This window comes from Phacochoerus africanus, chromosome 15, assembly GCF_016906955.1.
Source record: "Phacochoerus africanus isolate WHEZ1 chromosome 15, ROS_Pafr_v1, whole genome shotgun sequence".
Classification (NCBI taxonomy): domain Eukaryota; kingdom Metazoa; phylum Chordata; class Mammalia; order Artiodactyla; family Suidae; genus Phacochoerus; species Phacochoerus africanus.
In genome coordinates this window covers 127,820,623-128,108,980 of record NC_062558.1, presented here as the reverse complement: position 1 = coordinate 128,108,980, position 288,358 = coordinate 127,820,623, and the positions used below count along the sequence as shown (strand labels likewise).

The window sequence follows — 288,358 nt, the reverse complement described above, 5'->3', positions numbered from 1 at the left end:
AAATAGGTCCCAGGGTAGGACTTGAACACCTTCTTTGGAGAGGGCACACAAGTCTACCTACTGTAGGAGTCAAGGTCACCTTTGTCAGGTGGCCCCCCACAGGTAGGACACATGGTCCTATCGGTGGAGCCTCAATGGCTTCTGAGTCTGTGAGCTGCGGTCCTGCCCATGGGCCTGCACAGGAGCGGGGCTTATTCCTGCACAGGATGGGAGAAGCCCATGGGGCAGCCTGTCTCCAGGCTTCCCTGACTCACCCCAGAAGGTGTGGGGCTCTCACGGGGAACAAAGGAAGATGGAGGCTTTCCCCTTTATCAGTCACCCCACAAATCAAAGTTTATCTCCTCTGGAGGCCCCCCCCAGATTTTTCCACCTGCTATAGACTGAATGCGCCCCCCTCCAAAAAAATTCGTATGTTGAAACCTAATCCCTAATGTAATGGTATTTGAGGGATGGGGCTTTGGGGAGGTGATTAGGTCATAGGGCGGGATCAGTGCCTTTGCAAGGGACCCTGGAGAGCTCTCTTGTCCCCTCAGCCATGTGAGGACACAGGGAGAACAGAGCCATCTGTGAATCAGGAAGCAACTTCTCCCCAGACCCTGAATCTGCTAGCACCTTGATTTTGGACTCCCCAGCCTCCAGAACGCCGTGAGATAAATTGTGCCAAAGCAGCCTCAGACAACACGTAAAGGAATGGCCATGGCTGTGTGCCAATAAAGCTTTATTTATAAAAACTGATGGAGCACTGGATTGGCCCAAGGGCTAGAGTTGGCTGACCTGGGCTAAATTATCAGTTATTGAACCAGTTCCTCTTATTGTTAGAGCTTAGGCTGGTACCCGATGTCGAGCTATTATAAATAAGTCTGCAGAGATCTTGGCGCTGACAACCTCGATTCCCTTTCTGATTATTTCCATGGGACAGTTCCTCAGAACAATGACAATTTTCAGCCTCTTGAATCATAGTGACAGATTCTGTAGGCATTCAATTTTTTCTGAGCCAGCCCTTGCACGTTGACCTTTGCTCACCCCACCCCTGTTTTCCATGTGTCTCAGGAGGGAAAATTCTGTCCCTCCTATCAGACTTCCGGTTCTTCAAGTGTAAAGATGCAGCATTTTATTCTACTTCCGGGTGCCTTGCCCTCAGCTTTGCCTTCTCCCTCCCCTCCCCCCGCATTACACCTGCACACATGCACAGGCACATGCACACACTCGTGCAGTCTCTGTTGTGACCGCACACACAAGATGTACAAGGGAAGTTGGGTAATCACTGAGCAAATGAACCCCACATGTCTGAAACCTCAAGGAGGCACACGCCCCGTACATACGGCCAGTCACTGAGACTTGAATGCAGGGGATCTTCATAAACTAGATGATACATAAACTTCGCCCTTTCCCAGACCACCCACAGATGATGGCGATTTGTCCCAGAGTCCTGCCTCCCGCTGCACCTGCCCAGAGCTTGGGGCCACCCCTGCCCCACCCCCTCGGGGCCACCCCCGCCCCACCCCTCCTTCCAAGTGAGGCCCTTGGAAGGACATCCGTGGTACCCCCTGGGCTCCCCACACCTCCTCTCATTTTCCACCAATCTCCACCTCTTCTCTGGTCCCACACCCCGGGGGGACCCTCTCGCCACCAAGTGAGACTCAAGAGACCTACCACCTCTGCCAAAATCCGGTTCGTAAAAAATTAAACATGTTCTGCCACATTTCTTTTCCCCTTGAATTTTTCGTGAAACCAAATGGCAGTTTCCAAAGGTGAAAAACTGTTATTTTCCCAGACAAATTCCTGTGAAGTGAAAATTGCTAGTTTCACGCAGCTTCACCACTGATGACTGTGATTACTGTGGGTGCTAGATGAGCACACTTTCATCGGGGCACAAATAAAACCTGAGTTAGAGTCCCAGCAGGCCTTAAGAGTTCTTGTGGCCAGATTTTCATGGACTAAGAGCCAGCAGGAGGGCTTCCCAAGGCTCTGGTCACCGTGCCCACCATCACCACCCCTGTGGATGCCTGCTGAGCCCCACCTCCCGCCAGACACCGTCAAACTGGAGAACATGCCTCTTACCCTCTTACCAAGACAGAGATGTGGGCTGCAAAGAGCGAGAGCACAGACCCTCTGAGAGGAGTGGTAGGTGCAGTGTGTCTTGGTTGTTTTAGAATTTGATGGACAGAATGCCTTAAAACGGTGACCTATAGAGGAAAATGTCTCTCCATGTATTAGTCCACAAGGCTGCTGTGACAAAGTACCACAGACTGGGTGGCATAAACAACAGAAATGTATATTCTCACAGTCAAGCCCAAGATCAAGGTGTTGGCAAGGTTGGTGTCTTCCCAGGCTCTCTCCTTGGCTTCCAAGGGCCATCTCCTTCCTGTGTCTTCACAGGGTCTTTCCTCTGTGTGCATCTGTGTCCTGATCTCCTCTTCTTATAATAACACCTGTCCTATTGGAATAAGGTCCCCCCCCCACGAGGGACCTCATTTTAACTCTGTTATCTCTTTAAGACCCCATCTCCAAACACAGTCCACTTCCAAGGTGGGGACTTCAACCTAGAAATTTGGAAGGGACGCAGTTCAGCCCCTCACACCCCACATCCCCAACCCAGCCCTCCAACCATCGCTTTGCAGACCCTCAATGGTAAGAGGGCTCTAGGGGCTTAGCTAATGCAGTGGTTTTCAAACCGTGTTCCCTGGAGGCCTTGGGGTTCCTGAAGCGACCTTAGGAAGGGGGCACAGCAAATGGAAATCTGGGATTTCAACTCTGCCTCAACCAAATCAGCACGTATTTTTTTAATCCATCCTATACTGAAGCTCCGTTTAAGATTGTTTGACCACTTTGCTGTACAGCGGAAATTGACAGAATATTGTAAATTAACTCTAATAGAAAAAAATTAAAATCTTAAAAAAAGAGATAAGTTTAGGAGTTCCCGTCGTGGCGCAGTGGTTAACGAATCCGACTAGGAACCATGAGGTTGCGGGTTCGGTCCCTGCCCTTGCTCAGTGGGTTAACGATCCGGCGTTGCCATGAGCTGTGGTGTAGGTTGCAGATGCGGCTCGGATCCCGCGTTGCTGTGGCTCTGGCGTAGGCTGGCAGCTACAGCTCCGATTCGACCCCTAGCCTGAGAACCTCCATATGCCGCGGGAGCGGCCCAAGAAGTAGCAACAACAACAACAACAAAATTAAAAAAAAAGAGAGATAAGTTTAAAGGACAAAAAATTCTGTTTGACCAAAGAGTTCTTTGTTTTCCAAAATGTTTGAAAATTGCTATTTTCCAAATGACCGCACTGCAGTAGGGGAAGGTGAGGCCACTCCCTGGGATGGTACTGCTCTTGCTGGCACACCTGGTGTCTTGCCAAGTACCCACATTCTGGTGTACAGTTCCCCATGACACTGAGGGGACCCTTAAGAAAGACCTTCGGGACCCTCGGGCCATGGAAGAGTCTGGGTGCTCCCCAAAGGTGAGCCCCCTGCTGAAGTCAGAAGCAGAACTAAACTCACGTATCATGTAGCATTGACCTTGAGGGTTGGACATGTGGATCCAGGCTTAAATGTCAGAAAATCTGAGTCATTGCTAGCGTGACGTCAGAGATTGCTTGGAAATTTTCACTTCAAACAAGAAGGGAAAAACCGCCCCCTTCAGGTGCCTTTGGGTGTCTCACTTCAGGGCCGGGCACAGCACTGAGAAGTGATAAATATCTTTGGCGACAAGCCGTGGATAACCATGTTTGCACGCTTTCCTGGGTGTCTGGCTGTCAACCGCAAAGATGGAGATGAGGGAAAAGCATCAGCCTCCACTTAAAAAAATAATAATAATCTTCAAAAGCCCAACAGACTGAGCTCACAGCAGAACGAGTTTTGTCACACGTATGTTCTGAAGAAATGTCCTTACTCAGAGTATCCCAAGAAGTTCTTGGCTTTTAAAAGCCAAGCAACCGTCTCACCTAGAAAGAGTTAGTACGGTAGCAGCATCTGGGGTGAGAGAATAGGGCATGTCCCCAGGCTGTTCAGCTGGGCTCTTCCCTGCACTGTCTCCCTGCCAGTCAACCTTGGAAGCCCCAAGCTAGAGATGGGAGTTTGGGCTTTGGGGTAAGTTGGGTGAGACAATTGGGAGTCTCACCCCAAACCTGACCAACAATAGGAAGCTGCTACCCCAGGCTTTCTTTGGAATGTTCTGGTAGGGACTACACCAGGCAATTGAGGCCCCTCAATTCTGATCACCTTCTGATAACACCTGGAGCAACTCTTTATAGTCATTGAAAAAACTCCTGGCAGAACAGCTGGTCCTCCACGATGGAAAGGGCATACTGTCCTTAGGCTACTCCTTTGCAAGGCCTGTCTCTCTCCTCCCTGGCCTGACTAGCTCAGGGCTCCCTCCAGCCCTCATCCTGGGCCTCTCCCTTTTTTAAAGCATTTCCCATCCACAACCTAGGACCAGCAGTATCAGCCTCACCTGCGAGGTGGTTAGAAATGCAGAATCTCTGTGTGGTATGTACACATATGCAGTGGAATACTACTCAGCCATAAAAAAGAACAGAATTTTGCCATTTGTAGCAACATGGATGGACTTGGAGGGCATTATGCTAAATTAAATAAGACAGAGAAAGACAAATACTGTATGATAGTATTTATATGTGGAATCTAAAAAAGTACAACAAACCATTGCATATAACAAGAAGCAGACTCAGATATAGAGAATAAATCGGTGAATATCAGAGGGGAGAAGAGGGGGATGGGGCAAAATAGGGGGAGGGGAGTAAGACATACAAACCATTAAGTATAAAATAAGCTACAAGGATGTGATGTGCCACACAGGGAATATAGCCAATATTTTGTAATAACTGTAAATGGAGCATAACCTTAGTGTGAATCACTATCATGTACCTTATATGTACCTATATCTATAACTTATATTGTACAGCAACTATACTTCAACTAAAAAAAAAAAAAAATTAAGGGCGTTCCCATTGTGGCTCAGCAGAAATGAATCTAATATTCATTTAGATCGATCCATGGCCTTGCTCAGTGGGTTAAAGATCTGGCATTGCTATGGCTGTGGTGTAGGCTGGCAGCTACAGCTCCGATTCTACCCCTAGCCTGGGAACCTCCATATGCTGCATGTGCAGCCCTAAAAAGACAAAAAAATGTTATAAAGGAATGCACAATCTCTGAACTGCCCCAGACCTACTGAAGCAAGATCTGCATTTTTGCCAGACCCTCATTACAATTTGGTCTACAGGAAGTGAACTTAAGGGTTGATCTAACTGAGACATCATGAGAGAGAGCCCCGTGCTGTGCGGACAGAGAAAGCAAACAGTGGTTTTGAAGCCCTAACATGAGAGCCACAAGGCAGATGCCAGATAAGTGTTCAGGGCGAGTAGCAGCAGAGGGTACTGCAGAAGATGGAGAAGGGAGCTGCCTGCTCATAGATCCTGTGTCCTGAACCTCTCCCCTGTGCCAGCACTGTGCCAGCTAACATAAGGGTTTTGTGGGCTTTGCATGCATTTAATTCTCGCATCAGCCCCATGAGGTTGACATCCCTACTAAAAAGGAAGAAATGGAAGTTTTTGGTACAAGACTCTGGAAAATCACTTGGTGCTATCCCATAAAGCTGAATGTCCCTACTCCCTAAGACCCAGCAATTCCACTTCTGCATGTATGTCCTATGGAAACTCATCCACATGTATAGTAGAAGGCACATACTGAAATGCACATAGAAGCCCTTTTATAATTACTAAAAAATAAGACTGGATACAACCCAAATGGCCATCAAAAGGAGAATATTGAAACACATTTTAGGAGTTCCATGGTGGCCTAGTGGTTTGGGGATCCAGTGTTATCACTGCTATAGCATGGGTTCAATCCCTAGCCCAGGAACTTCTGCATGCCGTAGGTATAAACCAAAAAAAAAAAAATACATTTTGGTGTATTCCTGCAACACGATATTGTCCGGCAGAAAAATATGGTTGAAACACAGCCTTGCATGACAACATGATGAATATAATTCTCAGAAATGTAATTTTAAGTGGGAAAAATAGTGAGTCACCTAAGACCTCGATAGAGTATAATGCAACATTTTTAAAGCTCCAAAAAAAAGACAAGCAAAAATAAGCAATACATTATTTAGAGGTGCCAATATAAACAGTAAAAATAAGGTTTTGCTATTTTGTGTTGAAGGGTAGGAACCATAGAAACATTTCAGGATCCCAGTTACTTCTCTGGTGGAGGCTGGGGATTGAGGGTAAGGAGCCCACTGATGATGCATCGATATTGGGAAAAGTCAGCTTCTTAGGTTGGCAAGTGAGTTCATAGGGATTCATCACTTACTTGCATGTTGCATGTCTTCTTTTACAGTGTATTAAGTTATAATTTCTAAAAATAATAAAATGCTGAAAGCTAACACTCAGAGGGACTGAGGAGCTTGGCTAGGTTTCCACAGCTAGTAATTGGTCATGCTGGGGTTTGAAGCCAGGCAATGGGCTGCATAACCCACATAACCCCGAGCTATGCTGCCTGTGGTGTGCTTGGCTGGCCTCAAGACTATCCACGTGGATATGACTTTGGGGCCAGGGTGGGTTAATAAGCCCCATCCCACTGGTCCAGGGCATGGGTGCGGATAACCCATCAGACACCCCTTTGGAGTGAGGACTGCACTGAGCGGGTTTCTTCTCCAAGCTGGTTCTGAGGGACCCCAGTCTGTCTCTGAATCTCCCACCTGCCTCACTCCCCTGGATGCATGGTGACCCAGGCTTGCAAAGCACTCTCAGAAATCTGCCTGCATATGCTCCAAATTCCAGCTCTGTGCAGTTATCATAACTTTGTAACATGAGAAAGAGAAACAGAGCAGAAGAGAAAAGTAGGTAAATCCAGTTAGATTTCTGCTCATCATTCCAGCTTCTAAATCTTCCCAACAAGGAGTTTCTAAGGGCTTTGCTTTTGGAAAAGACATCACAATTATTGAACGGACTTTCTCTCAGCTGTCTAGCCTTCAATTTTGTGCACGGAACTACCTCCCCATGTACAGATAAGGAGACTGGCACCAGAGAGTGTACCCGAATCGCCCAAAGGCAAGGCTGTGTGAGATCAGGCAGTCACTTTCCCTCTCTGTGCTTTGATCGCCTCAACTGTAAAACATAAGTGTTGACCCCAGGAACTCGAAACTGACAAGCTGCAGTTCTCAAGGGGCAAGAGCAGGAAAAAAAAATCCCCAAGTATTGGTTTTTCAGTCCTTCACCTCTAGGAAGACACCATGGGTCTAAACTAACCAAAAAGGGAAAGAAACAAGAACATATCAGGAGAAGACAAAGAAACAAACAACTCCTGCTGCTCTATTTATCACTTGGGCTCAGTGCTGGAGAGCCGAAGAGGAGAACTTGGATTTCCCATTCATTGCATGGCTTTCATAGCAAACTGCCCATCACCCAGCGAACACAAAGGAGGAACAAAATGGAATCATGCCGCCGGCTGCGTGGCCAGCAGCGTGCAAAGACAATGGGCACTGGTTTAATTCCCCCACCGCCTCCCAAACTGCACTCGAAGCAAAGTCAGATGTCTCCTTCCCAGAAAGTGGAAGAGGAAAATATCAATCTGTTTCGGGGAAAGTTACGAATTGCGTGTGCCTGGAATACTTGATATATGACTGTAGCCTGGTGAGCAACAAGTGATTCTGGCTGTTGCATTTGATCTCGGGATGGTAATGTGCTCTCCTGACATCATCCAAATGGGGAATGACTGAGGATGTTTTATATAAGATGGTTGCAAACTTCAAAGGCTACTCTTAACCCCGAACCACCCCCTCCCCTCCCTTTCTTCCTCCTCTCCCTCCAGGCCCGTCTCTCCCTTCACCCAGCAAATTGTTTCGGGGCCGAAAGTGATTGTAGGACGATCAGGAATCAAGGAACTGGTGGCAGGTGGTACCACCTGTGTCTGGGCAGGAGTCTCGCGGGCCGCATCTGCTCTGCAGTTGTGGAGGGTGGGAGGGGGCCGAGCCTGAGACAGATTCCCAGCCGGCAAGCCGGCAGCTCGCTGCTGTGGAGGGGAACCGGTGGGGGCACTGAGCCCCTCTGCCCTCCGGCTCTGAGACAGGGAGAAGGACTCCTTGGGGACCCAAGTGTCTGTGGGAAGCCTCCGCCTCCACATTTATCACAGATCAGTAAATAGGTCCAAAGAGGTGAACTGAGTCACCCCTCTTTGGGGTGGGGGCAGAAGCAGACCCCAGGTCCCCACCTTCAGCCCCGAATTCTTCCCCTGCGACCGCCCTGCACCCGTGCTTGGTTGGATGGAGAAAGTCATTCCATCCATCATCTCCCTCTTTTGGATTTGTGGGAACTAACATTAGTCCAGGACTCACTCTGAGCCAGGCTCCGTCCTAAGCACTTTATGTGAATTACTCATTTGTCATCGCATTAATCCAGGAGCCTTCAATTTGGGTGACTTTGCCCCCACCACCACCAGCAGCGGTATTTGTGTTGTCATGATTGTGTTGAGGGGGTGCTACTGGCATCTCGTGGGTCGAGGGCAGCGATGCTGCTAACCATCCAGCAAGAGACAGGACAGCCCCAAACAACAAAGAATCATCCAGCATAGAATGTCAACAGTGCTATGCCTGGGACACTGCCCTAACTCCATGTGATAGTTTATTTTTATTACTATCATTACTATACTATTATTATTGTAGAAGTTGTGATGGTGGTGGTGCTTGTGGTTATTTTCATATCAAAGATGTGGAACTGAAGGTCGGTGACTTGCCTGGGGTCACATAGCTCCTAAGTGGCAGAGCCAGGATGTAAACCTGGGCTGTCAGACTTCTAGCCAGGACACAAGATTCCTCTTCTCAGGAAGCCAAGTTCATCTAAAAAAATCCCAAGAATACAGATCAAGCCCAAGAACCCCAGGCCCTCACCCAGATTCATTCCCCTGCCTAGAGACATGCAGCTGGTGCGTGTTTTTTGGCCTTTCTCTCTCTCCATGTGCGTGAATGCATAGAGCTCTGGTCCCGTGGTTAGCACTTAAAGGAAACTCTTCTGTGCTGATCTTCTGCAACTTTCTCTTTCTTGCTTAGTCATTGTCTTCGAAGTCATTCCACATCCGAACAGGCAGGCAGACATCCTTTTAAAGCGATGGCTTAATATCGGTAGTTTGCATATCATCACTTCCCTGTTGATGAACATTTGTGTTCTTTCCAGTTTGGGACACTTTGATACCATGATTAGAAGCACAGGCTTTGGAATCACACAAACCTGGATTTGAGTTTTGGACTAGCTATGTGACCTTGGAGGAGTTCCTCAGCCTCTCTGAACCTTGGTGTCTTTGTCTGTCAAATGAGAAGCTCATAGGATTAGAATTTAAGTTTCCAGTGATATTGGGTGGAAGGGGTGAATGAAGTGTTTGGCATATAGGAAGTGTGCAAATGTGGCAGAATCTGGTATTATTTGTTACCACACATCTAGTAGTAGCAGTAGGAGGAGGAGTAATAGTAGTAGTACTAGTTGCATTATTTTTATTAAGCCAGTAAGTCAGGAGTCTGCGGAAGTCAATTCACCCAGAAATTCCATCAAAATCCTATAGGGAAAGTGGGTCAAATGACAGAATTTCCCATGTCCAACATCTTGAAACACTTGCCCAGCATGAACTGAATCAACTAGAGGATCCTGGGGGCTAGAGAGGTTCATGCTGCTAAGGTGGATTCCATGTGGACCACCTACAACCTTAACCAACCCTGAAATGCCAGCATCCATGGGAGACTCAGGCAATGAGTGCTTGGAAGAATCCAAAGAAAGGAAGACAGGGACGTTTTATGCCCAGCTGACCCCTGAACCCAGCAGGATGAAGGCTTGATCCTTGACAAGTCCAGCTCATGACTCAGTGGGCCGTGGTCACCAGGGGTCCTCAGGGGCAAAAAAACCAAATCACACCTGCGATTCAGCGAGAGCACATATGGGAATGAGATGATTCAGAAGCGGAGGTTGGTCTTAGGGTTGAATTTTGTAAACAGGGTTCTGTTTAGCTCCCTCTTGGATGTTCCCCAAGAACATTCTTCTAGACCCCTTGGGGCTGGAGAGATGGAGCGATGCCTCTTTCAGGGGCCTAAAGCAGGAGTTCTAGGGCAGGAGTTCTAGGGCAGAAGCTTGCCAAAGAGATTAGGAATTGAGAAGAGAGTCCCAACCTCTACTGTTGTTATTGGCCAGATCCTGGGTGGGAGGGCAGGGGAGAGAGCAGAGGACAACAGTAACCAACATCTGGTTTCCTTCCCCCTGGTCCTCCTTCAGGGTCTCGATGAGGAAGGATGCTGCCACCCTGGCCAAGAAGTGGGGTCAAACCCGGGGTGGACCAATCCCAATGGAACCTTCCTAGAAACAGTGACTGCTCTTGAGGATGGCACCTGACTCAAAATGAGCCAATCACAGGTCTTCTTTGTTTTTCCCAGCCTGGCAAGAGCAGGGTAATAGCGCTCTTCCTAAGGTAACGAATCCTGTGGATGTGTCCCTAGAGCTGCTGGCAGCCACAGAGACATCCAAGCACACAAGACCAATGCAGAAACCCCCACGGAGAGGCAGAGGGAATCTGGCAGCTAGCCACATGCCTGGAAGCGCCCCTCCTCATCCTCCCAGCTACCTGAGCCCCTTGATTTATTTTTTGATGAAGCCTATTTGAGTTGGGTTTCTGTCATTTGCAAATAAAGGCGTTTTGAGTAATACATCAGCTGAGTCCGATTCGGCTGGCCATGACTTAAAGTGCCATGAGCTATGTCTCAGGACACCTGAGGCTTAGAGACCAAGAGTTCCAGAAGAGTCCTCCGCGGCCCGGTAAGATCAAGTTCCTCAACAACCATCACCCTTTTTCAGAGAGGGAAGGCTTGTTCGACCCAAAGCAAGAAGCAGACCCATCAAGCCCCAGGCCACCCTAATGCTCAGAGCTGGGCTGAGGACAGGCATAAAACCCAAAGGGGAGCCGAATGCTGGGGAGGGAAACAGATTCCAGCCAGAAAGAGACAGGAAAGAAACACGCTCCCCAAAGAACAAGATAGATGGAAAAGAAGCATCACTCAGGACTCCAGGAAGACAAGCCAGTAAGAGGAAGCCCAGAGGCAACGGAGCCTGAGTGGCATTTGTTTGGGAAACCCGAGGCCTTGCAGGTCAGACTTTAGGTACCCTGCCCTACACACCTGCCACTCTCTCCAGGATGGCAGTGGTGCCAGGTCACCTGCCCAGCTCAGCCCCCACCCAACTGTGTGCCTGGATGAAGGACACATGTATACACACCTGTGTGTGCGTGCCTGTGCATGTGCAAATGTGAGTGCATCCGAGGACCTGAGAGGAGACACCTGAGATTTGTCCCTGGGTGACCTGCTGTCACGTGTGTGTCTGTGTGAGGTAGGTGTTGGGGAGGGGGGTGCATGACGTTTGTACACGTGGTGACTGCATGGGTGTGGATGCTTTGGATGGGACAGAAGAGGCACCATGAGTGACATGTACTTGCAAAGGGGGTCAAAGGTGATGAGAAGATGTGTGAACACTGTGTGTGTGTGTGTGTGTGTGTGTGTGTGAGCGCGCACACACGAATGCACACAGTCCCTAAAAACGAAGAGTGTGACTTGACTGGGGGGAGTGAGGTGGGCAGGTGTATCTGCTGAGTGTATATGGCGGGGCAGGAGAACGTGTGAGTGAGGGGCTGCTGGGGGTGAGCAGACCCCTGGAGGGGCTGTCTCCTTGAGCAGTTGCCTGCCAGCCCTTCCAGGGGAGGTAGGAGGCAGCCCCACACATCTGGCCCAGGTGACTAGGAAGGCTGGGAGCAGACTGGCACTGCACCCAGGGCCCTCCCCAACCCGGCAGGCTGCCTCAGGGAGAAATCCTGCCCCAAGAACACCTCACATCTGGCCTGGGGGTTGGGGAAATGAACTTGTTTGGGGAGACACTCCAATTTGCTTTTCCCGTCCTAAGGCACCTTCTGGATACACTGGAGGGAGGGAGGGGTGAGCAAACCTGAGGTGGCAGCAATCCAGCTGCAGGGGGTCTCTCTCCGTAAGCTCCCCCCAGGGACTTCCCAGGGGGCAGGCGAACCCACAGTCTTTAGGAACGAAGCGTTCTGGACCGCAGCAGAGTCCCAGCTCTGCAAGGAGAGTGTGGGCACTCGGGATCTGGGAGCCCATCTCAAGGGTCTGGAACCACCAGAAAATCCAGGTCACTCGTTTCTGGGCTGAAGAGCTGGGTCCCCAGACATCTTGCTGGTACACGAGTTGGATCAGGCCTGGCCTTAGCCACATCTCAACTTCTAATTCTGGTCCAGGTCCAGTTCCCACATGCCAAGGGGCTGAAATTTTTGGTCCTTTCTGGTTGTTCGTCTTCTCCCCTGATATTCCCCCAACCAAGACGTTTTCCACCCGAATCACGGGATCCTCATTTTCCCGGGGCTCCTGCTGGCCCTGGAATTGACAGGGTCAGTGGCCAGCGGGAGGTGGGCTGAACCCTGCTGTCACAGGAAGGCTCCTGGGGGAGGCCCTCACGTCTCTCTGAGCTCTGTGCGTGACCCACGCCCCAATTCCTTCCTCCCTCCCGGACGATGAAATCATAGCCTCGATCTGGACCTGTTCGTGCCACAAGACAAATTGTCAAAATGTTTTGATCTAATTGGGTCTTTTTCAAGTCAGCTGAAAACCATCAGGCGGGAAACCAGATGGAGCTGGTGATTAATGAGGGACATTTGGTGGCTTCTCCACATCCATCATGGAGCCCCATTTGGGTGGGAGCATTCTAATCATCCACCAGGAATGGGTATGACAGGGGGATAACCGAGGCCCCATGTCCACCCAGAGGAGGCCTCTGCTTGTCTTCGTGGCCCTTTCCCCAGGAGGCTCCAGAAACTGGGGTCCAGGAGAGGCTGTCCCTACACAGGCAGGCCCCAGACTCTGAAATAGCATCTTGTCCCCCGGGAGCACCAGCCCTGTTAGGGACCACGTGATGCTGCCATGCTCCAGCAAAGGTCAGGGGACAGAAGAGAAGAGAGACAGAAGCATTTCTGTGAGCCCCAGAGAAGCACCAACTACCGTGGGATCCAGAATCTGAGTGTATGAGCATTGCCGCTCAGCCTATGTGGCCACTTGCCCTCTGTCGGAAAGGTACCCGCTCTGAGGAGTTCCCGGTGTGGCTCAGTGGGTTATGAGCCTGACTAGATCCATGAGGATGAAAGTTTGATCCCTGGCCTCACTCAGTGTGTCAGGGATCTGGCATTGCTGTAAGCTGTGGTGTAGGCCACAGAGGCAACTTGGATCTGGCGTTGCTGGGGCTATGGCTAGGCTGGCAGCTATAACTCCAATTCGACCCCTAGACTGGGAACTTCCATATGCCTCAGAAGTGGCCCTTGGAAAAAAAAAGAAAAGAAAAGAAAAATGAAAGTCACCTGCTCTGTTGTGGAAGGGCTGAGCGGGTTTCAAGACAAGCTTCCTTCCCAAGGAAATAGCCTCACCAGCAGTGTGGAAAGGCCTGGTGGTTGGTCCAAGCTGGGCCTTCCACTTGCTGTGTGACTTTTGATGAGAGCTGGCCCTCTCTGAGCTTCCAGTGCCTCATGGGTAAAATGCAGGTGGGGCCCAACCCTTCTGTTCCCCAGCTATAGCTCGAGCTGAGTCCTCCAGCAGGGCTGCACGTTGAAATCAGCTGGGATCCTTTTGCAATATGATTCTGGAGGCTGCCCCCAGCAACTGGATCAGAAACTCAGGAGGGTGCCCTGGGCATCGGCAGTGCTCAGAGGTCCTCGGATGATCCCAGGGCACAGCCCCAGCCCAGAAACCATGGACTAGAGGGAAGTCACGTCTGCAGCCCAGCTGCCCAGTGGAGCCTGGCGTGTCATGCCTTGATTTCCTCATCTGAAGATTGGGCGCTAGTCGAGTCAGCCCCGCAGGACTGTTTAGGGGAGGTGAAGGCAGGAAGAATCTGAGACTTTGTTAAATGCTTCCTCGGTGAGATGGAGGATGAGTAATCTCAGACCTCGTCACGGCGACATCACCACCTGACCCTTGTCCATTCATCCAGCAAGTATTTCCTGTGTACCTACTGTATGTCAGGCCTCCCTGGGGATGCAACACAGAGATGGTTCCCACACCTGGAGAACCTTGCGGATAAGCAGAAGCGGTTAATATTAATCAGTGGTCACACATGCCTGTGATTACAAATCTGTGACATGCGCCATGAAGTCCAGGAGAGGGCAGGGGTGGGGGCGGGGCTTGGAAGTTGTCCTTACAGAGAGGCCTTCAGAGCTGAACTAAAGAACAGATAAGCAGGCCAGAGGGTGGGGAGAGGAACCCAGGCTCGGAGAAGAGCCTCTACTCATGTTTTCATTCCTTGATAAACGTGCATGCCTTTTACTACACACAAGAGACTTCAGAGCAAGAAAACACCCAGGTCGGAGTTCCCACTGTGGCTCAGCAGGTTCAGAACCCAACAGAGTGTTCATGAGGATGTGGGTTCGATCCCTGGCCTCACTCAGTGGGTTAAGGATCCGGTGTTGCTGGAAGCTGTGGTGTGGGTCACAGATGTGGCTCAGATCCTGTGTGGCTGTGGTTGTGGTGTAGGTTGGCAGCTGCAGCTCTGATTCGACCCCTAGCCGGGGAACTTCCATATGCCGCATATGGGGCTGTGAAAAGAAAAGAAAAAAAAAAATTAGGTAGATGATGGTGCCACGTCTCTAGGTGTGGTGATCAGCCTTAGGTCTCTCTCCCTGGTTGCACTGGAGACCTGCCTGTCTGCACACCCCGGGCCTGGTGTGGTGCCTGGAACACAGTAGGAAGGCAACTTATATATCCTGGCTGTTGGCACCAGCCAGGTGTCCAGGGAAAATTATAAGAACCTTCAGCTCACAGGGAAGCCATCCCACCCACCCCACCCAATGGTTCCCGGTTCTGTGTTCTGAGAACCCTAAGGAAGGGATTTGAATGAAGAGATTCTAAGAGGAGGATAAATTATCCCAATGGACAATCTCCTAGCCATCCTTTAAATGCTAGCTCGGATGTCCCTTCCTTCAAGAAGCCTTCCCTGATGCCCTGGCTGCCAATACATCCACCTTCTGTGATGCCATTATTTCATGTATCACATTTGGACCTAATGTTTCAGGTACGTGTCCACCCTACCTCCCACACCTCAAACAATAAAGTGCCTGAGGTTGGGGGCTTGTGTGGCTTGCTCATCATTGTATCTCCAGCACATCATAAGGGTTCATTAAGTGATCAATCAATTAACAGCAATCATGAAGCCTGGACACACATTATGATTCCATTCAAGGAGACGTGGCCTGCACAGGAAAGCATGTGGCAAGCACGAGGGTGAAGGAGAGGAGTGGGCGACGAAGGACAGACCCTTTGCTCCAGCAGAAGACCTGAGAGACAGGGATGCGGTGAACCTTCTCCCCAGCCTGGGCCTTCTTGGCCTGGTAGCCTCGATGCCAGGAGCTGAGAGGGAGCAGCTCAAGGTCCAATTTCCTTCTGGAAAGTTCTGCTGGGAAGCCAACTACACACCACCCTGCATGTGACAGCAGAAAGCAAGAAGTCTGTTTACTCCTTGAAGAGAAACTCAATACTGTCTCTTTATTCTGAGCAGATGCTGTGTCTCCCCAGAGTCCACGGAGCCGCGAGCTGGTATCAGCAGCACGCAAACAGCCTTCATGTGCTGCTGCAAACCTCCCCAGACGAACGCTTTTGGTTAAAATTTCACACTCACCCTGAAGTGGTTCCCAAGACCCAGGATTTGTTTTTCCCGATGATCCTCTTCTTTGATCAGCAAGACTCAGCCAAGCGGAATTTACTGCAGGATTTATTTTAGGTAGCTAGGAAGTCGTCTCCCTTCCAAACACTCACAGGTCCCTCCTCCCCACACTCTGGGGGCTCTGTCGCTTTCAGGGCATGGCCCCAGTACAGGGAGAAGCCAGTGTGAGAATGGAAAGGGCAGTCAGAAGATGTGGCCTTGAGCCCTGCCGCTGCCCGCTTCCTGCCTGTGTGGCCTGAAACCCGTTGTACGTACTCCCAGGTGCTCTATTTCCATGTCTGTAAAACAGGATAATGACACCTGCTTGCTCAGGGTTATTGTGAGGCTTAAGTAACATAATGCTTGTGTATCATCGGTTTAGATTCCACGTATAAGTGATCTCATATGATATCTGTCTTTCTCTGTCTGACTTCACTTAATATAATATCTAGGTCCATCCATATGGCTCCAAATGACATATTGAAAACAAACTTAGGGTTACCAATGGCGAAGTGGGGGAGGGATAAACTGGAAATTGGGCATTAACAGATACACACTACTACATATAAATTAGATAAACAGCAAGGACCTACGAGATAGTAAAGGGAATTAGATTCAGTATCTTATAATAATCTATAATGGAAAAGAATCTGAAAAAGAATAGATATATGTGTAACAGAATCACTTGGCTGTACACCTGAAACATTGTAAATCAACTATACTTCAATTTTAAATAAACAAACAAAAAAAATGAAGCAATGCTTGTGAAAGACCTTTGCCTTGTGAAATAGATTTCCTGGTGTGAACTGCTGTTCTTATTCTGTGGCCTCATCCAGGGCAAGTACAATGGTCACCTTGGCCCTCCAAATTGATTTCCTTTCTGATCTCTGAAATTCCTCTAGTACAGAGTTTCTCAGCTTTGGCACTACTGATGTTTGGCACAGGATAAGCTCTCGTTGGAGGTGCTGTCCTGAGCACTGTAGAATGATTAGCAGTATCTCCTCTTTACCCTCTAAACACCAGTAGTGGTTGTTCCCACTGTGGCTCAGTGGGTTGAGAACCCAACATAGTCTCCGTGGGGACACAGGTTCAGTCCCTGGCCTCAGTGGGTTATGGATCCAGTGTTGCTGCAAGCTACGGCATAGGTTGCAGATGCAGCTCGGATCTGGTGCTGCTGTGCCTGTGGTATAGACCGAGCAGCTGCAGCTCCAATTGGAATCCTTCTGTATGCCACAGGTGTGATTCTTAAAAAAAAAAAAAAGTAAAAATGAATAAATAAATGCCCACACCCCTACCCCCACCAGACTTACAACCACCAAAAGTATTCCAGACGTTGCTCACGATTCCCCTGGGGGGCGCAGGGGGGGGAGCAGATAGCACCCATGGTCAGGAACCACAGATTTAGTAGACCCCATGGGGTCTCTGCCCTCAGACACAAAGGGTTACCTGGAAAGAAGGGACACAGTGCCTCCAATTGACACTGAGAGTCCAGTGGTTTAGCTTCCATTGAGCTGTGTGAACTTAGCCAAGTCCCTAACCTCTCTGGGCCTCAGCTTCTCATTTGTAAAACAAGGGACCTGGGAATAAGCTGCACTGTGAGGTGTGTTCACCTGGTGCTGAGTCCTTTCCCAAGAAGCAGTTTTGTCAGGGCGGGGAGGGCGTGGAGACCTGGTGGGCAGGAGGCGTGTGATGAACAGATGGGAGACAAGAGCTTCCAGACCATGAAGCCACCATCTCCCCAGAGGCTGGCCCCATAGAGGACCCATCTATGGACTGAAATTCTTGCTTCTTGAAGTTCCTTCAGAAGAGAGCATGGCATCTGTAACCCAACACTAATATTAATGGTACTAACGGCCAACAGTCATTGAGGCCTGATCATGAGGCACTGCGCCATGTTTTTTTACATGGCTTATTTCATTCAGTCTTCACAGCAGCCCAAACAACCCTCTGATGAAGTATAATGATTGCCCATTTCACAGACGAAAAGACTGAGGCTATGAGAGGCGACATATATAACCTGCCCTAGCAGGTCGGTAAAGTCTGGATTCACACTCATCTCTCAACCACTTCAAGGCACCTCCCAACACAGGCCCTGGGCTCTCTTATTGTCTAAAAGAGTGACAAGAGAAGCACTGAAAATCTTTCCTAATGAGACTACTAGCCTGGGCAGTGAACTGAGACAGGGGAAGAGTATCAGTCTAGGGGGAGTGGAGACACGCAGCCTGATTGCTGTGGGATCCTAAGCAAGTCACTTCTCCCCTCTGAGCTCATTTCCTCACCAGCAACGTTCTTTCAGGCATCATGCCAAGGGCTGAGTATAAGACAGTGAGCCAAACAGCATGGTCTCTTTGCTCGTGGAACTTACAGTCCCATGTGAGAGAAAGATGGTAGACAAATGAATAAACAAAGGGAAGAACCAACAGGATAACATGACAGCGTAATGGAGGGACTTGCTTTATGAAATGGTTGGGAGATCTGGTTGTGGAAGGTGACATTTTAAGGGGATATGAGGAAGAGGAAGGGCTAGTATCATGAATTGTGGGGGCTGGGAGGGGGAATGGGGTGACTTCCAAAAAAAGGAAATGTATCCGTCAGGATTGGCCAAGTTAAGATGTCATAACAAACAATCCCCGATTCATAATGATGTGAAAAAAAATCAAAGCTTATTTGTTGCTCATCCCACAAGCCCAGGGTGGGCCAAAGGGGAAGGAGGATGGCTCTGTCACATTAAGGAAAGTTCTGTAATCATGCTTCATACTTTATGAGGCCACCATCTGAATATGATGCCTGGGCGGGGGGTGAGGTGGGGCTGTTGCTGCAACAGGGAAAGAACAGAGCAGGTCTCATGCTGACCATTAAAAGCTTCAGCTGGGCAGACACAAAAGCATCACTTCCATCTGCAATCCACTGGCTACAACAATTAATGTAGCCCAATAGCAGAGGCCCGGAAAGGTAACCCTCTCCCATGCTGAGCGGAGAAGAACCATATAGAGGAGAACATCAGAGTCTCTTCCTACATCCTGACACAGGAAAGGCTTGCAGTCCCTCCCTCAGCGTAGGTCACACTTACAAGTCCTGCTGGGGCACCTCTGTGTTTTGAGCCCTCCTAGGTCAGCCTGCCGGGTCTTGGGCACCCACTTCATTCAAGAGTTCACCCCCATGGCCACCAGCCCTTCTCATGAGCCAGCCTCCACCCCAGAATGCAGAGCTCCCGCACCCCATTCATCACCGCACCTGCCTCAGCCATAGCAGCTCCTGGGAGCCCCACCCCTGGGCCTTTCCTTGAATTTGTATAACTCCGCCCCTTTGTTTTCAGGAAAAGGAAGCAACTAGGAAGTATCTACTCTGTGTCTGAATTGCACCCTTTTTTCCTTGGGAGGATTCAGGGAGGAAAATATAGAGGAGAGCCTGTGAAAACCTCTTGCCAGACATAAAGAAAGCCCCCAATAAACCTGGCTAAAGCGAAAGGGGAATTAGAGCTATGAATGGTGATGACACTGATGGCACCGTGTCAAAGTATTTCATTTCATTGTTGCAAGAATCTTATACGGTAGGTTTTATTATCCTCTTTTTCAGACTTCTATCATGTTCCAGTAGAATCCAGGGCAGTTCTGTTGGGTCTTTTAGCAAGAAACTTCTGGGGAGGATATTTTAAACCTCTTCCTCATGTGTCAGTAAAATGCCAGACACATGATAGGTGCCTGGGTGAGCAGGCTACTCGGGGAGCTTGCGACATCTTACAGATCCACCCCGAAGCTTCTGGCATCCCTTCCTGTTCTTGAAGAAAGGGTAGGACGAGCAGACTGAAGGGAAAAGCAATAGCATCAGTTCCCTGGAATCTCGAATCAGAAAGTCCCAGATTCATATTCCAGCTTATTGTGTGACTTCAGTTCTCTTGAGAGAAGTTTTCTCCATCTCAATTTTTTCATCTATGAAATGGGAACAACACCTCCCTCAAAGGTTACTGGAAGAATTAAAGTGGGTAAGTGAACAAAATGTCCATGTAGTTAAAGCAAGCAAAGAGTGAGCCCAGGGGAAAACAAAAGAGTTGCCCCAAAGCAGAGCCCTGCACCACTTTGATTGAGCTCCTGTTCCAACTGGAGAAAGATTCTCTCTTGGCTTATGTGTCCGATAATAAAAGAGGTGCCAATTACATGACTTTCACGACCATTGATGAGTTCCACGCTGCTGGAAACAAGGTATCTTGAAAAGACGAACCAATACCATGTAATTTCCACGTGGCTTCGGCCCAGCCGATTTGATTCTCCTTGCTGCTCTCTCAAGAAACCCAAAATCTACACAACCCCTCTGGCAATTTCCATCCTTGCGCCAGCACAGAGGCAGGAGGCTACCAACCCCATATTTCAAACTCTTCCCGTGTGCCGAGCCATAATAATTTTGTCTGTGGCTTAGCCTCCTTTCCTTCCACAAATGTACTTGGGGCTCTTTTGGAAAGATTTTGCCATGACAGCCTCTGAGTGCTGATGAGAGTGACTCCAGAAGAGAATTTTCCATTGGTAGGTAAAAATAAAAGAGACAACCTCGAAATCTAATAAGCAATATTGGGCTCTTTTTTTTTTTCAGGGTTTTCCAGAGAAACAGATGCTATACGAGATATAGAAACTATAGGAGATAGATATAGACAGAGATAGAGATAGGGGTGTGTGTGTGTGTGTGTGTGTGCGTGTGTGTGTGTGTGTGTGTGTGTGTACACATAAAGACGTGCATTATAGGAATTGGCTCCCATGATTACAGATGCCGAGAAGTTTCATGATCTCCCCTGGGCAGGCTGGAGGTAAGATCCGAAGGACCGAGAATCAGGGGAGTCAATGGTATAAGATCAATTTGAGTCCAAAGACCCAAGAATTAAGAGAGTCAATGTCCAAGGTCAAGAGAAGATGGATGCCCCAGCTCAAGCAAGGAGGCGAATTCATCCTTCCTCCACGTTTTTGTTCTGCTTAGACCGTCAAGGGATTAGATGACGCTGCCCACACTGGTGAGGGGACCTTCTTTACTCAGCCTACTAACTCAAATACTAGTCTCTTCTCAAAACACCCTCACAGATACGTCCAGGAATGATGCTTTGCCAGCTATCTGGACATCCCTTAGCCCAATCAAGTTGACCCACACAAAATCAACCATCACTGTCCCTTATCTCCTGATAATGTCCTATGTGCTAAATTCTAGCCAATGCTCAAGTTCAAGACTAAAGCTGCTTTGTGAGTATATGCTTCATTCAACAAATATGTCTTGAGCACCTGCTATACGCCAGGCAATGGGCTGGGTGATGCCGAGAGCACAGGAGTGAAAGGACATGGTCCCTGCTCTCCTGGGGCTTATAATCTCAGAGCAGAGCACACATAATAAAATATGCCCAAAGAAGAGACATGCAGATCCATGGGAAGACTTCCTAGGAGGAAAGAGGCAACTAGGATGGGCCTTGAAGGATGATAATAGATGGTACCCCCTCCCACCTGACTTCAAATCTCCTCTCTGCCATTCACCAGCTGTGTGACCCCAGCAAGTTACTTAACTTCTCTGTGCCTCCCTTTCCTCATTTGGAAAGTGAGCCAAAATACAGCACCAATGCCACTGGGTTTTGTGATGAGTCATTGAGTTAATACTTGTATAGTCCAGGTCCTGACACATAGTAAGTGCTCAATAAAAGTTAGCTATTAAATTATTGCCATCCCTTCAATGGGGGTAATAAAAGTCTTATTTTGCTACAGGATAAAGAGGAGGATATTCAAGTAAAGCACTTAGGACAAGGCCTAGCCCATGGTAAGCACCAGATAATATTGCCATTCTTATGCTTGTTGTCCCATTGGCAGCAGGGGTGGGGAGGGGGATAGCGAGCCAGCAGGGCAGAGCATTAATTAGCTCCCCCTCCTCTCTTTCCGGGTCCCAGGCCCTCTGTTTAGCCCCCTTGGCCCTCGGCTGCCAAGTGTCCTCTCTCGGGCTCCCCAGCCCTGAATCCCCCCGGAAGCTGGAGCAGAGTAAAGGCTGGTTTCTGCTGCTCTCCTCTGTTCTCCATCAAATGTGCCGCTTTTCTGCCTGGCTTCACACATTGTAAAGAGCAGCCTGCGCCGATTGCTCAGTGTCCACACGTCGGGTGCCTCCTGACCCGCTGTTCGCCCACTGATGGCTCCAGAGCCCATTATTGTAATGGATTTGCTGTTGGGAAGAAGCTGGGGTCATCAGCTTAACAAATCCTTGCCCCAGCGAATCACGTCCACCAGCCCATCTCCCATAGTGGGTTTCACTCTAACAGATTTTGTTTAGTGATTTCTGAAAGACAGATAAGCTCTAACAATAGCCCTGAGATTCAGGCAGGACACCGCTGACATGGAACAAGAAACACAAAAATTTCTGCAGTTCCAAAAAATCAGTTGGAGTTCTTTCTTTCTTTTTTTTTTCTTTCTTTCTTTTTTTGGTCCACCTTCTGAAAACGTAATACTGCCTTGCTGGTAGGTTTAAAAAAAAAGTGCTGCTAATGAAATGCATAGAAAAGTAAAAACATGTCATGCAAATTAGACACCTTTGGGGATTTTGAAAAACTTGTTTGAAGGGCTAATTAAGAAGCTATTAAAAATAATTAATAATAATCTGCTTTTCCCAAATTCTTTTCAGTTCAGAAGTGTAAGTGACGCCATAACTGCTTCGCTTTTTAAAAACACCTAAGCTTAGGTTAGCAGGTCCTTCGTTTACTGGGACGTCCTTTCTAAACTTCTAATGATTCAGAGGAAGATAGCCTCATCCGTGTCCTCCCTTCCCTGGGTGTTCTGGTTCTGTGTGAGCTGCTTCATGCAGCAGAGACCGTTCAGCAAATGCAGTCAACGCACCATCGCAGGAGCGATTCTAAAGTCTCACTGGGAGAAAATTGTTGGGAGTTACAGGAAATTAAAAAATTCCTGCAATACCAACCCACTTCTCAAAGTCAATCTGTGGTATCCCAGCATCCATTCGACTCTGAAGTCAGGCCAGAATGATTTTTGAAGAGTAATTTCCAGCCTTATAAAGGGTCACATCGTGTATTGAAGCCACATTTGCTTCTGTGTTTTGTAGATTTCGAACTCATTACTAAAACCTTTGTCTCTTAGACCCCCGCGTCTGCCTCTCACCTCGCCCTCATCAATCTGAGCCTTAAAAATCTAATGAAAAATGCCGAGACACCTCTTGCATGTGGAAATGTGATAAAACACAAATTGTTACGAACTTGAGGAGGAACTGGTTCCCAGGATGGGCAGGAGAGGCATGCCTCTGCTTTTCAGAGCCAGCTCTGAAAGACCCCAGGAATACGGAGAAACAAACAGGATTTTCCCACTCTGAGCCTCCTGGTTCCCATCTTTGAGATAAAGCCACAGGCAGTATCTCCTCCACAGGATTCCAAATTGTTCTCGCCCTAAGCGCCAGACTGGAAGTCCAGCAGCGGGCCATCTTCCTTCGAGAAGACACGTATCACGAGGTCTCCACGCCGCCACGCAATGCCATTGGCCTCTGTCTGTGTTCCGCTAACACAAGAGCTCAGTGAAGCTTCAGACACCTTGAGAATGTCACACAGTAGCTCACAATGGCCAGAGAAACCCCACCATTGGGCTCTGTGACTTAGGGGACATTAAGAAGTTGATGAAAGCTGTGTAAGTGCCTCCTAAACACTCACACACACATATACATACACAGAGTCCCCCCCACACACACACACAGACACACAAGCACACACACACACACTCACTTACTCTCTCTTGTATTTCATTTTCAAAAGCCCGCGCTAAGATCTTTTGATGCATGTATATCACACCTGAGCTCCCTTCGCCTGGGTAGGTGGGAGTCAGCTTGGTTAAATGAGAGCAAAGACTGGAGACAGGCTGACTTAGGTTTGCAACCCCACTCTGCCGTGTCCTAGCTGTGTGGTGTTTACTGAGTCACTTAACCTCTCTGGGCCTTGGTTTCCTCTAATGTAAAATGGAGATAACAATACCTACTGAGAATGGATGAAGGCACGGGCACAGGGCCTGATCCTAAACCTGACACACAGTGGAGCTCTCTCAATGGAGGCTGTTTTGGTTTTGGTTTTGGTTTTGTCTTTTTAAGGCTGCACCTGTGGAATTTGGAGGTTCCCAGGCTAGGGGTCAAATGGGAGCTGCAGCTGCCAGCCTACACCACAGCTACAGTAACGCCAGATCCAAGTCACGTCTGTGACCTATAGCACAGCTCACAGCCACACCAGATCCTTAAACCACTGAGAGAGGTCAGGGATCGAACCCCAGTCCTCATGGATACTAGTTGGATTCATTACTGCTGAGCCCTCATGACAGGAACTCCCAGTGGAGACTGTATTTTGGCTCAGATGGTTCTGGGCTCTGATTTGGGAAGGGGAGGTAGGTCCACTGAGCTGCTGGCAAGGGAATTATTGCTGAGGGCTGCCCTGAAAACTCTAGATTCAGGGGTGGAACAGCGCTGTTCTTTAACACCCAGCCTGACACCTCCTAATGAAATGTAAATGAGGGATTTAACAAGCCTGGCATTTGCTTTGGGAAAAGGTGCGAGCAGATAGTCACAGACAGGGCAGCCCTTCTGAGCGAGCCATCCCAGTGTCTGCATAGATCCCACCGGCTGCTGCTCCAGGGCTCCGCTGAGGGTGGGCTCTGCTGAGGGTGGCCCCCGGCTGGGGAGTTTCATGAAACTCCCCATCTCCATGGAGAGGAGTTCAGGCCTCTTTTGATCCCGCCCTTCCTGTGACCTGACAGGAGGTGAACACGGCTCCACTCTGGGGGTCAGGCTGGCCCTCCTGCTCCTGCCTCCCTTGGGCAAGTGGGAGAGGAGGGGGCTGCTTGGGCAGAGCCCGTGCCCATGACCATCATGAGACCTGAGCGCATCCAACCTGCAGAGACAGTCTCCTCAAGGCCAGAAGCCAGGAGTCCAAGGCCTACATGGGACCCCATCAAACAGAATTCTCCCAGGGCACCGGTCTGGCCAGGGCTCCCCTCACATGTGAAATCCTCCTGGTCCAGGAAGGGATGTGGCCTTTGAGAAAAAAAAACTACACGAGGGCTGGCACATGTGCTCGGGCCCTAGGGGCAGACATGCACCAGAAAACTAGGCCAATCCTTCAGAGGGAACCAAACATCCGGGGCTTTTACAGTATCTGGTTGGAACTGTTAGCAAGCAGTCCTGGAAGCTCACGTATATTCATTTTTCCACCTGACCTATGGCTGGAGTGTGAGAAGGACAACTTTACAGGTGATGCCCCCAGCCCACCACACACCCACATCTCAGCTCAGCCACGGTTCTGGACTCCCAGGCATGTCCCCACACTGGAGATTCCGGGGTTCCTGTGGTACATGGAAGGAAACCCAGAGGAGAATTAGAGAGATGCACAACTGAAAATGCATTTAGATTCATACTTATAGACTCACTAAGGATCAGGGGGGCCTAGTGAACTTGACTGCATTTTAAAAGGGATATTGACTGCTAAGGGGGTGGAGTTCTTGAATCTGGAGATGACCAAAAATTGCCTCACACAAAGGAATGCTCTCACTGGCTCATTATTTTGTACTTAAATCTGACTCAATCTTCTCTCAAGGGCAGGAATTGAAACTTATTTGGCTGTTTCCTTATGTGTAGCATGAAATAGATTGTCTAATAATTTTTTAAATCAATGAATAAAAGAATCAATCACCCACCCACCCCAAAAAAAAAAAAAAACCTTACCCAGCATCCAGGCTTGTATCAGGCAGGAGCTAAAGCCCTTGGCCGTGATGTCTCCCAGAATACTGTGGACTCCAGGCACGGGGACGGTCCAGCTACTTCCCAAGCAGGGTGGACTCTGGGTAGGGAAGGTCATTTGTGCCCCCTCCGCAGCTTGTTTCTGGGTCCCCAGTGTGCTTTCTCTGGCTGCCACAGCCCAACAGGTTCCCTCTTCTCCAGGAAGAGAACCACAGCCTGACACGCAGGGAGCCAGGACCTGGGCCAGAAGAAGGCTCCCCGGCGGCTGCATCCAGGTATCACTCGACCCAGGAGTGTGGACACTTGGCCGATAGGTTACTGACAGCTGCTCAGGTTCTACTCCTCACCCGCCTTATACAAACCTCACTCTGGCTGGGCTCACCCCTCTCCTCACTCAGACCTCAAATGTCACCTCCTTCCCCGCACCCCAGCGGAGACGGCCCACATCCAACAAGCCTTCAGCACGTGATCCACAAACGTGCTCATTTTGATCTCCCCACCACCTCCGAACTGCTGCAGAGGAGATGATGGGAGCCAAGTCCCTGGGGAGCCGTTGGGGCCTAATGCATCACATGTGCTGAGAGAGGCCAGGCAGGGCCGGACATTTGCAGCTCAGCTCCCGGCCCTCCTGGGGCCCCAGCTCCTTGCACTTGGGCTGAGCCAGGGAACCAGCAGCGGGAGGCTGAGCCGGGAGGACTCACTCCCAGCCAAGGCCACCAGAACACCCAGGCCCATCCCCTCTGGGCTGCTCTGAGGCAGGACATTTTCTGGCAAGTTCCTAGTAGATTCAAATCTGTACACAGAATAGCCCTTCTTCCCCACTTTTAAGCCCAGGGGAGGGAGGCATTGAAGGGGTCCAGCCCCATTGACTCAACCTTTGGGGGGGTCCAGATATAAAATAACACGCATCATAATCCACAGGCTCTAGTTCCTCCCACTAAAGCCAGGCACCTGGCAAAACTGTTAAAGCGCCAGTTTGCAGCCACTATTGGAAGCATAACCATACACAGGAAACAGGAAGGGCAGCACTGGGTGTACCAGCCAGCAGCTACTCCACGTCAGGCCCTGGAAGTCATGCGAGGCTGATCTGGAGATTCGCCGTTGAAGGAAGCATCAGAAGAAGTGGGAAAACTAGAACAGTGAAGTGAGGAAAGAACAAGCTTTCAAATCAGACAGGCCACCTTCTGCTGCTAATTTGCTGTGTGACTTTAGGCCTGTTGCTTAACCTCTCTGAGTCTCTGTTTCCTCGTCTATGAAAGAGTCAAAGGAGCAGCTACGTTACAGCAAATGAGACGGGTAGGTAAACACAGAGCACATAGAAGGTGGGAGTGATAAGTGGCTGCTCTCTCCCCACCCCTTCAGCTCTGACTGTCCTCAGCCACCAGTCACACTCTCGGATGGTCCCAGACGCATTTGGAGCCTATTAACGGAGCAGTGGAGGACTTGGTTTCAGAAAAGTCCACGGTTCCTTGAGTCTTCAAGATCCAACCATGTAAAAACAATGCTCAGAGCCCGATGAGCCAGAAGATTCAGAAGATTCACATTCCCAGGCCCCAGGGACACTCTCCCCTCGCATTCTGGCCCTGGCCCCCATCTGAGCTCACGTGAGCTCCACACCCGCCTTCTCTCTCTCCCTGTGAAAGGGCACTCCCAGCCCATCAGCTGGAAGAGGCCCTTCCAGGGCTGCAGAATGGCCTTCCTTTCTGCTATGACCAGAGCTGGGGCTAAGAGGAGGGCAGGGGCTGCCCTCAGGGCCCCGTGAAAGTCTGAGATGTCCCTGTCCAGCCCTGAGAGCAAGCCAGGGAGGGGGTGGTCCTCCTCATTGTCCTGGCAACAGGGAGGCTGGCCCAGGCCTCTTTGCAGAGGTCAGCAGGCTGCAGGAAGCCAGTACCCAGAAAATCAGGGTGTGGAGCATCTGTGAGCCCTGGGCCAGGCACGCTGGGGCAGCAGGAAGACCAGACTGGACTTCTGCTCTTTCACATTCTAACAGAAAGGTCTGGTGTGCTTGCCTTACCTCCTTGGTGGCACAGCTAAGCACGTTATCCCCAAGGAGGCCCCACAAGCCCCTCACAAATGACATACGCAGTCTGGGTCCTTTCACTGCTCCCCTGCACCGGGGCCAAGGCCCCTCCTTGGTCTTCCAGCCCCCAGGTCAGCATCCACAGAGCTGCATGGCAACACATCCAAGATCCGTCAAATGATGATGATTCTCGAATGATGATGATAACAGTAGCTAATGCTTTTCAGTGCTGACTTTGGCCTAGCCCTCTCCCAAGTCCTTTGCCCAAATTAACTCATTTAGGCCTCCCAGCTCTTCTGTCCTGGAAGCCCTCTCTCTATTCCTATTTTCCAGATGAGAAAACCGAGGCCCACAGTGGTTAAGCCACATGCTGAGATCACACAGGAGTGAGCAGCGGGGCTGAGGTATGAACCCAGGTGTCTGACCCCAGCCTTCCCTACTTAACAGCCTCAGTGGTTTTCTTCATAACTCTTTATTCTTCACCACAGGATAAACTTGGCATCAGAACACAGCCCTGGAGTTCCTGTTGTGGCTTAGTGGGTTAAGAACCTGATGTTGTCTCTGTGAGGATTCAGGTTTGATCCCTGACCTCACTCCATGGGTGAAGCATCCGGCTTTGCCACAAACTGCAGTGTAGGTCTCAGATGTGGCTCAGATGGGTCCCACATTGTTGTGGCTGCAGTATAGGCCAGTAGCTGCAGCTCTGATTCAACCCCTAGCCCGGGAACTTCCATGTGCTGCAGGTGTGGCTGTAAAAAAAATCTTAAAAGAAAAAAAAAAAAGAATACAGCCCTTCATGACCTGATGTACCTAAATCAACCCTCCAAGAATGCCCCCATCACTCTTTCTACACCCAGGGTTCCATCCAGGCCAAATGGCATAAAGACCACAGCTGAACACAGCAGATGCTTTTATGCCTCTGAGTCTCTGTGCTTGCTTTTCCCTCTGCCTCAAGCACCTTGCCAAATGCCACCTTTCACCTTCAAGACTTAGCTCTGGGAAGCCTCCCTTGACCTCCTATCCTCACTCCATCCTGACCTTCGGCATAGAATTTACTGCACTGCATTGCAGTAGCCTCTTCGTATCTCTCTCCTCCATTAACCAATAAGCTCTCAAGAGCACTCTTAGACCTTTTTACCTCCGTATTGCCCGCATCTTGCACAGGGTGTGATGGACAATCAGGAGACTTAATTTATTTCCAAATGTAATAGAAGAGTTTTGAATTGAAGTGATAATAAAATAGAGGCTTCTAATCCAGCTACTCTGGGGATTAGTATCTCAACTCCACCACTTAGTTGCTGTGTGACATTGGGCAAATTACTTCATCTCTCTGAGGCTCAGTTTCTTCATCTATAAAATATAGGGGAGGGCATAACTCCTTCAAAGGGGTTCCCTGAATACACAATGTAATAAATTTAATGACCTATCCAGCTTACGGTCCTTGACATTAAGTAGAAGCTATTATGATAATGGTTAAGCTCACTATGTGATTATTGGGCTATCACACGTATGCTATTCACATCTGCATGTGTAAGCACTACCTTGCGATGCCTAGGGCTCTGCTAAACCCATCTTCCCCAACAGCCCTGAGAACCCCTAGGCAGGAATCTCTGAGCAGACACTCTCCTTTCTGCTCCTCAAGCCCTTTCCCACCACAGGACCTTTGCACGTGCTCTTCCTCTGTGTGGGGACATTCCTCCCTCTGCTGTTCTCACGGTTGGCTCCTTTGAATCTTTTAGGCTTGGGCACAGATGTCACTTTCTTGGAGGGCCTTCTCAACCATGCTATCTGGACAAACGTCCCTGTACTCTCTACTGCCCCACTGTCCAATTCAACGCTTGTTGATTTCTTCCACAGCACTTTGGAAATATATACATAGTTGTGCCTGTGATCATCCATGTCATGTCAGCCCCAAGATGGTCTGTCATCATCATCATCTTTACTGCTTTGCCTTGGTGCCTGACATGCTCGCTGGCACTAGTGAGGAGTTTAAAAAATAAATGTTAAGTGAATGTTGAATAAATAACATCGTTGGGCACCATTCGGCAAGAGCAGAGGAGAGGTGTGGGAGTTTGCTGCTAAAGCCCCATCCCTGGCAGATGAAAGAGAGACCCCTCCCTTTCCCCAAAGCCTCAGCAAGGCCACACCTGGCTGCCTGAAGCCAGCAGAGCTCAGAATCCAGCTCACCAGAGACAAATTGGAGGGAGTTCAGAGGAGCGGGCCAGGCAGGATTAAGTGGAAGGAGAGGGTGATTTATAAAGAAAGATAAAAGGCCCCAGCTTCATAAGGCTGGGCTACAGCATTATTTTGATAACAGCCTCCAAATGTTGGCAAGGCGTGTGTGCCAGGGAGTGGAGATCACTCCCCGACGAGGGTGGAGAGGTGGTCACCTGGAGAGACACGAGAAAATCTCAGCTAACTCCAGGGTCCGGAGCTAGAGCCAGAAACAAGGGCCAAAACAAAGGAGCCTTCCAGCATCAAGGGAGACCCTGACCTCCTCACTTGGCCAGTCAGCAACTCACCTCTGAGCACCTGGAGGAATTTATACAGCAGAAAGCAGAAGGGTCTTCTGAAAAACCAGAGAAAACCCATCCCCTCAGTAAGACGACTTTGTCAAGCATCTGAGAAAGAAGACGCATTGGCCATCTTGTAGACCAAGGGTCAGCAAACTATAGCCTGAGGACTAAACCCAGCTCACTTCCTGTTTTTATAAATAAAGTTTTATTGGAAGAGAACCATGCTCATTTGTTTATGGATTATGTATATGGCTCTTTATGCACTACAACTTCAGAGCTGAGAAACTGCAACAGAGACAATAGCACTCACAAATTCTAAATATTTACTCTGTGGCCCCTCTGCTAAATCATTGATTCTTGGGTAAAGTGCATATCACTTTGTAATGGGGGGAAGAAAAGATCCACAGGGCCCCAACTTTGACTTTATTTTTATTATAGTATTATTAAATATACATACACACAGATATATAGCCAGGTGTAAATGTGTTAGGCTTTTAGCTCTTACACCGCTAGAAAACCAAAAAGCATTCTTGGGTTAAATGCCAACAAAATGACAAAAACATTAACATTAAAATGGATAGCATTGAAATAATGCAGCCAATGATGTTTTTGTTGACGAGGCATTGCAGCTCACAGCATGGATGGGCTGCTAGGGTACAGATTTCTTTGCAAGACTAATATTAAAAGAGTGTTATGTGATGACTCAATTCTCCCACTCAGTTCTTCTCTTTTAGCTATTGCAAAAACCTTCACTGACACAGAAAGCCACGACATCATGGACTTTTGGTGTATACAAATACGCATTTGCATCTGCTCTTTCTCTCATTAGGCCATGAGAATTAAGGTACGTAATTCTGATTGACCCAATGTCCTCTTGAACACAATTAAAAGTTAGGCACTAATATTTTATGGCCATACCAGCTATAAGGTGACCAGCCAGATCAGCCGGAAAATAGTCACATCCTTTTTTTTTTTTTTTTTGGTATTATCGCTAAAATAAAAATAGAATATTTTTTAAAATCTCCTGGAAGCTTTGACCACCGGTTTGGGGATCCCAGCCTGAAAACCAGAGATATAGCCCAACCTTTGCCTTTTCCAAATGGGGAAACTGAGTCCCCTAGGAGGACTGTAATTTGCCAAGACCATGGTGGGAGTTGGAACTGGAGTCAGATTTGGATGAGGCGCTGACCCTTGGTTCAAGTGCACTCCTTCTCAGGCCAAGGGTGGGCCCACAGGAGCCCCTGCAAACAAGTGACTAAAACAGAATTTTGCCCAATGGAACTCAGAGGGATGGCCATCAGCTAGAGCCACCGACTGTGATGCAAATGCCTTCCTCTGGACTTAAGAAGGGATCTGTGCCTTCAGACACTGTGAATAACAGCTGAGCCAGCATCTGGGAGGCACACACACAGGGGCCCATGGGCTGGACTGCCGGCAGGAATGGCTTCCAAGAGCCCCTCCCAGAGCTTTAGAAGTGGAAGCAACAGCAGTGGGGCCCCTGCAAGAACAGAGCTCTCTTACTTAGCCCAAAGAATGTCAGCGCAACCCACCTGGGCTCAGAGAAGACTGGACCATCTGAATTCAAAAGTTAAAACCAGTCTTCACTGCCCTGGAGAATTGCTCAGCAAAGGGATCATATGGCTGCCACCCGGGCTGCTGGAGGCCAGCAGATCCCCAAACGTGGATGTGGCAGCAGTTCAGTCACTCGAGGAATCCAACTCTAGGGAGGCCAGGCCTGGAGAGAGATGCATGATCAGCTCGGCCGGGCCACAGTCTTTGCATGAGTGCAGCCCCTGTTCTCCAGGCTGGTCGAACCCCAGGCTGCCTTTCCCTGCCTGGGGAGTAGCACTCTAGGTGAGGAGAAGCAGCAAGCAAGCCCACGTCTCCAGCCTGTTCAGAGCCTCAAAAAGCAGCAAGCTAATACAGCTCCTATATGCTTATTTAAAGACTGTGGCTGGTTGGTTGGGACTAAATGAGAACACACGAGATATTTCAGAACAGGGCTTGGCAGATAGTAAATATTTTAGATTTTGTAAGACACATGCAGCCTCTGTTGCATATTCTTTTTTTTTTTTTAACAACCTTTTAAAAATGTAGAAACCATTCTCAGCTCACACACTGTACAAATACAGGACACAGGCGGAATGTGGCCCTCGGGCAGCAGTTTGTCGACCTCTCTTCTAGAATATCACTAACTCAAGACATTCCCTACAAGATCAACTTAGCCTTCATGGGACTATAAACACCCGAGAAGCAGATGTGTTTCATTCTCAGACTCACACACAGACGGACACACATATTTACACCCGTGGACACACACATGCTCGATGTTTTGTCCATTAGACAAAAACACATTCTTAGAGAATAATTTCCAAATTGGCAAAGTAAACACATGCCCCAGAGTTAATTCAGGGGCAATCTGTAATGTGCAAAGCCACCATGTCCAGGGCTGGGGAGTTAGGGATTATTGCCATGGGCATATAATACAAGAGGAGATCGGAGCAGGGAAGGTAGCCCTTGACTATGGTCTAGTGTGAAGGTTTCCAAACTGTCTTTCAGCATCATGTGACCTTTAAGGAGGGGCCTCTGGAGTTCTCTGCTTCGGGCTGCCACATTCCAATCAATTAAGCCATCTCACCTTTATACTTGTACGTGCTGGATTTCCGTCTAAGAGCTCATCTGAAGGTAGGATTTCATGACAAAATGTAGTGGTATGTGTTCAAAACCAGTGCCTGGCCCATTGCCTTATGTCTGGTCCTTCTACAAGTTCTGGCAAGACTAGACCACATGCTTGCCTATCACAGCCATCATTATAGACAGGACAGGTGCTCTATGGTTTGCTGCAGTCCCCACCATTCCCTATTGCCTCACACCATCCTGTTTCACTAATTAATAGGATCTGCCTGGCCCCAGAGGAGTTTGTGACTCCTATCAAGGCTGTCTCAGCTGCCATAACATGAAACTGCTTCCTGAAGAGCAACACTGCTTCCTTTAGAAAACTCACCACTAGATCCAAATCCCTGAAGTAGCAACAGCTGCCAGACCCTGCAGGTCCTAGGCAACCCTTGACTGATCCTGATGTTTTCTTAATCTTTTGGGTTTATTTAAATCCCATTCCATTCCAAAAGGCATTTGAAACAGCTCGTAAATAAATATATAACACAATAAAATTTAAAGATAGACGAAATCTGAAGGAAGGAGAATCAGCCTAGAATAGTAAGATGAGGTCGGTGGAAAAGTTAGAATACTAAAGCACAAGTTGAAAAGGTCTGCATGATTTTTTTTCCCCCCAGCCACACCCACGGCACATGGAAGTCTCTGGGCCAGGGACTGAATCAGAGCCACAGCTTCAACCTACGCTGCAGTTACAGCAACACCAGATCCTTTAACCCACTGCACCAGGCCAGAGATCACACCCACAGTGATCCCAGCCACTGCAGTTGGATTCTTAACCCACTGCACCACAGCAGGAACTCCAGGTCTGCACAATTGTTAATGGTGAGCAGAGATTTTTGAGTTTGGATGGCTCATAGAGGCATATGGAATCATCCTCGCTTAATAGCTGAAGAAATCGATTTTGCAAAAGAAAGAAACAGTGGTCAAGGAAAGAGGCTCGGCCCAAAGCCTTAAACTTCGAAAGTGTCAGCCAAGGAAAGGGACAAAAATTTATGGAGCAAAGCAAAACAATTCAGAGCAGTAAGGTGTCCAAAAGCCACGCTTCACCTCCCCCCAAAAAATCCTTTGGGGATGTGAATATTAATTTCCTGTGCCACCTTGACTGGATCCTACCATGTCCAGCTATCCAGTTAAATATTACATCTGGGTGTGTCTGTGAGGGTGTTTCTGGAAGAGGTTAGCAATTGAATCACAGGCTGAAAAAGTGCATCGCCCTCTCCAATATTGGTGGACATCACCCCAACCACTGAAGGCTCGCACACAACAAAGCGGGGAGGAAGTTTGGATTCATGCCCCCCATGCTGGTTCTTCTCCTGCGCTCAGCCCTCCTGGTGCTCAGGCTTCCAGTCCTAAGCGAGTGTCTTCAGTATCAGCTGTTCAGCTCTCAGAACTTCCTGGGTCTCAGCTTAGAGACAGCAGGTCATGGGACAGTGCAGCCTCTGTCGTCACATGGGTCAATAGCTTATAGTAAACATAGATATAGACATTGATGTCTCCTATTGGGTCTCTCTCTCTCTGGAGAACCTGACTAATACAGGAGACACAAAATCCCAGCGGCACCCCTCCAGTACTGGCAGATCTGAGTGAAGTCAGGCAAAGAGAGATTTGAATGTGGAGTAGAGAGTGGAAAATGCTACTGGGAGGGGAAAAAAAAAAAAGAAACAGGAAAAATGAGGATAGGATCAGGGCGCTGATGGGGAAAGAATTCAAAGCCAAGAATGGGAATGCTGTAGCGAGCCCAAGAAAAGGTATTCAGCAAATTTTCAGAAGCGAGGGTCTAACTCAGACATCACTTTACTGGAGCTAAAAGGGACAAAATTGTGTGACTACAGCATGAAATGCTATTCTTCAACCTGTAGTAAAGGATATGAACACCTCCTGGAAAAAAATTGAGATTTGTAGATTTTATTTATAATCACCCAGAATTGGAAATAACTCATATATTCATTAACTGGTGAATGGATAAACAAGGGGTGGTGCATCCATGTAGTGGAATAATGCTCAAAAAATTAAGTAATAAATTCATAAATAATAATAATAAAGCAGGTGAACATAAAATCTGTTGATTTGGGCAAGAAACATGGACGAATCGCAAAAGCATTAGACTAAGTGGAAGAGGCCATAGGCAAAATGTTACTTATGTAAGATTCCACTGACACAATATTCTAGGAAAATTACAAGGATAGGAAACACACCATTGGTCACCAGGGGTTGGGGTTGGGGCTGGGGCACGGGAAGGGGGCCGGTGAGGGGGGGCGAAGAAGACTGACTGCAAAGGGGAAAGAGGGAAGCTGGTGAGGTAATGGAAACAGCACCTATTTTTGTTGTGGCAGCAGTTACACAACTGTATATATTTACCAAAATTCACAGAATGTGTGCCTGGAAAAGGATGAATTTTATTGGATGTATATCATACTTCAATAAACCTGACTTAAAAAAATAATGTAATCTTGCCGGGGGGGGGAATTAAACCATCCTCAAGTACAATGGAAAGGAAGTCAAGAAGCCAACCACACCCCCTGAGATCAAAACAAAAGTCTAAAGAGAACTAGTCTCATGAGCCAAACAAAAAGATATGGTGGAGTTCCCATCGTGGCGCAGTGGAAACAAATCCGACTAGGAACCATGAGGTTGAGGGTTCAATCCCTGGCCTCACTCAATGGGTTAAGGATCCGGTGTTGCCGTGAGCTGTGGTGTAGGTCACAGATGCAGCTTGGATCCAGTATTGCTGTGGCTGTGATGTAGGGCTGGCAGCTGTAGCTCTGATTCAACCCCTAGCCTGGGAACTTCCATATGCTGCAGGCGTGGCTTGAAAAAGCAAAAAAAAAAAGAGAGAGAAAAATGGTATAGCAGCTAGGCAACAAGGAATGTCCAATTTATGGCCATTCTTCCTGAAGAGGAAAAGAAACACAGCAATTAAAAGACAGACATAAATATACCATGAAAGAAACATTAATAAAATAAGAAATCCTTTACAAATACATTAGCAGGAGAAGAAAAAGATAACAAGAACATGAATTTTATTTTTTAAAGGAACCCAAAATAATCACTACACCCCAACCAGAAGGGCAAAATTAAAAAGACCAACAACATCAAATGCTGCCAAGGATATGGAGCACTTGGAACCTTCAAACATTGCTGGTGATGGTGAAGGATAATATAACACTTTGAGGAAGGTTCTGGCAGTATCTTATAAAACTAAATGTACTCCTCCCCTAGGACTCAACCACTCCAATCCTAAATATTTATCCAAAAGAAATGAAAGCATGTGCTTACAAAAAGCCTAGCAGCTCTATTTATAATAGCCAAAACCCGGAAACATGTCAGGTGTCCATCAACAAGCGAATGGATGAAAAAACAGGTCCTTTATACAGTGGAAAACTACTAAGCAATAAAAAAGAACAAGCAACATTAAAGATGAATCTCAAGATGGTAAAATAAGCCTTACACAAAAGAGTACATACTATGTGATTCCATTCATATGAAGTCCTAGAGCAAGCAAAACGAACCTATGGTAGAAAAAAAAAATACAACAGTGCCTACCTACCTCAGTGTAGGAGTGGAGACTGGCTGAGAAGGGGCATGAGGAGCTTTCTGAGGTGATATTCTATTTCTTGATATTGGTTTGGGGTACACGGTGAATGTATTTGCTACAATTCATCAAATGCACAGTTAAAATGTGTGCATTTCATTGTACATACAATTTACCTCAAAAGAAAGTATGTCAGAGTTCCCATCATGGCTCAGTGGTTAATGAATCCGACTAGGAACCATGAGGTTGCGGGTTCGATCCCTGGTCTTGCTCAGTGGGTTAGGGATCTCGCATTGCTGTGAGCTGTGGTGTAGGTTGCAGATGTGGCTCAGATCCCACGTTGCTGTGGCTGTGGTGTATACCGGTGGCTATGGCTCCGATTCGACCCCTAGCCTGGGAACCTCCATCTGCTGTGGGAGCGGCCCTAGAAAAGGCAAAAAGACAAAAAAAAAAAAGAAAGAAAAAGAAAGTATGTCTATGTATATAATAAAACACGTAATTAAATGTCAGTGGAAGAATCTAGGTAATGCAAATGTAATTGTCTATTGTAAACGTTTTTCAACTTTGCTATGTGTTTGGAAATTTTTGCAATAAATTTTTGGGAAATACTCATCAAATGGTACACGGTATGCTTAAGATTTATGTGCTTCACTGTATGCAAATTTTACTTCAAAGGAAAAAAATAAATAACTATAAATGAATATTAAACTCTACTTAATGACATTCATGTTGAAGTGTTTAGGGTGACATACCAATGTCAACACTTGCTTTTGAAACATAGCAAAAAATATGATAGATTGGTGGATTAAGGGATGAACTGATTAACAGATACATGATGAGAAAGCAGAGTAAGATTTTAATTATAGAATCTGGGTAGTGGGTCTATGGGTGTCCACTCTAATTCTGTCAACTCATCAGTATCTTTGAAACTTGCACCATAAAATGATGAAGGAAATGATAAAATGACAGAATGAGAGGAAAATGGACATTGAAAACCAAAGGAAATCCATTGTGGACCAAACAATGATATTTAAAAATAAATAACAATGGAAATCAGCAAAAGTAGCACAGATATGAAAAATCAAATTATTATTGGCAAAGAGGAAAAGCCCGGATAATTACAAAGAGCGCAGATGAACAAGACATGGAAATCAGAGCAAAGAGAATCCAACACGATGGTAATTAGTGTCCCTGATGGAGAAAAATCAAAAGATGGAATGTAAAAGTTTTTCAATGAAAAAAGCAGCGAAAGTCATAATACGGCACTGTCTGAAATGCAGGAAGGACTGAATCCACGATACGTTATGTCCCAGTAAAAAAAGAAAAAAATTTAATTGAGAATATTCAACACCATGCTATGTCCTAAGTAATTTAAATTCAATAAGGAATTAAAAATTCCTCAAGAATCCAGGCATAAAGAGCAAATGGCCATCAAGCTGGGAGAGGGCCAGGCTGCTCTCAGACCTCCAAGGCAACATTCAAGTTCACAAGTGTCCTGAGCAAAGACACCCAGTTGGAAAAAGGAAAGGAAGGGAGACAAAGGGCACTCCCGGGCCAAGGTGCCGGTCACGTACAAGGGGAAAAAAAATACCTTCTCAGATATTAAAAAGATGAAGAGATACGCAGCCAATCAAGAGACATTAAAAAGATGAAAAGATACACAGCCAATCAAGAGAGAAATTAAAATTGAGAATTGAGGAGTTCCTGTCGTGGCGCAGTGGTTAACCAAACTGACTAGGAACCCCATGAGGTTGTGGGTTCGAGCCCTGGCCTTGCTCAGTGGGTTAAGGATCCAGCATTGCCATGAGCTGTGGTGTAGGTCTCAGACGCAGCTCGGATCCCGCGTTGCTGTGGCTGTGGTGTAGGCCGGTGGCTACAGCTCTGATTCGACCCCTAGCCTGGGAACCTCCATATGCCACTGGAGTGGCCCCAAAAACGTCAAAAAGACAAGAAAAAAAAAATGAGACTTGAGCAACGGAGCACACGTGGTAAAACAGCCCATGGTAACAAAAGCATCTATTGAGATGTAAAATTAATACTAACCATTGTGGGAGCTGCAAACATGTCCTCGAAGAGTAATGATGACAGACTGTAACAAAAAGCAAGTGCTGAGGGGAACGAAGGAAGTAGGAGGAGTATGAACCGATGTCCTTGTTGAGGTTAGAAAAACGTAATTACTCCAACTTCAGCGTTTTTTTCAGTTTCTTTTCTTAACCTAAGAGAGATCGTTTAGAAAAGAATACCCCTGGTTTCAAGTTGAACTTTTACTTCAAATTCAACAATGTCTTCCACTTACATTTAGCTTCTTATTCTTCTTTTAATTTCAAGTAAAATCAACTTTAAGACTTGATATTAAAAATCCATATGATCTTTTCCTCTTAAATGGACTTTTGTCCATGTATGTAGATAGGAAAGTAAATAAACAGATGTATGGAAGTCTATTCATGGATACTGATATATAGAAATATAGATAAGTATACACACACAAACATAGAGTAATATTTGGAATATTTTTTACCTAGGGATCTTTAAAATTTATTTTTCATACATGGCTATAGTACTGAAATTTTAAAATTATTATTATGTTTGTATTTATAAAAATCAACAAAGAGGTTTTTACGTCTTAAAGTATGTTAGGAAAACTGTCATCCTGAGCTTCCTAGCAGCCAAAGGAAAAAGGGACCTACAATCAGTTATAGTCTAACCATGCACAGTATCCACCAGATTAAAACAAACCAAACCAGCAAAAGCACAGCTGTTTCTCAGAGGAAGTACAACTTTTCTGACTACTCAGATTTGATAGAGGAGAGGCTGACTAGTGTGGAGGTGGTATCCTCACAACATGCCTTCAATAATCCAGCCAAGGGCCTTTAGGCTTTTTACAAGCCTTAGAGAACATGTGCTCAGCTGCCTTGCTGGAGGAAAGAACAGTGGCCATTAACTTTGGACTCTGACTAGCAAGATGGACACTTCCTCAAGACTTACTCCCACTGACTAGTAACTTTTCCTTCAAGATAAATTCAGATCATGGACCCAGTTGAGGGAAAGATCCATCTTTCCCCTTCCTCCTGCTCCCACTACACAAATATACCCTACCCTCCCATGTACCCACGCATTTACCCATGTCATAAAAACTCACATGCAGTTCTCATGTTGGTCACCACAGTTTTCTCTTGCCTAGAAAATGCCTCGCGGTGTTGCCAAAGCCTTTCACTGGGTTGACCATACTCATCCTTCAGGAGTCAGCTTACATGTCACCTGCTCCTGATCCCCCTGAGCAGATGGAATCAGGATCTGGGGTGTAGGACTAACCCTATAGGAGAAGGAGATGGAGGACAAGAGAATGACATGAGGGTGACACTCAGGTACACCCAGATATGCCAAGACTGGGGTTGGGGCGAGAGAGGTAAGGGCTCATACTTTGTGCCTAGATCCTCTCAGTAAGAAAAGGCAGGACCCTCTGCCCAGAGTGGCAGCATCTCAACAATGAGGATGGAGAGGCCATAGAGCCATAAGGGCTGAATGTGTGGTTCTCCAAGTTCTGCAAAGATGCAAGAATAGATACGAGAGGAGAGGAAATTGACACAGCCATTAACACCTATGGAGCCCTATGAGATTTCCTGGAGGGTGCTGAGAATCTATCTGAGCCTCAGTTTTCCAATCTATAAAATGGGGCAAATAGCACATGCCTGACTACTCCCTGGTGCTATGAGAGTCAATGGGGCTTGAAATCCCAAAAGATCAGGAGTCACGTAAACCGTATAAGGGTCCTGAAGATATGAAGGGTGAAATATTGCTGCTCCTTGGGGCTATGCAAGAATTAATAGGGTAGATCCACAGATCGTTCACATTTCTTTTTGACAACATTTTGGAAGATCGAAGAAATGTTTTCATTATGAATTAGGAGACTAGAAATGGCTTTTTAAAATTGTTCTTATATGTTCACCTAAGATTATACTCCAGGAGGAAAATAATATGCAAAAAAATACTATCTCCCAGTATCAAGATGAAATTAAAGACTGGACTTTAAAAGGCCATTCCATGCCTTAATTTACAAAGACTGCATGTCCATATTGTTATATATCGTTGTTGGTTTTTGTTTGTTTGTTTGTTTGTTTGTTGTCTTTTTGCCTTTTCTAGGGCCGCTCCTGCAACATATGGAGGTTCCCAGGCTAGGGGTCTAATTGGAGCTGTACCACCGGCCTACACCAGAGCCACAGCAATGTGGGATCCGAGCCGCGTCTGTGACCTACACCACAGCTCACGGCAACGCTGGATCCTTAACCCACTGAGCGAGGCCAGGAATCGAACCCGCAACCTCATGGTTCCTCGTCAGATTCGTTAACCACTGAGCCACGACGGAAACTCCCATATTGTTATATGTTATTAAAGTCTCACTAGAAGTGAGATTTTAAAAAATGGCCTGTAAGGGGTCCTGTCATTCGAAAATGGAAATTACCATGTGTGGCCCATGGCAAAGTGGCCGCAAACTATTCTCTTTTCACCCTCTTTGATCTGGGCTTGGTCTTGTGGCGTGCTTTGACCAGTGCAAGCAATCATGACACAAGCAGAGTCTTTAAAAATGATTGCACCCTAGGGACATCTCCCTGGCTGCTCCTGTAACCTCACAATTGCCATATGGAGAGAAGCCTCCCTCACCCCAGCCATCCCAGATGAGGCTCTCATAAACCAGCCAGCCCCAGCCAATGTACAAACTAACTGCAGACACCTGAGTGAATCTGGCCAATGTCAGCCATGTTCAGCATAGACCAGAAGAACCACCCAGCCAAGCCAAGCCCAGGCTAAATTGCAGACCTGCAGCATCACAGGTGGTCCTTGTTTTAAGCCACTAAGTTTGGCATGGTTTGATATGCAGCAAAAGTTAACTATTCATTGTGGTTAGACCCCACCTCTAACTCACTGTGCAACTTTTGGCAGGTCACTGAACCTTTCTGGCACACCTAGCTTCCTGCACTATCAACTGAGGACAGGCCATTAAATTATCAAATTTAATGAGCCTTTAATCCCCCTTCTAGTTCTGCTGCATTCTGTGATTCTAAATCTTAAGAACAAATACTCATGAGGGCAGTTAAAATTCTACGAACCAAGCTGAGGCATAGCTGAGCCTCTGGAGTTCTCTTGCCTCAAGGCAAGAGATTCTGAGATTTGGTTACCCGATGTATGAGCATAAACATAAAATGCTTCTTCAGCATTTTATGATCTAGTTGGATTCTGGGCTGAAATATGAAATTGAAAAAGATGACCAGAAAGAAATTATTACTGATCCTGGCATGCAAAGAAAGGAAATTACTATCAATATCTAAATCCAGGAAGAGCTTTCCGCTGGGAGGTGAGGTTTTCAGAAAATGCAGAAGTAGAGCTGGGACTCTGTCTTCTGGAGGAGAAAGCCCTGATTGCGGTAGGAAGAAAAATCTTCATGAGTCTTAAGAATTTGTTGAACCCTCAGTTTCATATTTTTACTATCTAGAAACTGACCCAATGATTGTCTTTTCAAAAGTTACCCAGAAAAAAAAAATGGAAATGGGAGCAATATATACAGGTTTTCTTTGTTTTCCTAAGTGATTGAACTAGATGATAATGATTCTCTAAATACTCTCTGAACAGAACTGATATTTCATGAAGTTGTGTTCTTGGAACAAGGACTGGAAGTGATAAAAAGCATATATTAGCCAAGAGTGATTTTATTTTTCTAGTTCAGAATCAGTGCTCAGAAGGACCCAGAGAGCGAGGTTGCTGGTGCATCTGGGAATATGTTTGCAGGAGGGGAGTGGGGAGAAATGGATATTTTTCCAGAAAAGAGTCATTAACAAATTGGACTATAGGAACTCTTAGGGTTACTGCCTGAGTGTACACAAGCCCACAGACTCCACTTGCTGAATCTTCACAGGAACGTAATTTTTATTTGAAGTGTGGTGTTTTTTTTTGGGGGGGGGATGTTTAAGTTTTATGTTTGTTTGTTTTGGAGGTTGGGGTTAGTGGAGGATATTATTTTTGTACAAAACTACACTTGGGTACATCTTCAAGTCAAATGCAACATTTACATTAATTTTGCAATAAAAATATCAAAAATTGTCCTTCTTCCAACGTGTCTTCAGGGGTACCCTCCTCTTCCATCAGGGATACTGATGAGGCTAAGGGTGAAACTCCAGTAGTAGGCAATCTCCATGGGCTTTTAGCCCAAAGTAAGGAACTTGCAAGTGACATTTTCCTGATTAAAAAAAATTATCAAGGGAGCTCCCACTGTGGCACAGTGGGTTAAGGATCTGACTGCAAGAGTTCTCGTTGTGGCTCAGCAGGTTAAAGACCAGACATTGCCTCTGTGAGACTGCAGGCTCCATTCCTGGCTTCACTCAGTAGGTTAAGGATCCAGTGTTGCCACAAGCTGTGGCATAGTTTGCAGACAAGGCTCAGATCTGGTGTTGCTATGGCCTCAGCTGCAGCAGCTCTGATTCTGCCCTTAGCCCAGGAACTTTCATATGCTGCAGGGGCAGCCCTTAAAAAAAAAAAAAAAAGGATCTGACTGCAGCAGCTTGGGTTGCTATGGAAACGTAAGTTCAATCCCCAGCCTGGCACAATGGGTTAAGGATCCAGCATCGCTGCAGCTCTGACATAGGTCACAGCTGTGGCTGGATTCAATCCCTGGCCCAGAAACTTCCATATGGTGTGAGAGCAGAAGAAAAAATTACCAAAAGCACTGCATTTCCTCTGAGACATAGTCTAGAGCTAAAATGTTGGTTCCTTACTACACTTTCCTGGGCCTAAGAAGTGATTCTAAAGATAAGTCTGAATCTCCTAAAACCATGCAAGGAACTTGTTACTCTCCCCCACCCCACCCCCCCATCTCACACACACACACACACACACACACACACACACACACACACACACTCACGCTCCCAGGATGGAACAGAGCAGAACTCTAGAAGCAGACCTCCCAGTAGAGGCCAAGGTAGCAGCACTTCCTTGGTTCAGGGCAGCTGCTTCTGAGTCCCCAGCACAAATCAGCCCCTCCTCTCACACACATACTGCATCCAGCGTCAGGTCCTTCTCTCCAGCACTCCCGCTCTCAGAGGAATAAGCACCTGCCCTGCAGAAGAGTAACCTGGGTCAGGCCCTCATCTTAGGAGACGCAGCTTAAGAAGAAGGAAAGAATTTCAACAAATCCACACCATGGTTTCCAGCAAAGTGTAGGTTTCTGATCTTCAGGAGCTCATATCACTGTCAGCAGAATGATTTGATGAGCTGAGACCACTCTGTCAAGGCAGCTCCCCTCTAGGCTCTTCTTTAGTTTGTCTGTTTTTTTTTCAGCAAACATTTTATCGAGCCCTGACTCCGGGCCAGGACTGTTTCTGGCCACCTGCAGTTCAGGGATCCCTCTCTGGTGGGAGCTGATGTCCACCTGGGGAGACCTTATAGAGTAAGTACCTACGAACTTTTGTACAAGGACCTCATACTCTCGAGTACATGTTAAGCCAAGTGTCCCGTTCATGAGGTTTCATAGGGAAACAAAAATTATCACAACGCTTTTTTAAAAGACTGCAGGAGTGAACCAACCACTTACAAGTTCAGTTTCCATTCAAACTATGTAATATCAGCATCTATCGCAGCCCAAAGAGTTGTCATCACTGTTGATCCATCTCCTTTCATTCTGGGTTATCTGACAGTACAATGCAATTACAATGCAAACAAATTGCAGAGAGAAACTAAAGACTCTACCAAAGCTGTAGGATTTTATGAGGTCGATGAGAGAACTACTTTAGCGCCACGCCAAGCCAATGACAGATGGGGCTCTGACAGTTCGATCAGGTAACAACAGAAAGGTGGGGCGGGGGGGGGGACTTGGCAGAGGTGATGAACTGATGGTCAAAACAGAATGGCTGGACCATCAAATGGTTTAGGAAAGGCTTTGGGAAAATTCATGAAGCCCTTGACTCTTTTTGCAATAAGCAGCTTTTTTTAATGTTTGTGTTGCAAAGATATAAGAAACACCAAATTAGGGAAGCCATATCGTGCTACCATCCAATTTTGTCATAAAAATTGCATTCCTCAAAATTATTATCACATGGTGCATTCTTTGACTGCAGTGTGTGGTTGCAATTAGACTCTAAAGTTGGAAAGAATAAGATTAAAATAAATTTATTTTTATAGTCTATAGCTTCAGTTTGCAAGATTAAGTCCTAAAACTGTTTGTTTGTTTTTTTTAATTCCCTCTATTGCCCATGAACTACTGGCTCCTTTATTAAGTGGATTTGATCTCAGGTGGTCCTTCCAGGTATGATTACCCATGGATAACGAGGCCTCCTGTCATCACCTTGGTGTAAGCGCCATAAAGGAGAGTGCAGAGGGCTGAGACCCCCAAAGGGTCTTAGCTAGTCCAGGGAAGCGAATCACAGCTGAGACTTGAGAGATGAACAAAGACTAAAGGTGAGAGCATGCCTGGGAGTGGGTCCTGAGGCAGGCTGGCAAGTCCAGGAACTGAAAGAAAGCCAGCATGGCCAGAGGCAGGACTAAGAGGTGGCAGGGACAAGAGATGAGTCTTCAGCTAGAGGCAATGACCAGGATGCTTCTTTCCACCAGAGGAGCTATGGGCAGTCATGGCAGTGTTTTGAGCAGGAATGTAACAGGTTTGTAATTTAAAGAAGCTTTTGTGGGTACTACTTGGCCAGTATGATCTTACCTCCTTTTTTTCTCTCTCTTTTTCAGGCTGCACCTGCAGCATATGGAAGTTCCCAGGCTAGGGGATGAATCAGAGCTACAACTGCAACCTACGTCACAGCCACAGCAACACAGGATCCAAGCCACATCTGCAACCTACACCAAAGCTTGTGGCAATGCCAGATCCTTTACTTAGCGAGCGAGGACAGGGATCAAACCCACAACCTCAAGGATACTAACTGGGTTCATAACCCACTGAACCACAACGGGAACTCCATGATCTTAGCTCTTTCCACAGGAAAATCCTCCAGGACAGCTTATTTCTTCCTAGATCCAAAACCCTGTACAAAATTCCCAGACCTGGGGAGTTCCCATCATGGCTCTGTGGTTTACAAATCCGACTAGGAACCAAGAGGTTGCGGGTTTAATCCCTGGCCTTGCTCAGTAGGTTAAGGCATTGCCGTGAGCTGTGGTGCAGACGCGGCTCGGATCCCGAGTTGCTGTGGCTCTGGTGTAGGCCAGCAGCTACAGCTCCGATTAGACCCCCAGCCTGGGAATATCCATATGCTGCAGGAGCGGCCCTAGAAAAGGCAAAAAGACAAAAAAAAAAAAAAGAATAAATCTCCACACATTGTTCTAATCTCACCCCAAGACTCCTAGGCACGCTTCTCAACACAGGTTGATGGTTCTGTTACATCCTTTAGACTAAAAGTGAAATTCATTTCAGTTATTCAGTGATTTGAAACAAAAATCTTCCTTGAGGGACATGAGTCTGAGCAAAGGCCAATGAAAAATCAATCTAGGAGTTCCTCCTGTAATACAGTGGGTTAAGAATCCAACTGCAGCAGTTTGAGTCACTGCAGAGGCACAAGTTCGATCCCTGGCCCGGTGCAGTGGGTTAATGGGTCTGGAGCTGCTGCAGTTGTGGCATAGGTAGCAGCTGCAGCTTGGATTCAGTCCCGGGCCCAGGAACTTCCATATGCCACAGGTGTGGCCATTAAAAAAAGAAAAGAAAGGAAAAAAAGAAAATCAATCTATTCAGCAGCCCTTTCAAAATATTATACAATCAAGTGCATTATCAGGTATTAAATCAGCATTAATTTTTATTAGAAAGATAGCACATTCTGGTTAAGCCACAACACTTATTCAACCCCCTACTTCGCTATCTGTTATCTATTCTGCCATCCATATCTGCTGTTTAAATCATGAGGAAAAATTAAGTTATTTGAAAGGCAAGCACTCTATGCTAACTGAAGAATATTCTCCCTTGAAACGATTATATTATTGCTGAGATGTGTTAGCATGTAAATTCTCTTCTAAAGTCAAGTGTAAGAACACAACACTGGGAGCCAGCAATTTAAAAAATGGAAAAATCTCATTACATATTCAAAATGCCTAGTCGTGGGAATAACCTTTCCCATAACAGGAACACGGCTAATTTTTAACATCATCTGACTGCAAAGTGAGAATCCAAATCCTCAGCCTTGACTTTACCTGGTGACTTTATTCCCCCTATTTTCTTTATTTGATATTTTTACTACAAAGTAATGCATGCTTGCTATAAGAAGTCAATCCATCATACGGAAGAAAAATTAATAATCCTCCAACCACACCGACAGTAACAGCCAGGAGGACGTCTTCCACTTTGTACAAGTGCAAGTTAGACCACAGATACACAGAGGGCCTTGGCTTAGTTTGTTTGTTTACTAAAATAGGCTCATACTACAAATACTACTCCAGAGTATACTATTTATTTATTTATTTTTGTCTTTTGTTTTTTTAGGGCCACACCCTCAGCATATGGAGTTTCCCAGGCTAGGAGTCGAAGGAGCTACAGCTGCTGGCCTACACCACAGCCACAGCAACGCCAGATCCGAGCCGCGTCTGTGACCTACACCACAGCTCACAGCAACGCCAGATCCTTAACCCACTGAGCAAGGCCAGGGGTCGAACCCACAACCTCATGGTTCCTCGTCAGATTCATTTCCACTGCACCACAATGGGAACTCCACACTCTGGAGTATACTTTAAACACTGACTGTATCATAGAGCACGCCACATCAACACTGTATTTGTTCATTCAATTACAATGGACTTCTTTTGGATTGTTTTCTGGTGTTTTGTTTTGTTTTGTTTCTTTCTTTTTTTGCCATGACAAATAATGCTAGAGAAAAACATCCTTATTTGTCTGCCCCAGAAGTAGAAAACCCAGAGGTCGAACTGTCTGCAGATGAGATTTCCTCAAGGCATATTGCAGGGTCAGGTGAACATGCATATTTATTCTTAATAGCCACTGTCAGGTTATTTTCTTCAAAAAGAGAAATAAAGTTTGCAAAAATACAACATGTATCAAAAATGAATTACAATGCCTGGATCCTTTCAACCTGTCTTCTGAAAATCTGAGAGAGTTACTTAGCTTCTCAGAGCCCCCAAAATGGTAATAATATATACACGTGAGTGGCCCAAGGGCACTCGATACACGGTAATTGTGTTAAGGGTATTATTATGTTATTTTTAGCATTATCATAGTTAATCTACAATCTTTGGAGATTAGTCAAATGAGGATTTTAAATTACAGGCAATGTCATGTAGAGATAAAACAAAATGCACTGATTTGGGGTGTCCAGAAAAAAACAGAACTGCCTGTTAAATGGTCTTTCTAGTGTTACAGAAAATAGTATTGCTTTATATTAGAACAGTTCTGTCTTGAGTCGTTTCTATTCTTGGGCTACTGTTCCACATCTTAACTCCTTTTAGTTGTTTTTTTTTTGTTGTTTTTGTTTTTTCCAATTGCCCTTTAAAAAAGTGCCTTGAAAAAGTTTCTTCGGGAAATCAATTGTGGTTAAGATGATTGCACAGAGACATTCATGGCCACTTAAACTGACGAGGGCCATGAGGTGGCGTGTTTTCTGGCTATTCATGCTGCTGAAGGCTCAAGACCCTGAGGAAACCATCCAAGCCAAGGAGGTGGGTGTTGAAGCAGAGTGATAATAGATCCTGGCAGCCACAAGGTCAGAGCGTGACCTCAGGAAATGATTTCACTTTGCAGAGCCTCAGTTTCCTTATCTGCAAGCCGGACATCATATTGTCTTCCCCAGCACTGTGGCTGTGGATGTTTCAACAGAACGCCTCCTAAGGCAACCATCTACAGGCGAGGCCAATGTGAGCAATGGTCAAGCTTTAGGAACGCAAAGGTGATGCGTGATCAGAAGCCCAGGTTCAGTGGGTAAGAGCCAGGGCTGTCCGCACCCTCACAAGGATGCTCCTGGGAAGAACTTCAGTCAAGATGGTCCATGGCCTCCCCTTCAGCATCTCCAGTGTTGTTTCCTGGCCTTCTATATTCCCAAATACAAGGGGTGGGGGATACAGGGAGCAAAACCGTGAGACCAGATATGCATTGTCAGCCTCCTGTTAATCTGGTTGGTTTGCAGCCATATCTGCCTATTAGAGCTCAACCCCAGAGGCCAAGAAACTTGGCTGGAGCCTCTGATTCCTGGCATGGTCCTCCCGCAACTCCCTCCTTCCTGGGGACCCCAGGCTGTGACCAGTTTCTAGGAACAGGCTTTTCTTCAAGGTTAGCTTCCCTGTCTCTCCTGCTTCCCAGCAGGTGATCTGGAAGCATGGTCCCAAGCTGTAAAACCCGATGTCCCAAAAGGAACCTTGGCACGTCATCTAATAGCATCCTCTCCTGTTCCCTGCCCCACACTGCCCTCACCCCCCCGCCACACACACACACCCAACACCAGCAGGCCCTCAAGCCAAGAGCCATCACTTTGCTTGTGTCCCTGTTGTAGTTTCCAAGAAAACAGGAAACCTGCCTTCTGGTTACTACACAATAGCCTTAGCCATTTTCTGATGTTTTCATGGTGCCTGGAACCGCTGTCGTCCAGAGTGGAAGGGGTCACTGGGGGAGGAAGGATAATCTTCTCTCTCTCCCTCCCTCCCTCTTCTCTCTGTCTCTCTCTCCCTCTCTCCCCCCCTTCTCTCTCTCTCCCCTCCCTCCCTCTTCTCTCTCTGTCTCTCTCTCCCTCTCCCTCTTCTCTCCGTCTCTCTCAGTCTTTCTCTCTCTCTCCCTCTCCTCTCTCTCTCTCTCCCTCTTCTTCCCTTCTCTCTCTATCTCTCTCTCTCCCCGCCCCCTCTCTGTCTCTCTCTCTCTATCTCTCCCCACCTCCCCCCTCCTCCCAAGAGGCCAGTCCCCTGTCTCACCTGAAGCGCAGACATTCCAAAGCTGGGGGTACATTCTCTAAGAAGGCCTGAAAATCTAAAAATCTGTTTGTTTTAGCCCAAGAGCCATCTCTCTCCGTCCACAGGCCAGGCAGGATTCTGCCATTAGCTAATAATAGCATTACCAATCCTGAAGCAAAAAGAAAAAAAAAAAAGACTCTAATACTGCATCTTAGCAGCTGATAATGCAAAACAGGGTGGCATTTGGAGGCCTAGGACGATGCCAGTCTCCAGGGAGAGAAAGGTGTTAACTTCTAATAGCTTTTCAGTAATAGCCAAGCATCTGCAGAACCCTATAAAAAAGGGGGGTTTTTAAAAATTAATCGAGCTGAATGTGCTTCACACTGAGGAGAATGCCAGATTAATAAGTGCATTAAGGGCCGCTTTGGATTGGAAATAATTATGGATGATGACAAGGAGCAGAGGGGGCACGGGTGCGCTCACAGGAATGCATTTTAAAAAGCAGTTTAAAGAGCCTTCAGATGTTGGTATTATCCTGCGTGACCAAATTAAGAGCAAATGAGAAAAGTTTATCTGGCATTTTGGAGTATTGAAAGGGCTTAGTGTTATAAATTATACAGTATGAGGATAGGAAATGGTGAGTAAATTCATGTTAAATATTATTGGCAGTTTAAATAGCAACTGCTTTATAAAGCATTAAATATTTTAATTTGGAATTAAAAGTCCAAACCACAACATCCCCCACTACCAAAAATATTAAAAGATTGTTTCAGTTATTTATTCACCAGCAGAGTAATTAAAAGTTGCCTTGATCAGAAATTAATCTTCACCATGTCCAATTTGAGCTATCAGTGTTGCCTGACTGTGGTTGGTCTGTGCCTTGGAATTGGTTTAGAACTCCTAAGACAGGAAATGTCAAATGTTCTTCCAATATCTTAATCAGCCATTGGAAGAGCATGTTGTAGTCACAGCCTAAGCTGAGGTTTATCAATATTTAATCTAGCCCCACTTTGGGCTTTCTTTTCTGCCAGTGCTTCATGCAGTGAGAGCTGGCCAGAGATGGAAACTAGGAAATCCTATATCAGAATTAGGCGTGTCCAAGCAAATGACATGGCTCTGGTGAAAGTAACTCATGTCATAGAGGCAGGTTCCCTGGGGTTCCAAAAGTGTATCTTCGCTGATGGATGGGTGCCTCTACTGAAAGGCAATTTGGCAATTTGGCAACATTTAATAAAATCCTTCCAAAGAAACCTTCCTAACAATCTAGTGTCTAGTAGTTTATCCTACTCAGATAAGAACACAAAGATGTATGTCCAAATGTATTTATCGCCTCATTACTAACAATAACAAAGGCAAATATTTTAATCTAAATGCCAAATAATAGAGAGTAATTTTAACAAGGCACAGCACATTCATAAAATAAAATAGATTGTGATTATTTTAAAGTTATGTTGTAGATTCCTGCTTTCCTTTTAGAGATGGAAAGAACTGGAAAGTTCCACTCTTATAAGAAGAAAAAAATCCAGAAAAGCTGCAAGATGACTGCATTTCTTGTGCCCATCAGAAAGCTGAGGTCATAGGAGAGCCAACTAAAAGAAAATCAGGAGGGAGACAAGTGCTTATAGGGAAAGCTAAAGCAAAAGCACTTGCTTAACTGGGGCAGACCAGCCAGACACCCAAGAAGAGAAAAAGAAGGAGGCAGAAGAAATATATATGACAAGAAGTAAAGGCTAAGAATGCTCCAAAATTAATGACAGACACCAAACCACAGATCCAAGTAAGATACATATGAAACGAAATGAAAAAACAGACTACCTAAGTACCTGAGAGGGAGGATGAAGGTCAAAGAAAAAATTCTGAAGACAGAGAAAAAGAGTTCTCCATCATAGAGAAAAAAGGTAATAATTACAGCAGACTTCTCATCAGAAACCATGTAAGCAGAAGATAATTAAGTGATATTTTAAAGTCCTGAAAGAAAAAGAAAAAAAAACATACAAACCCAGAATTCTATACCCAACAGAAGTATTTTTTAAAATGAGAGAGAAATAGAGACATTGTCAGGGAAACAGAAACTGAGAGGATTCATTGCCAAGACTCTTATACTAGAAGAAATGTTAAACTTTTTCAGGCAGAAGGACTCTGATATCAGATAGAATCTTGTATCTAAACAAAGAAATGAAGAGCACTGGAAACAGAAAACAGAAAGTAAAATAAAATTCATCTTTCTTTTTATTTTTTTATTTATTTATGCTTTTTAGGGCTGCACCTGCAGCATATGGTGGTTCCCAGGCTAGGGGTCAAATCGGAGCTATAGCTGCTGGCCTACACCATAGCCACATCAATGCAGGATCTGAGCCACATCTGCAACCTACACCACAGCTCACAGCAATGCCAGATCCTTAACCCACTGAGCAAGGCCAGGGATTGAACCTGCGTCCTCATGGATTCTGTTCAGATTCATTAACTGCTGAGCCATGACAGGAACTCCATCTTTCTTCATTTTAATTGTTCTAAAAGATAAGTGACTCTCTGAAGCAAAAATTGCAGCAATGTGTTATGTGTTTATAACCTGTTTAAAAGTAAAATGTATGACTAATGTAGAACACACCAAGAAAAAATTGGTGGGAGGAACGCTATACCAAAAGGATAAGCAGACTCTTTTTAGTTTAAAATACATATTTTAGGAGGTCCTGTCATGACGCAGTGGTTAACGAATCTGACTAGGAACCATGAGGTTGTGGGTTTGATCCCTGGCCTCGCTCAGTAGGTTAGGGATCTGGCATTGCCATGAGCTGTGGTGCAGATCACAGATGTGGCTTGAATCACATGTTGCTGTGGCTCTGGCATAGGCTGGCGGCTACAGCTCCAATTAGACCCCTAGCCTGGGAACCTACATATGCCACGGGTGCGGCCCTAGCAAAGAGAAAAAAAATACATATTTTAAACCCTAGTGTAGCTCCTAAAACAATCTTAAAGAGATATAAACTGTAAACCAATAGGAAATAAAAATGAAATTATTTTAAAATGCTCAACTCATGTACAAGAAAACAGTAAAAGTAGAAAAAGGACAAAGAACAAATGGAACAAAAGGAAATGGCTATCACGATGGTAGATTTTGGAGTTCCTGTCATGGCTCAGTGGTTAACAAATCCGGCTAGGAACCATGAGATTGTGAGTTCGATACCTGGCCTTGCTCAGTGGGTTAAGGATCCGGCATTGCTGTGAGCTGTGGTGTAGGTTGCAGATGCAGCTCTGATCCTGCATTGCTGTGGCTCCGGCATAGGCTGGCAACTACCACTCCAATTAGACCCCTAGCCCTAGAAAAGGCAAAAAGGCAAAAAAAAAAATGGTAGATTTTTAACCCCAGCATATCAATAATTACACGAAGTATGGATGGTCCAAATACACAAATTAAAAGACAGAGATTGTCAGATTAAAAAACTTTTAAAGCAAGACTCAAGAAACTCATTTTAAATACAGGACACAGGGAGTTCCTGTCATGGCTCAGTGGTTAACGAATCCGACTAGGAACCATGAGGTTGCGGGTTCGATCCCTGGCCTTGCTCAGTGGGTTAAGGATCCGGCGTTGCCATGAGCTGTGGTGTAGGTCGTAGACGCGGCTTGGATCCTGCGTTGCTGTGGCTGTGGTGTAGGCCGGTGGCTACAGCTCCGATTCAACCCCTAGCCTGGGAACCTCCATATGCCACAGACACTGCCCAAGAAATGGCAAAAAGACAAAATAAATAAATAAATAAATAAATAAATAAATAAATAAATAAATAAATAAATAAAATACAGGACACAAATAGGTTAAAAAATCAAAGGCAGAAAAGATGACTCATGCAAACACTAACCAAAATAAGCCAGAGTCCCTAGATTAACATCATACAAAGTAGACTTCGGCTCGGATCTGATCCTTGGCCTGGGAACTCCTACCTTGGGGTGACCAAAAAAATAAAAGAAAAACAAACAAAGTAGACTTCGCTATAAGGGATATTATCAGAGGTTAACAAAAATGAATATTGTATCATGATGAAGAAGTCAATTCTCCAAGAAGATATAATAATCCTAAACATGTATGCACCTGCAGATCTTAAAAATGCATGTGAAGTCCTACTATAAAGCACTATATCCAGCCTTTTGGGGTAGACTATGATGGAAGATGATATCAAAAAGGGAATGTATATATATGTATGACTGCGTCACTTTACTATACAGTAGAAGTTGGCACAGCACTGTAAGTCAACCAAACTTTAATCAAAAATTTTAAAAAATACATGAAGCAAAAATCTACAAAATGAAGAGATATAGATAATCCACAATTTTACTTGGAGATATTAATACTCCTCTCTCAGTAATTAATAGAAAAGGAAACAAAAAATTAGTATTTATAAAGCCCAAACAATACTATCACTCAAATTGACATAAGTGACAATTATGGAACACTCCAGCCCAAAACATCAGAATACAGCTCCAAGGGATATGGTCATGAGGATTCCTTGGCCATGAGGATTCTGCGGTCACTGTCTTCTTTTGAATCCAGGCTCTATTGTTTCACTCCAGAGCATCTGCACAGGTGATATTAGACCTCTCTCCCCTTCTTTGATTTCCATCACCTATTGAGTATCCAAGCTCTACGGAAGAGACTTCTGGGATGTTCCATTCACCCCAAATACTCCATCTACCAACCTTCTAAGATCCCCAAGTCCTCAAGTTAGCCCAAAGCTCAAATGTCCCCAAGGCACATAGGAAAGTGAAGGGAGATGTTTGCTAAGGACTCAGCCTCCCCAAGGCAGAGAGAAACAGTGCAAGGATTGGGTCCAGGCATTCCCTTTATGAGAGAAAAGAAGTGATGAAATATAGATGTGACGTATATGTTCAGACCCAAAAAGAAAATTGAATCCTTCATTCAAAACTTTCCATGATCCAGGTCCTCCTCTCCAAGAAATATCGGATTTTACCAAAGATCAACAGTCCTTTATTGTAATCACTCTCTTTGGAAAATGATTCTCCCTGCTCGTTTACAATAAATTTAATTTTAGGCCCAATATTCTAAGATTTCACAAGAGAAAGCAGATGGCAGAGGCTAAGGCGGGCTTCCCTAGGAGAGGAGGAGAGGCAAAAAGGGGCCAGATGCCACAATTAGAGCCATTGTCATTACATGGCTCCTGACACGGTGGACACGGGCGCTGGCCCCTCGGAATTTCAAATCCAACTTCTCAGAGATTTATTTTTCTTTTGAAACAATTTCTGGCAGCTTTTGATCTTCTAAACTGAAAAAAAATCAAAGAAATCTGTTTCTCTAGAGTATTAATAGCAAAGGAATTTCTGGATGCTGCAAAGTAGCAAAGGAACATAATAGCATCTCAGTTTTATTCATCTTCAAAGTAAGCTAAATATAGTTTAAAAAATAGAAGCAGGATACCCTACAGATTTTTGAAGGGATGGAATAAACCTCTTTGCACAAGAAAAGATGACATGAAATTTATCTTGAAGGACATTCACTGGGCTCTTGTCCGATTAAGACCTACAAGTGGGCTGTTAGAAGGGATCTGTACTTTACATCAGAAGGGAAAATATCCAGTCATTTGGAGAACTTGCAGGCTCCATTATTTTCATCAATATTGGGCATTGCCTCCCTTATCCTGCTGGGATGTCACTACCATCTGTCTCCCAAAGCACAATACAGGTTTCAGACTTTTCTGATGAGCAGATGTCCTGCCAATGTACATGAAAACCTGAGACGCATCTTTCTCCATAACTCAAACTCAGTCTTTACTGCCCTATCTAGCAGCAAGTCTGGGAGTGGTCATAGAAGGCATGTTTATATTTAGCTGGGTGTGGATGGCAAGGCACATGTGCGTGCATAAAATAGTTCCAAAAGTGCATATATGAGCCAGATAATTCTCTGAGTACTGGCGATATTGAAATGCCTGCAAATAAACACAGAAGCTGATTTCCGATAGTGTCGTGCGCTGTGAAAGAAATCAATGAGAACATATGATGGAGAGTACTGGAGGTGGGGTGCTAATTTAGAGAGGAGCTGTCAGAAGAAGTGACTATAGCTTAAGAGTTGAAGACAAGGTTGCCCTAATCAGGGAACAGTAAGTGCAAAGGCCCTGAGGGCTCATAGCAGCCCCTCGCGTATTCCACATCGGCACCCACCTTTCCAGCACATATCTACAGCACCCTACTGTAAGTCCCCAGGAATCTCTGCTTGAGGGCTCTCTGCTTTGAAAAGACCAAGAAGTGCCAGGAAGTTACTGCTTCTAGAAGCAGTCCTCAGCCAATGTCCAGTAGAAGTTGGCAGGTGAAGGCCCAGTGTTCTCACCCCAAAGGGACATATGTTTCACACCATCTCCTGGAGTTCTCCATCAGGACTGAGAGCCAGCTGCCCTCTGCAGTAACCTGCTGTGATGAGACACACTTGGTTTGCTTTCCTTTCCTTTCCTGCCTTATGCCCCAGTCCACCACTGGTGCTTTCTAGGATCACATCCCAAGTCGACAGCTTGCACTCAAATTACTGCTTCTGGGGGATCCAGACAAAGACATCTTGGAAAGGACTCAGCTGGTGAGTTGAAGGAAGGCTGGATTACAGTGATGCCAAAGAGGACAAGAGGGGCCAAGTTATGTAGGCCCTTGATGTCCTTAGAGGCAATTGGTGTCTCTGACTGTTTTATAGCCGGCAGCCTGTCTTCCATTCCTCGTGATCAACTGCTCTTGGACAAGCACCGGCCTCGAACTCTCTATCCCCACAAAATGCCTCCTCTTCCTCTTCCTGGCTCCACCCCCCCCACAGCATCATTGAGCTCAGAGGATTCAGAAACCATCTAGTTCAGAGTCAAGTCCATGGGGTCAGGAACTTTGTTTTGCTCGTGGCTGAATCCTTGGGATCTACAACACTGTCTGGCATCCAGCATGTAGGATGGGTCCAGTAAATATTTGTTGGATGAATGAATCCTACATATAAGGGAACCAGGAGCCAGAGAAGGTAAATGGCTTACATCAGGTCATACTCAAGGTTGAGTGGAGTACTGGGTTTAGAAGGGAGTCTCCCATTTCCAAGAGGTTTTTACAACCCTCCATGGTCTCCCAACCCAGGGTCATTCTGGTCTGAGCCACTATCTTTCACGGTGGGCTGATGGACACCCTCCACCAAAGGACTCTACAAAACCTTGTCACCGGCTGAAACAGTTATAAGACAAGGTAGGAGTTCAATGAAAGCTTGGGAGCCAGGTTTGCTGGGTTTGGGTCCTGATTCTGACTTTAGCGTAAGTTCGGTGACCTTCGCTGGCCAGAGACCTAAGCTCTCTTAGTTGCTGAGATAGAGACCAGCTCTTGTTCAGAGTGGAGAAAGCGACTGTAGGGTCCGAGAAGGGACAATCTGACTTCTGAATTTTCACCTGGTTCCTCTTTGTCCATAAAAGAAGTCTAGTATATCCAACAGGAGTTTCCTCACAATTTTCGCATAAATAATCTGAAAAATAAATACAGATCAACTTTTAATCAATTGCTGCAGTGAAAGTAGCCTACACCAAATATAAATGATAATAGTTCAAATTGAACATGTTGAAAATTATCAAAATTAGAAATTATCAAAAGATCGAAATCATCCTAACATTTTTAACACAAGATTTAGGGGGAAGAAATTCCCTTGCAGCCCAGCGGATTAAGGATCTGGCATTGCCACAGCTGTGGCAGGGGTTCGATCCCTGGCCAGGGAATTTCACATGCTGTGGATGTGGTCAAAAAAAAAAGAGCTAGCTGGGGGGAGGAAGGGATGAATAGGCAAAGCACAGAGGATTTTTTAGGACAATGAAACAATTCCATATGATATTATCATGGGGGATACATGTCATTGTGCATTAGTCCAAACCCATAGAAGATACATCCACTACTCAGAGTGGTCCCTGGTGTAAACTCTGCACTTTGGTTAATGATATGTCAATGTAGGTTCATCATCTGTAACATGTAGCACTATGGTGCAGGAAGTCCAAAGCAGGGAACGGGGGTCCTTAACTTCATATTTTCCGTTCAATTTTTCTATGAACCTAACAGGGCTCTAAAAAATAAAAGCTAATTAAGTTTTTTAAATTTACCAGAAAGTTTGTTCCAGAAAGCCTGGATTGGGTACAAAGAACACCCACAAAAGAAAATTCCAACAACAACTGTTCTAATTTGTAAAACTTCATAAGGGCCAAAAGTTTGGTCAATGAAGCAAATATTAACTGTCAAATCTATCTAGAAAGGACCTGATGCTGATGAAAACAGACAAACAACAGGACCTGTTTAACCATGTTTTATAGAAAAGTTATCATTCCATTAAACTGACTGGATGGAGTGTGCCTAATCTCTCAGTTGTAAATAAATACATCTGTTTTTGCATAATTCTGATTTTTTTAAAAGTTTGTGTTCATAACTCTTTTTTAAAGTTTGTGGTCAGTCAAAGAATTTTACTGGTCAACATGGCAGGATCTTCATATTCCCAAGGTCAAAATGGCTAGGTCCAAGCTCCCCGTACTTGGTACCAAGCCCTATTTGTAGAGGAAACTCATTTGTTCATTCAACAAACATTTGCTGAGCTCACATTTGCTAGAAACACCGAATGTCTGTGATTGGGGTGAATTTTAAATCTCGACCCTGAGAAGCTGGAAATCGAGCAGAGAACCCAGACCTGGGAGCGGCAATGTGACAGATCTTAGCAGCAGCCCCAGAGGCAGAGAAGTGATGCTTCAGCTGGGGCAGGTGCTTGCAGGAGGCCCCACCGAGGACTTGACATTTGAGTCTTGCAGGATGACTCCAGTGGTTCCAAGATGACAAGGGGTAGAAAGACCTTTCCAGGCAGAGGGAAAGGTGTATCCCAGATATATAAGAGAACGCAGAGTGTTCTGAAACCGGGGAACAGCCCCTTGGGTCAGAGCTAGAGTATAGGACAGGACCAAAGGGCTTGGGATGCCTGTCCCCCTGGGCTTTCTCATACCAGCAGTGAACACAATGCTCAAGCTCAGGGCATGAGGCTAAGGGCAGGGAGGCCAGTGAGGAGGCGAGGCAACTGTGCAGGGCAGGAAGGTGGCAGGGACTAAAAGGAGAACTGCAGAAGCAGGATGTGTAGAATGCAGCCAAGGGGAGGAGGCGGGGGTAGGATCCAGGGATGTCTCCCAAGAAGCTGGTTAATGTCAGTGTGGGGTGGGGAAGAACGTGGCTAAGAACGGGAAGCCAGGAGAGTGAAGCATGCAAGATCACTTTAGTTTAGAAAAAATGTTGGCTTCAGAATCCTTTCGACCAAGACTTAAGAAATTAAAAAGGAAAAGAAAAGAGAAAACAAAACTGCTTCACTGACTGGGGTACCTGGAAAGGTGCAGAGGGAGGCTGGCCTCCCCAGGACTGCAGGTAGAAGGCTGCCCTCTGGGTCTGAGCGCCTCTTTTTAGCTGCGGCTCAGAAGTGGGATGTTCCCTGGCCCAGGTCACACAGTCGGGAAGGATCCAGAACCCAGCTCAGGACTCCTGGGGCCCTGTTCCTCCTTCCAGAGGCTGAGCAGTAATGAGAACTTAGAGTTCTTGGCCCCCACCCCTGCCCAGCTGTCCTTTTGGCTGAGGACATCTCGAGTCACGTCAAAGCCTTGCCCCTAGCAGTCAAACTCCCATGGATCTGTCTGTCCCAGCCCCCGGATTGGGTCCTGCTCTGGATGGACAAGGGCCCCGTGACTGCCAGTCCTTTGTTTTTTCAGAGGGCGCTTCCCTCCTCGGTCTGCTCCTCCCAGAGACATCCATTGTTCACACCCCCAGGCGCATCTAACCCAGGCGGTGAACAGAAAAGTCTGAGTCAGCTGTGTGACATTTGGAAAATCACTTGGCCTCTCTGAACTACAGATTCCTCCTCCCCAAATCAGGGGTCATAATGCTGACTCCAGCTCCATCAAAATGCTGCAAGGATGGAGGGAGGCAATTAGCAAATCTATGTTGTATCCTGAAAAATCTCTATGGGAAGGCAAGGGATCCAGAATACGTTTCTTTTGTCACTTTATCTGCCATAAAAAGAGATAATTTCCGTCACCATCACCAGCGGCCACCCTGTAAGTAGCCCTAGATGTTTAAAGCAGGATAGATCTAAAAGGAGGTGGATGGACAGGACCTACAAGAAATCTTGTCTCCTGTTTGTCCAATCGGACCCTCATTTAGAGCCTATTTACTCTTAAATTAGGTACAACATGAACAAACTTATTTATCTGTTTTCCAGCTCATTGGTACTTGAGAAATAGCAAATTAAAAAGGAGGGAGAGACTAAAAGGAAAATTTACTGCAAAGGATGAGATGAAAACCCAATGAAAAATAGATGCAAAAGCTCCACCCTCAGGAGTTCCCACTGTAGCACAGTGGGTTAAGAATCCAACTGCAGCGACCCTGGTCACCGCAGAGGTGCCAGTTTGATCCCTGGCCCAGCATAATAGGTTAAAGAATACGGCATTGTCACAGCTGCATCGTAGGTGACAGCTGCTAATTGGATTCAGTCCTTGGCCTGGGAAGTTCCATATGCCACAAGTGTGGCCATTAAAAAAAAAAAAGCTCCGCCATCATAACCAGGAGACATACCAAAAAAGTGCAGGAAGACTGAGACCATTAGTTGAAGGTCCTGATATGACCCTGAGTCACCAAAAAAATAAAAAAGAGGAACAAAATATTAAATTAGGAATATTTTCCTAATTTATATTAAAATTAAAATATAAAATTAGAAGAGTTCTCATCATGGCTCAGTAGTTAATGAACCCGGCTAGCATCCATAAGGACATGGGTTCAATCCCTGGCCTCACTCAGTGGGTTAAGGATCCGGCATTGCCCTGAGCTGTGGTGTAGGTCACAGACGTGGCTTGGATCTGGCGTTGCTGTGGCTGTGGCGTAGGCTGGTAGCTACAGCTCTGATTTGCCCCCTGGCCTGGGAACCCCCATGTGCCACAGATGCAGCCCAAAAAAGACAAAAGATAAAAATATAAAATTAGGAATATTTTATATTCCAAAATATTAAATTAGGAATAATTTCCCAGTTAGGGAACTGTGGCTTTAAGATATTCATAGCCTTTGAAATCAGCAGTTCTACTTCTAAAGAATACATCCTAACAAAATAACCAGATAGGGTACAGAAGTGTGTACCCTAAGAAGTGGATGTGGGTGTGTGTGTACACATATGATTATTCATTACAGTATTGTTTTTAGTAGTGAAAAAATTTAAAACACCCTAAGCGCCCTTCAGAAGAGGGTGAGCTAAAGCAGCTTCTTCCATTCTCAAATCACTTTTGGGAAGGGTTGTTGTATTTGCAGGTCATCTGTTTCACGGCTTTTCTTTAAACTGATCCATTCACTTTATTCAAATAAATATATTTTTTTTAAAAAATCTATACTACCCCAAACAGAATATTAATGTTGGCTACCATCTCTAGAAGTAACCGCAATGCCAAGAAAATCATGTCGTTAAAATCTAGCTGATGAGGTTCCCTGTTTAAGACTGCTCGCTTTGAAAGTCCGAAAGGAAGGAAAGGAGGATGCAGGGAGGGAGGTTGGGAAAGAAAATCATGAAGAGAGCAGGCTAGATAGTAGAAGTGTTCCGAGAGGTGCTGAAAATATCATCCCAACAAGCTGAGACGGTTCCCTGGATGTAAACAGGAGGACTGGCATATAACTGAAATCACCATCTCACTATGTGAGTTCATATTATTGAGAATTGCTCCAGAAAACAAACTTAAGAAGCCCAACAACCACACGAAAAGTATTCTCCCTATTTACTTCCTGATTCAAACAAAACTCTCGTTAAAAAAAAAAATGTATTTTTAAAAAAAAGATAGTGTGGGAGTTCCTGTTGTGGCTCAGCAGGTTAAGCACCTGACTAGCATCCATACGATGTGTGTTCGATCCCTGGTCCCGCTCAGTGGGTTAGGGATCCGGTGTTGCCACAAGCTGCAGTGTAGTTTACAGATCTGGCATTGCTATGGCTGTGGTCTAGACCAGCAGCTGCAGCTCTGACTGGACCCCTGGTCTGGGAACTTTCACATGCCACAGGTGCGGCCCTAAAAGGATGAAAGACAAAAAACATAAAATAAAATAATTTTTTAAAAATTAAAAAAAACACACACACAGTTTGGGAGTTCCCGATGTGGTACAATAGGATCTATGGCAATTCTGCAGCCTGGGACGTGGGTTCAGTCACTGGACTGGCACAGTGGGTTAACAGATCCCCAGCTAGAAGTTCCCATTGCGGCTCAGGGGAAACGAACTTCACTGGTATCCATAAGGATGCAGGTTTGATCCCTGGCCTCCCTCAGTAGGTTAAAGATCCGATGTTGTTGTGAGCTGTGGTGTAGGTCGAAGATGTGGCTCAGATCCCACATCGCTGTGGTTGTGGCATAGGCCAGCAGCTGTAGCTCCAATTCAACCCCTAGCCTGGAAAGTTTCATATGTTGCAGATGCAGCCCTAAAAAAGAAAAAGGAAAAAAAAATTAAAATAACCCAAGTTGCCAGATCTGAGGCGTAGGTCAACAACTGCAGCTGGGATATGATCCCTGGCCTGGGAACTTGATATGCCATGGGGCAGCCAAAAAAGGCAGTTTGGGAGACTCTCGGGAAATCTGGTGATAGACCAGCTGACCCTAGGGAATCAAGGTCCATTTTGTTAGGCGTAGTACTGCCATTGAGGCTTTATATGAAAATATCTTTTTTTTTCAGTGATGTATACTAAAGGATGCAGGGACAAAACAACGAAATAACTGGATTTGCTTTAAAATATCTCAGCAAAAAATAAAATCAAATAAATAAAGGACTGACAAAGCAAATGTGGCAAAACCTCGAAAATTATCGAACGCAGGTGATGGGTATTGGAAGGTTCTTTGTACTAGTCTCTCTACTTTCAAGTAGTTCAAAATCTGCATAATAAAAAATAAACATAGCAAAATATAAACAGGGTGATCTCTTGTTCATAAGCCACCAGGGCTGATCAGACTCTTGTCACTTTGAGAAGAGTCAAACCTCAATGTCTGTGCATCTGAATGGACATTTTATACACAGGCAATTTGACCCTTTTGAATTAATGTAAGTCAGACTCTATAAAAATAAATTAAAATAATGGTGGAAATCCATACATAATGACAGGGTAAGTTGTCCAAGAGGGATTGCCATTGGGGGGGGGGGGGGGAACATGCATTAGAAGAGTATGTCTGGCTCCAGCCATGTACGTGAAACTGTAAAGCAAACTCCCCCATGAGTCTGTGGGTCCAGAGAGCATCTGGAAGCCAGGATGCTACGCAGTTATCTTGGGATGGGGAGGTTCTATTTCTTGCCTTTGTATCTTCATGCCTGTCTGCATTGCATAAAATCTTACCTTTGACAATTGAAGAGATATCATTCTCATCATCAGGCAAAAGGCTATTACCATTTTTAGGAAAAAAGAAGAAATCAGGAAGACATATCTGTGTAATGCAATGATTTAAATATATACAAGGCCACCTAACAGAAAAGTTAACTTCCATTCGTATCCCCGTTGCCTGTGACTCGGCACATTCCCGGCTGGTGTCTGGCAAAGGTGCTAGGACAGGCCCCCTGTAAGCTGATCTCCTCATGGGAGACTGAGAACGTGAGGGAGGGGGGTCAGGTTTCCCTCACCCACCCCTTTGCTCACACCTTGGCCCCTGCCTGGTGTGTGTTCTCCCCACTTTGAGGCTCAGCTCCAGGAAAGCTGCTCTGAAGCCCCAGCAGGCATTACCTGGGCTTCTCCTTTGGCAAAAGTCAAGCTCCAGCCCATCTGCAGGCACCAATCTCCAGTCCAGAGCATTGGAGAGCGGAGTGTCCTGCTGGGAGCAGGGAGCCCAGCAGAGGGGAGGGCAGTCCAGACCTCCTTCCCATCACGGCCCTTCTCAGGTGCATGACCTGGGGGAGTCATTTCACCTTGTAAGGCCTCAGTCTTCACAGCTGTAAAATGGGAGTAAATGAACCAAACCGACCCACACCTCTCGGAAAATGTAATGGGATGACATATGGGGAGAATTGGTAATATATAAGGCATTCAATTAAAAAATAGATTTCAATTAAAAAATAACTGTTAATGGTATTCATACTAAAGAAATGCTTATGGATAATGAGAATAGTACCAAAGATTTTATTATCTTACCAAAATCACTGGGACAAAGTCATCCTGATAGTTTCAGAGATTTCCCAAGGGACTAATCAGAAACATGTTCAAAAATGCCTGAATAAGGATGGTCACAATAGCAAACATGGGAATCTATCTCCTGTGGTTTGTCTTGCAGCTCTCAAAGATGATGAAATATGTGGCGGGATAAAGGAAATGCTTGTGATAGATTGTAGAATTTGAAAATCCAGCTCCGGAAGAGTACAATCTATTTTTATAAAAAGGTATATGTGTATATACGTATACATATGATACACATGTGTGTAAACTTGCACATTTCATACATACAGAGGTAGAAAGATCTACAAAGAGAGAAGAACAAAGAACCCCAAAACACTTCCAAAGAAAATCACCCCCAAGTTTTTAGTAGTGGTTATCAGCGGATTAAGTGATTACAGGTGACTTTTTTGGTTTCCTTTTCTGCGTATCTCTGAATTTTCTAAATGTATCTAAAAATAGCATATCTTCCTTGTGTGACATTTCTAAGTTATCTTTTAACCGTTCCTCTCCCCCCACGACTACCACCACCCATGTCCCTGTCCAGGGGTTAGTGATGAAAAGACTGTTCCCAGGCCTCGGACTGTGAGGGCCTCCAAGGTCACGAGACACCCCCATGGACCTCTGGTGTCTACACGGAAGAGACTGGTGTGCTTTCCACCAGTGAGCAGGCACGGTGGGTGAACAATTAGCCAGCTCTGGTCAGAGAAACTGCCCCCCAGGAGGCTCACACAGGAACCAAGGCCTTGGGAACAAACCGGAGCCTCTCACACAAATTCCCAGAAGGCGGGTCCATTAGAAAACTTAGCACCTAGGCATCCCCACCCCCTCCAGCGTGTAACCTGATAGGCCGTCTGAGGGTCCAGGAAGGGAATGAGCAGATGGGAAGGGACATGTTGGAGGGCTGGAACATTCCCTTCTCTGCCTCCCCCAACCCCCAGCCTCCCTACCCCCTTACTCCCATCCGGCTCTCACGGCTCTGTCTGGGCTCCCTTCCCCCACCTGTGCCTCCACCCTGGTCTCCTTTGTACAATTGTCCTCTCTTCCAAAACTTCGCAGTCTCTCTAGGACTCTTCCAGAGAGATGAACTGTCAGAGCTGGAAATATCATTTTACTCTCTTGCTTTCCGGTTGGGGAAACTGGCTCAAAGAGATGAATCAACATGTTCACAATCTCCCCTCGGGTAGATGCAGAAGCAAGCGAAAAGCTCAGAAGCGTTTCTTCCTAGCCAGGGTGGCTTTGTCCTCTACCCTTTCCCTTCCAGCCATTGGCTGAAAGAAAGCCTAGTGCTGTACTTGATCACATGGACGCCAAGGCTGAGTCCCTGGGTTCGAATTCCAGCCCTGGCATGTACCACCCATGTGGTCTTGGTGCCCCAGGTTCCTCATCAGGAAAGTGGAGATAATAGTAATTTCATCATGGGTTTGGGTAAAGATTGAATGAGTTCAAGCATATTTAGAACAGAGCCTGGCACATGGTAAGTGTTATGTAAACCTTTGCGATCTTGATAACTTGGTCAGCCAATTAATTGTGTCTATGGGAAGAAGTCAGAAAAGGACAGAGATAAACCAAGTGATTCAGCACAGGAGCCATAGGATCTCCTCAAAAAGCAAGAGCTCAGAACCTCCACCTTCTTCAGGAGGAGGTGAGGCCCAGGGCATTCATCATTCATCCCTGGAGTATTCCTGAGCCAGCAGAACAGAGTTGAGAAACAGAGGCTCACGTATGTGGCTACCCAGTGCACCATGAGGGTACAGCTGCAGTGCACGGATGAAAGACCATCCGTCCATGGTGCAGGGTCAAAGTGGGTGGATGTCTGGGTGGAAAAGGAACCCCACACCATACATAAAAATCCATCCCAGATGGGACTATAAGCCTAAATCGTGAAAGGTAAACAATGAATCTTCTAGAAAATAACATAAGAGAATATTCTCATAGCCTAACAAATAAACAAGATTTTAACAGGATACTTAAAAAGCAAAAATCATAAAGGAAAAGATCGATTTTTTTTAAGATCCATACATTGTACTTCATTAAAATTAAGAATATGGGGATCCTTGCTGTGGCACAATGGATCAGCAGTGTCTCTGGAGAGCTGGGATGCAGGTTCAATCCCCAGCCCAGCACAGGAGGTTAAGGAATATGTTGGAGCAGCAGCTCAGATCTGATCCATGACCCAGGAACTCCATATGCTGCAGGGCAGCCAAAAAGAAAAAAATTAAGAATATCCTTACAATTAAAAATTTAAAATTAAAAACCAATGTAGGAAATGATATTCCAAAGAAAATAATTCCTGTAATGATTCAGTCTTTTATTATCACTAGTATCTATTATATTAACTTACTCAAAAAATTTGAAAATTTTGTTCAACAACAAAAAAGCTGTTCTATTCATTCCTGTTTCATGAAGAAAGTGAAAAGGCAAGCTTAAGAGACTCAGATCCAGAATACATAAAGAACTCCTGAAATCAATAAGAAAAAAATATCAGCAACTTGATAGAAAAGGGCAAAAGACTTAAATAGGAAAAAAAAATAAGAAAAAGTGTTCAACATAAATAACTATCAAGGAAATGCATATTAAAGTCATAATTATATACCACTACATTCCCAACAGAATAGTTTCAAAAAAAAATGAGATAATATCAAGTCTTGGCAAGTTTGTCGAGCGACTGATGGAATTCTCTCTCCTACATTGCTGATGGGAATATAAATTGGTACACAAGTACAATGGGGAAAAAGTTGGCAGGGCTGCCTAGAGTTGAACATACACAAAGCTCATAACCAAACAATTCTATTTTTTAGGTATATACTCAACAAGGATGAGTACATAGGTGCTCCAAAATATAAGCCTGCTCACTGTAGCATTATTCCATGTAGCCCCCAACTGGAAACAAGCTAAATATACAGCATCAGTAAAATGGATACATACATTGAGTGGTAGTCAAACAGAAGTAATGAGGTCCTACCATACAGCACAGGGAACTATATCCAATCTCTTGAGACAGAACGTGATGGAAAATAGTATGAGAAATAGAATGTGTATACGTGTATGACTGGGAAACTTTGCTGCCCAGCAGAAATTGACACAACACTGTAAATCAACTGTACTCTAATAAAAATAAAATAAAACAAAAAACAATGCAATATAGATAGTAATGAGGATGAATGACAGAAAATGACACACTACAACATGGATGTATTCGCAGACATAAGACTGAATGAGAAGCTCCATACTATGTGATTCCATTCAAAGGCAGCTCAAAAACAGGCAAAACCAATCCATAAGGTTGGAAGTCCAGAGAGAGCCACTGGTAATATGGGGGGTAAAGACTGCCAGGGGCCAGGAGGGAGGCCTATGGCAGGTGTCGGGTATGTTCTACAGCTCAATCCATTTGAACTCAATATGTTCAACTGAAAAAATTCATTTATCTGTACACTTGTGATTCACATACATCTCTCTCTGTTATACTTCAACTTTAAAACATTTGCTTAGGAGTCCCTATCATGGCTCAGTGGAAACGAATCTGACCAGTATCCATGAGGATGCAGGTTCGATCCCTGGCTTTGCTCACTGGGTTAAGGACCCAGTGTTGCCAGGGGCTGTGGTGTAGGTCACAGACGCGGCTCGGATCTGGTGTTGCTGTGACTGTGGTGTAGGCTGGCAGCTGTAGCTCCAATTCGACCCCTAGCCTGGGAACCTCCATATGCCATGGGTGTGGCCCTAAAAAATTAAAAAAAATAAAAAAATTAGCAATTGGCTTAAAAATCCTTTGTTGGTCAACTGTATGTGTCACTTGTATGTAGTGTATACAGTGGTGATAACGTAAAGGTGGCTCTGCTCCCAAGCAATTGTAGCCCAGATGTTTTCAAAACAGCCCAAACTAATGTTATGGAAAACCATAAGCATAACCCATTTTTGTTTTAAGAACATTTTTCCCATTCCTGGTTTCCTGTGACCTTCAAAACCATATTGTCTTTAAAATATCAGCTCTGATGGAATCCTTATAGAGTGTGACCCTCTCAGAATTTCACAGCAACAACAACAAAAGAACAGAGGGTCTAAGAAAAAGGACTTGGCCAAGATCATCCAGAACGTCGGTGTCAATGTCAAGGATCACCTGTGCTGTGGAAACCAAGCAGCCCCCCTCCAGCAGGGAGGAGGCAGAGGGCAGGGCAGAGACACAGGGCCGGGGCCCAGCTCTGCCTCCTCCTAGCCTATGACTCCTCTCAGGTGCCTCACTTCTAGGTTTTCTATTAGAATAAGAATATCTACAAAAACTCAGAGTTGGCACTTTCATCCTGCTACTTGAGAGTCGCTCGGCTATTATGACAGTAAATAAGGGAAAGTTTTCATGATCATAAAAGGTACAATTTTTTTCAAGTTTTATTGAAGTAGAGTTGATTTACAAAGAAAGTCGTGGTCATTTCTGCTGTGCCACAAAGTGATTCAGTTACACACATACACACCTCCATTCTCTTTGAGATTCTTTTCGCATATAGATGATCACAGAATATGGAGCAGAGTTCTCTGTGCTACACAGCGGGTCCCCGTTGGCCAATCCTTCCATATACCTCAGTGTGCATATGCCAACCCCACACCCCCAGGCCCTCTCTCCCCCACCCGCACCTGTACCATTTAGGAAGCAGAGGTTGGAGGTCCTTAAGACCCTGACCACATTCCCGCCAAGTGCCAGCCACAGGGACAGTGGGGATGCCTCCAAGGTACCTGGGCAGCAGGCCTCCCTGCTTGTTTGATGGGAATGATCCGCACATCAGTCTCACAAGGTACTTCCCACACCCACCCTGGCAGACCCCATGGCCCTCACATGACAGGGGACAACCCACAAAACAGAGACTTGGAGGCTTCCACCAGCTACGTGGTATCCACTCTAAGGTGAGAGGTTTTGAAACGGGAAACATTGCCAGCAGGGCCGTGACCCGGAAGGAGAAGTGTGGCCTGGCCGTAGTTCTCTGGCTGCACATCTGACCCACCTGGGCGGAGAGAGCTGTAGCTAAGCTCAGGTAGAGTGCAGGCATGGGACACTCTGAAAGCAGCCCTGGTACCTTGAACATGTGTGCCAGGGCTGAGGACCAATGGCCTTGCCCCACCCCCATGTGCCCATTTCCTGGGGACAGACCACGCCTGTGACCTCAGGAAGCATTGCAGAAAGTGCAGTGTAGATGGTCTTTTCTTAAGGAGGAACATTGCTGCGGGTGACCCTGCCCCTGTGCTCCAGAGCAGCTGCCAACAAGGTCCATCTCATTAACATCCCGGGGGTAATTAGGTACAAGGAAGTGGAGGTGCCCAAAAGCATCAGGCCTGAGTGGGTCTGCCCACCTTCCCTGGTGCCTTTAGGATGATGTGACATACTGACCCATGATGAGAGGGATGAGGGTGGGCACTGATGCCACTCACCAGGCGAGGAATGTCTGGCAAACGGTACTCAAGTTCTCCAAGCTTCCATTTCCTCGTGTGTGAATCAGGGAAGAACACCTCCCTCCCTGGACCCCCGCCCCACCCCACCCCCGCTGCCTCCCTCACCTGGAGCAGTAGTGCTGAGTAAATGGAATGATGTCAGCTAATACAATCTAGTGGTTCTAGAACCCACTTCTTCTATAAATGAGTTTCGGTCATGTGATCATTGCATACAATGTGCTCATCTTGTGACCTCAGCGACATCCACAGCTCTGCAGTCTCATACAGGTAGACCTTGTAGAGCTAGACGCAGGATTTGAACTTGGGCATCAAGCTCCAAAGTGCAGGCTCAGAGCCTCTGCTCTGTATGGTCTCCTTTGAAAGGTGGATGCTGTTATCTCATGGTCAATCACGTTTTCATTTTCATCAACTTGAATAATTATTGACCTCTGTGGTTTGGGCACAGGTTGGGAGCCTGAGAGGAAGACCAGCTCTCTGGACTCCAACAGAGGGATGAACTCAAGCCTGTGGTCTTTCCTTAGCAGGCAGAGACCCAGCCATGAAGTCCTTCACTCCAGAGAAACCTTCTCCCACCCTGTCCTGGATTAACCCTCTCTCCGCCCTTGCAGATCTATCTTCCTCCTCCCCCAATGACAGATTGCCAACTTCCTGAGCTTAAGCATCCCAGCAAGACCCTCAGCCCCAGGTTAGAAACTCGTGTGTCCTGTTGGATATAGACTCTCATTTCTAACTCCTCCGGAGGCATTAATAAAGTCTCATAATTGTTATATTTTAATCTCTCTTTAAAAACCCAATACACACGTGCATGCACTCACATATGGATGGCGAGATACTTAACCCTGGCTGTTGCCAAGATTTAGATTTTTGCTTTAGTCATCTCCCAGCTGAACTGCTGTAATTTGCTCTTGGCTGGTCCTCTCTCATCTGTCATATCATTTGTCCTCTTCAAATGTTGGCCTCACATTTTGGTTGACTCTTCCCGGGCCTCTCAGTTACCACAGTCTTGCTAATTAGCCCACTTCCCACTCACCTGTTGAGGTTAGAGGCCCCCACTTGCTCTCCCGTCTCAGTCCCGTAGAGATAAGGCTCCACCAGCCTGCTGCAATATTCTCCCCATACCCCGATGTCACTCAATTACTGCCGATGTCACCCAGTCAAGTCTTCACACCACTTACCTCCCCCTCTCCCTACAGAAACATCAGCCACACTCCCTCGTCTGTCACCTGAGATATTGTATGTTCGAATTCCCTTGGCCTGCCTGTTATTTTGGCAATAGTTTGAGCTTGGAAGCAAGATCCATGGCTGCAAATATTGCTCCACAAAGCAATAAATCATATCATCTTTACATCTTTCCTCCGACTCCACACCTCATGTTGTAGGACTTCTCTGCAGACTCCCAGCTCCTACTTCTAAGGCAGGCTCCCGGGAAAGAACAAAGGACTTTTTGCCTTTTGTTTGGCTTCACCAAAGAGATGTAATGTCTCCCTTTGCAGAGCCAACACTTCCTTGTGTGCGTTCAGTACTAGCTCCTGCCTGCCTTTATTTCCGGTGACCACATGTCAACCGCTCACCAGAAGGACCCCAGGATGTGTTAGTTTGCTAAGACTGCCCTAACCTGTTGCCCAGTCTCAGTGGCTTAAAACAAAAGCAATTGATTCTTGCAGAGTTCTGGAAGCCAAAAGTCCACCATCCAGGTGTCAGCAGGCTCACGCTCCCTCCAAGGCTCCCAGGAGGACTCTTCCTGCCACTCCCAGCTTCTGATGGTCCCCAGCGTTCTCTGGCTCCAGTTTCTGCCTTCTTCCCGCTGCGCCTGTGCCCTCTCCTCTTCCTGCAAGGACACCAGTCATTGGATTAGGGCTCATTCTAAAGCCAGCATTGGTTCCGTCTCAGGTCCTTCACTAATTATATCTTCAAAGACTCTATTTCCAAACAAGACCATATTCTGACATCTGGGTAGAAACTTTTTTTTTGGGGGGGGGAGTGTCAAGGAGATACTATTAGACCCACTAGACAGGGTGCAGAAGGATCTAGTGTTTTCCTTGCAAGATTCCAGTTGGAATGCCCTGCTCTCCACCTGCCTGCCCCACCCTTCTCTGCAGACAGCTGAGTGGGTTTTCTTTGGTTGGTTGTAACATATTTTTGAAGCCAGTGGGAGTGTTAACAGTGAAGTTTCAATCAGTGCGAAAGGAGCTGCTGCTCATCAGCCTCCCAATCCATGCAGTGGGACCAGTAATGCCTGTCTTGCGGTTGTTGTGATGTGTAACAGAGCAAATCAACACCAGCCTGAGGACAGCGGTTGCTCAGCCTCAAGTCCTCAGGGCCAGCATGCCTGACAAATTGAACTCACTTCTGAACAGAAGGGAGATTCAGGGATGAAAACTGGGCAGGGGGGGGGGGGTCACACTTTACCAGCCAGGTAGCCAGGTGAAGAAGAAGCAGGAAGCAATAGCCGAGGGGCCATCAGGGTCTCTTTCACTTTGGCAGCTACCCCGAGCCCCACCGTGGGTACTTCTCCAACCTCTCCCATCCTCCCCTTGTTCTATCAGGTGGTGAAGATATTGCATCCATTCTGCAGATGAAAACACTGAGGCAGGGGAATTTAGACACAAGTGGCTTGGCCAACATGTAGGTTAGACTCTTGAGGGTCTAGTCTTAAGCCAAGGGCCATGGTGGGAGGTTTCCAGCAGATCGGAGGTCTGGGCTGGGCTGTCAGGGATGCTCTAAGAGGGAAGAAACACAAAATAATCAAGAGGTGTCAGAGGCCCATCCTCTCTACCGAGTTTGGTTTGCAAAGACCAGACAGGCTCTGAGTCTTGGGCTGCATCTGATAACGTCCAAAGGGCCAAGCAAATGTGGAAAATGAAATCAAACCAGTTACTTGTTCTCATGCAGACTGAAGGAAAAAAAAAAAAAAGATGTGAATTCAACCTAGTATTTCTTCTTTAATTTAGTCCCATCTATTTATACATAGAGACACATGGAATTACAAGTCGAAGGCTGGTGCCCAAGCCTTAAAAATAGCATCCCACCCAGAAGAGAAATGTGATCTCCGAGGTCCCTGAGTCCAGAAAAACCCTAGACCCACCTCTGACTCTTGAGAGATGGAAAGTAACTGGTTTGGAGATTTTTATTTTAGTCATTTTTTAAGTCAAGGAGCTTTTCCAGGGAAGGCGGAATCCCTTTCTTAGCATCTCCACCTCGACCGGTTTCCACCGCATCCACGGTGTCATTCTCAGAAACAAGATTCCAGGAACTCAGAAAACCACACTGAGGGGGTGGGGGTAGGGGTCAAAGTTCAATCTACCAGAACTTTGTTTTCCATCCAGAACTCGATTAGGCCAACCAGCTCTCGAAGAAGCAATCAACTCGGCCCGTTTTGCATTTGTTTTCCTGTCAGTATCGTGGCTGTTCATTATGTGTGAGAAGAAATGAGGGCTTGTGTATAAACACCACGGTTGCACAGGGAGCATATTTCTTCCCCGTCTCTAAATCTGGACCCTTCCCCTTCTCGCCAGTGCTACAATTTCCTCTGGCACTTGAGACAGACATATGTTATTTTCAGTTCCACAACTTTCTCATTCTCTGTATCACCGCACACATGGCCCCAGCATTCATTGCAAATATAAATACATGTGGGCGTCTGCATTTCAACCACTGGACTCTCGCCACTTTTTTTTTTAATGCAGTGTAACTCAAGTGGATTTTGTCATCACAGCCAAGCGCATGACAAAGTCTCCAACAAAATCAATGTTTCCCAAGCGCGGAGCACAATCCCACCCCAAACTCTTGCCGTTTGCCCTCCACCCCCCCATCCCCCACCCATCAGCAAATGCGCAAACTGGGCTCAGTGGGCAGAATCCTGTAATAACCCTCTTATTACTCTTACCTGATGATAAAGATCCTAATAAATAAATACACTAATTGGGCTTTGCAAAGATAGACCTTCCCCAACAGTACTTATGGCTGCATAATTAAAACCCATGACATGCATCAGCTCTGTGGGTACTCTGAGGGTAAATAAGGGATTATTTGCAAACTCGAACGTGCAGAACAGGTTGGCGCTCTTTCAGGTAGCAGTGGGTTTAGGCCAGATGCCAAATGGTGGGAAAGGGAGACCTTACAGCACTCGCTCCCTTCAAGGCACCCCCAGCTGGCTGGCGTTGGTACCAGGATATGGTGGCAGGGTGGTGGTACATGGCTATACAGACAGATGTTGGATTTTTCTCCCGGATCCTGAAGACTCTGCAAATGGCCCCGCACATAGGAGATGATGGAGGGTAATGCCGATGAAAATAAAAGCAGCCACTTGCATTTAATATGTGCTTCCTACAAACCCTGAGCCTTATCTCATTTTAGTTGCATAAATAATTATCCCCACTTAAGAGATAGGGAAACTGAGACTCAGTCCAATGAGGGCTTTTTCTAGTGTTTTGTCTCTATAAGCCCAAGACCGGGTACCCACGGCTGCTTCCAATGTATTTGGACTTAGCAGTTGTGTGCATTTCATACTAGTTGTTTAATCTAATCTCAGGAAATCCTATAAGATAGACATTATCAACATTTTATGGATGGGAAGCTAAAGCTCAGAGAAGTTAAGTAACTTGCCCAGAGTCATTCAGATAATAAATGATCAGAGATTTGAACCACCGTGGCCTAACGCCAAAGCCCATGCCCTAAAACTTGGACCACGTAGTAAATATCTCAGGCTTTCAATTCATCCATTCGCTGCCTTGTAGTTTGAAAGCCGCCATAGACAAGATGTAAATGAGTGGGTGCAGCTTTGTTCCCATCGGTCTTTATTTACAAAAACAGGCAGCTGGATGGATTTGACCCAACAGTTATAGTTTGCTGATCCCTACTCCAAAACACCACAGCAGGGAGCTCCCATTGTGGCCTAGCAGGTTAGGAACTCAATTAGTAACCATGAGGATGCAGGTCCGATCCCTGGTCTTGCTCAGTGGGTTAAGACTCCGGCAGTGCCATGAGCTGTGGTGTAGGTCGCAGATGCAGCTCAGATCTGGCATTGCTGTGGCCGTGGCGTAGCCCGGAAATTGCAGCTCCGATTGGACCCCTAGCCTGGGAACTTCCACATGCCACAGGCATGGCCCCCCAAAAAAAACATATCTACAGCAGACATGTCACATCCATGGTCAAGGCCAGGAAACCCTGAGCACAGGGCTAGAGGCACAGAGACCAATGCGTGGCCTTCACTTTCCCTGACCTCATCTTCTCTTCCTTTTCCCCTGGCTCTCTCCATCCAGCCAGCCATACAGCCCCCTTGCTACCCTTCAAACGCATCAGCTTCCTACTGTCTCAGGGCCTTTGCACGTGCTGTTCGCCCTGCCTAGGGTATCTGTTCTCTCAGAACTCTGCATGGCTTACTGCCTCATCTCCTTCTGTTTTTGCTCCATTCTCAACATTCAATGAGGCCTTCTCTGACCACTCTATCAAAATATACCTAGGCCAGTATTTCTCCTCTCTCTCTCTTTCCTACTTTCTTTCTCTCCATAGCATTTATCACTGTCAGATAATGCTATCATTTTACTAATCAGTTTGGTTCATTTTCTGTGCCCTCTACCCCTGGCATGGGAGCTCTGGGAGGGTAGCCATTCTTATTTTGTCTGTTTGGTCACTGCAATCCATCCCCACATCCTAGAATAATACCTGGCACAGTGAGTGCCTAGTAAATACTGATGACTTCATAACTGTTGGACGGATGGGAACTCATCTTTAGAGGGAGCAGAACGTGGCCCTGGCAAAGCTGCCCCGGAGAGCAGGCACTTGGCTATGATGACTTCTGGGCCCACTGCCGCACTGCCCAGGGTGGAGGCGGGGCCCCCAGCACCTCTTGGCACCTTGGCGATGTCTCCGTTGACCATACAGAACACAGCAGCAGTGGGGGTGGAGGAACAGGGAAGCCGAACCATTACCATGAAATTTCCTGGGCCTCATCTTCCCCACGCTGACCTCTGTCCAGCTGAGTGATTGTCCCATGCTGCTGAAGCCCTTTGACCTCACCCTTCCTCTGGGCACGATCACTATCTTTTGGGAAGGGACTCCTTCATTTGACACCCTGTTCGAGGTAACGGATGAGTCCGGAGGCAAGCTTGGGGATGTTTCCCAGCAGCCCCCTCCCATCCCATCTCCGCTGGGGCTGTAACCTGACCCTTTGTTTTACGAATGAACTCATTTTCCATAGGCACCTTCAAGCTGGGAAACATCACAGAGGGGGACTAACCTTTCACATTAGGTGTAATTAAGGATTAGCCATGTCACATGACCCGTGAAGCACCCGGAGACCAGAGATAATAAACCGCCCCCACAGCGGGCCCTTCCCCACCAGCAGCGCCCGGGAAGCCAGGCAGAAAAGGTGTGAAACCCAGGGCTCAAGCATCCTCCACGTCCAGAGCCACAGCCTCGGCCAAACTGCCGGTTGGGGACATTTTCTAACCCCTCCTCACAGCGGGGTCACCGGCCTCTGAGAACAAAATCCCAGACCTTAGACAGCTTCCTGAAGCCCAAGACTGGGCACAGCTTTTCACATCCAGTGTCCCTCTGAGATCACAACAACTTGTGAACCCCATTTTATACCTAGGAACACTGAGGCTCATGGGTTCAGTGATTTGTCCAGGGTCCCTAACTAGTCAGGGACTATACCAAAATTTGAGTTTTTGTTTTATTTTATTGAAGCAGAGTTGATTTACAACGTTGTGTTCATGGCTGCTGTACAGCCAAGTGATTCAGTTATATACATATTCTTTTTCAGATTCTTTTCCCTTATAAGTTTTTATAAGATGTTGAATAGAGTTCCCTGTGCTATACAGTAAGTCGTTGCTGTAAACCAAAATTTGAGCGGACACCAGAGCCCATGTGTTTAATCATAACGCCTTAAAACGTCTCAAGTCCCCTTTCTGAACCAAATTTGGAGTTTGTATATAGGTACATGGAGTGGGAATTTAATTGTTGTTTAATCATTAAGAACCAAAACAATCTCTGTCCAGCCATGATGAACAGAGCTAACACATCCTTTTTCCAGGACTTAGTGTAAAACTGAGCCCAGCTGGTGGAGGGCAGTGCTGAACTGCCAGAGGGTCCCCTGTACCCACTCCGGGGTCTTCACTGTCCACCCCCAGCCTCTAGCCTTCATTTAGGAAAGCCCAGCATGGGGTGGCTGGTCTCATCAGATACCACCCCTGAAGCACTGCCTTTCCACAGGAAGGTCTAAGAAAGGGTTGGTATGGTGATTTCTCAAAAAATTAAGCATAGAATCACTATAAATCCAGTCATTCCACTCCTAGGTTTAGACCCAGAAGAATTGAAATCAGGGACTCAAACAGATACGGTACATTCACGTTCATGGCACTATTATTCACAACAGCCAAAAAGTGGAAATAACACAAATGACTATGGACAGATGAATGGATAAACAGAGTGTGGTACATACAAACAATGGCATATGGTTCAGCCTTAAAAACAAATGAGGAGTTCCCGTTGTGGCTCAGTGGGTTAAGAACCCGACATAGTATCGGTGAGGATACGGGTTCGATCCCTGGCCTCACTTAGTGAGTTAAGAATCTTAGTGGGTTGCCGTGAGCTGTGGTGTAGGTCGCAGGTGCAGCTCGGATCTGGCATTGCTGTGGCTGTGGTGTAGGCTGGCAGCTGCAGATCCAATTGGCCCCCTAGCCTGGGAACCTCCATATGCCGTGCATGCAGCCCTAAAAAGAAAAAAAGAAAAGAAAAACAAATGAGATTCTGACACATGCCATGCACAGATGAACCCTAAAGTCATTATCCTAAGTGAAATAAGACAAGCCCAAAAGGAAAAGTATTTTATGATGCCACATATAGGAAGTTACCCAGAACAGTCAAATCGTAGACACAGGAAACATGAGAGGTAACCAAGGGTTGGGTGAAGGGAGAGAAAGGGTTATTATTTCCTGGTTAGAGGAAGGATGAGAGAGATGCGGAGATAGAGGGTGGTGGTGGTTGCGCAGTCATGCAAATGTACTTAATTTCACTGAACTGGACACTTAAAAGTGGACAAGATGGTAAGTTTTATATTACGCATACTTTACCACCACAAAAGCAAACAACAAAAGCAAGGGGTAACACTCTGACAGTCAGTCTGGTGAAGCTGCTAGGAGCTGGAAACAAGTGTGGGAAGCTAATTGCCCGCTGGGTGCCATGCTGTGCACCCTCCAGGCATCACAGCAGCTTCTCTGAGCTGAGCTTTGCTAAAGCCTTTGGTTTCTTACACCTGAGGAAATCGCAGGGAAAGAATTCAACGGATCCAGGAGGGTGGATGCCCCGCTCTTGTGCTACAGCAATAGATACCTTCTCTTTTACATTCATTCACTCAAAAAGTACGCTGTGAACCCCTGCTCTGCGCCAGGCGCTCAGCAGGGCGCACCCTCCCAGCACTGTCTCAGGCAGAAACTATGGAGCCCTTGGCAGACAAACAGGGAAGAAGTTCTGAGACCTTCCCAAGGCCTCCCCGCTTGTTCTTTAGCTACCGATGCAGTTAAGACTATTCCACCAGCCCCAGTGAATCCAAATCCTGCATGGATTCTTTCTACAAACCAGGATCCCAGAAGCTGAAAGGCCAGAATTTCACATGAAAAGAAAAATATCATAAAACTCGGGTGGCGATCGCCAAGTAGAAGAAAGAACTATCTACCGGTTTTTTGCCCCATGCCCCATGCCCTCCCCCCCACCCCCCAGGTACAAAGGGGTGCCCAGAGGGGAACAGCCCGTCCCTCCAGCAGAGTCCAGCTCTGCATCTTCCATTTCCAGCTGCCACAGGTGTGGCCTCAGCATCATCACCTGCTTCCACCTACGGAGCAGAAGAAAGCATTGCTTGGGTACAAATCCAGTTTACATTCCAACCAAGAGAGACGGAAAGAGTCTCCATTCAACCCTGCCGGCAGGCCTCTACGTTTTTCTCCATGGGTCTGGCTGAGTTAGCCAAGTCCCCGGGGCCCCCACTGTCCCCAGGCAGTTACTGAAGGAGAAGACCCCACGGCCCCACGATCCCTTCTAGCCCTAGTGTCCCCAAGAGGAGAAAGTCAGTTGTCATGAGAGAAAGGCATAGCCTGCCTTCCTCCTCCCCTCCCTCCCTCATGCCCCCATCCCCCACGCCAGTCGGTTCTTCATCAGCACCCGAGTTTCTGAACCCCAGCATGGGAGGGGCTGCACAAATCGGGACTCCAGCTCCCTGCTTGGCCCCTGCAGGCCCGCCTCCTGCCGGCAGCTCCCTGGCTGGCCCCGCGCCTCTACTCTCTCTCACGTCCGCCAGGCGGGCCCTGGGGACAGGGATGCGGCCTCCTCTAGGCCCAGGGTACTTGACTGTTAATGATCCCCGGGCACACTTCCCCCACCCTGTCCCCGGAGACATCGCCAGAGTTGTTTTATGAGCGAGGCTGGGGAAATCTATTAATGAGAGCGGTAATTGTTACCTTTGGGCACCAAAGGCTGATTTACAACGGTCAATGCCTCGGATTCCAAAGACATAAATTTCAGCTTTTCCACCATTTTGTCTGCAAAACAAAACAGAGGGAGGTTGCATATCCTGGGCTGCAGATGTTTGGCTGCACAGAGCATTTTTCCAGGATGGGGGGCCGGGGCGGTAGAGGGGGTGGGGGAGTTGCTTAGTTTAATTGACAATAGAGCATTGTCTATGTTGATTAAGCCGGATCCATCTACACCCCTGTAACATCACTCGCTGGATGTGGACGTTTATTTCTTAGGAGAAAGGTAAACAGGACGGGGCACTGGGACTGGGCAGCAATGCCTCCTCCTCCTGACCACCCCTCCCCCAGCTCATCCTGATCCCCTTGGTCAAGGAGGTGACATGGCTTCTAAAGCTGCCTCTTCACCCTCAGGGAGTGGCTGAGTGTCTAGGGGGCCCAGCCGTGTTCTTGGAGTACTTCGGGGGGGGGGGAAAGATTTCCAAGATCAAGGAGAGGCGACCCCACTCAGAGGGTGATCGGGCATCTGTCAAAGGCAGGGAGGCTGACCCCATCTTCCTTCCAAATGAGGATCCGAGGGAGTTGGAAACTCGAAAAAGAATTCAGTTTTTGGGATGCATCCAGTTGAAGTTTCCAGAATCTCCTGTAAGGGCTATAAAGCCACAGTAATTTATTCCCAAAAGGAAAGAGGAAAAACAGCTACAATGTGAGCGGAAAAACACAAGCCCCACCCCCTCCCCACTGGTGGTTAGAAATCTCTCTTCCTACCTTGGCTGACAGATACTCCATCCCAAGCGAGTCAGTGCCCTTGGCACCAAACGGGTACAGACAGCCCTGGTCCTGGCCCACAACCCGCCCTTCCAGCGGCCACCCCATCAGAGACCTGCAGCTGGGACATAAAGTAGCACAGCTCAAGCTCTCTGTCGAGCTCCACCACAGATCAAATGGCCCTTGGGATTCCAATCATTCAACAAATATTTGCCACGTGTCCACTACGTGCAAGGCACAGTACAAACAGGCCTGAAGGAATTTCTGGCCTATCCTTAGGCCAGTTTTGAGTGAGAGTTTAATAACAGCTCGTTCCTGTCTCCTACACGATTCTTTATGATTTGCAAACCTCTTATCGTATATGAAGATCTCAACAGCCCAGGAAGCAGACATCCCCAATTTACCGAGGGAAACCATCACGTCAGAAAAGCAAATGGATGTGCCACCCCCCCCAAAAAAAAGAAAAAAAGTAAGAAAAAAAAAGTAATAAGGCATAAGCTGCAGTTGACATTTGAACGCATGTTTCATGGTCACTAAAAATGGACTGGGGGCCAGTTAAATCATTAGCCTGTAAGAGTGAAGCAAATGAAGATCAAATATGTCTGGACCATCTGGGTGCAAGTTTTCCGGCCCTGTGTGAGAAGCCATAATGAGAAGGAAATAAGAGCTACTGGATTTCGTTCTTATTTCTGACATTGTCATCGAACTCCAGAATGTCTGGGCAAGAAAAGGCCGAAAAGTACTGACCCCTTGTTTCAGGAGTGGGGACAATGGGCCCAGAGAAGGTGCCAAGGGCCCCTGTTCATCGAGTCTGGGCTGGCTTTCAGCCCCAGGCGGCCTCATCACAGCCCTTTCCCTTCCATCAGGCAGGATGCTGTTGACCGGAGAGAGAAGAATCAGCTCAGAGTAAAACGTCCTAATTGATCCAGAACTCTCTTCTCTTCTCTCTCTTCTCTTCCCTTCTCTTGGTTTTTTTCTCTCTGTCCAGGACGGAGAGCAAGAAAGAAAAGCCTGGCCCCAGGACAGCACCCCTGCTTCCCAAGAAGGGGAATATTTGAGGACCTCTGCTCCACACTAAGGGAAGAGAAGAATCCTCGGCTAGAGTATCCAGCTTCCTCCCCCGGCCCAAGCAGAGGCCCCTAAAGGGGAGGAAACCCTCCCGTGAAGCAGGGAAATGGGATAGGGGAGAGAGGTTGGGAACAAGTTAATGATGTGCCCTGGGATTTCTGGATCAGCAGCTCTGATGGGGGAATAGGAGCTTTTCTCCAAACTAAGTCGGCGTGAACTTTCCAGCGCCTAATGCCCTAAAAGCCCAGATGCAGCAAAAAAACAGAGCAGGTGTCTACAGAATCAATATCCTATACCCCGGCAGACCCTGCCAATCAATTGCAGGCTTCTAATCCACTGACTGCAGGTAGCCAAGACCAGTCCGATGGAATTGGCGTGTGTAAAGAAATCTGTTACTGTGCTGAATTGGTTAGATCCCATTTAGTTTGGTGTAAATTTCTCATTCCTTCCTTTCGAAAATTACAGCACTTGACTCCACCTGATTTTGATAAGGCTGCCAATCAAAGGAACGACTTCCTTCAGGGTGGCTAGCCAATCAGAGTACTCCATGCTCAGTCCCTAGCACCTGATTGGGGAGGACCTGTGACCCAAGTCAGCCAATCAGAGTTTGCTTCAGAGATTAGGCCTAATGAGAGCGAAAGAGGACAAAATCTCTGTTTGGGGCTGCTGGCCACAAGCAAGATGTGAACGTGGGTCACACACTGAGAACTGAGAATGAAGACAACACCGAGGAAGACAGAGGAGAGCCAAGGAAGAGAAAGACAGGTCCTGGTAATATTGTTTAAACGGTGGATGAAACCAGATCTACCCCATGAATTTTCTACTTGTTATGCAATGGAAGTCAATGAATGCCATGGTCTCGCTATGGAATCGTGTAACTCAGCTATACCTCACAGTCTGCCAGTGTCAAAGCCAGTAGGGACTGGAGCCGATAGGGCTGCTCCGTTCGTCCTGCCCTGCTCTGTGGATGCATGTGTGTACTTGCACCTTCAAGGTCTTTTCACAAATTGTCTCTTGTAAGAGCTCAGATAGCTCCATGCAGACCCTTTGCAGGGAATCCACCAACTGCATTAATGGCAGCTCACAGGCATTCTCAGAGATTGGGTCCTCACATGCAAAGTACCAAAAGGCAAGAAAAAAAGTTAGGTCAGAATGTAACCAATTCTGCTTTTTTTTTTTTTTTAATATTTTTCCTTATAGGGCCGCACCAGCGGCATATGGAGGTTCCCATGCTAGGGGTCGAATCACAGCTGTAGCCGCCCGCCTACACCAGAGCCACAGCAACCCGGGATCCGAGCCGCATCTGTGACCTATATCACAGTTTACGGCAATGCCGGATCCTTAACCCACTGAGCAAGGCCAGGGATCGAACCCACAACCTCATGGTTCCTAGTCGGATTCGTTAACCACCGAGCCACGATGGGAACTCCCCAATTCTGATCTTAAAGAAAATAAATTTATTGCTGGACAAGGAAAAAAATGGCAAAATAAATGGGGGGTCGTCACCAGGCTTTGAGTGGACTTCAATGTTCTGCCTCATTTCCATTCTTGGCAAAGAAATCCCAGTACCTACCCATCTTCCCTCTCTGCACCAGGCACATTCCAGAGAGTTGGTCATGAGCTCTCAGCTCCAGTTTGGGAGCTGGAGCTTGCCGAGTGTCCTGCCATTGCCTGCCTTTCCAAGATGGCCTGCTGAGCAGTTTCAGGATGTTACCACGTATCTGGCATCCCCAGGTACTGCTCATAGCATTTTTGCAGTGTGATCGCATTTGAGTGTGGCAGAAAGAATTAACAAAAAGGACAGTCACAAGCTGCCAGGACTCACAAATTTCTTCCAGAAGAGTTGCACGCAAACTCATGCTTCTGAAAGAATGATGCTTTAAATCTAGTTCTCCCTGCCTCCAGGAGAAATGAGATCTCCCATCCACAGAGATACTCAAGTAGAAGCAATTGGATTAGTCCACCTCTGAGACCTTGAGTTAGCCAGCATTCTTAGGGTTGCAGGGATATAAACACAAGTAAAAAATTAAGGATGAGGTTACTTATAGGCTCACACAACGGATAGTTTAATTGGCCTTCAGGCATGGCTGAATCCAGGTACTCAAACAATATTATAGAAATCTCTGTTTCTCTCCAAACTCTTCTTTCCCCTCTGATTGCTTTATTTAGACAGGCTTTGCCACATGACTGCTATTATTCCAGGCCTAAATGCTAGGAGGAAAAAAAAAATGTTCCTAATTTTCAGAATCACCAAGAAAAATCTCTGGATTCATCCTCATTAGATGGGCTTGGGTCACCTGACCCATTGCTGAACCATTCACCATGGCCAATGGGGAGTGGAGTGCTCTGACTGGCCAGGTCTGACTCATGTGCTTACCCTGGATCAGGGAGTAATGTCAACTCACTCAAACCTAATGGTTTGAGAATAGAAAGGGATAATTTTCTCCCTGGGGGGAAAAAAAAATGAGTTGTATTTCCCAATGAAGGTTGAAATGAATCCTGAGCTGATAAAAAACAGAACAACAAAGCATCATCTACAATCACCTCCTCCCATAAATACTATGACTGGCTTGGCAAGATTTCTTGACCACGTGTTTCTTTTTGCCCTGCACATGTGACATCATGCTCACTAGCCCTTTCTGCATTCCTAAGACAGAGTCCTCCAGCCACTGACACACAGGTAAATGGGTGCACCTGTCTTCATCCACGCTGCAATAACTCCAGGACCACAGGCAAATCCTAAAAGATCTGTTGAGGAGGCAGCCTTCTCCCCCAAAATGAAATCCCCTAGGCTTCTGAAATCACAAGGATAGCTCAGTTCTCTGCTAGGAATTTGTCACCAGGCTTTGAGTGGACTTCAACGTTCTGCCTCATTTCCATTCTTGGCAAAGAAATCCCAGTACCTACCCATCTTCCCTCTCTGCACCAGGCACATTCCAAGAACTTGTCAATCTCAGTCCTGGACCATGGTCCACTTCCACAGAGGCATTTTTCATCAGTGTACTCACTTGACCTCCTGGGACCCCAGATGTTCCAAAACCTCTCCTCATTTGGCGTCCCTCCATCCCAGAAGCACCCCAGCTTAGTCCCCCTCCATTCGCAGCTGAACATTTGGCATCGCCTCCTGAATGATGGGAAGAATCAGCCAATGTGATAAGAAGAGCATGTTGAACACTCAAAGGCACTGCATTCAGAGCTATATGTTAACTGGAGGGGGTGTTAGTAAGTTCCTTTTGTGTCACTGCACTTGGCAGAGACATTGTCTTAAAAACATGGTTGTCTTGGACCAACAAAATTGCTGAGTTTTATTACAGACAAAAGTAACCTCACCCAGGTTTAAGAAAAATACCCATCTTCAGAGCTCCCATTGTGGCTCAGTGAAAATGAATCTGACTAGTATCCATGAGGACGCAGGTTCAATCACTGGCCTCACTCAGTGAGTTAAGGATCTGCCATTGCCATGAACTGTGGTGTAGGTCGAAGACATGGCTTGGATATGGTGTTGCTGTGGCTGTGGAGGAGGCTGGTGGCTATGGCTCCAATTTGACCCCTAGCCTGGGAACCACCATATGCTGAGGGCACACTCCTCCCCCCAAAAAAGGAAAAAGAAAAATACCCTCTTTCAATATCCCAGGAAATACCCTCTTTCCCCAGGAAAAAAGGGGGAAAGAAATTCACAAGTAGTCAAGGCAGTGAGTCCAAATGCCCTCTTGGACACCGTAACCTTGAAAGGGCACCTGGCCCAGGAAAGCCCCGTAGGTTTCAAGAGCACCTTGAACATGGCCCCTGTGGGATCCTCGCAGGAATTCCAGGCTGGCTGATGGGCCAGGACAAAGGGACCTGTGGGATATCCTGAGAGCAGAGACTAATCTGGAAGCAGACAGGACTCTGGAGAAGCACTAAGAGAAGGAAGAAGCTTTGAGAGAAGCCTCAGCTGGGTTGGCATGAATGACAACTGCCATTTACGATGTGGTCCCCCATATGCCAGGCTCTGTATTCAATACCCACCACACTCATCGGCCCAGTCAATGGCTCCACAAGATAAAGACTGGGGCTAGCAGGCTGGGCCCATTTTCCAGATACGAAAACAAAGATCCAGAGAGGTTTTGTCCTCACTCCCGGGCGCACAGCTAGTTGGGGGCAGAGATCAGTGTAAGCAGAGGCTGTGACCACACATTCTCTCCCACGGAGGATGCCTCTCTCCCCCTGACCTTGGCATTCATTGTCTCCGAGGACCAGACCATTATTTCTGACCTGGGCTGCTAAGGGCCTCAAAGGTTAGAAGTTCTGCTCTTTTAATTACTCATCCACCTGACCAAAGTCACCTTCATTAAGAAGGCTCTCCCAAAGAAAATGCAGCCACGTCTCCCACTGGGTGTGTATCACCTCCCCACTTTCCAATGCAGTCACTGAGTTTTCTGGAATTTTCCTGCACTTTTTTCTTCCTTGCCTCCTGCTCTACTATTTCATAGTCCAGCTCCTTGTCCCCCACACCCAGACACCCCAGTTTCTCCCAATTTCTTTTGCAGCTTCCTTTGCTGCTTTTACTCAGAAACCTTCAGTGCCTCCCCATTGCCCCCAGGAGATGGTTGAAACCCCGCAGCCTGGCATCCAGGACCTGCCTGGAGCAGCCCCAGCTTCCCTGCCTTGCCCACTGCCCTCCACCCTCCAGCCTTAGTTCTGCTGCTCAGGTCTCTCCCCTTCCTGGGAGCCCACAGGGTATTAGGCCTCTTGCCTGGAATGAGTGCCGCCTTCAGAAGGGCTGAAGAGAGAGGCTGCTGGGGGAGGGACACAGATGCTGGAAGGACAGTTGAGACCTCCTGCACACTATCACCCCGTGTCCCCACTTCCCACCGGTCTTCAGAACCTCCCCCTCAGGAGGCAAGACACAGACTCTTCTCTCTTTTTTTTCTTTTCTTTTTTTTTTTTGTCTTTTTGCCTTTTCTAGGGCCGCACCCTCGGCATATGGAGGGTCCCAGGCTAGGGGTCGAATCGGAGCTGTAGCTGCCAGCCACAGCCACAGGCACAGAAACATAGGATCCAAGCTGCGTCTGCGACTTACACCACAGCTCACAGCAATGCCAGATCGTTAACCCACTGAGCAAGGCCAGGGATCGAACCCGCAACCTTATGATTCCTAGTCAAATTCGTTAACCACTGAGCCACGACAGGAACTCTGGGACACAGACTCTTCCATAGTCATATCTAATCACTTGTGATGAAGCATGATGGAGGATAACGTAAGAAAAAGAATGTGTGTGTGTGTGTGTGCGCAACTGGGTCACTTTGCTGTATGGTAGAAAATTGAGAGAACACAGTAAACCAACTATAATGGAAAAAATGAAAACATTTTAAAAAATTCTAAAAAAAAATACAAATAAAAATAAGGACAAAAGGGTACCCAACTTCCCTTTGCTCTTTCTGGCCCTTCAACCCCACTCCAGTCTATACTCACTCTCTTCCCAACACCCCTCCTTTGACTGTGGGTCACGCCAGTGCTGCCATGTCGCCAGAGAGGCAAAATCAGTGTAGATGTGGTCGTTGTGTCAGCCTCCTCCCTCCCCTCACCTGCTCCACGCTCAACCCCACTGAGGCTTCCAGGCCTGCCACCAGCTGTGTTTTTTGAACACACACCTGAGAGACTTCCAAGTCTCTTGGGAGAGACCACTGTTCAACCACCTTAGAATAAAGATCATTAAAACTGTGTATGTGAAGATGGGTCACCAGGGAGCCAAAAGATGCTACTATAATTTGTATTTGAGCACTGAAATGGGTTGTGCAGGATATAGAAGGTGCGAAGGAGATTAGCATCACTCCAGAATTTAATTGTTTTTTTTTCCCCAACTTAAGAAAAGTGTTTTCTTTGTAATATGGGGCTTGTTGGTTCGGATGAAAAGTTTCCTTCCTACCTACTGGGACCACCAAGGAAGGAGGAAAGTAACTAGATATCTCTGTGTCAGCTCAGAGGGTTCTGAAGTCAGGAGCCAGAAAGAAAATCGAATTGAGCCCCAGTTTTTTGTTTGTTTGTTTTGTTTGTTTGTTTGTTTTTTAGGGCTGTACCTGCGACATGTGGAAGTTCCCAGGCTAGGGTTTGAATTGGAGCTGTAGCTGCCGGCCTACACTACAGCCACAGCAACGCCAGAGCCTTAACCCACTGAGCCAGGCCAGGAATCGAACCCACATCCTCATCAATACTAGTTGGGTTTGTACCCCCCTGAGCCACAAGGGGAACTCGGAGCCCCACTTGTATGGTTTCCATTTTTTAAATTTCCATGGCATATTTTAGAAGCTATGACACATTTGCTCCTTATTCCATTGAGTGAGATGCTTATCCATTGTGTCTTGACTTTTGTTTGAGCCAATGGATATGCTAAGATATTTTCATCTCTCTCCTGTGTACACCAGATGAATCCATTCCCCAACTTTTACTAGTCAGGACCCTGAGTCCCAGGACAAAGAAATTATGCATCCAAGGTCACACAGCCATGAAGGAGCAAGGCATCTCCTCTCTTTTGGTCCAGCACCTTTTTTTTTTGGACCAAACCCATGGCATATGGAAGTTCCCAGGATGGGGATTCGAGCCCACATCACAGGAGTAATGCTAAATCCTTAATCACTAGACCGCCAGGGAACTACGGTCCAGCACTTTCTACCATAGCTCTTTGAAATGTTCGAAGCTTCTTTGAAAACTGCCTGTGTCTTATCTCCTTATTTCCCCTCTGAGGAAGTTTGATTACAAGCAGACAGCAACCCTCCCGGTACCAGTGTCTCTGCCACCATTTCCTCAAGTGTACCAGAGCTGCTCATTTCAAAGCAGGGGCTAAAGGTAATCCCAAATAATTTTTAATTAAAGATAATCATTTAAAATATATAATTTTGTAAGTCTACCGGTGATTAACTACATTGGGGATTTTGGTGACACACGTCACAATTAAGCGTTTTCAGTGTTGAGCCAATTAAGGGTTAACAGGCTGCAAATACCTACTTTGCACATTTTTGCTTAATGAACTCATAGTGGGAAACTCTTCTCATTAGGTTAATTTATCAACGCAATCAAGTTACATCACCGGGGTTTTTCTTGGAGCTCACAAACTGAGGTGCCTTTATATCATGGTACAAGTTTTCACATTTGACTACAGGCTGTTGGCATCGAACCCGTTTTCATGAAAAAGGAGGAAGTTGAGAGAAGATTTTTTGGGGTCTTGATCTTAATTCTCGCCTTCTAGACAGAGGCATGTTTATGTCGTTTTATGGAGCTCTCTGGGGCTTTCTGTCTGTATTTCCCTAGTAGGTTGTCATGCCAGAGAGTAAAACACACATCTGTGTACTGGTAGAGGGAAGAGGCTTCAGCCTCTAAGACAGGCAGGACGACCGCAGGGAAAAGTGTTTTCTTCCCAAACTGGCTGGGCCAGAGAGGATTGTGGGTATTTCCCTCATCCGCTTGGTGAAAACACCCAGCCTCCCTGCAAAAGGTTTCCTCTTCCTTCTGATGAGACTGGCCATCCTCTTGGCAAGAAAAGAAACAACTCCTTCTCACTCGAAGGCTGTCTACACACTAATTGGTCTATTTAGTGAATGAATAAACCATCCTGTGATCAAGCCTTTCATAGGACGCAAAATGTATTCTCCACCCAGATTTGTAGCCAAACAGTTGGTGGGTTGTAGCCAAAGCAAGCATTGTTTTCAGTAGCCAAGGGATCGGAAACCACCTACAGGTCCCATCATGAGAGGCTCTGTGGTCAAGCCATGTAATGAAGAGAATTTAAAGGCACTTTGCAAACGATGACCTGACTCGGAACTGTATTTAGGGACGTGGAAACCTGTCACGGTAGGATGTTAACTGCCAAAAGCATGTTGCAGAGCAGTGTGATGATGACATGTATTTTTAAATGTGTGTATCTGTTTAAAGAACATAGTCAAGTCTGATAGGCCAGGCTATTGCTCAGGAGTGGGCTTGTAGGGGACTTTTGGTTTCTTCCTTGGTGTTCTTTTCCCTGTATTGTCTGATGCTTCAGGATAAGTATATATTACTATTGTGGCCAGAACAGAGCTATTTTTATCAGGGAGGCAGGGTGAGTGAGTAAATCCCAGGCCTGGGGGTCAGGGTGAGAGGGAGACTCCACGAACTAAACTAAATTGCTGAAGAAAAAGAAGAAACATGGACTCCTGGTGCCGGGATTTTTTTCATCTCCAAAGTTATTTTGACTGCTGCTCCACTTACACGACACGACAAGTTTGGGTGGGAGGGCTTCGATCTGGGTTTGCATTTGGTTTTAATTTAACCAAGTAGCCTCCTCCAAATGTAGTCAGTGCACAGCAAACGGGGAAAACGACATGAAAGTCAAAAACTATTCATCTGAGTGTTTTTCGCACCATTCATTCCATAAGCCTGGAATCAGTGCTTGCCACGTGCAAAACTTCCTGCTGGGGGTTGGGAATCCCAGGATGAATCAGACAGGCCCTGCCCCTAAGTCGCCCTCAGTCCATCCAGGGGTCCTGGGGACAAAAGGGAAGTTCCCATTAAGTGTGGGAGGGGCTCTCTCTGAGGGAGGTCAGAGTTGGGTGGGGTGCAGAGGGAGCACAGAGGCTGGGCTAGCCTGGCAAGACTGGGACAATCCTGGAAGGCTTTCCGGAGGAAGCATTCCAAGGCGAAACTGGACTAACCAAACTGAGCCAAGCAAAGTGTAGGGACAGGGGGCACACTGTCCTCTCTTAAGGCTGTAGCCGGTGATTACAGACTCAGCCGATGCTGTGCAGCGACAAGGCTGCTCCGCTGTGCTGGGGGAGGCAGGCAGCAGGCTTTACTGTGATGGTCGTTGGTACAGAAGGGCTGAAAGGCGGGGTTGAGTCTGTAATCCTCTAAGACCTGCCCAGGAAATTGCTCTCTTGCACAGGCCCCTGTTCTCAGCCGCTTTATCTGTGTCGCTCTCCCTCATAAAAGCAAAGTGCAGAAAACATTTTGAGTATTCAGACTTTTTCTGAGTAACTAGGAGGATGCTGTATGTACGTGTCCAGTAAGTCTATGCCCCCTCTCCATCCACTGAGAGCCCAGGACATGAAGATGCTGATCCTGGGCTTATTTCTGCCCTGGTTTAGAAAAGCAGAAGTTGGTAGCCAGCTCTCCATCCAGACCAGGCAACCCCCAAGTTAGCAACATCTGCCTGAGAAACACAGCCTCTGCTTGCCATTCCCAGGGCTGAGAGATAACTCCTGGCAGAGATTCAGAGTCCCTGGGAGCCATAATCACAGTAAAAATAACTGCTGCAATATTTTTCGAGCATATAGATGTGCCCTGTGTGTTACTGACCTCATCTAGTTTAATTCGATGCTCACATAAATCTGAGAGCTGGATGGTTATCATGCCCATTTTCTGGATGAGGACACTGAAGGTTAAAGACATGGGGTCACCTACGCAACGTCACTCATGATGGAGACCCGAGTCAAGCCCAAATCCCTCAAACACCAAAGTCACAATAATGTTACACAGATCCATGCCCTCCCCACCCCTGCGGGCGCCCTGGGGTCCCCTGAGAAGTCTAGACCCTGGGTGGTGGGGGGGGGTCTGTCCCGTGCTCTAAAAACAGTGCTACACCTGGAGGCTCCCCAAGCCATATTCAGGAGCAGATTTTTAAACTGCAATGACCACCCCTTAGTCAGGTGAATACCAGCATTTTTGAATGAAGGAATGGAATGGAATGGAATGAAATGGAATGGGATGGGGATGGGATGGGATGGGAGGGAATGGGGTGGGATGGAATGGGGATGGGATGCGGTGGGGTGGGATGGGGTGGGATGGGATGGGATGGGGTGGGATGGAGTGGAGTGGAGTGGAGTGGAATGGAGTGAAGTGGAATGGAATGGAATGGAATGGAATGGAATGGAATGGAATGGAATGGAATGGAATGGAATGGAATGGAATGGAATGGGATGGGATGGGATGGGATGGGATGGGATGGGGTGGGATGGGATTAAGCTAGATGGAATGGAATGGAATGGAATGGGATGGGATGGGATGGAATGGGATGGGATGGGATGGAATGGGGTGGGATGGGATTAAGCTAGATGGAATGGAATGGAATGGAATGGAATGGAATGGAATGGGAGTGGATGGGATGGGATGGGATGGGATGGGATGGGATGGGATGGGATGGGATGGAATGGGACGGGACGGGATGGGGATGGGATGCGGTGGGGTGGGATGGGGTGGGATGGGATGGGATGGAATGGGACGGGGTGGGATGGAGTGGAGTGGAGTGGAATGGAATGGAATGGAATTGAATGGGATGGGATGGGATGGGATGGGATGGGATGGGATGGGATGGGATGGGATGGAATGGGGTGGGATGGGATTAAGCTAGATGGATGCAGTGCATGCAACGGTAAGTATTGTTTCAGGAAATTTTATTTCACCTTTGGGGGGGGGCGTGGGGGGTGGTTGGCAGGCTACCCTTCATGCTCCAGCCCAGCCTTCACTCACCACCCACCCTTTCAAATGAGGCCACAGAGGTGCCCATTTGCTCTGTGCACGGAGGTGCTGTCCCATGTGCCAGGCCATGGGCCAACAAGGCTGTATGTCCCCAAAGGAGGCACCCTTCTTCTCATACTCACAAAGGGGCTGCGTGAGCTAGTGGTGTCTAGTTCCTATCCGCTGGGTCCCACCCCAGTCCCTCTTCCCTGTCTACCAATCCCCACCCTGCTCTGGGCCCCTGCAGGCTGACTCCTCCAAGTCTATCGCCTTGGCTGATGAGGAGCCCTGTCTGACATCATAAGGCCAGAGCAGAGAGGCTGAGTGGTCTTCCCACCTCCCCTGGCGCCAGCACAAGCCCCCCTTCCATGTGGCACCTGCAATCAAGACCGTCCCTCCCAGGACTACTGCTCCTGCTGGGAACCTTCTCCAGGAACCCAGCTCTCAAGGTCCTCTGCTAACACTGGGCCTCCTCTTGGTCCTTCGGGCCCGGGAGTGGTGACGGCTTTTCTCTGCTGCTGTGTCCGCGAGCCTCCAGGTCAACTGTTTGTTCCCTTCACCCAGCCCACACGTCTGTCAGTGTCCCTTCAATAATGTCTCTTTACTCAGACCACTTGGAGGGAAGTTTCTATCCGTGGCTCAGCAGGTTAAGAACCTGACATAGGAGTTCCCACTGTGGCTCAGAGGTGAACGAACCTGACTAGTATCCATGAGGATGAGGGTTCGGTCCCTGACCTCGCTCAGTGGGTTAAGGATCCAGCGTTGCCATGAGCTGTAGTGTAGGTCACAGATCCAGCTCAGATCCCGCATTGCTGCAGCTGTGGTGTAGGCCGGCAGCTGTAGCTCTAATTCGACCCCAGCCTGAGAACTTCCATACGCTGTAGGTGCGGCCCTAAAAAGACAACAACAAAAAAAAGAACCTGACATAGTCTCCATGAGGATGTGGGTTCGATCCCTGGCCTCGCTCAGTGGATTAGGATCCCTGTTGCCGCAAGCTGCAGCATAGGGCACAGATATGGCTAAAATCCTACAATGCTGTGGCTCTGGCATAGGCTGGCCACTGCAGCAATGATTCGACCCTAGCCTGGAACTTTCATATGTGGCACCTGTGGCCTTTTAAAAAAAAAAAAAAAAAGCCATTTGGAGGGATCTCTTTCCTACTGGAAAGCTGACTACAGCTGATCCAGTGTGTGTGTGTGTGTGTGTGTGTGTACACGCATATGCATTGGATCACAACATAAAATGTATTTCTTGCTGAGGCTTACAATGAGAAGGAAAAAAAAAAAGTGTAAGAGGCACTGACCTAGGGGAATTCTAATGCAAAACAGCTTGGGGAATGCAGGCCAGGGTGAGCTGGGGAAGGGCTCAGAGGGGAATCCAGGCAGAGAACTTAGTGAGAAAAAGCACTGGGCCAGGAGTCAGGACCCGTGGGGCCTCCTCCATCGCAGGCCAAAATACAGGCACTGAACTCGGTGACCTATGGGCTCCCGCCAGCGCTAACCATCTAAGACTCCGTTTTGGGAGCTGATTTATTTGCGTATTCCAAGACCCACATCTATGAACCTCGTACATATTTTTAACCTAAGAAAATATCAAAGTGATGTCTACGGCCTGTTTGCAGGGATTCGCAGGCCCCCCTCGGGCCTCTTCCTCCCCTGACGGAGCTCTTTCACACCATAGCGGCCCCTTGGATTTTGTGCTAAAACCACATTACATCGCGTGTCCCCTCGAATTCTCCAATTGTGAGTCATGTCTTCCCCTGAATATTTTTATACCTCACTCATGATCAGCCTGCCTTGCCAAACTTGGGAGCAAATGCTGTCCACAGCCGCCCCTCGGAGAGGGAGGCAGGCCTGGAGGCTGTGGCGACATCCCGCAGACGCTCTTGTCGAGGCCCTGAGTCCAGGTCCTGCAGGTCACCGTGAAATGCTCCTGGGAGAAGAGGATCCCCCCCGGCCCCACCCATTCCCACGGAGGGTGGGTCCAGAGCCGTGAGTGGGCCCATCCCGGCCATGATGACACTGTGTGTCCCCATCCATGACAGCACACACTGCTGTGCACCTAGCACTTTGCCGCCCAGATTTGGAAGATGGAGCCCAGGCTTGTAATTGATAGAAAGTTGTTCCACGAGGCAGAGGGGCAGCAAAGTCACTAGCCTGCTGTGGGCCCGGATCCAGATACTCCGTTGATTGTTCCCACACCGGACCCAGCCTGGGGCCATGTGGCATAGTGGAGAGACACCCTTTGGCCTCAGGAGGATCTGAGTTCCAATCCCCTGTCTGCTGTCTCCGAGCTGTAGGTCATGTGCCCATCCTTTACCCTTCCTGAGCTGCCATGTCCCCATCCCTAAAAGCTGAATGGCAGTGCCCACTGCAAAGGGTCACCCTGAAGATTAAATAAGGCATCGTGTGCACAGTTCTTACCCCCTAATGGACTCAATCAATACTTGCTAGGAAGTGTTTAAGCGTGCAGGCCAGGTGCTGGAATAAAGCCACCGATAAGCCAATCTCAAATCAAAACTCTTCCATTTAGTAGCCCTTAGACTTGGGGAAATTACTCAAGTTTTTTGTTTTCTTGGTTTGTTTGTTTGTTTTTATGGTCACACCCACGGCATATGGAAGTTCCCAGGCTAGCGGTCAAGTCAGAGCTGCAGCTGCGAGCCTACACCATAGCCACAGCCACGCCAGATCCGAGCACCATCTGTGACCTAAGTCGCAGTTTGCAGCAGCGCCAGATCCTTAACCCACTGAGTGAAGCCAGGGATCAAACCTGCATCCTCACGAACGTTATGATAGGTTCTTAACTGGCTGAGCCACAACAGGAACTCCATATTACTGAATCTTGCTGAGCCTCCATTTTCGCATCTTTGAAATGGAGGAAATAATAGTCCCTACCTCCCACAGTGGCATAAAAGAATAAATTAATTAAATGACACAAGTGACAGGAGAAGTTACATAGTAGGATAATGCTCATAATTTTTTTAAAAAATTAATTTTTAGGAATAACGTCCAACTTACAAAAGTTGCAAAAGTAGCACAAAGAATTTCCATATGCTCTCACCCAGCTTCCCCAAATGTTAGCATTTTCCCAACTTGCTTTATCATTCTCTCACTTTCTCTCTGATATAGACAAACATATGTGTATTGCTTAATTTTTTTCTCTGAATTTTTGAGAGTAAGGTGGAGGCATAATGTTTTTTTATCTCTAAATACTTCAGTGCAGTTCCTGTTGTGACTCAGCAGGCTAAGAACCTAACTAGGGTCCAGGAGGATATGGGTTCGATCCCTGGCCTCACTCCATGGGTTAAGGATCTGGCATTGCGGGAGTTCCCGTCGTGGCGCAGTGGTTAATGAATCTGACTAGGAACCATGAGGTTGCAGGTTCGATCCCTGCCCTCAGTGGGTTAATGATCCGGCGTTGCCGTGAGCTGTGGTGTAGGTCGCAGATGCAGCTCGGATCCTGTGTTGCTGTGGCTCTGGCGTAGGCTGGCAGCTACAGCTCCGATTCGACCCCTAGCCTGGGAACCTCCATATGCTGCGGGAGCGGCCCAAAGAAATGGCAAAAAGACAAAAGACAAAAAAAAAGGATCTGGCATTGCTATGAGCTGCAGCATAGGTCACGGATGTGGCTTGGAACCCATGTTGCTATTGGCTGTGGCGTAGGCCAGCAGCTGCAGCTTGGATTCGGCTACTAGCCTGGGAATTTCCATATGCCTTTAGGTGTGGCCCTAAAACAAAACAAGACAACAACAACAAGACAATACTTCCATGAGGTTTTCTTTAATATAGAGAAAAAGACATTTTTCTACACAACCAGACTGCAATTATCAAAATCAGGAAATTGACATTGATAAGATAGCATTATCTCATCCACAGACTATACTCACCTTTCACCAGCTGTCACACCACTGTCCTTTTCCTGGTCCAGAACACAATCCAAGATAACACATTTACTTACTCGTCATGTCCCTTTAGTCTCGCTGAGTAGGGAAGAGGCTTCTGGTTTTATCTTTCATGATCTTGACCATTTTGAAGAGGAAAAGCAGTTATTTTGTGGTATGTCCTTCAATTTGAGTGGGTCCAAGTTTTTCTCATGATTGGGTTCAGGTCATGCATTTTCATTAGGAAAATCATAGTGAGGGTGTTAATGCGATCTCAGGGCATCATATCAGGAGATCAAAAATGTTGATCTGTCTCCGTTCACTTTACTCTTTAGTTCATACTGTGTCTGCCAGGTTTCTCTACTGTAATTAAGTAGTATTCTATGGAGAAAGACGCTGTAACTATGTAAACTGTTTACAAACAATTTGCATAGTTTGAAGCTATGTAAATATACATACAATGGAACATAAATACACACAATGGGATATATACACAATGGAATACTACTCAGCCATTACAAATGAAATAATACCACTTGTAGCCCCATGGTTGGACCTAGAGATTATCGTACTAAGTGAAGCAAATGAGGAAGAAAAAGACAGTTACCATATGATATCACTTACATGTGGAATCTAAAATATGATACAAATGAACTTATTTATAAAACAGAAACAGACTCAGGGACATAGAGAACAGACTTGTGGTTGCCAAGGGGGAGGAGGGGGAGGTAGGAATGGAGAGGGGGCTTGGGGTTACCAGATGCAAACTATTATATACAGAGTGGATAAACAACAAGTTCCTACTGTATAGCATAGGCAACTATATTCGATATCCTGTGATAAGCCATAATGGAAAAGAATATAAAAAAGAATGCATATATATGTGTGTAACTGAATCACAGCAGAAATTAACACAACATTGTAAATCAACTATACTTCAATAAAAAATAAACTGTGTTAATATCCTATTTCTCACCCTAATTTCAACCAATAATTTCAGCATCTTGATGATTCTTGCCTGACACAGCTATAACTCTGGTAGATGTCAAAGGATAATTCTCAGTTGCATCACCCTTTCTACATCTATTACTTGAAAGCTACTGTCATGAAAAGCTTCCCCCTTTTTATTCACTTATTGATTTTATCACTCATATGAATTCATAGATTCTTATTTTATGCCCTCCAAACTCATGAACAGTTAAGATAAGGATTAGAGTTTGCAGTGGCTGATCCAGGCTATTGCCCAAGATCCACAAGAATACAAGGACATTCTCTCCCACTGTTTTGTTTTTTGTTGTTGTTGTTTTGTCTTTTTGCCATTTCTTGGATCGCTCTCGCGGCATATGGAGGTTCCCAGGCTAGGGGTCTAATCGGAGCTGTAGCCACCGGCCTACACCACAGCCATAGCAATGTGGGATCCGAGCCACATCTGCAACGTACACCACAGCTCATGGCAACACCAGATCTTTAACCCACTGAGCAAGGCCTGGGATCAAACCTGCAACCTCATGGTTCCTAGTCAGATTCGTTAACCACTGTGCCACGACGGGAACTCCCTCTCCCACTGTTAAAAATCCCCTATTATCAATTACAATGATGACTGCTGATTACTAAACAGGTGTCGGGAACAAACTAAATGTTTTACTCACATCGTCTCATTTCATTCTCACAACGACCCCATGAGGCAAGTCCCAATTACTTTAGACGAGGAAACTGATGCTTTGGAGAGGTTAATATGACAAAATCAACAATAAGAGGAGGAATTGGGATTCGAACTCAAGGGCCGAGTCCTGGTGCTTAACCATTTTCATGTAGAAACTTCAGAAAGATAGTTTTGTCCTGGCCCAACTCCCCAGCCAGGGGAGGGATCCAGGATGCCTCCCTCTCACCCTCAACCACAAGGACCTCAGAAGTTCGGTTTAAGCCAGAACTTTCAGTTTTCAAAAGCCTCCAGGATGTCCCCGGTTTCCTAGGATGTCAGGGTTCAGGTGCCTCTAAGAGCCCCTTCCCCTGGATGAAGGGGAAAATGAACCAAGCGAGGGAATGTCACTCAAAAGTCAAGGGATCCAGTGACACTGTCAAAGCTAAAGCAAAGAGCAGAGGCAGCACCAATCCCAAAAGCATTTCTGCAATAACCAGAGGCCAAGACATTGAACCAGAGACAACTTGGGGTAGCTTCAGCCCCAGCTTCTCTGGTCCGGACTAGTTCACTGCCCACAAAGTATTCCAGTGTTGCCTACCCCTCTGACCAGCCTACACTCCACTTCCTCCCAACACTTGGGTCAGGGCACAGAGTGGGCCCTGTTTCTAGACACATATAAAGCAGAGGACCAGTTTGACCTAAATTAGACCCACTGGTTTTTTGTTTTGTTGTGGCAAAATATGCACAGCATAAAATTTACGACTTTGTCCATTTTCAATATACAGTTCAATAGCTTTAAGTACATTCACACTGTGGTGGAATTGACACCGCTGTCCAAAACAGAACTTTTTCATCATCCTAAACTGAAACTCTGAACCCATTGAACAATAACTCCCCATTCCCTCTTCCCCTCAACCCCTGGCACGTTCTGTCTCTATGAGTCTGACTATTCTAGGGACATAATACAAGGGGATTTGTACAGCATTCATCGTTTCATATCTGGCTTCTTTCACTTAGCATGATGTCTTCAAGGTTCATCCATGCTGAAGCAGGAATCAGAATTGTATTTCTTTCTGAGGCTGAATACTCTTCCAGTGTATGCCACATTTGGTTTATCCATTCATCCATCGATGGACAGTTGGGTTGTTTTTGCGCCTTTTGGCTATTGGGAAGAGCGCTGCCATGAACGTGGTTGTGCAAATATCCGTTTGGGCCCCCGTTTTCAATTCTTTGGGGTAGATACCCAGAAGGGGAATTGCTGGAGCACATGGTAATTCTACGTTTAATTTCTGAGGAACCGCCATCTTGTTTTCCGAAGGCCAAATGGCTTTAAACACATTGGTGCCCGAAATAGTCCCCCTCCCCCAATACCCTCTCTGCTTTATCTCAGACTTCAGCGCCATGGAGTGGATAAGAATAATGAGCTTCAGCTTTAGCCTCAAGGGATTGAGAGAGCCACTGGAAACACCAGTCCACCTGTAAATAAGAATCCTAATGGCCCCACATTTTGGAAAATGGAATTTGGACTCTCAGGTTCCCCCAGTGGTGACTTCCACTGGGAGCAGGAAAAGAGCCCTCACCCAGACGAGGTGGTAGACAAGACATGGCACTCCTCCTCAGTAGACCCAGAAGGAATGGTGGAAAACCCGCAAAAATACGAGTGTCTGCTTTGCCCCTCGGTCTAATTATGATCCAGTGTCTCCATGCCCCCTGGGGACTGGGGACTTGTTTGTTCGAGCTGACATATCTATTATTACTCTTTAGGTAGTTAGCAGAATCATTTGCAGCATTCATTAACAAGCATCGCTGTATGGATTTCTAAACTGCAGTCCGCTTTAGCTAATGAGCCCCAATAGTCTAATACTTTACATATTTTATAGCAAGACAATTAAGCAATGTCTTGCTTTTATAGCAGATCTTAAAATAAATCATAGAGCATACGAAGAAGAGACAGGAGTAATGGTACCTACAGTATATCTGTGTTTGGAATTGGGGAAATGAAACTCTCCTTCACCCAAGCTCCTGTTACACACATGTGCACACACAGAGAAAGAAAAGGTTTGCGGGGCTCTCTTGCCCAATTCCCCAGCTTCTCAATGACAAACCACTTAAGTAATATGCACATGGGTCTCAACAAAGACAAAGGAAAAAAAAGAGAGAGGGGAAAAAGAAAAGAAAAATAGCAGCGGGCTGGGTTTCATCTTTATAAGCAGAAAGAGATGGAAAATGCTAGAACATATGGAATGTCTACCTATGCCAAGCATTCATCCCCCACCCCTCATTTAATTTTCATGAAACCCTACAGGACAGATACTAGTGTTCCCGTGGTATAGATGAAGAGAGAGACTTAGGGAGACTGTTGCTTGCTCAAGGCCACGTAACTTGTAAGTGGCTACACCAAGACTGAAAAGTAGATCTACGTGATTCCAAAGACCTGATCCTTCCAGGATTCTGCATCAAGGGCAGAGGCAGAATCCCCATCCCCCCTGATTACCTGCTAGTTTTTAAAATAGTCTCATCTTCCCAGGAACATGGAGATGAACTCATAGCATACTTTTCTCCTGCGTAGTGCTGACTCGGATGAAACGACACACAACATAATGCCTCTTTGGCAAGGCCTCCCTACCCTGTCCAGGACTCCCATTCGGTCCACCACCCATTAGCCGATAGGAAAGATGTCAATGATTGCCAATGAGCTTATGAGTTTTGCTGCCAGATAAATAGGGCCACCACTGCCCTGCAAGGGTTGGGGTAAGGAATGGGAGAATCCAACACCTGGTTCTACATCCAATAAAGAAGAGACTTTAGCAGAGAGGTTTTCCCTTCCACCACCACGTCACCCACCCAGACCTCAGATCCACTGCTCTTCTGCATTCTCCTCCAAACACAACATACTTCCCAGGGCACAGATGTGTGAGCAGCTGCTCTGAGCAGGGGCCATGGCCACCTACAAGTCTTAAGGCAGCAGATGCATCCAAGATTTCAAAACTCAAGAAGGACACGGCCTCTTCCCATGTGCAAAGAAGGCAGGCCCTTCTCTTTTGCTTTCAAAGCATGAGTCTCCAGCCACTGATGGAGTCTCATGGCTGCTTCCCTGAGGGGGGGACATCACCCCCAAGGTGGTCCTAGTCCTATTTACCCTAATGGTTCTCTAGGGGCTGCAGCCAGCCTTCCTCTACTGCAGGCTACCTGCCAAGAAAGAGACACCATAAATGAGGCCAACGAGGAGAGCCTTCCCAGGCTATGTTTAAAAACCTCTACTCAAACAACTCAAATGTCCACCATAGGGTGCTGGTTCAGGAAAAAGTATTTGATACGTATATGTGTATATATTCTATTCTACTATGTATACATATACACACATACACACACTTACACACAGGCCATACAGTGAAATACCATGTAGTTATAAGCAAACAAACAGGTAGATGTCTCTGAACAGAATGGAAAGATCTCCAGGATACATTCTTGGTGCCTCGGCTGGAGCCGGATGGTCCAGGATATCCTCATTCACATGTCTAAGGCTCCTAGGATGACTGGGGCCTCTCTCTATATGGTCTTTCATCCTCAAGGAGGCTAGTCCAGCTTTTTCACAGAATAGAAGACAAGTTCCCAACAGCAAGAGGATGCAAGCCTAATGCACATGCACTTTTTAAGACTGCTTACATCAGGAGTTTCTGTCGCAGCTCAGCAGAAATGAATCTGACTAGTAATCATGAGGACGCAGGTTCGATCCCTGGCCTCACTCAGTGGGTTAAGGATCCAGCATTGCCATGAGCTTTGGTGTAGGTCGCAGATGCAGCTCCCATCTGGCATTGCTGTGGCTGTAGTGTAGGCCAGTGGCTACAGCTTCAATTCAACCCCTAACCTGGGAACCTCCATATGCCATAGGAGTGCCCCCCCAAAAAAAGACTGCTTACGTCACGTTTGCTAATATATATTGGCCAAGGGACATCATACAGCCCAAGCCCAAAATCATTCTAGGAAGCAATCACACAAGAAAAGTGACACAGAAAACATTAGATTTATCGAGGTCCATTACTCCAAAAACCTACCACACCAGGTAACTCAAAACAGGCTTGACTGAGCCCACATTTCAAAAGCTCCTCTGGGAAGCATAGCATTGAAGACCACCAGGGGAGCCAAGGAGATCAAGAAGCAGCAAGCTAAGAGCTGTTGGGCTGAGCTAGAATCCTTAGAAAGGAACTGGAACTTTCTATCAGTATGACACCTCCCCACACACCAGCTTTTACCTTTGTATTGGTCGGCTACTGACACATAACATTGCATTAAAAACACCCTCAAAATATCAGTGACTAACAACAAATACTCACTTGTCTTGTTTGTAGGTCTGTCACTCAATGGAGGTTACTCTCTTCCACACGTCACCTTCTGGGGTTTAGACAGGAAGGGCAGTGGCTACCCAGGGCACACACATCCCACAGCAACAGCAGAAGCACAGAAAAAGAATGCCAGTTGCGCAATCACATTTCAATCCTCTCTCGCATCTATGAACATCCCATTAGCCAAAGCAAGTCCTAGAGCCAAGCCCAGAGTCAAAGGGCAGGAGGGTCCCCTGTCAACCATGAGGCTATGGCAATGGTGTGGATGTGGAACACTCCTGGAGAGAAGGAAGGAACTGTGTTCAATTTCTCAACCTATCACAACTCCCTCACCTTTCCCCTTCCCCCACCCCAGCTGTGTCATTTTGGAGCAGCAGGTGAACAAGCCAGTCAGCCAGCCTTGACCTGCCACGATCCATACCTGCCCGGAAGATCCTTTGTGCTCAAGTCCACAGTAGATGACATGGAAATAAGGTTGACATGACTAGAAAGGCACCTTGGGGATAATGTTCCTTCTTCCCACCGAGAAGAAAGTCCCAGGCCATGGAGCTACTTTTGTCAGAGTAGAGCTGTCCCATTTGGCCTATTGTGACACTTCTCATCAACTCTGGTATCCAAAGTCACCTGCATCTTACAGTCAGGACTGAAAATAGGGTTATTGGCTGAGCTCCATGTCTGACAGAGAGTCGTGTCGAGGACATATTTTTATCATTAAACTCCTTCTAACAGTTAAAGCAGCAGAACACTTTTGAGGTGACTGGGCAAAACTTCCTCAGGAAACAAGTTGATTTCAACCACCTGGATGGAACAGATGCCCTGATCTTCTTTTTATCTTGCATATTAATTGATTTATTACCTTCTCCTAACACATGTAAAAGGAGATCCTATTCATTTGTTCATGGAGCTTCCCCAGGACCCAGGAATTGAAGTCAAGTGGAAGTTAGAAAACAAAATTTTTAGGGTGTACCTGCTAAATGCCAGGATCTGCACCAGGAGATTAGGCATGGTCCTTGCCCACCCAGGGAACTCACATGGGAGACTTATAAAGAAGAGGAGACAGTACTTGCTGCAAATGATAAATCTTACTGGAGTTTTAAGGAAGTAAAAAAGTTCCTCTGGATTGGTTGAGTAGAGATGGTACAACTTGAGATCATTGATGTTTAGCATATAAGAGAACTAAGATTGAGAAAGATGAAATGGCTTGTACAGTGAGTATGGTAGACCCAGAATTAGAACTCAGTTATCCTGAATTTGGGTTCCAAGTATGTCCATGCTGTCATAATTCCTCTCCCTGCTGACCACTTTCCAGGGCTATCTTAACATAGCCTTGTCCAAGCTTACCTAGGGGAAGATGGATTAGAATAAACTTCCTGATGGTCTTCAAAACTTAATTTCTAGACTTGGACTTACAACATATCAGTCATTTAATCTCCAGCAAGTCATTCTGCTGGAGCCTAATTTTCTTCATCTGTATAAAGAGTATAAAAATCAGAGAATACCAGAATTGGAACATATCTTGCAAGCAATCTAATCCAACCAGCCACAAGATACTTGACTCTCTTCCCAGTGAGGGAAATATAGTTGGAGTTCCTGTCATGGCTCAGAGGAAACAAATCTGATTAGTATCCAGGAAGACGCAGGTTCGATCCCTAGCCTCGCTCAGTGGGCTAAGGATCTGGCATGGCCATGAGCTGTGGTGTAGGTCGCAGATGTGGCTTGTATCTGGCATTGCTGTGGCTGTGATGTAGGCCAGCCGTTACAGCTCCAATTTGACCCCTAGTCTGGGAACCTCCATATGCTGTGGGTGAGGCCCTAAAAAGAAAAAAAAAAAAAAAGAAAGAAAGAAAGAAAGAAATGTAGTCTATACTTGAATACTTCTGATGACAGAGAACACACCACTCTATAGGGAAGCATTCATCATCTTTGGACAGATCTGTTGGAAAGTCCTTACCGTGAACTGAAATTTATCTCTCTGCTTACTCTAATTGTGGATCTTTGATCTCCTCCTTTGAAACAGGCAGAACCTGCCAGCTTTCTCTTCCATAGGCCACCTCTTTCTTCATCTGCAGACTAAATTTAAGGGGCCCCTGAGCCTTTTCTTTGGCCTGTCGGATATTCTCAGTTCCTCCCATCACTTCTCATACGAACTGATTTCAAGTTCTTTCAGCAACTTGATCTCTCTTCCCTGGACAGGTTTCCATTTCTTTTCATGGCCCCAAAAGCCAAGGACAGAAGCCATTGGTGAGTTCATGCCAGTCCAGACCAGGGAATTCCTCCCCCTTCCCAGGACAGCATTTATATCCCCAAGGATAGAAACTGAAGCAGCATTTCTTCCCAGACTTTAGACTTAGACTGGACTTTCTTTCAGCCAGCTAGGTCTGTCTCACACATGTTAACAAGCCACACTCCCTTGCTTTCTCATTAGGTGGTTACATCTGGATTAATCCAAACACTGAATCTTGCACTAATTTTTGTTACACTTCAACTCCCTTGATGCAACTTTCTGCTCCAAATGCCAAGATTTATTGGGGTCTTTTAGAAATTATTTCCTTTTTTGTTGTTTTACTTGCACTGTAGTGGGTCTTGCTTTAAAATTTTAGAGCACTCTGAAGCCTAAAATTGCTTGTCTAACCCTCTCATTTATTTACGTATTTATTTCTATTTTCTCGGCATGATTTTTGTAATACAGAAAGTAGGGTGAAAATTATCAATGGATATTTTACATAAAAAGAACTACATAAATATATGAAAAGTTGGCCACCCTGATGCCTAACAAAGGAGATGAAGATTGCCCACAAAATATGAAGGATTAAAAAATCTGTCAAAAAGTGAAGGGAAGAGGCATGCTCTTACCTTGTTAGTAAAATGTAAATAGAAAGTCCCATGAGAGCAATGTGAATATGCCTATCAAATTACATATATATGTCTATATATACATATATAATATATACACATTTGTGTGTGTATATATGTATGTGTGTGTGTGTGTATGTATAGAACATAGCATCTGACTTCTCGTTGACACTTTTAGGAATTTATTCTACAAATATATTCAGACATGTATAAAATTAATTAGGTATGATGCCTTACACAGCAGCATTGTTTACCAAAGGAAGACTGGAAACTACATAAATGTCTAACAATAGGAAACTGGTTAAATAAAATATGGCACAACACACAATGGAATATTACACAGATGTTTTAATAAACAGAGAATTTCTACCTATGGCCGTAATGGAAAAACTATGCCTCCATTTATAAACACGTAGAAAATTGAACTGAAACAATTGTTTTCTAACATTGAAAAATAGACTGTGTAGGACTGTGATCCTTGAAGAAAGGGAAATAAAAATGAAGAGACCTTCCATAAAACCAACTTTCTTCCTGAACTTGTTCACTTGGGGGGACTCTGTATACCGTGGTACAAGGAAAGGGGAACCTAAGCAAAGGATAGTGAATTTGCTGAGATAAGGAAACAAAGTTTGGACTCAAGAGAGATTAAGAGAATACAAGAGAAGAAAGAACTGTGCAGAGAAAGTTTCCACAAATCTCCGTGGGGATCCCTTAAGTCTTTCTCTGAATACTAAACAGTGCATAGTTAGAATGAGACTCTATGAGACTAGGCAAAGAACAACTGTCAGGATAAGAAAAGCTACCGGAGCTCATACAGGACTTGGAGATCCAAGTACCAACTGGCCGATGGATGAGATTTCCTTCAATATCCAAAGCATCATAGAGACCCCAAAAAAGCCCAGGCCTTAGGAATAGGGATAAAGAAGTCCCAAATTAAAAGCTACTCTAGACACACCCTAACAAAGTTTAAAAACAAGTCTTGAAATGATTAAGCTTTTCTCCAAGTAACTGAAGAATAAAACACATTTTTAAGAACAACAAGATCCACACACTCAACTAGGTAATAATCACATGCCCAGAATACAGTCAAATATTACTAGACAAGCAAAGAAGCAAGGAAATGTCACCAATAACTAGGAGAAAAATGAGCCAATAGAAAGTTTCACAAATGGTCTAAATAATAGAATTAGCAGACAAGAATTATGAAACAACTATAATAAATAATTTAAAGATTTAAAGGAAAATGTAAACATAATTCAGATAAAATCAAAAATACAAAAAGAACCAAATAAAACTATTGAACTGAAAAATATAATATATGAACTGAAAGATTCTCTCAATGAACTTAACAGCAGATTAGACATAGCAGGGAGAAAGCTCAGTAAACCTGAAAACAGGGCAATAGAAATGATCTAATCTGATGCATAGAGAGAAAAAAACATTGAAAAAAATTAACAGAGACTCAGTGACCTGTAGGACAATATTAACCAATCTAACATACATACATTTAGAATTCCAGAATTTGGGAGGATGGGGAATATACAAAGAAAAAAATGGATGAAATTTTTCTAGATTTGATAGAATGTTGAATCCACATATTCAAGAATCTCAATGACCCTCAGGCAGGATGAACACAAAGAAAACCACATCAAGCCACGTCGTAATCAAACTGCTGAAAACAAATAAAGAGAAAAATATTAAAATCAGAGAAACAAAACTTATAGAATTACAAATTAAGAAGGACTGCTGAGGAGTTCCAGTTATGGCTCAGTGGGTTAAGATCCATACATAGCGTCCATGAGGATGCAGGTTTGATCCCTGGCCTTGATGAGTGGGTTAGGGATCCAGCATTCCCGCAAGCTGCAGCATAGGTCACAGATGCAGTTCAGAACTGGTGTTTCCATGGCTGTGGCATAGGCCTGCAGCTGCAGTTCCAATTCAACCCCTATCCTAGGAACTTCCATATGCTTCAGGTGCAGCCCCTAAGAAGCACAAAAAAAAAAAAAAAAAGGCAAAAAAATAAAGACATAAATAAAAGGACTGTTGACTTCTCATAAGAAAAATGCAATGTAGGAGATAATATAAAAACAACTTTCAAGTGCTGAATGATAGCCAGAAGGATAGAAATAGATGATAGATAGATAGATAGATAGATAGATAGATAGATAGATAGATAGATAGATAGATAGACAGACAGACAGACAGATGATAGGCTGTCAACCAAGAATATACACCCAGCAAAAATCACACTTTAAAATGGAAGACAAAATATATTTTTGTCCCCCATCCCAAAAATGAGGCTATGAAAATGTATAAACAGCAGATCTATACTACCATGAAATAGTGAAGGAATTACTTCAGGTTGAAAGAACATGATACCAGATATAAATTCAGATTTATCTCCATGAAGGAAAGAAGAATGTCAGAAATGGTGAATATGTGGATAAATACAAAGTATTTTTCTCATCCTTAATTTCTTTAAAAGATGATTAACTAAAAGAAAAGAGTGACACCATGTTGTAAAGTTTATTTTATGACACATGTACAAGTGAAATACATGACAATATAGCTCAAAAGACATATACAGTTATAAGATTCATATAGTATACCAAGTGATATAATGTTTGAAGATGAATTGTAATAAAGTTAAAGATGAATATTATAAACCCTTGAGCAATCAGTAGGAAAAGAAAAGAGAAAAAGAAATTAAAGAGATATGTCTAATAAGCCTATAGACAGCATAAAGTACTAAAATTTGCTCAAATAATCCAAGAAAAATCAGAATAAGAGGGAAAAATGCAAATGAGACAAAGAGAAAACAAGGTAAGACAGCAGACTTAATACAATCATAACATTATTACATTAAATTTAAATAGAATAATCATGCCAATTAAAAGGCAGATACTGTCAAACTAAGTAAATATGTCAAAATCCAACTATATGCTGTCTAAGAAACACACTTTAAATATAAAAACAAAGAAAGATTAAAAGTAAGAGGATAGAGGAGTTCCCCTTGTGGTAAAGTGGAAATGAATCCTACCACTATCCATGAGGATGTGGGTTCAATCCCTGGCCTCAATCAGTGGGTTGGGGTTGTGGCCCTGCCATGAGCTATGGTGTAGGTCACAGATTCGGTCCGATCCTGAGTTGCTGTGGCTGTGGTGTAGGCCAGCAGCTGTAGCTCAGATTTGACCTGTAGCCTGGGAACTTCCATATGCCGTGGGTGTGGCCCTTAAAAGAAAAAAAAAAAAAGTAAAAGGATAGAGAAAACTATACTACAATCAAAGAAACTAGACTTGAGGGCAAGGAATGTTGCCACATATAAAGAGGGACATTTCATAATGATAAAGGGACCAACACATCGATAAGACATATAAATCCTAAATGCATATGCACCTATAACAGCTTCAAATTACATAATGCAAATGCTATTGGAACTGAAAAGGGAAGTAGACAAACCCATAATTATAGTTGGTAAATGTAAAACTCCTCTCTCATTAATTAACAGAATACAATATCAGTAACAATATAGAATATCTGAACCTATTAGAGCTCACCGATATTTATGGAACACTCTTTATAAAACAACTGCAGAATTCACATGCCTTTCAAGTGCACATTCACTAAGATAGACCACATGCTAGGTCATCAAACATGTCTTAAAAAAAAAAAAAGATTGGAGTTCCCATTGTGGCGCAGTGGTTGATGAATCCAACTAGGAACCATGAGGTTGTGTGTTTGATCCCTGGCCTTGCTCAGTGGGTTGAGGATCCGGCGTTGTCGTGAGCTGTGGTGTAGGTCACAGACTCGGCTCGGATCCTGTGTTGCTGTGGCTCTGGCATAGGCTGGTGGCTACAGCTCTGATTGGACCCTAACCTGGGAACCTCCATATGCCACGGAAGCGGCACAAGAAATGGCAAAAAGACAAAAAAATATATATATTGAAAATTATGTAGAGTATGTTCTCTGACCATGATAGAATTAAATTATAAATCAATAGCAAAAGGATACCTGGAAAATCCTCAAGTATTTGAAATTTAACAACACATTTCTAAATAATCATGGATTTAAAAAGATACCACAAGAAATAAATACTCAAACTGAGTAATAATAATACATATCAAAATCAGTAGTAGGAAGCTAAAACAGTACTCAAAGGAAATTCATAAATTTGGTATCTAAATTGGAGAGGAAAAAAATGTTTCAAATAAATTACGTTTCCAATTTAAAGAGGAGCTAATTAAACTCAAAACTAATAAAAGGAAGGAAAAATAAATATAGGAGCATAAATCAATGAAATGAAAAATTGTTAATTAGTGGAAAAATCAATGACATCAAAAGTTGGTTATTTGAAAAGATCAATAAAATTAAAAAACGTCTAGGTAGACTGAACAAGAAAAAAGACAGGAAAAAACTCCTAACTGCCAAGACAGATAAAAGAGGGGACATCAATTCATATCCTACAGACACTAAAAGAATGACAAGGAAATAAATAAGATAATTTTATATACATATTTATGCTGCAGATGAAGCCGTAAAATAAATAAATAAGTAAATAAATAAGCTTAAAATGGATCGTGGGCCTGGATAAAAGCTGAAATTATAAAATATCCAGAAGAAGAGAAAAACTTTTGTGATCTTGAGGTAGACTAAGACTTCTTAGATGGCACACACACAAAAAAAAACGAATCATTTTTTTAAAAAAAGGATAACGTGGATTTTATCAAAATTAAAGCATTTGCTCTTCCAAAAACATTGTTAAGAAAAAGAATAGGCAAGCAACAGATATAAGAAAAGATTCGCAGAGCTCCCCAGTGGCTCAGTGGATTAAGGATCTGGCATTTTCACTGCTGTGGCTTAAGTCATTGCTGTAGCCCAGGTTCAATCCCTAGCCTAGGAACTTCCATATGCTGTGGGCATGGCCAATAAAAAAAGGTTCTCTCTGTATATACACACACACATATATGGTACACTTATAGATATATATCGATATCTTGCAAAGAATATACATCCAGAATATATAAAGAATTTTACAACTCAATAAAAAGACAACCCAACCAAAAAAAAAAACAAAAACAAAAACAAAAAAAAACACAGGCGGCAAAATATTTGAACGGACACCCCACAGAAGAAGATGTACAGATGGGTAATAAGCACATAAGAAGATGCTCAACATCTTAGTCACCAGGGAAATGCAAATTAAAAATATAATGAGATTCCACTACACAACCCCTGGAATTGCTACCAAAAAAAAAAAAGGAAAAAAAAAAGATAAGGCAGAATAAGATTTGTTCAAAGTGTTCTGCTCACTCCAGGTTTCCACTTTGGGGATGAGGACCTCAAGGAGACTGTCAGAAGGGATCTGCCCGGTGTAGATATGTGGCCAAAATAATACCTGGAGGTTCCACTAACTTGACACTTTATGTGAACAACAAAAGCATTTGCTGAGAAGAAGAATTTGCCGAACTTAAGTCCACAAATAAAAAATCTAGACCTTTTCCAACTCAGCTCCCTTGAATACAATTGTAACCACAAACTGTGAATGATTTGCAGGGAATTCTGCTATCACCAACCCTCCCCCAACGGGGCCCAGGAATAGCAAAGCAGAGGCACATTAGGTGTAACGGTAGTTAGAAAACAAGTTCTGAGTGACACAGTCCTGAAGTGACTGAGACCTAGGGCAAGTTATCTAACGTCTGAGCCTGTTTCGTCATCCGTAAAATGGGTGTAAGACCACCCACTACGCAGGGTTGTCATAAAAGTTTCCACGAAATCAAGTATCACCTGGCATATGGTGTCATCAATAACTGACTGGCGTTACCGTTGTGGTTAAACCTATCAGACGTTCACGCAGCCTTGGGACATTCCAGTCGTCTTTTAAGGTTCAGGGTCCGCTCCCACTCTGTGCTAGGGTGCCAGCCCTGGGCCAGTTTGCTCTCAGACTAACTCTACACCCTTTCCCTGCTCTGTATTACAGCAGGACGACCCAATAGGCGGCATTTCCCAGGCTCCTGTGTCAGCCAATGGGAGGCGCCAGCGAGGGACGGGAGGGTGGGGCAAAGGAGGAAGCCTTGGTGTTTCTCCTCCTACTTCTCTGCCTGGGGTGTCTTCGCAGCTTCAGCTTTCACTGAACAGACTGCCGGACTCCAGATCAGACCCGGCTCCGGTAGCACCATCTCCGCCCTTTGTTTTGGGTGGGCGTGGCTCCCTGCCCAGACCACTCTCCCCGTGCTTCACCGAATCCTGTTTGCAACCTAGGCTCTTCTATATCACCTGCGGAACAAATTCCCTGGGCTCCATTCCCTCTGTTATAAATACCTGACGTGATTTCTGTTTTCCTGGTCAGCCCCTGACCATACAGATGGTGGGTCATCCGGTACCTTGGGCCCTTGGGATTTGCAGAACATGAATTCTCATTGTTTACTGTGCTTGTTCAGAGTCCACTGGAAGTACCAGTTCTCTATCAATCGCTTTGCCAGGGAAGCTTTGCATCCCTTCAATCCTTTTAGTAAAATACCTGCTGCTAATTACTTATTACCCAAGGGGATGTTTCTCTCTGTTTTCAAGGTTTTATGGCCAGATGCCTGGTTCTGTGTATTTGTTTCTGGGGTTTGTCTCTGGTGGAAGAATGGGAGGAATATTTTCTCTCTTTTCTTTAGTTAAGAAGAGTACCTTCCTGACAGATCTCAGTTTTTGTTTGTTTTTCTTTTTTTTTTAAGTTTTATTGAAATGTAGATAATTTACAATGCTGTGATAACTTCTGCTGTGCAACAGAGTGATTCAGTTATACGTGTACACATATCCATTCTCTTTCAGATTCTTTCCCTACATAGATTATCACAGAATATTGGGTAGAGCTCAGTTTATATTGGATTTTTTTTTTTTTTTCTGCATTTGGTGGAAGCCTGGAAACCAAGTCCCTTCCTACATAAGGCATACAGGAGTCACCGAGCCCACGCCACCCTGACCCTGACCAGGCTTGTTGCTGTTTAATAATGTCATGCTTAGCAGGGTTTGGGCTGAATTTGCCTGGTGCTGGGCCCTGTGAAGGACCCAGGAGGTTGTCAGACAAAGGTGCCCCCCTCCAGAATCGGCTACATAATTTGCAGGGCCCAGTAGAAAATGAAATCACCCCTTATTCAGAGAATGTCAAGACAACTACAGCAGAGTATAAAATGCCAGTGTAGCAGCTCCCCCTCCACCTCCCCCAGCGCAGCCCTATGGGGCCACAGCCTGCTTCATGGAGATCAGGTTTAGGTACCCAAAATGGTGCCCAATGAGATGGGATGAATGACCATGTGTGGGCTGTGCAAGGTCCCAGAAGTTCCAGAAATAAAGGGCTTCTCTTGACCACATGGACAGCATGCAGAGAGGACCAGAGGATGGAAGGAGGGAGACAAGCTTACACTGAAATTCCACTGGTACAAGCAGATCTATCTGACCACATACTCAAGCTGTGAGTTGGGTCTCTATGCCACGCCCACCTCACCCCCCCCCACCCCCACACTATTTTGGTCCCCCAGGCTTCCACAGCCCTGTTGCCTTCTTCGTGTGCCTTAGACATGTGACTTTGTGTTGTTCAGAAGCCACCCAAGACCTGGCCAAACCAAGAGGGAAAAGGAGTCTGTTAGCCTGCACCAATAGCATGTCAAATATTCACAACCTATCTATGCATAGAGAGAGCACTCAGAATAGAGACACAGGAACTGCCCACTCGACAGGCCACATAAGGTTTTGGAAAAGACCAGGACCCTGAGGACAAACCCAGCTCAGGCACATAGTAGGGGAGACAAAGATATAGTGTGGGTAAGGGAGGGGGCCTGGGCTTCAATTACAGCTCTGCCACCTGCTATGTAATCTTAGGATAAAAGATCCCATGCCTTTGATCCTCAGTTTTATCATCTGTAAAATAGGATGATATCGGAGGTCCCGTTGTGGCTCAGTGGTTAACAAATCCGACTAGGAACCATGAGGTTGCGGGTTCGATCCCTGGCCTCGCTCAGTGGGTTGAGGATCTGGCATTGCTGTGAGTTGTGGTGTAGGTCGCAGACCCGGCTTGGATCCCGCATTGCTGTGGCTCTGGCATAGGCCAGCAGCTACAGCTCTGATTAGACCCCTAGCATGGGAACCTCCATAGGCCTCAGGAGCAGCCCTAGAAAAGACAAAAAGACAAAAAAAAAAAAAGGATGGTATCTATCTCATTTGAAATTTAAAACTAATGTCCATAAGGATACCTGGTTTAGAGCGTGCGCAGTAATGGATTCTCAAAAATAGTAGTTTGTATATATGGATACATGTTATATATATGCCTATATCCTATGTCATGTATAGACACAAATCCGTGCTCTCTGTGTGTACTATGTGAATGTGTTTTCATATGTCTCTGTCAATATGGTAGTGTAGCCATTATATTGAACAATTTTCTCCAACCTCCCCGCATCAAATCCAACTGTCCCTTCAAACCAGCTTCAAGGGATGTTCTTTCTCTGCCCTGGGATTAAATCTCAGGCAGCTCCTGTCCCTCTTCTGGTCACTCTTCAGTAACAGTCTTGTGGCCACTGTGAGTCCCCAACACAGTCTAACTTGGGTGACTAAAATGTCAAGGGCAGGGTTCCAATTACTCACCCCCACCCTCTCTTTACCAGGGAGGCTGCCGTGGTGACACGGTGGGCTCCCCCTTCTCCTCCCTGTCCTCCAACCACAGTGAGCCCACAGGTTGGGAGGATTTCCTCTTTCCCCTGCAATCACATGCCGCTGGCTCTTGCAGTGTTCAAAGCTCCTTCTTTCTCCTGAAGGGGAGGCTTTTTTTCTGGGTTTGCCCAAGAAAGACATCCCTGCTGGGAGCTTCTCCTTCCACTACTCAAGACATCCCCTTGGGCTTTAAAAGTTTCCCCCCAACTCACATGTTCAAAATTGGAGGTCACATTGCCCCACCAGCCACCCCCAGGTCCCCTAGCCTCATGGGAAGGCTCAGGTACCCAGGTCCCCAGTTCTAGGGGACATATGTCAAACTTTCTGAGTGATTCCCTTGAGCCTGTCTCCTTTGGCCGGAAGTGAGGAGGAAATACCAGTTTCTGGGGAAGCCATGGGGGGCGGTGGGCAGGGAGAGATGAAATGGGGGGATGTACCACATTCTGAGTGCTCTGTTCAAGGAAATCCTCTGTCCTGGCCCCTTTATTTCAACCCTTTTAAGATTTCCAGTGAGTAACATGTTAGCATTCTATCATATGTAGGTAAACACTTAGGTATAGAAACTCCATGCTGAGCCTTCATAAGGGTCACCTGTGCATTAAAATTTGAAAAACTAAAATTATGAGAAAAATAATGTGAAAATAATTTAAAAGTAAACCTGTTGTACATTATGCAGTGCCATTCATTTATTCCATAGTTTTTGGGCACGCTCTGTGCTGGGCTAGACTTTGGCCCTCGAGTCACGGAGACCTAGTCAAGGAGACCCCCCATGAACAGACAGCCCATAGGAAGGAGCAAGAGACAAAACTCAGATAAGAAGTCAAAGGCAGAATTCTCATTGTGGACCAGGGAAAACAAACCAGACTGGTATCCATGAGGATGCCAGTTAGATCCCTGGCCCTGCTCAGTAGGTCAGGGATTCAGCATTGCTATGAGCTGTGGTGTAGGTTGCAGACATGGCTTGGATCCCAAGTTACTGTGGCTGTGGTGCAGGCCAGAAGCTGTGGCTCTGATTCAACCCCTAGCCTGGGAACTTCTCTATGCCACAGGAGGGGCCCTAAAAAGAAAAAAGGAGAAAAAAAGGCCAAGTATGTGAGCCTCTACTCCAGGTTCAGAAATACGCCCTTTCCCCTGAATCACATGGTTTCCCATCAAGCATCCCTGAGCCCTGAGTCTGAGTAGCCAGTTATAAGGAAGGGGTATCCATGAGCTATTTTCAGCAATTCTAGAAGCCTAACAGGAGCCATACATTTACACATGGTAAATCTTCATTGGTCAGTAAGACAGCTTTGCTTTGAGCAGAAATTTTATTAGCACTTCTTATCAGTTCTGATTGACAGCCTTGTAACTGATTACTTGTAAGTAGAGACATGAATTAATTCATAAGTCATGAAGTTTGGACCACACATGCCCATAGAAGACATTATTGAAAGAGGGACACAGCAGGAGAGGTTTTAAGCAGGGGAGTGAGCATAGAAGGTCTGAGTTTTAGAACCCCCTCCACAGGTGCAGAGGGGAAACAGACTGAAGGGGCCAAGAATAGAGGCAAGAAAGCCTGTCAGGAGTCTGCCGTGGTCACCTGGAAGAGGCTGGTGTGCAACCCAGGCTGATCCTTGCTCACCATTCATCCGTGCCTCCATCCATCCATCCATCCATCCATCCATCCATCCATCCATCATCCGTTTATCGAACAAATTTATTGAGCAGTTACAATGTGCCAAGCTCTGCACCATGTGCTGGGGACTTAGCAGGGACAAGCCACAGAGACAGAGTCTGCCCCCTACTAAGCGGACTGTCCACCAGGAAGTAGCTGCTAGACCATCACACAAATGGGTGTGGGTGTGTGGTTAAGGATCAGGATGAACGCTATGAAGACTAAGTCCAGGATGCTGGGACCATAGGACGAGGTCCTGACATTGATCATAGAATGGTTTTCAAGACCTGCACAGATAAATGACATGCTGGAGGAATACACCATTCAGAGCCAAGAAATCTACCACTCTTTGCACAGAATGAGAAAGAATTGTGTCTGCCTCCAGTACTTATGCTGGTTCCAGCACAGTGTGTCATGAAGTATCACTGAGTGCATGAAAGAACGTTTACCTGTAACCTTAGCTGGCATTTTATCTTTTTCACAAACATTTACGAAATACTAATTTCCCATGTGCCAGACACTGCTTGACAAATATTGACATAGCTAATCCTCATAATAACCCTTTGGAGGTAAATATTGCTACCAATCCCATATTACAGATGCTGAAATTGAGGCTTACACAAGTCAAGCCTGGCTCCAGCATCTGTCTACACCAATGGCTCTCAGAGTGTTAGCCCCACCCCAGTGGCACCCCCCTCACCTGGGTGTGTGTTGGAAATGCAAATGCTCAGGCTCACAAAAGGAGGTCAGCACTGTTTTTAACAGAGCCTTCCCACTGATTCAGACACCTGCTGTATTTTGAGAAGCACTGGCCACATCTGCCAAATTTATTCCATCCCACTTATCTAATTATAAGAATTATGAGTGATCTTGTTAACATTAGAGTTTCTTCACTCCATCCACCTACTAAGTTAGGGGAGAGGACCTGGGAACCCGGTTTGTTTTTTTTGTTTTGTTTTGTTTTGCTTTGTTTTGTTTTGCTTTTTTAGGGCCGCACATGGAAGTTCCCAGACTAGGGGTCAAATTGGAGCTAGAGCTGCCAGCCTATGCCACAGCCACAACAATGCCAGATCCAGGCCACGTCTGTGACCTACACCACAGTTCATGGCAACACTGGATCCTTAACCCATTGAGCGAGGCTGGGAATGGAACCCGCATCCTCATGAATACTAGTCGGGTTCATAACCCGCTGAGCCATAACGGGAACTCCAGAATCTGCATTTTTAACAAATCTCTTCTCCCCACCACTAAGCAAGTTTTAGAAACATTCATCCAGGCTTTAACACTGCACTGGGGAGTTCCCATCATGGCTCAGCAGAAACGAATCTGACTAGTATCCTTGAGGACACAGGTTTGATTCCTGGCCTTGCTTAGTGGGTTAAGGATCCAGCGTTGCCAAGAGCTGTGGTGTAGGTGCAGACACAGCTCAGATCTGACTTTGCTGTGGCTGTGGCATAGGCTGGCAGCTACAGCTCTGATTGGACCCCTAGCCTGGGAACTTCCATATGCCACGGGTATGGCCCTAAAATACAAAAGAAAAAAAAAAGAAAACGAAAAAAAGAAAAGAAAAGAAAAGAAAACTGCACTGGAAGAAAACAAAGATGAGACTTCGCAGAGAGTGGGTGGGTGTGTCGAGTGGGTGGGTGTGTCAAGTGGGTGGCAGGTTTACCTCCCCTGGGAGTCCAGTCAAACACTGCAGCTGTTCCATCCTGGAGCCGAGAGGACAGCTGATCGCAGGTCACAGGTATAAATCTCCCTGGCCCGACCCCGGAGGTGCTGTTCACCACTTCCTCATCAGAACAGATTCCACCTTCTGCAGGAATGTTCATGCAGCGTCCAACAGATCAGCCTCAGAAGGCCCATGCTCCAGGCAAAATGCCTTTATTGCTGTCTCTTTGAGAAGCATAGATGGTCCCTGCCAGGGATTTCCTGTAGTAAATACCTGTGTCATCCTGACTGCAGAAGCTGTTGACCTGAAACACCTTGGGCTGAAATATTACCTCTGCCTGCTTCTCTGCAGTCACCTGGGCCTTGCAGTGTCTGGGTTTGGGGAAAAGGCTGGGGAGAGAATAGACTCACCGGGGAGGGACTGAATCGCCTAAGAAGGGTGGCGAAGGTCCCCTCTTCCTCCCAAATCTCCCTGTTTTCACCCAATGGGGACTGATGAAGAATTGGGTAGATAACCCAATACTAATGTTTCTAAATTAAAAGGATAAATCCAGGCATGTGGGTTTTAACCCAGCTTTCAATTTAGGGTATGCTCTGGAATATTTGTGAGACTCAATCTGCCCAAAACAGAAGAAAATGGGCGATGGGGATCAGGGGGTTTAGGCCCTGCTCTGCCACCATGTGCTTGTTGGTGTGGCCTTGAGCGAGTCTGTAAACATCTCCAAGCCTTAGATGACTTATCTGTAAATCGATGGTACTCACACCCACACACCCACCCTCACGGGATGGTTGGGCAGGATGCATGAGCAGATGGCTGTGGAAAAGTTCTTTGCAAACTGTAAAGCGCTCTCTAAGTGTGAGAGGTTATCATGGCTTCAGAGCAGGGGTGGGCCAGCACAGGTCCGGACCTGGAACTATCAGACCCAGGGGAGGGTGGTGGCCAGTGTGATGTCCCAGGCCAGGGGTGGGAGGTGTCCCCTCTGTGGGAACAGCTGACTTGCACAAGGAACCCATGTCCTCAGCTTGTCAGTATGACACCCACTGGGACCCAGACAAGTGGATCCAAGGAATCATTTCTCTCCCTGGATGGACACATTACGAGTTGGACCCTTAGGATCCAGCTCTGGCCATAGAGATGTTAGAGGCCTGAAAGTGACTGGCAGGGGACCGCTGGCACCAGATCGCACTGGCTTATGAGAACCTCTTGTGCCTCACTCCCCATCTCTGCCTTCAGTGGCATGACCTTAGTAACACCAATTGGCCCCGGGTGGAAGTATTTGCAATTAGCAAACACCCCAATTCAGAGAGTTTTTTCTTGTTTTTGTTTGTTTATTTGTTTCCTAGAGAGCAGTTGCTATACCCTTAGCAGTACCTCACCAGGTAACAAAGCGACAGGATCTAGAAGCCATTGCAGGGGTTCCCGCTGTGGCTCAGTGGTAAGGAACCCAACTAGTATCCATGAGGATGTGGGTTCCATCCCTGACCTAGCTCAGTGGGTTAAGGATCTGGTGTTGCCACGAGTTCTGGTGTAGGTCACAGATTTGGCTTGAATATGGAGTTGCTGTGGCTGTGGTGTAGGCCAGCAGCTGCTGCTCCAATTCAACCCCTAGCCTGGGAACTTCAATATGCTGCATGTGTGGGCCTAAAAAGACCAAAATAAAATAAATAAAATCTCAGTTTGGGAGTTCCCACTGTGGCACAACAGGATCGGCGGCATCTCTGGAGCATCAGGATGCAGGTTCAATCCCGGCCCGGCCCAGTGGGAAAGGACCCAGCATTGTGGCTCAGATCCGATCCCTGGTCTGGGAACTCCATATGCCATGGGGTGGACCAAAAAGAAGAAAGGAAAAAAAAGATGCATATGAAAATATTTTTTAAAATAAAATAAAATCCCAGTTTGACCACTTGCCAGCTATTTATGGGGAAAACCTTGAACGCATCTAGGAAATGAGGTAACAAGACTCTCTAGCCATCCAGAATTGTTGAGAGGATGCCTGAGCTAATGCTTGTGAAGTGCTTGACCTGGTGCCTGGCACATAGTATTTAATAAACACCACCCACCAAAACATCAGTTCTTCTGTCATCCCAGTTTTCACAGGAAAAGACTATGTCTTGCCAATGGGATAAAAGTTTTGCAAGGACCCCATCTTATTTATCTCTCGTTCTCCTCAAGGCTTCTAAAAGCCCAACCCATCCGAAGCCCTCAGGAAATCCACGTGGACTTAAACAGAATTGAAAGCAGGTTTCCCTTCTGCAACATCTGCACTCAAAGATTGGATGAACCAGGGACAAGAAAATGCCAGGTGAGAAGAGATCAATCACACAGACCTGTGTCTGTGACATTGCACAGCCCGGACCCCTCACAGCTGAGTCCTTCTCCAGACCTTGCCCTCCTCTGGAGGAAGCCGCCTAGTCCAAGGTTACACCCTTCCTGGGGCGGCCAGTGTCCAGTGACTGGGCTGTGGGACAGGACCATGAGCCTCCCCTGGCCTTGATTCACAGCATCCCTGAAGGACCAGCCCTTTCCAGAGGTCCCCATGGGTCAGCTGGAGGTTCTGTTACAATTGCCTCGAAGCCCAATCTCCCGCCACCCAGTCCTGCCTCCCTGACCCCTTTGTAGGTTTTGTTCCTGAAAGCACTCCCTCGTGGCATCCTATAGGCTGATCTCTGCCTCCAACCCAAGGCGGTACCAAGCGCGTTTGTGCCCCGCTCCATAGCCAGGGTCCACTCCCAACCTCCCACCTCTGTCATTCAGAAGAGCAAGTGAGAGCTCAGTCCTCTAAGATCATGGTTCAGTGTCAAATAGATTCTCAGGTGACCTCTTCCCCACCTCTGTGCCGGCCCCAGGCCTCACTAAGAGCCAAGGCCACATTTTTTTTTTTTTTTAGAACGGTACCTGCGGCATATGGAAGTTCCCATGCTAGTTCTGATAGCTAGTTCTCCAGGCTATGGGCGCTGTAGCTGCTGGCCTACACCACAGCCATAGTAACTCAAGATGCAAGCTGTGTCTGAGACCTACACCACAGCTCACAGCAACGCTGGATCCTTAACCCACCGATCGAGGGCAGGGATCGAACCTGTATCCTCAGAGACACTATGTTGGGTTCTTAACCCATTGAGCCACACCGGGAACTTCCCCACCGCTAGCATTTTACTGGAAGATGGAAAAACCCTTTGGAGGGGAACACTATGGTGTCAGGAAGAAACACCAGGCTTGGGCCAGGATCCCAGCGCTGCCTGCTCTTTGCTGTGTGATCTTGAACAAGCCTCAGAGCCTCTCTGAGCTTCAGTTTTATCCTTTGTAAAATCAACGTAATCAGGAAAACCAACAATCACTACCTCTCAGAGCGGCTGTGTGGTTTAAATAGAATTACAGGAGAGTGTTTTGTAAGCCATGGGGGGATTCTTGTCTTAGAAGATCCAGCCTCCTGTCACGGACATAATCAAGCCCAGCGTCACAGCACAGCTGGGATTTCCTCCCTTCTCCCCCTTGCCGACCTCGTTTGCTCTCTCTCCTTAAAGGCTTCTAGGTTTGCATTGCAGGCTGTTAAAACTCTTAATTCAAAATAACCCCATAAAATGCTCTAGGGGGCTTGCTGGTTCCAAATAGATATACGAGGAGCAGGTTGGCTCGAAACACAAAACCCAGAGCCGCAACCAGGGCAGAGGTGCATCCTGCAGGCCTGGGAGAATGGCCCCAGGCCACTGAGCTCTCTGCAGCCAACTCATTAAAGCCTAATCACCGGGATGCCGAGCCAGGTGGTGAGCGCTGTCTGTCCGGCTGGGCTGAGTGAGAGCCCCAAAAGGAAGCTACGAACATCTCCCCCGGAAGCCAGCCCGAACAGGATCCCCAGCCTGGGGTCGCAGGCCCTTTGCCCACAGAGCCCATCCTGTGACTGGGGACCCCTTCCCCCCTTCTCTCGGAGCCCTGCTTAAAGCTGGACCCAGATCCCTGGGTTGGAAACCCAATACACTCTCAACTCAAAGGGCTGCTTACTCCTTGGAAGAGGAAGACGCACCTGATCCCCTGGGCTGGTGAAGAGAAGGGCTGAGAAACTGCTGGCTGGTTTAATGTCATCCAGAAGCATCATAGCAACATGAGGACTGGCCTGGGAGCCCAGAGGTACGGCCCGGGGCCCTGGCTTTGCTGCTGATGCTTGGAGCAAGTCACTTGCCCTCTCGGGGCCTCAGTTTCCTCACCTGCACACCCAGTGGGAGGGGAAACGCGTCTCCTGCCTGTCCAAGGGGCCGTGAGGAGCATCGTGGGAGGGGCTGGATGTCTGTGCAGGTGCAGGCGAGGTGAGGCGCAATCCAGCTCCCATTTTGGAATTGCCAGCCATGCGCCACAGGCACTGCACGCATCCTCCCATCCAGCCGGCAGGATAAACAGCACCCCTTTTGCAGACAGAGAAGGAGGCCAACTGGCTGCAAAACTCATGCTCTTTCTGCTTCAGATGTGAGCTCCGGGGGGCGGGGGCCCAGTTCTGGAGGAACCGACAGGCAGATCTTCCATCCTCCATTCATTCAGTTGGCGCTTTCTGGAGCCCAGCCAAGGTAGGTGGTGACAGCAATGACAGTGCTGCTGCTGCCCACAGGGAGCATTCCCCCTCCTGCCGGAGCTCTGCCTCCCAGTGGCCTGGCCTCCAGAAGCCTCCACCATTTAGCTCCAGGCCACAGGACAAAGCCGGAGTAGAGTCGCAGCATGACGCTTGCTGGGCAGCTTGCCCAGACAGACAGAAGACCCCGCTGCGAACTGATGGGTCCCACAGGCGGTATGGGCTTAATGACGGTCAAAACAAAAAGAGCGATGACCAGTGGGAGTGGGACCCTCTGTCTGCACCAGGCTTGGCACGAGTCACTGACATGTATTCCCTCAATCCCCTCCGCTGTCCTGTGGGCTGAGGCCATGTGCCATCCAAAGTCACACAGCCATCGCGAGGCTCAGGCCTCGTCTTTCCACCTCCTGCACCCACACGCTTATCGGCAGCCACTCTTTTCCTGACATGCTCCATGACTTTGAGCAAATCCCTCTGCTCCCCAGGCCTCAGTTTCCTATCAGGCAAATGGTCAGGGTAGGCCTTGCTGAGATCTCTTCTCCCCACAACCATCAAGGGCCTTGACCTGGGAGATGGTCCATGATCTGGGAGATGGTCCGTGGCTGGCCTCCAGGACCCACAAAGGGCCTCCTCCCTGGGGAAGGGGACCCAGAGCCCGGCTAGGCACTGGCTGAGCAGAAGGGGATGCCTTGGGACAAGGCTCAGCCCTCTCAGATGGTTTCTCCCTGGAAGCCAAATTTCTCATCACTGTCAAAGCTAAAGGCCCTTCGTGACGTCCCCAGGTGAGCTGCTGGCTGGAAGGGACGCCTGCACTAATAAGCTTGGACTGTCCGATCCCATCAGTCAGGTGGCAGGGACATGATGAAACAGGAAGTGTCCCACTCTGGAAGGAGATAGAGTTCTCTTGCCTTTTTCTGTTTTTGTAGTAGCCTTGGTCACTGTGATACATGGTCAACCAGAGAGAAGCCCCAAGATGAGAAGAAGGTCTTACCCATGTGGAGAAGGACAAAGCCTGCAGTGAGCAATGAGTGTCACTGGCTATCGGTGTGTCTGCAGAGCAGCTCCCAAGCCAGGACCACACAGTGGGAGATGCCTGGGTCTTGCCTGTCTCTTCTCCTCTGGGCTTGAGGTCATAGAACAAGTCATGGAACAAGGGAAGAGGTTTCCCAGCTCTTCCAAACTCCAGTCCAGCCATGGCCACTTATTTCCCTTTCCTTCCTCCTGGTGCCTCTGCCCAGCCCCTGGGCACACAGGCAGGGCCACTCATCAAGAGCACATTCCTATGAGGCCTGCCAGTGAGCATAGGATTCTTAACCAGAGCCTGAACCTCTCCTCCTCCAGGAAGCCCTCCCTGACTTCCACAGGCTTCTCCATCAAAATCATCCTACACTTTAAGATCAAGTCATGTGAGTCCCCTGATGGTCTAGTGGTTAGGATTTAATGCTTTCACCTCTGCGGGCCCAGGTTCAATCCCTGGTCTGGAAACTGTGATCCCACATCAAGCCACTGCATGAAAAAAAAAAAAAAAAAGTAGAGCAAAGTTAGAAAAAAAAAAATCAAGTCACAGGACTTCTGGTTACCACCAACTTGCCTTGCTCACTAAACGCATTGTATGTGTCTTACTTTGATGCTCCTCCAGACTGTCAGCAGCTCCTAGGGGACAAGAAGCCCTCGAGACCTGCCCTGAGGACCTCCTTGGTCCCTAGCACAGGACCTGGTTCACTGAAGCTGCTCTGTAAATGTTTGTGGAAAGAATGTAGTTACAGCATCACTCTGATAAGTATTAATAAACAATAGCAACCAGTTCCCACGCCTCTGTGTGTGCTGTGCACTGGGTGAAGTATTTTGCCTGCATGAATTCAACCCCGCAACAACCCTATCAGGTGCTAATGTCCTCACTTCACAGGAGAGGAAGGGAGAGCAATGACTTGTCCAAGCAAAGGGACAAAGCAGGAATTTGCACGAGACGTCCACAGGCCCCCAAACCATGTCTTTCACCACTTCCTGTGTTGAGACTGGAGGCAGGTTGTCTCCTGAGGGGACTGCGATGACGGCTGCCCCACTCTGTTCTGATCCGCGCAGGTGAAAGGGAGGGTAGAGAGGTAGGTTGACCAACACTTCCTCCCCAAACCTCAGCTTTGCCACACAGCTTGATGGGTCCCCCACGCACAGTGGTGCCCACTAAATGCAGCCCCTACCCATCCTGGGTAGGCTGAAGCCCCACAAGCCAGCTCAGGCTCAGCTGGAGGCTAATGGCTTCTTACCCGTTGCACAGCAAACAGCCTAGAGGCCTAGGCAGAATCTTCCTGGGCCTCGGTTGGCTCATCTGCAAAGTGGGGAGGGTTCCCATCCACTCTGAAAGCTGATGAACAAAGAGTTAGAAGGGAGGCCGTAGAGTTTCCACTGAGGCTCATAGGGTTAAGAACCCAACATAGTGTCCATGAGGATGGGAGTTCAATCCCTGACCTCACTCAGTGGGTCAAGGATCTGGCATTGCTGTAACCTGCAGGGTAGGTTGCAGATGTGGCTCGGAGCCTGCATTGCCATGACTGTGGCGTAGGCTAACACCTGCAGCTCCGATTCAACCTCTAGCCTGGGAACTTCCATATGCTGAGGGTAAAGCCAGCAAAAGAAAAAGAAAAAGAAAAGAAAAGAAAAGAAAAGAAAAGAAAAGAAAAGAAAAGAAAAGAAAAGAAAAGAAAAGAAAAGAAAAGAAAAGAAAAAGAAAAGAAAAGAAAAGAAAAGAAAAAGAAAAGAAAAGAGAAAAGAAAAGAAAAAAGAAAAGAAAAGAAACAAAGGGGGCTATTCCTGGCTCAGGCACCTGAAGGGGTTGGTATGAAGTCTGAGCTGGGTCCTTCTGACTCTCTCTTCTTCCCGACAAGGTAATGCGTCCCTAAGTCAGGCCCACCCTGGAACAGCAGCATCCTGGCACTCACCCCCCAGGCAACAGGCCAATGGAAAGGTGGGCAAAGCACTGGGCATTGCTTGGTGAGGGAAGGGGATCAGCTTTCAGAAGACAGCGCAGCCAGGCCCCCTCACCCAGCAAAGCCCCAAGCCCTGCTCCGGACCTTTTCCAATGAACTGCTCCTCCCATGCCAGGAAGCCTTCTGGAGTCACCCCTCCAACTCCTATCAGACCTGGGGGCCTCCAGGACAGGTTGCCAGGTATTTTGCACACACAGATCACATCTTACATTTGCTGAAAGCATCCTGCATCCTGTCAGGGTCGGCAGAACCTTCTAAATGTCCAGGATTCAGCTTTTGTCAATCAATTACAAAATATCAGCCTGGAGTTCCCGTCATGGCACAGTGGTTAACGAATCCTACTAGTAACCATGGGGTTGCCAGTTCAGACCCTTGGCCTTATTCAATGGGTTAAGGATCCAGCGTTGTCATGAGCTGTGATGCAGGTCCCAGACGTGGCTCGGATCCTGCGTTGCTGTGGCTGTGGCATAGGCCAGAAGCAACAGCTCAGATTCGACCCCTAGCCTGGGAACCTCCATAGGCTGTGGGAAGCAGCCCTAGAAAAGGCAAAAAGACTAAAATAAAAGTACAAAATATCAGCCCTGTTAGAGCTCTGTGTTCTCTTTCCCCTGAGCATCCTGTATTTTTATTTGCTAAATCTGGTAACATTCCTCCCAGGATCCAGGCATTCTGAGACCACCAGCCACACCACACCATGTGGGCGCGAGAGGTGCAGTTTCTACATGGGCCATGTAAGCAGCTCTGCGTGTGTGTTACGTGTGTGCCTGCACGTGCCCCCATGCCCCCTGGGAGGGTACCCTGTGTGTGCTGGTGTAAGCCTGTGCAGGGCAGGGAAATGAGTCCTCTCCACCCAACTCAGAACAAAACACAGTGGCCAGGAGAAGACCCACGAGGGCTCTGAGTGAGGTGTGCTAAGAGGGAAGACTTTCCAGCTGCCTTTGCCATCAGAATGGTTCTTTATCTTTTAAGATCCTTCCTGCCGAGCCTCCCTGAGGCCAGTCAGAGGCTCCTCCACTCTACATGTGATGTTCAAGTTATCTCACAGACAGACCTACTAGGCTGAGAAGTCCTTTGGTCCAACTCCTTCCCTGCCCAGGTGAGAAAATTGAAGCCCAGAGAGGGAAAGAGACTTGCCCACAATCACACAGCCATCAATGAAAGAACTGGAACTGGAATCAGTGTCTCCTGGCCCCAGCCCAGGGCTCATCCTGCCACACATTGACTCTTTGTGATAGCAGGGCACAGTCCAGAGAAAGATGAACTCTTGCAAATTCCATGCCAGCCATTTGCTCCCCAACTGCAGAAGTAACTATAATAGCGGCTGGCTTTTATTGAGTTCCTACTGCATGCTAGGCTCATTTAATTGACATGGCACCCCCATGTTGCAAGTTTTATTATTGCCCTCATTTATAGATGAAGAAATTGAGGCCAACGAGCTTGCCCCAGGTCACACACCTGCTAAATGGGTGACCACTTTAACCAGACATGCACTTTGAACCATGATAGGAAACTGGCTTCCTCAGGCTAAATAAACCAGGTTCCATAGCCAGTTTTTCAGAAGTCTGAATGGATGGCATGAGGGTCCATTAAGATGGGCCATAATTTGATCACCAGAGTCTGAACCCTTCCTCTCCAAGCCAAGAGCAACTGTATCTCCTAGCCACTCCTCCTCTTGCCCAAGTCATTAATTTCAGCTCAGTTTTGTTTTGTTTTGTTTTGTTGGCTGCACCCTTGGCATGCAGAAGTTCCGGGGCCAGGAATCGAACCTGCACCGCAGCAGCGACCTGAGTCACAGCAACAGACAATGCTGGATCCTTAACCCCCTGCGCCACTAGGGAATTTCTCAGCTAAGATTTTTAAACCTGCGCGCTAAGAGAGTTTCTAAGACTGATGGAAGTGGTCCTGTTTCTACCTTGTCAACCTTGCGTTTCTACCTGCCCCTTGAGACAAGACACTTTCCCTCTTGCCTCCTGAATGGCTCTTCCCTACGCAGCCCCCGCGCCCCCCACCCCTGTTTGCCCTCCCTCTTCAGCTCAGAGCAGCCACTTAATTCAGCAGCCTGTTTGTCCCAGTGCCCCCGACACCACACAGGTGTACTGTGTACTCGCTGGCTTTCAGGAAAGTAAGTAGCTTTTTGGTGAGCAGCCAGTAAAAGGGACTGGATACGGGCAGAGAGGGGTACACAGCCCCCTCCCCAGGGGACTGCCCCAGGCATGTTATCGAATGTTCCTGAAACCTAATGCCCGGCCCCGGTGGGGCAGCCAGGTGTGCCCCAAGACAAGGCTGTTTTTCCTTTTCTGGAAGAGGCCTCCCTGTGCGGGGGAGGGAGGGCGGTGGGTCTAAGGTCCCCTGCCTCCTGCAGGGAGGGCTACCTGGGCTGCCCAGCCAGGTGGAGGTCTCACTTCTCAGGACCCTCTGGCTGGGTGCCACCCTCTCCCCCACTCCTTCCAAAAACCCTATCAGACTGCTCGGCCCTCGCCTCCATTACAGGCCCCGTCACCCCTCATCTCCCACCTGACATTCCTGGGTGGGACTGTTCCTTAAGCCTCCTTTCTGCCCTTCTTGGCACCCTGTTCCCCAAGGGCGCTTCGTCCTCCTGGGGCTGGACGCAGCGGTCTTTGGTTTAGGCTGCAGTCAGTTTGTTGGAGGCCAAACAGCCCCTCAGCTCAAACCCCTGCTCTGGCGTGTCCTGGCCACGTGACCTCAGGCGAGACTCTTAACTCCTCGGCACCCTGTGTCCCCATCTATAAAATGGGGTGGGAAAGCCCCCACCTCCGGGGTTACCATGGAGAAGATTAAAGGACATAAGGCGTATAAACTTCAGAGCCCAGCACAAAGCACATTCAGTCACCATCCCTGCTGACAGTAACCATGATAGGATCTTGTAACCTATCCCAACTCTAAATCCCTCCCCCGTCACCACCATCTTTCTCAATTGCTTTTCTTTTTTAGGGTCACAGGGGCAGCACATGGAACCCCCTGAGCTAAGGGTCTACCTGGAGCTGCAGCTGCTGGCCTACCCCACAGCCCCAGCAACACCAGATCTGAGCCACGTCTGTGACCTACACCTCAACGCTGGATCCTTAACCCACTGAGCGAGGCCAGGGATCAAACCCGCTTCCTCATGGATACTAGTCAGGTGTTTAACCCTCTGAGCCACAATGGGAACTCCCCACACACACACCATCTTGAATTTTTTCATTAATGGTTGCCCCCCTATTAATTTCTTCCTGTTTTATTTTTACATTGTAATTGGTTTACTTTTCACATGCATCATAATTAAGTGTATTACATTCCCTGTGGGCCACCTCAAGTATTTTTTTGTTCTGAGACAGAAAAGGTAGACACACAGAGAAAGGCAGAAGTGACAAAGAAAGAGAAACCAAAATACGGGGGCCGAGAGAGGGAACAGGGAGGAGAAGCAGCAAGAAGACCAGAGGAGGAAGGCCGCGCAGCTCTGGCCTGAGCTGGGCACCCAGGAGCCACCAAGAAGGATGAGGACCAGCCCTGCTCCCACGTGCGTTCTTAGTGCCCACTGGAGAGGCTGGTTCTACCTGCTGAGAGAGGCAACATTGAGGGCAGCAGGATGAGGAAATGATAGCAGACTCTGGATGGGTACAGGCCCCAGAGGCCCGGCTGGGAAATCCAGGCAGACTTCCTGGGGGTGGAAGGCCTGGCAGCTGCCCTAAAAGGGCAAGCAAGGTGTGATGGGACAGGAAGAGGGGACAGAGGGAGGCACCTTAGACCCTTGTGAGCAAAGATTGAGACTAGGAACTTAAAAGAAAATCTCAGTGGGAAATCTCCCCACCCTTTCTCCATTCCCCCAATGTACTTACACAGCTACACACACTCATACACCCATGCACACCCATATACATACATGCGCACACCCATATACATACATGCACACACCCATATACATATCCACATCTGCACAGCCATACACGTGTCTACCTCCACATACATACACCTATACACCCCCATACACATACATGCACACTCCCATACACACCAATATACATGCACACACACCCAAACACATGCTCATACACACCAATATACATGCATATGCACACCCATATATGTACCCACACACCTGCATACCTCCATGCACACATATACCCATATACACATGCGTATGCACACACCCATATACATACCCATAGACCCCCCCATACACACACACCTATATACACATCCACATACATATCCGCACACCCATATACATACCATATACCTGTCTACCTCCTTGCGCATACATACCCCTATATATCCACATCCACCCTCCCATCCACACACATTCAGACATATACCATATACACATGCACATCCATATATGCTCATAACACACCCATGTATACATCCATACAAATATACACACCCTTATACACACCTGTTATACACATAAACACACCCATGCATACTCATACACACACACACACACACGCAGCTCTCTGGGGGCCTCTCCCTTCCCCTCGGCCCCCACAGTGTCATCCACACACCCCCGACTAAGCTTCAGGGCCCTTTCTCTGGCTGCAGACCCGTGGACTCTCTCAGCCTGGTCTTGACCCCTTGCTGCCTGACCTTAGTGGGCTTCTCAGAGGATGCTAGGAGGGCCCAAAACCCTGGAGGGTGGAAGAACGTGAGAGATGGTCGGTAGGTTGTGGCCATGGGGAGAGACCGGGCAGCACAGGGACGTCCTGACTGGAGGGGCCAGTGACTCCAGACACACACCACAACTGCTCCCTGCTGGCCTCTGCATCCTTCTCCCACTGGGCCACCTTCTGGGGCTGTAGATCCATCTCTGATGCCCCCACCCCACCCCCGCCGCCCTCCTCTCCCCAAGGCCTCCAAGCCCCCCAAAGCCCATGGGCCAACCTGGCCCCACCACAGCCCCGGGGTATCCATTTCTCCCTCACCTCTTGAGCACAGGTAACAACAAGGCTCCAGAGGAAACTCGAGAGGTTGGCTCCCTTGAAACAGAGAAGGAGGTCAAGAGACACGTTTCCCAACTTTCAATAGGCACTGTTTGGGATAATTAATGTACACATCACCAACACCCAGGGATCATTTTAAATCAGAAGACGTATCATTAAGGAAACAATAGCAGGTTCGTTGTATATTTTGTCCCTAAAGAATGCTAATTACATTCAGCACCCTGACGCCTCCAGAGGGTCACCCCAATATTTAGAAATCCAACAGAGGTTGGCTGAGAGGTATCTCTTTGCCTAGACTCAGAACAGGGAGGGTGATGGAACAAAACGGCCCTCTGGCCAGTCTCAGAATCAGCTTTGGGGCCTGGGACTGCTGCCCTAGAGAGGAAAGCCCTTGCAGTTGCTAAACTGCACTCCCCACCACTTAATGACACCTTTGGATCAGCACCTAATTTGCTTAGGGTGCAAGTGAGCTGGGGTGGGTGTAATTACTTGCCAGGGACACTACTTAACAATGCAGCCAAGGCCGGGGGAGTGGGGGGGGAATGGGGAGCCATGCTCCGCTCCGCTCCAAGAGGCCGTGGCCCCGTGGCTGTGGTTTCCAGAGCCCCGGACCCTAGCAGAGGCCAGAATGGAGAAAGGCAGCCCTGGCCCAGCTGTTCCCCAGAAGCTATGTGGGTGCCAGGAAGCTCAGAAAGGTCCAGAGAGCAGCTAGGAGGACCCTCCCAAGCTACCCGTCCTGGTGGGTCCCTCCCCAGCTGAGCGGTAACTCTAGAGAATGACAGTAGCTCTGCCAGGCTGTGTCCCATGGGCACTCCACGAGAGGACACAGCAGGGGAAGTAGCGGCCAAAGGTGTTGGGATCCCAGGGGACGAGCACATGACCACAGGCACCTAAGCCCCAGGGCAGGGAGCGAAGCCCCTCTCCTGGGACCCCTCGAGTCCTGCCAAGGTCTGCAGAATAGTCGGATAGTCAACATCAAGAGCCACAGTACCCATAGAGGAATGGGGAGACATCTAGATTGCTCCCCAAAACAGACTTTCTTGGAAGGGAACTCCTCCAAGTGGGAGGAGGGCACCAGCATTTACAGATGCACCTGCCCTCTATTCCAGATGGGCTGTTTGGCACTTGTACCCATGGGGAGTTCACACCCCTGGGCTGGGGTAACACAAATGGGTCCATCACCTCACAGAGAGGAGAATGATCAAGGAATCACGGTAGTGTGATTAAGCTTCTAAAGGAATTCTGTTTGAGATGCCTCCTAAAATTGTGAAAGACATGATGTCCAGAATTTTGCTTCAACATAGCGATGGGATGGGGAGTGCCTGAGAAAGACAGATGGAACAAGAGTGACCTCGAGTCTATCATGTGTCTTAGTTCGCAAGGGCTGCTGAAGCAACTATCACACTCGGAATGGTTTCAACGGAACTTTATTTTCTCACAGTTCTGGAGGTGAGAAGTCCAAAATCAAGGTGGCAATGAGGGTGGCTCCTTCCAGACCTCTTTCCTTGGCTTGTAGATGCTGCCTCATCTCTGTCTCTTCCTCCTGGGCATCAGGGTCCAAATGTCCTCTTTGTATAAGAACTCCCCTCATGAATGGATTAGGGCCCCTGCTAACCACCTCATGTTAATTGCTACTCTAGGGACCCTATCTCCAAACAAAGTCACATTCTGAGGTACTAAGAGGTCCTGAGGCTTAGGATTTCAATACATGAATCTGAATACATGAGCGTAACTGTTGTTGAAAATGGGAAATGTGTCCATTACACTGTCCACTCTCCTAGAGTTATAAGTGTGTGCTTTTTCATAATAATTGGAGGGAAGAAGGCATGCAGGGAGGCAATGTTTCAAATGACTGTCATGTCACCAGGTCAACTCGAAGGAGATGAGGTGTTCCTCAGAGCTCAAGGAAAACCCCAAAACTCAGAGCTGTTTCCAAAGAGACAAGGCAACTTTGGGAGGTGGTGAGCTTCCAAGCCCTGGAAACATCCAAGCCCAGACTGGGTGACACCAGTGAGGCCCTCCGTAGAATTCCTTCTCAGAGGGGAAGCTGGCCTGGCCAACCTCTGTGACTTTGCCCGACTCTTGGTTTCCCAAAACACCAATGCTTTCTTGCATTAAAGTCCAGCGAGAGTTCCTGTCGTGACACAGTGGTTAACGAATCCGACTAGGAACCATGAGGTTGAGGGTGTGATCCCTGGCCTTGCTCAGTGGGTTAAGGATCCGGCATTGCCGTGAACTGTGGTGTAGGTTGCAGACGCGGCTCAGATCCCATGTTGCTGTGGCTCTGGTGTAGGGCAGGTGGCTACAGCTCTGATTCAACCCCTAGCCTGGGAACCTCCATATGCCACGGGAGCGGTCCTAGAAAAGGAAAACAAACAAACAGACTGTGGGCTCCACCCTTACCAGTTCCTTTTGTATCCTCCCAAAAAGATTATAAACAACTTCAAACAAATATACACACCCCTCATTTCTTTTACACTAATGATGGTGCAAGAATACGCTTTTTGCTTTGATCAGTGAACATGTACGTATCTCAGAGATCCTCTCTTTCTAGAACAAAAACCATGCCCCATTCTTTGTAACTGCTGCAAAACATTCTATCCCAGGGCAAATTATTTCACCAAATCCCCTAACAATGGACACTTAGATTGCTTCAAATCTTTCTCTAGAGTAAACAATACCTAATAATTAAACTCATACATATGTCACATCACATGAATGAGTACATTTGTGGACTAAACGTCTATAAATAAAAGAAGGAAAGAGAGAGATGTTTCCATTATGGCTCAGCAGAAACAAACCCGACTAGTATCCATGAGGATGTAGGTTTGATCCCTGGCCCGCTCAATGGGTTAAAGGAAGCTTTGAAGGAAGGCAGAGAAAGAGAGAGAAAGAGGAAAGAGACATCCAAAGAAGGAGCTGGGCTCTGGGAGGCGGCTCTCCACTCTTGCTGGAGACAGACATGGCGACATGGGTATAAACCACAATCAGCCAGGCACCAGGAGGGGCACAGGGGCACAGGCTCTGGGTGGGGAGGGGGCTCTGAGGTTCCTCTCTTTTTACAGCAACTTCCACCCCAGCTCAGCTTCCTTCCTCTGACTGGTAGAAGAGAGCAAATAAGGGCTGGGAAGAAGAGGACACAAGGCCCCCTCCCTCCCCCATGCATCCATCCCCCATCCATCTGCACCAGGGAGGGAGGCCAGTGAGGGCGGGGGGGAGGAAAACAATGACAAGGATCTGATCTTTGGCAGGGGGAGGGCACAGACGGAGAGATGCTCAGAAAATGCTGGCATGTGGGAATTCCTGCTGTGGTACAGAGGGTTAGTGATCCAGCTTGTCTTTGTGGAGGCACCAGTTTGATGGGGCCCAGTGGCCCAGCATTGCTGTAGTTGTGCCATAAATTGAAGCTCTGGCTGGGATTTGATCCCTGGTCAGGGAACTTCCATATGCTGCATGGGGTGGGGGTGGGGGGGGGTCAGAAAAAAAATTAAAAAATAAAAATGAAATGCTGGCACATGGTAGGTGTTTGGAGCAGAAGCACTGGCTACTCAGGCCCTGTCAATGGGTTGGCCTCCAATGTGGCCCAGTGGCTGGAGATGGGGAGGGAGCTCCTGAGATGGGCAAACAACACAAACTCCCAGAGGCTCCCACCTTTCTCTTCCCTGGGGCCAGGGATCAAGTGACCCCTCTAGACTGTTCTTCCTGGGGATTACACTGTACTTGCTCAGACAAAACCTTTTCAGAGAGCGATGAGCAACTGGGACCTCTGTCGTTGGTCCACACACTCACATTACATGACGTGCACACAGCCCAACCACGCTCTTCATCAGCCTTCCTGAGACTGACAGGAGGGCCTGGCCTGTGACACATTCTAAATCTCATCTCCTTTTCAGCTGAGAAAACTCAAGATTTGGGGGATGAGGGGAGCAGAGGGTGTGGGCAGAGAAAAGGAGTCTTGAAAATACCTTGGCTTTCCATAAACTTCAGCAATGACCCCCCCCCCCCCACACACCAAGGTCCCTGGAGCTGAATAAGGCCCCTTGCTGCCCCTAGACAACTAGAAGAGAAAGCCAGCTCTGAGTCAGGATGGCATCGCTTTCTTAAGAAAGTAGCAGCCTTCCACTTGAAGTCATCTGCAGTATTAGACACAATTTCTGTTTGTCATGGAAGACAGAATTGCAGTCACTTAGCATGTGGGACAGGAGGGCAGGGAGCCCTTCCCAAGGCACAGGGGGACCCCTGTGAGGCTGGGGGACCCAGGACAGGGAATCCAGCTGCACCCCCCAAGCCCTTACATGGCTCCTACCAACACACACAGCCATGCCTCCCTGCTGTGGCCACACCTATGCCCCTACACACACACACACACACACACACACACACACTTGCAGCCCTCTCCCACACATGCAAACAAATGTCCACAAGCACATACATGCTCATTCATCTGCACTTGTGAACTAGCTCTGTCATGCAGCCTCATTCACACGTGCAAAGGCACCTGTGGTTGCCAGCCTTTTGCATGACATTTAGGAACTTTGTGGTGGCACAGAGTGGTGGCTGTTGCATCCAAAACCTCCACGCTGGGAAAGGAGCAAGGGGCAATCCCCAGCCAATGAAGGAGGGACCATTCAGAACAAAGTGGATTCTCCATCAAAAAGCCACTTTCCATAATATCACACCCAATATACAGAATCCCCACCAGAGCCCAAAGGTATGGAATACAGATTGTGCATTGCTTAAGAGGTCTGGGAGTGGGTTGGGGTGGGGTGGGGTGGGGATGGATAGGGTGGGGCTGTTCACTGAAATTCAGCTCACATGTCACCTTCCACCCAGAAGAAGGAAAACCCTTTCCTAAGTTTTGCAGACACAGTACAGGCTCCAGCAGCCTCTTCGCCCCAAGGCCATATGCACACTTACACATCTATGTATGTGTCCCTGTGTTCAGATTACATACTGTCCAAGCCACATTCATGTACCGCCACTCATGCACCCATAGCTACCAGCATGCAAGGTCCATGGCCATCTTCAGGCACAAACTCTCTTCCTTACCGTGCTCACTCCCAGGGACCCAGACACAGATTCCTTGGTTTGCCCTTCATCATGCACTGATGATGACACCCTCGGCCTCCATCCCAGGCCCTGCACCCCAGAGACAGGGCTTCAGAAGTGTAGGGCAACCCTGGAACCCTCCTCCCAGGCCTGCAGCCTCTTGGAACCAAACTGGGAGACACCACGTCAGATCCCTGATTGCTAAATATAACAGACCCTTGGAGTTCCCGTCGTGGTGCAGCGGAACCTAGTTCCGACTAGGAACCATGAGGTTGCGGGTTCAATCCCTGGCCTCGCTCAGTGGGTTAAGCAGCCGGCGTTGCCGTGAACTGTGGTGTAGGTCACAGATGCGGCTCGGATCTGGCATTGCTGTGGCTCTGGTGTAGGCTGGCAGCTGTAGCTCTGACTAGACTTCTGTTCTGAGAACTTCCATATGCCACAGGTGTGGCCCTAAAAAGACAAAAAACAAACAAACAAAAAATTTAATAAATAAATATGCCAGACCCTCTGACAAGAAGGCAGGGTCCAACTTCCCACCCCCTAGGTACACCTGTACCTACCCAGAAAGCGCAATGAAGTCACCAGGTAGGCCTTGGGACACCTGGCTTTAATGACCTCACCTCTGATGAGGCCTGAGATATTCCTATCTCCCGCTGGGCCTCCCTACGGGAAAGAGGCCCTCCAACCTAAGGAGGCCTAGATGGAGCCCAGGAGCCCCCACATCTGCTCAAGCACAGCGCCCTGAAGGTGGGGGCAGGGGGAGGAGGACCAAGCCCCAGACTATACCATCCTTCTATCCCCACCTTTCAACCCGGACAGGGCAGGGTCCAACCCAGGGCGCCCACTGACCTGGGATGGGGGCGAGCAGTCCCCGTGGCCTCCCTGCCCCCTCCCAGCTCCAGGCCAGCTCCTCTGGTTTAGGAGGGATGGGGGAGGCATCCTCGTTCTCTGGGGAGCAGAGCAAAGCCCCGCGAAGTGACCCCTTTTCTGAATGAAATTGAGCTGCCATTTTCATCTTCTTCCCAAATGTCAGCAGCGTTAGATCAGATTAGGAGCTAATCTCTTGCCAAAATTCATTTCTGAACAAGAGAGGTGGCTGCGGGTGGGTGGAGGTTTGCCGTTTGTGTCAGTATTTCTCCCCACCCGCCCTCTTTCTCTCGCGGTTACCAGGGTGGAGATTGGGGTAAAAGTTAGAACAGACTGCGCCGAGGCCCCTGGGGGCGCAGGGAAGGTCCGGCAGAGGATGTAGCGGGATGCAGGCGGTGGAGGTGGGAGAGCAACTGCCTTGGCCCCTCGCCCCGCAGTAGCGCAGCGCGTTTGTTCTCCAAACGTTCGACGGCTCCCGGGGCGCGCCCCGGTGTCCTTCTGGGCCAGAAGAATGGGACCAAGTCCAGAGCGAGTAGGGCCCAAGAGCCAGGCGCTGCCTTGAGGCCTGAGCCGCATCCTCCCCTCGAGAAACCGAAGTCCCTCCCCTAAACCCCGCCTACCCGCCCCAAGCCCCCAGCCTCCCACCCCTCCAGGGTGATAAAAGGAAAAGGGAAAGGCAATTGCAAACTAAAAAGAAAAGAGGAAAAGGAGGAAATAAACGTCCAAACGAACTGGTCAGTACCTTGCAGGCGGCCTCGTTTGACAAGTGACCAGAATACAGCCGCTGGCCTGAATGCATAATTACCCCCAAGTGAAAATTCCCCATCTAATTTGATATTTGGTTCTTTGCAGAAGCTATAGCCTTCGTAAATAATATACAAAGTAAGAAACCTAATCCCGCCTGCTAGAATGTTTAATTCATCATTATGCGAGCTAATTGGAAGGTGATTATATGGTAATTGCTCATTAGTGGTGTATATTTATCGCTGTACCTTATGTCAAGGCCATGGGAATTGTGTAGAGTCTGTTCTCTCATTTCAAGGATCAGTTTCAGAAGCAGGAGCGAAGCAGGCAAGATCAAGTTCTTCCTGACGTCAGGGTCCAGCCGAGGGCTGTGGTGACCCAATATATATATAGGACCTGGAGCGGACTGGGGGCAGGGGCAGCCTGGGGCCGGGCGGAGGTGGGGAGCTGGGCAGCCAGACCACTGCCTGGCAAAGCCAATCCTCCCTGGAAAAGAGAGGAGAGGCGGGCCTGGGGGCCCTGGACCACTTTCCAAACGCGGCCCCATCCCAATTCCAGGCACCTCCCTGATCCTTCAGGTGCGTCTTGGCCCCTGGGTTTATGCAAAAGGAAGAGACCTCGCCCCTGCGCTTTCTCTAGGATCCTCCTCTGGTGACGTGCATTGGGGCCGAAGGTGTTAAGGAGAGAGGGGGACAGGAGGCTTGATGTGTACGCTGCGTGGGAAACAGGGAGAGGGAGGGAGAGAGAGTCTCAGTTTGGAGAGCCAGGTAGAATTGGGGTGGTGGAGACCCAGGTTTCCTCCTCCATCTCATCGACTCTTAGGAGTTGGTCAACTCCCACTTCCTTGGCGAGCAGGAAAATACTCTCAATTCCCCCGCCCACCAAAGCAGGGTGCTGGCCCCACGAGAGTGGGGAGTTGGTGCCTGGGAGGGGGACCCAGAGCCTCTCGGTGGTACGAGGCTAGAGCAGGGCGAAAGAAACACGAAGGGAAAGGCAGGGCGTGAACCCAACCCAGCCCCAAGGCCAGCGCCTGAGCTGGGAACTTGGGAGAGGCAGGAAGGTAGGTCTGAAATCCCAAAGGCGTGGAGGTTCAGTCTGCAGGTGGAGGTGGGGGCAGGGACGAGGTCGTGGGCCTCCAGCAGCTCAGAAGATCCCAGCCCCGGGCGCTCAGAGACCAGCCTCCAGCCGAGCATCCTTGCACGTGGGCGTGATCTTTGGCGCGCTCTGGCGCCCCCTCGGAGGAGTGCGACGCGCCTTTGCCGCACCCAGACCCTTTCCCGGAGAGCGCCGGGCACCCCTACTTGCATTGCAGCCCCGGGGCCTTCGCAAGTTCCCCCCAATCCCCCGCCTGGCAACAGGCACCAAAGAACAAAAGACCAATTAGACGCTGGGGCGCGGCTGATGAATGGACCTTTCGTTTTCAAACGAGGCACCGCCTCGGTTCCCGGTACTGGGTCAAGCCCAGAGAAGCCATCTCCCCGAGCGCGGTCACAACTGGCTGAGCGGGTTCTCAAAATTCCCACTTCCCCCTCGCTGAAGGTCTGGTTGGGGGAAGTAAAGCCGGCGGCCGGCCGGCGGGCGCAGGAGGAGCGGAGGTGCGACGGGGCGCCCCCCGGGGCCCCTCAACTCGGCCTCAAGGCACCGCGCCCGAGCGCTGCAGGCCCGTTTCTTCTCCAGCCTGGCGGCACCCAAGTAAACCAAATGCCGATTGCTGGAATGAGAAAGGCTGGCCTGGAAAAATGCGCAGTTACCCCCCCAAAAACCGCTGCTGTTGGCCCAACTCCGGAACGGGCGGCGCGCTGCGGAAACAATAACTGAACTTGCGCCTTCTCGCTACCCACACGTCCAGATTCCGAGACACACAAATGCCGCCCTGGTGCCCGCACGGGAGCCATCACAGGGGACCACCACCCAAACACAGAGCAATGTTCCCGCAAGTACATATGCACTGAGGCCATTCCCATCCTCTGAGATCCACGGCTACAGCCGGGCTCGCAGCGACCGAAGCTGGCACACGCCATCTATACACAATTGCATTACTGCACCTTTGTAGGCACTCTAATCACAGCCGCACAGCAGCTGGTTCTTGCCCTCACTCAATACAATCCAGAGGCACAAGGAAAGCTGGACATGTTGGCACTCTCACAATCTACACACGTAGCACTGGCCTCTCCAGCCTCTAACGCACGCCGTTAGCACAATTAGCACCTACACATCCTGACTTAAATCCTGGCTCAGACACACAAACACAACTGTTTCGCAGACCAAACTCCTACGCTCAACCTCTAGGAACCCGCAAGCACAGCCTCTCGCCCTAACTCACATCCACCCTTATTGGCCTCTCGCCCTAACTCACATACACCCTTATTCCGACTTGAAACAGCCTCGGTACAGGGAACCCAGCCCCGATCTCCCCAACCGCGGCGCAGGGCCAGGCCTCCGACCCGTCAGAGTTCCTCCCCTATCGGCCTGCGCGTCCGAGACTTTGTTTCCTGCGACTCGAGGCGGGGACGGGGAGGAGCCGAGGTTTCCAAGGCCGCGCGCAGGCCCGAGCCCCCTTTCTGCCCGGCCCGCTTGGCGCGGCTCTCCGCCTGCCGCAATCCGCCCCCAGTACAAAAGTGGCCCGGCAGGTTCCAGGCCGCCGCCAAAGCTCCCGCTCCGGCTGCGCTCGGCTGCCAGGAACAGAGTTGGAGGGAGGCAGGAGCACCGGACACTCAGAACAAGAGGGAGAAAGGCGTAACGGTCTGGACGTCTGAGGCTTTGAGCACCCCAGGAGTTTCGTGCTCCTTGAACAGCGCTCTCAGCCCTCACCCTAGCCCAGCCGGCCCGTTGCTGCGCGGAGCAATCCGAACCGAAAGGAGAAAGAAACGCATGCGGCGCCCACGTGTACCTCACAGGAAGGAGAATGTAGCCAGGACACCCTTGCTTTGTACCTTCCGTTTGACTCTGTCAGGGAAATGCGAAGTGAGAACCCACGCCCCTCATCTCCCCAGACTCACTTGGCACAAGGGGATGGATGCACAGGGAAGGCCCACACGTAATCAACAAGGGAGCAGGACTTGGACAAACGAGTAAACTGCGTCCACATTCGGAGTAACAGGCAGCACCCAAGGCACCAGGCATGCAGTTCCTTGTACCGAGAGGAACGCTGACCTGGCCCCCGATGTCCGCCGAGCCCTTCCAGGGGCATCCAGGCCTGGCACCCAGGTACCACGAGGGAGGACGCAGACCGGGAGGACGCAGACCCGCAGCACGCAGCTCCCACGCTTCCCTGCTCCAGCCCAGCACGCGCGCACTGGGAGAGGGACGCAGCCGCTAGGCACACGCGTCCCGCGCCCTGCCCCGCGCCCCGCGCCCGGAGAGTCATCGTGGGATGGCATCTCGCAAATATTTATATTCCTCAGTGCCACGGCAGCCCGCGTCCACATTAGACGCTCTAATCCTGCCACTTTAAATAGATGAATTAATAAAGCAAACGAGCGGCTAATAAGCTGACTGTCCAGCCTTTTTGAGGCGGGGGAAGGACTCGAAAGTGCGCCAAATTTGTTTGCAGTGGATCAAGGCGAGCCGCCTCTGCTTCACTTTCTTTATCTTAATTCCGACTTGAAAAGATATAATTATCTAGTTTGAACAGAGCTGCTATCAAATCCTTCTTTGGGCCGGGAAGGGGGGCGTTGGAGTGGATTGCGGCTCTCTGAGCCGCTCCGTGCAGCCAGAGATAGCGCGTAATGAAGATGTGGAGGCCTGAGATACAAAGGGCATTAACCTCATTAGCATGAAACCTTTTCTTCTTACCATTGTGGGACCCTTTCAGCCGCCTAATCCCCCCTTTTTTCAAAGCTTGGTTTGTAATAAAGCTTTTAGTTTTTTTTTTTTTCAAAGCTAATAGTATTCTCTGATGATTTTATTGCGGTTACACTACATAGGACATTTACCAAAAAAGAAAAAAAAAACCTTCATCGCCCTCCCCCATTCTTGTACTTAAAAAAAAAAAAAAGTATATGGTTCTTGCAGAAATAAGACTTTCAGCAAATGGGAAATTTTCTTCAGGAAAGGCCAGTCTGGATTTTAGCAGGTCTGTACCCTGTGTTTGAAGCATTCTGGGTTTGAGGAAGTGAGTAGAAGGAAAAGGCAACTCGCTGAAGGCAAAGAGGTGCAGCGATGCTGTAGCAAAGACTTCAGAGCCCTCAGGACATGAAGGTCCCCCTGTCCAAGTGGCTGGAAACCTCCATTTGAGTTTCCAGGATATGCAGGGCAGCACCTGTCCCTTTGAGAGGCAAGCTGGCATCTCCTGAGGCGGCCCCCTCTTGCCCCAGCATCTTCCAGCAGCATACCAGTCTCTCCCCAATACACCCACACCTCCCCAAGGAATCTGTGTGGAAATGCACTATGAACAGCTAGGGTTCTCCAGAGAAACAGAGAGGGAGCAAAAAGAGAGAGAGAGAGAAAAGCAGAGATAAGGGGGGGAGGAAAGAGGGAGAAAGACCAAGAATGAATTCTACTTTAGAAGAGAGGAGGGGAGGGGGGAAAAAAGAAAGAAAGAAAAATTTCCATAGTGCCCTATAGTCCCCACACGTGCACGGAATGTCTAATCTTAACTTTTCAAGGCAGGATGTTAACAAAGCTTGTATTTTTGCCCTGCATTGTAACTTGGCCTTATCACAGTGTAAAGGGTGGGGAGATTGTCCTAAATTATGTCCAGGCAGCCCCCCTGGATCTGTGGATTAAGAGATTAAAGGAGACCACTGGGCAAGGCCTCCTCTTTCCCCTTCATATTCCTGGTATGATAATTGCTTAAACTGATTTGCACTTTCACAAAAGCTCGCAGGACGCTTTGTAGCTCGAACAGAACAGACGAGGTTTCTCTATCAATGGAAATAAAACTGATTAATGCAGCCTATCAGGATAAGAAGCAAATGAAGCATGCAAAAACAACCTCGTACCCCCAGAAGGGGGAAGGGGGGAGTTAAATTTCCTCCAAGACTGGTTACAACTTTTTTCTTTAAAGTTAAAATTACGAGTTGAAGGTTTCTCAGAATGCTTGCCTTATAAGGCTGCTGAGGCCCTTGGGCTGCCTCCTCACCTTCAGCTGATTGGGGCCAGAGAGGGAGGAAAAGAAAGAAGGAAGCCAGGATGGGAGGATGGGGAGAAGGAAGGAAGGAAGGAAGTAGAGGAGGGGAGGAAGAGAGAAAGAGAGAAAGGAAGGAAGGAAGGAAGGAAGGAAGGAAGGAAGGAAGGAAGGAAGGAAGGAAGGAAAGAAGGAAAGAAGAAAGAAGAAGAAAGAAGAAAGAAAGAAAGAAAGAAAGAAGAAGAAAAGAAAAGAAGAAAGAAAGAAAGAAGAAAAGAAAGAAAAGAAGGAAAGAAGAAAGAAAGAAAGAAAGAAAGAAAGAAAGAAAGAAAGAAAGAAGAAAGAAAGAGGGAGAGAGGGAGGGAGGAGGGAGGGAGGGAGGGAGGGAGGGAGGGAGGGGAGGAGGGAGGGAAGAAAGAGAAAGAAAGATAGAAAGAAAGAAGGAAAGGGGAAAAAGAAGGGAAGGAGGGAAGAAAACGGGAAGGAAGACAGAGAAAGAGGGAGAAGAGAAGAGGCAGGGACATTTGGACTTTGGGGTTCGAATTCAGAAATACAGTTTAAAAGTCCTAGGTTTTCTGATTCTGCTAATCCAATCCTGAGGGGAATATTCGTCATTGCATAACTATATTCCAGGGTTGTTGTTGTTGTTGTTGTTGTTTAATACCTAAAGGTTAAGAATAGTAAGCATTTTCAACCTGAAATTCAAATTAAACCCCCTCTTTAGCTCTTGCTGTGGGCAGAGGTCTGGTTGGAACACTTTTCTCCCATTCCTTTTCTGAAGGACTTAAGTTTTCCTAATCCTCTCCCCTTTTCCACCCTCTTCTCTCTTTAAAATGCCCAGGAATCCATCAGTCTGGCCCTTTTGTGGGTGGGAAGCCTGGGTTTCTTGAATCTAGTTGGGTTAGGACCACACTCAAGTTAAAGAGATACTTATTTCTAAAAGATTCACTTCAGTTTCCCAAGACAACTACTCTGAGGGCATATTGATAAATCTTTATTGACAAAATATTGACATTGACATACTTCTTGGAAGTATATAGTGTGTTAGAATTCTAACAAATTAACACGAAACACAAAAATATTTACATTCTGGTATAGAAGACATTAAGGAAGCATTTGTCACTCTCTTTAGTAAGTCTATGATCTTGGAATAGAAACTCAGTGCTTGAAAACTTGCCGCCGTGTCCTTGGCCATAACTTATCATCCCCGCTAACTACAGTCCTTCGGTTTTTGCAATAGATATATTTAAAGTTTGAAATGGCCCTTATGGCAAATGGTTGAACTCGGCCGATATCTCCAACCACTAAAAGGAGAAGTTTACTTCGTGGGTTTAAGCCTCGGGATGTTAGGAAAGGGAATGTCCAAGAAATATAATTAATTTAGGGTTGTTTTTTTTTTTTTTCCCAGCACAAGTCCTGACTCCTCTTGTGGGCACCCTCCCCCGCCACCCCCAGCCCCCCATCCTGCTCCCCGGTTCTCTGTAAGAGGACCACTATCGCTGAGCCTACTTCATTTAGCTTTCACAATCACTTTGACAGTCAGAAGATATCAAAAAGTGTTTACAGACTGCACGTTTCGGAAAAAAACCAAAATAAAAACACGCAGAACCTGTCTTTAAAAGGAAAAGCATATGACAATTCATTTTCTGTCTTGAGACTCTTTAGACACCATTCGCCCAACAACTGCTACATGCAATTCAAGTTTTTGAAAAGGTGTGGGATGGGGCTGGATATGGAATTTCGATTGTTAAGATTACTAATTATTTTTAAAGATTGGGGGAAAAAAAACACTCGAAGTGCAAAATAAAGTCCTGTGCCTGGTTGAGTTTTTTCTTTTATCACCATCATTATCATCATCATTAAAAAAAAAAAAACATCGGACTGCGATAAACGGAATACCTGCCAATCATCTTGTCTCGCTGGTTTGGCGTTTGACTGACAGCTCCCCTTGTCAGAGCCCTTCGGCTTTGCCACCTTTGGATCTCTCTCCCTCTCTCCCCCTCTCTCTCTCTCTCTCACTCTCACTGTCTCATTCACTCACTCAGCTGCCTCTTTAGACAAGGGTTGCATGTTCATCAAGGAGCCTCCTTCCTCTGCCATCTCTGCGCGGCCTCGGATCAGGACCCTGCGCTCTGGCTGCCCCACGTCTGCGACGCGCCGCTCCTCTGACTCCCTGTCCCCTTCTCGGTGAATGTGTGTGTGCGGTTTGTTTTTGTTTTGTAGGGTTGTGTGGTTTTTCTTTTTTTCTTCTTCCCCTCCTATCCCTGTCTCTGTTTTGCTCCGTGTTGTCCGTTTCGTGGGGTTCTGTTTGTTTTTAATCGTCTGAGGTCACATCTATTTCCTCCGGACTCGCCTGCTTAGTGGCGATTCTCCACCGGTTAATATGGTGCGTCCCTTTTTTCTTTTGTTGAGAATCTGAGCCTTCTTCCTCCAGCTTCTGCCTTTTGAACTTCGTCCTTCGGTTCTGAAACCATACTTTTACCTGCAGGAGAGGCAGATGGGGCGAGTTAGTTCCTCCACTGCGCCCTCCTACCACCTCCTCTTTTGCTTGGCCCAGACCCGGGCCTGAGACTATGAAAGTCCAGTTCCCTGGCTGCGTGTCCTATTAGCCAGCTTCCCCAGGCCTCCCCTTGGGGAGCAGAGCTCCTGTTCCTAGGCAGGTTTCCCACCTGGCTCTCTGCCCTTCTGGACCCTCCCAGGACACCTTTCCCCTAGCCCAGAGGGTCAGAGTACTCAGGTACCCCTGCTCACTTTGTCCCACCTGGGACACCCACATCCTGTTGAGTGCAAAAGCCTTGCGAACACTGGGAAACCCCCTATAAAATAATAGGTAGGGGAGAAATAAAAAGAGACACGTCCCTGACTCCCTCTACCTAGCCGGTGCGGGAAAGAGCTCACTCCTGCTGCTGCAGCTTCCTGCAGGGCCCAATGTGCTTTCTATTTTCTGTGGGTTTCCGCAGCCACTGCCAAAATACAGCGCCTCCTCTGCAAGAACTGGGCCCTGGGTAGGTAGGCAGGATCTGCCTGAGCTTCCTCCTCCTGGCCCAGGACTCTTGCAGGTGAGCAGAGGCAGCTGGGGGCAGGAGGACTTCTGGAGGAAGCCAGGAGGATGGCAGACCCTGGGGACCAACCCAGCTGTATCTTTCCAGCTTGTTAAAGAGGCTCAAAAGTGAAAGCTTCTGAAAGACCCGTGGGATAAAGGGGAAATAAGAGAAAATTTGAGCAAGAGAAGAACGAGCCCCTCCATCTTCCTGCCAGGCCAGGGCCAAGCTCCCACCGGGTCACATCACTTCCCACCAGGGTGAGGCGCGCGGCCAAGCCTCCCCAGAGTGCTGCTAGAGATCTGGGGAGCAGTGTGGTGGCTGTCCCCACCGTCCCTTGGGGCAGCTGATGAAGGGTCCCCATTCGGAAACCAGACCAGACAGCAACCTTGCCCAAGCATCCCCACAGCGAGGGACAGGTGAGGAAAATGGTGGCGACTGCACCTTCCATGCCCCCGGGGGGGGGGGCTGTCCCTATTCTACTAGCAGCACCCCAGGCTCTTGAAGTCTGCTCTACTCCCTCCTTTGAGATGGCAGGCCCAGGTCCGGGCTTGTTCTCCCCGAGTGCCCCCAGTCCCCCAAAGTGCCCCATGAAAAAGCCGAGCTGGAACAAGGCTGAGTTTAATTTGCTTTGAGTTTGCTAATTGAGGGGGAGGACGGTTCATTTCTCCCCGGCGCTCGCCCAAGGCGCGCGTCGGTGCGCTCGGGGCTTGACACGCACACAAAGACTCCAGGCAGCGTGGGCAGCGAGGCGGACAAAGACCACCGCCGCCTCGGCTGTCCGGGAGAAATCAGCCGGGCCCCGCACCCACGCACGAGGCCCTCCTCGGTTTTGTCCGGGGGGGACGTTTTAAAACAAAAGCCTCGACCTCTTTGAGGCTCCCAGAAAAAAGTGTTACAACTTAATCTGCCCGAAAATGTTACTGTTTGCCGGGAACTTTGACCCCGCCCTGCGGCTTCGCGTACAGTAGCGCCTACAGTAACCCTAAACCCCCTCCCTGCCCCGGGGGCAGGTCAGAGCCTGGCCCGCCTCGGGACCCTGTTGCGCAGGAAGGGTCTGCTTCCTGAAGCAGCCCCTTCTCCGCAGCCTTCCAGCTCTGTTTCTCTGATTTAGGGGCACACCCAGGATGCTTGGCTCGGAGGCCTGACTCTCCGATCCCGAGCCCCTTAAGCGTAGTAACTGCAGCCGTCGGTGCAAGCCGTTGAGCCTGTGGTTGCGCAGAACCCGCCCTTAACCCACTCCCAGCACTCTCTCCAGCCGAGAGCCCCAAACACGCCGACACGCCTCTAACACTCTTCATCTTCCTGGACCCCAGCAGTGTCCTGAAAGTATCTCCAAAAGTGCAGAGATGCCTTATGGAGGAGCTGCAAATCCAGCCCAGCCTTACAGAAGGAGTAACTCAGCCCGTCCTCGCAGAGCCTGGGACGGCTCGGCTCCAGAGCCCCTTGCTGGAACCCAGGGAAGCTAAGAGCACCTCCAAGCGTATACACCTTGAGCCAGGGCGTGGAACTAGTTCCCCGCCTGTTTCCCGAAAGCGCCCTGAGCTCTGGCGGCTGCGTGAGTCCAGAGATTTGGGATGCGGTTGCCGGGCCTGGGGCCCGCTCACTCACCTGAGTTTCCGTGAGGCTGAGGCTATGCGCCAGCTGCTTCCTCTCGGCGCCCACCACGTAGTGGTTCTTCTCGAAGGCGTGTTCCAGCCTCAGAAGCTGGGACGGGGAAAAGGCGGTTCTGATCCGCTTTGGCTTTCGGGCCAGCGCGTTGTGCAAAAGGAAGCTCTCTGGGCTTGTGTCATTCCCTGCGGGGAACACGGCAGAAGTCCCATTAGAGAGGGCCGCGCGCTTCTCCTGAGCCGGGCTGACCCGGCACCGCGCTCATGGCCTCCTGGTAGCGGGTACGTCTGGGCCTACGGGGGCCCGGGGGCCTCCAGAGGCACGAAGCGGACACTGTTCCAGCTGCCTGGCCCGGACCGCCGGGACCGTACCTGTGCAGCACCCACCCAACAGTCGCCCCGGCGGGGCGAGTCCCCAGGCTCCCGACCTCGGCGGGCTTCGCAGCCTCCGTGGCGCCACGGGCCTCGCTACCTCCGCGCCGCACCGGGTGCAGGGGCCAGAGGAGGGGGCAGCAAGGCTGGGCTCGGGGATGGCGCCCAGGACCCAAAGAACTGGCTTTCCCTTCCTTCTAACCTCTGGAAGAACTTTGCCCTGGGGATAAGGGGCGGAGAGGCGAAGGGTAGCTATCTAGAGTTTTCTCCCAGACCAATTTTTTTTAAGTGTTAAGTCTTTCTTCTCCGGCAAAGTGCAGAGGCCGGGCGTGTCGGTGTAGCCCGACTGGAACTGAAATCTCGCCGGCGTTTGCACAGGATTTGTTCTGCCGCAGCCTTCCGAAGCCCCGGCTCACCCGATGCCCTGCTGCAGAGAACTAGGAGACAAGAGCCCAGGCATCGAAACCCGGGGAGGGGGGGGACCAAGCTGCGGGCACCAGATGGGACTGTTCGAGGCCCCGGAAGATCCGGGCTACTCTGGGCCTGGTGCGGGGACCAAGCGCGTGGCAGGCAGAGAACAAGAAAAGGGAGCCTTAAACTTTTCAAGAAAAGCCAGGGAGTTTGGGGTTCACTCATTAGAATGGGAAATCGATTCACCAAAAACTCAAAGAAAAACAGTTCAGGGGGAGTGGGGACAAACTGGGTCTGGGAATAAGAGTAAAACGTTTTTGTTTGATTTTTTCTTTTCTTTTTTTTTTTAGTTATGGGGGAGGAGGAATCTACCTGATTCTAGGCTCAGGCAGGAACACAAAGGGTTAATGAAGGGACAAGCCTCTGAGTATTGATCCAGAGGCCTCGGGAGGTAGGTCTTCCCCCCCACCCCCACCCCCGCACTGATCGCTAAACTAATTACTCGCCCCTTTTTCTGGAGTTTTAACTTTCCTCTCACCACCACCCAGAGGAAAAAAATCCAAACATTAGCAATAATGGAAAACACTCAAACAAATCTTCTCCTCCAGTCTATCGTCCGACCTCGTTCATTTCTTTTACAACAAAAACAAAAACCAGACTGAACCTGCCTTCCCGCCGCGGCCGCTCGCCGCGCGAACAGAGCAGGTCGCGGCGAACAGTGCTGAGCCCCGGAGGTTTCCACCCGCGCGGGTTCCAGCCCCTTCCAGAGCCTCTCGGGGAAAAAAAAAAAAAAAAAAAAAGATTAAAACAAACCCCACACTATGCAGACTATGCCATGGGGTCGCGAGGGTCTCTTCGTCTCCGGAAGAGGGTCAGAAACCAAGTCGCGGGTCTGGGATGCAGGGGCTCGGAGTAGGTGGCGAACAGGATCGAACGCAGTCGAAGGCGAACCTGGCCGCCGGGCCCTGTCCGCGCCCCCTCGGAGCCTGGGTGTCTAGGGCCTCGCGGAGGAGACGGAGATCCTGGGGACCTCGCGGGCTCCGGATTCCTTGCTGGCAGGCACTCGGAGCTGCCTGGGACAGCCTGCCTGGACCCGAGAACATTCGGGAACAAGTCCTCTGTCTGCACCCTTCCCTAAAAGGGACCAGCAGCCGCAGGCCGGCCCCCAAACCGGCCGCTGCTCGGAGACTGGGGACTAACACGGTGCCCGGCCCCTTGCCGCCCTGTTTCCGTAGCCGGCGCGCGCGGACGGTCGAGCTGGAGGAAGCTCCGTCCAGGCCTCGCCAGGCGCCTATCCCGAGCAGGCCGAGGGTGGTGAGGGATGCGGCGCGTTGCAGCCCCGCGACGTGGCACGTACCTTGGAAGCGGTGGCCCAGATATCGGTAGCGGTGGATGAGCCAGGGGTAGAAGGTGGACGGGTCCCGCTGCTGCGAGGCGAAGAGGGGGTGTGGCGAGTGCGAGGAGGGCAGGGGGTGGGCGGCCAGGGCGTGCGGCGGCGGCACCGGGTGCACTGGCACGGCGGGGTTGGGCGGGTGCGAGACCGCCTCAGCGAACACCAAGTCCGGGTTGGAGTAGACGCCCCTGCCGGCGGCGGCGGCGGCGGCCGAGTGGAAGCCGTTGAGGAACGGGTTTATGGGGCTGGAGTTGGCGTAGCTGAGCGCCGCGGGACGGATGGGGTCCTCGGAGCGCGAGGCGGGCAGGGGACTGTCCTTGGCCACCAGCGACTCGATGGTGAAGCAGCGCTTGGGCGCCGGCTGGAACATGCTGTGCCGAGGAGCGGGCGCCCGGGGCTCCCGGCTCCCGGCGACCGCGGCGCACTGCCTCCGCCGCCCGCTGTACGCTGCCCGCGGCAAGGACGGACGGGAATTGGGGACTTGTTTGTTGGGGGTGGGGGTGGGGGGAGGAAAGGAAGAAAGAAAGGAAAGGAAAGGAAAAAGGAAAGGAGGGGGGAGGGGGAGGGAGAGAGAACGCCGTGGATCCCGAGAATCTTGCACCAAACGCGCCCAACCTGGAAAGAGGAGGAAAAATCCTTCCAGAAGAATTTGCAGGCGTGGATTGGGGTAATTTTTTGGGGGGGGGCGAGATGGCGTGGGGGGATCGGAGTTAGAGGCGCGCGGGGGGGGGGGGAGTTTCTCGGGGGAGGCAAAAAAAAAAAGTTTTCTCTCCTCTGCAAAAGGCGGGCAGGGCGCCCTAAGTCCAAGGACAATCCATGGAAGTGTTCGCTTCTTCACAAGTTGTGCAAACGATTTGTTAGTTCATGAGCCTAATTAGTGCGGGGATCACATAAACAGCTTCCTCCGAAGCCTGGTAAATGGCTTGATGATTGGTCGCTATTACTCGCCCTGAGGTGGAAGGGGGGAGACTCTTTAAAGTGCGTCAGAGGGAGGCGAGCGCCTGGGAACCCGGAGGCCTGGATCCGGGCCGAGAGTGGAACGGAGTCGGCGCCGCTGCCTTGGCCGAACCTCCTGCGCCCGCCGGGCCGCCTGGCCTCTTCGCGCCGTAACCCCGCGCTCCTAGCTCACTCGCTCCTGCGGCGCCCGCTGCGGCTTCTTCTCCTCTTTCGCCTCCTCCTCTTCCTTCGGCTTCTTCTCCTCCTCCTCCTCCTCCTCCTCCTCTTCCTCCTTCTCCTCCTCCTCCTCTTCTTCCTCCTCCTCTTTCCCCACCTCCTCCCCCTCAGCCACCGCCTCCTTTTCCACCACCAACACCACTCCCTCCGGGGCACCCTGGTCCTTGCAGAGTCCCCAGCCGGCGCGGCCTCCGCTGCGATCCCCTGGATCCTGAACCTGCTGAGCCCAAGCTGGTGGGACAGATGGACACAGTGACACAGATTTCTTGTGCGTAGCTCTCCTCTGCTACTGCCCCCCGCGGCCCGGCGTCAGAGGACCTGGGATCGCCCCGGGAGCACGCGAGGGTAAGCGGGCAAGGGTTGGTTCCGGACGAGGGTAACGGAGCTGTTCGGTCAGACCAATCCCCACCCCCAGCAAAACTCCTGTCGGTTTCCTAGGTGAGGAGAGAGGCCGGAGCGGGGTGTCCTCCAACTACGCAAAGCTTTGAGGTCCGGGGTCGCTGCGTTCGCGATTCTTGACTGGGCTCGTTCGTTTCCGAGTTGGGACGGAGCGGCTGAACCTTCCCCGGGCGGCGGGCTTCCCACTCGCCCACAGGCACTTAATTTTTCCCTCTGGGAGGGTGCTCATCCCCACCCCCACCCCCCCAAAAAACACAAGTCCTTCTGCAACATCTGGGACTGGGGGGGATCCAAGGTCAAGAGAGTGGCTAACGTGGTACTACTATTACTGAGACGTTGTCGTTATTGTTTCGGTTAGTGTGGTTGTCGGTGTTATTATCGCTGCTGTTATTATTACAGTTATTATTATTATCTCTATTTCTATTATTATTCTGCCATCTGTTGTCCCAGGCGGCGGAACGCTGTGCAAACCTAGGGCTTGCAACTAGGGAGTACAGATCGCTTCTCCGGTCCCAGGCCGTGTCCGCATTTTCGAGCTCGCCTTCGGTTTTGGGATGATTTTAGGGCTGAGTTCCCTCGTCCCCATTGGCTCACGCAGCGGCATAATTATGATCACATCCCCCAGGCTGCTGGCGCTGCTCTCTGTTTATTGGTGGTTAAAGATCTATTATCTATTCATCAGTCGCCTCTTTTTTCCTCTTTTTTTTTTTCTTTCTGCCAATTACATTCTTCTAAATTGAAGTAACAGCAGGTATTTTGCACGTTTACAATTAATGATTTTTTTTAAATCTGACGTCGTTTAAATCTATTACTTGGAGGCCCATGTCATTTCTCTTAAGGTTGAAGAAATGCCTGTGTTTGGAGACTAGGTTGCTGTGAGACCCCAAAAAAATGTCAGCTGGGAGAGGGAGAAGAGGGAAGTCCTGTTAGGTCAGACTGCAACACCAGCAGTTTCATCAGTTGAAGGTCCCCAAGTCTTAGACGTGTCCCCTTGCTTTCCCAGCTACCCCCTCCCTGCCTTGGGATCTCCCCCTGATCCTCTGTGGTTTCATCTGCTGTGTATTTATGTTTGTGTCAATTTCTCGACTTTTTTCTTCCAAGGATAGTCTGTGTTGGGGGGGGGGGGGTGGCAGGAGGACGGTCCAAACTCCTTTTGGAAAACACTCCAGGCAAGTAGTTAGGAATGTGTTTTCTGGGCATCTGACCTTAGTGAAAGCCCAATGAGATCATCTGTACTACCTCACCCAGTGTTCTCAGGACACATATACTACACACACTCATACACACATGCATACACAAGATAGGTATGGGCCTCAGCTCTGCATTCACACCCCAAGAAATCTACTCCTGGCTCAGGCTGCGGTCCTCTGATGCTGGCTCTGGGTGGGGGCCTTGGCTGGGTTTTCCTCCCCTATCGGGTTCTCGAGACTTTGCTTTGCAGCATCCTGCCTCCAGTCTTTTTTCCCAGGTCCAAGGATCCAGGGTGTTCGATCCAGCCTTACAGGGGGGTTACATTTTGAATATGCAAAAATATTGCCTCCAGCTCAGAAATCCTTCTTTCAGTTAGGCTGAGGGACATGAGCCACAGTGTTCTCTGGGGCAGCAAGGCACCTGAAGCCACCAGGAAAAGTGGAAGTCTTTGGGCTGTGCTAGCCAGCCAGTCTGTGTGAAGGTAGGGTCGGCCTTTGATCCCTGGAAAGAAACACACTATTTAGGTGGGCTGTACATCCCGGATCCTGGAGCCCGTGGGAGCGGACCCCATTCTCCATGGGAGAATCTCCAGGAGGGCTGGAGGGGCAGGCTCGTCCTCGGGCCAGACCTTCCAACTGGGCCTTAGGCTCCAAGTGGAATACTTGGAGCGTGAAAAGCCCCACCCTGGCTGCATTTACTGCACAGTCAATATTCTTGATCTTGGCTGGGGATGTGAGAGCAAGAGGGATGCATTCAATGTCCGGGTGGTGGGATGAGGCCTGCCACGGTGTGCGATGCATTTCCCCTCTTCTAAGCTCTCAGGCTGATCGCTAATGTGCAGTTGGTACCGCCTTCAACCCTTTCCCCAATTTAGCCAGATTGTGGCCCACGCGGTGGTGGTGGTGGTGGTGGGGGGGTGTCCCAAGGAAGTGAGCAAGTCTGGAGCCCAGAGACACTCAGCCTCCCTCTCAAGGCAGGGACAGTTGGCTGGGGCAGAGGGCTGTGCCCAGTGTACAACATCCTTGCAGGCCACCGCCTCTTGCAAACTGCCATGAAAGGACCAGCTTTGCTCCTAGGGGCTGGCTGGAGTTATCCAGCAGGTGAGTGAGAGTGAGAGAGTCTTTTGTTGACCACCTTCCTGGCTGAAGTAAAATGTGCCAGTTCCTCTGTCCCTATGTGCTGCTGGCCGCAGGCCTCTCTTGGGTCCCCACGAGGAAGAAGTGTGTTTCCAGTGAGTCAGGGACCAAATTCGGAAGCCCTGGGAGCTCTGCTAATTCATGCACCTGGACCGAGGAGCTCGGGAAGCTTCGCACTGCCCGTTGATGTGCGAGAGAATTAACTAGGAAAGTAACTCATTAACCTGGCTGGGAGGGTGGAGGCACGCCAGGGCACTGGGCACTCCAGCCTGGACTCAGACCCTGAGCTGCCTCTAGACTCCCCTCCTGGGATCCAGCGGCCACCTTCCCTTTACAGGTGGCTTCTTCAGCCTTGCAGAACGCTGCCCCTCTTTGTTCCTTGGTGGCCCTGGGAGGGTGGGTATTCAGTTAAGTACCGGTGTGAGCGGTGGGAAGTGGGGGGATTTCTGAGGCTCCCTCTTAGAGCAAGAGTCTCCTGACCCCTGCACCCCAACGACTGTGCTCTGGAGCTTCAGGAACCTACACCCTGCAGGCAGCTGGACTTGCAGACACCTGATGAAAGTTCGAGTCTCATATCTGTCACAGACTGACTGAGCGATCCGGGGGAACCCCAACCCCACAAGCTCTGCTGACCTCTATTTTGTCATCTGTAAAATCACAGCCAGTGCTGCCTGAGAGGCCAGTGGAGGGTAGGAGGCCCGGCTGGTTGAGGGACTGATAGAACCCTTCTACTTCCTGATCATGGTGGTCATACCACATCTGAATGTCTTTTTAAAGCTCATAGAGTTGTACACTACAAAGAGTGCATTTAACTGTATTTATGTTATACCTTAATAAACCTGCCTCCCTGTCTCTCCAAAAGAGTCAGGCCTGGCTGGGCATTTACCTAACCTCTCTTGTTGCCTGTTATCTCTTCTGTGAAATTGAGATACATAATAGTATTTTGGCTCTTGGGGTTGTTCAAGAAGATAAGCTAAGCAAACTGCTTAAACCATGTCTAGCCTATAAGGAATGAGCTATAATAAAAGTTAGCTCCTGTCCTTGATCTTGTTGTTATTAGCGTTACCTACCCACCTCCAGAGATTGCTGCTGAGCTTCAAGACTGAACAATAAAGTTGTACAAACATAATAATGCTAGCACTCCTGCCATGCTCTCTTTCACACACACACACACACACACACACACACACACACACACACACACACACACACACACACCAAAGCCCAGAGGGAAGCTAGGGGTGAAAGAGGCTTGGATTCCTGGCTAGTGGGAGATGGCAGAGGGCAGAGATCTTTCCTGATCTTGATACCATCCGCTCTGAGTTTCCCAGCAGGCCCCCTACCTTTGGAAGAACAAACAGCAGTGCTGCTCCCTTGCCTGGCTCCTGCTAGGCCTGTGCAGTAACTGGGGTGGATGCCTAGCTTAGCTTCATACAACTCAAGAGAGGCGGCCAGGTCCCGCCTGGTGTCTCTACCTGTGTGACCTTCCCTACCTTGAGCCTTGGTTTCCTCATTTCTGAAAAGGAAATATCAGCATCTTAACAGTTGTTTGAGAGGAGTGAACTCATCCTTGGCCATTCTTCAAATATCAGCTTATGTCAGACTATAGCCTTGTACGTCCAGCCTAAGAAGTGAGCTCGGCTAAATTCAGATGAGTGAGTACCCTGAGGCTGCACTGTACTCCCCGCCAGGCAGCGCGGGAAGCACGGACATCAGTGGAGGGTGAGCCCTTTCTGGGGGCCCAAGGCATGCGGAAGATGTCGCGGGATGGGAAGATCCGGTTAAGAATTGCTCCAACTCACTGTGATTCCCAGTCATTCGGCCTCTTCAAATGAGTAGGACGGCGGTGGTAAAACAAAAAGAAAAATTAATATCCTAAAAACATTTTTTAAAATTACTACGGCAAATCCCTTTCTGGTGTCCTCTCTAGAGGCCGCTTGCCGGGCAGGCTCGGCGGCACGCGGCGGGTATCTGCGTGTGCGCAGCGGCGCCTAGTGGCGAGGGCCGGGCGCGGGCAGCATCCCTGCGGAGCCACTGAGCCGCGTGCGCCCCGGGAGTGCTGGTTGCGCTCCACTGCGAAGACCTTGCAGGGACCGCAGACTGAGCCAGGAGAGGAAGGCAAAGGAGGCTCACCGGCCACAGAGGGGAGAGGACGACTTGGAAATGCTCCCCTCCTGCATCCATCAGCTCCAGCTCTCGCCTCGGACGGAGTTCACCACCCAGGCTAGAATTTCAGCTCCACGAGGAGTTGGACTTCCTTCCGAAGGGTGCAAGGGAGAGGGGACGGGTTCTGCTCTTAAAAAGACGAGGAGGCCGTGGTCACCTGTGCCAGGGCGATATGGAGAAAATGTAGCCACAACTTCGTGCCTGTGGTCCCAAACTCCGTGGCGTGACCACGGTGGCTCAGAGAATGGGCCCGTGATGGCCTGCGCTGGCCTCGCCTGGGGTGGAGTCTGAGGACCTGGGGTCTCGGGTGCGGCTCTGCTAACTTCACGCCCCCTCGTGGCTGGCCGAGGACCTCCGAAGACAGGGGTCCTGGTGGTTATTGCTGAACTAGTAGTGGATCACCAGCCAGACTGGACGGCTGCGACCTGGCCGAATGACCAGCCCCTTCCTCTTGCAGCGCGCGGACCAGTATATGTCCCGAGGCAAGTTGATTCCTCCAGTGAGGTGATGCGGAGAATCCGCGCGGGGTTCTTTAGAAACCAGTGCGTAGCTGTTCAAAGCGTCCACTGGGGGATTGAGCCCTCGCAGGAGGTTCCAGGACCCTGGTCCAGGACTCTGATGCCCCACACGGCTGCAGGAAACAGGCGCCATCCTTCTCTGGACATTAGCGGGAGCCGACGAATGTCTAGGTCTCCGAAGTCCTTCTGTTTTGAGAGCCACCATTTCAGAGCCAGGAACTCCGCACTGACGCGTGAAGCCACAGGCAGACCTGACCATCGAATTTACCTCTTTCTCGTTGAAATTCGTCAATCTCTCAACACACAAACTGTCCCGATTCATTATTGAAAGCAAGGAAACCGATCAGAGGAGGTCCCAGTTTCTTTCTCCCTTGGCTGCCTTCAAATGAAAGTCTTAAAGGCCAAGCAAGGAAAGGCCAGGGGGTGGACTGAGGGACACAGGGACGCAGGAATTAGGGAATATAGATGCTCTTGCGCAGGCGACTGCCTGGCAGGGGAGGAGACAGCTCTGTCTCTCCTGGACTCTCTCTGCTGGTGGGTGGGTGGGGTTGTCACCCACCGACCCCCCCCCCCCCCCCCGCCGCCTGGAACTGTCCCAAAAGCTTTGGCTTCATTGGTCCACAAGGTCACGGACAGTTGCCAGGGGCTCTCTGCCTACGGATAGGACCAGCATGGGGGGAAAGCATGTGCCAACTTTTCTGCCGCCTTCTCTGGCATCTTTCTGTTCCAGGCTCTGCCCTAGTCACGGGTCACAGACTTTGTAACTTGGTGTCCAGTTCTATAAGAAGCACCCTGGGGCCATCAACAGCAATCCACTCTCCAGTGTAGGTGCTGCTTTTGAAGCATGGCATCCACCAGCCCCTCTCTCAGAAACCTCTCTCTCTCATACTCTGGGAGTTGGGGATAGCCTTAGAAAGGAGATCGTGGCCATTTGAGGAAAGAGAGAAACTGGGGGCTTTTTCTCTTGGAAGCAGAAGCTCTCGCTGAAACCTGGGGAGGATGGTGGAAAGGCTTAGGAGAACAGTTCCTCTCCCAGGGTCAAATTTTAGCTTCTAAAGGCATGTTTGCTCAACTCGATCTCAGTGAACCTCGTAATCTCGTGAGGAAGAAGTCATGATACCCATTTTCCAGATGAGAAAATCGAGGCTCAGAGAAGTCACTCCTAGAGGAGCCCTGACAGCCCTGCCTCCAGCCGCAGCTCCCGCCACCTCCCGCGTTGCCAGACACCTGCGTTCAAGCCAATGAGAAAAGGCAGCGAAGAGCCCTTGAAGGCGGCCGGGGGGCCGGGGGCGGGGGGCGCCCAAACCCTCGCACGTGGCGAAGCTTGTCCAGGTGGCCTCATACTTGCCTTGAACCCACTTGGCCACCATTGTCCTCCAGGCCACTTTTTTCCAGCCCCGGGCCTCGCCCCACGCCCTCTTGCCTCTTCCCGGGTCGCCTCCCGCAGACTCAAGCCCCAGCTTTAGGACTAGAGAGGGGCCGTGGCGGCCTTCCCGCGACCGGGAAGCGGAAGAGCTGGCGGGGCAGCTCTGGGCGGCCTAGGCCGAGACTCCGTGCGCTCCGCACTCTTGAGTTGTTCTTCAAAGCATCCCTGAAACCTCCGGGGACGCCCACAGATGGGCCCTGCGCCGGCGGTGTGGTATCCCTGAGTGCAGCCGGACGGAGACCCCTGGAAGCCAGCAAGGCTCCCCGAAAGCCCTGGCTCAGCGACCTCCGCCTTCCTAGCTCCTCTCAGCCTTCGGGGAAGAGGCCGGGGGACAGAAGAGTGGCCCTGGGCTGGGAGCCTCCGAAGGGACCCAAAGAGAGGGTCTGACCGCCCCTTCCTCCTGAGTAGAGCCCCCTCTCCCGAGTCTCGGCCCTGGCGATCCATAATTATCGGTTACTTCCTCTAGGACGATCGGAAAGGAGCCTTCTAGTTTGGGGCCGCAGCAGAACTACCCTACACACACACACACACACACACACACACACAAGCACCCAGAGGTTGGACACACCAGGCCCGCTCCCCTATTTGCGTCCTCTCCACGTGGGTGGAGAGTACACCCGATCCTGGGCGTAGGTACACCCCATGTGCCCCGCTTCCCCCGCGACCCCGTGGAGCCCCCGGCGGCTGGAGGAGAGGCGTGACTGCAGTCGCCCTCCGCTTAGCCCGGCCGCCAGCGGCTCGCCCTGAGCTGCGCAACAAAGGGTGGCATCGCGGCGGCGCGGGCAGGGACCTCATTGGTTCAATATTAGCTTTTCATTCCAGTCTATTGTGCCCATCTGAGATAATATTGACTCTGAGGTGAGAGCCCACAGACGCCAGGGCTTGTCTAACACTCCGCGGCAGGGCGCTCGAAGGAAAGAAAACCAGAAACGGAGAGTTAAAGAGACTGCAAATAAAAGCTGCTGGCGCGGCAGCGCGCCCCTGGGCCGCGCAGGGCCCGGCAGCCAGACGCTCCCCGCGGCTTGCGCTGGGGCCTCCGATCCGGGAACCCAGGGTCGGGAGAGGGTCTTGGGTAGCTCTCAGAAGCGGCACTGGGCGTTCTCATTGAAACCTGCCCTCGTTTAAAACACCCCTCCCCCATCTTCCAGACAATTGATTTTGAGGTTCCGCTTCTGGCTAATTCTGCGGAAAAACGAGTTTCTATGCACGTTGTTCTAGTACGCCAGTAAGCCCACTTGGGCAGTCGAGATATTTTCCCCTTTTTAAGCCATGTGATTCCTTAGGATAACTTTGCTGTCGAAGTGTTTCTATTCCGCGGTAGCAGAAAAGTAAACATGCGCAGCGATTATCTTTAGGCTGTATTACTTGCGAGGGCGCGGTTAATAGCGAATTTCTGTCTATGCTTTTTGCTCTGCCCTGAATCGCCGCCTTACAGCCCATACGAAGGTTTCTAACCACCTTTCTAACCAAAACTTTAAAGGGCCTCCGGAACGTCCAAATCTTGCATATGAAGATTCGTTTCAATTTCCAAATTGCCTCTAAACGGCCGCATTGGAAAAATGACACTTAAAGCTGTCTTAGGTGTCTGAGAAAGACACCTAGGTTTACACTCGCGGGACCAAACGCCGAAGGTTCAGGGCTTGCAGTGAACGGTGGGAATGGATGCGCTCCCGGTCTCCTTTCCGAAATTTGTGTCTCCCCCTTATTGGAGTCTGACCTCTGAACGAGGAGCTCTCTTAACTCTATTACTCCAATTTAGAATCTTTACATTTATTTCCAAGACACTCAGGCATGTGAGGAGCTAGGATGGGGCAAGGGACGAATCTGGGCCACCGTTGTGCGCCTCCCTCCTTCCGCTTAGGCTCTCTACGCTGCGCTGGGGCTAAGCAATCCCAAGTTCTAGCGCCCTGGATATTTCACAAGAGGACGTTTCCTTTTAATATATGTGATCTATAATATATATGGTCCATTTGTATTATATATAATTTAACATAGAATATTAATTATATTGTTTCATCATATTAGGTACTATTTAGTATATATTTAACTTCTATTTCCAATATTCTATTAGTTATTTAACATCTTTTTATGTATTATATCGTATGTGGAGATATGCGTGTAAAAGTATTTGGAGGAGTCTAATCTCCCTGCAAGTATATATTTGATCGTTTTAATGTTATGGTATTTAAAAGAAAAATTCTAATCGAAACCGCTTTGACACCAGCTATGTCTTTATAACAAATACCCTGGGATCCAATTTCAGCTCCAGAAAGGCAGGACGAGGGGGGTCGGGTAACTCTGCCATAAGGGACAACAGGTCCTCTCTGGAAAGTGGTTTTTTCCATATGCCCATTCCCTGGGGACAGAGGAGACAAGATTTTGGACCCGGCGGCCACCTCCTCTCCTCGATTGCGTTGTGGTGGTTGTTTTGGTTTTTGAGAGAGGCTATTTAGAGGCTCCAATGGTCCCTACCCTGATGTCATGAATTAAAAATGAATTTGGGAAGCGCAGCATATGCTCAGCTGAGGCGTCTGGGAGAGCAGCGGAGGCCTTTCACCCCAGCTTCTGGGCTCCAGACGCTGGGCTGAGGGTTCCGGCCTCAGCGCCCGATGCGGGAGCGCACAGTGCTCCGGGGTCAAGGGCGTTCCGTGCTAGGAAAAACTATCCCTGGCTTGGACCGCTTGCAGATCAAGTGGTCCGAAGTACGGTCCGCTTCTAATATTGATTAAGAGCCAGCCGAGGAAAGCAGGCAGCCGGGAACTCCTGCAGGAGGGCAGGGGCCAGGCGGAACAAAATCCGGATCTCCGAGGTCCGCAGGTTATCGCCCCGCACCGGAGACCCACTTTAGGGAGGGAGAGAGAAAGACAAAAGTCAGGTAGGGCCGGCGGCCAACTAAACCTGGAAAATGAGGAATGCCCCAACTTTATATACAGCCTGATGAATGAACACGAAGAGTCTACTTCCGAGGCCTGGGAGTGGGGAAGAGAAATTGGGGGGCCAAGGAGGAGGAAAAGGGTGAGGGGCGAGGAAGACTTAGGGAAAGGACGAGAGGGGTCAGAGATCGCCAGGATGCAGGACGCGGTGGGTTGTTTTTTTCTTAAAAGCGAAGCCTCCAAATGGCTACCTGGCGAACAACATGTAAAACAAAACGATGCAACGTGGCTCAAATCTGACCCAGAGACGGGGCTTCCCACTTCAGACAAAACCCCGGATTCAGCGAGTCCCGGCGGGCGGCGTTCTCCTCTGATCTGGTCCCATCCCCCCAGCGTCGGAGGCGTGTAGTTTAAAGCCTTGTGCTCTGTCCCTGACTGGGCTCGGGGCATGTGCTAAGATGAGCCAGGGACCGGAAAGTGAGAAACCATCCTCATGTTGCTAAAAATAAAACAACCGACCCCTCCCCCTTCCCCAAGGGCTGCAGTCTCAGCGCCTGGCTGCTAGGGGAGGTGTCTGAACAAGCACTGGATGCCAAGGCTTCCAGATGAAGGGTGGATCACAGTGCCAACCATGTGGATGTGGGTCTCCCCCAGATGGGCTCACATCTGGCCCATCTGTAGTATTTTCGCCATCCAGGTGATCCATCTTGCCCCTGCCCAGGGTGGTGGAAAACTTTTTGTAATTGTGGAAGCATCAGAGTTCCATATTTCTGTCCCTTGCTCTGAGCTCCCACTATCCTGGTTTAAGAGCAGCTGCTCAGGTGTACTGGGAACAAGAGAGGGTCTTTTCTATTGCTCATTTGCCAGCGGAGCATCTTCATGAAAGAGACCATTTCTGCCATTCCTGGCACCTGTTGAGGATACTGTGCTAAGCACCTTTTATGAGGATCCATCACATCCATTCCTCCAAGTGATCCACTGAGGTGCATCTCTTCTCACTTTCCAGATGAGAAAACTGGGGCTCCAGATGTGAAAACTGGGGCTCCAGATGTGAAGGGATTCACCCAAGGCCACACACATAGCTAGTAAATGAAAAGGTCTGGAATCCAGTGCAAGTTAATTTGACTTCAACATTCCCCCCCTCCACACACACACACACCTCCTATTTCCCATCAAAATGCCCCCCTTTCCCCAGCAAGGAAGTCCCACAGGGTAAGAAAAGAGGTAACACTTTGCCCTGGAGTCCCCACAAAAGTCTATGACCAGAGGATACAGAGCCTGGATCCCACATTCTCTCCGGAGCATTTATTCCAGGTCTGGAAGAAAATGAGCAACTGGCATGTGGGTGATGTACATGGTTTACAGGGAGCTTGCTCACACCTCACCGTAGTCACCTCTCGCACCCTCAGCCTTCAGGGGGATTCTGCCCTTACTGCTCCCATCTAGAGAGGCAGCAACGGGCTCGGTGCGGGGGAACGACTTGATCACTGCCCAGCCAGTTTGCACAGAGCCCTGGCACGGGCCTGGGCCGGCCCATTCCAAGCCTCACAGCTCTGCAGATACCACATATGGGACCATTTAACCAACAGAGCCTTGCATTCTGTTGTGAAATTGCTAGGTTGTTTTCTCTTTGTTTTAAGTGTTTCTGCAAATGTTATTTCAGGATTCAAAACTTTCTCTTCATTTACACCTCTCTTACACTCATTCTTTCTCCATGTACCTACCAATCTGTATTGTAGGACTTAAAGAAACAGAACAAGGAGCCCCCTTATCTCTCTTCAAAAGTTACCCAGAGACCATCATGTATAGATTTTATCCATTTTTGCTGTATTATCATTTGCGTATTTGACTCTATTTCCGTTTGCTTTACGTGCATCACTATCACCCAAATGTGGGATTGAGGGTTTGAAATGGTGTGTGTATATTTTTTATGACTTTAATAGTGTTTTTAGCACTTGTCTGGAAGATGCTTTCTCTTTGCTAAGATCTAAGGGGGAGAATGTGAGGTTAGAAGAATCCTTTGAGCAAATAATTCCATATCCAAAGGGATAACTGAGACTCTAGATAGGAAAGGGCTTGAAGGGTCTCTAACCTTGAGATGATGAAACAAGTCCCACACCACCAGCAAGAAACTGGCGGGGGGTGTGTGGGGGGGTGTTCTCAGCCTTCAGACAGCCAGGGGTCCATCCCCACATTCATTCTGAACCTTGCTTGTTCACTCTGCAGAAGCTCCATGCCCCCCATCTTATGAAAAAGCTTTATTTGTTCTCATTATCATAACATTGTATGTATATTTCTATACTAGACTAGATAGACTAGAATGTATAAAGAAGAAAGTAACAATCACTTAAATTCCCCCTGGCCAGAGGTCACCACTGTCAAATATTTGGGGATGTTAATTTTTGACACCTTGAAAAGTGCATGCTTACAATATGTGTTCTAGGAAATAAAATAAAGAAATATACTATGTGATTCTGTTTACATAAAGTTCATAACTAGATATTAATTCTCTGGGAGAGGGTTCACTGGAAAAGGGCACAGGGGAACTTTCTGGCATCCTAGAAATGTTCTATATCTTGATTCAGGCCATGGTTAACACAGATCCATAAAAATGCCAAAACTCATTGAACTTAAGACCTGTATATTTTACTATAAAATGTTATACCTCATTAAAGAAGAAAAGGAAAGAATTCTGGACAAATACTATAGCAAAAGACCGGCTAACTGGGCAGGTGGGAAAGAAGCAACATTTTAAAAAGCATGAGATGGGAGTTCTCGTCCTGGTGCAGCGGAAACGAATCTGACTAGGAACCATGAGGTTGCAGGTTTGATCCCTGGCCTCACTCAGTGGGTTGAGGATCTGGCATTGCCATGAGCTGTGGTGTAGGTCGCAGACATGGCTCGGATCTGGCGTTGCTGTGACTGTGGTGTAGGCCGGCGGCTACAGTTCCAATTAGACCCCTAGCCAGGGAACCTCTATATGCCGCGGGTACAGCCCTAAAAAGACTAAATAAATAAATAAATAAATAAATAAATAAATAGCATGAGATGCGGAGCTAAAACAAACCACACACAATACCCGCAACTTGACAGAAGAGAATACCAGGCTTGCTCCCCCACCCCACTTCTGTCCCAATGCACCAGCCTCTCTAAATCCAAGACGGCTGGATCCTTTAAAAGGAAATACAACCTTAAGATCCTGCTGGGGCCCACCATTTACCAGACTCTCTCTTCTTTGATGCTATTACTCCATGTTTGCATTTCCTGATGGAGGCAGGAGGGAGGGGTCCCTTGGCGTCTAAGAAGTTTCTTTCTTAATCACTCTCTAGGACTCGGGATGTTTGAACCTCCTAGAAACAGTGTTATAAATGATGGTCAAGGTTCCAAGTGTCTCCTCCCCAAAAATCTATTAAATGCCTACTCATAAGCTATGTAATTTTAGGCTTGGTAAGAACATAAGTCCATTGCGTTATAGTGGTTGTGTGCCATGTAAAAAAATGAGAAGAAAGCAAAATTCCTTTTCCAAAAGCATACCTGCTATCTGCCAGGCAGTATGTTGACATTTGAGATTCAAAAACGTCTTCCCTCAAGCAGCTCCTTATCTAGCGGAGAAAGACTACCTTGTAAATAAATAAGTGCCATAAGGTCTTATAGATGTTTTCATGGAGGTTGTCATAATTAAACAAATTTAATTTAAACATAATTTCAACAAAACAGAAAAATAGAAGTGACCATTAGCTGGCGAGAGAAAACATAATTTGCAGCAGGCAGAATTGATGGGATAAGGAATTAGAGGAAGACCTAAGAGAGACTCTAAGAGGCTATGGGGCATTTTGGCCCCAAATCTGGTTCTTCTTCAGAATGTGTTTTCCCTTTTCACTGCTCTCAGAGCGTTACCACTTGACTTCACAGTCCTGACTGGGGTTGGTTATTGGTTTTGCTTTCGGAGGGAGGAGTTCCTGCTGTGGTGCAACAGGATCTCTGCAAGTGCTGGGAGCCAGGTTTGAACCCTGGCCCAGCCCAGTGGGCAATGGGCTGAGGATCCAGTGTTGCTGTAGCTGCTGCATAGGTCACAACTGCAGCTCAGATCTGATCCCTGGCCAGGGAACTCCATATGCTGTGGGGCGGCCAAAACAAACAAACAAAAAAAATTATTTGGAGGCGTAGAAGTGGGTAAGACTTGCAATTCCAAAAAGAAAAGGAATTTCTTTTTCTCACCAAGCCTTCCTCCAAGGAGAAGGATTGTCGGAGCTAGATTTAGCCAGGAGCAACAGAGGAAAAAGCATAACCCCCAACACTGAAGAAAGAAAAAGCCATTCTCCACACCAGCCACCAGATGGTGAGGTTGGCTCAGAACGGCTTGGTTGCTGTCTTGAAAGCAGAGTGGATTGGGAAGCCCTGTGCCTTCACGAGTATGGAACCACTTAAAATCACATATTTATTTTATTGGGGGATCATTTGTTCATTCAACCAGCATGGTGCATTTGCCATTTATAAGGAAATTTGCAAGTGACTTGCAATTAACAGGGTTAAAATATTGACTGAGTTGTGGTCCTTGCCTTCAAGAACAGTTTGGAGAACTAGAAAACTGTTACTTAATGTACCCAGACAGTGTTTTTCCCTCCTGATAGTGTTTTCATCAGTAAGTTGGGGGTAATGAGAATGCAGGATCTGCTGACCTCACACAAGCTAGAATATGATCAGGGAATAAAAAATACCTTTGTAAAACTGGAGGTGTTAGACGAGCATTCATCATGAAAATAGTTTTCAGCTGCATCTTCCCCTGGTTGGTCAATTATTCATTCAACAGATGTTTATTGTGCACTTAGGCTGAGCAGTCATAGTTCTGGGCACTGGGGACATAATAGTGAAGAAAACAGACCAAATCTCTGCCTTCATGGAGCTGACATTTCTCAGTAGAGCATTCTGCTGACACGAATAAAAAGACTCATCAGCCACATGAGGGAGGCCAAAAGCTTAAGGCTAAAAAACTATCTATTCACTGTTCAGAATATTGAAAAACTGGCAACAATCTAAGTATTCCTTGCTGGGAGACAAGGTTTTTTGGGGTTTTTTTTAAGTTTTGATACTTAGCTACAACAGAAAACTGTGTCAGTATTAAAAAAATGGAAGTAGCTATCTGTATAGAGTATTGTGGAAAGATTTCTAAGACCTGTTAAAGGAAAGCTAGTTCCAGAATAATGCATAAAATGATCCAGTTAAAGTTTCAAATTTACCCTACTTGTTTATGTTTTATTCACATCCTAACATATAGGTAAGTGTGAATACTTAGATGGAAACTTGGAGAAAAAGTCTGGAAAGATACACAGTTGGCAGTAGTGTTACTTCAGGAAAGGAGAGGTGAACTGATGGAGGTGGGGTGTAGACAGGGCACTTTCACAACTACGGTGGTAATTTCTGACAAAGAGAGTGCATTCATTTCTGCCTGTGTAATTAAACAAGGAGACACATGCATGTGAGTATAATTGAGTTATAGCAATATGTTTATGGATGATAATTGTTACTCTTTAAATCTCCTCTAATATTGTTTTAATATATCTATAGAGATATATACAGAAAGATGAAATGATGCCAAAACATAAAGGGTGGAATTAAAACATAGTGTCCTGGCTCAGAACTCTTGCCTCTCCCCACCCCACCTGCAGTTTATAGTGAAACCTTTTTTTAAGAGCATCATGGGATGTTGGATAGAAACCCTTGATCTCCCAGTTCTGAGGCAGATGTAATTATTTCATAGTTAAGTAGCCTCAAGGATCTTTGCAAAAGATATGATTTCATTATGAGAGCATCATGCCTCTCCCAGGAATAATTGAGTTTCAGCTGGAGCCAATGCAGGGGTTCTGGTATGTGATGGGTGGGTCCCAACTGGGTCCCCTGGTTCCCAAACCAAGCCAAGTGAGCTAGCCTTAGCTCTGGCTGATTTCTGAAAACCAGCTCAGACATCCCGGCCAAATTTTCTCCATTGTGTGTGAGTGTCTCTCTCTGTGACCTTGGGCAGGCCTTTGTTGCTGCTGGGTTAATGGAAGAAGCTGGACTGTATGGACTATAACTTCATTTCCAATCTTAAACTTCTAATTTCTATTGTGGCAAGTTGTTATGAGAAAAGACCACATTTGTTCCCAAGCACCTGCCATGTGCTGAGACAGAGAAGCAGAAAAACAAGGTCCTTGGCCTTAAGGAATCATGGTGGAGTCAAATTCTTGCAGATGTTGAAGCTGATGAAACTGCTAGAAATATGGACTCAGGACAGAAGCATGGAGATCTTCCTCCACTGCTCTGTGGTCCCCAGGTCTATATCTCTTGGGTAAAACTGACCTCTGTTCTTCTAGTCTCCTTGCTCTGAAATAAAGCTGGTAGTAGAGCCCCTAGCCATTCTGCTTGGCTCCAGGTCCCAAAGACACCCACATGCATGTTACAGGAGGGAAAAAAAGTCTCGGGTGGGGCAAGGATAGCCTGAGGTCAGATGAGCTCTAGGAGGGCTGGAAATGGGACCTGTGTCTTTATAGCCAATCCACCGATTCAGCAAACTCACAATGAGTACCTGCTCTATGCCAGGCACCTTGCTGGAGTGTGGGAGCACAGGTGGGAATCAACCAAACATAGGGCTTACTGAGCAGGGCTTCAGAGCTTAGAAGCCTCTCCTCGGCAGGACCATACCCTCCTTTAGAAACCCTCAGACCTGTGCCCTTCTCCAGGGCCCCCTATATCCGGTCTAGCCACCAAGGCTACTAGCATGCTAGACACTGAGTCAGAGGCAAGGGGGTCAGAATTCATCCTAGGCTATGCAGCTCCGCAGTGCCTCCAGCCATTCTCAAGCAAAGGGAACTTGCTTCCATGGGCTGTGGGCAGGTAGGAGTTTTCCCAGAAGAGAAGCAGCAGTGCAGCAGGAGCAGAGAATTAGCACCAAGATGACCCTACCTCTCATTCCCTCTCCAGACCTCCTCGCTGTGGAACAGGCCAATGCCTCAGCCTCCTGAGCCTCAGTTGTTTCTTCTGTAAAATGGGAATGACAACATTCACACCAATTCTTCTTCCTTCAAGAGATGATGCTGGAGATCAAATGAGGCAAAAGGTGGAAAAGTCAATTATAAAGCACTTTCAAATACAAGCTGATGGTGTGGCACACTTGGAAACAGTGATCTTCCTGCTATCTCCCCTGTATGGCCTGCACCCCATCAGGAAGACCCTTTGCCAGGCAGCTGTGTGAGGTTTACGAGTGCAGTGAGTGCAGGAGCGGTTGCTGGGGTGGCAGAAGAAACTCTGGGCCCGCTCACCACTTGTCAGCTGGAGGGGTCCTTCCAGAGCCCGAAGATTCCCTCCCCAGATTTTCTTTATGAGACAGGCGGGCAAGCTGGCACTGGCACTGGTTGGGCAGCCCCAGGAGATGGGGCTGGAGAGGCTCCATCACTACTATGGGTTCAGACCTCACCCTGAAACCCATTAAACCCATGTCTTGTAAGCCCTACAGGTGGTGTCAAGAGGCATTTTTAGGGCACTGACGGGCTTCTCCAAAGGGAGAGGCTCTAGCTGGGTCTGTGCGCTACTCTGCAGGAAGAAGCAGTGTTTAGGGGCAGCAGGATCTGGGGCATCAGGAGAACCAGCGCCTCTGGTCCTCACGTGCTGTCCACCTTGGGCGATCCCCTCTCTTCACTGGGCACAGCTGGCAGGTGTGCATCATTTTTCGTTTGTTCTTTTAAGTTTTATTGAAGTATCGTTGATTACAATGTTGTGATAATTTCTGCTATACAACAAAGAGATTCAGGTATACATGTACACACATCCATTCTCTTTCAGATTTTTTTTCCCGCATAGGTTATCACAGATGTGCATTTGTTTTTTATTTTAAAGGTGACCCATGATCATAAGACATGTAAATGTGGCAGAAGAGGAAAAAGTTGGTGACAGTGCCTCCCCCATCCTACGATCCTTGATAGTCTGCTGTAAAGTTTCTTCTCAATATCCAACTAACCATGCACGCTTCTGAAATGGAATTTGGGATCACACATACATTGCTCTCTTGGGCTTTCCCCCTATCCATGCCTAGGTCTGCCGCCTTCCTTCAACCAACTGCAGAGTATCCCAGCATTGGACTATTTTGTGACTATTTCCACAGGGTAATCCCTAAAGTGAGATTACAGGATCAAAAATATTTCTCTACCTCCTCAATATGTTGCATATTATCATTGCTTTTTCGAATTTTGGTGTGAAAATGAAATTGTGTTCGAATTTTAAGTTGCTTAAGTATTCATGAGGCTGAGCATCTTTTTTCTTTTTTCTATGTTTAGTGGCTATTGTATTTCTTCTGCAAAAAGCTTGCTTGGGTGGCAGCCCAATTTTTCTCTTGGAATGATGCTATTTTTCATATCTTTTAAAAAATTTTTAGAAATTTTTATTGAAGTAGAGTTGACTTACAGTGTTGTGTTCATTTCTGCTGTACAGCAGCGTGATTCAGTTACACATATGCACATATCCATTCCCATATAGGTTATCACAGAATATTGAGTAGATTTTCAGGGGCTATACGCAGGGCTCCATTTACCCTGCATTCCATATACCATAGTGTGCCCGTGCCATCCCAAGCTCCCCAATCTTTCCCTCCCCCCGACCTGGTATTTTTCTTAATTTAAAACAGCACTTTATATAGTAAAGCCCTCAATCTACTGTTTGTCATACATTTTCCCCTCATTTATCTTCGTTTATGGTATGTGTTTTGCACACACAAAACTTAAATAATTATGCAGGTGAAATTTTTAATTTTTTCCTTTCTGGATTCTGAGGTGTATCTCTTTTCAAGAAAGGCCTTCTCAGTCTCGAGATTATGGAATTCTTATTTTTTTAGTTTCTTTTCCAATTTTTATAATTTTTAAAAATGTATATACATCTTCATTACATTGCAATGTATTTTGTGTGTGTGAATGTGGCACGAGGTGAAAACTCAATTTTTCCCTCCTCCAGATGGGTAACTAATTATTCCAGCATTGTTTATGGAAAAATATTTAGTCTTTCTCCACTAACAAGAAATACAATCTTTATCAGATACTAGATTCCCATATATACACTTTATTTTATTAGCCTATTTTATTCTATTTTACACTCTTTTATTCATTTATCTATATGATCTTCCTACAACCTTGTCATAATGCTTATTATTCTGACTTTGTATTATCTTTTAAAATCCAATAAAGCAAGCATCCTCTTTTATTTTTTTACAAAAATTGTTTATTCCCATGTATCCATCCAATCTCCCAGACAAAAGTTCGAATCAATTTGTTCTTTTAGTCAGAAATTTTACTGAAAATTATAAACTAACTTGGAGGAGAATTGAAATCTTCACAACGTTTAGCCATCCCAAGCAGAAATACAGTATTTAGTTTATTTAGATTTCCTTTGATATACTTCAATATTTGCTTCTAAACAGGTATTAGATATTTCTTGCATGAATAAGTCACTGTATTTTTAGTTTTGTGGGTAATTTATGCTTTGTTTTGTTTTTGCTATGGTGAATGGAATAATTTTCATTTTATATTTTCAACTTGTTATTACTATTATATAAGAAAGCTAGTTTGTGTCTGGGAATCCTTGCAAACTCTCTTATTTTTTCTATTAAGTAATCAGTGGAGTCTCTTGGATTTTCCATTTAATAACTGCTTGACTTATTAGCCTATTATAGAAAATGAAAACATAAAAAAGGAAAGAAGCGAACAGTACTTGTAAAATCAATTCTTCTGAAATAGACATTGTTAAGATTTTGATGAATGTCCTTCAAAAAAGTATGATATATATATACACACATAGGTACTTAAAGAGTATCATAATATATAACACTGTGCATATATCTACTGAAGTAGACAAACATATATGTCTATGAATTAAGTAGACATGTATATCAAATCTCACAGACAGCATCATAACATGAATATTGTTTTCTAATCCACTTTTCCTACTTAATAAAATGTTATCCAACCTTTTTTCCATGTTATTATTCTACATTAGCATTTTAATGACTGCATTAAATGTATGAATTTATTTAAGCGATCCTCTCACTTTGAACAGTTGAGTCTATTTTGCAATATTGTGATTCTAGAGTAAATACCTCATTACCAAAATATTTATGAATATTATGATTCTTTCTTTAGGAGAAATTTGTAGAAGTGGACTTTCTGGATGCAAAAGGCTTTTGCGACGAAGTTGACAAGTTGCCTTCAGAAAGCTTATTCTCCCACCTCTGCTTTTAAATACATATTTCTGCTTCACATCTCCCCTTCTTCAAAGAACATTATACAACAGGCATTTCTTAAGTTCTTCACCTCACTGGCAACATTATTTTAATAGTAGCATTCTGTCAGCCACCAACCCTCCTTGGAGCCTTCACAGTTCCTTCTGTTTCCTGGGATAACCCCCAAATTCCCAACTTCCAGACCAAGCAGCTTCATTTGACAACGGGGAGCCTCCCCTGGGGGCTCCAGCTTCTAAGTTAAAATAAAATGGTTAACTCAGCCCAATCCTGTTCACTCCGTGCAGCGGGAAGGTGGCCAGGAGGCACCATGAAATGGAAATCATTCTAAGAGTTTTCTGCCGTGTATTTTTTCTACACGGTGGAGAAGATTCATTTGTGTTTTAAACAAAAACGCCCCCTTCTTGTCATTTTCTCTCAGTCAAAAAGGTATCATCTTTTCCCCCATCAGGTATTTGCTTGGCAAGAAACTCCTCATTCAGAAACCCTTCCAGCAAGGGGATAATTTTTTCTAAGGCAGCGAGTGACTACACACACATCTGCATTGACAAGTCACAACTTATAGCCTTCTATGGTGTTTCTGCGCTTTTGAAAATGTTAATAAAAACTTAATGTGGAAAAAAAACAACTTTTTCCAAATATGTGTACCAATAAGCCCAAGGCAACTCATACTTTCTTATAAAATAAAGTAGGTCACTCACATCAATCATGTTGTCTTAGCACATTTTTTCCAAATTAGGAATTCTCAATCCATCAGACCCGGTTATGGCATCCCTTTTCCAAACATTTCCTTTTAATATGCTCTTTAACATGATAAGCAAATCTAATAGAATACATTAGTGTCACTTTTCCGTGATGGAGTGTTTCCTCCTGTTGTGACCCACGATGCATTCAGGGAAAGATTTTTACTGATTCCCCCTGGAACAGCGATTGTTTATGGCACATGTGCCAATGGCCCTAAAGCTGCCAAGGCTACACTTGGGTGCTGACCTTAGAAAGACCCCAGGACTCTGACCTCACCTCTCCAGGGATCATAGATGTAGAAAACTCAAAAGATGTGTGTTTCCCAAAGCAAAATAATAAATCCAGATTCTGTACGTGAGGAGTGTTTAAATTGAGGCTGTCGATTCAGTAGAGTTGCACATGCACACAGACTATCCCATACAGATCAAAAGCTTGTACTGGGCTTCATTTTAAAACCACATTGCTTGCAGAACATTTCCAAATCTCCTGAATCACGCAGCAAGGGAGGATCTTTGGCTTCAGACACGTGGGATGCTCCAAAACCAGTTACCATCTCCTTGCAAGTGAATTTGGACATTGTATGAGATGCACGCTCTGTTTACAACCCACTGGAGATAAATATATTTGGATGTTCATATATTTGACAACATTTACCTGGCAAAACCAGAGTCTTTGTTTCCACTCATATCTCTGGTTCCTGGACTTGTGTGTTCAGTGTTAGCACTGGCCTTTCTTTTATCTGGACAGAGTTTGGGAATAAAACACTTGTGAAAGTTGGGGATTGGGAGAGGTTTGTGGGCACCCAGGAATTCAGTTGTTTCAGGCTTTTTGGCCACCCAGCAGGAAAACATCTAAATGGAAAAGGAAAAGTTTAGTTTGTTTTCTGGATCTTTCGAATGGATACGTAAGGTCCTGCGGACACTGGTTTCGATGGCCCATCCTGTAAGTCACATCACTTCTTCCTAATGTCCTAGGAAACAGGAAAGTAATGTTATGGCCTCTGATCAGCCATAGCTTCCTGACCCTGCCCCATTCTTGCCCAGAGCTAATGACTTGAGGCTCTGTGTGTCCATCACAAAAATGCGTGTGCTAGGGGCAGTGACGGACACATAAAGTCATAGCTCCTGCCCTTGAGATGCTTGAGGTCAGGCTTGATGTCAAGTAGAATACAATAAGGAAAAGAAAAAAAAAAATCCAGGGAGCTCAGAGGAGGGAGAGGTCATTGCCAGGTAAGGGTGAGTGCAGAAAAAGATTGAGAAGCCAGTCTTTGAGCCGGGCCCTGACCAGTGAGTGGGCTTTGGATCTGCACAGATGGGGGAAGGGCATTCTAGGTCAAAGGCACAGTGAGAGTAAGGGGCGGGGAGCAGGCGTGGGAAAGCATGCAGGGAGCAGAGGCATGACAAACAATTGAGGACCAGCTGAACACAGGCTGCAGAAAGAGAAGCATTAGAGGAAATCAGGGAAAGGAGATTGATGCTAGTGTGTGAGATGCCTTGAGTGCCAACATAAGGAGAAAAGCCTCCAGGGAATGCTCCCCCTCTGTACCCCAAAATTGTTCTGGTCACATCACCACGTCTGCCTGGAATAGGAAGATTATTAGGGTGATCATGCTTATGTGGGTGCATTTAAACCCCCTCAACCTTTTGTCTCTTTAATCCTTCTTCTCTACGTAGGCTAATGCTATGGCAAATTTAAGTGTTTTCCATTGCTGACGTTTGGAGCACCATCCTGGAAATTCCTGCTGGCCTCAAAACCATTGCTTACAGAGATTTAGGATTCTTGCAAGTTCAGTGATTTCTCTGAGTCGATTAACATTTGTAGAAGCTGCCCCTTTCCTTGTGGCCCATGGACCCAGAGGGGACTATGCAGTGCAAGACTTGAGGTGTTTCGGTAAACCCATCACTTTGTTCACCACACATTTACTGAGCAACTACTATGTGTCTTAATATTGCTCCATGTGCTGAGGACGAAGTGTGTAAACAGAACAGACAGGGTCCCTTGTCTTCATGGGGTTTACTTTCTGGTGGGACAGACAGAGAGTTATCGAGGTCATTTCAAAGTTATAAGGAAAACAAAGGAAATAAGCTAAGCGACATGAAAGAGTGACAGGAAGCAGGAGAAGGATGACCACGTCGGAGAAGATGGACAGAGAAGGCCTGAAGGAGGGAGGCTGGGAAGGAGGCAGCTAGAGGAATGGCTGAGGGAGAAACATGGAGAACAGAGGATGCAGCAAGTGCAAGTGTGGGGTGAGCTGGAAGAAGCTAGGAAATGAGAGGGACAGGGAGCAGATAGGGCTGGAGCAGGGCAGGAGCCCTTTTGGGATTTGAGGTACCATGGGAAGCTCCTGCAGGGTTTAAGGCGGGAAGTGACCAAGCCATGAATGTTCGAGCCACCATGAGGCACCATCTGCTCCGCCTCCCCGTTGCTGGCTTTCCCCGCAAAGTCAAAAACGAGTGCTCGGAGTGCATCAGCTTTTATTTTTACAGCAATCTTTGTACCCAAACCACCGTAGCATTTTTAATAACAAACTGGCAGGGAGTCAGACATCTGTACTTGAAAAAAACAGCCCAAGCCAAATATTTCTAAATGTTTTATATTTACTTGTAACATTAGAATAACCATGAGGTTGCTTTTTGCATAATCGGAACCATTCTCATTAGGGTTCGACAGATCTCATCCTTCATGGGCTTGGGTGGTGGTTTTCATTATGGCAGTGACATTGATCTGACGGGAGTGCATCTCTCCTTGAACATTTGTGGATAAAAGAGGAAGAAGATGAGAGAAGTCAGGGCAGGCCAGGAAAATGAGAACTCTACAAAGATAACCATCAGCTTGGCATTGGGGTGCCCTGAAAAGAGTCCGGGTTTCAAACTTCAGCAGATCTGGGCTAGAAGTTCAGCTGGGTGACCTTGGGTGAGTCACTTAACCTCTCTGGGCTCCTGTCTACTCATAGGCAGAAGGAGGATGATAATAGAAACTACTTCATGGAGTTGTGGTGCGGTCTTAAAGCAATAACATGGGTAAAGGGGCCTAGTACAAGGGTGTTTTCTGCTTGCCTTCCTCCAAAATTAGCATTTCACATCCAAGATTGAGACACTACCCTCCATCTTTTTTCTAAAGTAGGCTCGCAAGATTTATCAAGCAAAAATACAGTATATCCAGTTCAATTTGGATTTCAGATAAACAACAAATACTTATTTCCTATAAATGTGTCCCATGTAATATTTGGGACATACTTAGAGCAGTCAAGGAATCCTTTATCTGGAAACACTGTTCTAAAGGTTTAATGATCCCAGGAGTTCCCTGGTGGCCTAGTGATTAAGGACTGGGCATTGTCACTGCTGTGGCTCAGGTCACTGATATGGAGTGGGTTTGATCTCTGACCTGGGAATTTCCACATGGCATGGGCATGGCCAAAAAAAAAAAAAAGGAAAAAAAGGTTTAATAATCCTAAGAAAGAGGGGTTTTGAGACCCAGTCTGGTCTTGGTATTCTACCTGGTCACCTGGTTCAGAGACAGCTGATATCCTTGTAAAGACTGTGTCTTTCTTGCTCACTGAATCTACAGTGCCTAGAACAGAACCTGGCCTATATTAGGTGCTCAATAAAAATGTACTGCATGAGCAACTAAAAACTGTAAGACTTCATTAGAGTCAATCAGATTTGGGAAGTGCATATATATATATTTTAAATAAGCCTTATAAATCATGCATCCCCTATACCTGAGGTCAATACGAAGACAGAGCCATTGACCACCCCAGCCCTCACTCCCCACCCCCAGAATCCACCTGGAATCAAAAAGGAGGGCAGCCATCATGTTCTCACTGCCTATTAGCCACCTGCAACCCCTGCCCTGAACTCAATTCCACCCACCCCCCAACCCCCCTGCAAAAAAATATGGGTTGCAAGAATATTTCATACCAACTCATTTCATACTTCATTTATTTTATTAAAAAAAAAAAGATAAACTTCCACATTCAGAGTCCACTTTTTTCTCCCCCTTCCTTCTGGCAAACAGGAGACATCTGGGCTGGGAGGTGGGGGAATGGTGGGGTCTCAGGTTGGGAGAAGCTGCGGGTGTGGGGAATAGAAGTCAGGTGTGGCCCCTTCTGAGCTTCCCAGCCTGGCAAACGTCTACATTTCTCGGGAAGTTGTGAGCACAGAGGATTTCCCCAGGAATCCAGGCTGGGCTTGTAAAGAAATGATCCCAACATCAAGAAAAGAAACCCGCCAGTAAAATCCTAGTTAGTTCATTTTCTAAGACTTCTGAATGTGTTTTGAATTTTCTCTAAATTAAGATAATCATAAAAGGTTAAGATATTTAAACAGAGCTCCACCTGATCCCGGGGCTTGATGTGTATGCTTAATTAGTTCCCAAACATATGGTTCAGAACTTCTTATAAAAACAGGGTAATGACTCGAGGTATATTTGGGTATTAGATTGAACGATGTTAAAGGGACATTCAGACCCATCTCAAAGGCCCTAACCTGCCCTTGATCTGTGCTGGAAGCTTTTGCTGACATCTGTTTCAAAGAGATATCAAAAAACTTTCCAGTGGCCTCATGATAAAACAAAAATCCACACGGAGATAGATATCAGGCATTAAAATACTTAGGATTCGACATCGCGGGAGGAATGTGTGGCCCCAGAATGTAACAGTCAGTCGGGGAGGGGGACGGGCGGGGGGGTTAGTCGAGGAGGGCGGCTCCGAGAATCATGATGCCCCGGCTCCATACGGAGAGGGAGCAGCTGGGTCACAAATGTCCCCAGGGCCCTTTGTTCTCTCGTGTGTTTCAGCCCCTGATAATAAACCAGGTGCTCCCGTGCGAGGAACATAATTCAGGTCGCCAGGAGTCCCTTCCACAGCTCCCAGACAACCCCACTCTTCCCTGACCCCACGCCGCGAAAGCGCTGGTGGCGACGCCCCCGAGAGGGGCAAGGTAGGGCACAGACTCAACGTGGTCCGCTCTGGTTGCGTGCCCAGCCCCACCCCTAACCCTGGTCCCCAGAGAAGGTAACGCGAGAGTTCCTCTGCAGCACACAGCGGCCCCTCCCCAACCTCCAAGCAGATTGCTGCTCCTAACCCCTTCCTGCGTGAGCGCCCTAGATCCTGTCTATTTGTGAAAATTGGGGCGGTAAAACAGGCTCCGGAGGGGATCATACTCATCTCTTCAGCTTTAGTACACCTCACTCTACCCGAATTCATTTATTCGTTCCTACTGTCGCCCATCCTTTCAACAAGTACTCAACCAAGCACCGATCGTGGGCGGGGCCAGGGGGACTAGGTAAGGAAGCGCTGTGGGTGGGAAAATCAGAGTGGCTTTCAGTAGCGTCCTGCCCTCCAGGGGCTCACAGTCTAAGGACATGAGGCAGATATGGGAAGATGTGTGTGGCGAGGCCATCACAGGTGTTTGAGAGCAGGGTAAGCAACGTGATATAGGAAACCTGAGAGGAAGAAAGCATTTCAGGCAGAGTAATGACGACAGCTTCAGAGAGGACCTGGCGTTTCCCCTGGGCTCTGAATGATGACCATCTGGACCTTGGTCACTGAGGGTGACAAGGCAAAGGAAACCATTGTGGCCCCAAAACAGTACGTCGCTTTTCAGGTGGAAAGAGCATACCCATACCCCCTCATCTGATCCTCAAACATCCTTATTTAGTTGATAAGACAGGGATAATTGATTCCACTTTATAGATAAGGAAGCCAAAGTGCACTGAGGTTATATACATTTCCCGAGGTTTTCACAGTGGAGCCCAGATTCGAACTCAGGCTTAAACTTCCCAGGTCCACCTAAGGCTGAAAAGTTAAGGAAAAGATCAGATTGCCAAGGGTCTTACATTAAAAGCTGAGGAGGTTGCTATTTCCTCTGTGGTCACAGGGAGTCATCGAGGACTTTGAGCAGGGCTGGAAGATCCACTGGGCAGCTGGGAGCAGAAGCAGCCGGAGCAGGACGATGAAAGAAGGGCGGATGGCTGTCCCTCAAAATTCGTTAAATCCAACCCCGGCTATGAGCCAGAGAGAAAAGAGAACGAGGGTCCAAGAAAGCGGGAGTTAGAGTCCCGTCATGCAGAAGGCAGAGAAAAGGCTCCAAGAACCACTGTAGGCTGTGCTTCTAAAGAGCTGGCTCCGATTCCTCCCAAAGTCAGTTGAGACCTCAGCATCCATGACACTACAGTTTAGAGTGAATACAACGAGCCAGGCACTTTCACATATATCTCTTCATGTAATTCTCATAGCAACCCTTCGACGTATCTCATCACCCCTCTTTTACAGATGAGCAGACAGAGGCTCACAGTGGTTCAAGAACTTGGCAATGGCTACACAGGGAATAAATGGCTCAGGCTGGAATGTGAACAGGTCTTCCCACCCAGAGCCTGGATTCCTGACCATGACCTCCCACCACCCCCTCAGGTCTTCCACGCCACTCAGAAGGCCAGGATGTGTGGCTCTCTTTGCCCATCAAAGTGTGTCTGCCTAGCTGCCCTCTGCCTGCAAACCTCTCCCCAGTCTGGCCCAAAGTCACCTTTTTCCTTTGTTACCTCCCCCTGTGTCCCTCAGCAGGGGCGGGGGGGGGGGGGGGGGGAGGAAATCCATAGCCCAGCAGGCAGGAGGCCAGATCCAGACTGTGATATTGTGAGACTGCGTCCCTGTGCACTGGAGTTACAGCCTCGGGCAGCCCAGCGGGGGACCTCAAAGCTCAGGCCAAGCTCCAAGGGACTGAGATCAAAGCCAGCGGGGGGTGGCAGAGCAACAAAGAACAGAAATGAGCAAGGGCAAGCAAAGCTGGTCCCATATCATTCCTGTGGCTGCATTGTAGGGCTGAGACTTCTTTGAAGGTCTGGAACAACCCCCACCCCCACCCCGCCCCATCCCTGGATGCAAGGCCCCCCGGGTTCCCTTTCAGGGGCTGGGGGCCCAATAAAATGGGAGCTGAGAAAGTTGTCTGTGGGTAAATGAGGGTTCAGCCTGGTCTCAGTGACCTCTCCTTCAACTCTGCTGCCAGCAACACCTCAGGGACCCCCATACCCACGTTCCTGGGCATAGCTGTTTTCATTTTCCTGCACAGAAAATGGGTGTGGCTCCCTGGTGTTTGGGTCTGTGATGCTTTTTGTGGCTCTGGGCACAGCACCATACAGACTGGGGGATTTCCAGGGATCCTGGGGACCGGCCTGATGGAGCAACCCATCCTTCATGTAGTCCTAGGTCCATGAAAGTGCTCAAAAGGAATATTCAGTGAGAGCTAAAGGGGTCCACAGCGTAGGAAGAGCACTGGCCAGGGGAGTTCAGACCCAAAGTCCTATCCTGGCTTTGCCACTGACTTCCCAAACAAGTCATGTCCCCTCAGTTTCCCCATCTGTGACACTAAAGAGAAGCTGACTCTCCTAAGGTTTCCACATGCTTCCACAACCTTCTCCTGTGGCCCCTGTTCTGGGTCATCTCCTATGAGAGGCCCTTCCTGACCACTCAGGCTACAGCAGCCCCCTCCCCTCTCCAGAACACTTTTACTATGTCAACTTCATTGTCTCCGCTTGACTTTTTCCTTTTGGATATTTTTCTTTTTTCTTTCTTTCTTTTTTTTGATCTTTTTAGTGCTGCACCCACGGCATATGGAGGTTCCCAGGCTAGGGGTCGAATCGGAGCTGTAGCCGCCAGCCTAAGCCAGAGCCACAGCAACGCCAGATCCAAGCTGCGTCTGCAACCTACACCACAGCTCACAGCAACGCCAGATCCTTAACCCACTGAGTGAGGCCAGGGATCAAACCCACAACCTCATGGTTCCTAGTCAGATTCATTTCTGCTGTGCCATGATGGGAATTCCTCTGTTTGGGTATTTTTCCACTTGCTTATTAACTATTCCCCTGAATAGTATGTAGCTCCAGAACAGCAGGGAGCCTGTGGGAGCTTGCCTCTGCTGCTCCTTGCTCTGTCTGGCCTAGGATACAGCCCAGCATGGAGGAGGTGTTCAGCTAATGTTTGTTGAGTGAATACATGACCTATGCACTTTTCTGTGTCAGAAGGTGTTCTTCAAAAACCATGTTTATAATGGCTACAAAATAGTCCAAAGTATGGATATATTAAAATATATTGAACAAATCCCCTGTTGTGGGATATTTGATTTAATAAGTACCTTTTACTAAGCACCTAAGGAAGGTCACTTTTGTGTCTCTATGTTTTGTCTCCAAGGGAGACACTTGTGTACCACTGTTCTCTGCCCCAAGCACGGCCTGGCACACAGGTGCTGTTCAAAGGTGTTCGTTAAATAAAGACTTTTCTCCTCCTGGAATTTCCCATTGTGGCTTAGTGGTAGCTACCCCGACTAGTATCCAGGGTTCGATCCCTGGCCTTGCTCAGTGGATTAAGGATCTGGTGTTGCTGTGAGCTGTGGTGTAGATCACAGACATGGCTCAGATCCCGAGTTGCTGTTGCTGTGGCACAGGCTGGCAGCTGCCGCTCTGATTCGACCCCTAGCCTGGGAATTTCCATACGCTGCAGGTGTGGCCCTAAAAAGAAAAAAAGAAAGAGAAAGAAAGAAAGGAAAGATAAGAAGGAAAGAAGGGAAGAAGGAAGGAAGGAAAGAGGAGTTCCTGTCGTGGCACAGTGGTTAACAAATCCGACTAGGAACCGTGAGGTTACAGGTTTGATCCCTGGCCTTGCTCAGTGGGTTAAGCATCCGGTGTTGCCGTGAGCTGTGGTGTAGGTCACAGATGAAGCTGGGATCCCGAGTTGCTGTGGCTGTGGCATAGGCCGGCAGCTACATCTCCGATTCGACCCCTAGCCTGGGAACCTCCTTATGCTGAGGGAGTGGCCCTAGAAAAGGCAAAAAGACAATAAATAAATAAAAATAAAAAATATAATAATAATAATAAAAAGAATTTCCTCCTCCCCAGAACATTTTGAATTATTTTACTTCTCCCTACAGTTCTATTTTGAAAGTTGTTTGTCTACCAAGCAAATGAACTTACCACAAATTAATTGCAGCTAGTCATTTCTAGCTGCAATCCTGCCTTTCCAGCAGCTCTGGCTATCATGAGAGAATCGGCGTCACCACATGCAGCTGATGTCATTCCAGATCACTGCAAAGGAATGTGAAGTGTCAATCAGCCCGAGTGATCCTGTAGGGAGTAATCTCACCACTTCATGAGGCCCTTCAAAATTGCCACAATGGGCAATGGGCAGAATGGGCAGAATGGTCTAAGCCAACCCTGAGGCTCTGGGATCCCTGTACTGTACATCCTCACTCCTACCAGGGGTCCTGAAACCTTTATCTCTGTCTCTTCTTATTGCCATAGAACCCTGCAGAGACCCACAGACCATGCTTAGCACTGAGGCCAGGGCAGGAGACGAACCAACTTCCGGCATGTCCACTTTGTTCTGGCCCCCCAAACACGTGGAGCACGGAAACCTGGCTGGGCACATGAGCCTCTCATGACTGTGCAAAGCAAGTCCAGATGGCACGAGATGCCATGAAATCCTAGCTTTGCCCCTTGGGGAGCCCCCTCCAAGGGCAGACACAGCCCGGACACGATGCGTTTCGGGATAGCCGTCCGAAAAAGGACAGAACCACCAGCCTATAAAGAAAACATGGTGAATATGGATCATGTCATCTTTAATGTGCTTCCATCGTTTTAATTCACATCTGCAAGGAAACTTTTGACCCTTCAAAGGTTTCCCACAGGCAACATCCCCTTTAAGCTTCATTCAGGAGGAAGACAGCAGAAATTGTGAAGGTCGACAAAGATATTGTGACAAATCTGAAGTCAACCAGAAAGATGGGGCTGGAGAGGCCAGTTCTGGAGCCTTGTTGCTCACACTGGCCTTCAGCCAGAGGATGCAAACAGGGACTGGGTACCATGAGGAGGCTGTTAAGGAGTTAGGAACAGGATCACCGTAGACAGCTGGGCAGGTTGTGCACTGCATCAGGGCACCTCCACCACAGGGATGCTAATCACGTCTTAGACATGGCAGATCTGTATATGTATTCCATTTCTGTGGACTGCAATAAAGTGTTTATTCTAATAATCAGTCTGTTATAACACTTCTCCAACAGATTGAGGTAAGTGTCTTGGGAAAGAGGCCACCTTTTAAAAATCTGCACAGAGGTGCTGTATGACTGGTGGCAACCCTGAGAGAAGACATTCAGAATTGGGAAGCCTGGGCAGAAACAGAAAGGAAGAGTTCCGGTCTTGCTATGCCCCCAGAAGGTTGCCTGCCCTAATGGCTGAGGCGTCTGGGAAAGGGAGCATGCAGGATAAAAAAGGTATCTGCAAGCCAGTAAGGTAGAAGACAAAGAGCCCAAGAGGACAGTGGACAGTGGCAAAAGTTGTCTTTTCTGTAAACTGGCCAGGATCCAGTTTCTATTGCTTGCAAACAAGATCTTTAATCATATTAGCTTAGATTATGATTAGCTGCATAGGAGAAATAACAATAATAATGGCTTAAACAAAACTGACATAAATAAATGAAGTGCAGAGGTACAGAGTCTAGAGCTAATAGGACAGCACCCAGGTCTTGCCATCTCACCCCTCCATCCTCCTTAGCAGGCCAGTCCAAGATAGTTGCTCCTGCTCCAGTGATCTTGACACATTTCAGGCAACAGAAAAGGAAACAAGGGGTGGAAAAAAATCAAGCTCTTTCCCTTTAAGGACACATCTGGTAAATTGCCTGCAACTCTTCTACTTGCATCTCATTGACCAGAACTCAGCCAGATAACCACACCTAGCTGCAAGGGAGGCTGGGAAATGTAGTTTTTATTCTGGATAATTATTTCCTCTCCTAAGAAGGAGAGGCTCTATTGAAGAGGAGGAATGAGGGTTTGGATATTGGAGTGTATGACAGATTCCATGTATGTCACACAATTGCCAACCTCAACTTCATGTAATCGAAGAGAACATAAATTAACAAGGAGAATATTTTTGTACCCATTAGATTAACACAAATTGAAATAATTGACAATATCCACTGTAGTGAGGCTGTGGGGAAACAAATACTCATGCACTGATGGTGAAAATACAAATTGTACAACCTTTTTACTGAGAATTTGGCAGTATTTATTTAAAAGCACCATATGCACAAAGATACACATATAAAAATACTCTGGTATTAATGGAAATTTAGAAATGAGTTCAACATCCAGAAATAGGGGCAGGGAAGTATAAACTCGAGTAGCTGGTTTGCAGAATAGGCAGAGGTGAAAAAGACAGGGACAGTCCTATATGTACTAGCATAAAGATAATTCAGAGAGGAGTTTCCTTTGTGGCTCAGACGTAATGAACCCTACTTGTAACAGTGAGGATGTGTGTTCGATCCCTGGCCTTGCTCAGTGGGTTAAGGATCTGGCGTTGCCCTGAGCTGTAGTGTAGGTAACAGACACAGCTCAGATCCTGCTACAGCTCTGATTCCACCCCTAGCCTGGGAAACTCCATATGCCACAGGTTCAGCCCTAAAAAGACAAAAAAAAAAAAAAAAGATAATTCAGAGATATATCTACAAATGATGGTTGAAAAGAGAGATGCCTTTTATGTTTAATCTCCTATGAGCACAAAGAAAAGGATTGTTTTTCTGATCGTACCCATATAATCAAACACACAGGAAAACATATGAATAGACACTCTATGAGCTGTTAACAGTTGTTGTGGCGAGGAAGAGAAGTAGAATTTTGCTATATTTATTCAAACTTTTTTTTTCTTTTTTCTTTGTTTTTCTTTTTAAGGCCACACCTGTAGCATATGGTGTTCTCAGGTTAGGGATTGAATTGGAGATGCAGCTGCCAGCCTACCCCACAGCCACAGCAACGCTGGATCTGAGCCGCATCTGCAACATATGCTGAAGCTTGTGGCAATGCCAGATCCTTAACCCACTGAGCAAGGCCAGGGATCGAACCTGCAACCTCATGGATATTAGTCGAGTTCTTAACCCATTGAGCCACAATGGGAACTCCTACTCAAACTTTCTTAAATGACCCTTCCTCCTTCTATCCTTATGTTCCTTGAGAGTCAAGTGGTTGAGCTCATTGACTCTGAGGTTGAGCTGCCTTAAGTTCAAATCCTGGTCTTGCTGTTTTCTTAACTGCCTGACATAATCTGATTTTTTTTTTTTTTTTGCCACACCTCTGGCATGCAGAACTCCAGGGCCAGGGATCAAACTGGTGCCACAGCAGTGACCTGAACCACACAAATATCAATGCCAGATCCTTCACCCACTGAGTTGCCAGGGAACTCCTGAGAATTAATTTTCTTAACTGAGAAAATCCATATAATATGCTTAGCACACCCAGCATATAGGAGTGGTTCTATAAGTGTTATTTATATATCTTGGTATCTCTGCTCTCCCCTTGCCCACAATCCTTTCAAAGCCTCAGTAGATGCTCACAAATTTTGGTGAATGAATAAGTTGCTAGTGGTAACACTTTCTCTTAGTGTAAAAATAACGAAGAGAATTAGGTTTAGAGAGCCCAGATTTTACTATTTCCACATGTCTTCCCACTCAGCGTTCTTCAAATTATAGGTCATAATCAGTAGGAGGGCTTTTTTTTTTTTGTCTTTTTGCCTTTTCTAGGGCCACACCTGCGGCACATGGAGCTTCCCAGGCTAGGGGTCTAATCGGAGCTGTAGCCACTGGCCTACACCTGAGCCACAGCAACTCAGGATCCGAGCTGCGTCTGCAACCTACACCACAGCTCATGGCAACGCTGGATCCTTAACCCACTGAGAGAGGCCAGGGATCAAACCCACAACCCCATGGTTCCTAGTTGGATTCGTTAAGCACTGAGCCACGAAGGGAACTCCAATTAGTGGGCTTTAAGGCAATTTATTTGTTAGAAACTAGTATTTAGAAATATAGAATAGGCTGGCATCATCTTGAGCTCAGCCCACCTGCTTCAGATGCCTTAATAAATCTCTCTTGCTTTATGGAAAAAAAATATATATATACATATGGAATAGAAAAATATCAAGTGAAATAACAAATCTTGTTACAGGAGATTCATTTTGTGGATGTGTGTACTAGATTGCAATGTAAGATGTAGTTCTTACTGTTAATTGCAGTAAAAATTACATGGGGAAACCCTGCTTCAAGTGCAATCTTACTAAGTCTGAGTGTAGCCCCCCACTGCTGCCCAATTCCGTGCTAAACGTCATGAGCTGAAGAGAGGCAGTCTTTTGCAGCAGCCACATGGGCCTGTCAGGTGGACAAAGATGACAGGTGTCCACATGAGAGCCTCCTATCTCCCTGCCTGCTGGGGTCTTCCCTTCATCACCATGATGCTGGCACTTGGGCAAGTGGAAATCTCTGGCCCTGTATTAGTTTGCTAGGGCTGCTGTAACAAAGTACCACAAACTGGGTGACTTAAAATAAATTTATTCTCTCATAATTCAGAAGGCTAAAGTCCAGGAACAAAATGTCATTGAGGTTGCTTCCTTCTGGAGCCTCTGAGGGAGAATCTTTTCCATGCCTCACTCCCAGCTACTGGTGGTTGCCAGAAATTCTTGGCTATTCCTTGGCTGCTCCTTGGCTGAGACAGTATAACTCCAATCTCTGCCTTCTTTGCCTTAACCTTGCCTTCTAATCCCTATCTCTCTATTTGTCTCTGTTTCCAAATTTCCTTCTTATGACACCAGTCACTGGATTACGGCCATCCTAATGCTAGGCCGTTATGACCTTAAACTTAACTATATCTCCAAAAGCCCTATTTCCAAATAAGATCACATTCACAGGTTCTGGAGGACATGAAATTTGGGGGTGGGGTGGGGAGAGGGACACTAGTCAATGCGGTACCTCCAGTCCCAGAGAGAGGAAGGAACCATGTGGATGCTTCAGTCTGGGAGGCGGGGATCAGGATGGAGGTGAGGTCCTTCTCCGGCCAGTGTGCTGTGAGCATCAGTCCAGGAACCTAGAACTCACAATCCTTGGAATAGAAGTTCCAGTTTGCAGAACCCATGTCCACACCTTTAGAAGAGTCAGACTGGTTTATGTACTTGACACTAAGATTGGGGCCATTCATTGACTGAAGTTTTTTGCCTGAGGGACATTAAAGATCATATTTTATAGCTAAAAAACCCTGAAGTCCAGGAAAGTTAAATTTTTTCATGAAGTTACACATTTTGAGAGTGGTCAAGTCAGGGCAAGAGCCCAGCCCTGGACTCTGCCCAGCGCATGACCATAACCTTTTGTCTTAAATACTTAATTCTAATAACAATGGTGGCTTGCAGGAATGAGGGAGAATCCAATTTCTCTGCATTCTTCAGCCTCCCCACCAATGGCACTTCAAATTTTTAAAAAATACTTAATTCAGTATAGATTGTGCTCAACCTTATAAAAGTGCGAAAGCTATCTCTATCAGGATCTTTAGAAAACTTTGCAAATGTGTGTTATTGTTGAAACCTATGACCGAAGCTGATGCAATAACCTTGATTTTAACTCTTGCAGCTCCAGTACATGATTCTTAATCACCCCCTCCTTTTCCAGTCAAATGGTCTCCCACAAGCCCCACTGGTAATGGGATTCTAGAGTCTAATGGAAGAGTGACAAGGCCCCCTGCTGCCTCCCGAGTGCCTAGCATGTGCCAGGCCATGTTAAGTGCTGTATGTGAATTTTCCCATTTTCCCTTCCAACAGCTTCTATCTGCTCTAGCAGATGGGGAAACTGAGGCCACATCTTAGCAAAAATAGGCATTTTTAAAAATCTGAACGTCTCTATAGGGGACACACACTGTCCAGTGTCATTACGGGTCCCACCGATCCATTATGGTAACCACTCCCACATAAAAAATAAGATACTCTCTCTTTTAAAATATTTCCTTTTTAAAAAATAGCTTTACTGAGATAATTCACACATGATACCATTCATCCCTTTCGAGCATACAATTCAATGGTCTACAGTATATTCACAGCCATGTGTAGCCATCATCACAGTCAATTTTAGGACATTTCCATCACCTCATAAAGAAACCCTGCACTCTTTAGCTATCACCTCTCTATGCCTCCACCAGCCCTAAGCAGTCATGAGCCTACTTTTTGTCTCTATATATTTGCCTGTTCTTGACATTTCATGTAAATAGAACCATACCATATGTGGCTTTTTGTGTCTGGTTTCTCTGACAACATAATATTTTTCAGGTTTATCTACATTGCAGCATATATCAATACTGCAGTTCTTTCTCCCGGTGACTAATATTCCATTGCACGGATATACCATATTTTATTTATCCATTCATCCACTGATGGACATTTGGAAGATAGTTCTTTCTTGATACTGTTTGAAGTGCTTTATTTAATCCTCAAAACAGCCTCACGAGGTAGGTGTTGCTATTTTACAAAGAAGGAAATTGAAGCACAGAGAGATCATCTAACTCACTCAAGATCATACAACCAGGAATAGCTGCTTGGCCAGTGAGTTTGTAGTTCCAAACACAAACTCTTTTTAGTGGAGTCTTCAAGGGCAACTCACACACACCTCGGCCCACTCATGTATCCAAAATGGCGCACCAAGAGCCTACCGTCCTTGCCCACCTCCCCACTCCTCGGCCCCTCTCCCACCACCCAAACTTGGCTCCGTCACCAGCCTATTCAATCACCCCCTCAGTTAGGAACATGGAAAAAATCTCTCCTGTAGTACAAAACAACACCTTTATTCAACAAAAGATGTTTGGTCAATACACCCCTTCCAAAGGTGTCGTCTGAGCTCTATAAAACCCTTATTATTTGGGACCTCACTAATTCAATATTTGTAATCTTTTCAAGAGGCTGTGCTGGGCTAGAGTATGATCTGGTTAGCAAACTTTTCTTCACTATGAAGTTGCAATTCATAAATTAATTAATTGCAAACAAGATTGTAGAAGGTGTGTTTAAACAATGTTTTTCAAGTTTCTCAGAAATCACAGAAACCCCAAAAGCAACCCAATAACTGACATGAAAATTACAGTCAACTCTTACCCTTTCTTTATGTAGATCCCTGAAAAACCTGAAAGATAGCCTTGCTAAATGGGGCAGGGATAAGATGCACCATGCCACGGCCACTTCCCTTCAAAATACATAGTATTGCAGACGCACCCTCTGATTCTCCAAACTGCGCTGGTCCTCAGCTTCACTTCTTCTGTAGAAAAGCTTGTTTCTGCCAATCGGACATTCAGCGAATGGTAGGTAGTGAACCCCAAATTCCCTCTTGGGCTGAGCAATATTTAAGATCAGGTTCTAGGAGGAGACCAGCAGGAGAAGGACTCTGGAGGGGACCTCTGAGCTTGAAGACCCTTCCTTCCTTTCACAAAACTATTATTTTTCCCAGACAGAAATTCAGCCTGGCTGAAAAGTCTGAGGACAGCCTGCAGCCAGTCCAGACAAGCGCTCAGCCTACTGAGTCCTGGCTGCTTTTGATCTTGGCGTTTCCTGTGGTCCATCAAGTGAGAGAGGGGTGGGAAAGGCTGCAGTGGGGAGTGTCTGCCAACTTTAGAGTCTCCAAAGTGAAATCTGCCATTTCTTTCTAGAATCTCAGACTCCAGATTACAAAATGCCATGGGTTCAAGCTGCCCCAGTCTGTCTCAATTTAGGGATTAATTATTTTAAAATAACAAAGAGATTTCAATCTTCTGCACTTTTCCAGAGAACGCCTTTCATCCTGTTTGCAGAGCGGCTTCAGTGATATCCTATGGGGTCCCTGGGAGAGAGCAGAGACCCAGCAAAATGTGGAAGCTTCTGATCCACTGTACCTTGGCTTCCATCAGCCCCACTGGGGTGGATTCGGAGAATACCAGGCAGGGAGACCAGACAACCACTGCTCAGAACTGGCTTCCTAACTGGCTTCATTCATAGCTGACTTCTTTCCAAGCCCCCATTTCTCCTGCCACAAATGGAACATTCAGCTGGAAGGGATTGCGAATGGCTTTCAAGTTCTGCCCTAACACTGATCTTTTAGTAGAGGCTGCCTGGAGAACTGTGCTGAGAAGGGTTTTGAGGGATCGTGGGAGAGAGAGAGCTGGGATCAATTAGCAATGTCTGCTGAGGGCACAGGAAGGAGAGCAGAGCCATGTTTCCTTGCCATATATTTCCCACCCCTGACATAGATCTCCAAAGTCCTCTTTGGCTCAGATCTTGCACAATTTTATGAGTCTTCTTTTCTGGGTTGTTTTCTTTGCCTTCCCTGAAGACCTATCTCGAGTGTCCCCACCCATTGGGAATTGACAGTGGTGACAGATAATTGCTTACAGGGTTTGGAGTGTGCCAGTTAGAGACCACCAAGACGAGAGGAGACCAGCTCTCCTCTATGAGACTAGAAATAAGTCCCCAAAGGAGTCTTTCTCTGTCAACACTGAACTGAAACCCACAGGGCATGAAGCATGGCCAATGTGGATGACCAGATGCCAGGTTATCCACTAGGAGACAGATGTCAGATGTGGCCTCTATCTGCAAGGTTGAGGCATGGAGGACTGAGAAAGCCAAATGCCATCTGAAAAAAGGAAAAAGAATTTAGAGCAGAGGGCTGCTGGGAATAGGGGAGTCTCCCCATCTGTCAAGCAGAGATGATGCAAATACCTCCTCCTAGAATGGGCATTGTGACAGTGCAGTGACATAATGCACACAAAGGGCTCAGCACTGAGCCTGGCACCAGTGCCTGATGCCCAATAAGAGCGATCCAGCGTCCACAGTATTATTATTCTCCAGGATCACCCTTTGGTGGCCTGGGGCCTAAGACATAAAATCTGTTCTGAAGCCAGCCCTCCCATCAGCAGGGCGGGGGCCTGCGATCTCACCACCAGGGCCCTGTTGACCAGTTCCAATAACATGATTAGTCATTTTTCATTCCGGAGATGTCTACCCATGGGTGGGTGCCTGTGCGCACGTGTGAGAGTGTATGTGCCTTCCAGAGCAGGGGAAAATCCATATTCTCTCTCTTCTGACCGAATTAATCAAATAAATCTTCTGTAAGGAGTTGCTAAATGAATCACAGATGGCTCTGCCCTTTTACAGGTTGCAGAAAGCACCCGTTACAGTTCTTTTAATTTATCAGAGGAAAAAAGATGCCCTTGTGTGCCCCTTCCCGCTTGCAATAATAATCAGAACCAGTCTATTTTCCAAGGGTCCGAGACTCATTTTCAAAAAATGTGTATCAATAGATGTAACAGCGGGAAGATTATTTTGCCAAGTTCCAGCCTCCAGCACAGCAAAGGTGCCCTGGCTGGGGAGAGCGTTTATAAAACCACATTTAATAAAAGAGAGTGTTATATTAAGTATGTTTGCTAGTGTATTTAAGCATATGGTTTCCATATCAGGCGTAAAGATGGCAAACACATGCTTTACCTTCGCTCTAACCTTTCCTCGAGACGTCCTTTCTAGGCTGTGGTGGGATAGGAGGATTCGGGGTGGGTGTGAGTGAGTGTGTGTTGTTTCGTTTTGCTTTTTACAACTCTGGCTCACATGGAAAAGCACTGAGGATTGTTTAGGAAAACATAAGAAGACTTTCTGCCTTTTCTATGTATGTAATTCGCCCAAGAAACATGCTTTGCTTACTTTCTTAAACTGTCCCAATGGTCTCCCATCTCTCCCTTGCCTCCTCCAAGGCGCTAGGGACCAGCTTACTTGACAGTGTGAATCCATTTCAGCAGCAAAGAACTTGAGCTCCTGGATTTTGAACGTGAACCCTTTGGAAAAGGGAGAGCTCTGAGGATGGTCACCCCCGGCTTTGTGTCCACGAGTCCTTGTTTACCAGCGAGCTATCCAACTCCAGCTCCACAATTCGCCTGCCCAGAGATCTTTTGGTATTTGGGTTGGGTATCGGGAACTTTATCTTCTTCCATTAGGTCAGAGGCTATGCGTGCTGTGGCCCTGCAGGTCTGGGATTCCCAGAAAGGCAGCCAGGAAAAGACTCCACAGCTCACCACCACCACCACCACTACCAAACAGTTTAAACAATCCCCCTGTTCTGAGACAATCTCGGAAGCCAAAATGCAAAACTAGGAAGGGGACTGGATGGGGGCAGCTGCAGCAAGGCCTCCCTGCCACCCCCACCAGCCCAAACAGATTTGCCTGAGCGAGTTATAAATCTACTGGTACCATTTCTTTTTCGTCACTTGCCTAATCCTGTGCCCTTCGTTTCATGTGCTGTAATTATTAACATCTGCTTTCTGAGCCTGGCCCGCATGGAGTTTGCAAAGGCAGTTTTCAGCCCAGAACAATGGTGACAGCTGTTTCATTTAGCCTAGGGCCAGCACTTCCTGTTCAGTCTACATCTGCCCTCCTGTGTCCAATTTCTGATTTGGGGTTTTCTGTTTTGTTTTCTGGTGTTTTTTTTTTTTTTTTTCCCCTTCATCTGACCTTACTATATGTTTAAGAAGAATTTCTAACTTAGCACTCCGGCTAGTATTTCTAGCACATATGCTTATTAGATTGGCGACAGGCAGAAACAGAGATAGGAGAAAACCAGGATTGTCTTCAGCAGCTAACACGGTGGAGGGTAGAGGCACAAAGTAGGGCTGACTAGGAACCCCCAGGGGACCAGGCTAAGGAAATTCCTGGGCCTTAAAATCCAGGAACAGACTGACCTCTCTGGAAGCTAGACACAGGAAAAACGAGCTTAGCTCATCTGTCCCTTGGCCTCAGGTCATCTCCACAGCTTATTTGGTAAGGGTCACCAAACAAACCACTAAGGCAACTGTGTGTCTGGGTGGCCACCAACACACAGGGGCCCTTCTTTGGTAACCAAGTGAGCTCATCAGGTGGGGCAAGATTCAGAGGGCCCACATTCACTTTTTCCCACTGAGTCTCCAAGAGGGCAATACAAATCTTTCTAATTTGTACAGGGAGGCATATGGGATGGGGAGAGGAAGTACTGTAGATAGAAGAAAGGAAGCCAGGCTTAGATGATCTGCCTGGACCCCTTTACATATACAGCCGTGTGTGACTAAAGAGAATGTAGAAGGTGCCCTGATCCTGCCCTTCCATCCACCCCACCTATAGCAATTCCATCTGATGCACGCCTGGGCTCCCCAGTTCGACTGGCACTAAGATACCAAGTTACCATCTGAGACCTCACCACAAGGGCTAGAGACTCCAGGATGTGTGAAAGCTGTCCTCAGGCAGTGATGGATATTTATGGCCAAAGAGGACGAAACCCAGTCTTTGCCTGGAAAAGAACTGCAGAAACCTGGAAGTACCCTGTCGGCGCACACGGCACAGCGTGGGAGCCCCTGACCGGCTGTGAGCACCCATCCCGACATCCGGACTCTGTCTCTGACTCTCGCGAGCTCTCGAATGTGCGTCCGTACTTCTCGCGGGATCTCAGGGCATCAGGATTGAAGATTAAGTGATGCCCGCCCTAATCCCTGATCGCCAGGGAGCTGAGATGCTGGGTCTGCGGTTGTAACTTGCTCAAGCTTGATGCTATCGACAGAGAAACAAGTGAAGGTAAATCTGTGTTGCTTCTAGGAGCTTGAGGCATTTTCACCAGCTCCGTACGAAATGTCACCTTCAACCCCAGACCCTCTCCGCCCTTCTCAGTGGCTCCCTGCGAAACAGCTCGGACCTCCACTCCCAGGTGGGGACAGTAAGGCAAGTTCAGGAGACCGCAGCCTGGCTGTTAGTACTTTAGACCCAGACCATGACCCATTCTTCTGGCTGCCAGGGAAGAGCTGAACCCAGCATTCTTGAGAAAAGAGTTTATGCTGACACGGAGGGTGGGGGATGTTGTCACAGGGGTTCCTGGCAGGTGGCCGAGGCTCCCATGTCTTTGCAGGGCAAATAGAGCTCAGGTGTGAAAGAGATGCAGCTGAGAGGGCCCTTCTCCCTCCCCACCATCTCTGCCAGATGTCAGGTGTACAAACTGGTGCATCCTGGACCGGAGGAGACCCATCACTCCCATCGCTTGGCTTGAGCCGGCGGGGTGGTGGTGGGGGGGTGTCACAAGGGGCTGTCCATAAATTCTGGAATCAAAGGAGCTGATGGTCAAAGGGAGGCTGGGGTTTGTGTCCCTTTGCCCTGCGGGGAGAACCTCTGGCACCCAGCTCTTCCGGGCCTGCCAACCCCACCCCCTTCCCTGCCCCCACTCACAGTCTCCTCGCCTCCTGGCCTCCCCCGTTCCCCCTTCCTTCTCTCTCTCACTCACTCCTTTTCTTCTTAAAGTTAATTGCAACTTTTTTCTCAGCGCCCTGATCTGGATAAGCCACATCTCATTAGAAAAAGATTTAGCTGGAGCCAAAGCAGGCTGGAGAAGGAATCCCTAATCAACAGAGAAAAGATTTGGGTGTAATTGCTCTCTCCCGCCATTCTCCCCCCTCCCTCCTCCAATCTTTCTCTGCTCATTAATCTGAAAAGAAAGTCGCAGTTAAACGTCCTGGTGTTCAAGTATCTGCTGCTGTGGCAAACAGACCTAAGTGCCTCGGGATTTTCTCCTATGGGGAGGGGCTGCACGGAGAGTTTGGGCCGCTGTGCGTAGGAGTAAAGCGTTTTTTGCTGTTGGGGGTGTGTGTACGAAGACCTTGCTTGGGGGAGTAAAACTCTTTAGGGGATGTGTGTGTAAATTGCTTTGGTTGTGGGGAATTTGTGGGTGGGTGTATGAACCCTTTGGTTGTTGGGGTGTGTATGTGTGTGAAGCTCTTTGGTTATTGGTTGTGTAAATGAAGTGCTTTGATTATTGAGTGGGTGTGTGAAGCTCTTTGATTATTGAGGGCTGTGTGTGTATGTGTGTGTGTGTGTGCGTGTGTGTAGACCTTTGGTTGAGGGGGTAAAAGCTCTTGGTGTATGTGTGAAGCGTGTTGGTTGACGGGTACATGTGTGTTTGTGGGTGTGAGGTATGGTTGGAGGGGGTGTGGGAGGCAACCCTTCAGTTGTTGGTACATGAAGATTGATGTGGTTTAGTTGTCAAGGGGTGCAGTGTTGCCCTCTTGGGTTGTTTGGGGGGGTGGTGTGTGGTGACTTTATTTGTTATGTGCATGTATATTCATTCACATGTGCTAGTAGCCCCTTCGATGTTTTCCTTCTGCCTCAATTAAATCCCAGCCAGTGCTTAAATGGTGACACATGGAAAATGAATTTAGGATCAAACCTTCTCCCCAGGTAGGGACCCCAGGTCTGCAAACGTCAAACAGTGAAATAGCACGGCATTTTCATGTTCTTCCTTCAAAATTTGGAAATTTCTACAGTGGCCACGTACCTCTGTAATTGGTGGGGAGAAGGGAGGATATTTTAATTAGTTTAGTTTTTATTGAAAAAGTACTGCCTGCTCAAAAAGAAGACAAGCTAGCTATACTACACTCTCCTGGTATAATGTGAGTATTAGAAGCGTCTAGATAGTGAAAAGGTCACCTCTCTTGCACCCCTCACTTACTCCTCAGCCAACTTTTATTTAAGTGTTATTTTTTATTGGAGTATAATTGATTTGAAATGTTGTATTAATTTCAGGGGTACAGCAAAGTGATTCAATCATATATACATATATATCCATTCTTTTTCAGATAGGTTATTACAAAATATTGAGTAAAGTTCCCTGTGCTGTACAGTAGGTCCTTGCTGATTATCTATTTTATATATAATAGTGTATATATGTTAATCCCAACCCCCTAATTTATCCCTCCCCCCAACATTTCCCTTTGGTAACCATAAATTTGTTTTTGAAGTCTGTGAGTCTATTTCAGTTTTGTAAATAAGTTCATTTGTATCTAAAGATTCCACATATAAGTGATATCGTATATGTGTCTTTATCTGACTTACTTCACTTAGTATGATAATCTGTATGTCCATCCATGTTGCCGCAAATGGCATTTCCTTTTTTATGGCTGAGTACTATTCCATCGTATATATGTACCAAACATCTTCTTCATCCATGCATTCAGCACAATCCCTATCAAATTACCAGTGGCATTTTCATACTACTAGGACAAAAATTTTTTTAATTTGTGTGGAAACAAAAGACCCCCGAATAGCCAAAGCATTCTGGAGAAAGAAAAACAAATCTGGAAGAATCAGGCTTCCTGACTTCAGACTCAGCCAACATCAGGAAGGAGCTGAGCTATTATCCTCTTCATAGATGGGGAGGTTGAGGCTCAGAGAGGGTGGGTAACTTCCTGAAGTCACACAGCAGATGGCAGAGTCACAATTTGAACTCAGGCCAACTGAAGGCAGAGCTCTGGCCTTCAACCACTGTCTTCTAGAGGGAATTAAGGAACTGTCTGGGAACTGGTGAGGAAGGAAGAGGAGGTAGGTCCTACTGCCATCAGAGCTGCTGGAGCACCCAGCCCCCTGTGTCTAAGGTGTCCCACCTACATTTCCCACTTGGTCTCATCCCGGGCTCATAAGTCCCTCCTTGTTCCCATCAGCCATCTTGCGCTGGCCCTCTCCCCTAAACCCCAGTGGCTGCTGCTGTCAGGAGCACCCAGGCAGATGGGGGCTCCCTTCCCCCATCCCAGCCCCTGAGGGTGAAGTTCTCTGAGCACAGTGGGTGCACAGCTGCAGCCCTGACCCCAGAGAATCTTCACATGTAAGGACTGGCCACAGGAGTGGAGCTTCTTGGTAACGAGAGGGTTTCAGGTCAGGCCACAGGGTTGAGCGGGGTGTGGCCAGCTGCGATACTGAGCTGGAGAGAAGGGACAGTGTCCAGGTGATCAGGGTGGACACCCCAGGATCCCACCAGGCGGGGAGGACACGGTTCCTCCAGCTCTCCTGTTGCTCCACCCTCCCCTCCCCTCACCGTCCTCATTGGAGCTCGGTCTGTCATGCAATTGTTATGAACACTCCTGTCATACCAGGGGCAAAATGGACATGGATTTTTGCAGAGAACACAAAAATCCTGTTTGCGACGCTGAAGGGAATGGCTCTGGGAAAGGATTTTCAGAGTCACCCAGTGACCTTGTCAGAGCAAGGAGAGGCTGGGGATTTATCCCCTCCCACTGCCAAGCTAAAAGCAGACCCATCAGGGTCCCAGCAGATCATCTTCAGATGTACACGGTCTGCCACAGACAAGGTATAAATACATAGACTCTTAAAACATGGAGCCATGTGCTCAGAACATTTATCAAGATCGAGAACGGTGGTGTTCAACTCAGCAGCCACTTGCCACATGTGAAACATGGCCAGTCCAAATTGAGACTTTCCATAGGCACAAAATACACACTGCATTTTTGAAGGTTTGGTATGAAATCAAATGTGAAGTATTCCCTTGTAATTAATCAACTCTATACAGTTGTGTACATTGTGGCCATACTACCCAAAGCAATCTACAGATTCAATGCATCCCTAGCAAATTACCCATGATATTTTTCACAGAACTAGAGCAAGCAATCCAAAAATTTATATGGAACCACAAAAGACCTAGAATTGCCAAAGCAATCCTGAGGAACAATAACCAAGCAGGAGGCATTAACTCTTCCAGACTTCAGGCAGTACTACAAAGCCACAGCAATCAAGACAGTGTAGTACTTGTACCAAAACAGACAAACAGAGACCAATGGAACAGAATAGAGAACCCAGAAATAAATCCAGACAACTATGGTCAATTAATCTTTGACAAAGGAGGCAAGAATACAAAATTGGAAAAGTCTTTCCAGCAAGTGGTGCTGGGAAAGCTGGACAGCCACGTGTAAACCAATGAAACTGGAACACACCCTCACACCATGCACAAAAATAAACTCAAAATGGCTTAAAGACTTAAACGTAAGACAAGACACCATAAAATCCCTAGAAGAAAACATAAGCAAAACATTCTCTGACATCAACCTTACAGATGTTTTCTCAGGTCAGTCTCCCAAGGCAACAAAAATATAAGCAAAAATAAGCCAGTGGGACCTAATCAAACTGACAAGCTTTTGCACAGCAAAGGAAACCATAAAAAAAAAAAAGACAACCTATGGAATGGGAGAAAATGGTTCCAAATGATGCAACTGACAAGGGTTTAATCTCTAAAATATACAAACAACTTACACAACTCAACAGCAAAAAAACCAACAACCCAATTGAAAAATGGGCAAAAGACCTCAATAGACATTTCTCCAAAGAAGATATACAGATGGCCAACAGGCATATGAAAAAATGCTCAACATCGCTAATTATTAGAGAAATGCAAATCAAAACTACTGAGGTACCACCTCATACCTATCAGAATGGGCATCATTAACAAGTCAACAAAAAACAAATGCTGGAGAGGGTGTGGATAAAAGGGTACTATCCTCCTACACTGTTGGTGGGAATGTAAATTGGTACAACCCTATGGAAAACAGTATGGTGGTACCTCAGAAAACTAAATATGGAACTATATGACCCAGCAGTCCCTCTCTTGAGCATATTATCTGGACAAAACTTTCCTTGAAAAAGATACATGTACCCATATGTTCATTGCAGCACTTCTCACAATAGCCAAGACATGGAAACAACATAAATATCCATCAACAGAGGAAAGGATTAAGAAGATGTTGTATATATACACAATGGAATACTACTCAGCCACAAAAAGAACAAAATAATGCCGTTTGCAGCAACATGGATGGAGCTAGAGACTCTCATCCTGAGTGAAGTAAGCCAGAAAGTGAAAGACAAATACCATATGGTATCACTTATATCTGGAATCTAATAAATGGCACAAATGAAGCTTTCCACAGAAAAGAAACTCATGGATTTGGAGAACAGACTTGTGGTTGCCAAGGGGGAGGGAGTGGGATGGACCGGGAGTCTGGGGTTAATAGGTGCAAACTATTGCATTTGGAGTGGATAGGCAATGAGATCCTGCTGTATAGCACAGGGAAGTATACCTAGCCACTTGTGATGGAATATGATGGAGGATAATGTGAGGAAAAAGAATGTATATATGTATTAGGGGTGTGTGTGTGTGTGTGTGAGTGACTGAGTCCCTTTGCTGTACAGTAGAAGTTGACAGAACACTGTAAATCAACTATAGTGGAAAAGGTAAAAATCATTAAAAGACAATTACGTACATTGCAATCAATTGCATATTGGTTAGATAGTGAAATAATATTTTGAATACATTGGGTTAAATGAAACGAATTATGAAAATTAATAATGGTGTGTGTGTGTCAAGTGCTTTGGTTCTCCTATTTCCTTTACCTTTATTTAATGTGGCTACTGGAAAATTTTAAATTACAACATCACTTGCTTTTGTGGCTTGTGCTATGTTTGTGTTGGACAGCACTGGCCTAGAATATAACATACCCTTTCATAAATACCATTATCCCTGTTTTACCAATGAACAAGCCAGCTCAGGTTGAGTGGCTTGGCCAAGGCCACCAGCTGCAGAAGCCAGAATTCGCATTCTGAGAGTGAAGCCAGGATCTAGAGAGTCTACTGCTTGATGGAACTCCTAAAACAAGAGATGTATCATTGTGACATGATCTTATACAGAACTGTTTAGTGCCAGCAAGGACTGAAGCACATTTGGAGTCTGGGGGAAACTAAAAGCCTATGACTCAGGGATGAAGATCAGCTCCTGACACTAGCCAAGCATGATAAGGCACAAGATAGCTCTTAGTGCACGGTGCTTGGGCAGGCTTCTGGTTTCCCTGTGTGAGCTTAGACCAGTCCCTTCTCCACTCTGATCCTCCACTTCTCTATCTGAACAGGGGAGGCTGATTTAAATGTTCCCTGCTGTCCATCAGTGTCCACGGTGGATCTCAGCAGATTCCTCCCTCCCTCCCAGAGATTGAGAGTGAAATCAAGAGCAACTTTCTGGGTCCTTGCTGTGTCATCTGTGAGATGGAGATGAGAACAGTGTGGACTTTTGAGAGTTGCCCTGAGAATTAGTGAGAGAACACAAGGGGTACACGCAGCACATGCCTGGCACACAGAACGCACCCAATAAACGCTAACTCTCACTGTCAGCATACCGTTAACCAGGTTGACCAGCTGGCTTAGATAGTTCTGGGTCAGCAGACTCAGACTGGCAAGCAGTATCTTCCTTGGTGCCTCCCCACTGACCTGACACGCTCTTAACGCCAAATTCGATCCAATCCGGGATCCCCTTGAGCTTGGCTTTTGAAAGGTTTGTTACCACTGCAACTTGATTCCCTGACTGCATGGGTAACAGAAACACCCAGGAAGAGTGCACCTTGGCAAGGGCCCAGAAGACAGTACTGCGGAAGGAGACTCAAGGTTCTTGTAATAGAGCATCTTCTGGACTGTTCAGAGGAAGAAGTGTTGTTAGTGTTATTTTTGTCCCTCAGTGGTATAGTGGTCAAATGTCACTTTTCCATCCTCTGGAGGAGTGATGCAGATCTGAGGCTGTTGGCTTTCTTCACCCATTTTTTTCCCACCGTGGGAGGACTCTGACCTCAGTTCTTTTTTACAAGCTGCTTTCATTTTTTTTTTAAACCCCTGAATTGTGAGTAAACAGTCCCTGATAGTAGATAAAGGCTGTATCAGCTCTGCAGCTCACCTCCTACATCCAGCCTGTTTCTCATGAATACAAATCTGCCGTGGGGAGTAAGTTGAACTTGAATTTGTTGGGTTGTTATCTTGGATTTAATTGGGAGGAACCTTAAATTCAGAGTATAGGCTCCCAAGCTGTCTCTGGCGTTCATCCACCGCCATCTGCTGGGCAATTCTGGTATGACAGGGTCTCCTTGGCTGGCAGGCTAAGAGATGAAGAGTCCTTGAGTCAATCAAAAAATATTCATCTGGCAGGACCTGGGTGCCAGGCATAGCTCTAGGCACCTGGGATTCATAAGTGGACAAAATAAATATTTCTGTTCTTCTGAAATTACATTTTTTCAGGTGCTAATATTAAGGCAATCAAAAATAAAAATAATAAAGAAAGAATACCATATTTTACAAAGTGATTGGTGCATGGAAAAAAAAGTAGAACGTGGGAGGGGAATGGGCAGTGCTGACTGGGAAAGGTGAGTTGCAGTTTTAAATTTTCAGGGTCAGCCTCCCTGAGAAACTGACTTTCTAATGAAGGCTTGATGGAAATGAAGGATTCTGCCGTGGAGGAAGAGCCTAATGGATGTGCAAAGGCAGTGGCGTAGAAATGCGCTGTGTGCCTTTGGAGAACACCAAGCAGCCAGGGTGGCCAGAGAGAGTGAGCCAGGGAAGAGGAATCAGAAGGGTGGTTGAAAAGAAGGCGAGGGGCTGACAGCACAGGGTCTTGTAGGCCATCATAGAGGACTTTTTCTGTCTTGACTGGCTTGGGACGCCATAGCCACAGTGCCACAGCCTGGGTGGCTCACACAACAGGCACTTAATTCTCACAACTCTAGAGTCTGGGAAGTCCACCTTCCAGGTGCCAGCCGACTCAGTTTCTGGTGAGGGGCCACTTCCCACTTGCAAAGGGCCAACTTCTCCTCACTCTGTGTCACATGGCCTCACCTCAGCTTCCTTCTGTCTTCTTCTTATAAGGCTACCAACCCCATCATGGGCGCCCCTTCCTCGTGACCTAATTTAACCCTAATTACCTCCCAAAGACTCTGTCTCCAGCTTCCATCACAGTAGGAGTGGGGGCTTCAACATATAAATGGGGGGGACACAAACATTCAGTCTGTGATATTGGCTTTTACTTCAGAGCTGTCATTCTAGAGAGGAAGCAAGGCTACAGCCCCACAGTGCTAAGACATCTGGGAAACACTCTCAAACCCACAACCGCTCTGGCAATTCCCTTCATTCAGTGAATCTATAAATAAGATGGGAAAGATGGAGAAATGCCATGTGTGTCGAAGGTGGTATGTGTGTGTGTGTGTGTGTGTGTTCACCCTGTGTGTGCATGGGTGTATGTGCAGATGGGTTTGATGTGGGTGTGAGTATGTGTGTGTAATGCTGAGCACTGACTGAGTGGTTGATGCATTATGCTTGAATTTTGGTGCCTCCTGCAACAAAACAAAACAATTTGCTCCACAAGCCTGCTTTCTAAGCACCTGTTTACTAGGACAAGTGCGCCTTCTGCCAGAGCCCCTCACTTTTCCTTCCCCATCCAGCTCAGCCCCAGGAGCTGTAACTGGGAGGGCTCTGTCCTCGTGGCACATTGACATACAGCAGGCTGTACTGCCTCTTCCCTCAGTCCTGTGAATTCACCTGGATGTCTTTCCTTCTGCAATTTCTGCTTCCTACTTCCTTCCCAGGAGTGGAGCCTGCCCTTCACCCAGCCTCCCCTGGAGGGTGCACAGGGCTATGGCCCTGCCTGAAGGAGATGACTCTCTCCTGGGTCGCCAAAGTCGTGACTTAGACTTAAGGGCCCAGTGTAGAGAGATAAAAAGCACGTGAGATTTGGAGGCGAGATTGCGTGGCTTTAAATCCTGTATTTGCCACTTCCAGTCTCAAGGATTAGAGGAGAATTCTTTAACCTCTCTCTGCTCCACTGGGAAAGTCAGTACCCATCTCGTGGTGTGCTTGCGGGGACTAACGGAATCCGTCATTTATGTCCCTGATTTCCTGAGCACCTACTATGTGCCAGGTGCTGCTCTGGAGTCACAGCAATGAAGTCTAATGGAGTGTATGTTCCAGCTGGTTGCAATGTTAACTGGCACAAGACGTCAGTCTTCCAAAGGCAGGTGTTCAAGTTTCTTAAACACCTCCCCAGTATGCGCCCAGTTGTTAAAATTTTATGTGTGTGTGTTTGTGTATGTGTGTGTATGCACACACACACTTATGCATGCATATGCTTAGAGAATGGACGATTCCAAAGGATAGATACTGGAGATAGTGTTTAATAGCTTTTGTGTTTGTTTAAAAAGCACAAACCAGGCTATCTGAATATGTTTAACATGTATTTGGGTAGTAACACTATTAAAACATTTACCAAAAATAACATACGAACAATTTCAGGATAATGTTCCCTGGTGAGAGAGAATGGAATATGGAATATAACGTGTTAGTTCTCAGGGTTTAGTTTGGGGTTTTAGAAAATCCCCAAAGCAAATATGTGGCAAAATAATAACTTCCATCAAATATTTCAGATGTATTATTTCACTTACTAAACATAAATGTAAATTCTAAATCATGTGTGTTGTTTCTGTATTAAAGATCAGTAAACTGAGGCTCGGTGAATTATTATACCAAGCAGGAAGCTGGTAATTGAGATGATGTGTATCTGGATTTGAAGTCTTAGCTCATTTCATTAACCAACCTCCTGAGTATATGCTAAAGCATAGTTGTGTTCTATTTGCTAATATTTTGTTGAGGACTTACACATCTAAGTTCATGAAAGATTTTGGACTGTAGTTTTCTCTTTTTATTATTAAAAGAATTAGTAGGATCACAGCAAAATTGAGTGGAAAGTACAGAGAGTTCCCCTCGCCCTCAACCCACCTCCAGCCTACCCCCCCCCCCCCGCGATTATCCACACTCCCCCCCAGAGTGGTACATTTGATATGATTGATAACCTACATAGACACATTGTTATTACCCAAGGTGCACACTTTACACTAGGGTTCACTCTTAGTATTGTATATTCTGTGGGGTCGGACACAGGTATAATGACATGTATCCACCACTGTAGTGTCGTACAGAAGAGTTTTACTGCCTTAAAGTTCCTCTGCCCTGCCTCTTCATTCCCTCCCCGTCACCCTTGGCAACTACTCATCTTTTTACTGTCTCCATCGTTTGCCTTTCTAAGTGTGTCCTGTAGTTGGAATGGTACAATATGCAGCATTTTCAGATTGGCTTCTTCCACTTAGAAATGTGCATTTAAGATTCCTCCATGTCTTTTCATTGCTTGATAGCGCATTTCTTTTTAGAGCTGAATAATATTCCTTTGTCTGGAATATTATTTATTCATTCACCTATTGAAAGGTACCTTGGTTGAGTTCAAGTTTGGGTCACCATGAATAAAGCTGCAGTAAACATCTGTAAGTTTTTGTGTGTATGTTGTCAGTGTTTGGATTTTGGCCATTTCAGTAGGTGTGTAGTGGTATCTCATTGTTTTAATTTACATTTCTGTGATAGCATATGATATAGAGCATAGTTTCATAATTTTTTTTGTCATCTGTGTATCATCTTTGGTGAGATCTGTTTTGATCTTTGGCCAGTTTTTAAATCAGATTGTTTTCTTATTATTGAGTATTAAGAATTCTTTGTGTATTTGGGGTAACAGTCCTTTATAAAATGTCTTTCACGAATATTTTCTCCTAGTCTGTAGCTTGTCTTATTTCTCTTGACATTGCCTTTCACTGAGCAGTTTTTAATTTTAATGAAGTTGAACTTATCAATTATTTCTTCATGGATGGTGCCTTTGGTGTTGTATCTAAAAAGTCTTTGCCATACCCAAGGTCATCTGAATTTTTTCCTGTGTCAATTTGCTCTTCTTTTTCTGGTTTTCTAATGTAGAAACTTAGATTATTGGTTTTAGACATTTCTTCTTTTCTAATACAGGCATTCAGTGTTGTGACTTTCCCTCTAAGCACTGCTTTTACTGTATCCCACACATTTTGATAAATTGCATTTTTATTTAGTTAAAAATATTTTAAAATTTCTCTTGAGATTTCTTGCTTGACCCATGTGTTATTTATACTTTTTTTTTTTTGGAATAAGTATATTTTTTAATCTCCAAGTGTTTGGTGATTTCCCAGCTTATCTGTCTATTGTTAATTTCTAGTTTAATTTCACCATAATCTGAAAGCAGGCATTGTATGATTTCCATTTCTTTTAAATTTGTTAAAGTGTGTTATATGGCCCAGAATATGGTCTTTCTTGGTGAATGTTCCATGTAAGTTTGAGAAGAATACGTATTCTGCTGTTATGAGATGAACTAGTCAATAAATGTCAATTATACCCAGTTGACTGAAGGTGCTGTTAACTTTATGTCCTTACTGGTTTTCTGCCTGCTAGATCTATTTCTGATAAAGGGGTATTAAAGTCTCCAACTATAACATTGGATTCTTCTTTTTCCCCTTACAGTTCTGTTTTTGCCTCTCGTATTTTGATACTCTGTTGTTAGGCACATACACACTAAGAATGATTATATCTTCTTGAAATATCGACCCTTTTATCATTCTTCTATGCTCCCTCTTTATCCCTGATGACTTTCCTTGCTCCGAAGTCTACTCTGTCTGAGATTAACATAGGTACTCCTCCTTTCCTTTGGTTAGTGTTAGCATGGTACATCTTTCTCCATCCCTTTACGTTTAATCCACATGTGTCTTTGTATTTAAAGTGAGTTTCTTGCAGACAACATATAGTTGGGTTCTTTTTCTATTATTACTAGTTCTGACAATTCCTTTTAACTGGGATGTCTGGGCCATTGATATTTAAAGAGATTACTCATGTAATTGAATTAACATCTACCATGTATGTTAGGGTTTTCCATTTCTTATCCTTATTCTCTGTTTCTGTTTTTTGTCTTCCACAATTTTTTCAGCCTTTTGTGGTTTTAATTGAGCATTTTGTATGATTTCATTTTCTCCTTTCTTAGCACATCATTATACTTTAAAAAAAAAAAAAAACTTTTTAGTTTTTGGCCTTGAGTTTGCAGTGCACTTTTACCACTACTCCAAGTCCTCTATTTTTCACACTATACCCCTTCACAGGTAATATAAGTACCTTATAATAACAACAAAAATAACATATAATAACAAAAACAAAATCCTAATTCTTCCCTGCCATCCCTTACGTCGGTACTTTCCTTCAATGTGCTTTTCCATAAGTACACATAAGTGTGTGTGTATGTTTATATACAATATAATACATTGCTCTTGTTTTGAACAAAATCTCTTAGCTCACTTAGGAATAAGAAAAAATAAAAATTTTTATTTTACCTTCACTTATTCCTTCTCCTCTGCTCTTCCTTTCTTCATATAGATCTGACTTTCTTATCCGTCTCATCTTTCTTTCCTCTAAAAATCCTTTGACATTTCTGGAAAGGCGGGTCTACTGATAACAAATTCCCTCACATTTCATTTATCTGAGAAAGTTTGTTCGTTTTGGTATTTACCTGCTTGATGTTCCCCGAGCTTCCTAGATCTGTGGTTTGGTGTCTGACATTAATTTGGAGAAGATCCTAGTCATTGTTACTTCAAATATTATTTCTGTTTTTTTTTTCTCCTCCTTCAGGTATTTCCATTACATGTATGTTATACCTTTTCTAGTTGTCACACACAGTTCTTGGATATTTTGTCCCGTTTTTCCAGTCTTTTTTTTTTTTTTCCTCCTTTTTGCTTTTCAGTTCTAGATGTTTCTATTCAGATAGTCTTAAGTTCAGAGATTCTCTCCTCAGCCATGTCCACAGACTATTAATAAGCCCGTCAACGGCACTCTTCATTTCTGTCACAGTGTTTTTGATCTCCAGCATTTCTTTTTGACTCTTTCCTAGACTTTCCATCGCCCCACTTAAATGATCCATCTATTCTTACATGTTGTCTGCTTTTTCTATTAAAGCCCTTAACGTGTTAATCATAGTATTTTTAAATGCCTGATCTGATCATTTGAACATTCCTGCCATATATCTGACTCAGGTTTTGATGCTTGTTCAGTTTCTTTAAACTGCTTTTTGCCTTTTGTACGCCTTGTAGTAGCTTTCGAAACCGAGACATGATGTAGGTAAAAGGAACTGCTCTAAAGAGGCATTTAGTGATGTCGTGGTAAGACGTGGGGGGAGAGGGGCATTCTTTAGTCCTATGATTAGGTCTCAGTCTTTTGGTAAGACCATGCCCCTGGTCTGCGAACTTCACCAACACATCTGCTCCTCTCCCCCAACTTTGGTGGGACAGGATGGCTAGAGGGACTGAAGCTGGTATTTCCATTCCTCCACGTGGAAGACTAAAGCAAACTGGAGCTGAGTATTTCTCTCTATGTAGGTGGATTAGACTCTGCTAAAACCCAATAAGTTAGTCTCTAGCAAATTGTTCTGCTTGTAAACGGAGGGCAGGCTTGTTAAAAACAGAATTCTCTGGCATTTTTCAATATGGTTCCTTTTTCCATCCCCCTTACTGGAAGCACAAGGGGATTTTTCTCCAGTATTCACTGGTACGTCCCCTGGAGATAAAACTCACAAAAATGTGGGGATCCCCTGTGACTGGGCTCGGTCGAGAGTTTAATTCACAGACTTGTCCACACCGAGCCTTCCACTACTTGTCAATTGCAGTTCAGGTTTTCCTACCCCTTCACTGGTTTCCACAGAGATTTCTGCTCATGGGTTTCTGCTTTGTTAAATTATAATTCTCTGTATCCTCTTGTTTGTTTTTCCATTTTTGAGGCAGAAATTTGCCCTGTGACTTCACTTCTCTGATGAATATAAGGAGTTACTGACTTTTCGGTTCAGCTTTTTATTTGTTAGGATGCATTGGTGACTTATAAGCTCTATACATGCCATGCCAGAAACTGAAAGTCTCATGCTTTTCTTTTCTTGTACCGTTTTTGTCTGCTTTTGGTATCAGGGTAATATGAGCTTGATAAAATGAGTTGGAAAGTGTTCGCTCTTCTTCTATTTTCTGGAAAAGATGATGTAAATTTTATGTTACGCCTTTAAATGTTTGGAAGAATTCTCCAGGGTGCGACAGGAGATTTCTTTTTCAGAAGCTTTTAAAATTACAAGCTCAATTTCTTTAATGGTTATAGGGCTATTCCAATTATCTATTTTATCTTGGTTACATTTGGTAGTTTGTGGGTTTTGAGGAATTGATCTATTTCTTTTAAGCTGTCAAATCTATGAATATAAAGTTGTTCAACATATTTGCTTATTACCGTTTTAGTGGCTGCAGGATCTACAGTGACTCTTGTCTCATTTCTAGTGCTGATCATCTATTTCTTCCTTTTATCCTTGTCAGTCTGCTAAATGTTTATCAATTTTATTGATGTCTTTATAGACCAACTTTTGGTTTCATTTATTTTTCTCAATTTTTTTTCTTTTCAAAATTTCAGTGACTACTGATGCAAGCTTTAATATTTCCTTCTACTTAGTTTGCTTCTATTTTTGTTCTTTTCCTAGTTTTTTTTTTTGATTTTTATTTTTTCTATTACAGTTGACTTACAGTTTTTCCTAGTTTCTTAAAGTAAGAACATAGATTTTTTGATTTAATGTTTCCTCTTTTCTAATGTAGTAAGCATTTAGTGTTACACATTTCCCTGTCAGTTTCTTTGTTAGCAGCACCCCACATATTTTGATGCTCTTTTTAAATTTTCATTTAAGTTCTGTGTATATTTTATTTCCTTTGAGATTTCCTCTTTGACTCGTGAGTTGTTTAGAAGTGTGCAACTTAATTTCCAAATCTTTGGAGATTTTCTTCTTGTCTTTCCCCTCCTTGGATTTTAATAATTATCTCTGATAATATTTGATCTCCATGAGAATGGACTTTTCCCATTTATTCTACCCATTATATCACTGATGCTGAGAACAGGGCAATAGTTTGTGCTCAAAAAATAAGGATGAATGAGTTATGAAAATATGTAACTTAAAAATCAAAAAAGAGAAAACTGAAAGTTAAAAGGGGGAGAGAGGCATCAGAACATTGATGGTGATTATTGCTGAGTGGGGTAATTTGGATGCCTTTTATTTCTTTTTGTTTGTTTTTCCTATTTTCCAAATTCTCTGCAATGAGCATGCGTTACTTTTATAATTAGGTAAAGGAATTATAAAAGTGGAAGCTACTCTTTCTGATAATTCTCACTTTCTCTCCAGCAGGTCATATCAGAATTTGAATTGCAGAAGCAACTGGAGATAAGAGGCAGGGCCCCAAAAAGATCCTGTAGAAGGTCCCAAAACGGAACCGACCCACCCCTCAGGGAGCCAGGTAAGGACCCTGCTAAGCCATCACCTTCTGTCAGCTTCTGAGATTGCTGCTACAATCACTCTCTCATGAAAACCCTGCCCATTTTGAGTCACAAGAGTCAATTTCATGCTTCTTTTCTCACCTCCCCGGAGACCCCTCGAGAGCTCATGAATGAAAGTTCGTCCCTGAAGATCTGGTTTGCCATTGGAAATAAAATAATCTCTCTACCTAAGTCCAACCTACAAAATTCCTTTCACAGTTTATGTTGAGGAAGCAGTACTGGCATTTGCTTTTGGGGTTCATGGTGTGCAAAAGATTACCAAAAATAAAAATAAAATAAGAGAGAACAGAGCGGAGATACTGTCTTTTTAAAAATGTAATTATCTTTTACACCTTTAGTCACAGTCTCTTCATGGTTTTTTAAGGTAATTTCTTTGAGAAGTCAAGCAGATAAGTCTATTTGATGGTAACCCCAGATGGCCAAATTCATCTCCCAAATAGTTTTTACCTGTGGACAATGTCTGAGGACAACTGAATATGGCTTTTTTTGCTTTTGAAAACTGTGCTGGGAATTTGTTTCACTTTTAAAATATTTTTATTCAACAAAGAAATTGTCTAGATTTGACTTTTTTTTTTTTCCACCCTTTCCTACTTTTGAGGTGAAGTGACTTGCTACAAGTTCCAGAAATTTCCTGGGGGCCCAGGATTGGGCAACTGTGTAACCTGACGTCTGGGGGTGGCACTGGGTATCATTCCTGGGGGATACCCCACACATGGAGGGGAGTGTGGCAGCAGCTATGTTTTCCTTGGAGCTGAGCCCAAGAGAAGGCATCAGGATCAACAGGCATATCTATATCAGTTTGTTGGAGTCTTAAAGACTAGCCAAGGACATGAGACTCTAGAAAATAATGGCATAACCTGATGGGGAAAAGCAATAATCCACATCCCGGGAGTAATTCACATCAAATGAAACAGGCTGTGCTGAAACTAGCCAGAAATATTTATTATAATATAAACCAGTCTGTCCATTTTAAAAATCATTTGATTTTCGTAATTCCTAGGCACCTGATTTCTGACTCTTTGTTGCTGTTGCTGACTTGACTAACTGGAACAGTGTGTCAAAAGGCATAGATTTGTTCAGTCATTTCATTTTTATTGACAGTAATGTTCAATTAAATTCAAAAGCACCAGTTGCTCCTCCAGGGTTCCCCAGTAGAGACCACCCTTGCCCCCTGTGGAAACTATTTCTAAAATATTTCTGGCTCCCTGCTTTCTGAGCATATAGGGACTCTGCCTCCCCACTTGTAAAAGTGAGGTATGGCCACAAGTCTTGCCTTGGCCAAATGAGATGTGCGCATAAGTGTAAGTGACACAGTGGGCAGAAGCTTCCGGCCAGGGTGTAATTACCTCATCTTCTTCCCTCTTCTGTTGTAATTGGGGATGTGCATGTTAAGATAAACCGTTCTGGGTCCCAAAGTAACTGTGACATACAGAGCACCCCTCGCTGATCTGTAATGGACAGGTAGTGTGAACAGAAAGCATTCATTGTGTATAGCTGCTAAGATCTTGGGTTGTTACTGCAGCACAACCTGGCCTGTCCTCACCAGTGTGCGCGCGCACACGCACACGCACACACACACACACACACACACACACACACACACCGAGTACCTATGTGTGTAAGGGAGGGACCCAGGGCCATGGGGGAAATGCAAGGTAAGATGCAATCTCTGTCAAAGCGTTTGCAAGCTGGTTTGGCAGATGAGATATCTAGACAATGTAGACCGATAACACAATAGTGGGAAGTTCAAGAGAAAAAAATAACAAGATGTTTGTGTGGCTGCAGCTCTAAGAAGGAATTAGTCAGGTGGGTCCAGCATGAATGTAAGAAAGCCTCCCGTACCAACTGTCACCTCTGGACCGTCCACATTCCCCTCTACCCTTCTCTCCCCGCTCCCAGTCCAGCGGCTGCGGCACTGACCTGTCTGTACTCATTACTAGGCTCCCTCCCCTCTGGGTCCCAGGCAGGTTAAGTCAATGGGGGAAAGGGTGAGGGCTTAGCAAGGAGGGGAGTGAAGCTGGAGGAGTTATTCCTCTGGCTGCCTTCTCGCAGGTCCACTTGGGCTGCCTGCACCCTGGGCTGAAAGTCTCAGCTCCTCCCCAAATGACCCTCCCCACTTGACCGGCTCCTTCCAGATTTCCAAAATGCTCTCTCCCCTCGCCCCTTCAGGCTCAGGGGTAGTAAGGGCCCCCCAGTCAGTGATTAGCCTCAGCACCCAGCCCTGTCCCCCTTGGTTTCCCTGTGTCCTGCTCACACCTTTGTAAATGGTCCTTTATTCTTAAGGAGACCTTAATTTTTCCCATTTTGATCATGCCATCTGTTTCCTGATAAACCCTGAACTAATCTGGCTTTGGGTTCAGATCAGGAATGACCATGCTTTGTCTAATTTTAGGGTCACTTGGTAAAAGAGGCAGGAAACTTTAAAAATGATCAGTTCTTCATTAAGAAATGGATTTTTAAGGGACTTTGCCTCTCTCACCCAAATTGGAAAATTCTGCTCCAAAGTAGAAAAGGGTTGGCAGTAAAGCTTTGGCCTCTTTGCACCTAGGATGAGAGAGTAGACCCCACAGAGCCTTTGCTTCACAAAGGCCTTTGCAAATGCTGGGGCCATGAGAGCCAACCAGGATGTCACGTCACCTCCAAGGAGCTTCCCTATTCCCCCTTGTCTGGCAAAGTTGGCACCAGAATTCCAACCACTATTTTCATCTTGAACCTGAGGACAGAAGCCTAATTTTTAGCTACTGAAGAAAATTTATAGATCTTTCTTTGGGGTCCTACATGTGCCATAGAGCCGCTTGGAAAGGAGATACCATCTCTTTCCATAACTTTACCCACCGAGAGTTGTCCTGGGTCCTGCCTTGGGGTTCCTCTGTCAAATTCACTGAATTTACTCATTGGCTGCTTGGTTGGTGGGTTGGTTTTCCATGTGGAAAACCAAAGAATTCTTTGCAAGAGTTGGTCTTGGGAGAGTTCTGAGCCCCCTTCTCTATTCCTGCCCCCCACTTCTTAGCTGTCCCCCACTCTGAAGGTGCAGCCAGGAGGAGGCTGCTACCTGGAGCCCTGGCATTTCCCAAAGCAGCAGGAATGAGCAGCTGCTGGGGCTGGACCCAGGGGTGGGGGCCGCATCCGCTTGGGTATGTTAGGATACAAAGTTAGAGCAAGTGCACGGAGCAGTTTGGAAGATTTAAGAGTTCTTGCGCTGTTGCTGGAGTTTACTGTGGTGTCCTTGGCACACGTTTACATTCTCTCCTGAGCAGGTGAGAGGTGGGGAGAATCAACCTTGCGCCAGATCTGCACAGCTGGGCAGATGAGGAAGAATGCGGAGGAGGAGGAGGGCAGGGATCGTCTGGGAATCTGAACATCCTGTTTCTCCTTGAGTGCCAGCGGGGGCATGCCAGGGCCAGGGTGGGACCAGAGAGGGGTGATAGAGCTCACAGCAGCACCGCTTGCATTAGCAGCTCCCCTGGATTAAAAACACCCCTTGCATGGAAACAAATACAGATTCCACCAGCAAACAGCAGAGGTTTCTCAATATAATCATGAAAAAAGGCAGGGCTCTTGAGCAGCATGAGTGTCAGGAAAGGAGAAGGGAGATACTCTGGCAGGAAGGAGCAAGCGCAGAGTGAGTGCCCCGCACCCGCATCCTCTTGGTCAGATACTGGGAGCCACTCCTGCTAGCTTCTCTTCCTGTGGTGACCGAACTGTAGCTTCTCCGTGGAAGTCGTCGCCCGAAAGCAGGGCTCTCAAGCTTTCATATGCACACACAGCCCCTGCAGATCTTGTTGAAATGCAGCTTCTGATTCCATAGGTCTGGCCTAAGAGTTTGCACTTTTAACAAACTCTCAGCTGAGGGCGAATTTGCTGGCCCATGGCCCCCACTGAGAGTAAGTAACCAGGTGTGGGAGGGTGCTGCCTTGGCTCAGCACCACTCTTACCTCCCTCCAGATGACTGTACAACAAAAGCAGGTGTAGACGACCCAATGTGGCCACCTGGGAAGTTAGGTGAAATGACCCAAATGGCTGCACCAGGAGCTCCTTCTCCAAACTTGACTTACTACCCACTAACTCGTTCATTTCTTCAACAAACACTTAGTATCTGTTACCCTAGACACAGTGCTCAGTGCTAGGGGTCCAGAAATAGGGTCGTGAGATTGTGTCCTCATGAAGCTCACAGCACAGCCAGCTCCTGGGCATGGATCCACTCCATGAGGGCATGCGGCTGATGTATACAAAAGAAAACTGATGCGCTTATTTATTACGGTGTTTGGGTTGTGATGGTGGCAGCTTATGCCTTTGTAAAGGCCTGTTATGTCCTCACCAGTGTGCTACGTAAGCACTTTGCAAAGATCATCTCATGAATCCTCACAAGAGCCTGTGTGACAGGTGGTATTATTAAATCCACTTCAAAGATGAGGAAACTGAAGCTCAGAGAGGTTAGGTAACTTTCCAAAGGATACCAGCTAGTGAGGAGAGGAACTGGGATTTATACCCAGGCAGGCTGACTCCAGTCCAGACTCTTGGCCTCTATGCCTGTGGACTAGGTCTGTGCTTCCGCTCATGGACTCATTCCCTCCCTGGGGAAGGGCTCTTGGAAAGCCAAATGGCAGTCAGTGGCTGAGCAAGTTTGGGATCTGATGGGGGGGCGGGGCTTTGGATGCTATGGGAGATATTAATCACAGACGCATCACACTATAAAAACTTACCTATCCCCTAAACGGTCACACCGTCAGCACAGGCCCCGCGCCTGAATTCCTGTCCCAATTGTCCCTCTTTCCCCTGGGGAAAGCCACGGACGCACTCCTTGGCTCTCTAAGTCTTGCTCTCTCTTCTTGGGGTCTCCCCAGCTGTGTACACACACACTTCTGATGACCACACTCTTTCTTGGATACGTTAATACAGTGAATTGCGTGAAACAAAGACTTTGCTCCTCTGCTCGGAACTATTATGTTTGTCTTATAGATGAACTCTCAGAAGACAACCCTATTTCTCTGAATCCGGGCTCCACTGGGGCCCCTCTCTGCGGCCCAGAATTTCTTTCCACTTTTAAAGCCTCCAAATGGTCCTGTAGGGCCACTTCCCTTGACACCCGGGTGTGAGATAAGAGGAGCCTGAAAAGGTCTGGGGTGTTGATGGTTTTTTTTTTTAATGTATTCTCAGTGGGAGGCTGGAAACTTCGCACCCAGTTTTCCTATATCTCAAGAGCTGCTGTTTGGTTCCTGTGCTGGAGAATCCGTCCTGGTCAGCACTGCAGCAGTTGCCCTCAGCTCTCCACCCCTGCGTATCTCTGCATAACCCCGCGTCTGCCGCATGTGGGCCAGTGTACCTAGCAAGCCTTCTGCGGGCATTCCTTTCAGATTTTCAGTTACCGCCTAACCTCCAAACTCCTAATACCAGCAGATAAGAGAGGCTCTGCTGTGCTGTGCTTGTTTTAAAAGTTACAAATGCTATCCACCTAGAGTTAAGCTCAGCCTTGGAGAGACAATATAAACACCTAAGGAGCCAAGCCTGCCCACCGCCGCTGAGTTCCTCAGACACTAGGTGCTGTAGGAGTTGCACAGGGAAGATGCCCTGAGCTTGGGTGGGAGCAGAGGCTTCCTCCAGGAGGTGAGACTCCTGATGGACCTTTGCTATGGGTTGAATGATGCCCCCCCTCCCTGCCCCACCCCAGTTCATGCATTGAAGTCCTCAGAATGTCCACTGTCTAATAATATAATCCCAGTCAGCAATTAACTAAGTGCTTCCAGAGGCTTTGCATGCTTTGCTTCCTTTGTACTTCTCACCTCCCCTCATGCAGGAGGTCCTGTTATTCTCATTTGATGCACAAGGAACCCACGGCCAAGGTCTGAATGATCACCACTAAGTGTCCAAAGTGCTCTACCTGGAGCCTGCCGTGCTGCCTTGGGAGCTTGGGACTGTCTTCAGTGGGGTGCAGGCTATAAGGACAGAACAGTATCTGAGCTGCTCAGCGAGTCCTCAGCAGGCAAAGCAGAAGGGAAAGGAATTCCTGGGTTTCAAAGAGTACAGTTAGGGGCATGCATCCTTTGTTTAATTCTGGAATTTAAGGCTTTCAAGGTAGTGATGGGAAAGAGGCAGGGCCAAAATGATAAAGAGCTTTAAATGGCAGCCTATAAAGCACAACTTCTGGAAGGACTAGGGAGCCATTGAAGGTTGTTAAGCAGAGGAGAGAGCATCTGAAAGATCCCAGGGCAGTAGAAGTGAACCGTATCTTTAGTGCCCTGAATGATAGGGAGAGGAGCCTGGGTGCGCTAGGCCGAGAAGGTTCCTGGAGGCAGGGCCCTCTGTCAGAGAGGAGCATCCAGCTGGGCTCAGTGCCCCAGGGGAGCACAGCATGCCGAGAGGGAAAGGCAGGTTGTCGAGCAGAGAAAATCACACCTGGAGCAGCTTGGACTCAGTCTAGATTTTCACTGCACCCACCTCAACATAGGGAACTAAAAAAGAAACAGCTAAGAAAGTGTCAGGTTTATTAAAGCAGCTGAGTTCCTGTTTCCCTCAAGCTCTCTAGCTCTGACCTTCCCACTATTTTTAGATGTTCCAGAATTCTCCGCCTAGCCATTCCCTACACCCCCATGAAGAGTGCGTGTGTTTCCTGCCTCTCCTGCCATTGCCAACCTCACTTAGCTTCCTGTCTGACCCCGAGGCCCAGTTTCTGGTGGGAGTCTTGGGGACTCCAAGTGTCACAGGCCCCTCTTCTCCCCGAGTCTAGATTCCACAAAGAACCACCCAGGACTTGGACTCTTGAAGAAAAGAAAGCCTGAAATCTTTCATTGGCTGGGTTTTTCACCGTGACTGGTTTTCATTAGCTTTTCAAGTGGAAAATAAATTCCCTGCAGTGGAAAGTTGCCACTTGTGTGCAGAGAGTCATTGTTCGTTTAATATTTCTTTTTTATGCCGAATGACCCAGGCCCCAGTCTGCTGGGGCTCTGGCCAGGGCGCTGGAGAAGTATGCTTTAGAAACCTTCCTGGCAGGCCCTGTTTGAGGAGCCAGTGGCCGCTTGCCTCTTGTTAAAACTTCAGGGTTGCAGAAAGGTGAGCAGCTTTGCATCTGCTCTCCGTTGCCCAGCCCAGTCTGCAGAGCCCGGACCCTCTTCTCAGCTTTCCCTTCCAGTCCAAGTCCTGGTTCACCTGGTGGAGAAGCTTCTCAAAGCCTCCTCTGCCTCCCAGCCTTCCTCACCCTGGAGCTGAAACGGAGGATGGGGCGGGGGGAGAGAAAACCAAATCAGGGAAGAAGTCCAGCAGAGAACACCCCAAGTCACGCTGCTTTGTGGAACCAGAGGGGGCCCACCCAGGCTCCGTTCTCCATCTAAGGGGCCAACTCTGCAGGGCTGAGAGTAAGAGGGGTCTGGGTTCCCAGGCCAGCCCCCAGGGGCTTGAGTGGCAGCTTAAGACAGGGGTGAAAAAGAAGAGAGACAGACGGGCAAGAAGTAGAGACTTGGCCAGTGGCAGCAGAAATGGCCAGCGGGGGCCTATGTGACTTGGGATTCCTTCGCCAGCTGGATTCCCCATGCCAGGGGATGAGGAAAATTTAAGTCTCTACCAGGAAAATTCAAGCCTGGAGATAATTTAAGCTTTCCTGGGACTCTGCCAGCCATCTCCAGGGTTTTGTCAAATTTTCCACCTACTCTTTTGCCTCCGAAACCTCAGTCTCCATCTTAGAAACCCCACCCTCAACACCAGCCCTTGGTTATTCTGGGGGGTTTGTAGATGAAGATGTGTGGGGTAAGGGGTTTCTGGGGACTGGCTGGGGCTATGCCCTTTCTCCCCCACCCCACCCACTACCCACACGCACACATTCTTGTGTAGGGGACACTTAGAGAATCAGGTATTGGGTTGTCCTGCTTTCACCCCTAGAGAAGTGCCAGGCATCCACAGAGCCCAGGACCCCCCCCCCCCCCCCCCCCGCCTCGTCCATTGCACCTGCTCAGTAATCCAGGGTCTTTTTTCTACTTTATTGTGGAAATATGGAACCAAATCCCACAATATATAAAAGTGTTATATAAATATGTATTTTTTAATATCACAGTCTTCCCCTCTCTCCTTCTATTCCCATCTGTCTAAGGATTACTATTTTGATATGTACCTTGTTTTTTTTTTTTTTCCCACTTATAAAAACACATTGACAGCGTTCCCGTTGTGGCTCAGCAGTAACGAACCTGACTAGGATCCATGAGGATACAGGTTCAATCCCTGGCCTCGCTCTGGGTTAAGGATTCAGCATTGCCAAGAACTGCAATGTAGGTCGAAGACGTGGCTCGGGTCTGTCGTGGCCACTGTGGTACAGTGGGTTAGGAATCTGACTGCAGCAGCCCAGGTTGCTGCGAAAGCGAGAGTTTGATCCCTGACCTAGTGCGTATCCCTGGTGTGTTTCGGGATCCGGCATTGCCACAGCTGCAGTGTAGGTCCTAAGTGCAGCTTGGACAATCACTGGCCTGGGAACTTTATATGCTGTGGGTGCGGCCTTTAAAAAAAAGAAAGAAACTCATTGACCTACTGACTTTTGTCCCCCCTGGACAAAGTGGGAACACACAGTATTCCTAAACTAGCTTTGTTAAAAAAATCTAGCATATGTCCGGTTATTGTTCCAGCTAGGGAGCTATGGATCTGACTCATTGTTTTTTAACAGCTCTGTTGCATCCCATTGCGTGGATATGCTATTGTCTTCTTAGTCCTTTCAGGCTGTCATAACAAAAGTATTACAGACTGGGTGGCTTATAAACAACAGGAATTTATTCCTCGCAGTTCTGGAGGCTGGGAGGTCCAAGATCAAGGCACTGGCAGGTTCAGGGACTGGTGAGGGCCTGCCCCCTCTTTCACAGATGTCCTCGTGTGGCAGAAGGGGCGAGGGAGTTTTCTGAGGTCTCTTTTCTAAGATCACTAATACCATTCCTGAGGGCTCCACCCTCATGACCTCATCACGTCCCAAAAGCCCCAGCTCTGATGACCATCTCACTGAGGGTGAGTTTTCAACGTCTGAAAGTGAGAACACAAGCATTCGGTCTATAGTAACCATGATTTTAATAACAGTCTTTTGCTGATGGACATTCAGGTTGTTTCCAGGTTGGGTTTTGTTGTTCTTGTGGGGTGCAGGGTTGTTTTTATTTTGCTCTTGTTATCAACAATCCTGTAATAATTACAGTGCATCTCTCCAGACATACTGGGGTTTTGATGCTATAGGTCAGAGTCCTACAGAGGGATTGCAGAGTCGGAGGAAATGTGAGTTTAAATGGTACCCAGCACTGCTCAGTAGCTTCTCAAGATCTTGCAGTTCCCACTCCTTCAGAATAATCTTCAACTCCCAAACCAGAGGGTGATAATTTCTCAGGGAAAGCCTTTTTTTTAAATATTTCATGTCACTTTTAGGTAAAACATGTGAAATTACTTCCTAAACTCTAAAGTGTTTATGGATCAGATATCAGCTGGTAATAACTTGCTCCTCAAATTCTAAGTAGTAATGCTTCCATTCTACAGATTTTCCTAAGTCATTGCCTTGCCAGGGTTTCTGAAAGTTCTCTGAGAGGAGGGGTGGGGGGAGAATGCAGTTTTAGGGTCACCTCTGATTCCTCTCTCTGGGCAACTGTGAAATCATTCTGTTAATAGTCTCATACATGCCGTTCTGTCCCGTGCCACATTAATCCAGATTGGTACCCAGCCCTTTTCTGTGACACACACACACCCCTCATACACAGTTGTTTATATATGTCCAGACTGCTAAAACTTTAGGCGAATGGAAGGATCTACATCTTAGGATACATATAACCTGAAATGCAATACACCTATGGCTAAAAATCCCCCCAAACCTTTCTGAAATGGGCTCTAGTCTCTGGATTTTTGCTTGGCCTTTCTCCTTCTCCCTGTCTTTCTGTCCTCTCTCAGAGGAGCAGCAACTGCCAAAATAATAATAAATCCCTCCTTTTCCTATGCACTAACATTTAGTCCTCCCACCCACCCTGTTCCTGGATTTTGCCACAGCAGGACTGAAGAGCCTTTATATAATGAGATCACTGTCCTTAGAAAGGAGCATGGCTTATAAATAGTAAGGTCTTCTCTCCTTTCCACACCAAAAGGATCATTCTTTTAATCCACTCTCCACCCCCAAGCAGAGTGTTGTTTAAAAAATGTAAATCAGATTACATTGCAACCCTGCTCCATCCCTACTGGCTTCCCAAAGCCATTAGAATAGAATCCAAACCCCTTTTCTGGGCACAGACCTGTGCCCTTTCCTGCATCCTCCTGGCATGCATCCATCTCTGTTCTCAGACCTCCAGATGCATTTTAGGTTCTGCCACGTTCCCTGCCTCCCTTCTCCCTGCACGCAGTGTACACGGGAGCGCAGCCGAGGAGGCCTCCTTTACCACCCCAGGCCTCCTTTACCCCTTGCCCACCCAGCCCCCACTGGGAAGCACTGGATCTCCTCTCCTGGGGGCGGGGGTTGATCACACAGCTTTCCAGATCTTTTGTTCCATACTTGGACTCTGGCTTTCAAAACTCTTGTTCTCTGCCTTATGCTGCAACTGTCCTTTCTTGGGGTGATGGTCTGACTGCCCCAAGTTGGGGAGGGAGGGGTACAAGGTGACAAGAAGAACCAGGAGCAAACATTTGAATGAGTGTATCAGCTCCTATTCTCTTTGCTAAGACACCCTATCAAGTCGGCTGGTTTCTTTCAGTGAAAACTTGGATAAGCTGGGGAGGGGGGGGCGGTTAGGGGGTAGGGAGGCACCCCAAGGGGCGTCTTGAGGGGTAGGGGGCGGTTTCTGTCCAGCCAACCACCTGGCTTACTTCAAGAGAAGGGTGAGCGCCGACAGGGGATCCAAGGTAATGAAGACGTTTCGAGAGACTGTACATTAAAAGAAAGAGGAAACCTGAAGCAGGGAAGACAAACTTTGCGGAAGGAGCAAAGATCTCCAGAGCATTTCTCTGGTGTTTTGCAGTCACGACATCCTGCTGCCTCTTTCCAGGCTACGGCGACAGTGTCCTCACTGTCTCCCATGTCCCCGCCAGAGCGTTCCCCACACACTGACAGAGTGACCCTTCTGCAACGCAAATCTGATTGTCCCTTTCTGCCTACAAGCTTTGGTGGCTCCCCATTGCCCTCGGAATAAAATCCAGACTTTCCAAGTCACCGCGAGGCTCTTCATAATGTGGCCCTCTGCCTCTCATCCCTCCGCTCCTCACCTTCCACTCTTGACTTGGCAAATCACGCTGCTGCCCTTACTTCACTCCCAGCCCTCCCTGTGCCGGACTTTTCCTCACCGCTGGGCCTTCGCACAACCACACACCTCCCCTGGAACTCCCTGCCTTCTCCTCCAGGAGCTTGATTTTATTTTTTGCTTTTTTTTTTTTTTTTTTTTTTAAGGCCTCAGGTGTGGCCTACAGAGGTTCCCAGGCTAGCAGTCAAATGGGAGATATAGCTGCTGGCCTCGCCACAGCCACAGCAACGAGGGCTCCAAGCAGCATCTGCAACCTACACCACAGCTCACGGCAACGCCGGATCCTTAACCCACTGAGCGAGGCCAGGGATCGAACTGGCATCTTCATGGATACTAGTCGGGTTCATTACCACTGAGCCACAACAGGAATGCCCTCCAGGAGCTTTCTTAATCCTCACAACCAGCGTGGGAGGAGGGGATACTTATCCTGGTTTTAGCAAGGAGGAAACTAAGGCTTGGAGCATTTCAGTGCCATGCGGAAGCCACATAACTTTAATAGCAGAGGAGCCAGGGTTTCAAACCAGGTCTGTCTGACATTTCTGCCTTTTCCAACATAGTGCTGCCACCGAGGCCAGCCGTCTCAATGCACAGATGCGTAGGGGGAAGCGTCGTGATTTATCTTTAGAGGACAAGAACGACCTAGATGCTGTTACCTGACAGGACATGGAGGCCAGGTAGTTGTGCTGGTGGGAAGGAATCAAGAAAGGTCCAGAAAGACAAATAGCATCTGATGTCACCTATATGACTGTACCTAGAGTAGTCAGATTCATGGAGACAGAAAGTAGAGGGGTGGTTAGCAGGGGCTGGGTGGAGGGGGGAATGGGGAGATATTGTTTAGTAGGTACAGAGTTTCAGATCAAGATGATGAAAAAGTTCAGGAGATGGAAAGCAGTGACGGTTGTACAAGGATGGGAATACACATAATACCACTAAACTGGACACAAAATGATTCAAATGTGCATGTTATGTGTATTTTACCGCGAATAAAACAACTTTTAAAATTACATAATAAAAATTATAGAGTTCATAGAAAAAAAGGAGTTAGGGCATAAGACTTGAAAACTTGCTCACTTACACATTTTTAAAAATACATAGGAACCTAACAAAAACAGCAATGTTTTACAGGTGTTAAATGGTTTTAAAAAATACATAAACACTACAGTAAAGACGATACTTCACCTTGAAGGAAAAAACAAGATACAGAAGAGAGTCTCAAATTTGTTAGTCTCAAGACCCCTTTACCCTCTTTTTTTTAATAGTTTTTTTTTTGTTTTTTTTTTGTTTTTTTTGTCTTTTTGTCTTTTCTAGGGTTGCACCTGCAGCATATGGAGGTTCCCAGGCCAGGGGTCCAACGGAGCTGTAGCCACTGGCCTACACCACAGCCACAGCAACACGGGATCCAAGCCACGTCTGTGACCTACACCACAGCTCACAACGCCAGATCCTCAACCCACTGAGCGAGGCCAGGGATCGAACCCGCAACCTCAGATTCGTTTCCACTGCACCGCAACAGGAACTCCCCCTTTACACTCTTAAAGCATTTTGAAGAACCCCAAAGGGCTTGTGTGTCTGTGGTTTAATCAGTATTTTCCATATTTAAAATTAAAGCCAAGAAATGTTTAGCAAACAAGAACACAGGAGCGCACAGTCCGCTGGGGTGATGATGTCATCACACATCACATAGCCTCCAGAAACCCCACCACACACTCGTGAGAGAATGAAAGGGGAAAAGGCAAATAACATTTTGATATTCTCTTCTTATGAGAACAGTTTCAGCTTGTGGGTCTCCTGAAAGGGCCGAGGGGACTCCTACATATTCCCAGAACACACTTTGAGGATGGCTGATCTATTCTAGAGCTGAGATAGGGTCTCTCGAGGGGCCTGTGGAGGGGGTGGAAAAGGGGTGGCAGGGTATCTGAATGGGAAGTCAAGTACTGTCAGGAAATGTCCCCCTAGGGAGGAGCTCCAGAAAGGCTGATGGATGGATGCAACAGGAAGGGCAGAGAGGCCCAGTCGGGCTCGCCGGGCCCAGGTACAGTGATGCCCACAGCCAAGCCATTGGCCCAAGGCTGCCCACATGGCACTGCTCCCCAGGAAGATGGCTTCCAGCCTTCCCCTGGGCCCCAGCGGCAGGGATCTGCAGGTCATTCCCGAGTTGAAAAAGGAAGGAGTAGTTGTTCAAGATCAGCTTTGTTGCTGGCCCAGACAGGGGTGGCCAAGATCTGCCCTGCGATGTTCCCGCAGATCCAACGTGAGTGGCAGCCAGTTTAATAAGGCTTATTTAAAAACAAAACAAATCAGCTTATTCTTGGTGTGAAATGAGTTGTGTTTGGCCTTAATCCCCTGTGGTCAGTCCGCACTCAGGGGCTATGCCAGCTGTCCCAGTCCCCACAGACTGCCTTAGTGAAGGTTATGTCCCCTTTCCAATGACGAGGAGCAGAAATCCAGTAATGCATTCAGTGCCGTGAAAACCTAATCCCAAATATCATTTTTACTCATCTGAGGAATGTTAACTTGCTGAAGATTCAATTCAACAAACACTGTCTCTGAATTGAGGTCATCCATTTACTTAATTGTAACATTGCTGCTTCTCACATAAAGTCTGACCAACACCCAGGTCAAGGCTCTCCGGTGGGTAATATTTACCAGGTTTTCTGGTCCCCTCCCAGTAAGTGAAGCCAGGACGGAGTGGGGATTGGGAGTGTGCCCACGCCAGTGCCAAGCAGAGGCCCCAGAACACACAGGCATTGGTGGATCAGGAGGGACCACAGGCACAGGGAATGTCAAACAACCTGCCCCTTTGGAGGTGCTCGGATGCTGGAGGAGCCTCTTCAGCAGGGGAGCTCCTGGGCCACGTGGGGGCAAAGGGGGAAGGGCTTCGGAGCCTCACAGGAGGGCCCTTGCGTTACCGGAGTAGGGCACTGTGGAGGTCAAGGTTCTCTAGAAAATAGAGCTGATAGGATGTACGTATATGTAGAAAAAGATTTATTCTAAAAACCAGGCTTACACAACCACAGAGGCTGACAAGTCCCAGATCTGCAGGGTGAGTAGGCAAGCTGGAGACCCAGGAGAGCCAGGGATGTGGCTCCAGTCCGAGTCTGAAGGCCTGAGAAGCAGGAGCACCAATGGCGTCAGTTCCATTCTGAGAGCTGGCAGACTCAAGGCCCGGGAGGGGCCAATGCGTCAGTTCTAGTCAGAAAAACGGGGAAAACCAACATCCCGGGCAGAAGGCAGGCATACAAGAGGAATTCTCTCTTCCTCGGAGGACGGTCCCCTTTTGTTCTAGTCAGGCCTTCAACTGATTGGGTGAGGCCCACCCACAGTAGGGAGGGCTTTCTGCTTTGCTTAGGCTACTGATTTAAAGGTTAATCTCATCCCGAAATAGCCTCCCAGAAACACCAGAATAATGTATGACCAAATATTTGGGTATTCTGAGGCCCAGGCAAGTTGTCCGTAAAATTCAGCCTCACAGGCACCCAAAGAAAAAGGAGACAGTTATCTCCACATCAGGAGAGAAAGGGCGGTACTCACTCAGAAGCAAGGAAGAGAGGAAAACTGGCAGCCCCATCTCAGGCTGGTGGTTGCGGCGGGGCTGGGGCTCCCGTTGTGGGTCCTTCCTGAGTCCTGCAGCAGTGAAGAGCATGCCTTGGTGATAGGCTAACCTTGAAGGGCCTACGCACCCGTATCTTTAGAAAGCCAGGCCAGGAGACACCACCGCCACTTCTGAGGCCAAGGAGGACCTGCCACCAGCTGCTGGGCCTTTCAAGATAAAGTGACATCCTAGACCAAGGTGTCTCCTGATGACATGTCTACAGCTTTATTGATTAAGGCCAAGTCTCTAAACAGCCAACAATGAGAGAAAAGGGCCTTTACAATGGAGAAAAGGAGGGAATAAGAATCCAGAGAACCTGCCCAAGACACTGTACAGGCAACACCTGACAAGTTTATCATCTCATAGAGCCATGAAGAAGGTCACAGTGGCCTCCTGTAATTAATTAATCACAGTCAACATAACTGAGTGCCTCTAATAAACCTGCTCTCAACTCATTTGTTCTGTTAACACATTAACTGGAACAACCCCAGAAGGTGGGAACCAGTATCCGCCTCATTTTATAGAGGAAGAAAGTGAGGCGCATGGGAATGAACTGGCAGGGAATCATATAGCTTCTGCGGGAAGAGCTGAGATTTGAACCCACACAGTCCTTCCAGAATCGACCACTCCACTATACCACCTCCTCACGTGAGTGGGTTCCCCACGTGGGGTCCCCCGGGTTTGGGTTATACACTGGGCCCCCAGGAAAGTGAACTGAGAAACACAGTCGGTGCAGACCCGCGGGTGTAGACCCAAGGGCGCCGCTGAGTGGAGTGAAAAGTGGGCTCGCCAGTGATGAAGAGAAGGCACACCAGCTTCCAATCTGGATCCCTCTGTCTCCTGTCTTCTCCCTGCCATGGCCATTGGCAGCCCCAGGGAGAGGATTACCAGGAAATTAGGAAAGAAACAGGTGGCCACTTGTTAAAGAAAAAAGCCAGAGGCCCAAAGTGGCATCACCTGTGCTAAAACCTATGCTGCTAGACCTGGGTTTCAGAGCTGAGCTAAGCCTAATTTTGACCTTTCCTGGACCGTAGTGGTAGCCAGCACCAGTGAAGCAGACTGTCACGGGGAGGGGGGAGCTCTCCCTTCACCTACCAAGGGATGGAGATGTCATATGCGTGGCAGACCCTCCCCCTAGCGCCCCTACCCCAGAAGTGACCTGGTCTTTTCCTTTGCTTATGGCTTCCTTGCCCCAACCTCCTCCTGCCTATAAAAACCTTCCATTTTGTACAACCCCTGTGAGCGCCCTTCTGCTTACTAAGTGGGCTGCTGCCACCTTCATGAATCATTGAGGGAAGCCAATTAGATCCTCGCATTTCCTCATTTGAATTTTGTTCTTTAACACACTTAAAGCAACCATGGGGGAGGTGGCAGCTCTGAGGACGGCAGTAGGGGTGCCCTCACCTACAGGAAGAGCCGATGTTCTGGGACAGGTTGCCAGGAGGCTGTTTGCTGTCTGAGGGTCCTTATCATCCTGTGCCCCCTCCAGGCTCTCCTCTTAAGTCTGTAAACCCATGCTGACAGTGACTCTAAACACAGCAGACAATCCATCAACCCAGTGGCCCCTCTGCTCCAAACTGCTGCGACAATGCTTCCCCAGCCAGCCTTGGGCCTCTCTTTATCCCTGAGGAAAACAGTGAAGGCTGCCCTTCAAGTCCAGAGCAAGCTCTGAATTTTAATTCTGGGTTTAATTCCATGTGGGTTGATCCAGGAGCCTTTCGGAGACGGATTAGCAGCCCTGACACTCAGCGACATAAATCAGCACCCAGTAAGCCCAGCCCAGTGGAAGTCTCCCTGGGACTCAGCTAATGCTCCTGGGAACGACTCCTCTGAGCTCTGCTCACCTGGAGCAGGATTCAGCAACGTGATGGGGAGGCAGCCAGGGAGAAGGATATGGCAGAGATAAGAGGTATTACTGTAATACCAGTGGCCATGACTCCTGGGGTAGGAGGTCTCCCTCCCCATGGCCCTTGATGGACACACACAGACACCAAAACCAAGAGGACAAAAGGGAGTCTGAGGAACTAGGGCTTGTAATCGGGTTATCCAGAAAAACAGAACCAATAGGAGGCAGACGGGTATAATCTAAAGGCCTGAAAACCAAGACAGTTGATGGTTTATGTTCTGGTCCAAAACCAGCAGACTCAAGACCCAAGAAGAGCTAATGCTTGGTTCGTGTCCAAAAGCAGGAAGAGCCTGATGTCCCAGCTCAACAGTAGACAGGAGGAATTCTCTCTTCCTTGCAGAAGGGTCAACATTTTTGTTCTCTTCAGGCCTTCAGCTGTCTAGATGAGGCCTACCCATAGGAAGGCAGCAATCCGCTTTTCACAGTCTATGAATTCAGATGTTAAGCTCATCCCCCAAACCACCCCTACAAACGCACCTAATATACTGTTTGACCAAATATGTGGGCATGCTATAACCCAGTCAAGTTGACACACAACAGTAACTCCCGCAGTGCTCAAGGTAGAAAAAGAGACTACTTAGCCTAAAAACACGTAAGTGCTATGCAGGAGAAGTCACTTTGACCCAGGAAGGGCCTGATTGTCTTGGAATAGCTCAGCCTGAGGCCAGAGCAGGTGCAAAGCCAAGTGAGACTGAGTGACTGCGGGAGTGAAGAAGAACCCTGAGGAGGATCCTTGGCAGGGGCCCAGGGTAAGGGGACATGCAAAATACATACAACTTGGGCCATAATTAATTCATATGCAAATCCACAAGAGACCACTACCTTCTGTTCTCTAAGCAAAATCACTCATGCTGATCTGAGGGATAAACACTGTAGCACAAATTGTTCACTCAGTCCCTCCAATAATTACAAACCCATTTGTGGAGTGATTTGTCTTTGTTCTGGCTGCCGCCAGCTGGCAGGCCCCTGTCTGAGCCATGGATGACTATCACAACTGCATCAAATTCTTCCAAGGGCGTCCCCATCAAAGGGATGGTCACTAGGTCCCTGGCACCTAGTGTTCTGTTGCAGCCAGTGAAGCATGGCCTTGCGCCCACACATCATGGCTAGGAACACACACCTACCACATGGTCTGGAGGCAGAGTGCCCCTGGGACTGCCTTGCCACCAGCTCTGCTGTGCCCACCAGCGCTGGCTACTCTGGAGTGGTGGGCAGGCATGATGCTTACCCTTGCTGCCCTGGTCCATTTGCCCTTATTCCTGCACCTGACCAGCTGGGAACCCTGGGCTGCCAGGGTCAATGTCATTTGATGATTTGTAGTCTCATGAACTCATAGTTATTTTTACCATCTGATATGAGAGGACTTCAGTATTTTAACCACAATGAGGGCTTACCAGTGGGTCCTCACAAAATAATAGCCCTGATCAGAGGGACCTGGGGACATGCGGAAGGAGTGGAGATAGAGGGGGACCAATGAGGAGGGGTTTCCATACTGGCTAGACAGGAGCAGCTGAGTGAGGCCACCCAGGAATCTAGAACGAAGGCCCCCAGCATCACTGTGGAGCTGGAAAGAGAAGCTAGAAGTACAGGTTCTGCTTTGAACATCTTCTGACCTCTGCACACCTAACCACCCAGTGGTAAGAATTAGAGTGGAGTGCTGGGCATACATACCCTGTACCAGGCACCTACTCCATGCCAGGCCCCATTTCTCAAAAAATCTCCTTAAAGAACATATTAGCTCCTATTTCACATGAGGATAGTAAGGCTCAGAGAGTGTACTTACTCATTCATCCCATAGATGAACATACTGGATACTCTGCCAGGCACTAGGTAAGACCCAAACAGACATGGGCCCTGTGAAGCCCTGTCTTCACAGAGCTCACAGTCTGGTGAGCAAGGCCCACATTAAAGGAATGAGCCTGCAAATAAATATACAAGTATACATCACCACAAAATACAGTAAAAAAAAAAAATGCCACGGGTCCACCTTCTGTCTGCAGGAGCCCATGGTTACTCAGCCAGTGGTGGCAGAACCAGGATTCTAACCATATCCTTGCTCTTCCCACTGCTTCCCCAGCACTAAGCAAGTGGGGATGGAGGGGCTGATCCATCTCCCCTTTGGACGTATCTTAGGCCCCTGTGGTCCCAGGTTCTCACCTCTGCATTCCCAGGTCTATCCTCCCTCCCTCAGTGTATGGGGTTGAGATCAGTCAGACATGGGATGCTGGCAATGGGGTCCTTTCAAATATGTTGAACTGTAGCTGGATGCCTTGAGGCCCATTGCTGACTTGGCTACTTACCAAAGATGAGACATTTGTTTTACCCAAATTCTGAGGGGGTAGATCATGGTGGCCTTTTACTAAGCCACCTACCACCCCTCAGGAGCTGCTTAGCTGCTTTGAATGAGCATTGTCATCTGTGGTTGACTAAATTATCAACCCTGAGTCTTCACCCCCTCCCTGCACCCATGCGCTTGCCGTGGGCAGGTCATGGGCAGGCTATGCTCTCCGATCCCTGTCACTGGGCTCAGCCACATGACTGACTTTAAACCACGGGATGTTCGTAGATAAGATGCAGGCAGGGACTTGAAATATGCTTGAGCTGTCTTTCCTAGTGTCTCTACTGCCATTGCTGTGTTGCCACTTCAGCCTGGGCCTTCAGTGAGATTCATGGAGTAGACTGGAGCCAGCCAGACCTGCAGCTTGAACCAGAGCTGCCCAGCCAGTCCCAGCAACAGCAGCTGGTCCTGGCTCACCCTTAGAAACATTGAAAATAAACAGCTTATTGTTGGATGTCACTGAGATGATGTGGTTGATTGTTACAAAGCAAAAGGTATCTGATACAGTATTTTAGCCTCATAACAACTCTGGGAAGTACTGTTCTCTACCACTTTACAGATGGAGAAACTAGAATTGAGGTATATACTTTGGCCCATGTCATAAAATTAGCTTGTGGCAGAGTTGAGGTTTAAATCTAAGACTTTCTGGGGCTAAAGTCCAAGTTATAGTCATGGATGCTACTTCAGTAAAATCCTTGCATTGATGCAGATCTTGTGATGATGTAAATTTCAGTGTGGTGTAATTGACAACTGGCCCCTGGAGCCTGGAGGGGCTCAGCTGCACAAGCTCACCCCAGTTGTTTTATAAACTTACCAGTGATGCCACCCCATTTCCTGTGTGTAAATATTGAGTCCCCATTTAATGGCATTACAGCAGGTCTTATTGTTTTATAATTAGCTAGAGATTAAGAACAATTTTTCAAATAAAATTTCAGTGTCTGGAAAAGAAAGAGAAATGAAAGGAGATGGTTTGTATTTAAGAATATAAAAATTCCTGCGAGGGGAAGAAAATGATCTTATTCTTTATTTCAAAGGGCTGGAGAGGAGCTATCACAACACCCAGAAGATCAGCGAGGAGGCTCCTGTGGTTATCATCAGGCAAGTGACGATGGTGACATGATCCAGGTGAAAGGGTTAGGAGAGCACCTGGAGAGTGAACGCGCAGGTGGACCAAGTGCCCTAAAGCCACGCTGTGAAGGCAGCGGGCAAGTAAACCAGCTTAAGCTCAGTGGACTCCCCCAAGTTCTTCCTCCCCATCCAAAGTTACAAGCCACAGAGCCCCACTTGGCTCGGAGCCGGTTTCCAGTTCACTGGGCACCACTTCTCTTCTTCACCCGGGGGGAGGGGTCCCCAATTAGCTGGAGGAAGGGTCCCCAGCATGGTCCTATGTCCTCACAGCAGGAGGGCAGCTGCGTAGTCAGGGCTCCTCCCTCTTCCCACGGCTCTGCCAAGTCCGCATGGCCAAGGTGTGTCCCCACTCCACCTGGAACTGCTCCAGCCTCAGGGGGAGGAAGGACTGGGTTGAGGCTCCAGAAATTCTGGAGTGTCTTCTGGTTTTCATAGAAGCCAAATCGGGGGGCCGGGGGGGGAATACTGCATATGAATCCAGGGTTGAAATGCTTTCCATCAGAGACTGGTTCTTCCATCTTCCGTACATGAACTGAAAGCCAGGAGGCTTGATTTGCCTGCCAAAGGATGTCCCAAACCTCTGTTCTTCACCCGTTCAGGCTCAGCTCTCAAGGAAGGCCAGGAGACAGGGATCAGAAGCCCCTGGCCTGTGTCTGGCTGTCTCTGGTGGCAGCAGGCATGTGCTTCCTCCTCCCTTAAAACTCAGTAGTGGAGACTTGGGGGAAGTAAAGGAAAACCATGTGGGTCACCAAAATATACCACGATCATGGCCGTACTCTCTCCAGTGTCCCCTGACTTGACTCCAGAGTCCATTTCTGCTGGGGCGGGGTACACCTTTCCCTGCTTAAGCATCTGGGTCATGGCTTTGCTAAGTGTTTGTTTCTAAGCAGACTGACTTAAGCGGTGACTAAGCTTGGAAGTCATAAAACCTGGTACTAAACCTGTCAGTGAGGCTGTTAGCTGAGCCACGATGCAGTCTCTGGGTGTCTTTGGCAGCAAGGCAAGGCCTCTTGTTCCAGCTCCTCCAGCTGCCCCAAGCAGTCCCTGTCTGACCTGCACTGATATCTACAGGCTCCCAGGAGGTCCAGCTAGGACCCACCTCGGATGCAGAGCCAGACTGAGCCTGAGTAGAAAGATGGATCAGAAGCAGTGAGACCAGATGACCTAGGCTTGGTCATTTTTTGAAACACTTTCTGCATCTCTGGGAAAAGAATCTATGGGCAAGGATTTGATGGAGGGGGTTGTCTCCTTGGGGGTTTCCAGCTCAGCACATTGCAAAACCTTCTGACTCCTGTGGATGGTTTCCACACACAGTGGCCATGAAACTCGCAGTCCGAGGAGCCTGACCTCAGCTCAGCTTGCCACGGGACTTAGGCAGGCAGCGTCTTCTCTCTGAGCTTCAATTTTGGTCTGCTATAAAATGGGAATGATGGTATCGCCTGCTCTGCCTGCCCCACAGGCATGTGAAAGGCTTAAGTGGAATACTGAATTCAGAGAATCTGGAAGGCGGGGGGGTGGGGCTTGTAACAATGAAGAATAACATGTCTTGAGTTCAACCCAGCAGACCTTTAGCAAGTGCCACCTTTGCGCCAGACAATGTCTGGGCACCAGAGATGCAGAGGTGAGGGAGAGAGAGAGATTTTCGCCCCCATGGGTTCAGGACCCTGCAGGATGCTTGGAGGAGACAAAGAGGTATCCTATTAGTAGCACTAACAATAATAACAGCTTGGAGTTCCTGTTGTGGCTCAAAGGAAACGAACCTGACTAGTATCCAAGAGGACTCAGGTTCAATCCCTAGCCTTGCTCAGTAGATTAAGGATCCAGCATTGCCGTGGGCTGTGGTGTAGGTCACAGACGCTGCTTCAATCTGGCGTGGCTGTGGCTGTGGCATAGGCCAGGGGCTACAGCTCCTCTTGGACCCCTAGGCTGGGAACCTCCATATGCTGTGTGTGTGGCCCTAAAAATAATAATAATAATAATAATAATAATAACAGCTCTTTCACCGAGCCCTTGCTATGGCCCAGGCTTGAGCTAAATACTTGACATATGTGGGATTCTGGAAAAACTATGCGAGGAAGGCATTGTTTCCATTTTGTGAGTGAGGAAACTGAGGCTCAGTGAGGTGCAGTCATTTGCCCAAGGCCCCTCAGCTGGGAAGTGAGTTCAAATTCCCAAGTCACTGTGACCCAAAAGAAAATGATAAGAAAGTTCATATTCAGGTTTCTTCCTCATGGAGAAATTGAAAACTTTGAAACACTTTTTCTTTGTTTCTGCTGCAGCTGATTCAATAGTTCTTAAGCTTGAGAGTGTATAGGAAATCACTCGTGGTGTCTGTTAAAAGGCCAATTCTTACCCACCTTGAGATACCCTAGTGCCTCAGGTCTGGAGTGGAGCCCAGGAATTTGCAGTTTAACTTGCCCTTAAAGAGACCCCACTGAGAAAACTGAAGTTTGGCATTCCCGTTATTCACCAAAGTATTGAGCTGAGGGAACTTTTCCCCCTCTTTCTCTCCTCTCCTTGTGTGACCTCAGCTTGCGATTGCATCATCGAGGGCATCTGATGAGCCAGGAAAGAAGACATTTCCTAAATATGCTATAACTCGGCCAGAATCCCAGTCTCTACATAGAGGAAGATGTGTAGGGGTGAGGCAGAGGTTGTCAGCTGCCTCCCCAACAACCTCCCCTTCCCTGGTCCCCCTGTCCATGTTCTTTCTTGCTACATAGAACCCCAGTCCTGTTCAGGAATCAGGGATATGTGTTTTACAGCAGCTGGTTCCCAGCCCCAGGGAGGAATCTTGACTGGTCTAAATGAGGGGTTTGTATTTATTTATTTATTTATTTATTTATTTGTCTTTTTGCCTTGTTTAGGGCCACTTCCCTCAGCATATGGAGGTTCCCAGGCTAGGGGTCTAATCAGAGCTGTAGTCACCAGCCTACACCACAGCCACAGCCACGCAGGATCCGAGCCACGTCTGCGACCTACACCATAGCTCACAGCAACACCAGATCCTTAATCCACTGAGCAAGGCCAGGGATTGAACCTGCAACCTCATGGTTCCTAGTCAGATTCGTTACCCACTGTGCTACGATGGGAACTCCCAGGGGTTTTCAATCTTGGCTCTACATTCGAGTATCTGAGGAGACTTTAAAGACACCCAAGAATGGATCCCATCTGAGATCAGTTAAAGTTGAGCCTCTAGGACTGAGATCTGGGCATAGATGGTTTGGTGGTGTTTTTTACAAGTCTGCAGGTGATTCTAACGTCTAGCGTGGTGAAGGACCAAACCAATCATAATAGTAATTCCATTCTCCTTGCTAGTGATTGACTTAAGAATGGACACATGACTTGTTTATGGTATGAAGGTAGATGTAAACAGAAGTCTGGTCCATATTCTTTAAAAGGAGCAGGACTTGTCTTCTGCTGGCATTTGAACATTGTTGTGTGAAAGTGATGGCAGCCATCTCGTGACCATGAGGGGTAAGCTTGCAAGGGTCAGTATGCTGAAGATGGCAGAGCAAAACCATGGCAGGAACCTGGGTGTTGTATTTGCCATGGAAGTCTTGCATTTGCTGCTGAACTGCTAAGTTAACCAACCCTGGAGCATCTCATCTCTGGGCTTCTGGTTACATGAGATAGTAAATATTCCTTATTAGTTAAATCACCAGTTAATTTTTTGTTGTGGCGGTGGTGCATTTTTGGTGGTTTTTATTTGTTTTGTTGTTGATTCACCAGCAAAAATCATCTTAGTTGACACAAGACAGAGCCTATCAAGGCCGCCCAGTCGGTTCCAAATGCCCTTGTAACGCCCTTCTTATCCCTTATGCCTCCCTTCCACAGCACCTAAGCTGAGTCTGGCTCCCTTAGGGTTCCAGAGAGGCAGAACATCGTACTGATTAAGCCCATGGCTCTGTCACTCAAGTCAGCCTGCCTGAGTTCAGATATGCGTTGTAAGCCTCAGTTCACTCATCTGTAATTTGGGGATAATTTTTACCTATTTCCCAAATTTAGGAATTCAACATGTAGATTTCATGAGATAATCCATGCAGAAATCCATTTAATGACGTTCTTGGTGCCTCCAGCTTAGTATTGAGTCAGACCCAGAGAGTCTGAATTTACTAGAACATTCCCAACTTTTCCTTAAAGGCAACTCAGTAGTAAAACTAAAGCCCTCTCTATGATTATTATTGTAAATGTCAAGAAAAGGCTATCACAAGGCTCTGTCTCGACTCCTGTTTCAAGACATGAGGTCTCCATGGCCCTTCCAAGGAAAGGAGTGAGCATGGCTTTATACATCCTCTGACAAAGCAGAGATGAGGGGAACAGTTATCAGACACAGCACGGACACACGTGTCACCACAAGCTGTTCTTGCCACTGTAACTGTGAACTTGACAATGCGTTTCCTGACACATGATTCATCAGGCTCGAGATATCCCATGAAGATGCCTGTCTGTCCCTGTGTTTCTGTGACGTCTGTTGCCTGGTACTCAGGAGTACTTGAAAGAGAATCACAAAGGTGCGAGAAAGCAGCCTCCTGGCCTCTCCTGGTGAGCTGTGACCCAAAGGCTGGAGACTCATCAAGCCAAGAAGTAGGTCTGCCCCTTCTGGAATGTCCTGATTCCAGGGCATGAGTCTGGGTTACAAGTTCAAGAAGTTCCTAAGGCAACCCCCTCAGCAGCGGTGGCCCTTTCTGTAGCCACTGCAGCCTGCAGTATCCGTGGGCAGTATCCAGGCAAAGGACACCAGTGGCTAAAGACATCTGCCTGGTCTCCCTGGCATTCCAGCCTTGGACTGGGCTTTGCCAGCAGTCACATGCCCACGTTGAGGTTCAGCATGGCTAGCTCTGAGGGCTGGGATTAGACAGGAGGCAAGGCTGTCCATATTCTACTTTAATTACCTCTGGTTGAATTTGTTGCTCTGAAAATATGGGGTTATCAATACATTGTTTTTTATTCCCTTAAAATGAAGATAGGAATTGGTGGGGAGCAGAGGGGTAGGGTGGGGAGCTGGGGTCCAGGGACCCTTCTATGACTTGTCTGCAGTGAGAGCTTCCTGTTGACTTAACCCAGATGGGGTCTGGACAGCGAGCGTGAGGGAGCAGTGCCCAGCCTTGGCCTTCTTCTTCCCTTCTTGCTTCCAAACACTGAGTTTGGTACCCACAGGCTGAACCCACCCTTGCCCTTCAAGGCTTGATCACTCTGTCCATGAGGCTTATTCAGAGGCTGGGCTCAGGCCCCAACACCAAAGCTGATCTGGATGCAGAGCTGAGGTGAAGCCCCATACTGCCACCTTTTGATTATTTTTCCATGTGTGCCTGCCCTTGCTTTGGCTGTATTTCTACCAGTCCCCTTTCAAAAGATTTAATTGTGGCACTTAGCTATAGCCCCAAAGTATAAAATATAACATAATTAACACCCATATGCCCACCGCCTAGCTTGAGAAACAAGTTTTTAAACTGAAAAGCTTTTGCACAGCAAAGGAAACCAAAAAGAAAACAAAAAAACAACTTACAGAATGCGAGAAAAATAGTTTCAAACAATGCAATGGACAAGAGCTTAATCTCTAGGATATACAAGCAATTTATACAACTCAACAGCAAAAAAGCCAATCACCCAGTGGAAAAATGGGCAAAAGACCTGAATAGACCATTCTCCAAGGAATATATACAGATGGCCAACAAACACATGAAAAAATGCTCAACATCGCTGATTATAAGAGAAATGCAAATCAAAATTACCATGAGATACCACCTCACACCAGTCAGAATGGCCATCATTAATAAGTCCACAAATAACAAGTGCTGGAGGCATTGTGGAGAAAAGGGAACCCTCCTGCACTGCAGGTGGGAATGTAAACTGGTACAGCCACTATAGAGAACAGTTTTGAAATACCTTAGAAATCTATACATAGAACTTCTATATGACCCGCAATCCCACTCTTAGGCATATATCTGGATAAGAGTTTCCTTGAAAAAGACACATGCACCTGCATGTTCATTGCAGCACCATTCACAATAGCCAAGACATGGAAACAACCTAAATGTCCATCGACAGATGATTGGATTTGGAAGATGTGGTATATATACACAATGGAATACTATTCAGCCATAAAAAAGAATGACATAATGCCATTGCAGCAATATGGATGGAACTAAAGACTCTCATACTGAGTGAAATAAGTCAGAAAGACAAAGACAAATACCATATGATATCACTTATAACTGGAATCTAATATCCAGCACAAATGAACATTTCCACAGAAAAGAAAATCATGGACTTGGAGAATAGACTTGTGGCCACCCGGGGGGAGAGGGAGGGAGTGGGAGGGATCAGGAGCTTGTGGTTATCGGATACAACTTGGAATGGATTTACAATGAGATCCTGCTGAGTAGCATTGAGAACTATGTCTTGATACTTACACTGCAACAGAACAAAGGGTGCGAAAAAAAATGTATACATGTAAGTGTATCTTGGCCCCCATGCTGTACAGTGGAAAAATAAATAAATAAATTTAAAAAAAAGAAACAAGTTTTTACCAATAGAATTGAGGCTGATCACACTCTCTCCTGCCCTCTCCTCGAAATAATCTGAATTTGGTGCCCATCTGATATGTCAATAGGGATTAAATTTGGCTACAAATAACAGGAAAACCAAACAATTGCTTAAGCAGGGTAGAAGTTAAAAAGAGATCTGGAGGAAAACAGTTCAGGGCTGTGGTGGGAGCTCCATGGCACTCAAGGACAAGCTCTCTGTGTACCACCATCTACAGCACAGTTTCCACCTCCTGGACCAAGACAGCTGCGAAGATCCAGCCATTTCATCTACTTTCAAGCCAGAAGAAAGAGAAGGGAAAGAAAGGAGGTGATTTCTTGAAAGCTGCATTGGTTATCACTTATCCCATTGCCCAGAATTTAGGCACCAGCCAAACCCAGTTGCAAGAGAAGGTCGAAGATGTAGTTTTATTCCAGTTGGCCCTGGGCCTAGTTAGAAGTCTCCTAAGGAGTAGAGGGAGAGTGAAATTGGGAGGCACCTAGTGGTCTCTGCCACATCACAGTCTTAACCAGAATGCCAGTTTAGGACCTTGACATGTTAAAGAATCATTTTTAAAAAGAACATCTCTATCTATTTAGTGTTCTTCAGTAAAAACTATCCAAATAATAAAGCTCAATGAATTTTTACAAATGGATCAAGAAACAGAAAATTACCAAAAACCCAGAAAGTCCCCATAAAACAAGAAAGAATTCAATTAGAAAATAAAATCCCAGGTTTGCAGCTAGCTCATTTCATGTTGGCCCACGAGAATTTAATTTGTACTACTCCTTGATCTTACAGGGGTATAATCCCACTTTCTCTTGCATAAATCTTTGGCCTGATGAACGAACTGAAACTGAAGTTGAACTTTCCTTAAGAGAACTCCTGACTGACAAGAGATGTTCATGGACTTGGTTCTAAGCAACATTAGATATGGAGAGATGGCATTTATTGTGCATCTACGATGTGCTAGCGGCTATACTGAGTAAAGATGCCACTTTGATGCCATCCCCACTCCTGGATCTGCCATTGACTGGGGGGTGTGAGCCAGCTCTACCTTAGGCTTCTCATCTGCAGAATGGGAATAATATTGTTGTGATATCAAGAGAAAAATGTTGCCCAAGTAGTCTATCAGTTTGAAGCTCAAGCTCAAGACATCACTCTGTTCTTTTCAGGAGACCAAATTTCTGAGTTCACCTGGCACCATCATCCCGCAGCAGATGGATGGCTCTGTTTCTGATGGTGCCTCTCAGCTTCCACGAAGGCAAGAGCCACCCATCTCCCATCGCAGAGCTGATGGCAGTGCGAGCACTAAAGAAGCATCTCTCTGCTTGGGAGAGCCAAGGGCTTGCTCTTTTTCCTTTTTCAACTTCATCTAAGTTGTGACCCCTCTGCCTGGTGCTGCGACAGCCCTCCCCTAGGTTTCTGGAACTCTCAGGCTGTCTACGTGTTTGACTTTTGGGCTGCCTTCTTCCCTCTCTCCCTTTCATGCTGCGCCAGCCCATATAGACTTAGCTCTTTTAATCTTGCTTCCTAAATCATTTCTGTACATCAAGTCCCTGAAAGTGTTTCCCCTGAACTCCCTCCAAACCATAGCTAAAGCTCTTACCTTCTGGCAAATTCATCAGAGCCAATTCAGTCTGCCATAGCTGCTGTCTTGCCCAGGAGCAAGATGATGTGGAAAGTGCTGGAGGAACAGAAAAGGCAGGCCCCGGCACTCTAGGGGGTCGCCCTTCCCCACCCCCACCCCGTTATAAAGATGCTGAAACAGCATTGAAAGGTCTCAGATGTAATTTGCTTTTTAGTCTTGACCACAGCAATATAATTTGGTGGTTAAGGCTTTGGATTCTAGCACAAGTGCCTGGGTTAATATCCTGGCTTCATCACTTGTTTGCTATGGGATCTTGGCCAAGTCACTTAACTTCTTGGAGCCTCAACTTCCTAAGCTATAAAATGGGAATGATGAGTGTTTATCTCACTGGGCAGTTATGAGAATTAAGTGAGATAATGCATGCCTGGTACTTGATAACTGCTCAATGAATGTTGCCTGTTGTTGGTTTTTTCCTGTGGCCTACCCAGTGTCTGTTCTCCTGTCATCATTAGCAGAACCCTGATTTTAAGCTGGGTGCCAATACACCTCGATTTAAAACAATGATGCTAATGTTTTCTGGCTTCCTTTGCACCCAGAAGTAGTCAAATGACAGTTCTTGCCAAGGTGACATCAGCTGGAATCCCTGGTAGTGCACCCAGGAAAGCCTTTTCAAGAGAGAATGAATTAGCATGTGCCTGTCCGCCCTTCTCCTTTTCCTCCTTTTTTTCATTTAGAATGGGAATGTGATGTCTGGAGCTTCAACAGCCATATTCTAACCATGAGCCAAATTTGAAGGTGGCAGCCATATGCTCAGAATGATAAAACAGAAAAATAAAAGGAGATGATGCCCTGGAGCTGCCATCCTGGCCTGGAGTGCCTGCCTTCAGACTTCTTGTTACCAAATAAATGAATGAATAATAATCTGCTTAACCCTTTAATTGTCAGGTTCCTTACTACTAGCGACTGTGCACAATTCCTAACTGTTAACAGCCCTAGGCTTCTGCTGATGAGGACAAACTCCACTTAGAGCTGGGTAGGAGCCTGAAGTGGTTTTCAAACTGTGTGCCACAGAGGTTGAGGGGTTCCATGAGCCCCCTGTCAGGCTGGAGATTTTGAGTGGGGGATTAAGGGACCATGCTGTCTCTCCCTACCCCATCTTCTTTTCCAGTGTCATTTTAATGTTTTGCAGAGGGAGAAGTGGCCCAGTTATCTTGTGTTTAAAGAACAGATTCCAGGGCAAAAAAATTACAAGGTTTGGAAACCAGTGTTTTTTTCCAACCCCCTCATTTTTACGGAAGAGTGATCTGAAGCCCCAAAAGTAACAGTGAGGCCATTTGCCCAGTCAAGCTCATCCAGGCAGAGCCAAGAGGAGAACCCAAGTTTTCTGCTCTTTCCAGGGGCCCTGCCAAGTGCTGGAACTGCCACTAAAAAAAAAAAAAAAAAAAAAAAAAATTCAGATCCAAAGAGTTTACAATGCCTGACGAAGCCCCAACCCACTGAGTCCCGATCAGCTGCCCGCTCTAGGGGGAATGGACAGACCTCTCCAGTTAGAACTAATGAGGGCTGGGAATGCCCTTTCAAGGCTCCAGGCAGCCAGTCTGCCCTCCTGCTGAGACAGAGTTGGACCTGTTTCCTCTTCTAAGTAATTCATTAATTGTTTGTTTATTTTTTTTTTTTAAACACACACACACCCTAGATGCAAAGGAGTGAATGGGTGGTGTGAAATTCTCAGCACATGGGGTTCTTTGTTCTTGTTCCTGTAGTTCTCCTTTTCACAACGCTGGCTTCATCAGTTCAAGATCAATGGCTGCTAAGTTGCAGCTGTAAACACTGCCTCATTCAAGGTTAGAGTAGCCCAGAGTTCTATAGCAGGAAGTTAACTGTGGGAGGGGTGCTGGAGGGCCTTTATCATGGAGCCTTCAATAACTGTTCAGAGGCGCTGTCCTTGCAGAGTTGCCCTATTTGGGCCCACTTGGTCCACTCAGTAGAAAATAAATTGCCACTTGAGTGGAATAACCAGATGTAGTAACAATTCAGAATACTCACTCTAGGACTTGAACTCTTTTCCTCATCCCCCCATTCCACCCAGCCCTCCATCCATCCATCCTGCATGTATTTATTGAGCACCTACTCATGGTTCTAGCACTGGCCCAGAAGACAGGCATGGTCTTCTCTGGAGCTTATTGGGGGGGAGTGGGAAGAGACTAAAAACCAGCATGTTTAGGCAGACAACAGCAGAGCCTGTGGAAGCTGCCCACAGGAGGCCCTGTAGCCCCATGTAGCCATTGCCAATTGAGCAGAGCTGGCAGGAGACGTAATAGCTATATGGCATCCTTGAGTCGAAGTATCACTGATGCCACCATCCTCCTTGCAACCATAAATATCTTTGAGATCACGTGGGACCTTAAAATGGTTTCAATCATGAACAGCAAACTGCAGGGTGATTAGTTCACCAACGTGCTGGTTGAGGTTCCTGGTTACAAACAATAGAAGGCAACTCTGGCCAATTCAAGAGAAAATGCCAAATCTATACCGAAGACATTGGGTTGCTCACAAAATTGAAAAAGAAACAGAGAAAAGAGGCAAGACCATGGAATTTAACAGCAAACACACAGGAAAAGCTTTATTGAGACGTCACTGTTGGCACCACTGGATACTCCCCACCACAGCCATTTCATTGGCAAGCCAGTGGCTGCCACCCTAAACAACCTCTGCCAGCCCACCTTTTCAGGTCACTCCAGATTCCAGGTCCCAGGGGAGAGAGCCAGTAGTCAACATGAGTTAGGTGCTGCCCCCTAGTGGGAAAGAGCAGAGGCCCTCTGCCTGAAACCTTCCTCAAGGTGCTGGAGGCTCCACCTCCCACGTTAACCCCCCCTATGGGAGAGTGAACCTACTCCTGATCAGGTTCACATGCTAGATCCCCTTAAAAGAGGATCCCTTTTAAGGTGATTGGTAGCACAGCTCAGCCCTAATTATCCGAGGTCTCTTGCCTTGAGATAATTACCATGGGATAGTCCTACTAGAAAAGACTTTTGAGATCTATAGTTCAGCACTCTTGTTTCAGAAGCTCAGAAGGCCTGGTTCGCCTCAGCTGGGACTAGAAGACAAGCCTCCCAGCTCCACCTCCAGTGGTTCTCTGCCCCACTGCACTGTCCTCCAGCCTGCAGCTGGCCTGCTCCAGTGTAGGACCAGGACAAAGGGGAGGCAGGTGTTGCCATAGCAACTGCGAATCCCTGCTTTTCCAAGTATGGATGAATTTCTTGAGCTGTCATACTTTTCCAAGAAGAGATGAGTAGTAGCTCTATGTGATTTAACCCTTATGCCTCTGCAAACATAACTTTCAGGTGAAGACATTAATAATCCAGCAAAACAACCCTTTGCCTGGCTCTGTATATTCTTTCTGAAAATATAATTGCCTCAGGGACAGGTCCATGAACACCACAGCAGGGGTCTCTGGGCAGCAGGGAACCACAGTGCCCGGAGTGACAGGAGAAAGAGGAAGCAGGAGGGAACCTGGGCTGACAGAGAGGGAGCTGGGACTTTCAGTGACTTCATTATTTTTCATCAAGCTGGCACAGCAACCCTGCATCTTGGCTGGACAGGGCAATTAACAGCTCCCCAAGCTCCTAATGAGTCGTTTTCTCGAGGTTTAAGAATTTAAGAGTCCCTCGGAGTTTCCCAAGGGAATTTATTCCTGGGAGCTGACTTCCCCAAAGTGTCCTCCCCTGGGTGCACATGGTTCACCCATGTGCACATGGGCTACTGGATTTGGCCAATTGGTTGGAAACCGGGAATTCTGGATTCAGAGCCATGACCTGTGATTTGCAAGGGGTGATTGGTAGCACAGCTCAGCCCTAATTCTAACATTCGTAATCATGTCTGCCAAGGCCACTTCCCCTTCTGGGGCAGCTGAGGGGTCCTGCTCCCCCAGAAGCTTCTTCTGAGACTCTCTTTCCTTGGAGGGGCCTCCATGCTTTGTTCCTAATTCACCTGGGATTGGACCCAGCCCCAAAAGGCAGGCCTTATAGTTGATCAGGGGCTAAAGCTCTGTCCTAGAGCAGAGCCTAAGGGATCCAGACTCTCTCCTGGGGAACTTGAACTTGAGACTTGCAGAAAATCTGTTCCTGGGTAATAGCAAGACCACTGGAACTATTTGCTGAGAGGAAGTTGGTCTCGGGGGAGAGAAGGCTCCAGGGGCTTGGCTGCTTGAGAGGATATGGAGCATCACACGAAGTACCCTGTCACCTGCAGCACCCTGAGTTCATCTCTTATCTCTGTGACCCAAAGATCCTCTTTCACAAACACACACATGTACACACACACAGCCACGTGGACAATGGGACACTTTCATCCGACTGACTTAAGCCTGAAGGACCCTACCTTTGCCTCACTGAGAAGATATATGCGATCCCTCAAAACTCAAAAACTGTCTCCAGTTCCTCACTTCAGTTCATCCCTGAAACATGGGCAGGGTCAAAATCTAGGAGCAGTTGATTCCTCCACAAGTGAAAATATTCTCAGTGGTCCATAATCTTCCAAAGTCCTAAACTCTCACCTTTAATAGCCATTTAAGAACTGTTAACATGAACCAGTGGAAGAGGCCTTGGGTTTAGTGGAAAAGTGCTGAGCTTCAGTAAGTTATGAAGGAGTCTCAGTTGCCAGGCCTGCAAACTTGAGTGTGGCTTGCAAAGCCTGGGCTGGTCCTTGTGCACCTCCAGCCCTTCACCCGCCTTCTGGGAGCAGCTGCAGCCATAGCCAGTGCTTCCACAGTACTGTTTCATGATTGCATGCCCAAAATGTCCCCCCCGCCCAAATTCCTTTCCAACCTTCAGTACTGTAGGAACTAGAAATTTTTTTTATTGCAAGGTATGGAAACTGACATTGAATTGTTAGAAGGCTCTGGGATGCCTCGCAGATACAAAAGAATAGTTTAAGTACCATATCTCAATAAGAACATGGATAGGACAGCTCATGAACCTGGGAGCTGTCACTCTAGAGAAGTGGTTCTCAGCTGGGGGATGATTTTGGCAATGTTTGGAATCATTTCTGATTGTCATGACTGGAGACGAGGCATTAGAGACATCTACTAAGTGGAGGCCAGGGAGGCTGCTAAGCATTCTACAGTGCACCAGACAGCTCCCCAATACCACACCCCCCCCCAGTCCAATCAATCCAAAATGTCAATAGTGCCAAGATTGAGAAACTCTGCTCTTGAGGGCTGCTATCAACATGATTTGGCTCCAATGACATCCAGCCTCTGAGACTCGCCATTCCGAATTTCAGTGTATTGGGCCACCTTGAGGCTGTGTCCACCTGCCTATCAGCTATAGCCGGGGAAACAGAGGGACCTAACAGAGATCTAGCCACAGGGGGCCCTTCTTTCCATATTAGGGGATTTTTTTAGTGGCCATGCATCCCAAGAGCTGTGGTCATGGATCAGACAGACATCACCCTGCAGGGAGCCGTCCCAGCTCCCTTAAAGTTGAGATACCCACCTGCTTTCTGGGCTCCCAGTCTATCTTGTACATGTTTGTTTTCACTGAATTGTGATTTGGTTTTGTCCATGTGTCCATCTCTCACAGGAGACTGTGAGGTCTCTACTGGTTGAAACTGGGTCTTACCTCTGAAAGTGTCATGTCCCAGTTACCTATCACAACATAACTACCCAAAAACTTACTCATTTAAAATAACAACCCTTTTACATCACGATTTTGTGAGTCAGGAATTTAGGCGGAATTCAGCCTGGTGAATTCTTTTACAAACAATCTCAACTAGGGTGACTCTTTGATAGTCAACTGACCACTGGGCTGGGCTGGAGAGTCCAAGATGGCTTCTCACATAACTGGTGACTTAGTGGGATAGCTGGCAGTCTGGGCTCTGCTGGGACCCTCTCTCTAGTCTCAGGGCCTCTCCACACAGTGTTTCCAGAAGGGTGTCACATTTCTTATGTGACAGATCCAAAAGCAAATGTTTCAAGAAAATGTAAGCTAAAACCAAAAAGCTCTTAAGACCTACCATTAGAAGTCCCAGAACATCGTTTCAGCTGCATCTTATTAGTCAAGCAAGTCCCTAAGAACAGCCTAGATTCTAGAAGAGAATTATTTCCCACTTCTTAGTGAGGGGTAGCATCCATGAACAGAAAGAGAAGAAACTGGTGACCATCATCCTTAGAGATGATCTCCCACAGCCTAGTATAGTAATTACCCAGTAAACATTTAATGTATACATGAATTAATACAAAGACAGATTAGCCCTGTGAGTTCACGCAGTTGATGGAGTTGTTCAATGAAAATAAAGCACATAAAAAGCTTTCCAAACCATCAAGTGCTGCAGAGAGATAAAGAGTTTGCATCAGGAGAAAACTACCAAGCTTATTCTAGTTTACAAAGGGAGGTTTGCAAGGTTCGCAGCTTGTGTGCGAGGCTTTTGCCTCTCACACAGATTCATGACAGACATCACTAATCAATCACAGCTCTTTTTCTGCTGATGCTGCACATAGTGTCAGAATCCTTCTCAACATAACATTCCAGTCACCCTCTAATTGATCAACGTTATCTAAGTTATCATGGGACCTGGAACCTATTTGCTATCATTGTTCTTGCCTAAATTCCAATTGCTAAACTATCCCCTAAAAGCTCAGGCCCTTTGTTTCTTAAAAGCATCCAGACAAACTGCTTCCTTTTTTTAAAAGAGAGAAATAACAAAGTTTAAGCTCTGAAGAAGATGAAATGGCAGACACTGTCACCTTCCAAAATTGGATTTATAATGGAAACAGATTAATGGCAGTGAGCTCTGCCATTATGAATTATTTGAAAAGAAAATAACTGCATGCAAGAATAGTCACATGACATCTCATAAAGGAGAGAATCTGTCTACCTTGACATATTTTCCTCCCTGAAAACTGCATTTCACGGTGAGGCAAGCCAAAACTTGTGTATCTGGATGAACAAGAGTTATGCTAACTGACCACCATCTGCCTCCATGCCCGTCACCCATTCACAGGTTCCCCTAACACCCACCCTGCTGGCTCTTCAGGCTTTTGGAAAATACATTTTGACTGCTCAGTGAAAGTCCTCAAGGAAAGACAAAGAAAACACAAAACACAATCACAAAACAGCCTCCGGTTCTGAAGTGGCTTTCTGCCATCTGATGGGTGATGCTGCGAGGCCAGTAGTGGCTCATGCCTCCCATGGAGTGAGTGGTCCTAAAAACTGTTTCTCTTCCCTTCTCAGCCTCAAGGTCCCCTACTGTCCTCAAGCAAGAAAATAAGAGGCTTGGAGTTCTCTTGTGGTACAGTGGGTTAAGGATCAGGCATTGTCACTGCAGCGGTTTGGGTGGCTGCTGTGACACAGGTTCAGTCCTTGACAAGGTTCCACATGCCACGGGCATGGCCAAACAAAAAAAGAAAGAAGAGAAAACAAGAGGCTGAAAATGAATTTGGGGAGGGTAACTGGCTGGCTAAGGGATTTGGAATGAGGAGACTTGAGTTCAAGTCTCAGGGAGGTCACGTTATTAGCAGACCATCTATACCTGAGAGTCCATTTTCCCATCTGTGCAATGGGAGCAATACTAGGATGACCTCGAAGGATCTGGATGGTTCAAAGGCAGTGATGAATGGAAGCCGGGAGCTCTTTCTATACATCTGTGCCAGGGGCCACCGTAGCGTATGGAACTGAACAATTGGACAGTCAGCTTTCCAAAGGTTGGCATCCCAGCTTTCTCAAATGTGGAAAATCCAGATCTGACAAGCTGCCCTTCCCCGAGTCACAAGGATCAGGCCCTAGCGACTGGGATAATGCTTCACGGAGCCATATGCCTTGTGATCTGCTTAGAAACAAGTCAAGTAAAAGAGTCATAGCTAACCCTGCTGGTACTGCACCGTGCAGCAGCTCCTGCACCAATTACTTACAAGCAGTCCTCTGAAGCAAGCACGAGGTGTGAGTTACACCTCATGTTAGTTTCTCACTGAGGCACAGAGAGGTTATGGAGCTTGCCTATTATTTCCTAGTTAGAAGATGACAGACTTGGGTTTTAAACCTTGCAGAATCTGGCTCCTGTGGCTTTAAACTCTAGGCTACCTCTCCAGAAGATAAGGATGGCTAGAAAGAAGTTGGGACCAAGCAGCTCAGTTGGAAAGGGTTTCTTTCCCTCTACTTCTTCTAACACTTTGGAAGCAGCATTTTCATCTTTATACAGCAGGGAAAACTAAGAGACCAGAGCCACAGGTAAAAACATGGGCATTTAGGTTGTTTCCAAGTCTTGGCTGTTAGTGCTGCAAAGAACCTATCTACAAAACAGACCCAGACTCATAGATATAGAGAACAGACTGTGGTTGCCAAGAGGGAAGGGGGCCGGAGTAGGATGGACTGGAGTTTGGGGTTGGTAGGTGCAAACTATTACGTTTAGAATGGATAAGCAATGAGGTCTTACTTCACAACACTGCGTACATCAGTTATGCTTAAAAGAAACCGGGTAAATCTCACCTTTGATATCAAGCACTGTGTTGAGCAACGAAAGGATGCTACACTATGATGTCATTTATATAAAGTTTCAAAACATACAGAAGATATGTTGTCTAGATTTTCAGACCTTTACAGCAGTACCAAGACATTCCTTGGCATGAAAAAACATCACCTATAAGATTCACCTGGGGGCAGGTGCATATTGGGGATGGGTATGCAAAAGCCTTCAAAAATATCTGTAATTCTGGGAGTTCCCGTCATGGCGCAGTGGTTAACGAGTCCGACTAGGAACCATGAGGTTGCGGGTTCGGTCCCTTCCCTTGCTCAGTGGGTTAACGATCCGGCGTTGCCGTGAGCTGTGGTGTAGGTTGCAGACGTGGCTCGGATCCCGCGTTGCTGTGGCTCTGGCGTAGGCCAGGGGCTACAGCTCTGATTCGACGCCCAGCCTGGGAACTTCCATATGCCATGGGAGCGGCCCAAAGAAATAGCAAAAAGACAAAAAAAAAATCTGTAATTCTGAAAATCAGTTTCAGTGGTGGGGATACGAATGTTCAGTAAATTTCTGTGCCTTTCTGGATGTCAAAATTATTTTCTATTTTAAAAAATAATTTTCTGCCTTAGAATGCTGACATCTCAATATTGACATCTAGTTCATTTGTTGTCCCTTAGTGGGTTTTTTTCACCCTTTTAAAATTATAGTGGATTTACAATGTTGTGCCAATTTAGGCTTTACAGCAAAATAACCCATATATATATATATTCCTTTATATTATCTTCCATCATGATCTGTCGCAGGAGACTGGATATAGTCCCCTGTGCTATACAGCAAGATTTCATTGCTTATCCATTCTAAATGTAATGTTTGCATCTGCCAACCCCAAATTCCAAGTCCATCCCTCTTCCTCTCCCATCCCCTTTGGCAACCACAAGTCTGTCCTCCATATCCATGAGTTTGTTTCTGTTCTGTAAGTAGATTCATTTGTGCCATATTTTAAATTCCACATATAAGTGATATCATACAGTATTTGTCTCTGTCTTTCTGACTTATTTCTCTTAGTATAAGAATCTCTAGTTGCATCCATGTTGTTGTAAATAGCATTATTTGCTCTTTTTATGGCTGAGTAGTATTCCACTGAATATACGTACCACATCTTATTCCATTCATCTGTCCATGGACATTTAGGTTGCTTCCATGTCTTGGCTGTTGTAAATAGTGCTGCCATGAACATAGGGATGCATGTATTTTTTTTTTTTGAATTGTAGTTATGTCTGGATATATGCCCAGGGGTGGGATTGCTAGATCATATGGTAGTTCTATATTTAGTTTCCTGAGGAATCTCCATACTGTTTTCCATAGTGGTTGTACCAATTTACATTCCTACCAACAGTGCAGGAGGGTTCCTTTTGCTCCACACCCTCTCTAGCATTTGTTACTTGTAGCCTTATTAGTGATGCCATTCTGACCAGTGTGAGGCAGCACCTCATTGTAGTTTTGCTTTGCATTTCTCTAATAATTAGTGATGTTGGGCATTTGTTCATGTGCCTGCTGGCCATCCATATGTCTTCTTTGGAGAAATGTCTCCTTAGGTCTTCTGCCCATTTTTCAGTTGGGTTGTCTGGTTTTTTTGGTGTTGAGTTATGTGAGTTTTTCGTATATTTTGGACACTGAGCCCTTGTCAGTTGCATCTTTTGCAACTATTTTCTCCTATACCATAGGTTGTCTTTTCATTTTGTTTATTTAGTTATTTATTTATTTTGCTTTTTAGGGCCACACTCGTGGCATATGGAGGTTCCCAAGCTAGCAGTCCAGTCAGAGCTACAGCTGATGGCCTATGCCACAGCCACAGCAACGCAGGATCCGAGACGCATCTGCAGCCTACACCACAGCCTACATCAATGCCAGATCCTTAACCCATTGAGTAAGGCCAGGGATCAAACCCACAACCTCATGGTTCCTAGTCTGATTCATTTTCCCTGTGCCACAATGAGAACTCCTGTCTTTTCATTTTGTTTATGGCTTCTTTTGCTGTGCAAAAGCTTATAAGTTTGATTAGGTCTCATTTGTTTATTTTTGTTTTTCTTTATGTTGCCTTGGGAGTCTGTGGCTGTCCCTCAGTTTATATCAGCTTCTGTCCCTTTGTCAGCTGATGATCAGGAGGTCCTGAGCATCTGCAAACAGTAACATTAATCATAACAATAGCTAACACTTGTTGGGAGCTTAGTATGTACCAGTACTATTAAATGCTTTACAAACATCAGCTCACTTAGTATTCGCAATAACTGCAAGGTAGGGGCTGTTATTAGCCCCTGTTCATGGATGAGGAAACAGGCTTAGAGGAATTGGGAAAGTGTCTGTGGTTCCTCAGATATATGTGGCAGAGCTGGGATTTGAATCCATGTCTGTCTGACCCCAAAGCCTGACTTCAAGCAAAGCTCAGGTGCGGCGGGAGGGAAAGGCAAGCAGGAAGGGTGGCATGGTCCCCAACCTCAAGGGGCATTCCGTCAATAGTGGACACCATGGTGGCTTCATTCACCCCAGCTGTCGGAGGTGCTGCTAGCTGCAGCTCTCGGCTCAGTCCCTTTTCAGGACTTGCCCTTGCCTGAGGAGAGACAGCTCACCCAAGATCTCGCCTTTTTCCCAGAGCAGCAGCATCCAATGGCTGTTGACATGGGTGTATAAAAGCCCAGCCTTGCCCAGCATGGAGGGTCCTCCCAGGTTCCGAGCTCCTGGAAGTTGGCTGAGATGGTGGTCGCAGGGTTGCAGCTCAGCTTCTCCCTCTGCCCACTCCTGCAGCTGTCATTCCCCCATGAGACTGGGCTCAAGAGCATTCCCCAGGAAACTTGCCTGCAGAGAGCCTGCTTCCCAGGGAACTGGCCTGTGACACTGTCAGATGGGGAAAGAAAGGATGCAGGAACGAGCCTGTGCTGCACTGTGAATATCCCAGGGAGAGGTCAAGAGGCCTGAGGAATTACAGAAGTTTCCTGGAGCACGTGGCGAGCAGGCTGAATTTTGAAAGATAGGAGGAATTAGAGCATGATTATTTGTCCATGAAAAGGAATGAACAGGCAGACCTTGGAAATGTTATGCTGAGTGAAAGAAGCCAGTCCACAAAGCAAAAGACCACATGTACGGATCCATTCCTATAGAATGTCCCAAACAGGGACATCTGTAGAGAAAGAAAGAGGCTTCCTGCTTGCCTAGATCTGGTAGTGTGAGGCTGGGGGATTGGGAGGTGATCGCTAAAGGGTATGGGGGTTTCTTTTTCTAAGGTGATGAAAGTATTCTACAGTTAACTGTGGAAGGTTGCATATGTCTGTGAATATGCTAAAACCTATTTTGTCGTACACTTTAACTAGATGAATTGTATGGTATGTGAATTATATCTCAGAAAAGCCATTTTAAACAAAAAGAGAATGCAGAGGAGGGTGGGAGAATTGCAGATGGACAAAAATGCAAATATGTGGAGACTTGTGTGTGTGTGTGCGAGTGTGTGTGTGTGTGTGTGTAGGTGAAGGTGTGTATGGGTGTGATGGGAAGTAGCAGAAAACATGACCAAAGGAAGGAAGGTGGGAAGTCCCTGCAGGGCGGAAGTTTGTCCTGGAAGATCTGAGAGTAATGAGATTAACATGGTGCTTTAGGCTGATGAATCTGGCAGAAAGGAAGGTAAGTACAGTGGGGAGGCCAAGAGACCAGTTAGGGGGCTCTCAAGGCAATCTAGGCATGTGGGCTGGGGGACAGTGTCCCTGTTACGAGATAATACCTGGTATACAACACACACACGCTGTCGTGTTAGATGTCCTTGTATGTTTTTCTCAGTTATCCTGCTCGTCCCTGCTTCCCTCCCTGATGGTCCACCTGTCCCACACCCTCAACACTCAATCGCATCAACATCCACCATAATTATGTTCCTATAAAGTTTCTTCACCAGGTTATAAAAGTTTCCCTTAGTGTGGGATGAATTTACAAAAATGCCGAGCCTCCCTGTCAATCTTGTCACTTACCTCAAAGGTGCCTTCTCACCTCCTAAATCAACACTGTAATTTGGGCAAGGATTTTCATGTGGTTAAAGATAAAAGTAATCTTGCCCTTCTCCCCGGACCCCACCCATCTGCCATCTAGGACTTCATTATGTTACTCTTACCCACTATCAAGGGTGAGCTGGGAGTCTGCCCACCTTGAATAAGGTCAGTCAGGTGCAACTACCCAGGTTTCCTTTAAGAACACAGAGCATTAGAGGTGGATGGACAAGAACGGTCCTCCAGCTCCACTTGGCCACTTGACAGGTGAGGAAACTGGGGCCTTCCACTGATCACTCACTGAGGGGCTGGGGGGCGGGGGCTCCTCTTCCCTCTGGGTCCCACCACTTAAACCACTAAGTCTGGCCTTCAACCCAGAAGTCAGTGTGGCATAGTCCACTCCCCAGGATGGTAGGCCAGAATTCCCAAAGACCTTTGCTCCAGGTCTTCCTCCTTTCTAAGACCCCAGCGCTTCCCACAAAGACCCTGTGTGAAAGCCCCCGTGCTCACCCAGCAACAACTGGACCTGTGGTCAAATGTCAGCTGAGAACCCCAGCAAGAGAGTCCATACCTAAAACTGAAGGCTGGGGTCCCTGGTTTCTTATGGTTGTAACCCCACCTGGCCCAGGGACAAAAATTGGTGACAGGAACCTGCATACTCAGTGTCACTGCTCCAGGCTCCTTCCTGCTTCCTGGCTTAAGAAAGTAATGGGCACCAGATATCAGTTCCCACAGGCAGGGACTGTTTTCTTTTCTGCTGTAGTCCCAGAACCTAGGTAGTGAAGCCAAAAAATACATTTTATAACAAAGGGATTTGGAGACAATGGAGAAAAGATAGTCTTTTCAACCAATGATGCTGGAACATCTGCATATCCATATGCAAGAAACTCAATCTAGAAGGTCCCTTGTTAAGGATCTGGCATTATCACTGCAGCAACTTGGGTCGCTGCTGTGGCAAGGCTCAATCCCTGTTCCAGGAACTTCTACATGTCACAGCCAATGCCAAAAGAAAAGAATCTAGACACAGACTTTACACAAAAATTAACCCAGAATAAATCATAGAGCAAAATATTAATCTGCTGTAAGATAAACAGGAGAAGATATAGATGACTTCAGGTTGGTGATGCCCTTTTAGATACAAAATCAAAATACTATCCATTTAAAAAAATTGCAAGCTGGATTTCATTAAAATTAAAAAATTCTGCTCAGCAGGAGTTCCTCCTGTGGTGCAATGGGTTAAGAATCCGATTCCAGTGGCTCAGGTTGCTGCAGAGGCACAGGTTCAGTCTCCAGCGCAGCACAATGGGTCAAAAGATCCAGCATTGGAGTTCCTGTTGTGGCCCAGTAGTAACAAACCCTACTAGTATCCATGAGGACACAGGTTCAATCCCTGGCCCCACTCAGTGGGTTAAGGATCTGGTGTTGTCATGAGCTGTGGTGTAGGTCGCATATCCGGCTTGGATCCAGCATTGCTATGGCTGTAGTGTAGGCTGGAAGCTGCAGCTCTGATTTAACCCCTAGCCTGGGAACTTTCATATGCTGCAGGTGCGGCCAAAAAAGAAAATAGGAAAAACGAAAAGAGATCTAGAGACACTAAGGGGGTTTCTTGAGGTCACTAAAAAGAAAACAAAACAAAAGTTCTGCTCTGCAAAAGACAATCTCAAGAGAATGAGAAGACAAGCCAAAGACTGGGATAAAATATTTGCAAATGACACATCCAGTAAGAGACTGTTATCTAAAACATACCAAAAACTCTTAAAACTCAACAGTAAGAAAACAACCTGATTTAAAAATTGGCAAAATATCTGAAGAGATTTCACCAAAGAAAATATTCATGTAGTTAAAAAAAAAAAAAAAAGGCTTATGAAACCATGCTTCACATCAGATGTCATCAGGGAAAGGCAAATTAAAACAGTCAAGAGATACCACTGCATACCTATCTCCATGGCCCAAATCCAAAGCATTGACCACACCAAAGGCTGACACGGATGTGGAGCAGCAGGAACTCTTACTTGCTGCTGATGGGAATGCAGAGTGGCACAGCCACTTTAGAAGACAGTTTGGAAGTTTCTACAAAACTGAATACTCTTATCTGGTCATCACACTCTTTGGTGTTTATCCAAACAAATTGAAAACGTATGTCTGATTAAAAACCCAACCATGTACATTCATAGCAGCTTTATTTATAATTGCCAAGACTTGAAAGCCAACAAGATGCTCTTCAACAGATGAATGGATGAACAGTTATACATCCAGACAATGGAATATTATTTAGGACGATGAAGAAATGAGTTATCAAGCCCTGAAAAACATGGAGGACCCTTACAAGGGTGTGACTAAGTGAAAGAAAGCAATCTGAAAAGCTACAAGCTGTATGATTCCAACTGTATGACATCCTAGAAACAGCAAAATGATTGCTGTTTACTGGAGATAGTAAAAAGATGAGTGGTTGCCAGGGGTTGGGAGGGAGAGAGAGAGGAATAGGCAGAGCTCAGAGGGTTTTTAGGGCAGTCAAATTACTCTGATACTGTAATGGTGGACAACACATTCTTATAAATTTTCCATATCTGTAAAACGTGCACCACCAAGAGTGATCCCTAGTATAAGCCATGGACTTTGGGTGAGTGATGTGTCAGCACAGATTCACTGATAGTAACAAAGCCTCCACTCTGGCGTGGGAGGTTGTTGGTGGGGGAAACTATGGGAATTCTGGGAATTCTGTACTTTGTACTCAATTTTGCTGTGAAGCAAAATTTCTCTAAAAATAAATTTCATTTAAAATATTTCCAATTTCCCCTCATATTTCCATTTCCACAAAGATGCCTAAATGTGTCCATGAACCAGCCCTGGTCACGGCTTGTAGATTACGCAGTCCCCTGATTGGTAGCCAAGTGCCTTCTCCATGATTATGCAGCCCCACGACTGACCTGACCCTTGATAGGTCAGCCTCTCTGAGGCTTGAACTATCTCTGGCAAGGGTAGAAATCCACACCACAGGCCTAGTGAAATTAGGGAGAAATACATATTCTTGCTGCCTTATGCTCAGTATAGAGATGACCCACAGCAAAGGTTTCTGGGCCCCAGAACATCACATAGCCACCCAACCTTTCTCTTAAATAATCTCATGCTGTGCTCTGGGTGGCTAGTTGAGAAGGCACTTAGCTACCAGACACCCCGGTCCATCTTTGATGGCCCTGTTGCTAGGTTTCTATCTGTGGGGAAAGGCCCCTGACAGTATGTGCACCAGATTGAGTGGCCTGGGAGGTGCCTGGAGCTACAAACAGCTTCCAGGGCATAGGAGGAAGGATGGGGATCATCTGCCCGTTGGGGGGTATCAGAATAGGTTGAGGGGTACAGGCAGCACTAGGAAAAGAAGGGAGGGTGCCAGGAAGCTGGGCTGGACCAGAGCTTTGCCTGTGTGGGCTGCTGAATCTGCCTTCCTACTCCGGAATGGTGCCACAGCCATCTGGGCCTCTCCCCAAGGCACAAGCCTCCTTGGCCTCATCTTCCCTCGGTTCTAACACTGGACAAGGCCCAGTGAGATCATGGGAAAAACACATGAGACTGTCTGGGAACTTCAGTGCTTAGTCCCTGCCCCAGGCCTCCTTCCTGTGCCACCAACGTTATGTGATCATCGGCAAGTCACCTGGACTCTGTGGGCAAAGGGGAAGGGAGGCAACATGATAGAGCAGTCAGGAGATGAGTTCTGGAATCGGGCAGGCCTGGATTTGGAGCCCACTTCTAACCGCTGGCTCCTCAGACAAGTCACTTAAGCTCCCTCAGTCTCCATGTCCTCATCTTGCAGTCCCTCGAGAGGCTGCTGTAGGGCCCAAAAAGGAGGGAATGAATTAATCCAGGATCGCTGAATCTCTAACCCCCAGTGCCATCGTGGCCAGTCCATGGGTCCACCCTCCTTTCCTTCCCTTCCTTCCACATTAGTAGCTATGTTTTAACACTATTTTTTTTGCTTCTGTTTTAGTAAAACTATACAATCACGTAATTATTTTTTTTTTTTTTGCTTTTTAGGGCTGCACCTGTGACATATGGAAGTTCCCAGGCTAGGGGTCAAATTGGAGCTACAGCTGCCAGCCTGCCCCACACACACAACACCACCAGATCGAGTCTCATCTGCGACCTGCATCACAGTTCATGGCAATAGCGGATCCTTAACCCACTGATTGAACCCACACCCTCATGGGTCCTAGTCAAGTTTGTTACCGCTGAGCCATAACAGGAACTCCCATAACCACCAGATTTTAAAGAATCATATAGTTCTACAAGGCTCCCCCCACACACACCCAGTTTTTCCCATTTCAAAGGCAGCCACTTAAACTGTTTGATTTATGATACACCTGAAGTCGTACCATCCTTCAAAAGGGAATTACAACAGAGATGTTGTAACCTTTGCTTGGTGTTCCGGTTGTGCACTTTCTCTTGCCAGAACAGCTAAATCGAACAACTTAAAGGGGGACTCTGAGAACAGCAGCCGTCAGAGATGGGGCCTTGGAAACCCAACTGTTTAATTAAAATAGGTAGTCATGGTACACTTTGCTTTTGATCAACATGCCCCTCCTGTTCCATTTGAAATCCTAGCCCTGGTGGCTCTGCCCTGCCTGGGAAGAGGTTCTGCTATCAGGCGTAGATCAGTACTGACATCCAGTGGTCACAGAGAATTGTCTGGCAGAGGCTCTCCATCTCTCTCTTCCCAGAATCCAGTGGGTGTTTACCCAGAGGAACGAGGACTGATGGAGGCCGACAGCTACCAATGGGTGCTGTTAACGTGGAGAACTGTGTGATCTGCAGCCAAAGGCCAAGCAACCCCCGGTGAGGCCTTGCAAGTTTACAAGCTACACAGGCATTATTTTGAATGATAATCCTGGAGTCCTAGGGAGAAGTGGGGCCATCACTGGCAGTGTGTTAAGACCATAGAGAATTTAAATGGTAAAAGACCACAGGTCCTTGGAAAACATTCTGGATTTTAAGTTAGAAACCTTGTGTTTAAGACCTGCTGCTCTGGGGAGTCCCCACTGTGGTTCAATGATAATGAACCAGACTAGTATCCATGAGGACACAGGTTCGATCCCTGGACTCGCTCAGTGGGTTAAGGATCTGGCATTACCATGAGCTGCAGTAGGCTGCAGACATGGCTCGGATGTGGCATTGGTGTGGCTGTGGCATAGGCTGGTGGCTACAGCTCTGATTCAACCCCTAGCCTTGGAACTTCCATATGCCTCGGTGCAGCCCTAAGACACTCCACCCCCACCCCCCAAAAAAGACCTGGTGTTCTGTGTCCCCTTGAGCAAGTCCTTTAAGCTCTCTTTGCTTTAGCTTCCTCATCTTTGAGGTGAGGCCGACACTGCCTGCTCAGCCAGCCTCACAGGGTGTGATAAATGTCAATGAGAGTGTTTACGAAGCGTTTGGTAAACTGAAAAGAGCTGTACGGCTGGGGTTACCAAGGATGAAATGGTGATAGACCGGGCAGGGCAAACCAGAGCTGATGAGGAGGTCCAGAGAAGTAACTTTGACCCCAGAGGCTTGGCCAGATGACAGGTAACATTTCCAATTCCCAATTCCACTGAAGCTTTGGAAGACCCACTGCCAGGGTGACCCCATCAGAAAAGGGCATTCTCCATTTTCCTCTGGACTCAAGTCTCTGAAGTAAACATTAGTGAGTAACTTCAAGTAAAATTCACACATCAAACAGGTTTTTAAAAATAGAATATGGGAGATCCCATCGTGGTGCAGCAGAAACGAATCCAACTAGGAACCATGAGGTTGCATGTTCGATCTCCGGCCTCACTCAGTGGGTTAAGGATCCGGCGTTGCCTTGAGCTATGGTGTAGGTTGCAGACTCGGCTCGGATCCCGTGTTGCTGTGGCTGTGGCACAGGCCGGCAGCTGTAGTGCCGATTCGACCCCTAGCCTGGGAACCTCCCTAGGCCGAGGTGTGGCCCTAAAAAGCAAAAAAAAAAAAAAAAATTAAGAAATAAAATAAAAATAGAATTATGACCCAAAGGAAAAATATGAGGCACCGTTCATTCTGTCAAAGGCAGCTATTGTTAATATCAACTGCACTGGTAGACTACACCCTTGTACATTTCCTTGCCTTTTTTTTTTTTCTTGTTTTTCCATTTCTATTTGGCCTAGGGTTGGAAGTCTTACGACGTGGCTCTAAGTGAACTTATGAGCTGACTAGAGGTAGAGAAGTGGGGTGTGCACAGGAGAGAAATGTAGGGAGGTGATTTTGGAGGCTAAAGACCACAGCCCTGACTCAGTTTGTGCCATCAGATTTCATAAATTACCAGAATGGAATTTTTAAAAGTTTAGTCCAGTCTTTCTCCTTGAGTTTAATTTAAAAGAAACAAAACTCAATTTTCTCATGCTTTCTAAAGGTGTCAAAGGGCTTTGAACCCAAAGACATACATACCATGTTGCTGCTTCCAGATTTCCATGTAAGTGTATCTGCCAAGAAAAAAAAAAAAATCTATTCTAGCCCCAGAAGGGGTTTGTTACAGTTTAGAGAATTATAGGAAGGGCTGGGCGGTGGGGTGGGGAAAATAATTTCCAGTTACGTAGTAGAATCAAGCCAGAGGGGAGCAGTTGACTTTTTTTTTTTTCTTTTTGTCTTTTTGCCTTTTCTAGGACGGTTCCCTCAGCATATGGAGGTTCCCAGGCTAGGGGTCTTTTCGGAGCTGCAGCCACCGGCCTTCGCCAGAGCCGCAGTAACGCGGGATCCGAGCCATGTCTGTGACCTACACCACAGCTCACGGCAATGCCAGATCCTTAACCCATTGAGCAAGGCCAGGGATTGAACCTGCAACCTCATGGTTCCTAGTCAGATTCATTAACCACTGTACCACGACGGGAACTCCAAGGGGAACAGTTGACTCTTCTGTTACCAAGAAGCCATCTACTGACCTCGGAAGCTTCTAACCCTCAGCTCCTCCTCCAGAGAGCCAGTGTGCTCTGCACACTGCCCCCCAGAGCAAGGGATGAGAGTTGCAGACTTTGGGTAACACTGCCTCCAAAGAGCCCGGTGCCCCCTCAGCTGGCTGAGCTTGTCAGCACAAGCAACAGCTGAGCAGCCTCTGCTTCACATCCTCCTTCCAAATCTCACCTAAGTGTGTCTCACTGGCTAAATCTAAGCCACACCCGGAATCCTACTGTAAGGGGAGCTGGGAATGTAGTTTTTCGGTTTCTAGCTTCTGCACTGTGGAAGGGACACCAGGAGAGTGTAATGAATGGTGAGCACCAATCAACCGTGCCCCCACCGTGGCTTATTTTTATTTTATTTTAGAGTGATTTTAACTCTTCGTTTAAATCTTTTTTTAATTACAAAAGTAATATATGCTTGGAGTTCCCATCATGGCTCAGCGGTTATGAACCCGACTAGTATCCATGGGGATGCAGATTCGATCCCTGGCCCTGCTCAGTGGGTTAAGGCTCCAGTGTTGCTATGAGCTATGGTGTAGGTCACAGACAAGGCTCGGCTCCCACATTGCTACGGCTGTGGTGTAGGCTGGAGGCTGCAGCTCCGATTCAACCCCTAGGCTTGGAACTTCCGTATGCCTTGGGTGCAGCCCTAAAAAGACCAAAAAAAAAAAAAAAAGTTGTACCTGCTCACTGTCAAAGACAACAAACAATACAGAAATGAAGTAAAAAAATGAAAGTGCCCTGTTCCAGTCCAGTTCTCCAAAGGGAACCACTGTTCATAGTTTGGAAGGTAGCCTCTCAGTGGTTCTGTGCATTTGAGGGCAGGGGTTGGACTGCATACTGTTCTATAATTTGTTTTGCCACTTGAATATATATCCTGGATGTCTTTCCATGAGAAGAGGTGTGATTGTAACTCGTGTTTTAAGAGCAGCCGAGTGTCCCATCAGAGAGGAACCCCACCAGTGGACCTTGAGGGTGCCTCTGATTATTCTCTATTATACATACTGCAAAAGGAACAGCTGTTCAAGCATTTGGAAAGGTCAGATTTCCAGAGTGAAGGACATGAACCATATTTTGAATTTCCGTCTTCCTAATCACCAGTCAGGGGACTTTAGCTGGCCAAAATTTAAGACTCAGAAATTTTGGCCTGATCACCTTAAAGTGTTTCCCCTGCAGTTGTTTTTAAAACCTTCACTGCAGCTTGTCTCTATGCAAGCTGGGCTGCCCCAGCATCTCAGCCCATCCCAACCTACGCCTGGATACACAGCAGCCTGGGCAGTAAGTGTTGCAGTGGACATATACTGTTCTGCCCATCACATCATTTCCCTGCTTCTCTCCCCAACAGTGGCTTTCCTTTAAAGAATTCTCCCTCCTCCATTCTCTGCCATGGAATCTGGACAGAACTGCCTCCCACCCTCCCTGCAACTAAACCACCTTCCTGGGCCAGTGGCTTACACAAGAATAGGCCCCTGATTCAGCTTGAGCCATCAAGGAAGAGCAAATCCCAGCATGTCTGTAAAATCAATAGTAAAAAATATCCTCTCTTGTTCTGAAGGTCTGAAACTGAGCCATGCTGCTCTTTTAGGGAAAGCCTGAAGCCTGATAGCTCTGGGGATATTCCCGTAAACCCCGAGGCAGGCAGAATAGAGAGGTAAAGAAATGACTTCAGGGACATCATTAGAGCCTGGATCAAGCATCACCTGAAAGCAGGATTTCTCTAGACTTCTAAATTAAGTTAACTATTAAATACTTTATTGACTAAACCAGTTTAAATTGGTATTTTCTGTCATTTGCCTCATACAGAGACAGACACTTTTTTTTGCATATCATCTGCAGGGTCATTTTCTTTATATGGCCTCTAAAAACAACATGTATGCAACCTCTACCACTGCTCCTGGGGCAGCTGCTGGCCCCTCAGTGAGGGCTCTTTGAATATATGTCCCAGAAAGTTAACCCAAACTGACTTAGACAAAAAAGAGGAGGGACAGGGGAGTCAAAACAAGGGCTTTCAGCACTTCAGGATTCTCGATCGCTCCTCAGCCTTTGGCCTTATTCCACAAACCTTTTTTCACAAGGCTGGAACACAGCTACCCTTGGCTCTGGGCTCAATTGCACAATTATTGCTTAAGAGAAAAAGGTTCATTTCTCCAGATAAAAGTATAAAAAATTCTAAGAACAATTCTGATTAGGCCAGTTTGAGTCGCACGTACACATCCTTGGGCCAATTCCTGCAGCCAGAGAAGTGACCTTCCACAACTGGCCCAGTTTGGTAGGTTGGTTGGTTAGTTGGTTGGTTGTTTGGTTAGTTGGTTGGTTGGTCTTTTGGTGCAGGGCAGGATCTATTGCTATGGCCCTAGACCCAGTTCGTTGGCATGAGGAAGGCACAATTCCTTAAAAAGGGGGAGAAAAGCTGAGAAAGAGAATAAGGGATATTGACAAGTAATAATAAAAATGTCCATGACACCTCACAGAGCTGTTGTATAGATCAACTGATGATAGGTGCGAAAGAGCTCCCATAAAACGGTTCTGTTTAAAGCCTAGCCTGTGATGCTTACTGTCATTTGTAGACAGAGAGTCACTGGTAAAACTCAGAAGCCAAATCATTGGCTGACCAACCCAGAACTCAGAGGTAGGTGTGATAGGTTTGTAACTAGCATTGAGACCTAGGGGCCCCAGACCTCTCCAAGTTCATTCCTATAAGGATTAAATGATATAATGTGCCTGGCACAATGTCTAAGCTTTTAGTATCTTTCTCTGAACACTTAGAATCATTATGGAAGAAGAATTTAAAAGCCCAATTGTGAAAGTCTTTTCTCAAGATGTCAGCAGCTGGAAACTTCAAAATGTTGGCCCCAAACTGAATGGGACCCCATTGTCCAAGAAAAAAAAAAAAAAACCCATGCCAAATCAGCTTTCAACTAGAAAAATTTCAAAATATCATCCCTAGCAAAGAGATGCCAAAGGAAGGAAGCAAAGGAAATGTCAGTTCGGGGTCAGGGTAGATATTTTTTCCTCACTCAAGCCATTGTTCAGTTAATGTACTTTTTTTTTTTTTTTTTGAAGTTGAGTCTTACATCAGTTCTAGGGGTTTCAGAGTCCAAAACTGGCTAAGCAATGTGCATGGGGAATTCTTTAGCCATTTACCTACATCCTTCATTGGCGATAGGATGCTGGGTGTATAACCTAACAAGACAGTTTTATTACCATGGTAGCCACGTGCCCCAGATCTAGGACTGGCCCAGTATCAAATAGCCTACCTTGCTCTCTTCAAGAGCTTACTCACTCACTCTATGTCCCATTTTGTTTTCTTTTCCTTTTTTTTTTTTTGTCTTTTTGCCTTTTCTAGGGCCACTCCCGCAGCCTGTGGAGGTTCCCAGGAAAGGGGCTCTAATCGGAGCTGTAGCCACCGGCCTATGCCAGAGCCACAGCAATGTGGGATCTGAGCCACATCTGCAACCCACACCACAGCACACAGCAATGCCGGATCCTTAACCCACTGAGCCAGGCCAGGTATTAAACCCGCAACCTGATGGTTCCCAGTCGGATTCGTTAACCACTGAGCCACGATGGGAACTCCCCATTTTGTTTTCTTTATAGCACTTCTCTATTCAAAATTTTCCTGTCTGCTCATTTCTCGGTTGACTTGTTTATTTTTTGCTGTTCCCATAAGGACATCATCTGCATAGAAGCCGCCCTCATTTGCTCTGCCCATTGCAGGATCACCAGCTCTCAAAACCAAAACTGGCCTGTGGGGGCCACTCAGCAACATTTATCAAATGGTACTTAACTGAATCAAATGATTGAGGAGTTATCAGACCATGTGGCCTGTTTTTTGTTTCACAGGAGAGTTATAGCACTTGAATTGGGAACTTCATTCCCACTTGGGCCTTACAGTAAACTCGTGAGTTAGGCATTATGATTATCCCCATTTTATAGAGGAGGAAACATTCAGAGCGGTTAAGTGGTTTGACATCAAGTGACAGAATCGGGGTTCCCAGTCCAGTGTTCCTTCTACCCTAGCACACACATGTCAAGGTTAGCTGCGGATCAGAAGAAGCCATGAGGAGACTTTAAGGTCGGAAGTAGTTAGGGGACACTAGAAGTTGCATTTTATTTGTTTGGTTCTGGAAGCTCTTTCTGAGAACGTAAATTAATTTCCACACAGCCATTTCCAATTTGCTGAACTCTCTCATGACATCATCTTATACAGGTGCTATGGTGTTTCTTAAGATCCAGGTGGGGGTTTTAAAGACAAAAAGCTCCCAGCATGTCAAATGCTTGATACAGTTTTGATTCTGTGACACTTTGGGTTGCAGGTAACAGAAAAGAGGTATTTCATCTAACTGTGGGAAGGAGTCTGCAGCTGGGCCACAGGGACAACTGAAACCAGGAACTCCCACACTGCCTTTCCTCTGCCCACTGAGCTGATTCTCACTCCCTGCCACCCGGTTTTCCCATGTGGTTGAGAACATGCTCACTTACATCTTCCATCTCACATCCCAGTGCTCCCACCTCCAAACGGTTCCAATTTTTAAAATACCCAGGAAGGAACTCTGAGCTTGAGCCAGGTACCCTCCACTGAACTAATCAATTGCACGGTGGCAGGAGCCTGGGGTTATATAGTCCAGACTTGGTCCTATTCCTATGAGCCTCCTTCGAGGAAAAGGCATTTGTTGTGATCTGGGCCTCCTCCCCATCAGTATCTGCTCCAATCTGCTGTGTGATCACTTTGACTGCCATGCTGCCTCTTCAGTTACTTTCATGGTGCTAAGAGGTTCACACTCTTCATGAATTAAAACAAAACCAAACCTTCTTCTACTTTCCTTATTCTTAAATGGAAAGGCAGAAATGGGCTGTTGCCAACTCCTCCCCATCTGTGGTTTCTGGATGGCAATTTCTCTTTCGTTCCAACATCTTTCCTAAACCTGAGCATCCCTCTGCTGTACATCTTAGGATCAGAAAACCCAGTTCCCAGAGAACCTACGGGTGCTGGAGAATACACTTGACTGAAGAGGATGAAACTCTGTTTCATGGCACCCAACAGGAAGAGACTACCGGCCTACAAAGGCAGCACTCAGCAGAGTCCAGGTCTTCTAGCTCCTCATTCACCAGACTGCCATCCCCGGGAGCCCAGAGCCTCTGAGGCCTCACTGCCTTGCAAAAAGCCACTTGGATGTGCCCTTCCATCACTCCCTAGACAGATGAGTGTGTCCCCCCCCTCCAGAGCCTCCTTGAAGACACAGATTTCCAGGATGGAGGAGTCAAACATGTAAAAGGCCCCGACACTGCAATGGTGCTCTGCCCTTTGCTCTGTGGGAAAGAGACAGTGAAAACCAAGAAGGTAGACGGCGCTTCCCCAACAGGGATTAGCGCTCCCAGCAGTTACAGCTGAATCATAAAATGAAAATAAATGCAAGAAACTTAATGTTTCTCATGGTGGCTCTCAACCTTCTGAATCTCAAAAGAAAACTGAAACAGAGGCTGGTGCCTCTGTAGTGCTTCTTCCACCTAAAATGTGCCTGTATATTACAATGTCATGCCTGAGACACCTCTGTCGGGTGTATTTCTTTGGTCCACAGCACTGAGCTGGGTGTAGAAGAAGGTAGCAGTAAGTGGGTGACATTTACCTGCCACTTAGAGGACAAGATGTAGAGGAGGTGATGCTGGAGCTAGTAACTCAGGGAGTAGCAAGTAGCCAAGTAAAGGCATAGAAAGAGAGCAAAAGAAGGGTATGTGAGCATGCAGCATTCTAGAAAATTCTTGACCAGGGCATAGGGTTGAGATCAAGGGTAAGCTCATGAAGACTCTGAATGTCATCTGACACATTTAGACTATGTGCTTTCTAAGAACTAAGCCAGCACAGGTGGGGAAACCGTGACCAGAAAAAGGAGGGAGCTTGTGAGCCATACACGCCCAAAGCAGAGCCCAGCCCGTATTGCCCTTCCACCCTCGGGGACACCAGCCTGCTCCCTTGCCAGCTCGCTTACCACAGTCAGCTGCCTGGAGAAGGTGAGAGATACAAAGACAGGAAGGGCAACATGCAAAAGATCCATCCACGATCAGCCGAGCCTGGGAGATGGCAGACAGCAGTTTGGAGGCTGGCCATGGTCCGTCAGCCCCACGTTAGAGCTCCTGGTGTCAGGCCCGTGTTAGAAAGGAGGGCCATTTGGACCCAGAAGACACTGTGCCTTCCCAGCAAGGCTTGGAGGGCAGTGGGGCTCAGGACCACAGGAGGCTTATCTTGCCTGGACCAGGGAAGCCCCTCCTTCATGGGCAGTGAGATGCCCTGGGTAGAAGAGAGGCAGTTTGGTCAGAGTTGCAAATGCTCAGGCAGCCCAGAGAACCACTTGGCTGCTCCCTCCACTCCTGGAAGCCACAGGGGCCACAAGAGAAACAGGCACAAAACTAACAGGCGTGGATCATTGTGGCTGTGCCCTTGTCCCTAGACCCTCCTTCTAGTAAGAGGCAACTCTCCTGATTAATTTCTGGCTGCCAGTCATTGTTCCTGACATGTCATCTGTCTCAAGGTGTGCCAGGATGCTTTATAGTTACTTGGAATTGCTTGCGTCAGCCTGCTGAGTCGGCAATCCTCTTAGCAGAACTTTTTTCCCCATTGTATTTGTGAAGTGAAATAAAATAAAAAGGCCCCATCTCCAGAGAGCTCTTCCTGCTCCATTTCTCTGAGCACCATCAAGCTCTGGGGAGCTCTGGTTCTTTTGGGGGGCCAAGGGTACGCCTCTGCCTTTGGGGAGAAGGTCTAGGAGAAGGTATTGCTGGCTCCTCCAGCTGGGGGCAGGCGGATGGAAGTCCTTCCTGAAGTTAATGAAGATAGACTTATGGTGAGGGCAGAGGAAGAGGTCCTTGACCAGCCACAGTGAAGAGGTCATGCAGCTGATCACAGCCAAGATGCTGTGGCACAGGATAGGGGCGGGGAGCGGGTTAAAGCAAGGAGATGGGTCCTAGTCCCAGTTTGGCCCTTCCTACCTGGGAGCCTTAAGCATGTAATTCAGGCTCTGTCTCTGAGTGTCACTTTCCTTGTTTGCAAAGTGGAGAGAACAATTCCTGCCTCATAAGGTGCCATGAAGATTAAATGAAATTTCATATGCATAATTCCTTGGCATGATGCCTAGTGCAGAGACATCTAGCAAAAATTTTAGTGATTCCTTTTGGGGCATTACATTCTATTGTGCTACATATTAGAGTGTGGCTTCTGATGGCACCGGAAGAGAAGAGGGCATTTCTCTGGGAACTTTGGAGGAAATGATAAAGATTTAGGAAAAGCTTTTCCAAGCCTGAAACATTCATATGACTCAAGATGAGAGGGCAGCGAGCTGTCCTGAAACTGCTCCAGGGAGGTGATTTATTGCCAAGAAGCAGAGGTGCTCCAGAACCACTAACTAGAGAGAACCCGAAAGCACTTTTCTGGGTCCCTTGCACTTGTCATGCTCCACGTGAATAGTCTCTGTGTCGGAATTTATAAGAAGTCTATTCTTAGTTGGGCTTTGTGGCTGACTTCATTATGGTGAGCACGGGCTGCAGGCAGAGTGCAGCCCTCTTGATTCATGCTGGAGAGAGAGGGGAGCGTATTCCCTCCTCAGGACAAGGTAAGGAAATGTTTTAAGCAATAGTCATAGAAAAGAAAACCCTCCTGCAAATCTCTACCTGTATGGAAATCTCGGTCCAATCTTACAATAGAACATTATACAGTCAGTAAAAATGCTTATGTTGAAAAACGCCTGTGCAAAAAGCAGAGTACAAAGTTGTGCATACTCTATGATCTAAGCTATGTTAAAATGCGTTTTACAAATTTTAAGATGGGGAATTCCCTGGTGGCCTAGCAGGTTGAGGAGCCAGCATTGTCACTGCTATGTCAAAGGTTCCATCCCTGGCCCAGGAACTTCTGCATGTTCCAGGCACAGCTGAAAAAAAAAAAAATTAAGGTGAAAATATACCTCCTTGTATCTAGCCAAAGGAAGATGAAGTTTTGTTTTGTTTTGTTTTTTCTGGCCTTCTGACTTTGCTGTGTTTTACTAAGTTTCCTATGAGCATGTGTCTTTAGAACAATAATAAGGACAAAGAAAAAGGATGAGGAGGTAAAGAACTCAAAAGTCTTCTCAAGCCTCTCTGTATTGCTGGTTCCCATCTTAAAGTCACACTTTCCTTCTTTGGATACCAAAAAATCACTGAAGATGGAGAAGCACCATGGTGTCAAGTCCATGGGCATCAGACTAGAGTCTACAGCTGCAGGACTCAAGGCCATTTCTTGGGCCTGCAGGATGTTGACAACCTAGGGAATAACACACCCTCGTGTTGACTTTCTCAGCATCTCACATGCGAGAGAAAGAGAAGATTGATGAGGCTGGTGGTTCTCCAAAGGAAATCTTATACAGAAGTTCAGTACATAAAGCAGGTTGCAGAGGAGCCAGACAGCTTATTAGGAGGGAAGGAAAGAGGGAGGGAGAGAGAGAGAAGCCTACGCCATCCCCACTCAGCCCCCCGTTGCCCCCACCCTCCTCCCACCTCCCACTTGTCCATGAGGCCATTCTTTTGATTTCTGCGGAAAGGACACATAGCTTGAAAACTTTGTAAAGTTCAAGAGGCCCGTCATGGGGAGAACAGACAAGATGATGGGAAGGGGGAGAATGCTATTTCTAAGTAATTGAGAAATATCTTTTTGCTGCAAATCTATTTCCATTTAAACAGGTGCATCCAGGAGTTCCCATCGTGGCTCAGCGATAATGAGCCTGACTAGTTAGTATCCATGAGGATGCAGGTTCAATCCCTGGCCTCACTCAGTGGCCTAAGAATCCAGAGTTGCCTTGAGCTGCCATGATGAGCTGTTGTGTAGGTCACAGATCCTGTGTTGCGGTGGCTGTGGCGTAGGACGGCAGCTGCAGCTCCAATCTGACCCCTAGCCCGGGAACTTCCATATGCCATGGTGCAGCCCTAAAAAAAGACAAAAAAATAAACAGCTGCCTACAGCTCTGTTTTAGAAATAAGCAATAGGTTGTTGTTTGTTTTTAACCAAACAAATGTTTCTTTTGGGAAAAGTATAACGTTTGATTTGTGAATACATTTAAGTCTTGACTTATCTAGTTGCTTCATGGGCCCTATAGTTTATGAGGTTGAATAAAATTGTGATTAATAGCAGTTGATTCAGGCTTCCAACAAGCTATCTGCTCCTGGTGAGTTCCGTGCGGAGCTTCCAAAGGAGAAAAGTACCCTTTTAGATTACTTTCCACCTAATTGTCTCCTGGAAGAGCAGATTGCTCTGGGTATTCCTTTCTTTTCTTTCTTTTTTAAAATAAAGATGACTTTGTATATTATTAGAACTCATTTGCAAATTTGATCTAAAATATTAAAGGCATGTGTTTTTCTCTGCATTTGGACCATTTAACTTGTCTCAGCACCTTTTTACGTCTAGAGCCTAGTGAATGGAGGCTCTCAGCAGCCTTCAAACTCATCTGCCTTCTCAGTGTGTTCAGACACCAGGGGGGTGGGGACTGAGGCTTTTCTTTCTTGTGTCTTTAAAGAGAGGCAGCCAGAGAAGGCAGGCAGCCTTCTCAAACATGCTGGTGCAAGTGTGTATGTGGGTGGGGGTATGCAAGGGTCACTCTGAGTGCACTTCTGGACTGTCCTGTGCTACGTGCTGCCAGGATCCAATTGAGAGAGACCTCAAAAAATGGTCTGAGAGATGCTGTTCTTTCCTCTGCCCCAGAGGTGGCAAACACCTCTCTGCAAGGATCCCTGCTGGGCCACCGCAGAGACCAGGGAGCTTTAAGCACAGGCTCTAATGGGAGACTGCCTACTCCACCAGCTACCTCCTGGGTGACCGTGGGCAAGTTTTTCCGCCTCCGTGGGGCTGTGCACTCACTTGTAAAATGGAGATAATAGCTGTAGCTCCTTCTGAAGACTGTTTACATAATCCCACTGGCATTGTGACTGTGTTAGAAGATACCCATAACTTTTAGAGAGAGAAACAAAGCAGGTAGAAATGAAACATCATGCAGTCAGGGGTTTAAAATAATTGAGCATAAACATAGTGAGGGGTGATCCCATATACATCAAGTTCAAGAACAAGCAAAACGAATCTACGATGATACAAATAAGAATGAGAATTGAATGAAATGAGTGAAAAGACATGAAAAATGAGATGTAGAAAAGAGCATCAGGCAGCTGCTTTCTGGAGTGCTGGGAATGTTCTCTAACCTGATCTGAGTGATAATTACATGGACATAAATATTCAGCAAAACTCATCAACCTGCAGTGGTTATGAAAGATAACAATAATAATAATAATAATAATGTGTTTGTAAAGTCTGATAAAGCAAATGTAGTAAAATTTTATATAGGAGTATATAGGAATTCTCTGTTATTTTTGTAACTTTCTGTAAGTATGCAAATAATTTCAAAATAATAAAAGTTCAAAATTTAAAAACTCATACCTGTACACTTAATATCCGTGCATTGTATGGTATATAAATTCTATGTCAAAGAAAATTCTTAAAGGGGGCTTAGGAAGTATACATGGCAAGATCTTGATCAATGTTGAATCTGAGTGGTAGGTGTATGGAGGTTCATTATACGGTGTTTCTACTTGTGTGTGTGTTTGGCTATGCTTATGATGCAAAACGAATTTTAAAAAATTAAAAACAACCAAAATATCCATCAGGGTCCAGGGTCCTGGCCCTGTGCCTGGCAGAGGGAGGCTTCCGCCTCTGAGAATGGCCCTGTCAGGGCCAGTCTGCACTTTCTTGTCAAGTGATCAAAGAATTGCATCTATAGCAGCCTGTTGGATGCTGCCCTTGCCTGCGACCACACTGGACACAAAATGCACCCGAAGCTGTTCTTCTCTGCCCTTCGACTAAAATAAGGTGAAACAAATAGCCAGACAAAGTTGAGGATACGTGTCCTTTCCAAACGCCCACTCTGGTGAGTCCCTTTGCCAGGGGTCTTCCTTCTACAGAAGCAGCTACAGCCACAGCAAGGCCACAAGGAAGGAGAAGTCAGGGAGGGCAAAGGCGGAGACGTGTAAATACCTTGTAAAACAAGCAGGAACTACTCGGGATCTAATTTCACTTTTGCAGAGTAAATATTTGCCTTGGCAGAGACGGGGGGAAAAGCGAGGGCTGATGACCTTTGAAGTGAGTCAAGCACGTCTTTTAAGAAAGTCTCAGTTTTTATGAGGACACTGACCCAGGAGGGGGAGACCTGGGTCCTCTCCCATCCGCATCACTCGTGATCCATGTGACCTTGGGTGATCACCTCCTCCTCCCTGGGCCTCTTTCCTCTGCCCACAAATGAGGATTTGAACCAAAGGAACCCTCGGGAACAATCCAGCCTTGGGGTTCTTTAAAACAAACATCGGGACTTAGCTGGAGAATGGCTCCAGGTCAAGGAAGGAGCACAGCTGGCCCATGAAGTCCACCAAGAGTCAAGGCATCGTGTGCTTCGGGAGCCCACACAGGAGACAAATGAGGATGCAGGCAAGACAGAGACTGAAGGAAAGATGCCTGCTGTGGCTAAATCTTCCGAGTTTTCCAGAAGCTGAAAAGTCTAGATTCTTATGTTCAACCTCCTGATTTTCAAATGATAGTCATTATTTCACAATAAAAAAAAAAAATGCAGTGTGAGCCTAACAAAAATATCTGAACGGAATTCAGTTCCCGGGGCTGCTAGATTGTGCCTTTGATGTGATGTCATAGCCTCCTGGCTGGGGGCTGAATCTGAAACTGATAACATCTCTGACTCAAACCCAGCCAAAACCCAGATTGGGACTTGAACCCACGAGTTTTTTGTTTTTGTGGGTTTTTTTTTTAGAATCCCTCACCTGGTGTCTGGACTTACTGAGGCTCAGGTTCTTTGTGTCCCAGCATAGAAGGAATTCAGTGAAAGAAAAAGTGATAGCCAAGAAATAGATTTATTAAGTTAGGACACCTATGAGAGATGCAAGCAGGCAGGTGAGGAGGCTCTGCCATGAGGGTTAGATGGGCTGCAGTTTTAGAATCCAAGGAAAGTGGGGAGGGGGGAAAAGACCACGTTCTTCCTCATTCTTCAAATAGACATCAGGCTTACATCACCAGCTTCCTTTTATCGGGTAAGAGGGTATTTGACCCTATGAGGTCATGGTGTTTATTCAAAGCAGCAGAACGGTGGTAACATATGCTAAAATATGTTGAGTCATTTGAGGTTTCTGTATAAAGAGTGTCTCCTACTTTGGAATGTCATCTTTCCCTAAAACTCCTGTCCTTGATCCCAGGGACCATTATCTTGCTGCACTTGAATGCAGGCCTCATTTTATCTTTCACTTAATGACTTGAGACGTGTCTCATGCTTTTATTTATGGTTTTATAGTTGAGCAAGGCTGCTTCGTTCCATGACATCCTGATGCCCTTCCTGAGTGATTGACTTCCAGGGGTCTCTCAAAGTTCCCTGGGTTTCCCTCTATCTCTGGTCACCTACTGGGACTTCTACAACTACCTGTGAAACCATCCTACTCTATCCCTATCAGATCCAGGGTCTCTGATCTTTTCAACATTAGGGTTTGGTGCCTTCCTAGGTCTCAGAGATTACAGCTGAAGGAAAAATTTAGTTACAAATATTTTGAACATTATTTATCATAACCTGCAGTAAAAAAAAAACAAACCCATTTATGGTCTGTCCGTGGTCACACACATGCACACGAATATATAAAACTAAAGATGCACAAAATAAAATCTTAACTCTACCAAAAGTGATGCCCTCTGAAATTTTTTCTTTCTTTCCTTCCTTCTTTCTTTCTTTTCTTTCTTTTTGTCTTTTTAGGGCTGCACCTGTGACATATGAAATTCCAAGGCTAGGGGTTAAATCAGAGCTGCAGCTGCTGGCCTATAGCACAGCTTGCAGCAATGCTGGATCCTTAGCGCACTAAGCGAGGCAAGGGAATGGAACCCAAATCCTCATGGATACCAGTTGGATTCTTAACCAACTGAGCCACAAAGGAAACGCCCATGAAATTTTCTAATCTGTTTTATGTGACTTTATTTTTTAATTGAAGTATACTTGATTTTCAATGTTGTGTTAGTTTCTGGTGTGCAGCAATATATTCAGCTATCTATATACATATACATACATATATATGTATATGTACTTTTTTGTATTCTTTTCCATTATGGCTTCCATTATGGTTTATTACAATATATTGAATATGTGCTACATATGGGATCTTGTTATTTATCTATTTTACATATAGCAGTTTTTTTCTGCTAATTCCCAGCTCCTAATTTATCTTTCTCCCACCCCTTTCCCGTTTGGTACCATAAGTTTGTTCTCTATGTCTGTGAGCCTGTTACTGTTTCATAAGTAAGTTCATTTGTGTCATATTTTAGACTCTCTATATAAGTGATATCATATGGTATTTGTCTTTCTGATTTACTTCACTTAGTATAATAATCTCTTGTCCCTCTACTGCAAAGTTACTGCCAATGGCATTATTTCATTCTTTATTATAGCTGAGTAGTATTCCATTGTGTATATATACCACATCTTCTTTATCCATTCATTTGTTGGTGGACATTTAGATTGCTTCCATGTCATGGTTATAGTAAACAGTGCTGCTATGAAATAGGAGTGCATGTATCTTTTCAAATTATAGTTTTGTGTGGATATATGCTCAGGAGTGGGATTACTGGATCATTTGGAAACTCTTTTTTTTTTTTTTTAGTTTTTTAGGGGAAGCTCCATACTATTTTCCATAGTGGCTGCACCAGTTTACATTCCCACCAACAGTGTAGAAGGATTCCCTTTTCTCCACACCTTCTTCAGTATGTGTTATTTATAGACTTTTTAATGATAACCATTCTGGCTGTTATGACAGGGTACCTCATTGTGGTTTTGATTTGCTTTTCTCTAATAATTAGCAATGTTGAGCTTCTTTTCATGTGCCTATTGACCATCTGTATGTCTTCTTTGGAGAAATGTTTATTTAGATCTTCTGCCCATTTTTTAAATGGGTTGTTTGTTTTTCTGTTATCAAGCTATATGAGCTGTTTGCATATGTTGGAAATTAAGCTCTTATCAGTTGTATCATTTGCAAATATTTTCTCCCATTCCATAGATCATCTTTTTATTTTGTTTATGGCTTCCTTTGCTGTGCAAAAGCTTACAAATTTCCCATTTGTTTATCTTTGCTTTTATTTCTACTGACTCGAGAAACTGACCTAAGAAGACATCGATACAATTTATGTCAGAGAATGTTTTGTCTATGTTTCTAGGATTTTTACAGTGTCACCTTATTCAGTTTTTTAATGCTGATGGCAACCCATTAAATCAATTTCATAGGTCATGTTAGAACAACATTGTCTTAGCATTCACAGTTACTTAACTCTCCCTCCTACCTTATGAGGTAAGAATCATTATCCCCATTTTACAGAATAGAAAAATGAATCTCAGGCTTCACACACCAGTTCTGATTTTCTTTCTTTTATTCTTCTAATCAAAAGAGGCAAGAACTAGAGGAATTATGAGACTCCAAAGGCCCAGGTCAGAGGGAAAATATTCCAGAGTTTAAGCAATCAAGGAGGACCTTGGGGAGAATAGAGAAATCAAGCAGGGGGATAAGGCTGTATGCTGTGGGATGTGCGATTTAAAGGCACCCCTTTGTCTACCCTGTGAAATCTGCAGTAAAATCTACATGGCTCTTCATGCTGTGGGTGAGTGGCTTCTAGAAGGAGGGACCAGATTTGTCATCCAGGTGGCCCCAGTAGACTCAAAGGGGATGAGAAAGTTGCTCATCCCTCAGGTCACCTTCATGAACTTGAAACTCTCTAGCTCCCAGACTTGTAGGGATGGGCGATTGGTGGGAGAATGGATAGGATTCAAATCCAGATCCATTTGACTATCAAGGCTGGCCTGGGAAACGTCATCATTCAGCTCTCCTACCTCCCAGTACCTCATTCATGAACTAACAAAAGCTCTGTGTCTTCTCCATAAGCAATGATCAGAGAGGATAAGAGACAGAAGCTTAGCCTAGGAAATTAATGGGGGAGATTGGTTGCTTAAGACACTGATGAACTTTGCTCCTAATTGGACCAGTCAGCTGAGCCTAATAATACTGTTTCTAATCAAGCTTTGCAGCCATCTGGTCTGGTGTAGAGTCTGGCAACACCCTAAGTAGCCCAGCACAGCCCAGCATTGCCCAGAGTATCCTGGCCTTCACTTGCAACCTGTCTGGGCTGTATTCTAGGATGGTGGAGTCTCTCCTCATCTCTTTGCCTCTTTTCCTTGTGTTTTCCACCTCCAGACTCCCAAAGAGAGCCAATGGAGTTGAGTGTCTGTTTATAAAGCCCAGAGGCCATGATTTCAAGCATTTGCTCTGGGTAGCTTTCTGCTTTCTCCAAAGTGTGTGGTATGAGTGCAGTTGTTGAGTAATGTTTAAAGCCAAGGAGTCTTAGATTAGCATCGCAAAAGTCAATTAACATGGCAATTTCTTCCCTTGGTTTGTATTTGTATATTATTAATGAACTACAGGGCCTCCTAGTGCGGTAAATTAGCCTAGGTAACTGGGGAGCAGAGTACAAACATTTTTTTTTCCTTAATGGCCCCAAACTTTTATCTCATACAGGGAAAACTATACACAAGCACAAGGAGAGCTCCTTGTTCTGGCAGCCGCAGAAGCACATCAGAACAGCTCTGATAAATATTGATGTCTGTTTATCCAAGTGCCACAGACCAAACTGGCAAGCTGCCACCCCCTCCCACCCTCGAGCAGCCCTAACTGGCAGGACTCATTATGCAAGAAGGAGATCCAGGAACCTCGGCTGCCTTTGCTGAAGGACTTTCAGCCTTTGTTTCCTGAACACACACACACACACACACGTACACACTCACGCACACACATTAGGGGAACCAGTTGTCCTGACCTACAAGGGTCAGGAATATAACCAAAAAAAAAATGTGTCCTATCTTAAATTGAAAGGCAGAAGTATATACTCTTATGTATAGAGAATGGTAATTGGAAGATTCCGCCTCACTGAAAACGAATTTAAGAATGTGTGACTTCTACTTCGGAGTTCTGCTTTGTCACAGAATCAATGCCATTAAGAAACAAATTGTGCTCCATATATGTGCCAGAACATTGACATGGAGACACTGATAACCACGCATTCGATAAGTCACAATTGCACACCTACTATGTGCAAGGCAGCGTGAACAATACCCTTCACTTAGTCCCTACTCATCTACTTCTAAGCAACGTGATGCAGCCTCCAAATGTTTGTGACTAAAAGCTGAGTGAAAATTAAGAAGGTCCATGTATTCATTCCTTTAAAAAGACTTACCGAATGCTTATCATGTCAGTGCCAGGTGCTAGGCGCAGAACAAGAACCGAAGAAGACACAGTCCCTCAAAGAGCCAGGTGGCTGGTCCAGGAGACAGGCAGTCAAAGCACTATAAAGCAGGCCATGTGAGAGGTGTCACCCGGGCTCCTGGGACACACAGCAAGGAGTGGAATATCAGGGATGGCCAGTGAAGGTTAATGTCCTGGGGAGAAGCCAAGTGCCCCCACTAATGTCCTCTTCTTTGCCCTGCATTGATTTCTCCTCCGGGGAAGAAAACCTTTGTCCTCCAGGTGGCGCTCTAGGAGGACGGGCAGACCTCAGATGGGCACCGCTCAGATGGCATAATCTCAGGTGGGTGTCGCCTCAACCCTAAGACTCCCAACGTCTCCCTTTAGAGACAAAAATAAAACAGAACAGCTCTTCCTTTCAGCATGAATTTGCTTTCTGACAAAATCTGTTTTCTGTCTTACTGGGCGCCTTTAGATGAGAGCTCTTGATGCTCTCTAGAGGAAGCTGACCTGAGGGAGCCCCAAGGGCACTCAACCAGTCCCAGGGTGCCCAGACTCTCTTTCAAGGCTCTAGGGAGAGCTACATGGGGTCAGAGACCTGGGGGGAGCGTCCTGTGGCCTCTGGTACCTGCAGGTGTGCAAAAAAGTCAAGTATAACTGCCTGACATCTCATTTCTTCATAAGGCAGTGAGTCTGCCTTTGTGTGTGTGTGTGTGTCTAATTTACATTTTATGGGTTTCTGCCTGGATGGCATAATGAATATCTGCATGCAGTGTTCCCTTTGCCTGCAGCCTCCCCAGTCTCCCGCCTCTATCATCTTCATCTCGTTAAACACCTACTCACCCTTCAGATCGCAGGGAAATGTGCCTTCCACAGAGAAGCAAGCCTTCCTTGACCGCCTCGAGCTAACTGCTAATTATTCACTCTCACTGTGCCAGGCACCTCTTCTCCATACACTTTGTTATAGCTAGCAATTATGCATTCATCTGGGTCATTTTCATTTATCTCTGCCTGCCCTTCCCATGGTCACATGCTCCACGTAGGAAGCACGGTGTCCAGCTTACTCCCCTCTTTAATCCTAGCTCTTGCTCAGTGCTCTGTATGTAGCATGCACTCAGCAAATTCTCCTTGACTGTTGAAGGAATGTTGAGGAAGAGGGTTCTCCCCAGAACCTGTTTCTCCTGTTCTGCCACACCCTTGCCCTGCTTGGATTTCTGTTTGGTTTGAGGCTTTGCTTCCCTGATCAAAGGCATTATAGGTAAAGGCAAAGTCCTTCCACCCCCCAGATGTCTCCTGTGCCACTTGGCCTAAAGGAGCCTTTCAAAGGCAGCATGCAAAAATAATAAACAGGAATTTTAAAAAATTAAGATCAGAGTCCAAACAAGCCAAATACTTTGCCAAGAGTAGTACATGTTGTTGTTTCAGAAGGCTATCATAGATACAAATCAATAATATTTTTGTTCCAGTGGATTAACTTCATGTTTAGAACAGGAAAAGGGTCTAATGGACAGCTCTTTGTCTGCTTTGTCCTCCTCTGCATTATGATGTGGTTATGCCAGAGAGAGGAGAGAGGAGCTTGAGGACACAGAAGGTTAGAAAGCTAAGGACATTGTCTAATGCAGGAAGGAAGATCTGAAAGAAGGTCAGATTCTCCCTGACATGTCGAGTTGGTGAATAGAATTGTTTATGCACTTGTATAGATCAATGGAACAGAATAGAAAGCCCATGTACCTATGGTCAATTAATCTATAACAAAGGAAGCAAGAATATACAATGGATAAAAGACAGCCTCTTCAATAAGTGGTGCTGGGAAAACTGAATAAAATTAGAACATTCTCTAACACTATATACAAAAAGAATGTGTAAAAGAATAAAATTAGAACATTCTCTAACCCTATATACAAAAATAAACTCAAAATGGAGTGCCTTGGTGGCTCAGTGGGTTAAGGATCCAGCATTGTCACTGCTACAGCTCAGGCCACTGCTGTGGTGTGGGTTCGATCCCTGGCCTGGGACTTCCATATGTTGCAGGCCTGGTAAAAGAAACAAACAAACAAAACTCTCAATCGATTAAAGACCTAAATGTAATACTAGATACTATAAAACTCCTAGAGGAAAACATAGGCAAAACACTTGGACATAAATCTTTGTGGATCCATCTCCTAAAGTAAGGAAAATAAAAACACAAATAAACAAAAGGGACCTAGTTATACTTAAAGGCTTTTGCACAGCAAAGAAAACCATAAACAAAATGAAAAGACAACCCGCAAAATAAATAAAAATTTGCAAATTATGCAACCAACAAAGGTTAAACTTTCGAAATTCACAAATATACTCATACAACTCAATTTCAAAAAGACAAACAACCCAGTCAAAAAATGGGCAGAAGATATTTCTCCAAAGAAGACATACAGATGGCCAATAGGCACACAAAAAAATGTTCAACATCACTAATTATTAGAGAATTGCAGCTAAAAATCACAATGAAGTATCACCTCACACTGACCGGAATGACCATCATCAAAAAGTCTACAAATAAGAGTTCCTGTTGTGGCTCAGTGGATTTTGAATGAGACTAGTATCCATAAGGATTCAAGTTCAATCCCTGGCCTCACTCAGTGGCTTAAGGATCTGGCATTGCCACAAGCTGTGATGCAGGTTGTAGATGCATCTTGGATCTGGCGTTGCTATTGCCATGACTGTGGCATAGGCCAGTAGCTACTGCTTTGATTCAGCCCCAAGCCTGAGAACTTCCATATGCCATAGATGCAACCCTCCTACGTTGTTGGTGGGAATGTAAATTGGTATAGTCACGATGGAGAACAATATAGAGATTCCTTAAAAAACAAAAAATAGAGTTACCATATAATCCTGCAATCTCACTCCTGGGAGTGTATCTGGAGAAAACTACAATTCAAAAATATACATGCACTCCAGTGTTCATAGCAGCATTTACAATACCCAATACATGGAAGCAACTTAAATGTCCATCGTCAGATAAATAGAGAAGATATAGTGTGTGCATATAAAATATACACACAATGGAATATTACTCAGCCATAAAAAAGAATAAAATAATGCCATTTGCAAGCTACATTAATGGCCCTAGAAATTATCATACTAAGTGAAGTCAGACAGAGAAAGACAAATTTCACATGATATCACTTATATGTGGAATCTAAAAAAAAAAAAAAAAGATACAGGAGTTCCCATCATGGCGCAGTGGAAATGAATCTGACTAGGAACCATGAGGTTGCGGGTTCGATCCCTGGCCTTGCTCAGTGGGTTAAGGATCCGGCACTGCCATGAGCTATGGTGTGGGTCGCAGACACAGCTCAGATCTGGCATTGCTGTGGCTGTGGTGTAGGCTGGCAGCAACAGCTCTGATTAGACCCCTAGCCTCAGAACCTCCATATGCCATGGGTGTGGCGCTAAAAAGACAAAAAGACCAAAAAAAATGCAAATTAGCTCATTTACCAAACTGAAATAGACTCTCAGACATAGAAAGTAAACTTATGGTTTTCCAAAGAGGAAAGGGAAAGGGAGGGATAAATTAGGAGTTTGGGATTAACATATACACACTACTATATGTAAAGTAGGTAACCAACAAGGACCTACTGTAGAGCACAGGGAACTATACTTATATTTTGTAATAGCCTATAAGGGAAAAGAATCTGAAATCAGTTATATATATGGTATGGTATAACCTGAGACTAACATGACACTGTAAATAACTACACTTCAATTTTTTTAAAAAGATTGTTTACACACTTAAAATGCAATGCAAAGACATGTCACATTGAAGGTGCCTATTTCAGCTTCCTTCGTAAGAACCAGAGAAAGCCAGCCTGCAGATAGAAGATGACAAGAGAGGTCAAGTGTCTATGAACAAGAGAGCCACCCCAACGCCAACTTCTAGTCCTGGTCCTCCTCCCTTATGGGGCCAGTCTGAACTTCCCGTCCTTGGAATCCATGATATACCCATGATATATCCATGAAGTCCTCCTAGAAAATGCCCTCTCTCCACCTTTCTTGTTTCTGTTTCTGTTCCTTATGTATTAGTTTCCTATTGCTGCTATAACAAATGACCACAAACTGGGTGGCTTAAAACAACAAAAATTTATTCTCCCACAGGTCGAGAAGCCAGAAGTCTGAAATCCAAGTGTCAGCAGGGCCATGCTCCTTCAAAAGTCTCTAAGGGAGAATCCTACTTTGTCTCTTCCAGTTTCTGGGGGCTCCTGACATTCCTTGGCTCGTGGCCGGCGTCACTCCAGTCTCTACCTCCATCTCTACATAGCCTTCTCTTCTGCCTGTATCTCTCTCCATTTGTCTCTTCTAAAGACATTAGTCACTGGATTTAGAGCCTGCCTGTTAATTCAAGATCATCTCTTTGCAAAATCTTCAACTTAATTACGTCTGCAAAGACCCTTTTTCCAAATGAAGTCACCGCGAGTTAGGACTGGACATATCTCTTTAGGTGGAGTTGAGGGGTGTGGGGTGCACAGTCAGATCACTATACCTTGCAGCCCACTGAGCCTTCGGATGAATTTACCAAACATTCCTGACTGGCCTTGCATAGTGTCCATGACAAGCTGATGCACAGCCCACGACACAGACTGTTTATAAATTCTGAAGGATGACGAAATGAATAAAAAGCAATTTGCATTTTCTTGTGGGAAAAGTGCTTTGTGGCAGACTGTTTATGAATATTCTGGGATGGAGTCAAGCCTTGGTCTGTCACATCTGAACTGTCTTCCCTAGACTCTTTTATTTGTATTAATGAAAATATAGCAGAGTGTATTGAGCACTAGCTAGGTCCCTTGCTGTACCCAGCTCTTTATGGGGCAGCACAGTGATCTTCGGAGGGTGGTATGATTATCCCAGGAGTCACACTCCAGTTGGTCTTTTCACCACCAGGATGACCTGTTTGGAGATCTGGCACCTTTGAAGGCTGTGGATATTAGAGGGAAGAAAAGGTGCTAGTGTGGGCAGCACCTACTATGTGCCAAGCCCTGCGTTTGGTGCTTCACGTTTATTATCTTCTTTGATTTTTATTTTATTATTATTATTATTATTACTATTACTATTATTATTGGCTGCACCTGAGGCATAGCCTGGGTGAAATTCCCAAATTGAAGCCACAGCTTCAATTTGCCACAGGTGCGGCAACTTTGGATCCTTAACCTACTGTGCCAGGTAGGGATTGAACCCCATCTCCAAAGAGACCTGAGCCACTGCAGTCAGGTCCTTAACCCACTGTGCCACAGCGGGAACCTCTCGTTTGATCTTTATAGCTCCTCCAGGAGAGAGCGAGTGCAGAAATTCGTGGAAGCCTGATCACACTAGCCAGGGTTTCCCATGGACACAACTCCCCTGCTGAAGTCAGTAGGACAAAGTCCCAGATGTTCCTGCTCATCAGCGCCCAGGAGTATCAGCCCCTACAGTCTACTCCTAACAACTTAGGGAAACATGACCCATGTAGACACCAGAATGGCCTTTGTAAGCTGAAGGTGAGACAGTACCTCCTGAATTAGAATACTCTTCTTGTTTGAGAAGCTGCTAATGTCACCTCCCAAGTTGTGGGCCTGGACAGGAACTGAAGTGAAGCAGCCTCCAAGGTCATACTGCAAAGGAAAAGCCTCTCTTGGCATAGGTTTTGTCTTAGTAATTTTCTACCCCAACCCTAGGAAAGGATTTCTTTTCAAAAGTCTCACCCTAATCTCATAGTTTCCCTTTTCCTCCTTATAGCCAATGGTATCTTCCCCCCCAACCTAAAGTTGAGGACACAGTGCAGATCAAGATCACAACTGACTTCCCCCTTTATTCCACTTCATGTATCTCCATCCACACAGTCACCACGTCAGCCACCAGGACATTGTCCTCAGCTCTCCTGTGCCCCAGAGCCGTCAGGCATCGAATCCTGCTGCTCCATGACTTCCTCCCTCCTCTAGCAATCACTGCCCTGGATCAAATCAGTTCTTGCATCTTTTTCCTGGACCCAATCAGTTCTTGCTACCCCCATCAGCTTTCTTTTTTTCTTTTTCTTTCTTTCTTTCTTTCTTTTTTTTTTTTTGCCACACCCTCAGCATGCAGAAGTTCCAGAACCAGGGCTCAAACCTGCACCATAGTAGCCATCCAAGCCTCAGCAGTGACAATGGATGGATCCTTAACCCTCTGAGCCACCAGGGAATTCCTGAGCTCATCTTCTTTAAGAAAGAGACCCACTCTGGACCCCACCCCCATAGGCCTTTGAGGCAACTAAAGAGCATGGAAGAAGAAAGGTCTGCCCAGCTAACCAGTTTTATGGAGAAGATCATACACTCATCAGACAAGAGTCTTAATTACTGTCACTCTGATGGGAATGACTATAAAAAGGCCCATGGTCTAAATTGGGCCAGATCAATGTCATTAGCCAGCTCTTGAATTGTCTTCAGTCCAAAGATATTTTGGTCTAAGCCAGGAAGTGAAACAGTGAGGGTAAAAACATCTGAAACCCATGGGCATTTTCCACCTATTGATCCAGAGGCATCAGAGGATGTAATGAACCCAAGCGTGGTTTGAGGAAAGTAGCTTTAGTTCAAATGAGAAGAGAATTTCCTGGGTTTGAATGAGCGTCTAAGTCAATTTCTACAGAGTTCCGGGAAAAGAGGAGTTTTGACAGCCATCCATTTGTTTGATCAATGCATTTAGGTCCTCAAATGGGTTACTTTCATATATATGTGTATAAAGCCTGACAAGGCTCTTAATAAACCCATATTTGTCAATGAATCCAGTAATTGTCAAAGTTCCTCTTCAGTCTGCGTAAGAAACATGCCCACAAATGTGACTTCTAAGATCAGTGGTTATAAAATTTGAGTTCGCATATACCACATGTATCCTGATCTTTCTTTCAACACACTCTGAATTCCTGGGGCTGGAGTTATAAAGACAGATAGAATGTGGTCCCTGCCCTCAAGAAGCACAGTCTAGCTAGAGTGACTGGCATGTTAGCAAATGAGAGGTCTCTGTGGAGGGACAGAGTTAAGGATAGACATATGTACCAACAGGAGTGAGGTCCAGAGGAAGGGGTGTTAGAATGCCTGCGGAGGAGACAGAGTTTTCAAGCACAAAGGGAGAGTCTGTCAGGAAGGCAAGGGCCCTCCATTATGAGAGAACTGCTTATGCAAAGGCCCTGAGGTATGAAGTCTTAGTATTCAGGGGACTGCTAATGGTTAGGTATCATGAGTATTGGAACAGAGAGGGAAGGCGTGTAGGATAAAGATAAGGAAATATATGGAGTTCCTGTTGTGGCTCAGTGGAAACTAATCTAACTAGCATCCTTGATGCAGGTTCATTCCCTGGCCTTGCTCAGTGGGTTAAGGATCCGGCATTGCCGTGAGCTATGACATAGGTCACAGACGTGGCTCAGATCCCACGTTGCTGTGGCTGTGGTCTAGGCCAGTGGCTACAACTCTGATTCGACTCCTAGCCTGGGAACCTCCATATTCTACAGCTGTGGCCCTAAAAAGACAAAAAAAAAATCTAGCAAGAGGTCACGTCTTTCACTCACTGCTTCAGATAGCATTACTGAGTACCTGTTATAACATGCCAGGCAGGTACTGTTTGATACAGCTCTGAACAAGACAGATGCAGCTCCTGCCCTCATGGAGTTTCTGTTCTAATGGGAAGAGACAGAATAAGTTAATAAACATCATTTTAGATAGTGGATGAGCGTGAGGAAGGAAATAATCAGGGAGATGAGACAGAGTAATGGGTTTGGGGAAAAGTGTAGAAAGCATGGTCCGGGAAGACCATTCGGAGATGACAGCCATTAAAGAGGTAAAGGATGAAAAGGCCAGAAATGAGGACTGAGCACCAAATGTAGAGTTTCCTATCATTTAGGGGACAGAGAGAGGAAGAAGAGGCAGCAAAGGAAACCAAAATAAATAATCAAAGATTAAGACGTAAGTTGGGAAAGGACAGAGTGATGGAATACAAGGGCAAAGGGAGTGTGCAGAGAGAGAGAGACCTCCACTACATCATTCACCTTTCACTTGGTGTTTTTAAAATAGATGGTTATTGGATTCCCAGATGAAGACAGTGAATGAAGCCAAGCATCTGATTTTCTGCCTCTTAAAACCTCACTTAAAACTATATTAACCTCAGAAAACTAAATATAAAACTACCATATGACCCAGCAGTCCCACTCTTGGGCATATATCTGGACAAAACCTTCACTGGGAAAGATACATGCACCCTTATGTTCATTTCAGTACTATTCACAATAGCCAAAACATGGAAACAACCTAAATGTCCATTGACAGATGAATGGATTAAGAAGATGTGATATATACAGAAAAGAAAATCATGGACAGGGAGAAGAGACTTGTGGTTGCCAAGGGGAAGTGGGAGGGAGTGGGATGGACCGGGAATTGGGGTTAATAGATGTAACTATTACCTTTGGAATGGATTAGCACTGAGATCCTGATGTATAGCACTGGGAAATATGTCTAGTCACTTATGATGGAGCATGATAATGTGAGAAAAAAGAGTGCATACCTGTATGTGTCACTGGGTCGCCTTGCTGTATAGTAGAAAATTGACAGAACACTGTAAACCAGCTATAATGGAAAAAATAAAAATCATTATTTAAAAAATGTGGTATATATACATGATGGAATATTACTCAGCCATAAAAGAACAAAATAATGCCATTTGCAGCAACATGGATGAAACTAGAGACTCTCATACTAAGTGAGGTAAGTCAGAAAGAGAAGGACAAATACCATATGATGTCACATATCTAGAATCTAATATATGACACAAATGAACCTTTCACAAATAAATAGAAAAGAAACTCATGGACTTGAAGAATAGACTGTGTGGTTGCCAAAGGGGATGGGGAGGGAGTGGGATGGACTGAGAGTCTGGGGTTGATACATGCAAACTATTGCATTTGGGGTGGATAAGCAATGAGATCCTGCTGTATAGCACTGGGAACTATATCTAATCACTTGTGATGGAACACGATGGAGGATAATATGAGGAAAAGAATGTATGTATATATGTATGACTGGGTCACTTTGCTGTGCAGTAGAAATTGACAGAACACTGTAAATCGACTATAATGGAAAAGTAAAAATCACAAAAAACTTTTAAAAAAGAAAGGAAAGAAGGAAAGAAAGAAAGGAAGAAAGAAAGTAAGGAAAACTGTATTAAAGGAGGAGTTCCCTGATGGCTCAGAGGGTTGGGGATCCATTGTCACTGCTATAGGTCGGCTTCGATCCCTGGCCCGAGAGCTTCTGCATGCCATGGGCATGGCCAAAAAAATTTTTTTAATTAAAAAAAAAAGCCTATATTAAATGAATTTTTTTGGTAAGACCTAAACCCACAAGCACAGGGAGAGTTACCTAGGAGACAGCATCAAAAATCTGGAATGTGGATGGGTGAGTATTAACTAATTTAACAGACACAAGGAAGCCAAGTCCTAAACTGGCAGTAGAGGATGTGAGAGCTAACATGATATAATGGAATATGGAGAAAATTCAAAAGACTCAGGAACTGGTGGCACCAAGTACCTTAGAAATGAAGATGAAGGTAGGTGACTCAAATTAGGAGGACTGGTTGAAAGCTGTTTGAGAAATAGCTAGATTCCCTTCCCCCACTTCACATTATGTGTCTGTCCCTCTCTCACCTGGCAGAAGATGGGAGATGTAATTCTGGGAGAGAGTAAGTCACAGCTGAGGGCAGGAGCACTGTCGCAAAATAATGGAAAATTAGTAAACGGATGCAGACTGAGCTCTGGCTTCCTCCTGATTTCTGCCCTTATTTGGTTGCCAGAACGCTGACATTCTAGTCTTTACCTTCAAATCAAGAGAGTCAAAGAGCATTCCCCAAGAAACCTGATTTGCCCAAGAGGAAATAGCTAAAAATAAAACATGAGCAATACCCTAAGAATGGCTGATTTAGATCAATCTATAACAAAGTGCAAAATCTAGGAGCCCACCAACATACACAAAGTTCCCATTAGCTTTTTTGGCCCACCTCTCTTAAATATGTGCAGATGGCCATGGATTACTTGACTCCTGAGAAATGAACTCTCACATTCACAGTCAATTGATTTTTGAAAAGGATACAAGATAATTCAATGGAGGAAAGAACAGTACTTTCAACAAGTGATCTAGGACAACTGGATATCTATATGAAAAGCATGAAGTTAACCCCCTATCTCACACCGTACACAAAAATTTGGACTATAAACCTAAAAGTAAGAGCTAAAACTGTAAAATTACTAGAACAAAATATAGGAGTAAATCTTCATGATCTTGGGTTAGGAAATGATTTCTTAGGTATGATGCAAAAGGACAAGCAACCAAAGAAAAAAAACAGATAATATGACCTCATCAAAATTGAAAACTTTTATGGTTCAACGGACACAATCAAAAAAGTGAAAAGACAACTCACAGAATGGGAGAAAATATTGTGAATTACATCTCTGAGAAGGGCCTTGTATCCAGAAATACAAAGAACTTTTACAAATTAATAATAAGGATGAATAGCCCAATTTAAAAATGGGTAAAGGATTTGAGTAGACATTTCTCCGAAGAAAATCGTCATTTGACGTGAGGGAAATGAACATCAAAAACACAATGAGATACCACCTCACACCCATTAGGATGACTAAAATCAAGAATACAAGCAATGGCGAACAAGTGGATAAATTGGAACCCATATATACTGCTGCTGGGAATGTGAAACGGTGCAATTGTTTTGAAAAATCGCCTAGCATTTCCTCAGAAGTTTAAATATTGTGCTAACATATAACCTAGCAGTTGTAGTCATAGGTGTATATGCAAGAGAAATGGAAATGTATGTCCACACAAAAACATGTACACATAAGTTCATAGAAGCATTTTTTAAAAAATTTTTGATGTGTAGTTGATTTACAATGTTGTGTTAATTTCTGCTGTACAGCAAAGCAATTCAGTTATACATAGGTATACACTCTTTAAAAATATTCTTTTCCATTATGCTTTTTTATTACTCAATACATTTTGTTACATTTATAGTTGTACAATGATCATCACAACCAAACTTTATGGCATTTCCATCCAAACCCTCAACCTGTTTCATTGGGAATCCAAACTTTATAGCATTTCCATCCAAACCCCCCAAACTGTCTCATTGGGAATCCATAAGTTTTTCAATGTCTGTGAGGCAGCATCTGTTCTGCAAAGAAGTTCATTGTGTCCTTTTTTTAGATTCCACATGTAAGTGAGAATATTTAATGTTGGTGTCTCATCTGACTGACTTCACTCGGCATGATAATTTCTAGGTCCATCCATGTTGCTGCAAATACCCTTATTTTGTTCCTTTCAATGGCGGAGTAATATGCCACTGTGTATAAGTACTACATCTTCTTTATCTACTCCTCTGTCGATGGACATTTATGTTGTTTCCATGTCTTGGCTATTGCAAAGAGTGCTGCAGTGAACATTGGAGTACATGTGCCTTTTCGAGTCATGGTTTTCTCTGGATAGATGCCCAGGAGTGGGATTGCTGGATCCAATGGCAGTTCTATTTTTAGTTTTCTGAGGAATCTCCATAATGTTTTCCATAGTGGTTGCACCAATTTACATTCCCACCAACAGTGTACTAGGGTTCCTTTTTCTCCACACCCTCTCCAGCCCTTATTGTTTGTAGACTTTTTGATGATGGCCATTCTGGCTGGTGTAAGGTGGTACCTCATAGTGGTTTTGATTTGCATTTCTCTAATGATGAGTGATGTTGAACACCTTTTAATGTGGTTTTTGGCCATCTGATGTCTTCTTTGGAGAATTGTCTGTTTAGATCTTCTGCCCATTTTTTGATGGGGTGGTTTGTTTTTTTTGGTATTGAGCTGCAGAAGGTATTTATAAATTTTGGAGATTAATCACTTATCAGTCATTTCATTTGCAAATATTTTCTCCCATTCTGTGGGTTGTCTTTTTGTCTTATTTAAGGTTTCCTTTGCTGTGCAGAAGTTTAAGTCCCATTTGTTTTTTCGTTTTGGGGTTTATTTTTGCCATTACTCTAGGAGGTAGATCTAAGATGTTGCTGTGGTTTATGTTGGAAAGTGTTTGGCCTGTGTTTTCCTCTAAGAGTTTTATTTTTTTTATTTTTTATTTATTTATTTACTTATTTTTTTGTCTTTTTTTTTGTTGTTGTTATTGTAGTTGTTGTTGTTGCTATTTCTTGGGCCACTCCCAAGGCATATGGAGGTTCCCAGGCTAGGGGTTGAATCGGAGCTGTAGCCACCGGCCTACACCAGAGCCACAGCAATGCGGGATCCGAGCCGCGTCTGCAACCTACACCACAGCTCACGGCAACGCCGGATTGTTAACCCACTGAGCAAGGGCAGGGACCGAACCCGCAACTTCATGGTTCCTAGTCGGATTCGTTAACCACTGCGCCACGACGGGAACTCCTCCTCTAAGAGTTTTAGAGTATCTAGTCTTGTAGTTAGGTCTTTAATCCATTTCGAGTATATTTTTGTGTATCATAGAAGCATTATTTGTCGTAGCGAAAAAGTGGAGAAACCTAAACATCTAACAGCTGCGTGATGCATAAATATATTGTATATTCATACAATGGAATATCATTTGGTCATAAAAAGGAGGGAAATACTCATAAATGTTATAGCATGGATAAATGTTAAAAGCATTATGCTAAGTGCAAGAAGCCAGGGACCAAAAAAGGCACATATCGTGTGATTCCTTTTACATGAATTATCCAGATTAAGCACCTAGATAGAGACAGAAAGTGGTTTGAGGTTGCCTAGGCTAGGGTGACAGGAAATGGGGAGTGATTGCTAATGGGCATGGGATTTCTTTTCAGGGTGTTGAAAATGTTCTAAAATTAGATTATGGTGATGGTGTCACAACTCTGAATATATTAAAACAAATCAGCTGTACATTTTAATCTTATGGAATATGAAAAATATTTCAATAAAGCTGCTAAAATCTCATTAATCATAAAGATATCAACCAAACTTAAAGATACTGTCAATATCTTCATAGCACTACACTGTGTTACCCCATCTTACTGCTTAAGGCTCTCTTGGCACTTTTTCAACTTGTAATAACCTTGTAAAGCCGGTTGATCTGCAAAAGTAAGATGAAGCAAGTCAACGTTTTGCAATTAGAGGGAAGAGGTCCTTCCAAGTTCAGTGGTTGGTCAGGTTTTTAATCAATAGGAAGGGGTAGGTCAGTAAGTGTTGCTTTACAACATCTTATAACCTAACACTTTAACTTTTTTTTTTGTCTTTTTTTGCCTTTTCTAGGGCCGCTCCCATGGCATATGGAGGTTCCCAGGCTAGGGGTCTAATTGGAGCTGTAGCCACTGGCCTACACCACAGCTACAGCAACTCGGGATCAGAGCCACGTCTGCAACCTACACCACAGCTCACGGCAACGCCAAATCCTTAACCCACTGAGTAAGGCCAGGGGTCAAACCCGCAACCTCATGGTTCCTAGTCGGATTTGTTAACCACTGAGCCACGACAGGAACTCCTAATATATGCTTATTAACTGTTTGCCTGGTATTCATAAGACTTGCTTGTCTTTTGGAGAACCTGAGGAGTAAGCAGAAAAAGATGCTCAGCCAGAGGTCCTACTGAATTTGTCTTCACTAATGTTGATTACTGGATGTGAGGCCGTAGGGAGCAAAAAGCCAATGTGTCATGGTTGTCACTAGGTCCGAATCTGGACACAAATGAACCTGGCTTGGAATTCTTCCCTTACCGCTTAGTAGCTGTGTGACCTTCTGCATGCTGCTTGCCTCTCTGTGCTTCCATTTCCTCTCTGTAAAATGAAAATTCTATCCTTATCTCCATTTTCAGTTGAGCCCCCAGCCTGTTGTAGGCACCACTGTTTTAAAAAGGTTTTTAGGAGTTCCCGTTGTGGTGCAGTGGTTAACGAATCCGACTAGGAACCATGAGGTTGCGGGTTCGGTCCCTGCCACTTGCTCAGTGGGTTAACGATCCGGCGTTGCCGTGAGCTGTGGTGTAGGTTGCAGACGCGGCTCGGATCCCGCGTTGCTGTGGCTCTGGCGTAGGCCGGTGGCTACAGCTCCTATTTGACCCCTAGCCTGGGAACCTCCATATGCCGCGGAAGCGGCCCAAGAAATAGCAAAAAAAAAAAAAAAGACACACAAAAAAAATAAAGTAATTACTGATAGACATTAAAAAATAAATAAATAAAATAAAAAGGTTTTTAATAGGCATTTATGAGCAATATAGCTTAGTGATTTTTCCTGACTTAAAAAAATTGTGTTGCCATTTTTTGCAGATCAGTATCTTATCCTTCTTTCATTAGTTTTATTTTGATGTGTTTGTTATTAAGTTACTTGTCAGAGTACTTCCCTGAAACTCGGCTGTCAATCAGGAAATAAAGAATTAAAGCATTTGATTGCTGTGTATTTTATTACTTAACAATTGTGGCTCTACTGCTGCTTAGCAAAAGCATGTAGAGTGCAAATTCAGAATGAGGACGCCTAGCTGAAGAATCCTGTTCTTCTCACATGGGGTCGGGGCAGTAAAGGAAAGTGAGGGCAACAGGCGTTGCATATCTCCTCGGGTCAGACTTGCCTTTTAAGGCCCCATTTATCCTGGGGATTCTCTGAGGGCTGAATAGGAGTCTTTGTTTTGTTTTGTTTTTTGGCTACACTCATGGCATGTGGCAGTGCTTGGGCCAGGAATTGAACCTGCACCATAGCAGTGACCCAAGCCACAACAATGACAACACCAGATCCTTAATCCACTGAGCCACCAGGGAACTCCAGTCTTTGTTACAATGCAGATATTTCTTGGCCATCGGCAGCCCCTGAACAATAATAATTAAATTCAGTTTTCTCTGCTATTTTGCCAACTTTCAGTCATATAAATACTAGAGTTTTCCAATTTTTAAAAAGTTTTGTCATACTGAAACCATATTTGTCAAGCTAGAGGAAGAAGACAAATCCTTTTTTTTTTTTAATTAGAGTATAGTTGATTTACAGTGCTATGTCAATTTCTGCTGTACAGCTTAGTGACCCAGTCATACATAAATATATACATTCTTCTTCTCATATTATCTTACATCATGTTCTATTCCAAAAGATTGGACATAGTTCCCTGTGCTGTACAGTGACAAACCTTATTTGACAGCTTAATGTTTAGTTTTCAATCATTTTGAATATTTGTACTCTAACCCTGACCCCACATACTTTAAAGATGGGCCCAATGGCTTCAATCAGATATTCAGAATGTTCTTTTTCTAAAATTTAGCTAATTATTATTATTTACACTAAGTGTATGTGTCAGACTTCCTATTAAGTATTTCTACATATTACCTTATTTAATCTTCCCAATAGCCCTATGTCAGAGGTAATTTTATTGTCTTTGCTTTACAGAGAAGAAACTGAAGCTTGGAGAGTTTAAGTGACTTGTTCAAGGTCCTATAACCTTTAGGTTGGGAGCTGGGATCTGACCTCAGGAGGCCCCCGTAACTCTGGAAAAGGGTGTGTAGAGACAGCTGACCTTGATGCATCCCCACATCCCTGTGGGGAACCTGGACAGAAGGGAGGAGATGTGGGAGGGTCAGGGTTTTGGGAGAAAGGGCTGTGAGGATACGCTCCAGCCAACTCTGCAGTCAAACTGGAGACGTGATGTCATCTCCAGGGAGAAGCCCCAAGTGCCAAAGGCTACCGGATGTCTGAATAGGTGGGAAGGAGTGCCGCGTTGCCAGTTCTTCCTGTGCTCCTGATTTTAACAATGCACAGGTAAGAAGAATGTCCCTTTTATTTTTGTTACTCTTAGATGCTCAGTCATTCAACAGCAAATTCAGAGGACTGATTCCTCCCTCCCTCGAACCCTCTCTCTTTCTCTCCTTCTCTCTCTCTTTCTTCCAGGAAATACATACTGAGCTACAACTATGCATTAAGCATTATGCCGAGTATTGAACAAAACAGACTGGGCCCTCACCCTTATGTCTTTTGGAAAGACAGACAGCAACTTATCGTGAAGAGCCTGAAAATTACAACACTAAATGCCATGAAGGAGACACATATGCTCTAGGAAAATAAGTACTAGGGAAATCTAGCCCAGGCTCAGGGTATCAGGGAAGGCTTCCCTGAGGAGGTGACATTTGCACAATGATTTAGGTGGTGGTAGAGGTTAACCGTACAAAGGTTCAGAAGAATATGTCAGGCTGGGAGCCCTATGAGGGAGGGTTGGAGCATGAAGGTTCTGAGTAGGCAAAGTATGACCTCCTGCCTATTTTAGCAAATGAGGTGTTCTTGGAACAAGACCATACTCGCTTATTTACCTACTGCTTAAGGCTGCATGCGGCTACGGTTGCAGAGTTGAGTAGTTACAACAGAGAATTTTGGCCCCAAAGCCTAAAATATTTACTCTCTGCTCTTTACAGAAAAAGTCCGCAGACCCCTGATCTAGGGGGAGTTCCCAAATGAATGCAATGCTAGGCAGACCAAAGAAAAAAAATTCCAAACAACATCAGGCCTGCTGGATTTGCCAGGCAGGTACCCACAAGCTTTGTAGAGGAAGCTACTTCTGCTCTTGTGGCCAGAGTTGAGCAGAACAGACATCAGTCCCAGAGCAGCCTGCAACATACATCAGCTGGACACAAGGGAGGCTGATCAATACTGAAGTGACTCAGCACAAAAGGGCATTGGGGGGGGGCATATGGGGGGCTCCACTGATGGGAACTAACCAATCAGACCTTCTCTTTTGGAAATGTAAATGCCAGGTCAGCAAAATAAGGAGGGCGTTTTGCACTCAGATTGATAAGGCCAACAACTGATAAAGCCAACAACATTTAGAAATGTCCTGGTTTCTGTATAGTTCACTCTACATCCCAGGGTATAAATAGGAATCCATATAATAAACCTCCTTGGCTGAAGGAAAGCCAAGCCTGACTTTTCCTCCTAAGGAATTTACTTGTCTTTTTTTTTTTTTTTTTTTTTGCTTGCACCTGTGGCATGTGGAAATTCCTGGGCCAGAATCAAACCTGCGGATCCTTAAGCCTTAACTCAATAACCCAGGGAACTCTAGAACTTGCCTATCTTGATCACTACAATTTGATGCTCTGGGAATATCTTCCTCTGCTTTTTCAAGGGAAAAATATTTCCATCCTTGAATTCCACATAGTAAGAAACAAACTTCTCTTCCCACAAGGAATAATATAGTCAAAAGAAAGATTCCCTCATTGGAAGAGAATTTAAGCACCTCAGTAGGTGGCCATGGAGACATAACTACAAGTTTTCTGGGGAGGAAGCTGAAGTAAAATCTAAGCAACCACTGGTAGTTGGGTCAGAGACCTGAGTTCAAGTCCCTGCTAGGACACCAGGGGCAAATCACTTCTCTTCTCCTCTCCTCTCCTCTGGGGAATGAAGCTTTCTGCATTTTTTTCCCAAAGCTATAGCATAATGACTGGATCAAGAGGACATTGTGGCTAGAGTGATAAAAGTGGAAAGTGGGAGATGAAGCCAGAGAGGTGACAGGGACCAGATCATTTAGAACCTTGGACTTAACTGTATTTTTTGTTTTGTTTTGTTTTGTTTTCAAATGATTTTTATGTTTTCCATTATAGCTGGTTTACAGTGTTTTGCCAATTTTCTACTGTACAGCCAAGTGATCCAGTCACACATACACATGTATATTCTTTTCCTCACATTATCCCCCATCATGCTCCATCATAAGTGACTAGATATAGTTCCCAGTGCTATACAGCAGAATCTCATTGCTTATCCATTCCAAAGGCAATAGTTTGCATTTATTAACCCCAGATTCCCACTCCATCCCACTCCCTCCCCCTTGGCAACCACTAGTCTGTTCTCCAAGTCCATGAGTTTCCGTACTTCACTGTTGAACTTCAGTTTCAGCTTGCATGAGACAGGGAGCTTTGTTAGCTTCTTGTGGTGGTTATAGCAAAGTGCTATAACCTTTAGTGGCTTAAAGCAACATAAATTTATTATCTTATAGTTCTGGGGGTCAAGAGCTGGACTGAAATTAAAGCGTTTGCAGGGCTGTGTTCCTTTCTGGAGGCTCTCTGCCTTTTCCAGTCATCACATCTGTATGGGTATTGAACAGGCAACTGGCAGTCGCTATCACAAGCATCGCGACAGAACAGGATGTTATATAAGCATGTATCAGGGGCCACGTCAAGGCTCCACCTGGACAGCCTCTTAGAAATAAATATTTACACTTGAAGGGTAGTGGTTGCCTGCAAAGGGAAGAGGAAAAGAGTTTCAGGTAAAAGAAGTAGCATGTGAAAAGGCCTAGAGGTAAGAAAAACAACTAGGGACAAGGAGGAATCACAAGAACTTTAGGAATCTTGGAGCACAGCCACGAGCAGGGAGGATATTAAGAAATGGAGTGGGAAAGGTGGACAAGAGCTAGATGGTGAAAGCCTGCTTCTGAAATATCTCATAAGTCCAACCTACTACTGTAGTCTAGTCCCTGATCATCTTTTGCCTGGATTCTGGCAAAGATTCCTCATGAGTCTCACTCTCCCTTGATATAGATTCCACTTGTAATTTGCTACCAGCTGTATCTTAAAATATAGCATTCATCCATCTATCCATCCATTCATCCTACGAGCATGCTCTCTAGTATGTACTCTGGGGGCTGAGGGTACAGAGACAAGAAAGCTATGGTCTTTGCTCATGAGCAGCTCACAAGTGTACTTGTGATCCAGAGCAAATCATAGGAAATCTCAGAACATGGTAAGAAATGCTGTTTGGGAGGGGACCACAGAATTCACTGAGAACAATGGAGAAGATGCTAACCCAGACTTAGAGGAGGGCAGGAAGGACAGGGGTGGGGTGAGGGGTGAACAGTCAGGGAGAACTTCCTGGTAGAGGTGACATTCCAGTTCAGTCATTAAAAAACCCCAAGTAGGAGTTATTCAGCCAGTGGGCAGGGCTGCCAAAAAGTGTTAAGATCAGAAGGAAAGCATTCATTCACATATCCACAAATATTTCTGGAGTACCATCATGTGCTAGGCAAGAATGACAAAAATAAGAGAAGAAAGATAATTTTGTGTTTAGGCGTCTTCAAACAGTCCCATACGGCTGAAGAGCAGTGCCAGGATTAGGGTGAGATGAATGAGGCACGCACCTTGGGCACAAAATTTAAGGGGGCACCAAAAACCCCAATCATCAATATAAATAACATTTTTTTCTTTTTTTCTTTTTTTTGGGGGGAGGGGCTTTTTAGGGCCTCACCCATGGCATATGGAAGTTCCCAGGCTAGGGGTTGAATCAGAGCTGCAGCTGCCAGCCTATGCCACAACCATAGCAATGAGGGATCTAAGCCACATCTGTGACCCACACCACAGCTCATGGCAACTCCAGATCCCTGACCCACCAAGCGAGGCCAGGGATCAAATCTGCATCCTCATGGATACTAGTTGGGTTCGTTTCTACTGCACCACAACAGGAATTCCACGATAAATAACATTTAATGCAACATCTAAAAAATAAAAATAATCTATGATAAACAAAATATCAAGATTTCATGTAAAGACAGGATCTGACAATGCCATGCCAAGAAATACTGGTGCCTGAGACAAAAGGCAAAATGTGGACAAAAAAGTGTTGCCTCCTATTTCAGTAAACAAAGAATGTTGCCTGCCATCAAGTCATCAGCCACAACAGCCATCCCCTATGGTGTACCCTGAGGAAAATTCAGAATGGACAAAAACACTGGCCCTGGATAGTTAAGATTCATATCTAGGTGATCATGTCAATGAGCTCAGATGCTTGCATTTTCCCATATGTAGAAAAGCACGAAAACCATACACTTGAGATCTCAGGGAGGGGAGGGGGTTGTGATTAGCAGTAATCTTTTGATATTCAACTGCATGTTTTGTTTCGTTTTCAGCAAAAATTCCTTTATATCCAGGCTCCTCCCTCCCTCTTTGGAGCAGTTCCTCAGAGCTATCTGAGAGGCTGTTTCCCAGGCTCTAGTTCCCAGCAAATTTTTCAAACGAAACATAACTCACAACTTTTAGGTTGTGCATTTTTCTTCAGTTGCCATGTGAATCTCTCTATATGCTTTTTTGTATATTTTAACAGCTAGTTTATTGCAGAATGTTGAAGTAGTTGAAAATATACTGAAATTTTGAAAAGTAGATATATTAAAGTTCACATTAAGTTTAAATATTTTATTTATACCCCAGAGTTTATTATAATTTTACTTTCCTGGCCTTAATGAAAGCAAATTCAGGTCATATTCAGGTCATAGGTCACAGATGCAGCTCAGATCCAGTGTTGCATAAGCCAACAGCTACAGCTCCAATCCCACCCCTTGCCCGGGAACTTCCATATGCCACAGGTGCAGCCATAAAAAGAAATAATAATAATAACAGCCGTAAAAAGAAATAATATCTTCAACATCTCCTTATGGATTGGTGAGAGAAGAAGCTGAAGCGTAAGCAAAGGGCATAGTTTGCCATGCTAATGAGTTTGGACTGTATCCTGAAGGAATATTGACCTAAAATGAGAGGTTTGGGGGTCAGAGTTTGTTCAGATTTCCACTCTTCCACTTAACTACTGA

At 46.6% G+C, this 288,358-nt stretch overlaps 1 protein-coding gene and 3 long non-coding RNA genes across 6 annotated transcripts; 2 read left to right on the top strand and 2 right to left on the bottom strand.

Moving 5' to 3' along the window:
* Window positions 1–140,330: 140,330 nt before the first annotated feature.
* EMX2 (empty spiracles homeobox 2) lies at window positions 140,331–147,366 on the bottom strand. Of its 2 annotated transcripts, XM_047761962.1 has the most exons (3): window positions 146,149–147,351; window positions 144,010–144,194; window positions 140,331–141,839 (listed from the first exon to the last, which is right to left on the bottom strand). In XM_047761962.1, the coding sequence occupies exons 1-3, from the start codon at window positions 146,552–146,554 to the stop codon at window positions 141,672–141,674; spliced, it is 759 nt and encodes a 252-aa protein (XP_047617918.1). In that variant the 5' UTR covers window positions 146,555–147,351; the 3' UTR covers window positions 140,331–141,671. The 2 variants fall into 2 exon arrangements, with proteins under 2 accessions (XP_047617918.1, XP_047617919.1); XM_047761963.1 differs by lacking the exon at window positions 144,010–144,194 and having other exon boundaries at window positions 141,736–141,839; window positions 146,149–147,366.
* Window positions 147,367–147,437: 71 nt separating this feature from the next.
* On the top strand, window positions 147,438–168,027 carry LOC125116595 (uncharacterized). Its single transcript, XR_007132382.1, has 3 exons — window positions 147,438–147,702; window positions 164,024–164,754; window positions 167,224–168,027. It is a non-coding gene; the product is annotated as an uncharacterized LOC125116595 (long non-coding RNA).
* A 4,808-nt stretch (window positions 168,028–172,835) lies between these two features.
* On the bottom strand, window positions 172,836–268,903 carry LOC125116614 (uncharacterized). The gene is made up of 4 exons (XR_007132389.1): window positions 268,627–268,903; window positions 267,776–267,922; window positions 177,030–177,140; window positions 172,836–174,071 (listed from the first exon to the last, which is right to left on the bottom strand). It is a non-coding gene; the product is annotated as an uncharacterized LOC125116614 (long non-coding RNA).
* Window positions 187,374–224,317, top strand: LOC125116615 (uncharacterized). Of its 2 annotated transcripts, XR_007132391.1 has the most exons (3): window positions 187,374–188,456; window positions 203,590–203,701; window positions 223,837–224,317. It is a non-coding gene; the product is annotated as an uncharacterized LOC125116615 (long non-coding RNA). The 2 variants fall into 2 exon arrangements; XR_007132390.1 differs by lacking the exon at window positions 223,837–224,317 and having other exon boundaries at window positions 203,590–204,031.
* Window positions 268,904–288,358: the final 19,455 nt, after the last annotated feature.

Coding starts and splice junctions, on each gene's coding strand:
- EMX2 (XM_047761962.1), bottom strand. CDS start 146,554: ATGTTCCAGCCGGCGCCCAAGCGCTGCTTCACCATCGAGTCGCTGGTG. Junction 144,195..146,148: donor TCTGGGCCACCGCTTCCAAG/GTACGTGCCACG, acceptor TGTTCCCCGCAG/GGAATGACACAAGCCCAGAG. Junction 141,840..144,009: donor TCAGCCTCACGGAAACTCAG/GTGAGTGAGCGG, acceptor CCTCTCCTGCAG/GTAAAAGTATGGTTTCAGAA.